This window comes from Mustela putorius, unplaced genomic scaffold (genome assembly GCF_011764305.1).
Source record: "Mustela putorius furo isolate JIRA1106 unplaced genomic scaffold, ASM1176430v1.1 tig00003835_pilon_pilon_pilon, whole genome shotgun sequence".
NCBI lineage: Eukaryota > Metazoa > Chordata > Mammalia > Carnivora > Mustelidae > Mustela > Mustela putorius.
Genome location: NW_025421988.1, coordinates 1,604,379 through 1,892,736, shown reverse-complemented (window position 1 = coordinate 1,892,736; position 288,358 = coordinate 1,604,379).

The window sequence follows — 288,358 nt, the reverse complement described above, 5'->3', positions numbered from 1 at the left end:
GGCAGAGAGAGAGGAAGGAAAGAAAAAACAGGCTCCCTGCTGAGGAGTGAGCCTGATGTGAGGCTCGATCCCAGGACCCTGGAATCATGACCTGAGCCGAAGGCAGAGGCTTTAACTCACTCTGCCACCCAGGTGCCCAAGGGAAAAATTTTTTTTTAAAGGTTTTATTTATTTATTTGACAGACAGAGATCACAAGTAGGCAGAGAGCAGGCAGAGAGAGAAGTGGAAGCAGGCTCCCTGCTGAGCAGAGAGCCAGACATGGGGATCAATCCCAGGGCCCTATGATCATGACCTGAGCCGAATGCAAAGGCCCAGTGAGCCAAACTCACTGAGCCACTCGGGTGCCCCAGGAAGGGAAATTTTTTTAAGAGTATTTTCTCTTTGAATCTATTTTGAGGTTTGGTTTGTGGTTCTTTCTGACTTCTCATGAAGATGGAATTACTTCTGAGGTTGGTTGTCAGGAACCGCATATCAAATCGAGCTATCTTGTTAGCAAGAAATAAATAAATAAATAAATAATAAAAGCTCAAGTGTTGGTATAAAGCTATTATGCTTTTCAAAACCCCGAACTATAATTCATGTATCGTGGTCATTCTTTATCATATCAAACAGGAGAGAGGTGGCACAAACGCACTTTCAGGTTAATTTTTTTACAAGGAAGATTGACTAATGAACCTACTTTGTTATTCCCTTTCATTCAATTTCCCTGTACCTCCTTTTCTATGCGTTGTAATGGTAAACCATCATTATTTTTATTGTTGGCACGTGAGAATTAGAGATCAATGCCCAAAGTGAAAGCAGAAGGCAAGTTTATTAAAGCAACAGCACACTCTCTAAGGGAGAGCAGGTGGTATTCCATGAGGTGGAGCTGGCCCTTTGTTTTGGGATTGGATATTTCTTGGTCTTTTTGAAGTGGGAGGACATTCAACATGCAGTGGATTGATCTCTAATGGAGGCTGCTTCCAATCATTTGGGGGACTCCTACCACAGGTTGGGAAGAGGAGTTGTTGTTGTCATTTTTATTTTATTTTTTTTTCAGGGTTCCAAAATTCACTGTTTATGCACCACACCCAGTGCTCCATGCAATATGTGCCCTCCATAACTCCCATTAACAGGCTTACCCAACCCTCTGCCCCCTCCCCTCAAAACTCTCAGTTTGTTTCTCAGAGTCTCTCATGGTTTGTCTCCCCCTCCAATTCCCCCCCACTCACTTCTCCTCTTGATCACCCAGTGTCTTCTGTGTTATTCTTTATGCTCCGCAATTAAGTGAAACCATATGAAAATTGACAATCTCTGCTTGAATTATTCCACTCAGGATTATCTCCTCCAGTCCCGTCCATGTTGATACAAAAGTTGGGTATCCTTCCTTTCAGAAGGAAGCATAATACTCCATTGTAAAAATGGATCATATCTTCTTTATCCGTTCATCCATTGAAGGTCATCTTGGTTCTTTCCAAAGTTTAATGACTGTGGCCATTGCTGCTATAAACATTAGGGTACAGATGTCCCTTCTTTTCACTACATCTGTATCTTAGGGGTAAATACTCAGTAGTGCAATTGCAGGGTCATAGGGTAGCTCTAATTTTAATTTCTTAAGGAGTCTCCACACTGTATCCCAAAGTAGCTGCACCAACTGGCATTCTCACCAATAGTGTAAGAGGGTTCCCCATTCTCCACATCCTCTCCAACACTTGTTGTTTATTGCCTTGTTAATTGTGGCCATTCTAACTGTGTAAGGTGGTATCCCAATGTGCTTTTGATTTGAATCTCCCTGATGGCTAATGATGATGAACATTTTCTCATGCATCTGTTTGCCATTTGTATGTCTTCTTTGGAGAAGTGTCTGTTCATGTCTTCTGCCCATTTTTTGACATGATTATCTGTTTTGTGTGTGTTGAGTTTGAGGAGTTCTTTATAGATCTTGGATATCAGCCCTTTATCTGTAATGTCATTTGTGAAAATCTTCTCCCATTCCGTGGGTTGTCCCTTCATTTTGTTGACTGTTTCCTTTGCTGTGCAGAAACTTTTGATCTTGATGAAGTCCCAAAAGTTCATTTTTGCTTTTGTTTCCTTTGTCTTTGGGGACATGTCTTGAAAGAATTTGCTGTGGCCAGTGTCCAAGAGGTTACTGCCTATGTTCTTCTCTAGGATTTTGATAGATTCCTGCCTCACGTTGAGGTCTTTTGTTCATTTCGAATTTATCTTTATGTATGGTATAAGAGAATGGTTGAGTGTCATTCTTCCATACATAGCTGTCCAATTTTTCCAGCACCATTGATTGAAGAGGTTGTCTTTTTTCCACTGTATAATTTTCTCTGCTTTGTCAAAGGTTTTTTGACCATAGAGTTGATGGTCCATATCTGGGCACTCTACTCTGTTCCACTGGTCTGCATGTCTGTTTTTATGCCAGTGTCATGCTGTCTTGGTGAACACAGCTTTGTAGTAAAGCTTGAAATTAGGCAACATGAAGCCCCCAGTTTTGCTTTTTCTTTTTCAACATTCCCTTATCATTTCAGGGTCTCTTCTGGTTCCATACAAATTATTTGGAATTGTTTGTTGTTGTTCGTTCCAGCTCTTTGAAAAGTTCCAGTGGAATTTTGATCAGGATAGCACTGAAAGTATAGATGGCTCTAGGCAGTATAGACATTTTCACAATGTTTATTCTTCCAATCCATGCATGTGGAATGATCTTCATTCTTTTTGTGTCTTCTTCAGTTTCTTTCATGAGTATTCTGTAGTTCCCCAAGTACATTTACCTCTTTGGTTACGTTTATTCCAAGGTATTTTATGGTTCTTGGTGCTATAGGAAATGGAATCAATTCTCTAATTTCCCTTTCTATGGAAATCAACTGATTTCTGTACATTAATTATGTATCCTGCCACATTACTGAATTGCTGTTATGACTTCTAGTAGCTGGGGGGGGTGGAGTCTTTTGGGTTTTCTATATAAAGTATCATGTCATCTGCAAAGAGAGAGAGTTTGACTTATTTTTTTTTGCCAATTCGAATACCTTTTATTTCTTTGTGTTGTCTGATTGTAGTTTCTAGGACTTTTAGTACTGTGTGGAATAACAGGGTTTAGAGTGGACATCCTTGTCGTGTTCCTGATTTCAGTTGGTAGGCTGTCAGCTTTTCCTGTTTGAGGATGATATTCACTGTGGGTTTTTCATAGATAGATTTTATGAAGTTGAGGAATGTTCCCTGTATCCCTGTACTTTGAAGTGTTTTAATCAGGAGTGGATGCTGTATCTTGCCAAATGCTTTTTTTCTGCATCAATTGAGAGGATCATGTGGTTATTCTCTCTTCTTTTATTGATTTGTTCTATCACATTTACTGATTTGTGAATGTTGAACTACCCTTGTATCCCATGGATAAATCCCACCTGGTCATGGTGGATAATCTTTTTAGTGTACTGTTGGATCCTATTAGCTAGGATCTTGTTGAGAATCTTGGCATCCATATTCATCAGGGGTATTGGTCTGAAATTCTCCTTTGGGAGGGTGTCTTTGCCTGGTTTGGCCTTCTGTTTCTATTTTTGGAAGCAGCTTCAGAAGAATAGGTGTTATTTCTTCTTTGAAAGTTTAGTAGGATTCTCCAGGGAATTCACCAGGTCCTGGGCTCTTGTTTTTTTGGGAGGTCTTTGATGACTGCTTCGATCTCCTAACTAGATATTGGTCTATTCAGGTTGTCAATTTCTTCCTGATTCAGTTTTGGAAGTTTATAGGTTCCTAGGAATGCATCTATTTTGTCTAGGTTGCCTAACTTATTGTCATATAACTGTTACAACTGTTGATAATAATTTCTGATGATTGTTTCTATTTCCTTGCTATTAGTCATGATCTTTCCCTTTTCATTCATAACTTTATTAATTTGGGTATTCTCTCTTTTCCTTTGGATTAGTTTGGCCAGTAGTTTATCAATCTTATTGATTCTTTCAAAATTCAGCTTCTAGTTTCATTGATGTGTTCTACTGTATCTCTAGTTTCTATCTCATTGATCTCTGCTTTAATCTTGATTATTTCCCTTCTTGCATGTGGGTTTGGCTTAATTTGTTGTTGATTCTCCTGGTCTTTAAGGTGTAAAGAGAGCTGGTTTATTCTGGAGTTTTCAATTTTTTTGAGGGAGCCTGGTGGGAAGAGTTGTTTTTTTTTTACTTAAAAGGTTTGTTCTGGAACCATCATGGCAACTCTTTTCCATGGGGATGGCAATGCAAATGCATTATGAAAGATCTAGGGGTTACTCTGGGGTAGAGGTAGAAGAGGAGAGAACATTTTTAGTACCAGTGTCTCCTGGTTTATTAGGCCCCAGGGTCTCAGAAGTCACAAAGTCGGGAGGTTGTGCCCTCAGTCTTCTAATGTGTAACCCATTTTTCACCATCCTTGCCTCTAACTCATCTCTCACTGCCCACACATTCAGATATAGGGGAATATTGATTGACAAAATATTAATTACCAAATAACAGTAGTTGGAGAATAAGAAAAATGCAGGCACCTGATTATATAATATTACTTAAATAAAATATGTTTTTATTAGTGCTATTAGAAGTAAATTCCCCAATACTTTAATCACACAGAATGATGGAATCCTAGATTTTTTTTTTTTGTATTTACTAAGAAAATGATCATGCCTCAAGTATATTAAAATGGAATAGGGAAAATTAAAAATTGTTTTAAGTTGATTTGCGTGTGTTGTGCGTATGTGAGAGAGAAAGTGAGAGAGAAAGAGAAAGACCGAAAAAGAGAAAGGGAAAGACAGAGAGGTGGCTGCAGTGAATTGATGAGTTGCAGGATAGATTTTAAAGTTTTGTCTTTTGCTTTCTACATTTCCTTTTCCTTAGGTTCAAGAGAACAATCAGTAATATCTCAGATGCCTGCTGGTAACATCAGCAGAAAGAGTGAGAGGTTCCCAGAAAATTAAAGATGAGATATAGTTTCCTGACATAAGAAAAGTCATTTTTTGTCCCAGCTATTTTCAATGATCTATACCCCACCTGTGTACTTGCCCAAGCACATTTCTTCCAAAACTTCATGGGAGGTTCTTACAAAGAAATGCAAAAACCTCACTAGTTAAGGATTTTGAGGGAACAAGGCAATGGGAAAACTAACAGTCACCACCAGACCAGGAAATAGCCTAAGCTATTGAGACAATAAATTAGTGGTAAAAAACTCCTAGTGCTATTTCAAAAGTAATCAAGGCCTTGAATTCCTTGTCCCAGAAAATGAGCCCAAGACCCCATCTAGTTTATATCTGCTCTTGAAGCCTGCAGAGTCCCTTTCCCTTGTCCAACAGTTACCTCTGCTTTACTCTAACGTTGAAGTTTCTGCCCTCGGTGGAATACAAGCTTTATTCAGGTGAACATGCAATACATATTGCACAAATACATATGTGGATGTGCATGCATCCACAACCTTATGACCAACCATACACGGGATAATAAAAACTCTCCCTTCTGAGTATTCATCTTAAATACTAAATAAAAATCTCTCTCCTGTTCAAACAGTCTAGGCTTTGGAACTTATTCCCTGTGATCTCCTTGTATGTTGTAAACAAAGATTCCTTTCTTTGACAACTCCATCTGTTTCTGTGATTCACCAAAGACTGACCTCAGTTAGTTCAGTTACTGTAATGGCTTTCACTACTCTGATTCTACCTCTGCAAGTCTCCAAATTGAACTATTTTTTTTCTCCCAATTCCGCATGTTCTTGTCTTTAAACTGCAACTCTGAACAGATGATTTGCTTGTTTAAAAAAAAAAATCAAGAAAAGGGAGTAGTAGACAACATTGTTACTTTGAACTTCCTGCCCTAAGGGGCTCTCCTGTTGTTTCTCTTTGACTTCCTGGACTAAAACGACAGAAATTTGGCAATACATCACTCCCCAATCCAGATTACTGACAGAACAGTTTAGACTCTTAGAAAAATATTAGTTTAAAAGATCACATAATTAAATACTTAAGCATGTAGTGTAACATAGTGGTTTACAAGAAATATATTTTGGTCATCTGAATATTTGGTTTTCAACCATGGCTACTGACTCACAGCTCCTAAAACTCTTGGACTTTCCTGTGATAAGGGTGAGAGAGGTGTGTTTTGTTATGTTAATGAAGTGACCTTCAGACCTCACTCAAGGCAAGGGCTGTTTGCCTGAAGGACCAACCACTTGTTGAAAGCCTTCATAACTTTTTGCCCAACATGCCTCCCCTTCCCCCCAATTCAGAATTATCTGGGGAGGGAAGAGGAGCTGGAGATTAGATCAGCAAATGCCAATGATTTAGTCAGTCATGACTATGTCATGAAGCCTCCACAGAAAACCTGAAAAGACTGGGTTCAGAAAGCTTTTAGTTTGTTAAATGTATGAAAAGGCAGGAAGAGTGGCAGTCTTACAGAAGGTAATAGAAGCTCTGTGCCCATTCTCCATACCTTGCCCCTGTGCACTTCTTTATCTATCTATTGATTTAAATCTTCTATTATATCTTTTAATAAGCTGGCAAACATAAATTAAGTATTTTTCTGAGTTTTGTGAGTCCCTGTAGCAAATTAAAAGAATGTAAGAAGTAGGCCACTGGGACCTCCAACCTGTAGTTGCTCAGTCACAAGCACAGGTAATAACCTGGGGCCTACAGTGAGACTGGCATCTGAGGTGGGGTTGGAGATAGTCTTGAAGGACTGATCCCGTAACTGATGAAATCTTACGCTATGTTCAGGTAGATAGTGTCAGAATTTAGTTGAATTCTTGGAGATCCTGCTGTTGTCTGAAAATTATTTGGCATTGTTGGTATGATGTCCTAAAACCCAAAAATACATAGCTACCTCAAAATAAGAATAAGGTTGACAGCTTATATATAATAAGTGAGTATATCAGGGATTTAAAATATACCCAATAAATAATATAAGGAAATAAGGAAAGAGTTTGAAATAAAAACAAGAATAAGAACCTAGTGGTACTAATAGATTAAATATATGTAGTCTAGTTGAATTAAGAATACAATGGATAGAATACGTAATGGATTCAATAGAGATAAGAAGTCACTTAAGGATATAGTCATCTGGATACCAGCAACGCATTAAAATGATCAATATAAAAGAGGTGTAAGATGTAGGTGATGTGTGTGGAACAAAAGCTAGAGAAAAAATTAGATTTCCTTACTACTCATAGCCTGTTGACAAGTCCTTGATGTTCCTCTGGGGACTCAGCTGCTTCAATGTGGACACGTCCACTCAGGGCAAAAAGCATTCTTAGTCCACCCCCCAGGATACTGAAAATCTACTTTCACATGTAAAAATTACTTTGGAAACTTATTTATCTCTACTTCCCACCCCTGCCCTCAAGATATACATTGGCAATCATCTCCCAAGCATATACCCACTGATACACATCAGAAGAGTCTCTTCCCTAAGTTTTTACTAAACAGTAATAAATGACCTTTCCCTAACAATAGCTAGCCCCCTCAAGGTCCTGGAAACCTTGTTTATAAAATACCTTGGAGGCTTGTGCTATCCCTAACCTCCTCCCAAATTGAAAGTATATAATCAGCCACTCTTCATGACCCCCCCCCCTCTCTACTCCAAATAAATAAATAAGTATTTTTTTAAATAAAATAAAATAAATGACTTTTTTTTAAATGAAAGAAGAAAAAAAAAAGAAAGAAATATTTGAATATTAATGTACATCTATTTCTCAAGCATAAAATAGTCAAGACACTGGATTAAAACTTACATACAAGAAAAGAAAGAAAATATTCATAACTATAGTTGACTCTATGAATCCCACACTAGGGCATACATACCAAAGGCAAAAAAAAAAATCATAAGTGTTAGAGAGGAAAAAAGAATTCATTAATAAAGGAACAAGAATCAGACTAACAGAAAATTTTTAAATAGCATCAGATATAAAAAAGAAATGAAGTAATAGCTTTATTATCTTGAAAAAATAATCACAAATGTAAACTTTTAGATCCTTATAAAATTTCATTGGAATAGGAAGGCATAATAAAAAAAATATTTTCAGGAATACAGACCACAGATAATTTGCCTTAATTTGTGTAGGCAGCACTTAAATACTAATATTATTTTAACAATTAAAATGTACTCTATGACCTATGGGGTGGGGGAAAAGAGGATGACCAAGTCATCTTGAAATAATTCAGTTTTATGAAAAAAGTAAAAAGATCGAAAAAAAGACTTGAAGAAAAGAGAGATAAAAAACGTATGCATAATAAAAATAAATAAATAAATAAACAACTGGTGTGCCTGGGTGACTTAGTCGGTTCAAGTGTCTGCCTTCAGCTCAGGTCATGATCCCAGGGTCCTGGTATTGAGCCCTGCATCAGGCTCCCTGCTCAGTGGAAAGTCTGCTTCTCCCTCCCATTGTGAAAAAAAATTTGCCTTATTTATTTGAGAGAGATAATCTTTAAATTTTACTTATTATTTATTTGAGAGAGAGTGAGAAAAGAAAAACATGCACACAGCAGGGAGAATAACAGAGGGAGAGGGAGAAGCACCCCACTGAGCAGGGAACCCCCTGCGGGGCTCTATCCCCGGACCCGGGTATTATCACCTGAGTTATAGTTAGAAACTTAACTGACTGAGCCACTCAGGTACCCCAATGAATACAATCTTTAAAATAATAATAATAATAATAATAATAATAAAGAAATAATATTTCAGATAGTATGATTTTTTTAATGTAAGACTTGGTATAAAAACAGGATGACATATTTGTCTAATTATAGTAAAAGACTTTGATAAGTTTAGATGCAGTAGTACATAAAAAATTTAACTTCTTTCATTAACTGATAATTTAATTAGATTAAATTAAGAGACATCAAAATTTAGAGAATCTAATAGTCCTGATCTATTAATAAACGTAGCCATCCTGACCCCAAAACAATAGTTTTCAGTAAGTATATAAGCATAAGTTGAACATTTACACAAACAGGCCATTATTTAGGCCAGAAGTATATGCCAATAAATTCCTAGAGTTAAATATCGGGTTATATTTTCCAAGAATAAGGCAATAAAATTAGAAAACAATGACCAAATTATTAAATTCATATAATTGGAAGTTAACTTCATACCTAAAAAAGAAATAGTACAGCTAATTCAGAAATTTTTAGAATTAGAGTACTTTGGTAATATCAACTCTCAAAATGAGTAACGGACAGGTGGGGCTAGGGAGGAAGAGATCCATAGGGAACTTTGTGAACAGGCTCTCAGAAATCCCCAAAATGTGGTGTGGGAAAACCAGAGTAAAGAGATAAATTGGACCACCCTGCCCCAGGGAAGAGCACCCTGATCTAGGCATGTGGGATGGAGGACCACCCTGCCCTAGGTGTATGGGGTGGGTCATGTGGGGTGAGTGTCTCTATGATAATCACCTGTAACCAAAAAAGAATAATCAGACCCTAAAAAGGAGGTAAGCCACTGAAGGAGTTATTGATAGAGATGTTAAAAGGATTAAAGTTGCCTGGTTACCTTTTTATAAAAAATAAACCCTGAAGGCACTCATTGTTAACTGTGTGGGGGGACCTCTCTTAGTTGTGAGAGCTTTTTCTATATATTCACTTGATAAACTTCTGTCACTTACTCACTCTCCATTGCCCACGAGATTCCTTCTTTGACTCCAAGAGACAAGAACCTAGCTCTCCCACATCATTCCCTAGAGTTAAGTATCGGGCTATATTTTCCAATGATAAGGCAATAAAACTAGAATATAATGACCAAAATATTAAGTCCATGTAACTGGAAGTTAACTTGATACCTAAAAAGAAATAATACAGCTAATTCAGAAGTATTTAGAATTACTGTACTATGGTAATATCATTTGTGAAAATAAGTGACAATAATTAAAGGTATGAAGGAAATCTAAAGGTTTAATTGTATTAATTCAAAAGAAAAACAAAACAATACAACAAAAACACCAAAGCATAAAACAACAAAACAAAACAAAAAGAATATAAAGGCAAAACCTAAGAATGACAGCAGTAATAACAAAATGTTATAGAAACAAACAAATTTTTGGAATAGATTAATAAAAAAGATTTGACCAATGAGTACTGGTCAGGAATACTCAGAGATGATGAAGATAAAATAAAATACTAAATGAAATGTATAAAAACTAAATTATAGACCTAAGAGACTGATTAAAAATGCTTCTAGAAAAAGAGTCTAATTTTAAGACAATAAAATTAATAGCACCATAGAGAAAACTGTATTTGTGACATAGGGGATCAATTAGAGATGATAAAGTATTTCCTTAAATATCAAAGATAACAATTAGACTCAGTGGCTCAGTCAGCTAGGCCTCTGCCTTCACCAGAGATCATGATCACAAGGCCCTGAGACTGAGCTTGACTCCCTGCTTGGTGGGGAACCTGCTTCTTCTTTTCTCTCTCCCTCTGCAGCTTCCCCTGCTTCTGCTTGTTCTCTCTTTTTCTCTCTCTCTCTCTATAAATAAAATTTTAAAAGTTAAAAAAATTAAGAAATAAGCATCAAAGATTAATCCATAAAGTAAACATATTTATTAAAGTGATTAATTAATTTATATTAAAATTAAATATTTCCTTGAAAAGTAAGTACAGTGTGGAGAAAAAGTTAATAGACAACTGACATAGGAATGAACAATACTTAAAATATTTAAAACTGACAAGGAATTATTAGATTTAGACTCCATGATGATCTCTATGTATGTGCATATAAAACACCTTAAAATACTTTGTAGGAATGTGCTACAGGAAATTAAAGAGACAGGGAGATAAAGGGGGAAAAAAAATAGCTCAACTTGAAATGACTAGTTGGTTGCCACTGTGTTTTATTTACATTTTCCACCACTTTTTTGGTCAATGAAATTATTTTACATGTATCTATTATTATCTTGTAGGACATGTTATACTAATATCATTATTAATGAAGTTGAGAATAAGAATATGATGCCTTCATTTCATCATAATTGTTAAAAATGATCCCTGAAGCTGGTAAATGCAGGAAACCAGAAACAGAAATAAATAATTAGCACCAGTTCAAAAGCTTGTCCACCTGGAACCCGTAAGAAAATCCAACTAGATCCTGAAAATAATGAGTGATTTGAGGAAAATGGACAGGGATATAGATTTCCAGGTGCTTTTTACTTATAATGGCAATAGCAACTTAGACAATGTAATGGAAAAAGATCTATTAATTGGCAGTAGGAAAATTATTTAAAAAATATAAACCATAAGCCAATGAACTTGGGAAAATTATGAAGAATCTACATAAGCATAAAAAGAAACAATATGAATTTGCCAAGGCACATTCACATTTTTAAAAATAAGTTTAAAGGGGAACAATATGCCATAATACATATATCAATGTTTTTCATAGAAGTTTAGTATAAAAAATAAACATTTTAAATAATTAATTTGGAAAATGATATCACATATCTGAAAAAAACTTGGAAGAAGAAATGGATAACCATGACTAAACAAATGTAGCAGAAAAAAAATGATTTACAAAAATAGATAAAGGCTATTCGAAAATGCAGTGAATATTGGCCAAAGCTTAGAAAAATCGATAAAAAAATATAAAATGTAAAATGAATTCATAAGTGAAAAATAGAATCCTATTAAATCTAATTTGGAAAGAACTCATAATTTTTTTTGCCTGAATCTGCTCTGCCTTTCATTAGGTGGGACACTGACCAAGCCCACTCAGCTCCTCTCTCATGCCCAGTAATAGTAAAGTCAGGGACATTAATTACTTCTGGGATGAATTTTAACCACTGTGGATAGGATGCAGAAGCCAGTGGGTTAAACAGAGTCTTTCTTGTTTCAGGAAAATAATTCTGAGATGTTTTCTGTGCATTAGGATTGATGCTCAGTTGTCTACAATCATAATCCACTCAGTCTGAACTCATATATGTTTCTCCTGGACCACTTAGCTCTTCTCATTCTCTCCTCTTCCACGTGATCAAATCCCAAAATAATTATTTAGGTTGTGTATGCAAGTCCTGATTTTGAAGGGAAACTCAGTTACAGACAGAAAGAGATGAAATAAAAGATACAGGGAAAAAATGGTGCACTTGGGTGACTCAATTAGATAAGCATCTGACTCTTGATTTCAGCTCAGGTTGTTATCTCAGGGTGATGAGATGAAGCCCCTATAGGCTCTGTGCTGGGCAAGGAGGTTGCTTAAGATTCTCTCTTCTTATCCCTTTCCTTCCACCCCTCACCTCCCATGCTGTCTTTCTCTTAAATAATAAGCACTGCTGGACTATCTTAGATTCTGTACCTTCTCTCCAGCCATGAACCTATCACTGTCTTTAACTCTTGAAAACTTCATTAGACAAATTAACGTGGTGAAGGAAGCAATATGAGAAAGCCTATTAATCTGATGAGCATGGAACTGAACAAACCCTATAGATACTTTCCCTTTGACTTCTAGCCTATCAATACCTACAGTGAGTCACATACACTCAAGATTATTGTTTTTATTGTATACTTCATATATTCATTAATTTTTGACTCGTTATCATTTTGTTGAAGTGTTAAACTATGGTAATAAACAAACTTTTAATTAACTTTTCCTCCTATGATACAAATATAACTTGCACTTGAACTTTAGCTAATATTATGTTCTAAAATTGTCAAAACAAAATGATCAAGGTTTCTAGATTATTTACTGTATTTTCTACTATATAATATTGTTCTATCTCTTCTGTATAAAGAAAATGAATGCTTGGGGCTCTTGGGTGGCTCAGTGCGTTAAAGCCTCTGCCTTCTGCTCAGGTCATGATCCCAGAGTCCTGGGATAGAGCCCCACATCAGGCTCTCTGCTCAGCAGGGACCCTGCTTCCCTTCCTTTCTCTCTGCCTGCCTCTCTGTCTACTTGTGATCTCTGTCTGTCAAATAAATAAATAAAATCTTAAAAAAAAGAAAATGAATGCTTGTTAACTAAATGAATGCTTTACTGAACAAATTAAATATGGCAGTAGCATTTTATTTTATCATGCTTTACATAGTAAACTATAATATTATATCACTGGTCTACAAATAATCTACTCACATAGTCATTTGGAAGCTTTTAGCAAAAGAATTCTTCCTCCTGATTGTAGTATAAAAGCCACAGAAATATACAGAAGACTCCTAGTATAGAAAGTTAAGTCCAGTTATCCGTGATGCCTTGAGTAGAACCTGACCTATGTATGTCCTGGAATGCACTAGTAACTGTTACATGTGATAGGATTATATTTAATATATACAGTTTCATTTACTTCACAAAGGAGATATAAATTTGAGAATAAAATATTTGATGAATCTATAAAGTCTATATCTATTTGTAACCAATGTGGTAGAATTAAGATGTTAATTTGAAAAAAATTTTTCACTGAACACATACACATATTCAATTGTTTTTATATATATAAACAGCATTATTTATTTATGTAAATAAATGCATTGTCAGTAAAATCCATTTACTTATCAGTCATAAGGGTAATTTTAAGTACTAAGAATAAGAAATATGTGAAAAGATAAGTGTTCAAGAGTGCAGTTTGTGGTAATTAATACAATATGATAGGCTCATAAAAAGATATATTACTTGAACTTAAAAGCTTCTATAATTAAGCGATGACCACTTGAAATTTGTAATTAGTCTTGCTGCAGTTTTTCCTTGCACTTACTGCCCTTCCCCGGAAGTTCATTAAGAATTTCTGTGAATGTCCTTAAGTTTAATCTCATTCATGGATTCCACTGCTGCTCACAAAACAAAGTCAAAAAGAGAGGTAACTCTATGTGGCACTCCATCCACAAGCAATACATTCATAAATAATTAAAAAGCTCTCTACTTCATTTGTTACCCATTCAGCTAATAATTTAAATGAGTAACTGAGGCCATTTTATCAGCACGTTTAATAGAAGGCGACTCAGAAACTTCACAGTGTTATTTAAGAAGAAATGTGTTCCTGTGTTAAGGTTTTTATTTTTTTTAATCAACAAAATAATTTTCAAGTATTAAAAGCAAATGTCTCCTTTTCCTCCAAGTTCCTTGCTATGTCCAAGTTATAAATAAATACATTACAATCGTATTTTGAGTAGTAGATAAAAACAAATGTTTTGAAACTGTCTGTGGGTTGAGTGTCTGGGTTAACTTGTATAAATATCTGAACTCAATGTATTTAGACTTTATTAGATGGTTTATTTTAGACTATTTAAAAATACATGCTCAGATAATGACTTAACATTATTTTATTCATTTTAATAAATAAATTATTTTATTTAATTATGTTTAGATATTTGTTTATTATTTAATGATTTAATATTTAATACTCTAAATTTGAAATATTTTAAATTCTAAAAAATATTTATTTAATTAAATTGATATATTTAATATAAATATTTAGTAAATTATTAATCATTATTATAATTATGCAATACATTATGTATTGTGTAATAATTGCATTTTAATAAATAAATAAATGTATTATTTACATTATTTTATTTTATTTTATTTAGTTGACAAAGAGAGGGAGAAACGCAAGCAAAGGGAGCTGCAGGCAGAGGGAGAGGGAGAAGTAGGCTCCCAGCTGAGCAGAAAGATCAACCTGGGGTTCCATCTCACGACCCTGGGATCACCACCTGAGTTGAAGGCAGATGCTTAACTGAATGAGCCATCCAGATGCCCAAGGCTTTGTATTCTTAGCTTCTAAATATTGATGCTGCTTCATCTCTGGAGTTAGTAAATTGATGTCGAGAATTCCTATCAAAGAATTGATAGTAGCTGTTAAACAGAAACATGTAATTTAGGGGAAAAAAAGAACAGAAGGAAGAGAAAGGCCAAAAGTCAAAAGCACGTTAATATAAAATTTAATTAGATAAATTTAATTAGATAAATAAACCTGATATTCCCCTAAAGGGGCCTAATAAAAGAGCTGCAAAGAGCTGATAGGATTAGGAAAATTGTCCACTCCTGGTCATTTCATAATTTTAAACTATTCCTTATTAATAAATAAACTTAGTTCCAGAAACACAACCACATAAGAACATTTCCACCAAGTTTCCTCTAACAGCATTTAAAAATTAGACATTCAAACAATGTAGTTCATTATATGTTGCATCTGTATCTCAAAGTTTAAACACTTTCTGTGACACATTTTCTAACAATTAAAATTAAAAAAATATATATATATATATATACACCTTATCACTAAATGGAAATATATATATATATATATTTATATATATATATATATTTATATATATATATATATATATATATATATATATATATATATATATATATATATACCTTATCCCTAAATGAAACCTTTCTTTGTTTATTAGCTTAAATAGGTAAATTAGCAACAACAACAATAAACAGCTAGTATTATAGAGGTAGGAACAATTTACCTTTTCATTCATTGCTATTTTCTAAAAATTCCTATTTTATTTTTTTTTTTTCAAGTCTGTCATAATAATTTTCTAAATCTCCTGCCTTATTCAAATTTTTTTCTTTTAATGGAAATCTCTATTTCATATTTATTTTCTCTTCCTCCACTCTTTGCTCTAATAATTCAATGTATTATTAGATTTTCTGTTTTTCTCTTTATCCAGATATATCTTTTCTTTCTTTCTTTTTTAAATAATTTGATTTTCTGGCATTTTACATCAGTACATGCTTTCTTATGGATGTTAGAAATGTCTGTGGAACTACTAGAAGAATAAACTTTTTACCTTTAAGAAGTTTACAGTCTAGAGTGCCTGGGTGGCTCAGTTGGTTAAGTGTCTTCCTTCAGCTTAGGTCATGATGCCAGGGTACTAGGATCCAGTCCTGCATCAGCTGCCTGCTCAACAAGGAGTCTGGTTCTTCCTCTCCCTCTGCACCTCCCCGCCCACTCTCTCTCTCTCTCTAATAAATAAATAAATTCTTAAAAAAAAAAGACTGAAATCTGAGACTGAATTACTAAATTCAGTCTTAATATAAGACAGCTAAACAAAGCAATGATCACAACTGGAAAATTTAGTCAGATCATGGTTTAACATTTTTGGTTGACACAGGACCTCTTTCAGTAAAAACTTTCCCTAAATATCAATTTCGTTTAAGGCAAAAATTTTGACAAGAAATTCAGATCCTTCTCATCATTTTCATATCAATTTAATGTGACATCCTCCAAGTATATAATCAAATATGTAATTATCCTATCTGTTGCCTTGTATATTGCCTGTATCTTTTTCAGACTCAAAGTTCCATTGAGGTAGAGCTTTTTTGTTTTGTTTTGTTTTTTTTATGCAGAGATTTTTAAAGTGTTTGATATATACAAGATTCTTAATAAGTGTTTGCAAAACCTATGTATTTCAGAAGCCTTAAACATATTAAAATAATGTAGGTGATATTAGTAGTCATATCAAACAATTTGTATGTTTCAGTCATGTAAATAACTACATTTCTCAGAGACAGAGAAACATACAAATGATCTGGGTCCAGTAGGATAATGCTAGCATGTGTTGTAAATTCTCTTATATGACCTTATTCTTGCAAGAATTGGTTATGTGGCAGAAAAAAAAGGTATCACTATCTTATACTTTATTATTTAAAGAGATTTATGGAAGTTGTTAATTTCTTACACTACCCCTTTGTTTCAGTGGGCCCAATTTCCGTGGTAATGGTGAGAGGAAAGTAGGCAATTTAGGCAGCAGCAAAAATCTCCTACAAGGCACTATAAAATAAGGCTTGTTCTAGATCATGGGTCTGTCCAAAGGGGAATGTTAAAGGGTAGGATGGATGATGGATGCATTGTGGACTTATAACTATAAGATTAATACTGTTATGCCCCAATAATGGGTCTATGATTATAGGAGCGAGACTGATGTAAAGCGAAGGTCAAGCAAAGCTTTATTTCATGCCAAGCATCAAGAATCTAACCGAACGTTCGGGGCCACACCTCTTATGAGAGAAGGCAACCCTTCTCTGTTTCACAGTCTAGCTTTTAAGGGCAAAGGCCATGCAGTCAGGCCTGGCCACGCACAGGTGACCAATGAGATTTTAACACACACAGGAAACTCCACAGTGAGGCTAGGTGACCAATTGAGGTACAATTTACCCTAGTATAGACATTTGACCCAGCCTATTACACCTTGATTAGGATTGGTGCCAAAAAGGTTCCCAAAGGGTGGAGGAGTGGGGCATACTCCTTAGTATCTAGGGAGACAAAATGCAAACACCGCCAGCCCCCCCCCCCCCCCCCCCCCCCCGCTGATTGATGTCTCCACCTGGCCTGACCCACCCTTGTATATGTGCTTTGTTACCTGGAGCTGATTTCCAGGACTTGTTTTTAAGTGAATCCCCTGGGGGAAGGGGAGCAAGGACAGTTTAAGGGTTAACTTCAATGAAAGCCTCTTGCTAAAATATAAAAATATAAAATAGGTCCTTACATTACAACAACTCAGTAGGGAAAGTCCCAGTGTGGTGATAAAAGAAGTGATGTAACTTGCATTGCACATTTTATTTTTAAAACGTGTAAGTTGTATTTTTTCCCTGCCATGACATCATACTTTATCTTCATCTCTGTATACTAGTTTAAAACTAGTTAAACTCAACAATTTTTTAAAAAAATATTTTATTTATTTATTTGAGAGCAAAAGCCAGAGAGAGAGAGAGAGAGAGCATGAGCAATATGGGGCTCAATCCCAGGACTCTTGAGATCATGATCTGAGCCAAAGGCAGACACTTAACTGACTGAGCAAATGAGACTCCCACAAACTCAACAATTTTATAAAATTTTATTTCTTGGGGTGCCTGGCTGGATCAGTCAGTAAAACATGTAACTCTTGATCTTGGCGTTGCATATTTGAAATCCACCTTGGGTGTAGAGGTTTTTAAAAATAAAATCTTTAAAATTTTTTTTTTCATTTTTTTATTTAAGCCATTGTATGGCAGTGTTGATCACTATATTGTACACCTGAAACTAATATTAACCTTATTTTAACTAACTGGAATTTAAATAAAAACTTTAAAAATAAAATAAAAAAAAATAATAATCATAAAAATAAAAAAGAGGAAAATTATTTGGCAGGCAATTTTCTTAATTGCATTATTATTTATTATTATCATAGTCTGTGTGTGTCGGTGGGAAGTGGCTGGTATTACAGTGAGCTCCATATCTGTGTTACACTGAGGTCCATGTCTGTAGTCAGTCTTTTTTTTTTTTTTTTAATTTAATTTATTTTCAGTGATCCAAAATTCATTGTTTATGCACCACACCCAGTGCTTCATGCAATAAATTCCCTCCTTAATACCCACCACTGGGCTCACCCAACCACCTGCCACCCTCCTCTTCAAAACCCTCAGTTTGTTTCTCAGAGTCCACAGTCTCTCATGGTTTGTCTCTCCCTCCGATTTCTCCCAGCACACTTCTCTCCATCTCCCAGTGTCCTCCACGTTATTCCTTATGTATTGAGTCTTATAAAAACTTTTATTTCTTTCCCTATTCTGCTTTGCATATGCTTACCTTAGATGTTAAAATGTTATAAACCTCTCCTGCCTGGTCCATTTTCTCTCTCTGCTCTCATGATTTCTCATGCTCTCCCTGCCAACCCCACATGCCTTACAATATCTGGATATGACTAATCTCTTCCTGAGCTACTTTATTCTACTCTGCCATATGGTTGCCCTTCCCTCTTCTGTACCATAACTTCTATCCCCTGCATTTGTGCTTTAACAATACCTAATTCTTTTCACTACATCTGTATCTTTGAGGTCAATACTCGGTAGTGCAATTGCTGGGTCATAGGCTAGCTCTATTTTACTGGAAAGAAGGGCCATATGCACCCCAGTGTTCGTAGCAGCAATGTCCACAATAGCCATTCTGTTGAAAGAGCCAAGATCCCCTTCAACAGACAAACAGATAAAGAAGATGTGATCTATGGATACAATGGAATATCACTCAGCCATCAGAAAGGATGAAGGAGGAGGAGATTATGCTAAGTGAAATAAGTCAAGCAGAGAAAGTCAATCATCATACGGTTTCACTTATTTGTGGAACCTAAGGAATAGCATGGAGGACATTAGGAGAAGGAAAGGAAAAATGAAGTGGGGGAATTGGAGGGGGAAATGAAACATGAAAAACTATGGACCCCAAGAAACAAAAACTGAGGGTTTTAAAGATGAGAAGGATGTGGGGATGGATGAGCCTGGTGATGGGTATTAAGGAGGGCACATATTGCATGGGGCACTGGGTGTTTTACACAAACAATGAATCATGGAACACTACTTCAAAAACTAATGATATATTGTATGGTAACTAACATAACATAATTTTTAAAAAAAAAAGAGGGGGACAATACCTAACAGTCTTTGCTAGTTTCTTGTTTACCTCCTTTTAAGAGTAAGCTCATTAGTGGTTTTTTTTGTTTGTTTGTTTGTTTTTTCTCTCAACTAAAAGAATAAAAATAATACACATTATTTTGAAAACTTTTTGAACAGTGTACAAACCTTAGTCAAGTCCACAATGTCTCATCTCTTCTTCCTCCTAACATGGCTAAGTTGAAAAACCCTTTATCTGGGAAAAGATCATTCTCCTGCCACCTTGTGTTAGATTTTGGCTTTAGCTTAGATTATCCTTACTTTCCTTTTTCTGAAAATAAGTTGAAAATATTAATAGCCTCAGTTTCTTCTTCCAAAATATGACTGCTTCTTTACCAAGCACAAAAGCAACCCATTTTGACCATAGTAAACAGCATGGACCTACTTTTTTGGCTCACTGTTTTAGTGAGACAAGTGGAGTGAAGATGACAAACCATTTCCAAATGTATTAATAATTGGTAGACCCATACTTCTAAATCGAAGTTTTGTTGCCATCAAACTATGACCAGACTCGCTATAATTACAGAGGTAAATTCTTTATATTTACTATATTTGAAATTACCATATAATACCAAAATAAAATTATGATTATGTGAAGAGTCTGTAATATTAAGAAGATGACTTTGAAATGATTGCTTATCTAAATGAAATTTCCCATTTTATAATCTTGCATAAGCTTCCATTGTCATTTCCTATTTAAAATCTATTAGAAGGTACTCTTATTCTCCCTTAAGTGGGAAGTCAAATGTGGAACAAATTCATCCCAAAGGAACTGATTCTATATTCCACTGAAGACCAGGTGGCTTCCATGTGGCATTTTGCCTCTTGCATATTGTTCATCGCCTACAACAAATGGGGGTATGCTCTTTAGTAAACTAATTCAACTCAACTAGAGACATTGTCTTCAAGGAATAACATCATAGAGACTAGAATCAGAATCATACTTTTGGGAAAATTGGGCCCAGGTTTTTTTTGTTTTGTTTTGTTTTGTTTTAAGATTTTATTTATTTATTTATTTGACAGAGACCACAAGTAGGCAGAGAGGCAGAGAGAGAGGGGGAAGCAGGCTCCCTGCTGAACAGAGAGCCTGATGCAGAGCTCGATCCCAGGACCCTGAGATCATGGCCTGAGCCGAAGGCAGAGGCTTAACCCACTGAGCCACCCAGGCGCCCCTGGGCCCAGGTTTTGATGGCTTCTTTCCTCAATCTTATAAAACCTATTTGAACTCTACTGGATGCCAGAACTGCTTAAAAATATTTGGTCCCTTGTAATTTTAACCTTCCAGTATTCAATGCACCCGATCCATGTAATATCCTATAGTATTTTTGTCAAATGAAGACTCTCAAAGTGTGTTTCTTGGGAGACACTTTTCAATTGGTTGCTTACATTTCTGCATTTATTATTTCTTCTAGACTATCCTTTGAAGATGGTTGTATTGAATAGACTTGGAAAACAGAAATAGTATCTTTTTTTTTAACTTAACCTGTTGTGTTTGCAAATATTATCTGCCTCTGTTTTGATTCTTCTTGTGGGAACTGAGGCTCAGAACTGATATATAACTCCCACCCCTACACACACACACACACACACACACACACACACACACACACAAACTGTTAATATTCTGACTACTTCTATTGCTGTGAATAATGAACTATATTATTTCTGAACCATGAGTCTGCATCTTCTATCAACACCCCAAGAAACCACGGCAGACTCATACACCAGCTTTCAAATAAGGGAAAAAAAATCTCAGATGCTTTATATTTTTTGATAGTGTTACCTACTTCTGAACATATGACTGAACACATATAAAGCTGGAGCCATGACCATTTAGAGCTTCTTCTGTGGAAGAACTATGCATTCACTTGTAAACAAAAGTAGTTTCATCTTTTTTTTTTTTTTTTTTTTCTCCTGGAAACCATTTCCTCTCTCACACTGTTGCTCAAATTGGATGGAGTCTAAGGTCCTTTGAGGAAATTTTTTTTTAATGACTCAAAATAAAATAGGAAGAGTCTAAAGTGCTAAAACTAATTCTAGATAAAAGGTATAAGATCATGCCAGAAAGGATAGTAATTTTATCTAACAACTGCCTGTTCACCCCTTTATTTGTTCATTAACTAATCTCCAAATTCCTGACTAAATCCCTTTTGTAAGCCAGAATGTGAGCTAAAAACTGGGTATTTTAAAAAAGTTTTCATTTGAAATCCAGTTAGTTAACATATATGGTTGTATTAGTTTCATGTGTACAATATAACATATAACACTCAGTGCTCATCATGACAAGTGCTCTAATTAACCCCCATCACTTATTTAATCCATCACTCCTTTCAGATCCTCTCAAGTAACCATCAGTTTGTTCTCCGTAATGAAATATCTGTTTCTTGCTTTGCTTCTCTTTCTATGTCTTATTATTTTCCCTTTTGCTTGTTTGTTTTGTTTCTTTTATTCCATATATGAGTAAAGGTATTTGTCTTTCTCTGACTGACTTATTTCACTTTTAGCATTATACTGTCTAGTTCCATCCATGTTATTGCAAATGGCAAGATTTCGGTCTTTTTTTATGGCTGAATAATATTCCATTGTATATATATACATACCACTTATCCTTTATTCATTCATCAATTGATGGATACTTGGGCTCTTTCCATATCTTAGCTTTATAAATAATGCTGCTATAAACATAGGGGTGCTAGCATCCCTTTGAATAAGTTTTCTTATATTCATTGGGTAAATACACACCAACAGGATTGTTTATCACAAAGGACTTCTATTTTTAAATTTTATGGAAATTCCATACTGTTTTCCAATATGGCTGTATCAGTTTGCATCACCACCGACAGTTCACAATTGTTACTTTTTCTTTCTTTTTCTTTTTTTTTTTAGGATTTTATTCATTTGACAGAGAGAGATAACAAGTAGAGAGAGAGAGAGGGAGGGAGCAGGCTCCATGCCTGGCAGAGAGCCCGATGTGGGACTTGATCCCAGGACCCTGAGATCATGACCTGAGCTGAAGGCAGAGGCTTAACCCACTGAGCCACCCAGGCAGCCCCCACTAGTGTTACTTTTTCACATCCTCTCCAACACCTTTTTGTTTCTTGTAGTGTTGATTTTAGCCATTCTGACAGGTGTGAGGTGGTATCTCTTTTCTAGTTTTGCTTTGCAATTTCCTGATGATACATGATGATGGACATCTTTTCATGTATCTACTGAACATTTGAATGTGTTCTTTGGGGAAACACTTGTTCATGTCTTCTATCCATGTTTTTATTGGATTATTTGTTTTTGGATGTTGACTAAAAACTGGATATTAAGTAACACACAAGACAGGTTTCCTTGAGCTTAAATTTTATTTGCATGAGTATCATTAACAGGAAAAAATATGCATATGTGTATGTACAAGTGTGTTTATGTATACATCTATCTATCTATCCTCTATCCCCCTGTCTTCTAATTGTGGTAAATCCTGTAAGGTGGGGAATGGGATAGTCCGAAGAAATATGCTGCTGGATATGTTGGGTAAGCAAATTTAATTGCACTCAGATGCATTGGATATAAGTGAATCACTCAAATGAGTTATTTAATATTATATAGAAACAAATTAAAATTTTATGTAGTTGAAAATAATAGGTAGTTAAAATAATTTTTGTTGTTTCTTGTTTCTGTGTCTTTTTTTGTTTATATATACTATGGTGTGTGAATGTTTATGTCTCCCAAAATCATATTATGAAATCTAACTCTGGAAGTGATAGTATTAAAACATAGGGGCCTTTGGGAGGTGATTAGGTCATAAGTGGGATTACAGTCCTTTTAAAGGAGACCCCAGAGAGTTCTCTTGCTTCATTCATCATGTACATTTACAGTGAGAAGATAGCCATCTATGAGGAAGTGGGCTCTCCCTGGATATGCCCATTCCTTAATCTTGAACTTCTCAGTTCTAGAACTGTGAGAAATAAGTTTTCTTGTTTTCTGTTCTTTATAAGCTATTCAGTCTATATCATGTCCGTTATCGGAGCCTGCATGCAGAAGGACAATATGACCTAAAACGAGAGCAATAAATATAAAGTTTCAGTAAAGTCAGTTGGTACAATGTTTTTTTTACTTAGAGAAGACATGCTGCTTCATGTTAAACCTTGATATTATGTATGTGTTTCTTGAAGGGCCACTTCTTACTCCTTTGTATGTTTTCCACAAAGTCCAGGATGATGCCTTACATAAAGGTAATATTTTATAAATACTGTTGGAAATATATACTTCTCTAAAATCTTATTTTGCCTACAGATTACTTGGATCCACTTTGCCTTGTGTAGAATATTTGAAATATATTAAGAACAGAATGTCTCTCTAAATAACATTTAGAATCATCTTTAGTTTATGACTCCTGACTCATTTGTTTATGAAGTGATACTTACTGCAAGAACACTGAAGTTTGTAATATAATTTTTGAATTAATCACCAAGCTAGTTTATTATAACTTATGAAAAAAATAATTTCTCATGTTGGTTTAATTCTGCTCTTATGTTATGGTCATGGCATTTTCATTAAAATAAAGTAGAAAATAGAAGTAAATAATAAGTGAAAAATAAAAAATAATAAATAAAAATATAAAAGTAAAACTCTTGTGAAATGTTAAACTTTTCTTACTTATTTTGTTTTGCTTTTCCTCTACCATGCTGGCAAAGCTGTATTTTGCAGATAGATACAATTTTCTAGTTGCTAGGTTTGTTACTGTTGCTAAAATTTTCAAAATATAAGAAGTTGAATAGTCATGGATTGTTTACTAAACTCCTTATCTACACATATAAAAATAAAAACAAATGATGGTGACCTGGGTATTTCTAAAATTGTATTCTGTTTTTCCATATTATGTTTTACAATGTAATTAATAAAGATTCTGCATATAGTAACACCCATCCCCTTCTATCTCATCTGTATGTCCATTACAGAGCATGTATGATTTCTATTCATTGCTATGTTGTGGTGAAGAGATTGTCTGAAGTAGTCCTATATTTATGCAGGTAGATCTTAAGCTACAGTGCTCTTGTTTATTTGCTTGCTCATGATCAGTATGTCTGAAAGATGGTAACTATTGCATCAGGTATGACGATTAAAAAATATTATTGGTGCCTGATACACTGTGATGAAATAGGTAAGTCGATTTATAATTTGTTAATTAAATTAGAAAAGAAATTCCTTTGGATTTGTCCTTTATTAAGAGTTGTTTTTTTTTTTTTTAAAACGAATTCCTTGGGATGGTTTTTGTGTAATATATATCACATGCCTCAACCTTTAAATTTGAATGTAGAAAAGAGTTATCAGAATGAGCCTTTCCTTACACCACACACGAAAATAGACTCAAAATGGATGAAGGACCTCAATGTGCGAAAGGAATCCATCAAAATCCTTGAGGAGAACACAGGCAGCAACCTCTTCGACCTCAGCCGCAGCAACATCTTCCTAGGAACAACGCCAAAGGCAAGGGAAGCAAGGGCAAAAATGAACTATTGGGATTTCATCAAGATCAAAAGCTTTTGCACAGCAAAGGAAACAGTTAACAAAATCAAAAGACAACTGACAGAATGGGAGAAGATATTTGCAAACGACATATCAGATAAAGGACTAGTGTCCAGAATCTATAAAGAACTTAGCAAACTCAACACCCAAAGAACAAATAATCCAATCGAGAAATGGGCAGAGGTCATGAACAGACATTTCTGCAAAGAAGACATCCAGATGGCCAACAGACACATGAAAAAGTGCTCCATATCACTCGGCATCAGGGAAATACAAATCAAAACCACAATGCGATATCACCTCACACCAGTCAGAATGGCTAAAATCAACAAGTCAGGAAATGACAGATGCTGGTGAGGATGCGGAGAAAGGGGAACCCTCCTACACTGTTGGTGGGAATGCAAGCTGGTGCAACCTCTCTGGAAAACAGCATGGAGGTTCCTCAAAATGTTGAAAATAGAACTGCCCTATGACCCAGCAATTGCACTATTGGGTATTTACCCTAAAGATACAAACGTAGTGATCCAAAGGGGCACGTGTACCCGAATGTTTATAGCAGCAATGTCCACAATAGCCAAACTATGGAAAGAACCTAGATGTCCATCAACAGATGAATGGATCAAGAAGATGTGGTATATATACACAATGGAATACTATGCAGCCATCAAAAGAAATGAAATCTTGCCATTTGCGACAACATGGATGGAACTAGAGCGTATCATGCTTAGCGAAATAAGTCAAGCAGAGAAAGACAACTATCATATGATCTCCCTGATATGAGGAAGTGGTGATGCAACATGGGGGCTTAAGTGGGTAGGAGAAGAATCAATGAAACAAGATGGGATTGGGAGGGAGACAAACCATAAGTGACTCTTAATCTCACAAAACAAACTGAGGGTTGCTGGGGTAGGGGGTTTGGGAGAAGGGGGTGGGATTATGGACATTGGGGAGGGTATGTGCTTTGGTGAGTGCTGTGAAGTGTGTAAACCTGGTGATTCACAGACCTGTACCCCTGGGGATAAAATTTATGTTTATAAAAAATAAAAAATTATATTAAAAAAAAAGAATGAGCCTAGAAAATATTGTTTATGAAATATTTTTGTTCTGTTATATTATGTTAACTTGGGAAATAATGGTAGTTATTTTTATTAGCATTTCCTACTTTCCACATGCCCTTACAGATGAGATATCATGTTTTTCCTACTCTTTTTATCATGGTTGTTATATTCTTCATGATCAATAACAATCAGTGAAAATTCATAACATTAATTTTCTTTGGGAAAGTGATATTTTAGCAAGAATCCATGACCAAAAATTTTAGCTGTTGTTCATCCAGTAGGTGAGACTATCAATGTTCCCGAAATTTCAAGAAATAGAACTTATTAATTGTGTTGGTTAATGTTTATTGTCTCTGAACTTAGAGGTGCATAATTCAATTTAAAATTTATTTTTTGAATTGAAAACAAGATCTTACTGAAGTTTAGTCATCCCACTTTATATCAGGCCTCCAGTACATTCTAATTTATTTATAGAAAATATCATAAACATGAATGTCACTTTTCCTATTGCATTTATACTGAAACTGCAATGACTCAAAGATGTCAGATCTGAAAAACACTACCTTTCTATAATTTCTGTTTCCTAGGAGGAATGGATATACCATTTTAGCACAATTATCCAACAGTATTCAAAACCACCATGAATTTTAAAACATAGTTATTACACCCTAAAAATCAAGTATGAAAATGTATAAACAACCAAGTCTCTATCTGTAAATGAAATACTCCCACACAGACTGGTTTTAAAACTTTCTAACTTAAGGAATTTGATAGCACAGACTCAGGGTAGTAGTTTCAGTGCCTACAGTATACTTTCAGGGAGAGAGTAATGTAGGCTCTGAGTCACTTTCTGCCTAGAGATGACCTAATAGTGGTTCTGGCATTGTTTGTTTGTTTGTTTTTTTGAAAATACTTTCCTGGGCGTCATTCAGAAAATGCAGAGTTTGGCAATCTATATAAATTAAGGATGATCTTTTTGAATGTTTGTCTTTCACTACATCAAATTAACAAAATTGGACAGAAATTCCACTAAATTAAGCATTGTTAGGAAATGTGTAAATTGGAGCTGCTCCAATTAGTTGCTCTTTGAACTATGTGCTGTTGGTTCAGGATTAGATAAGGAGTTTGAAGGAAAACCTAAATCATTGCTTCCTTTTTTGAGAGAGTCTTAGCATATTTTCTTAAAATTAGCTGAAATAAACAATGTGTTTAGTCGCAAAGTGATTTGCATTTTTGCACAAACTCCCTATCTCCTTGAGAATTATAACAAATATTTCATGAAACATCATTGATCTTTACTTTGTTACACTGCTGTAAAGTACATTCAGAGTTGCCAGTTAAAAGTGTTAGTGTTGAGATGAAATGTCATGCATTTTTTTCACTTCCATGCAAATGAACACAGTAATTTATTAAGACACAATGAAGAAAAAAAAATTGACAATGAGTTCCAGATTTTAAAAATCACTTGCCATTCAATCCAAATTGTGAGTTTGATCGGTTACCGAACACTTTATAATGCACCCCTGGTAATTTTACAGAGATTATTTTTTTCTTACCAATTCTTGATTATTCTGTCTTGCAATGCAGAGAAAGCTAACTAATTTAAAATAAACTTCCGTTAATTTGGATTGTTATATAAACTTAAAATTGATTAATTTTCATATACAGAGTTTAAAATGTTCACAATTGGGCGCCTGGGTGGCTCAGTGGGTTAAGCCGCTGCCTTCGGCTCAGGTCATGATCTCGGGGTCCTGGGATCGAGTCCCGCATCGGGCTCTCTGCTCAGCAGGGAGCCTGCTTCCCTCTCTCTCTCTGCCTGCCTCTCCATCTATTGTGAATCTTTAAAAAAAAATTAAAAAAAAAATAAAAAAAATAAAAAAAATAAAATGTTAACAATTTACATTAAATATATATTCTGTGTATACCTTGGAAAAATTATACTGAAAATTGAAATTAAAATGATGTTGTATATAGCTGCAAGAAGCCTCCAGTCCCATTTCATCTTACTATATAAGTTGTGTCAGGTAATTTATAAAATCCCTACTGCATAACAAATCTATTTTTTGTTGGAATGGGTAGTAATGTTTGTTCTTATTTCTAAATAAGAGTTGGTCTATGAGTACATCTGCAACTGTATTTTTCCTAAGTGGCTTCATGGTCTTGAACTGAGAAAGCTCAGAACATTAAACATCAAAATAATATAATTTGACATAATTAGACATCAAGGAAATGCAATTAAAATGACACTGAGATAACACTACACACTTATCAGAATGGCTAAAATAAAATATAATGACAAGACCAAAAGAAAAAAATATACCATTTGATGATACACAATGGCAAGTTGTACCATAACGTAACCATCTCAGACTAGTGTAGTGTTAAATTTGTTTTTCTAAGCAATGTTTTGGGTCACTTACCACTTTTCAAGGATTTAAAGTGCTATCATTTTACTTAACTGTGAAATTTGGTCAGATTTAAATTTCAATTTATGTTAAAACATTCTGTAAACTGTGTTAAACTTTGACATTTGTTCCCTCTGTTCAGTGAATAACACTATATCATATTTTGAAAAATACACTAATTTTCATTTTGAAAAATATCCCTTTTTCCTCTTATGGTAATTATTAATATGAATTAATAGTAGAATTTGATATGGTTCCATATGACCATAAATACTTTATTGTATATTATCAAATTTAATAATGAATATAATGTACTTCTTTGGACAATTTTTAAAGACCAGTCTACTCTTAAAAAAAAAAAATGGAGACGCACTTCTTCAGTTCACACAAATTTCATTTTATTATATATAACCTCAGATAAATTTCAACAAATCATAATTTATTAAAATTATATCTACTTAAAAATCTCATAGAAGAGTAAAACCATCAAAAATAAAAAAATAAACACACACACACACACACACACATCACCCATGTATTGGCAAATCACAATTGCTGTAACAATACATTAGGCATTCCAAAGTTAAGGGCTATCAAAATTTCCATCAGTGACAAAAAGATTTGTATCCAAATGGACTGATTTTACAGAATCCAAGAAAAAGTCTCCTAGGGTTTATTTAAAGATAAATATTTGAACAAATACTTCTTAAATTTAGGAAATTCAGAACATAAGATTAAAGAATATTTGCAGTGCAGACTATATTCAATCCTTCCTTCAAAATGTGCCTTTGAGTACATAATTCTGTTTTCTCTATCTAAATTGAGCTGTCCTCCAAGGAAGTTTTCTAAAATGTGTGTCTCTCTGTGTGATAAATGTTCTAAGACCTAACATGCTTCATTGTATTTTTACTGTGCTCTCAAATTTAATCAATAATTTGGCTTGATGTATAATATCTAGTTTCAAATATCTTTTCCATCTATACAAACACCCAGCTGTCTCCTTTATATGCTATTACTATTGAGAATTCTGCTGTCAGTATTATTCTTGTACATTTTAGGTGATCTGTTCTTCTCTTGGGCATCATTTATGCTCTTCTCTGTTTTTGATATTCTTAAAACTCACCCTAATATATATGAGTGGTTTTTTAAAAAGATTTTATTTATTTATTTGACAGAGAGAAATCACAAGTAGTTGGAGAGGCAGGCAGAGAGAGAGGAGGAAGCAGGCTCCCCGCCGAGCAGAGAGCCCCATGCGGGACTCGATCCCAGGACCCTGAGATCATGACCTGAGCCAAATGCAGCGGCTTAACCCACTGAGTCACCCAGGCGCCCTATATGAGTGGTTTTTTGTGTGTGTGGTTTTGTTTTGTTTGGTTTCTGATTTCTCATGTTTGGCATCATTTTAAGTCTGGTATCTTTTATCTTTCTTTAATTCTCCAAAATTTATCTCAGTACTTATTTAAATATTTTCTTTATTTTTTTTCTCTTCTGCTGCATTTGGGCAGAAGTCATTAATTTCTTTGTTTGTTTGTTTTTTTTTCCCAACTCACTTATTCATTTTACACAGCTATATTCATCTTAGTCTCCATTTATTGTATTCTTTATTTCAACAATTCACTTAATTTATATTCACAGTATAGTATCTTTCTTTTCTTTGTATATGTATATCATTATTTTATCATATACTTTTAAGCTACTTTTAAAAATATTTTATTTATATATTTGACAGTGAGAAATCACAAGTAGGCAGAGAGAGAGGAAGGGAAGCAGGCTACCTGCTGAGCAGAAAGCCTGATGTGGGGCTTGATCCCAGGACCCTGAGATCATGACTTGAACCGAAGGCAGCGGCTTAACCCACTGAGCCACCCAGGTGCCCCTTTTAAGCTATTTTTTAAAAGTACAGTCATTCTTTTTTTTTTTTTTAAGATTTTATTTATTTATTTATTTGACAGAGAGAGATCACAAGTAGATGGAGGGCAGGCAGAGAGAGAGAGAGAGAGAGAGAGAGAGAGCAGACTCCCTGATGAGCAGAGAGCCTGATGCAGGACTTGATCCCAGGACCCTGAGATCATGACCTGAGCTGAAGGCAGTGGCTTAATCCACTGAGCCACCTAGGCGCCCCTAAGCTATTTTTTTTAAATTCCTGTTCCAATAACACTTGGATTGCCATATAAAGTTAACCACATCATCTTTTTTAGGTAAGTAATTGTACTTTTTATGTGCATAGCTATTTTGGTCCATGAGTTCAGCTTCTCTTAGGATCATCAAATCTCTGTAAAGTCTGGGTATGCTAGGATTTTCTAAGCAACAATAAAATACATTGAAACCTGGTAGCTTAATTATTATAATAACGTTTTCTTTCTCAATCATTCACAATAGCATTACATTCTGAGTAGCTTCCTTCTATTTTGCAGCTATAGTGTTTGGAAAAACTTGAATTGTGATATTACTGTGATAATGTGAATTAGTCAGGGTTTTTCAGAGAATCGGAAAGAGAAAAAAAAAAAGGAAGATAGTGACTATTAAAACATCTGTCCAAATTCAATTGAACAAAACTCAGAAATGCCATCTCCAGTGAAATACAAAGAAGATTATATATAGTTCTGGGCACACACACATCTCATTTGACCCAATGATGTACATCAATGAAAGACTGAAGGCCAATCACCACTCCATGGGAGAATTTAAAAAATAAATTTACTAATGAGGCCAAGAATTCAGAATCACAAATACTTCAGAAATAATAATAACTGCCTGCACTTGATCTTATTCTGTAAGATAAATCCTACGATCAAGTTTCAATTTTAAGTTCTTACAATTTTAAATTCTTAAATCCTTCTGAAGAAGCATCATTTGGAGGGAGCAGTTTTCATAATTTATCATCCATCAGCCTTTTTTAAAGATTTTATTTATTTATTGGACACACAGAGAGAGAGAGAGAGAGAGAGAGAGATTACAAGTAAGCAGAGAGGCAGGCAAGCAGGGAGGGAAGCAGGCTTCCTTTTGAGCAGAGCCCGATGTGGGGCTGGATCCCAGGACCCAGAGACCAAGACTTGAGATGAAGGCAGAGGCTTAGCCCACCACCCACGTGATGAGAGAGCCCCTCAGGTGCCCTCATCCATCAGCCTTAATTGTTTGGAGGAAAATGTGTGGATGAATAATGCCTTAGGGAGCTAATCTCTCTAAAGAATTTTCAAGTCTTTACTCCTTCAAGGTTTTTGCACAGTTCTGATAGCCTCTAAACATCCAGCTGGTTTCTACAGTGACAGGCTTGTTAAAAACTGTCCTCAAACCAGGAAAAGAGCTTGAAACATACCAGTCAAGAGCAACTTTGAGTCTTTTAAGGAAATTTATCATTATTTCTTTGTTTTTGGTTAATATCTGAAATAGTTCTATATTACACTTGCATAATTTCTCCAGAGCTGACTTTGAAGGAGGCATTCAGTTCCAGCTAGTTCCATATTTTGGCAAGAACTATAATTCTATATAAAAAAAAAAACGTATTTTAGAGTGCCTGGGTGGCTCAGTGGGTTAAAATCTCTGCCTTCAGCTCAGGTTATGATTCCAGGTTCCTGGGATTGAGTCCCACAGTGGGTTCTCATCTCAGCAGGGAGCCTGCTTCCATTCCTCTCTCTCTGTCTGCCTCTCTGCCTTCCTGTGATCTCTGTCAAGGAAATAAATAAAATAAAAAAAAAACATATTTTATACCAGTTATTCATGTTTATTAACTAAGATATCACAATACAAATAATACAAACAGTTGCTCGTTATTAATACCTTCAACCAAGATCAAAAAAATATGTCATATTTTCTCCAAAAATTTTATATCATCTGATAGGTCAGGTATATATAAAATTACATTTAAAGTTTTAAAAATATCAGCAAATATTTTCATTTAAATGCAAATTTCAAAGAAAAATCTACTTTTCCACACACGACTTTTTTTTATCCTATTTTTTTTTTAATTTTGTCGACAACTGATAAATTGTTTAGCGAGACTATAAATGTTAGATCGAAAAAAATGAATAATAGATGTAGGTTCAAATTATTATGTTCCATTAAAGATGATTTAGTCTTTGATGAACATCTGTTTGGTAATATATTGTATCCAGATATAGTAAATTAATGACCTATATAAAATTATAGGTAAATGACACCTTCCGTTCCATTATGAGTAGAGCTTTTAAAATGCTATTTGTCACAACCTGTCATCTTGTCATTATGTAGCATTATGTAGCATTTAAAAAATATATACTCTTCACTTTAAAGTCTTTTAGAAATCTAAAATATGACATTCTATGTTTTGTGTTTCCATATTCCTTTATTGCCAGTTTGAGCAAATCCACATGCTTTGATTCAAAGGTAATAAATTCCTCTTATTTGGAAAAAATGATGTTTATTTTTGTTCTCTCACCCTTAGCAGGTGGTTTCATTTTAGCACACTTCAGAGTTATAATTTCATGCTTATTAAAAACATTTATTATGATCTACATAGATGAATGAAACTTTTATTTTATTAAATTATTTGCCAAAAAATCTGTTATTTTTAAAAAAATGTATTTCCTTTGAAGGGTTATTTTAGAGCATTCAGAGAGGATCTAGGAGTGTGGTATTATGCAATTTTTAAGTAGGTATGAAATGGTTATTTATATGATTGTTTCTTTAAGGCTTATGTATATTGTCCATTATATGCTATAAAATATTTTGAAAGTAAATTTAAGGTATGTTTTACATAGTTTATTTTTTGGAAAAAAATATTGAAATGACTTATGACATTCAGTATAATTAATTTTTTTTCTGAAATTTACCAATTGTCTATTGAACCTATTATATGGCAGATATTACTTCAGACTACACTGGTAAATGAAATACTTGGCTTTGTAGAACTTTTATTTTAATGGGTGAGACAATTAAAAGATATAAACCTTAATGAAAATTGCATAGTGCATTCAAAAATGATGAGTACAATGGGGAAAAAGAAAAATTATATCAGGGTGAGAAAAATCAAGGTTGTTAGGCAGGGGATGGGGAGTTAAAAATTTTAACAGGAAGATCAGGGTAGTTACAATGAAGCTGACAATTGAACAAAGGTATGGAAAGGTGATGAATTTGCCCAGAACTATCAGCAATAAGGTCACTCCAGACAAAGGAATTGGCTATCTTGAAGGCCATAAGGTTGGATCGTGCCTGGCATATCTGAGGAATAGCAAGGAGGCCACTGTGAGGGACTGAAGAGTAGCAGGGAAAGAGGTCACAGAGGTTAAATGAGTGGCTAGATGATGTAAAAGCTTAGAAGTCATTGTAAAACTCTGGCTTTTATATTTGGAAAACTTACTGTGTGATAGAATTTCTGCTAATAACTGAGAGTTCAAATGTCCAAAAAATTTCAAGGATTCTTATTCTAGTAAGACAGAATAAAGAAAAAGAGTTCATATATTCACATGGTGTAACAAATGCTCGGAGATCCAAGTGTAGGAAGCTATGGGAGCACAGAAGAAGGCACTAAAATCACACCAATATATTTGATGACTGTGACTATATATAAATTTGTATTTTCTAGATTTTTTATAGTTATGGAATCACACAGTATATACTATTCGTTGCCTGGCTTTTCTTTTCTCAGCATCATTACTTTGAGAATCTCCAATTGTAAATAGTTCATTTTGATGTTGAATAGTAATCTCTTTCATGAATAGATCATAATTTGTCTTTGCTCTATTGATGGACATTGATGAACATTTCCACTGTATTCAATTCTTAAAAATAAAGCTGCTATGAAATCCATATACAAGAGGTCTTGTATGAACATAGGGTTTGTTTCTCTTGGTTAAAAGCCTAGAAGTAAAATGGCTATTTGTGTAACTGCAACATATTTTGCATTTAAAAAAATTTTCAAACTATTTTCCAAAGTGGTGGTATCATGATATATGCCAACAACAGTTTAGATTTTTTGTTGTTGCTTCTCAATCTAGCTCAGACGAAGTACAATTAGCCTTTATAATTTTAGCCATTCTAATAGATATGTAAGCATGTCTCATTATGATTTTAATTTGTATTTCTTTAATGTCTAAATGTTGAGAAATTTGTCATGTGCTTATAAGCCATCCATATCCTTTTGGTGACATGTCTCTGCAATAATTTTCTTCACATGTAAAATTGGATACTCTGTTTGGTTATTAGTAAGGTTTTATATTTTTATTCATTTTTTAATAATCAGAGTAGATGTACATTATCAGATGTATAATTTGCAAATCCCTTCTCCATCTTTACGGTTTCTCAATGGATCTTTGATAGCTGTGTCTTTCAAGAAATATGCTACTTCTTTCCTGGTACACGGAGGTATGACTAGAACATTATCAATGTTGACCTTTGCAAAGAAAATCATGGCTTAAGATATATGTAGTCTGCGGTTGTTGGGAGTGTTCTGTAATATCAAGCATATCTAGTTAGTTGATAATTTTGTTCAAGTCTTACATATCTTACCAATTTGATGACCGTTTGTCTATATAATCTTAAAATAAAGGTGTTGAAATTTTTTTCCATTTCTCTTCTAAGGTAGAAGTTATGATTTTTGTTCTTAGTTTTTCCCTATATATCCCCAAATCTGTTATTAAGTATTAAAAGTCAAGAATTATTATACTCCCTGAGGAATTCTTGCTTTTACTCTTCTGGAATTTTGACTTGATCTTTATGTCTGATAATGAAATTTGCTTTAAAATCACTTTTCATTATCTTGATATAACCACCAAAGTTATAGTGTGATTAGTGTTAATATAGCATATTTTTTCTTTTACTTTTTAAAGCACTTCTATATTTAATCCTGACAAAGAAACAAAAGAGCTCTTTAGCTCATGAAGCATCTTTCTAAATTATCTTTATTTTTTTTTTTTTAAATGAAGGAGTAGCAATTTTTGTTAAGGGACCTAAACTGAAAGTAGGTTTAGAAATTTATTTATTTATTTATTTATTTATTTAGTGAAAGATTTTATTTTGTTTATTGACAGCAAGAGAGAGAGAGAGAGAGAGGAAGCGCACAAGTGGGGGGAAAAAAACGTGCAAAGGGAGAGGAAGAAGCAAGCTCCTTGGGGTGCAAGTAATCCCATGCTGGGCTGAATCCCTGTATATACTGGAATCATGACCTCAGCCAAAGGCAAACATCTGCTTAAAGAACGGAGTCATCCAGGCACCCCTAGAAAATTAAAAGAAAAAAAAAAGAACTTTCAAAAACATTTTGTTTCTTTCTTTCTTTTTTAATATTTTATTTATTTGACAGACATAGAGACAGGAAGAGGAACTATAAGCAGGGCAGAGGGAAAAGGAGAAGCAGGTTTCCCACTGAGCAGAGAGCCTGATGTGGGGCTCCATCCCAGGACCCTGGAATCATGACCTGAAAAGAAGGGACACTTATGGAGGAAGCCACCCAGACACCTCTTTTCTTTGTTTTTTAATATATGGCAACTGATGCTTCCCAGCCACGAGAAGCATATTACCCATTGATTAAATCTTTGATAACAACCTATTTAAAAAGGTGTGTAAATATATACTTACTCAGATTTACACACTTTATGTTTTCTTCATAGTTTGGGGCTGGACCCCATGGTCACAACACTGCTTCCAGTCTTTGCCTTCCCATCTTTTGATACCAGGTATTTTGGTCAGCAAAGCAAATTAGTATCAAAATTAAGAAGCCCCTTGCACCATATCTCTGGAGCAGGGGTTGCTCTTAGCCAAGGCCCAGAGCAGTGGACCTCCCCTCGCTAGTGCTATAGCCCCAAGGACTAGGACCCTGCCACCAGAACTCAGTCTTACATGTTATGCTAAGCAGACAAAACCAAAACAGGAAAGCTGCGACAGCTTTCACTGGCATGCCTCATCTCCCACTCCCTCGATGTCCAGGCAGTACCAGATGCCAGGGAGGGGTCTTGGTCCAACATATGGGAGGGAAGGAAGTAGCCACGAGCAAGTACCTGCCTCTCTGTGCCTTTCTTTCATGAGCAGGTTGTAAGGAGGAGGAAGAGGAAGAGAGGTGAGCTTCAAGGGGTGAAGGCCTCAGGTAGGCAGCTGGCTCCTGCCAGTAGGAAAGGGACAAAGGAGAAGGCAGTCAGTCTTGCAGGGAGTGTGGGAAGTAAGGGTTAGAGCTTATGACGGAATCTGGACAGGAGTAATAGGGATACTAGTCATTTGAGTCCACCATTGGCAAGCTGGGCTGGGTGTCAGGGCAGATAGGCCTCCCTGGGCAACGGCACATGAGAGAAGGTGGAATTCTTCTCTGAGGAGCAGGTGGAGCTTTGGGTGTTGGGAAAGCATAGACAGTATTGTTCCAGGGCCAAGGACAGGTCCGGGTACTCCTGGTTGGAGGTCAAGGCCACAGTATGATCCCGGTCTTCTACCAGCAGCTTGAAGGTACCACATGCCAGCCACCCCTCATTATTGTGTAGAAACTCTCTGGTGCACTTATTGGCTTATCCATCAAATGACTCCTTCAGCAGCTTGAAAACCACCTCCACAGGCACTCCAGGATATGGGAGGCTTCCAGAGTGAAGATTTTGCACAGGATCACCGCAAAAGACCAGAAGTCACTCTGGTCGATGTAGATCTGGTCAAACATGGCCTTAGGGACCATCCACTTCACAGGCAGTCCACTGTTGGTTGTCTTTTTATAGTAACTGATGTGGTGATATCTCTGGCAAGGCTGAAGTCTGAGATCTTCATCATGTTGTCCTTTGTCACCAGCACTTCCCTGGTGGCCAGGTCTTGGTGTATGCACTTCTTGGAGGCAAGGTACTCCATGCCTCAGGCTACCTGATAGGCACAGGATACCAGGTCCTTGGAGGAGAGTTGCTCTGCTGCATTGTGGCTGATATTGTAACAGTACTCCAGGTCAGGAGGCCTCTGGGCCTGCAGGTACTCCTGTATGTTGTCTTTTGAGGCATATTCCATGAGAGTGTACGAAGAACCGTCCTGTGTGTAGGACCCAGCAGGTTGATGGTGTCCTTGTGCTGTCCAATCATCTTCATCATCTCCATTTCTGAGATTAGGTTTGACAGGTCTTTCTCTGTTGCATCTGACTTCAACATCTTCACAGACACTTTAGTCAAATGGTTGGATTTGTCTTTGTCCAGCCCAATGGCCTCCTCCAACACCACCTGCCCAAAGTAGGCCTGTCTTAGGGGTCTGCCTAAACTGCCTACAACCAGCCTATCTCAAGGCAGTTATGAACTCTAGATTATCCTCAAAAACATTAAAACACAAGCTAAAAATTCTCTTCACTAGGTCTCTGTCGCAGGTCTAATTTTCTTATCCTTCATCATTTATCTTTTTCCTAATTCTTATTTTCAGTATAGTTTTTATTTTGCTTCCAGGTGTTTCCCCTGGTTTCTGTATGCTGTTTCATAGGGAAGAGTTATCCTGTCATAAAATTATTTCTTGAGCATTCATTACATCTCTCAGTTAAAATGGATTCTTTTATGGTATTGATTCATTTGAGTTTTCTCAAAATGGGAAGAATTTTCAAAATGGTGTTTTCCTCAAGGTTCAGAGTATGTCTTAGCCTCATCTTTACTCTTTTTGAAATTCACTTTTCAAATTCTTGTCCCTCTTTTTATTTTTAAATTAAAATGTTTTATTTTTACTATTTTTTTTATTTGAGTATAGTTGATATTCAGTGTTACATTGGTTTCAGGTTTTCAATATCTCCATACATTATTCTATGATCACTACAAATATAGCCACCATCTGTCACCATATAACACTATTATAATATCATTGACTATATTCTCTACACTGTCCCATATCTCTTTTTAAAATCTCTGATTTTTATGTTTTCTGTTATTCCAATTTTCGACCATCATTTTACTTGGTTACTTTAATAAAATATGCCTGATTACACACTCTTTGCTGAAAAACCATAGCATTTGATTTATAGTAGTCTTCTTCTTCCTCTTTTTTTTTTTAAATTGACATATAATGTATTATTAGCCCCAGGGGTACAGGTCTGTGAATCGCCAGGTTTACACACTTCACAGCACTCACCACAGCACATTCCCTCCCCAATGTTCATAACCCCACCACCCTCTCCCTACCCCCCCCCCCCCCCCCCACCCCCCCGCAACTCTCAGTTTGTTTTCTGAGATTAAGGTCTGTTATGGTTTGTCTGCCTCCCGATCCCATCTTGTTTCATTTACTCTTTTGCTGTCCCCCAAACCCCCACATTGCACCTCCATTTCCTCATATCAGGGAGATCATATGATAGTGTCTTTCTCTGGTTGACTTATTTTGCTAAGCATAATACCATCTAGTTCCATCCATGTCATCGCAAATGGCAAGATTTCATTTCTTTTGATGGCTGCATACTATTCCATCATATATATATATATATATATATATATATATATATATATATATATACCATTCATTTGTTGATAGACATCTAGGTTCTTTCCATAGTTTGGCTATTGTGGATATTGCTGCTATAAACATTCGGTGCACGTGCCCCTTTGGATCATATAGTAGTCTTCTTTACCTCTATCAGAACCCCAGGATCCTCTGTTAATTTATTTACTCACATAAACAGATGATCCAACCCAACGTTTTTTTGATGTTCAAATGTATTATGTCTTACCGCTTAACACTATGCTTACTGTTCTCTTTCACTGTCTGACTAAATCCTCATCATCACTATGCCATTTAATCAGAAAGAACATTTGAATTCAGCGTTCTCTCCATATCAGGGAATGAAGACTCCACCCTTCTGTTTGTGCAGGTAAAATAAATGTTGATGTTGTCTGTCCTGCACATACCCCATCCTGTTCACCAGAATATTCACCATCAAAATATATACAAAATTAAAACCATACCTCACCACTTCTATTACCACCCAGCATGCTAAAAACACCATCATATGTTCCTGAATTATTGACTTGATTGATAGCCCCACTTCCACACATACTGCACTCCTTTCTCCCTGCAAATTTATTTTGGTACAGCAACTTAACCTAAAAATCAAGTCAGATGATTTTATTCTGCTGTTGAAAGTCTTTTGGTATCGTCCCCTTTCATATTAAATAAAAACTGAAGGCATTTCAATGTACTAGAAGGTCATGCATCAATACGTTCTTCCTCTCTCCACCACTATGAACTCCTCATTGGCCTCCTTGCTTTTCCTCAAAAGTAATAGACCAGCTGTTCACACAAAGTCTATATACTTACTTGCTCTACCTTTTCCTTTAATATTTGTATAACACCCTCCTTCACTTCCTGAGTCTTTGTGCAAATAACATCTCATAAATGAGATATAACCACCCAACACAAAATAAAAATTAACTTTCATCCCAGCATTCTCCAATGGTTTTTACCTTTCTTGTATTTCTTTGTAACACTTATCACCATCAACCATCAATCATTATTCTATTACTGGTTTATTTCCTTATTTGAGACAGAGAGAGAGAGAATTGGGAGGGGGCGCAGAGGAAGAAGAAAAAACACCCCCACTGCCTAGAAAGCCTGCTGGGGAGTTACATCCCAGGGCCCTGAGATCATGACCCAAGCCAGAGGCAGTCACTCAATAGACTGAGCCACCGAGGTGCCCCTCTATTATTGCTTTATTTCACTATTATATTTCAAAAGAATGTAAGCTCTTTGGGGTCAGGTATTTTATATGTTTTATTAATTGAAGTATTCTCAGAAAGGTAGCTGGAAGATTGTAAGGGCTCACTAAACTGTATTTTGTTGTTATTATTGGGCTCCTTTAAGGGCTTTACCTCTTATGCTAGAAGTCTATCCTTCAGATGTAAGCAATAAGAATAGAGCCCTGCTGCCTGTTCAAATGAGTAAAAAGCCTGTATTAAGTGGATATTTTAAAAGCTAAATGAATGGCTTAATAGTTGTATATAGGTGAAAGGGAACATATTTTCCACAGTTTAGAAGTGGAGTTCTTTTATAGAGTTCTTGTACAAGCCGACACTATTGAACGATAATGGGCAGTTGTACATTACAATTATACAAACACTTTTTTTTATAATTCATGACTGGATTTTTGAGGCACCTCCACGCTGTTTTCCAGAGTGGTTGCACCAGCTTGCATTCCCACATACAGTGTAGGAGGGTTGCCTTTTCTCCACATCCTCGCCAGCATCTGTCATTGACTGACTTGTTCATTTTAGCCATTCTGAAAGGTGTGAGGTGGGTATCTCATTCTGGTTTTGATTTGCATTTCCCTGATGCCGAGTGATGTGGAGCATTTTTTCATGTGTCTGTTGGCCATTTGGATGTATTCTTTGCAGCAATGTCTGTTCATGTCCTCTGCCCTTTTCTTCATTCGATTATTTGTTTTTAGGGTGTTGAGTTTGATAAGCTCTTTATAGATTTTGGATAGATAGTGGCCTTTTATCTGGTATGTCATTTGCAAATATCTTCTCCCAGATAACTTCTGACAGTCATCTTTTGGCTTTGTTAACTGTTTCCTTTGCTGTGCAAACAAAAGCTTTTTGATCTGATGAAATCCCAATAGTTCATTCTTGCCCTTGCTTCCCTTGCCTTTGGCGATGTTCCTAGGAAGAAGTTGCTGCTGCTGAGGAGGTCAAAGAGGTTGATACCTGTTCTCTCCTCAAGGATTTTGATGGATTCCTTTCTCACATTATGCTTCTTCATCCATTTCCAGTCTATTTTCATGTATGGTGTAAGGAAATGGTCCAACTTCATTTTTCTGCATGTGGCTCTTCAATTTTCCCAACACCATTTGTTGAAGAGGCTGTCTCTTTTCCATAGGACATTCCTTCCTGCTTTGTTGAAGATTAGTTGACCATAGAGTTGAGGGTGTATTTCTGGGCTCTCTATTCTGTTCCATTGATCTATGTCTGTTTTGGGGACAGTTCCCTACTATCTTGATGATGACAACTTTGTAATAGAGCTTGAAGTATGGAATTGTGATGCCAACAACTTTGGCTTTCTTTTTCAATATTCCTCTGGCTATTCGAGGTATTTTCTGGTTCCATATATATTTTAGGATGATTTGCCCCATTTCTTTGAAAAAAAATGGATGGGATTTTGATAGGGATTGCCTTAAATGTGTAGATTGCTTTAGTAGCATAGACATTTTCACAATATTTGTTCTTCCAATACAGGAGCATGGAACATTTTCCATTTCTTTGTGTCTTCTTCAATTTCTTTCATGAGTACTTTAGAGTTTTCTGAGTATAGATTCTTTGTCTCTTTGGTTAGGTTTATTCCTAGGTATCTTAGGGTTTGGGTGCAATTGTAAATGGGATTCACTCCTTAATTTCTATTTCTTCAGTCTTGTTGGTTTAAAAAAATGCAACCAATTTCTGTGCATTGATTTTATATTCTGACACTTAACAGAATTCCTATACAAGTTACAGCAGATTTGGAGTGGAGTCCTTTAAGTTTTCCACATACAGTGTCATATCGTCTGCAAACAGGGATAGTTTGACTTCTCTTTTGCCAATTTGGCAAAATTTGGATGCCCTTAATTTCTTTTTGTTGTCTGATTGCTGAGGCTAGGACTTCTATTACGATGTTGAATAGCAGTGGTGATAACGGACATCCCTGCCGTGTTCCTGACCTCAGCGGAAAAGTATTCAGTTTTTCTCCATTGAGAATGATATTTGCAGTGGGTTTTTTCATAGATGGCTTTGATAATATTGATAATATGTGCCCTCTATGCCTACGCTTTGAAGAGTTTTAATCAGGAAGGGACACTGCACTTTGCCAAATGCTTTTTCAGCATCTATTGGAGAGTATCATATGGTTCTTGTTCTTTCTTTTATTAATGTGTTATATCACATTGATTGATTTGCAGATGTTGAACCAACCTTGTAGCCAAGGTTTCTGATTTTATTCCAAGAGTTTGAATTTCTGTTTGATTTATGTAATAGGCAACAGTGTCATGAGGAAAGACTTGTAGGATAAAATTTCTTCAAGACCGGAAACACAGATGGCTGCCTATGGACTGTGAGGTGGGTGTTAATGAAAATGCATTGAGCAGTAAGGGAAGGGCAGCTCACAACCATAGGAAAGGTGCCCTGTGTTTTTGTTTTGTTTTGTTTTACAAACAGATACCATTTCCCCTCTCCATGGAAATTTTCAAATTTACTTTGCTCTAACAACCACAAATACTTAGGACATTATGAACACAATATGGGCATTAAAGGATAAAAATAAACAAAAATTTAAGTAAATGTTAAGTGTTTGTCATTATTTCAGCCATGTTTTTCTATGCTTAACTGCTCGAAAAAATTACACATGTTTCTAAATATTTTATACCAGGCTGTTAAACTAATGCAAAGGGTTTTATGGAATTTTCTATAACACCATCTCGATTTTCTACATTGGCTGTCACTCCTGAAAATTCTCAGTTTATAAATGTGCATATATTTACTATAATAATACTCACTGGTTATTTACCTGGTTTATTAGTGTATTTTGATCCTTTCTAATTGTTCACTTTCTTCCATGTTTCCTCCTTATTTCTACAAATGTCAATCCATCACATGTTATGTAAAGTGAAACAAAGAGGAACAGCTGTTAGTAGAAAGGATTAACAGAGGTGCTTTGATGTTACTCTGTGAGGTATTTCCATATCATCATTTTAATATATTTCAGGAATACAGCATAGTTGTTATGCCTTAATTAAACCTTCATTAAGTCTTTATATATATATTTTTTTCCTAACTCACAAGTCCGCCCTTCATGTCCCATTCAAAACCCACTCATTTTATGGAATAATTGTTTTATATTCCCAGTACAATCTTCATTTAACTTATTGCTCTGGTGTGCTCCTTTGGCAGCACATATATTAACTTATTGTTCTGGGTATACAAAAAGATAGGAATGGAATATTTTGTAATATGATATTTTGTCCTTTCTACACTACAGCGTCTGTGTAAGCATTCTTTGATCAGAGACCTAAGGAGGAGGTCCAAATTGAAGAAAAACAAATAGAAAAAAAGAAAATGTTCTCAGTCCTTTCTTGTAGTTTCATTTGCAGGAACCACAAAGGCAAAGACATTAAAATGTTTTTTTCTTATTTTTTAAAATTAATTTTAAATTTTTTATTGGATTATGCTCCCTTAAACTCATCTGATACCATGAATAGAAAATCAAAGCAATCCACCAAACCTTCTTTCATGATGTTGCCTTTAAACATGTTGCCTTTAAAAATTTTACAGTCTCATCTGTAGAGTAGATGAACCTTGACTCAAAAGTGTCATCATAGGCTGTGGTGACACTTGTCTTGCCACCCGCCCGCTGCTGTTCCTGCCATGGCAGGCTCTCCTGCTTCACGACCGTTTCCCGACAACAAGGCCAATGGCTCCTGTTCTCGCAGGGCGGCATTGCTGCGCCTTTCCCAGACATGTTCCTGGGGAGCACAGTGACAGACGTGTGCCTTTCTTTAAGGCTGTTTCCACAGGCGCAACCACGCTTCTCTCTCAGGCAGAGGGGATGACCAGGCTAAGAGGATTTCGCTCCAAACGGGTTTCTCCCACCATGCTTCGGAGACTATGTTCAGGCAAGCGGCATCAGCATCCCATAGAACTGACACGGATTTCCCGACGAATGCTGTGCTTTCCCAGAGAGGATGCACGTACAAAGAGGCTTTTGCTCTATGCGGGTTTCTCCCACCGTGCTGTGAATACTAGGTTAAGGCAAGCAGCGACAGCAGCCCACAGAACCGACTCTGATTTCCCAGCGCCTGCTCTGCTTTTGCAGAGGTTTTGGGCTAGGCGCGAACTGCATTTCGCCTCTGCTTCCTCAGCAAGGCTTTGGGCGTTAGCTCTGTCGCTTAAGAGAAAAAGCTGCAGGAGAGCTGGTGCCTCTTGGGCCTTGATTTCCTGGGCTCCATGTTCCCGCCCTGGGTTCACACTGCCAGGCCAAACTAAGCAGAGCCACAACCCTGCAGCAGCATGTGTGGCCTAGGATTGCACTCTATGCACACTACCGTCTCCTGGTGACTTGGCCTTTTGCTCTGGCGCGCAGGCAGACTCGGGGACTAGGCCAGTGCCTTCCACCAGGAAAGGAGAGGAAAGATCCCTGAACACACCGCCCATGCACTGGGATGGGGAGATGTGGGGGACTGTCCCCCACTCCTTCCCCAGAAACCCTGTGCCACCGCGAACGCTGCCTCATCTTGGAGGAAGAAGGCCTGTGACTGCCTGTTTCTCCAGGGAACTGTTTCTGTGAGTTCCGGGTATTGCGCCTGGTGGCAAACCCAAGTCTGCCCTAGGGACAGGTGGCCAAGGAGATGCTGTCCCCTTGGGACCAGAGGCACCAGACCAGGCAGGCCTTCTGCCCAGACTCCTTCCTCAGAGAGGATCACGTGTGCCTGCCCTAGTCGTCCCCTCGTGTCTCAGCATCCAGGCTTCATTTTATCCGCACAGGGAGCGGGTGACACTTGTCTTGCCACCTGCCTGCTGTTCCTGCCATGGCAGGCTCTCCTGCTTCACCACCGTTTCCCGACAGCAAAGCCAACGGCTCCTTCTCTTATCCGGGGGGGCGGCGTGCTGCGCCTTATGCAGACATGCTTCTGGGGAGCGCGGTAACAGACGTGTTCCTTTCCTTAAAGCTGTTTCGACAGGTGCTCTCTCAGGCAGAGGGGGATGACCGGGCAAAGAGTATTTCGTTCAATGCGGGTTTATTTCAACGAGCTGTGGAGACTAGCCCAGGCAAGCAGCAGCAGCATCCCCAAACCCAACTATGATTTCCCAACGAATGCTGTGCTTTCCCAGATGAGATGCCCAAAAAGAGCCTTTCGCTGTATACGGGTTTCTACCCACTGTGAGACTGGGCTCCGGCAACTAACAGCAGCAGCCCACAGTACAGACTCTGATTTCTCAGCGAATGCTGTGCTTTCCCAGTTTAGAGAGGAGGCGACAGGATCCCTGCACAAGGCCCGTGCACTGGGATGGGGAACTATGGGGGACTGTCTCCACTCCTTCCCCGGCACACCCCCTGCCACCCGCATCGCTGCCAAATCTTGGTGGAAGACGGCATCTGACTGCCCATTTCTCCATGTGGTTGTTTCTGCGAGTCAGGCTTTGGCACCTGGTGGCAAGCCCAAGTCTGCCCTTGGGACAGGTGGCCAAGGAGATGCTGTCCCCTTGGGACCAGAGGCACAGGACAGGCCTGCCTTCGGCCCAGACTCCTTCCTCAGAGTGGAGCAAGCGCCCCTGCCCTAGTCATCCCCTCATGTCTCCTTAGCAGCCAGGCTTCCATCTCTCCGCACAGGGAGCGGGAGACACTTGTCATGCCACCGACCTGCTGTTCGTGCCACGGCAGGCTATCCTGTTTCCCGAGCCTTTCCCGACCCCAAGGCCAACGGCTCCTCTTCTCCGGGGGCGGCGTGTTGCGCCTTCCCCACAGTTGCTCCTGGGGAGCGCAGTGACAGACAAGTGCAACCACGCTTCTCTCTCAGGCAGAGGGGATGCTAGGGCAAAGAGTATTTCGCTCCATGCGGGCATCTTCCACCGAGCTGCGGAGACTAGCTCAGGCAAGCAGCAGCAGCATCCACAAACCCAACACTGATTTCCAAAGGAACGCTGTGCTTTCCAAGGGTAGATGCCCAGGCAAAGAGGCTTTCGCTGTATGCGGGTTTCGCCCACCGCGAGACTGGGCTCAGGCAAGCAGCAGCCCGCAGAACATTTCTCAGCGAATGCTGTGCTTTCGCAGAGGCTTTGGCTTGGAGCGAACAGCACTTCGCCACTGTTTCCTCAGCAAGGCTTGGTTCGCGTCAGGGAAGAAGAGCTGCGGGAGAGCTGGTGCCACTTGGGTCTTGCTTTCCCGGGCTCCAAGTTCGCGTGCTGGATTCACCCTGCCAGGCTGAACTTGCAGACACAGCCGGAACCCTGCAGTAGCGTGCGTAGCCTAGGATGGCACCCTATGCACACTACCATCTCCCACTGTAGGCATCGCTTGGCCTTTTACTCTGGCGCTCAGGCGGACTCGCGGACTTCGACATTTCTTTTCCCACAGGAAAGGAGAGGTGAAAGGCTGCCTGCACACTGCCCGTGCACTGAATAGGGAGCTTTGGGGGACTGTCCCAACCCCTTTTCCTTAAAAGCCGTGCTTCCTTCAAGCTTCCACATCCTGGAGGAAGACGGCATCTGACTCCCCGTTATTTCAGGGAGCTGTTTCTGCGAGTTCAGCGTAGGCGCCTGGTGGCTAGCGCATGTCTGCCCCAGGGACAGGTGGCCAAGGAGCTGCTGTCTCCTTGGGCCCAGAGGCTCAGGACAGGCATGCTTTCTGCCCAGACTCCTTCCTAAGAGTGGAGCAAGTACCCTGCCCTACTCATCCCCTCCTCTCTCCGTAGCAGCCAGGCTTCCGTCTCTCCGCACAGGGTGCGGGTGACACTTGTATTGCCACCGGCCGCTGTGCCTGCCAGGGCCGGCTCTCTTGCTTTGCAACCGTTTCCAGATCCGAAGGCCAACGGCTCCTGCTCTTCTAAACGGGCAGCGTGCTGCACCTTCCACAGACATGCTCCTGGGGAGCGCAGTTCAAGACGTGTCCCTTTCCTTAAGGCTCTTTCCACAGGCGCAACCGCGCTTCTCTCTCAGGCAGAGGGGATGCCCAGGCAAAGGTGATTTTCGCTCCATGCGGGTATCTTCCACCATGCTGCGGAGACTAGCTCAGGCATTCAGCTGCAGCATCACACACATCCGATTCTGATTTCCCAACGAATGCTGTGCTTTCCCTGAGGAGATGCCCGGATAAAGAGGCTTTCGCTGTATGCGGGTTTCTCCAACCGCGAGACTGGGCTTAGGCAAGCAGCAGAAAAGTCCGCAGAACCGACTCTGATTTCCCAGCGACTGCTATGCTTTCGCAGAGGTTTTCAGCTTGGCGCGAACCGCATTCGCTGCTGCTTCCTCAGCAAGGCTTTCGTCGTTCGCTCTGTTGCGGCAGGGAAAAAGAGCCGCGGTATTGCTTGTGCCTTTTGGGCCTTGCTTTCCCGGGCTCTAAGTTCTTGCCTGGGGTTCACATTGCTAAGCCGAACTAAGCAAACGCAGTCGCAACCCTGCGGCAACGTGCGTGGCCTAGGATGGCACTCTATGCACACTACCAACTCCCGGTATAGGCAACAATTGGCCTTTGGCAGTGGACCTCAGGTGGACTCGCGCGAAAAGGGTCAGTGCCTTCCTCACAGGAGAGGAGAGGCGACAGGATCCCTGAACACCGCCCGTTACTAAATGGGGAGCATTCGGGGATTATTGCCACTCCTTTCCCCGCACACCCGCAGCCACCGACAACGCTGTCACATCTTGAAGGAAGATGGCATCTGACTGCACGTTTCTCGAGGGAGCTGTTTCCTGTGAGTTCAGGGTATGGTGCCTGGTAGCACGCCCAAGTCTGCCCTACGTACAGTTGTCCTAGGAGTTGCTGTGCCCTTGGGACCAGAGGCACAGGACAGGCCTGCCTTCTGCCCAGACTCCTTCCTCAGAGTGGAGCACGCGTCCCTGCCCTAGTCGTCCCTTCATGTCTCCTTAGCAGCCAGGCTTTGTCTCTCTGCAGAGGGATCGGGTGACACTCGTTTGCAACCGGCCTGCTGTTCCTGCCACGGCAGGATCTCCTGCTTCCCGACCGTTTCCCGACCACAAGGCCAACGGCTCCTTCTCTCTTCTCCTGGGCGGCGTGCTGCGCCTTCCCCAGACTAGCTCCTGTGGAGCTCGGTGACGTGTCCCTTTCCTTAGGGCCTTTCAGATGTACAACAATGCTTCTCTCTTAGACAAAGGGGACCTAGGGCAAAGAGGATTTCGCTCCATGCGGGTATCTTCCACCATGCTGTGGAGACTAGCTCAGGCATTCAGCTGCAGCATCACACACATCCGATTCTGATTTCCTAACGAATGCTGTGCATTCCCAGAGGAGATGCCCGGGCAAAGAGGCTTTCGCTGTATGCGGATTTCTCCAACCGCGAGACAGGGCTCAGGCAAGCAGCAGAAGAGCCCGCAGAACCGACTCTGATTTCCCAGCGACTGCTATGCTTTCGTGGAGGTTTTCAGCTTGGCGCGAACAGCACTTCGCTGCTGCTTCCTCAGCAAGGCTTTGGTCATTCGCTCTGTCGCAGCCGGGAAGAAGAGCCGCGGGAAAGCTGGTGCCTCTTGGGCCTTGCTTTCCCCGGCTCCACGTTCGCGCCCGGGGTTCACCTTGCTAAGTCGAACTAAGCAGACAAAGTCACAACCCTTCAGCATCGTGCGTGGCCTAACATGGCATACTATGCCTGTTACCATCTCCTGGGGTACGTAAGGCTTTGCCTTTTGCTTCGGTGCTCAGGCAGACTCGGGGTCTAGGCCAGTGCCTTCACCACAGGAGAAAGGAGGTGACTGGATCCCTGCACACGGCCCGTGCACTGGAATGGGGAACTGTGGGGGACAGTCTCCACTCCTTCCCCGTCACACCCCCCTGCCACCCACATCGCTTCCACATCTTGGTGGAAGACGGCATCTGACTGCCCGTTTCTCCATGGGGTTGTTTCAGCGAGATCCGGGTATGGCACCTGGTGGCAAGCCCAAGTCTGCCCTTGGGACAGGTGGCCAAGGAGATGCTGTCCCCTTGGGACCAGAGGCACATGACAGGCCTGCCTTCTTCCCAGACCTCTTCCTCAGAGGGGAGCACACGCCCCTGCCCTAGTCGTCCCCTCATGTCTCCTTAGCAGCCAGGCTTCCAACTCTCCGCACAAGCAGCGGGCGACACTTGTCTTGCCACGGGCCTGCTTTTCGTGCAAAGGCAGGCTATCCTGCTTCCCGAGCGTTTCCCGAACCCATGGCCAACGGCTCCTTGTCCTCTCCGGGGCGGCCTGCTACGCCTTCCCCACCGTTGCTCCTGGGGAGCACGCTGACAGACGTGTGTAACCACGCTTTTCTCTCAGCCAGAGCGGATGCTAGGGCAAAGAGTATTTCGCTCCATGCGGGTATCTTCCACCGTGGTGCAGAGACTAGCTCAGGCAAGAAGCAGCAGCATCCCCAAACCCAACTCAGATTTCCCAACGAATGCTGTGCTTTCCCAGTGGAGATGACCGGGCAAATAGACTGTCGCTGTATGCAGGTTTCTCCCACCGCGCGAGAATGGGCTCACGCAAGCAGAAGCAGCCCGCAGAACCTTTCTCAGCGAATGATGTGCTTTCGCAGAGGCTTTGGCTTGGAGCGAACAGCACTTCGCCGCTGCTTCCTCAGCAAGGCTTCAGTCGCGTCAGGGAAGAAGAGCTGCGGGAGAGCTGGTGCGTCTTGGGCCTTGCTTTCGTGGGCTCCATTTTCGCGTCCTGTATTCACCTTGCTAAGCCGAACTAAGCAGACACAGCCACAACCCTGCAATAGCGTGCGTAGTCTAGGATGGCACCCTATGCATACTACCTTTTCCCAGTGTAGCCATCGTTTGGCCTTTTACTCTGGCGCTCAGGCGGACTTGCGGTCTATCCCAGTGCTTTCCCTCAGGAAAGGAGAGGTGACAGGATACCTGCACACCGCCCATGCACTGAATAGGGAGCTATGGGGGACGGTCCCCACTCTTTCCCCTTTAACGCCGTGCCTTTTCCAAGCTTCCACATCCTGGAAGAAGATGGCATCTGACACTCCGTTATTTCAAGGAGCTGTTTTCTGCGAGTTCAGCGTAGGCGCCCGGTGGCTAGCGCATATCAGCCCCAGGGACAGGTGGTCAAGGAGCTGCTGTCTCCTTGGGCCCAGAGGCTCAGGATAGGCATGCTTTCTCCCCAGACTCCTAAGCGTTGAGCAGGAGCCCGGCCCTACTCATCCCCCCTCCTCTCTCCGTAGCAGCGAGGCTTCGTCTCTCTGCACAGGGAGCTTGTGAAACTTGTATTTCCACCGGCCGCTGTGCCGGCCAGTGCCGGCACTCCTGATTCGCCACCGTTTCTAGACCAGAAGGCCAACGGCTCCTGCTCTTCTCCCTGAGCAGCTTGCTGCACCTTCCACAGACATGCTCCTAGGGAGCGCAGTGAAAGACGTGTCCCTTTCCTTAAGGCTCTTTAAACAGCTGAAACCACGTTTCGCTCTCAGGCAGAAGGGATGCCCAGGGAAAGAGGATTTCGCTCCATGCGGGTATCTTCCATCATGCTGTGGAGACTAGCTCAAGCATTCAGCTGCAGCATCACAAACATCCGATTCTGAAATTCCAACGAATGCCGTGCTTTCCCAGAGGAGATGCCCGGGCAAAGAGGCTTTCGCTGTATGCGGGTTTCTCCCACCCGGACACTGGGCACAGGCAAGGGGCAGAAGGGCCCGCAGAACCGGCTCTGATTTCCCAGCGACTGCTATGCTTTCGCAGAGGTTTTCAGCTTGGCGCGAACCGAGCTTCGCTGCTGCTTCCTCAGCAAGGCTTTGGTCATTCGCTCTGTCGCGGTAGGGAAGAAGAGCCGCGGGAGAGCTGGTGCCTCTTGGGCCTTGCTTTCCAAGGCTCCAAATTCGCGCTCAGGATTCACCTTCCTAAGCCGAACGAAGCAGACACAGTTACAACCCTTCAGCAGTTTGCCTGGCCTAACATGGCACTCTATGTCTATTACCATATCCTGGGGTAGGTAAGGCTTTGCCTTTTACTTCGGCGCTCAGGCAGACTCGGGTTCTACGCCAGTGCCTTCACCACAGGAGAGAGGAGGCGACAGGATCCCTGCACATGGCCCGTGCGCTGGGATGGGGAACTGTGGGGGGACAGTCTCCGCTCCTTCCCCGGCACACCCCCTGCCACCCACATCGCTGCCACATCTTGATCTTAGATGGCATCTGACTGCCAGTTTCTCCATGGGGTTGCTTCTGCGAGTTCCGTGTATGGCACCTGGTGGCAAGCCCAAGTCTGCCCTTGGGACAGGTGGCCAAGGAGATGCTGTCCCCTTGGGACCAGAGGCACAGGACAGGCCTCCTTCTGCCCAGACTCTTTCCTCAGAGTGGAGCACGCGCCTCTGCCCTAGTCGTCCGCTCATGTCTCCTTAGCAGCCAGGCTTCCATCTCTCCGCAAGGGAGCGGGGGACACTTGTATTGCCACCGGCCTGCTGTTCCTGCCACGGCAGGCTATCCTGCTTCCCGAGCGTTTCCCGACCCCAAGGCCAACGGCTCCTTCTCTTCTCCAGGGTTGGCGTGCTAGGTCTTCCCTACACTTGCTCCTGGGGAGCATGGTGATAGACGTGTGCAACCACGCTTCTCTATCAGGCATAGGTGATGCTAGGGCAAAGAGTATTTCGCACCATGCGGGTATCTTCCAACATGCTGCGGAGACTGGCTCAGACAAGCAGCAGCAGCATCGCCAAACCCAACTCTGATTTCCCAACGTCTGCTTTGCTTTCCCAGGGGAGATGATAAGGAAAAGAGGCTTTCGCTGTATGCCGGTTTCTCCCACTGCGAGATTGGGCTCAGGCAAGCAACAGCAGCCCGCAGAACATTTATCAGCAAATGCTGTGCTTTCGCAGAGGGTTTGGCTTAGAGCAAACAGCACGTCGCCGCTGCTTCCTCAGCAAGGTTTCCTTCGTGTCAGGAAGAAGAGCTGTGGGGGAGAGCTGGTGCCTTTTGGGCCTTGCTTTCGCGGTCTCCATGTTCGCGTCCTGGGTCACCCTGCCAGACACAGCCACAACCAGGCAGTAGCGTGCGTAGATTCGGATGGCACTCTGTGCACACTACCATTTCCCAGTGTAGGCATCGCTTGGCCTTTTACTCTGGCGCTCAGGCGGACTCGCGGAATAGCTCAGTGCTTTCCCCCACAGGAAAGGAGAGGTGACAGGATCCCTGCACACCGCCCGTGAACTGAATAGGGAGCTATGGGGGACTACCCCACTTCTTCCCCTTAAACCCCGTGCCTCCTCCAAGCTTCCACATCCTGGAGGAAGACGGCATCTGACTCCCCGTTATTTCAGGGAGCTGTTTCTGCGAGTTCAGCGAAGGCGCCTGGTGGCTAGCACATGTCTGCCCCAGGGACAGGTGGCCATGGATCTGCTGTCTCCATGGGCCCAGAGGCTCTGGATAGGCATGCTTTCTGCCCAGACACCTTCCTATGAGTGGAGCACGTGCCCTGCCCTACTCATCCGCTCCTCTCTCCGTAGCAGCCAGGCTTCCATCTCTCTACATAGGGGGCGGGTGACACTTGTATTGCCACCGGCCGCTGTGCCTGCCAGGGCTGGCTCACTTATTTTGCATCTGTTTCCAGACCAGAAGGCCAATGGATCCTGATCTCCCTGGGCAGCGTGCTGCACCTTCCACCGATATGCTCTTGGGGAGCGCAGTGAAAGACGTGTCCCTTTCCTTAAGGCTCTTTCCACAGGCGCAACCGCGCTTCTCTCTCAGGCAGAGGGGATGCCCAGGCAAAGAGGATTTCGCTCCATGCGGGTATCTTCCACCATGCTGCGGAGACTAGCTCAGGCATTAAGCTGCAGCACCACACACATCCGATTCTGATTTCCCAACGAATGTTGTGCTTTCCCAGAGGAGATGCCCGGGCAAAGAGGCTTTCGCCGTATGCGGGTTTCTCCCACCGCGAGCTGGGCTCAGGCACTCAGCAGAAGAGCCCGCAGAACCGACTCTGATTTCCCAGCGACTGCTATGCTTTCGCAGAGGTTTTCAGCTTGGCGCGAACCGCATTCGCTGCTGCTTCCTCTCAACAAGGCTTTCGTCGTTCGCTCTGTTGGGGCAGGGAAGAATACCTGTGGGAGAGCTGGTGTCGTTTGGGCCTTGCTTTCCCGGGCTCCAAGTTCTCGCCCGGAGTTCACCTTGCTAAGCCGAACTAAGCAGACACAGTCACAACCCTGCAGCAACGTGCGTGGCCTAGGATGGCACTCTATGCACACTACCATCTCCCGTTGTAAGCAACGCTTGGCCTTTGGCAGTGGACTCGCGGACTAGGTCAGTGCCTTCCTCACAGGAGAGGAGAGGCGACAGGATCCCTGAACACCGCCCCTTACTGGAATGGGGAGCTTTCGGGGATTGTTGCCACTCCTTTCCGGCACACACCTTGCCACCGACAACGCCGTCACATCCCGGAGGAAGATGGCATCTGACTGCACGTTTCTCGAGGGAGCTGTTTCTGCGCGTTCAGGGTATGCTGCCTGGTAGCAAGCCCAAGTCTGCCCTATGGAGAGTTGTCCAAGGAGATGCTGTGCCCTTGGGACCAGACGCACAAGACAGGCCTGCTTTCTTCCCAGACTCCTTCCTCAGAGTGGCGCACGCGTCCCTTCCCAGGTCATCCCTTCATGTCTCCTTAGCAGCCAGGCTTCGTCTCTCCGCACAGGGAGCGGGCGACATTTGTCTTGCCACTGGCCTGCTGTTCCTGCCAGGGCAGGCTCTCCTGCTTCCCGACCGTTTCCCGACCACAAGGCCAACGGCTCCTTCTCTTCTCTAGGGGCGGCCAGCTGCGCCTTCCCCAGACTTGCTCCTGTGGACCTCGGTGACAGACGTGTCCCTTTCCTTAAAGGGCCTTTCAGATGTGCAACCATATTTCTCTCTGAGGCAAAGGGGTGCTAGGGCAAAGAGGATTTCGCTCCATGCGGGTATCTTCCACCATGCTGCGGAGACTAGCACAGGCCTTCAGCTGCAGCATCCCACACATCCGATTCTGATTTCCCAACGAATGCTGTGCTTTCCCAGAGGAGATGCCCGGGCAAAGAGGTTTTCGCTGTATGCGGGGGTTTCTCCCACCGCGAGACTGGGCACAGGCAAGCAGCAGAAGAGCCCGCAAAACCACTCTGATTTCTCAGCAAATGCTGTGCTTTCGCAGAGGCTTTGGCTTGAAGCAAACAGCACTTCGCCGCTGCTTCCTCAGCAAGGCTTCAGTCGCGTCAGGGAAGAAGTGCTGCCGGAGAGCTGGTGCCTCTTGGGGCCTTGCTATCCCGGCCTCCAAGTTCACATCCTGGGTTCATCCTGCCAAGCTGAAATAAGCAGACACAGCCTCGACCCTGCAGCAGCGTGCGTGGCCTAGGATGGCACTCTGCTCACAATGCCATCTCTCAGCGTAGGCAAGGCCGGTCCTTTTGCTCTGGCGTTCAGGTGGACAGGGGACTAGGCCAATGCCTTCCCCATCCTTGAGGAGACGTGAGAGGATCACTGCACACCGCCCGTGCCCTGGGATGGGGAGTAATGGATAACTGTCCGGGTTTCCCTGGGACATCCCCTGCCTCCAACAATGCTGCCACATCCTGGAGGAAGACGGCGTCTGATTGCCCGTTCCTCCAGGAGGTGTTTCTGCGAGTTCAGGGCCGGGAGCTTGCTGGCAAGCCCACGTCTGCCCTCTGGACAGGTGGCCAAGGAGATGCTTTCCACTTGGGACCAGAGGCACAGACTCCTTCCTCAGATTGGAGCACGTTCCCCGGCCCAATCGTCCCCTCATGTCTCCTTAGCAGCCAGGCTTCGTCTCTCTGCACAGGGAGTGGGTGACACTTGTCTTGCCACCGGCCCGCTGTTCCTGCCAGGGCCGGCTCTCCAGCTTCACGACCGTTTTCGGACCACAAGGCCAATGTCTCCTTCTCTTCTCCTGGGGCAGCTTGCTGCACTTTCCCCAGACAGGCTCCTGGGGAGCCCAGTGACAGAAATGTCCCTTTCCTTAAGGCTCTTTCCACAGGCGCAACCACGGTTCTCTCTCAGGCAGAGGGGATGCCCGGGCAAAGAGGCTTTCGCTCTATGAGGGTTTCTCCCGCCGTGCTGCGAATACTAGGCTAAGGCAAGCAGCAAGAGCAGCCCGCAGAACCGACTCTGATTTCCCAGCGACTGCTATGCTTTCGCAGAGGTTTTCAGCTTGGCGCGAACGGCACTTCGCTGCTGCTGCTCCTCAGCAAGGCTTTGGGTGTTCGCTCTGTTGCATCAGGGAAGAAGAGCTGCGGGAGACCTGGTCCCTCTTGGGCCTTGCTTTCCCGGGCTCCATGTTGTCGTCCTGGGTTCACCCTGCCAGGCCGAACTAAGCAGACACAGCCAAGACCCTGCAGCAGCGTGCGAGGCCTAGGATGGCACTCAATGCACACTACATTCTTGGCCATCATGCGGACTCGCGGACAAGGCCAGTGCCTTCCCCACAGGAGAGGAGAGGCGACAGGATCCCTGAACACCGCCCGTTCACTGGAATGGGGAGCTTTGGTGGATTGTCCCCACTCCTTCCCCGGCAAACACTCTGCCACCGAAAACGCCATCACATCTTGGAGGAAGATGGCATCTGGCTGCCAGTTTCTCGAGGGAGCTATTTCTGCGAGTTCCGGGTATGGCGCCTGTAGCTAGCCCAAGTCGGCCCTACAGACAGGTGGTCAAGGAGATGCTGTCCCCTTGGGACCAGAGGCACAGGACAGGCCTGCCTTCTGCCCAGACTCCTTCCTCAGAGTGGAGCACGCAACCCGGCCCTACTCATCCCCTCATGTCTTCTTAGGAACCAGGCTTTGTCTCTCCGCACAGGGAGCGGGTGACACTTGTCTTGCCACCGGTCTGCTGTTCCTGCCACGGCAGGCTATTCTGCTTCCCGACCTTTCCCGACCACAAGGACAACGGCTCCTTCTCTTTTCCTGGGGTGGCGTGCTGCGCCTTCCCCAGACATGCTCCTGGGGAGCGCAGTGACAGACGTGTGCAACCACGCTTCTCTCTCAGATCTCAAAAACACAACATAACCCTACACCTAAAGGAGATGGAGAAAGAACAAAAAAGAAAGCCTAAACCCAGCAGAAGAGGAATAATAAAGATCAGAGAAGAAATCAATGAAATAGAAAGAAATAAACAAACAAACAAAAACCACAAAAAACCACCACCAACAACAAAAAACAATAGAACAAATCAACGAAACTAGGAGCTGGTTCTTTGAAAGAATTAATAAGATTGATAAACCCCTTTCCAGACTTATCAAAAAGAAAAGAGAAAGAACCCAAATAAATAAATTCATGAATGAAAGAGGAGAGATCACAACCAACACCAAAGAAATACAAACAATTATAAGAACATACTATGAGCAACTCTACGCCAAAAAATTCAACAATCTGGAAGAAAGGGATACATTCCTAGAGACATATAAACTACCACAATTGAACCAGGAAGAAATGGGATCCTGAACAGACCCATAACCAGTACGGAGATTGAAACAGTCATCAAAAATCTCCAAACAAAAGCCCCGGGCCAGATGCTTCCCAGCGGAATTCTACCAAAAATTTAAAGAAGAATTAATTCCTAATCTCATGATACTGTTCCAAAAAACTAGAAATGGAAGGAAAACTTCCAAACTCTTTTTTTTCTGAGGCCAGCATCACCTTGATCCCAAAACCAGACAAGGATCCCATCAAAAAAGAGAACTACAAACCAATATCCTTATGAACACAGATGCGAAAATTCTCACCAAAATACTAGCCAATAGGATTCAACAGTACATTAAAATGATTATTCACCACGACCAAGTGGGATTTATTCCAGGGCTACAAGGTTGGTTCAACATCTGCAAATCAATCAATGTGATATAACACATTAATAAAAGAAAGAAAGAACAAGAACCATATGATACTCTCCAATAGATGCTGAAAAAGCATTTGGCAAAGTGCAGTGTCCCTTCCTGATTAAAACTCTTCAAAGCGTAGGCATAGAGGGCACATATTATCAATATTATCAAAGCCATCTATGAAAAACCCACTGCAAATATCATTCTCAATGGAGAAAAACTGAATACTTTTCCGCTGAGGTCAGGAACACGGCAGGGATGTCCGTTATCACCACTGCTATTCAACATCGTAATAGAAGTCCTAGCCTCAGCAATCAGACAACAAAAAGAAATTAAGGGCATCCAAATTTTGCCAAATTGGCAAAAGAGAAGTCAAACTATCCCTGTTTGCAGACGATATGACACTGTATGTGGAAAACTTAAAGGACTCCACTCCAAATCTGCTGTAACTTGTATAGGAATTCTGTTAAGTGTCAGAATATAAAAATCAATGCACAGAAATTGGTTGCATTTTTTTAAACCAACAAGACTGAAGAAATAGAAATTAAGGAGTGAATCCCATTTACAATTGCACCCAAACCCTAAGATACCTAGGAATAAACCTAACCAAAGAGACAAAGAATCTATACTCAGAAAACTCTAAAGTACTCATGAAAGAAATTGAAGAAGACACAAAGAAATGGAAAATGTTCCATGCTCCTGTATTGGAAGAACAAATATTGTGAAAATGTCTATGCTACGTAAAGCAATCTACACATTTAAGGCAATCCCTATCAAAATCCCATCCATTTTTTTTCAAAGAAATGGGGCAAATCATCCTAAAATATATATGGAACCAGAAAATACCTCGAATAGCCAGAGGAATATTGAAAAAGAAAGCCAAAGTTGTTGGCATCACAATTCCATACTTCAAGCTCTATTACAAAGTTGTCATCATCAAGATAGTAGGGAACTGTCCCCAAAACAGACATAGATCAATGGAACAGAATAGAGAGCCCAGAAATACACCCTCAACTCTATGGTCAACTAATCTTCAACAAAGCAGGAAGGAATGTCCTATGGAAAAGAGACAGCCTCTTCAACAAATGGTGTTGGGAAAATTGAAGAGCCACATGCAGAAAAATGAAGTTGGACCATTTCCTTACACCATACATGAAAATAGACTGGAAATGGATGAAGAAGCATAATGTGAGAAAGGAATCCATCAAAATCCTTGAGGAGAGAACAGGTATCAACCTCTTTGACCTCAGCAGCAGCAACTTCTTCCTAGGAACATCGCCAAAGGCAAGGGAAGCAAGGGCAAGAATGAACTATTGGGATTTCATCAGATCAAAAAGCTTTTGTTTGCACAGCAAAGGAAACAGTTAACAAAGCCAAAAGATGACTGTCAGAAGTTATCTGGGAGAAGATATTTGCAAATGACATACCAGATAAAAGGCCACTATCTATCCAAAATCTATAAAGAGCTTATCAAACTCAACACCCTAAAAACAAATAATCGAATGAAGAAAAGGGCAGAGGACATGAACAGACATTGCTGCAAAGAATACATCCAAATGGCCAACAGACACATGAAAAAATGCTCCACATCACTCGGCATCAGGGAAATGCAAATCAAAACCAGAATGAGATACCACCTCACACCTTTCAGAATGGCTAAAATGAACAAGTCAGTCAATGACAGATGCTGGCGAGGATGTGGAGAAAAGGCAACCCTCCTACACTGTATGTGGGAATGCAAGCTGGTGCAACCACTCTGGAAAACAGCGTGGAGGTGCCTCAAAAATCCAGTCATGAATTACCAAAAAAGGGATATAAATTACCAAAGTGTTTGTATAATTGTAATGTACAACTGCCCATTATCGTTCAATAGTGTCGGCTTGTACAAGAACTCTATAAAAGAACTCCACTTCTAAACTGTGGAAAATATGTTCCCTTTCACCCTATATACAACTATTAAGCCATTCATTTAGCTTTTAAAATATCCACTTAATACAGGCTTTTTACTCATTTGAACAGGCAGCAGGGCTCTATTCTTATTGCTTACATCTGAAGGATAGACTTCTAGCATAAGAGGTAAAGCCCTTAAAGGAGCCCAATAATAACAACAAAATACAGTTTAGTGAGCCCTTACAATCTTCCAGCTACCTTTCTGAGAATACTTCAATTAATAAAACATATAAAATACCTGACCCCAAAGAGCTTACATTCTTTTGAAATATAATAGTGAAATACAGCAATAATAGAGGGGCACCTCGGTGGCTCAGTCTATTGAGTGACTGCCTCTGGCTTGGGTCATGATCTCAGGGTCCTGGGATGTAACTCCCCAGCAGGCTTTCTAGGCAGTGGGGTGTTTTTTTCTTCTTCCTCTGCGCCCCCTCCCAATTTCTCTCTCTCTCTGTCTCAAATAAGGAAATAAACCAGTAATAGAATAATGATTGATGGTTGATGGTGATAAGTGTTACAAAGAAATACAAGAAAGGTAAAAACCATTGGAGAATGCTGGGATGAAAGTTAATTTTTATTTTGTGTTGGGTGGTTATATCTCATTTATGAGATGTTATTTGCACAAAGACCCAGGAAGTGAAGGAGGGTGTTATACAAATATTAAAGGAAAAGGTAGAGCAAGTAAGTATATAGACTTTGTGTGAACAGCTGGTCTATTACTTTTGAGGAAAAGCAAGGAGGCCAATGAGGAGTTCATAGTGGTGGAGAGAGGAAGAACGTATTGATGCATGACCTTCTGGTACATTGAAATGCCTTCAGTTTTTATTTAATATGAAAGGGGACGATACCAAAAGACTTTCAACAGCAGAATAAAATCATCTGACTTGATTTTTAGGTTAAGTTGCTGTACCAAAATAAATTTGCAGGGAGAAAGGAGTGCAGTATGTGTGGAAGTGGGGCTATCAATCAAGTCAATAATTCAGGAACATATGATGGTGTTTTTTTAGCATGCTGGGTGGTAATAGAAGTGGTGAGGTATGGCTTTAATTTTGTATATATTTTGATGGTGAATATTCTGGTGAACAGGATGGGGTATGTGCAGGACAGACAACATCAACATTTATTTTACCTGCACAAACAGAAGGGTGGAGTCTTCATTCCCTGATATGGAGAGAACTCTGAATTCAAATGTTCTTTCTGATTAAATGGCATAGTGATGATGAGGATTTAGTCAGACAGTGAAAGAGAACAGTAAGCATAGTGTTAAGCGGTAAGACATAATACATTTGAACATCAAAAAACGTTGGGTTGGATCATCTGTTTATGTGAGTAAATAAATTAACAAAGGTTCCTGGGGTTCTGATAGAGGTAAAGAAGACTACTATATGATCCAAAGGGGCACGTGCACCAAATGTTTATAGCACCAATATCCACAATAGCCAAACTATGGAAAGAACCTAGATGTCTATCAACAAATGAATGGTAAATATGATGGAATAGTATGCAGCCATCAAAAGAAATGAAATCTTGCCATTTGCGATGACATGGATGGAACTAGATGGTATTATGCTTAGCAAAATAAGTCAACCAGAGAAAGACACTATCATATGATCTCCCTGATATGAGGAAATGGAGGTGCAATGTGGGGGTTTGGGGGACAGCAAAAGAGTAAATGAAACAAGATGGGATCGGGAGGCAGACAAACCATAACAGACACTTAATCTCAGAAAACAAAAACTGAGAGTTGCCGGGGGGGGGGGGGGGGGTAGGGAGAGGGTGGTGGGGTTATGAACATTGGGGAGGGAATGTGCTGTGGTGAGTGCTGTGAAGTGTGTAAACCTGGCGATTCACAGACCTGTACCCCTGGGGCTAAAAATACATTATATGTTAATTTTAAAAAAAGAGGAAGAAGAAGACTACTATAAATCAAATGCTATGGTTTTCAGCAAAGAGTGTGTAATCAGGCATATTTTATTAAAGTAACCAAGTAAAATGATGGTCGAAAATTGGAAAAACAGAAAACATAAAAATCAGAGATTTTAAAAAGAGATATGGGACAGTGTAGAGAATATAGTCAATGATATTATAATAGTGTTATATGGTGACAGATGGTGGCTATATTTGTAGTGATCATAGAATAATGTATGGAGATATTGAAAACCTGAAACCAATGTAACACTAGATATCAACTATACTCAAATAAAAAAAAGTAAAAATAAAACATTTTAATTTAAAAATAAAAAGAGGGACAAGAATTTGAAAAGTGAATTTCAAAAAGAGTAAAGATGAGGCTAAGACATACTCTGAACCTTGAGGAAAACACCATTTTGAAAATTCTTCCCATTTTGAGAAAACTCAAATGAATCAATACCATAAAAGAATCCATTTTAACTGAGAGATGTAATGAATGCTCAAGAAATAATTTTATGACAGGATAACTCTTCCCTATGAAACAGCATACAGAAACCAGGGGAAACACCTGGAAGCAAAATAAACTATACTGAAAATAAGAATTAGGAAAAAGATAAATGATGAAGGATAAGAAAATTAGACCTGCGACAGAGACCTAGTGAAGAGAATTTTTAGCTTGTGTTTTAATGTTTTTGAGGATAATCTAGCGTTCATAACTGCCTTGAGATAGGCTGGTTGTAGGCAGTTTAGGCAGACCCCTAAGACAGGCCTACTTTGGGCAGGTGGTGTTGGAGGAGGCCATTGGGCTGGACAAAGACAAATCCAACCATTTGACTAAAGTGTCTGTGAAGATGTTGAAGTCAGATGCAACAGAGAGAAAGACCTGTCAAACCTAATCTCAGAAATGGAGATGATGAAGATGATTGGACAGCACAAGGACACCATCAACCTGCTGGGTTCTGCACACAGGACGGTTCTTCGTACACTCTCATGGAATATGCATCAAAAGACAACATACAGGAGTACCTGCAGGCCCAGAGGCCTCCTGACCTGGAGTACTGTTACAATATCAGCCACAATGCAGCAGAGCAACTCTCCTCCAAGGACCTGGTATCCTGTGCCTATCAGGTAGCCTGAGGCATAGAGTACCTTGCCTCCAAGAAGTGCATACACCAAGACCTGGCCACCAGGGAAGTGCTGGTGACAAAGGACAAAATGATGAAGATCTCAGACTTCAGCCTTGCCAGAGATATCACCACATCAGTTACTATAAAAAAAGACAACGAACAGTGGACTGTCTGTGAAGTGGATGGTCCCTAAGGCCATGTTTGACCAGATCTACATCGACCAGAGTGACTTCTGGTCTTTTGCAGTGATCCTGTGCAAAATCTTCACTCTGGAAGCCTCCCATATCCTGGAGTGCCTGTGGAGGTGGTTTTTCAAGCTGCTGAAGGAGTCATTTGATGGATTAGCCAATAAGTTCACCAGAGAGTTCTACACAATAATGAGGGGTGGCTGGCATGTGGTACCTTCAAGCTGCTGGTAGAAGACCGGGATCATACTGTGGCCTTGACCTCCAACCAGGAGTACCCGGACCTGTCCTTGGCCCTGGAACAATACTGTCTATGCTTTCCCAACACCCAAAGCTCCACCTGCTCCTCAGAGAAGAATTCCACCTTCTCTCATGTGCCGTTGCCCAGGGAGGCCTATCTGCCCTGACACCCAGCCCAGCTTGCCAATGGTGGACTCAAATGACTAGTATCCCTATTACTCCTGTCCAGATTCCGTCATAAGCTCTAACCCTTACTTCCCACACTCCCTGCAAGACTGACTGCCTTCTCCTTTGTCCCTTTCCTACTGGCAGGAGCCAGCTGCCTACCTGAGGCCTTCACCCCTTGAAGCTCACCTCTCTTCCTCTTCCTCCTCCTTACAACCTGCTCATGAAAGAAAGGCACAGAGAGGCAGGTACTTGCTTGTGGTACTTGCTTGTGGCTACTTCCTTCCCTCCCATATGTTGGACCAAGACCCCTCCCTGGCATCTGGTACTGCCTGGACATCGAGGGAGTGGGAGATGAGGCATGCCAGTGAAAGCTGTCGCAGCTTTCCTGTTTTGGTTTTGTCTGCTTAGCATAACATGTAAGACTGAGTTCTGGTGGCAGGGTCCTAGTCCTTGGGGCTATAGCACTAGCGAGGGGAGGTCCACTGCTCTGGGCCTTGGCTAAGAGCAACCCCTGCTCCAGAGATATGGTGCAAGGGGCTTCTTAATTTTGATACTAATTTGCTTTGCTGACCAAAATACCTGGTATCAAAAGATGGGAAGGCAAAGACTGGAAGCAGTGTTGTGACCATGGGGTCCAGCCCCAAACTATGAAGAAAACATAAAGTGTGTAAATCTGAGTAAGTATATATTTACACACCTTTTTAAATAGGTTGTTATCAAAGATTTAATCAATGGGTAATATGCTTCTCGTGGCTGGGAAGCATCAGTTGCCATATATTAAAAACAAAGAAAGAGGTGTCTGGGTGGCTTCCTCCATAAGTGTCCCTTCTTTTCAGGTCATGATTCCAGGGTCCTGATATGGAGCCCCACATCAGGCTCTCTGCTCAGTGGGAAACCTGCTTCTCCTTTTCCCTCTGCCCTGCTTATAGTTCCTCTTCCTGTCTCTATGTCTGTCAAATAAATAAAATATTAAAAAAGAAAAAGAAGAAACAAAATGTTTTTGAAAGTTCTTTTTTTCTTTTAATTTTCTAGGGGTGCCTGGATGACTCCGTTCTTTAAGCAGATGTTTGCCTTTGGCTGAGGTCATGATTCCAGTATACAGGGATTCAGCCCAGCATGGGATTACTTGCACCCCAAGGAGCTTGCTTCTTCCTCTCCCTTTGCACGTTTCCCCCCACTTGTGCGCTTCCTCTCTCTCTCTCTCTTGCTGTCAATAAACAAAATAAAATCTTTCACTAAATAAATAAATAAATAAATAAATAAATAAATTTCTAAACCTACTTTCAGTTTAGGTCCCTTAACAAAAATTGCTACTCCTTCATTTAAAAAAAAAATAAAGATAATTTAGAAAGATGCTTCATGAGCTAATGAGCTCTTTTGTTTCTTTGTCAGGATTAAATATAGAAGTGCTTTAAAAAGTAAAAGAAAAAATATGCTATATAACACTGACCCTAACAGTGACCCTGACCACGACCCTAACACTAACAGTGACCCTGACTGTGAGCCTGATCCTAACTCTAACCCTAAACGTAACACTGACCATGACACTAACACGGGCCCTGACCCGAAACCTAACGCTGAACCTAACCCTAAAACTAACCCCTAACATTAACCCTGACACTGACCCTAACCTGGTCTAACCCTCCACCTACCTCTAACCCTAACCCTAACCCCACTTTAACAATAATCCTCACGCTGATCATAACCCTAACTCTGAACTTTGCCTATGTCAGACCTTAACCTTAAACCTAACCCTGGCCTTGACCTTAACACTGACCCTAACCCTGAATGTAAACCTAACTCTGACCCAATCCGTGATCCTAAACAGAATCTTAAGCCTAAAGCTAACCCTGATCCTGAACCTACTCATAAAACAGAACCTAAACATAAAGCTGACCTTACCATAACCATGAACCTAACCCTGACCCTGACCCTAACCCTGACACTAGACCTGTCCCAAACCTAACCCTGACCCTGACATGAACCTTGCCCCAAAAGCAAAACTTGACCAGACCCTAAATCTAACCATGACCCTGAATCTGACCCTAAACCTAACCATCACCCTAAAACTGACCCTGACGTGACTCTGACCGTAACGCTAACCCTGACCCTACTGTGAGCCTGACCCTAAACTTAACCATGAACCTAACCCTAACCCAGAGCCCTACCCTAAGCCTTACGCTAACCCTGACCCCAATGACGTCTAACCCTAACCCAGACCCTAAGTCTTTCTTAAGCCTAACCCTAACACTAACCTAGTCTAAATCCAGCTCTGTTGCCTCCAGCAGGGACAACTTCTGCACCCAGGCCTCCCAGGGGCTGGGGGAGGCTGTATGGGGGTCACTGGATGGGCACTGCCTGAGTGGAGTGTGAGCCTGAGCAGCTTGGGGACCGGCAGCTCAGGGAGCTCTGGTACAGCAGGAAGTTCGGTAAGGAAGCCCCCAGGCAGTGGTGACCTCACTTCCCTGACGACAGAGCCCAACGGAATTGGAACCCACGTATCCAGGCTACCCATTACAGAGAAAACCCCCCTGCCCAGCTCATTTCTAGGCACATCCTAAAGGAAGCGACATGTTCTTCTGCTGTACTGAAGCCGAGAGGATGTAGGGAGAAGAGAGCTCGCCCGCCAGACACGTCCCCTCCCTGGCCGGTCATATCAGGATTCACCAACGCCTCTGGACCTTTGGCTACTAAAATCAAAAGGTGACACCAGGAGACTCAGAGTCAGAGAGTCCACACACCTTCTGATCGACCGGTGTAGCCCTAGGTCTCCTCCCCGTCTCTGTGTGTGTGTGTGAGTGTGTGTGTGTGTGTGTGTGTGTGTGTGTGCCTCTGGTGTCTGTGTTTCTGTGTGTAAAGAGGACCTGGCCATGCCATTGTGGGTGGAGGAGATGCCCCAAGCAGGATGAGGCTGATGAGGGTATAGATGTCTGGTGGGCAAGTTATGTTCACACACCCCAGTTTAAGGCTGGTTAAGTGGGATCGGGTGGAGGGTCTACACCTTTCTGCCCAGGGTTTATCCTGAGACCCTGAACGGATGGGTCCATGACCCAGGAGCGGGGCTAACCCTAACAGTAACCACTAACCCAGACCCTGACACTGACTGTGAGCCTGCCCCAAAACCTAACCCAAACCCTGACCCTGAACCTGAACCTGACCCTGTCTGTGATCCTGACCTGAATCCTAAACCTAAACCTAAGCCTGACAATGTCCCTGATGTGGACCCTGAAGCTAAACCTAACATTGAAATTACCGTAACCTAGACTCATACCTAACCCTGACCATGACCCTGACCCTAATCGTCACCCTGATGCTGACCTAAACCTGACCCTAACCCTAACCCTGACGTGACTGTGAACCTGACCCTAACCCTAAACCTAAAGGTAACTCTAACCATGACCCTAATACAGACCCTGAACCTAAACCTAACGCTGACCCTGACCCTAACACTAACCCCTACCCTAGGCCAAACCCTAACCCTGACCTTACGCTGACTAACCTAAACCTAACCATAACCCTACTTCTAACTCTAACCCTAACCCCAATCCCAAACACTACCGCCAAAACCTAACTGTAACACTGAACCGAACATTGACCCTAAACCAAAGCCTGACCCTAAACCTGAACCTGGCCCTGAACTTCACCTGACCTGACCCTGACCCTAATCCTAACCATAACCATGACACTAACACTGACCACTACACAATCCTGTCCCTGACCCGAATGTGGACTTTAAACCAATACCTGAACCTGACCCTAAACCTGACACTGGCGCTAAACTTCACCCTGACCCTGACCCAGACCATGACCATAAACCTAACCCTGACCCTAACAGTGACTCCGACCCGGACCTGAACAACAAACCTGACCCTGACTGTGAGCCTGACCCTAACTCTAACCTTAAATGTAACCCTGACCCTGACACTAACATGGGCCATCCCCCGAATCCTATCGCTGAACCTAACATTAAGAGTAACCCCTAACCCTACAACAGACCCTGATCCTAACAAGTTCTAACCCTAACCATCAACCAAAACGCTAACCCTAACACTAACCCTAAACTTTAACAATAACCCTGACCCTATACCTGACTATGATCATAAGCCTAACCCTGAACTTTGCCTATACCAGACCCTGACCATATACCTGATCCTGGCCCTGAGCTTAAACCTAACCATGACCCTAACAATGACCACTACATAACACTGTCCCTGACCCGAATGTGGACTTTAAACCAAACCTGATCCTCATCGTAAAGCTGACACTGGCGTTACACTTCACCCTGACCCTGACCCTGGCAAAGACCATAAACCTAACCCTGACCCTAACAGTGACCCTGACCATGACCCTAACACTAACAGTGACCCTGACTGTGAGCCTGACCCTAACTCTAACCCTAAACGTAACCCTGACCATGACACTAACACGGGCCCTGACCCGAAACCTAACGCTGAACCTAACCCTAAAACTAACCCCTAACATTAACCCTGACACTGACCCTAACCCGGTCTAACCCTCCACCTACCTCTAACCCTAACCCTAACCCCACTTTAACAATAATCCTCACGCTGATCATAACCCTAACTCTGAACTTTGCCTATGTCAGACCTTAACCTTAAACCTAACCCTGGCCTTGACCTTAACACTGACCCTAACCCTGAATGTAAACCTAACTCTGACCCAATCCGTGATCCTAAACAGAATCTTAAGCCTAAAGCTAACCCTGATCCTGAACCTACTCATAAAACAGAACCTAAACATAAAGCTGACCTTACCATAACCATGAACCTAACCCTGACCCTGACCCTAACCCTGACACTAGACCTGTCCCAAACCTAACCCTGACCCTGACATGAACCTTGCCCCAAAAGCAAAACTTGACCAGACCCTAAATCTAACCATGACACTGAATCTGACCCTAAACATAACCATCACCCTAAAACTGACCCTGACGTGACTCTGACCGTAACGCTAACCGTGACCCTACTGTGAGCCTGACCCTAAACTTAACCATGAACCTAACCCTAACCCAGAGCCCTACCCTAAGCCTTACGCTAACCCTGACCCCAATGACGTCTAACCCTAACCCAGACCCTAAGTCTTTCTTAAGCCTAACCCTAACACTAACCTAGTCTAAATCCAGCTCTGTTGCCTCCAGCAGGGGACAACTTCTGCACCCAGGCCTCCCAGGGGCTGGGGGAGGCTGTATGGGGGTCACTGGATGGGCACTGCCTGAGTGGAGTGTGAGCGTGAGCAGCTTGGGGACCGGCAGCTCAGGGAGCTCTGGTTCAGCAGGAAGTTCGGTAAGGAGCCCCCAGGCAGTGGTGACCTCACTTCCCTGACGACAGAGCCCAACGGAATTGGAACCCACGTATCCAGGCTACCCATTACAGAGAAAAAACCCCCCTGCCCAGCTCATTTCTAGGCACATCCTAAAGGAAGCGACATGTTCTTCTGCTGTACTGAAGCCGAGAGGATGTAGGGAGAAGAGAGCTCGCCCACCAGACACGTCCCCTCCCTGGCCGGTCATATCAGGATTCACCAACGCCTCTGGACCTTTGGCTACTAAAATCAAAAGGTGACACCAGGAGACTCAGAGTCAGAGAGTCCACACACCTTCTGATCAACCGGTGTAGCCCTAGGTCTCCTCCCCGTCTCTGTGTGTGTGTGTGTGAGTGTGTGTGTGTGTGTGTGTGTGTGTGCCTCTGGGTGTCTGTGTTTTCTGTGTGTAAAGAGGACCTGGCCATGCCATTGTGGGTGGAGATGCCCCAAGCAGGATGAGGCTGATGAGGGTATAGATGTCTGGTGGGCTAGTTATGTTCACACCCCAGTTTAAGGCTGGTTAAGTGGGATCGGGTGGAGGGTCTACACCTTTCTGCCCAGGGTTTATCCTGAGACCCTGAACGGATGGGTCCATGACCCAGGAGCGGGGCTAACCCTAACAGTAACCACTAACCCAGACCCTGACACTGACTGTGAGCCTGCCCCAAACCCTAACCCAAACCCTGACCATGAACCTGAACCTAACCCTGTCTGTGATACTGACCTGAATCCTAAACCTAAACCTAAGCCTGACAATGTCCCTGATGTGGACCCTGAAGCTAAACCTAACATTGAAATTACCGTAACCTAGACATCATACCTAACCCTGACCATGACCCTGACCCTAATCGTCACCCTGATGCTGACCTAAACCTGACCCTAACCCTAACCCTGACGTGACTGTGAACCTGACCCTAACCCTAAACCTAAAGGTAACTCTAACCATGACCCTAATACAGACCCTGAACCTAAACCTAACGCTGACCCTGACCCTAACACTAACCCCTACCCTAGGCCAAACCCTAACCCTGACCTTACGCTGACTAACCTAAACCTAACCATAACCCTACTTCTAACTCTAACCCTAACCCCAATCCCAAACACTACCGCCAAAAAACCTAACTGTAACACTGAACCGAACATTGACCCTAAACCAAAGCCTGACCCTAAACCTGAACCTGGCCCTGAACTTCACCTGACCTGACCCTGACCCTAATCCTAACCAGGACACTAACACTGACCACTACACAATCCTGTCCCTGACCCGAATGTGGACTTTAAACCAATACCTGAACCTGACCCTAAACCTGACACTGGCGCTAAACTTCACCCTGACCCTGACCCCAGACCATGACCATAAACCTTAACCCTGACCCTAACAGTGACTCCGACCCGGACCTGAACAACAAACCTGACCCTGACTGTGAGCCTGACCCTAACTCTAACCTTAAATGTAACCCTGACCCTGACACTAACATGGGCCATCCCCCGAATCCTATCGCAGAACCTAACATTAAGAGTAACCCCTAACCCTACAACAGACCCTGATCCTAACAAGTTCTAACCCTAACCATCAACCAAACGCTAACCCTAACACTAACCCTAAACTTTAACAATAACCCTGACCCTATACCTGACTATGATCATAAGCCTAACCCTGAACTTTGCCTATACCAGACCCTGACCATATACCTGATCCTGGCCCTGAGCTTAAACCTAACCATGACCCTAACAATGACCACTACATAACACTGTCCCTGACCCGAATGTGGACTTTAAACCAAACCTGAGCCTCATCGTAAAGCTGACACTGGCGTTACACTTCACCCTGACCCTGACCCTGGCAAAGACCATAAACCTAACCCTGACCCTAACAGTGACCCTGACCACGACCCTAACAGTAACAGTGACCCTGACTGTGAGCCTGACCCTAACTCTAACCCTAAACATAACCCTGACCATGACACTAACACGGGCCCTGACCCGAAACCTAACGCTGAACCTAACCCTAAAACTAACCCCTAACATTAACCCTGACACTGACCCTAACCTGGTCTAACCCTCCACCTACCTCTAACCCTAACCCTAACCCCACTTTAACAATAATCTTCACGCTGATCATAACCCTAACTCTGAACTTTGCCTATGTCAGACCTTAACCTTAAACCTAACCCTGGCCTTGACCTTAACACTGACCCTAACCCTGAATGTAAACCTAACTCTGACCCAATCCGTGATCCTAAACAGAATCTTAAGCCTAAAGCTAACCCTGATCCTACTCATAAAACAGAACCTAAACATAAAGCTGACCTTACCATAACCATGAACCTAACCCTGACCCTGACCCTAACCCTGACACTAGACCTGTCCCAAACCTAACCCTGACCCTGACATGAACCTTGCCCCAAAAGCAAAACTTGACCAGACCCTAAATCTAACCATGACACTGAATCTGACCCTAAACATAACCATCACCCTAAAACTGACCCTGACGTGACTCTGACCGTAACGCTAACCGTGACCCTACTGTGAGCCTGACCCTAAACTTAACCATGAACCTAACACTAACCCAGAGCCCTACCCTAAGCCTTACGCTAACCCTGACCCCAATGACGTCTAACCCTAACCCAGACCCTAAGTCTTTCTTAAGCCTAACCCTAACACTAACCTAGTCTAAATCCAGCTCTGTTGCCTCCAGCAGGGACAACTTCTGCACCCAGGCCTCCCAGGGGCTGGGGGAGGCTGTATGGGGGTCACTGGATGGGCACTGCCTGAGTGGAGTGTGTGAGCGTGAGCAGCTTGGGGACCGGCAGCTCAGGGAGCTCTGGTTCAGCAGGAAGTTCGGTAAGGAGCCCCCAGGCAGTGGTGGCCTCCCTTCCCTGACGACAGAGCCCAACGGAATTGGAACCCACGTATCCAGGCTACCCATTACAGAGAAAACCCCCCTGCCCAGCTCATTTCTAGGCACATCCTAAAGGAAGCGACATGTTCTGCTGTACTGAAGCCGAGAGGATGTAGGGAGAAGAGAGCTCGCCCACCAGACACGTCCCCTCCCTGGCCGGTCATATCAGGATTCACCAACGCCTCTGGACCTTTGGCTACTAAAATCAAAAGGTGACACCAGGAGACTCAGAGTCAGAGAGTCCACACACCTTCTGATCAACCGGTGTAGCCCTAGGTCTCCTCCCCGTCTCTGTGTGTGTGTGTGAGTGTGTGTGTGTGTGTGTGTGTGTGCCTCTGGGTGTCTGTGTTTCTGTGTGTAAAGAGGACCTGGCCATGCCATTGTGGGTGGAGATGCCCCAAGCAGGATGAGGCTGATGAGGGTATAGATGTCTGGTGGGCTAGTTATGTTCACACCCCTGTTTAAGGCTGGTTAAGTGGGATCGGGTGGAGGGTCTACACCTTTCTGCCCAGGGTTTATCCTGAGACCCTGAACGGATGGGTCCATGACCCAGGAGCGGGGCTAACCCTAACAGTAACCACTAACCCAGACCCTGACACTGACTGTGAGCCTGCCCCAAACCCTAACCCAAACCCTGACCATGAACCTGAACCTAACCCTGTCTGTGATACTGACCTGAATCCTAAACCTAAACCTAAGCCTGACAATGTCCCTGATGTGGACCCTGAAGCTAAACCTAACATTGAAATTACCGTAACCTAGACATATACCTAACCCTGACCATGACCCTGACCCTAATCGTCACCCTGATGCTGACCTAAACCTGACCCTAACCCTAACCCTGACGTGACTGTGAACCTGACCCTAACCCTAAACCTAAAGGTAACTCTAACCATGACCCTAATACAGACCCTGAACCTAAACCTAACGCTGACCCTGACCCTAACACTAACCCCTACCCTAGGCCAAACCCTAACCCTGACCTTACGCTGACTAACCTAAACCTAACCATAACCCTACTTCTAACTCTAACCCTAACCCCAATCCCAAACACTACCGCCAAAACCTAACTGTAACACTGAACCGAACATTGACCCTAAACCAAAGCCTGACCCTAAACCTGAACCTGGCCCTGAACTTCACCTGACCTGACCCTGACCCTAATCCTAACCAGGACACTAACACTGACCACTACACAATCCTGTCCCTGACCCGAATGTGGACTTTAAACCAATACCTGAACCTGACCCTAAACCTGACACTGGCGCTAAACTTCACCCTGACCCTGACCCAGACCATGACCATAAACCTAACCCTGACCCTAACAGTGACTCCGACCCGGACCTGAACAACAAACCTGACCCTGACTGTGAGCCTGACCCTAACTCTAACCTTAAATGTAACCCTGACCCTGACACTAACATGGGCCATCCCCCGAATCCTATCGCAGAACCTAACATTAAGAGTAACCCCTAACCCTACAACAGACCCTGATCCTAACAAGTTCTAACCCTAACCATCAACCAAACGCGCTAACCCTAACACTAACCCTAAACTTTAACAATAACCCTGACCCTATACCTGACTATGATCATAAGCCTAACCCTGAACTTTGCCTATACCAGACCCTGACCATATACCTGATCCTGGCCCTGAGCTTAAACCTAACCATGACCCTAACAATGACCACTACATAACACTGTCCCTGACCCGAATGTGGACTTTAAACCAAACCTGAGCCTCATCGTAAAGCTGACACTGGCGTTACACTTCACCCTGACCCTGACCCTGGCAAAGACCATAAAACCTAACCCTGACCCTAACAGTGACCCTGACCACGACCCTAACAGTAACAGTGACCCTGACTGTGAGCCTGACCCTAACTCTAACCCTAAACATAACCCTGACCATGACACTAACACGGGCCCTGACCCGAAACCTAACGCTGAACCTAACCCTAAAACTAACCCCTAACATTAACCCTGACACTGACCCTAACCTGGTCTAACCCTCCACCTACCTCTAACCCTAACCCTAACCCCACTTTAACAATAATCGTCACGCTGATCATAACCCTAACTCTGAACTTTGCCTATGTCAGACCTTAACCTTAAACCTAACCCTGGCCTTGACCTTAACACTGACCCTAACCCTGAATGTAAACCTAACTCTGACCCAATCCGTGATCCTAAACAGAATCTTAAGCCTAAAGCTAACCCTGATCCTGAACCTACTCATAAAACAGAACCTAAACATAAAGCTGACCTTACCATAACCATGAACCTAACCCTGACCCTGACCCTAACCCTGACACTAGACCTGTCCCAAACCTAACCCTGACCCTGACATGAACCTTGCCCCAAAAGCAAAACTTGACCAGACCCTAAATCTAACCATGACACTGAATCTGACCCTAAACATAACCATCACACCCTAAAAAAAACTGACCCTGACGTGACTCTGACCGTAACGCTAACCGTGACCCTACTGTGAGCCTGACCCTAAACTTAACCATGAACCTAACACTAACCCAGAGCCCTACCCTAAGCCTTACGCTAACCCTGACCCCAATGACATCTAACCCTAACCCAGACCCTAAGTCTTTCTTAAGCCTAACCCTAACACTAACCTAGTCTAAATCCAGCTCTGTTGCCTCCAGCAGGGACAACTTCTGCACCCAGGCCTCCCAGGGGCTGGGGGAGGCTGTATGGGGGTCACTGGATGGGCACTGCCTGAGTGGAGTGTGAGCGTGAGCAGCTTGGGGACCGGCAGCTCAGGGAGCTCTGGTTCAGCAGGAAGTTCGGTAAGGAGCCCCCAGGCAGTGGTGGCCTCCCTTCCCTGACGACAGAGCCCAACGGAATTGGAACCAACGTATCCAGGCTACCCATTACAGAGAAAACCCCCCTGCCCAGCTCATTTCTAGGCACATCCTAAAGGAAGCGACATGTTCTGCTGTACTGAAGCCGAGAGGATGTAGGGAGAAGAGAGCTCGCCCGCCAGACACGTCCCCTCCCTGGCCGGTCATATCAGGATTCACCAACGCCTCTGGACCTTTGGCTACTAAAATCAAAAGGTGACACCAGGAGACTCAGAGTCAGAGAGTCCACACACCTTCTGATCAACCGGTGTAGCCCTAGGTCTCCTCCCCGTCTCTGTGTGTGTGTGTGAGTGTGTGTGTGTGTGTGTGTGTGTGCCTCTGGGTGTCTGTGTTTCTGTGTGTAAAGAGGACCTGGCCATGCCATTGTGGGTGGAGATGCCCCAAGCAGGATGAGGCTGATGAGGGTATAGATGTCTGGTGGGCTAGTTATGTTCACACCCCTGTTTAAGGCTGGTTAAGTGGGATCGGGTGGAGGGTCTACACCTTTCTGCCCAGGGTTTATCCTGAGACCCTGAACGGATGGGTCCATGACCCAGGAGCGGGGCTAACCCTAACAGTAACCACTAACCCAGACCCTGACACTGACTGTGAGCCTGCCCCAAACCCTAACCCAAACCCTGACCATGAACCTGAACCTAACCCTGTCTGTGATACTGACCTGAATCCTAAACCTAAACCTAAGCCTGACAATGTCCCTGATGTGGACCCTGAAGCTAAACCTAACATTGAAATTACCGTAACCTAGACATATACCTAACCCTGACCATGACCCTGACCCTAATCGTCACCCTGATGCTGACCTAAACCTGACCCTAACACTAACCCTGACGTGACTGTGACCTGACCCTAACCCTAAACCTAAAGGTAACTCTAACCATGACCCTAATACAGACCCTGAACCTAAACCTAACGCTGACCCTGACCCTAACACTAACCCCTACCCTAGGCCAAACCCTAACCCTGACCTTACGCTGACTAACCTAAACCTAACCATAACCCTACTTCTAACTCTAACCCTAACCCCAATCCCAAACACTACCGCCAAAACCTAACTGTAACACTGAACCGAACATTGACCCTAAACCAAAGCCTGACCCTAAACCTGAACCTGGCCCTGAACTTCACCTGACCTGACCCTGACCCTAATCCTAACCAGGACACTAACACTGACCACTACACAATCCTGTCCCTGACCCGAATGTGGACTTTAAACCAATACCTGAACCTGACCCTAAACCTGACACTGGCGCTAAACTTCACCCTGACCCTGACCCAGACCATGACCATAAACCTAACCCTGACCCTAACAGTGACTCCGACCCGGACCTGAACAACAAACCTGACCCTGACTGTGAGCCTGACCCTAACTCTAACCTTAAATGTAACCCTGACCCTGACACTAACATGGGCCATCCCCCGAATCCTATCGCAGAACCTAACATTAAGAGTAACCCCTAACCCTACAACAGACCCTGATCCTAACAAGTTCTAACACTAACCATCAACCAAACGCTAACCCTAACACTAACCCTAAACTTTAACAATAACCCTGACCCTATACCTGACTATGATCATAAGCCTAACCCTGAACTTTGCCTATACCAGACCCTGACCATATACCTGATCCTGGCCCTGAGCTTAAACCTAACCATGACCCTAACAATGACCACTACATAACACTGTCCCTGACCCGAATGTGGACTTTAAACCAAACCTGAGCCTCATCGTAAAGCTGACACTGGCGTTACACTTCACCCTGACCCTGACCCTGGCAAAGACCATAAACCTAACCCTGACCCTAACAGTGACCCTGACCACGACCCTAACAGTAACAGTGACCCTGACTGTGAGCCTGACCCTAACTCTAACCCTAAACATAACCCTGACCATGACACTAACACGGGCCCTGCCCCGAAACCTAACGCTGAACCTAACCCTAAAACTAACCCCTAACATTAACCGTGACACTGACCCTAAACCGGTCTAACCCTCCACCTACCTCTAACCCTAACCCTAACGCCACTTTAACAATAATCCTCACGCTGATCATAACCCTAACTCTGAACTGTGCCTATGTCAGAGCTTAACCTTAAACCTGATCCTGGCCTTGACCTTAACACTGACCCTAACCCTAAATGTAAACCTAATCAACCCAATCTATGATCCTAAACAGAATCTTAAGCCTAAAGCTAACCCTGTTCCTGAACCTACTCATAAAACAGAACCTAAACATAAAGCTCACCTTACCATATCCATGAACCTAACCCTGACCCTGACCCTATCCCTGACACTAAACCTGTCCCAAACCTAACCCTGAACCTGACATGATCCTTGCCCCCAAACCTAAACGTGACCCTGACACTAAATCTGACCATGACCCTAAACCCGACCCTAAATCTAACCGTCACTAACACTGACCCTGACCCTGACTCTGACCGTAACCCTAACCGTGACCCTATTGTGAGCCTGACCCTAAACCTACCATGAACCTAACCCTAACCCTGATCCATACCCTAAGCCTTACGCTAACCCTGACCCCAATGACGTCTAACCCTAACCCTGATCCTAGTCTTTCTTAACCCTAACCCTAACACTAAACTAGTCTAAACCCAGCTCTGTACCCTCCAGCGGGGACAACAGCTGCACCCAGGCCTGCCAGGGGGTGGGGGGAGGCTGTATGGGGGCCATTGGATTGGCACTGCATTGAGTGGAGGGTGAGCATTGAGCAGTTTGGGGAACGGCGGCTCAGGGAGCTCTGGTACAGCAGGAAGTTCGGTAAGGAGCCCCCAGGCAGTGGTGACCTCACTTCCCTTACGACAAAGCCCAACGGAATTGGAACCCACGTATCCAGGCTACCCATTACAGAGAAAACCCCCCTGCCCAGCTCATTTCTAGGCACATCCAAAAGGAAGCGACATGTTCTTCTGCTGTACTGAAGCCGAGAGGATGTAGGGAGAAGAGAGCTCGCCCGCCAGACACTTCCCCTCCCTGGCCCGTCATATCAGTTTTCTCCAACGCCTCTGGACCTTTGGCTACTAAAATCAAAAGGTGACACCAGGGGACTCAGAGTCAGAGAGTCACACACCTTCTGATCAACCGGTGTAGCCCTAGGTCTCCTCCCCATCTGTGTGTGTGTGTGTGTGTGTGTGTGTGTGTGTGTGTGTGTGTGTGCCTCTGGGTGTCTGTGTGTCTGTGTGTAAAGAGGACCTGACCATGCCATCGAGGGTGGAGATGCCCCAAGCAGGATGAGGCTGATGAGGGTTTAGATGTCTGGTGGGCAAGTTATGTTCACACCCCAGTTTAAGGCTGGTTAAGTGGGATCGGGTGGAGGGTCTACACCCTTCTGCCCAGGGTTTATCCTGAGACCCTGAACGGATGGGTCCATGACCCAGGAGCGGGGCTCACCCTAACAGTAACCACTAACCCTGACCCTGACACTGACTGTGAGCCTGCCCCAAACCCTAACCCAAACCCTGACCCTGAACCTGAACCTGTCTGTGATCATGACCTGAACCCTAAACCTAAACCTAAGCCTGGCACTGACCCTGATGTGTACCCTGAACCTAAACCTAACGTTGATATTACAGTAACCAAGAATCATACCTAACCATGACCCTGACCCTGATCCTAATCCTAACCCTGATGCTGACCTAACCCTGACCCTAACCCTACACTGACCGTGACTGTGAGCCTGACCCTAACCCTAAAACTATAGGTAACTCTAACCATGACCCTAATAAGGACCCTGAACCTAAACCTAACGCTGACCCTGACCCTAACACTAACCCCTACGCTAAACAAAACCCTAACCCTGACCTTACGCTGACTAACCCTAAACCTAACCATAACCCTACTTCTAACTCTAACCCTAACCCCAATCCCAAACACTACCTCCAAAACCTAACTGTGACACTGAACCGAACATTGACCCTAAACTAAAGCCTGACGCTAAACCTGACCCTGTCCATGACCTTCACCTGTCCCTGACCCTGACCCTAATCCTAACCATGACCCTAACACTGAATACTACATAACCTTGTCCCTGACCCGAATGTGAACTTTAAACCAATACCTGAACCTCACCCTAAACCGGACACTGGCGCTAAACATCACCCTGACCCTGAACTAGACCATGACCATAAACCTAACCATGACCCTAACACTGACCCCTACATAACCCTGTTGCTGACCCAAATGTGGACTTTAAACCAAACCTGATCCTGATCATAAAGCTGGCACTGGCGCTACACTTCACCCTGACCCTGACCCAGGCAAAGACCATAACCTAACCCTGACCCTAACAGTGACCCTGACCACGACCCTAACACTAACAGTGACCCTGACTGTAGCCTGACCCCTAACTCTAACCCTAAACGTAAACACTGACCATGACACTAGCATGGGCCCTGACCCGAAACCTAACGCTGAACCTAACCCTAAAACTAACCCCAAAACATTAACCCTGACACTCACCCTAACCCGGTCTAACCCTCCACCTACCTCTAACCCTAACCCTAACCCCACTTTAACAATAATCCTCACGCTGATCATAACCCTAACTCTGAAGTTAGCCAATGTCAGACGTCAACCTTAAACCTAACCCTGGCCTTGACCTTAACACTGACCCTAACCCTGAATGTAAACCTAACTCTGACCCAATCCGTGATCCTAAACAGAATCTTAAGCCTAAAGCTAACCCTGATCCTGAACCTACTCATAAAACAAAACCTAAACATAAAGCTGACCTTACCATTACCATGAACCTAACCCTGACCCTGACCCTAACCCTGACACTAGACCTGTCGCAAACCTAACCCTGACCCTGACATGAACATTGCCCCAAAAGCAAAACTTGACCAGACCCTAAATCTAACCATGACCCTGAATCTGACCCTAAACCTAACCATCACCCTAAAACTGACCCTGACGTGACTCTGACCGTAACGCTAACCCTGACCCTACTGTGAGCCTGACCCTAAACTTAACCATGAACCTAACCCTAACCCAGAGCCCTACCCTAAGCCTTACGCTAACCCGGACCCCAATGACGTCTAAACCTAACCCAGACCCTAAGTCTTTCTTAAGCCTAACCCTAACACTAACCTAGTCTAAATCCAGCTCTGTTGCCTCCAGCAGGGACAACTTCTGCACCCAGGCCTCCCAGGGGCTGGGGGAGGATGTATGGGGGTCACAGGATGGGCACTGCCTGAGTGGAGTGTGAGCCTGAGCAGCTTGGGGACCGGCAGCTCAGGGAGCTCCGGTACAGCAGGAAGTTTGGTAAGGAGCCCCCAGGCAGTGGTGACCTCACTTCCCTGACGACAGAGCCCAACGGGGTCTCAGGATAAACCCTGGGCAGAAAGGTATAGACCCTCCACCCGATCCCACTTAACCAGCCTTAAACTGGGGTGTGAACATAACATAACTGCCCACCAGACATCTAAACCCTCCCCAGCCTCATCCTGCTTGGGGCATCTCCACCCACAATGGCATGGCCAGGTCCTCTTTACACACAGAAACACAGACACCCAGAGGCACACACACACACACACACACACTCACACACACACACAGAGACGGGGAGGAGACCTAGGGCTACACCGGTCGATCAGAAGGTGTGGGACTCTCTGACTCTGAGTCTCCTGGTGTCACCTTTTGATTTTAGTAGCCAAAGGTCCAGAGGCGTTGGTGAATCCTGATATGACCGGCCAGGGAGGGGACGTGTCTGGCGGGCGAGCTCTCTTCTCCCTACATCCTCTCGGCTTCAGTACAGCAGAAGAACATGTCGCTTCCTTTAGGATGTGCCTAGAAATGAGCTGGGCAGGGGGGTTTTCTCTGTAATGGGTTCCCTGGATACGTGGGTTCCAATTCCGTTGGGCTCTGTCGTCAAGGAAGTGAGGTCACCACTGCCTGGGGGCTCCTTACCGAACTTCCTGCTGTACCAGAGCTCCCTGAGCTGCCGGTCCCCAAGCTGCTCACGCTCACACTCCACTCAGGCAGTGCCCATCCTGTGACCCCCATACAGCCTCCCCCAGCCCCTGGGAGGCCTGGGTGCAGAAGTTGTCCCTCTTGGAGGCAACAGGGCTGGATTTAGACTAGGTTAGTGTTAGGGTTAGGCTTAAGAAAGACTTAGGGTCTGGGTTAGGGTTAGACATCATTGGGGTCAGGGTTAGCGTAAGGCTTAGGGTAGGGCTCTGGGTTAGGGTTAGGTTCATGGTTAAGTTTAGGGTCAGGCTCACAATAGGGTCACGGTTAGCGTTACGGTCAGAGTCAGGGTCAGGGTCAGTGTTAGTGACGGTTAGATTTAGGGTCCGGTTTAGGGTCATGGTCAGATTTAGTGTCAGGGTCACGTTTAGGTTTGGGGGCAAGGTTCATCTCAGGTTCAGGGTTAGGTTTGGGACAGGTTTAGTGTCAGGGATAGGGTCAGGGTTTGGGTTAGGTTCATGGATATGGTAAGCTCAGCTTTATATTTAGGTTCTGTTTTATGAGTAGGTTCTGGATCAGTCTTAGCTTTAGGCTTAAGATTCTGTTTAGGATCATAGATTGGGTCAGATTTAGGTTTACATTCAGGGTTAAGGTCTAGGCCAGGGTCAGGTTTAAGGTTAAGCTCTGACATAGGCAAAGTTCAGAGTTAGGGTTATGATCAGCATCAGGATTATTGTTAAAGTGGGGTTGGGGTTAGGGTTAGAGGTAGGTGGAGGGTTAGACCGGGTTAGGTCAGTGTCAGGGTTAATGTTAGGGGTTAGTTTTAGGGTTAGTTTCAGCGTTAAGTTTCGGGTCAGGGCCCGTGTTAGTGTCATGGTCAGGGTTACGTTTAGGGTTAGAGTTAGGGTCAGGCTCACAGTCAGGGTCACTGTTAGTGTTAGGGTCGTGGTCAGGGTCACTGTTAGGGTCAGGGTTAGGTTTATGGTCTTTGCCAGTGTCAGGGTCAGGGTGAAGTGTAACGCCAGTGTCAGCTTTACGATGAGGCTCAGGTTTGGTTTAAAGTCCACATTCGGGTCAGGGACAGTGTTATGTAGTGGTCATTGTTAGGGTCATGGTTAGGTTTAAGCTCAGGGCCAGGATCAGGTATATGGTCAGGGTCTGGTATAGGCAAAGTTCAGGGTTAGGCTTATGATCATAGTCAGGTATAGGGTCAGGGTTATTGTTAAAGTTTAGGGTTAGTGTTAGGGTTAGCATTTGGTTGATGGTTAGGGTTAGAACTTGTTAGGATCAGGGTCTGTTGTAGGGTTAGGGGTTACTCTTAATGTTAGGTTCTGCGATAGGATTCGGGGGATGGCCCATGTTAGTGTCAGGGTCAGGGTTACATTTAAGGTTAGAGTTAGGGTCAGGCTCACAGTCAGGGTCAGGTTTGTTGTTCAGGTCCGGGTCGGAGTCACTGTTAGGGTCAGGGTTAGGTTTATGGTCATGGTCTGGGTCAGGGTCAGGGTGAAGTTTAGCGCCAGTGTCAGGTTTAGGGTCAGGTTCAGGTATTGGTTTAAAGTCCACATTCGGGTCAGGGACAGGATTGTGTAGTGGTCAGTGTTGGTGTCATGGTTAGGATTAGGGTCAGGGTCAGGTCAGGTGAAGTTCAGGGCCAGGTTCAGGTTTAGGGTCAGGCTTTGGTTTAGGGTCAATGTTCGGTTCAGTGTTACAGTTAGGTTTTGGCGGTAGTGTTTGGGATTGGGGTTAGGGTTAGAGTTAGAAGTAGGGTTATGGTTAGGTTTAGGTTAGTCAGCGTAAGGTCAGGGTTAGGGTTTGGCCTAGGGTAGGGGTTAGTGTTAGGGTCAGGGTCAGCGTTAGGTTTAGGTTCAGGGTCTGTATTAGGGTCATGGTTAGAGTTACCTTTAGGTTTAGGGTTAGGGTCAGGTTCACAGTCACGTCAGGGTTAGGGTTAGGGTCAGGTTTAGGTCAGCATCAGGGTGACGATTAGGGTCAGGGTCATGGTCAGGGTTAGGTATGAGTCTAGGTTACGGTAATTTCAATGCTAGGTTTAGCTTCAGGGTCCACATCAGGGACATTGTCAGGCTTAGGTTTAGGTTTAGGATTCAGGTCAGGATCACAGACAGGGTCAGGTTCAGGTTCAGGGTCAGGGTTTGGGTTAGGGTTTGGGGCAGGCTCACAGTCAGTGTCAGGGTCTGGGTTAGTGGTTACTGTTAGGGTTAGCCCCACTCCTGGGTCATGGACCCATCCGTTCAGGGTCTCAGGATAAACCCTGGGCAGAAAGGTGTAGACCCTCCACCCGATCTCACTTAACCAGCCTTAAACTGGGGTGTGAACATAACTTGCCCACCACACATCTATACCCTCATCAGCCTCATCCTGCTTGGGGCATCTCCACCCACAATGGCATGGCCAGGTCCTCTTTACACACACAGAAACACAGACACCCAGAGGCACACACACACACACACACACACACACACACACACACACACACACAGAGACGGGGAGGAGACCTAGGGCTACACCGGTCGATCAGAAGGTGTGGGACTCTCTGACTCTGAGTCTCCTGGTGTCACCTTTTGATTTTAGTAGCCAAAGGTCCAGAGGCGTTGGTGAATCCTGATATGACCGGCCAGGGAGGGGACGTGTCTGGCGGGCGAGCTCTCTTCTCCCTACATCCTCTCGGCTTCAGTACAGCAGAAGAACATGTCGCTTCCTTTAGGATGTGCCTAGAAATGAGCTGGGCAGGGGGCTTTTCTCTGTAATGGGTAGCCTGGATACGTGGGTTCCTATTCCCGTTGGGCTCTGTCGTCAGGGAAGTGAGGTCACCACTGCCTGGGGGCTCCTTACCGAACTTCCTGCTGTACCAGAGCTCCCTGAGCTGCCGGTCCCCAAGCTGCTCAGGCTCACACTCCACTCAGGCAGTGCCCATCCAGTGACCCCCATACAGCCTCCCCCAGCCCCTGGGAGGCCTGGGTGCAGAAGTTGTCCCTGCTGGAGGCAACAGAGCTGGATTTAGACTAGGTTAGTGTTAGGGTTAGGCTTAAGAAAGACTTAGGGTCTGGGTTAGGGTTAGACGTCATTGGGGTCAGGGTTAGCGTAAGGCTTAGTGTAGGGCTCTGGGTTAGGGTTAGGTTCATGGTTAAGTTTAGGTTCAGGCTCACAGTAGGGTCAGGGTTAGCGTTACGGTCAGAGTCACATCAGGGTCAGTTTTAGGGTGATGGTTAGGTTTAGGGTCAGATTCAGGGTCATGGTTAGATTTAGGGTCATGTCAAGTTTTGCTTTTGGGGCAAGGTTCATGTCAGGGTCAGGGTTAGGTTTGCGACAGGTCTAGTGTCAGGGTTAGGGTCAGGGTCAGGGTTAGGTTCATGGTTATGGTAAGGTCAGCTTTATGTTTAGGTTCTGTTTTATGAGTAGGTTCAGGATCAGGGTTAGCTTTAGGCTTAAGATTCTGTTTAGGATCACGGATTGGGTCAGAGTTAGGTTTACATTCAGGGTTAGGGTCAGTGTTAAGGTCAAGGCCAGGGTTAGGTTTAAGGTTAAGGTCTGACATAGGCAAAGTTCAGAGTTAGGGTTATGATCAGCGTGAAGATTATTGTTAAAGTGGGGTTAGGGTTAGGGTTAGAGGTAGGTGGAGGGTTAGACCGGGTTAGGGTCAGTGTCAGGGTTAATGTTAGGGGTTAGTTTTAGGGTTAGGTTCAGCGTTAAGTTTCGGGTCAGGGCCCGTGTTCGTGTCATGGTCAGGGTTACTTTTAGGGTTAGAGTTAGGGTCAGGCTCACAGTCAGGGTCACCCTTAGTGTTAGGGTCGTGGTCAGGGTCACTGTTAGGGTCAGGGTTAGGTTTATGGTCTTTGCCAGGGTCAGGGTCAGGGTGAAGTTTAGCGCCAGTGTCAGGTTTAGGGTCAGGTTCAGGTATTGGTTTAAAGTCCACATTCGGGTCAGGGACAGGATTGTGTAGTGGTCAGTGTTGGTGTCATGGTTAGGATTAGGGTCAGGGTCAGGTCAGGTGAAGTTCAGGGCCAGGTTCAGGTTTAGGGTCAGGCTTTGGTTTAGGGTCAATGTTCGGTTCAGTGTTACAGTTAGGTTTTGGCGGTAGTGTTTGGGATTGGGGTTAGGGTTAGAGTTAGAAGTAGGGTTATGGTTAGGTTTAGGTTAGTCAGCGTAAGGTCAGGGTTAGGGTTTGGCCTAGGGTAGGGGTTAGTGTTAGGGTCAGGGTCAGCGTTAGGTTTAGGTTCAGGGTCTGTATTAGGGTCATGGTTAGAGTTACCTTTAGGTTTAGGGTTAGGGTCAGGTTCACAGTCACGTCAGGGTTAGGGTTAGGGTCAGGTTTAGGTCAGCATCAGGGTGACGATTAGGGTCAGGGTCATGGTCAGGGTTAGGTATGAGTCTAGGTTACGGTAATTTCAATGCTAGGTTTAGCTTCAGGGTCCACATCAGGGACATTGTCAGGCTTAGGTTTAGGTTTAGGATTCAGGTCAGGATCACAGACAGGGTCAGGTTCAGGTTCAGGGTCAGGGTTTGGGTTAGGGTTTGGGGCAGGCTCACAGTCAGTGTCAGGGTCTGGGTTAGTGGTTACTGTTAGGGTTAGCCCCACTCCTGGGTCATGGACCCATCCGTTCAGGGTCTCAGGATAAACCCTGGGCAGAAAGGTGTAGACCCTCCACCCGATCTCACTTAACCAGCCTTAAACTGGGGTGTGAACATAACTTGCCCACCACACATCTATACCCTCATCAGCCTCATCCTGCTTGGGGCATCTCCACCCACAATGGCATGGCCAGGTCCTCTTTACACACAGAAACACAGACACCCAGAGGCACACACACACACACACACACACACACACTCACACACACACACAGAGACGGGGAGGAGACCTAGGGCTACACCGGTCGATCAGAAGGTGTGGGACTCTCTGACTCTGAGTCTCCTGGTGTCACCTTTTGATTTTAGTAGCCAAAGGTCCAGAGGCGTTGGTGAATCCTGATATGACCGGCCAGGGAGGGGACGTGTCTGGCGGGCGAGCTCTCTTCTCCCTACATCCTCTCGGCTTCAGTACAGCAGAAGAACATGTCGCTTCCTTTAGGATGTGCCTAGAAATGAGCTGGGCAGGGGGCTTTTCTCTGTAATGGGTAGCCTGGATACGTGGGTTCCAATTCCGTTGGGCTCTGTCGTCAGGGAAGTGAGGTCACCACTGCCTGGGGGCTCCTTACCGAACTTCCTGCTGTACCAGAGCTCCCTGAGCTGCCGGTCCCCAAGCTGCTCAGGCTCACACTCCACTCAGGCAGTGCCCATCCAGTGACCCCCATACAGCCTCCCCCAGCCCCTGGGAGGCCTGGGTGCAGAAGTTGTCCCTGCTGGAGGCAACAGAGCTGGATTTAGACTAGGTTAGTGTTAGGGTTAGGCTTAAGAAAGACTTAGGGTCTGGGTTAGGGTTAGACGTCATTGGGGTCAGGGTTAGCGTAAGGCTTAGTGTAGGGCTCTGGGTTAGGGTTAGGTTCATGGTTAAGTTTAGGTTCAGGCTCACAGTAGGGTCAGGGTTAGCGTTACGGTCAGAGTCACATCAGGGTCAGTTTTAGGGTGATGGTTAGGTTTAGGGTCAGATTCAGGGTCATGGTTAGATTTAGGGTCATGTCAAGTTTTGCTTTTGGGGCAAGGTTCATGTCAGGGTCAGGGTTAGGTTTGCGACAGGTCTAGTGTCAGGGTTAGGGTCAGGGTCAGGGTTAGGTTCATGGTTATGGTAAGGTCAGCTTTATGTTTAGGTTCTGTTTTATGAGTAGGTTCAGGATCAGGGTTAGCTTTAGGCTTAAGATTCTGTTTAGGATCACGGATTGGGTCAGAGTTAGGTTTACATTCAGGGTTAGGGTCAGTGTTAAGGTCAAGGCCAGGGTTAGGTTTAAGGTTAAGGTCTGACATAGGCAAAGTTCAGAGTTAGGGTTATGATCAGCGTGAAGATTATTGTTAAAGTGGGGTTAGGGTTAGGGTTAGAGGTAGGTGGAGGGTTAGACCGGGTTAGGGTCAGTGTCAGGGTTAATGTTAGGGGTTAGTTTTAGGGTTAGGTTCAGCGTTAAGTTTCGGGTCAGGGCCCGTGTTCGTGTCATGGTCAGGGTTACTTTTAGGGTTAGAGTTAGGGTCAGGCTCACAGTCAGGGTCACCCTTAGTGTTAGGGTCGTGGTCAGGGTCACTGTTAGGGTCAGGGTTAGGTTTATGGTCTTTGCCAGGGTCAGGGTCAGGGTGAAGTGTAACGCCAGTGTCAGCTTTACGATGAGGCTCAGGTATTGGTTTAAAGTCCACATTCGGGTCAGGGACACGATTGTGTAGTGGTCAGTGTTGGTGTCATGGTTAGGATTAGGGTCAGGGTCAGGTCAGGTGAAGTTCAGGGCCAGGTTCAGGTTTAGGGTCAGGCTTTGGTTTAGCGTCAATGTTCGGTTCAGTGTTACAGTTAGGTTTTGGCGGTAGTGTTTGGGATTGGGGTTAGGGTTAGAGTTAGAAGTAGGGTTATGGTTAGGTTTAGGTTAGTCAGCGTAAGGTCAGGGTTAGGGTTTGGCCTAGGGTAGGGGTTAGTGTTAGGGTCAGGGTCAGCGTTAGGTTTAGGTTCAGGGTCTGTATTAGGGTCATGGTTAGAGTTACCTTTAGGTTTAGGGTTAGGGTCAGGTTCACAGTCACGTCAGGGTTAGGGTTAGGGTCAGGTTTAGGTCAGCATCAGGGTGACGATTAGGGTCAGGGTCATGGTCAGGGTTAGGTATGAGTCTAGGTTACGGTAATTTCAATGTTAGGTTTAGCTTCAGGGTCCACATCAGGGACATTGTCAGGCTTAGGTTTAGGTTTAGGATTCAGGTCAGGATCACAGACAGGGTCAGGTTCAGGTTCAGGGTCAGGGTTTGGGTTAGGGTTTGGGGGCAGGCTCACAGTCAGTGTCAGGGTCTGGGTTAGTGGTTACTGTTAGGGTTAGCCCCGCTCCTGGGTCATGGACCCATCCGTTCAGGGTCTCAGGATAAACCCTGGGCAGAAAGGTGTAGACCCTCCACCCGATCTCACTTAACCAGCCTTAAACTGGGGTGTGAACATAACTTGCCCACCACACATCTATACCCTCATCAGCCTCATCCTGCTTGGGGCATCTCCACCCACAATGGCATGGCCAGGTCCTCTTTACACACAGAAACACAGACACCCAGAGGCACACACACACACACACACACACACACTCAAACACACACACAGAGACGGGGAGGAGACCTAGGGCTACACCGGTCGATCAGAAGGTGTGGGACTCTCTGACTCTGAGTCTCCTGGTGTCACCTTTTGATTTTAGTAGCCAAAGGTCCAGAGGCGTTGGTGAATCCTGATATGACCGGCCAGGGAGGGGACGTGTCTGGCGGGCGAGCTCTCTTCTCCCTACATCCTCTCGGCTTCAGTACAGCAGAACATGTCGCTTCCTTTAGGATGTGCCTAGAAATGAGCTGGGCAGGGGGCTTTTCTCTGTAATGGGTAGCCTGGATACGTGGGTTCCAATTCCGTTGGGCTCTGTCGTCAGGGAAGTGAGGTCACCACTGCCCTGGGGGCTCCTTACCGAACTTCCTGCTGTACCAGAGCTCCCTGAGCTGCCGGTCCCCAAGCTGCTCAGGCTCACACTCCACTCAGGCAGTGCCCATCCAGTGACCCCCATACAGCCTCCCCCAGCCCCTGGGAGGCCTGGGTGCAGAAGTTGTCCCTGCTGGAGGCAACAGAGCTGGATTTAGACTAGGTTAGTGTTAGGGTTAGGCTTAAGAAAGACTTAGGGTCTGGGTTAGGGTTAGACGTCATTGGGGTCAGGGTTAGCGTAAGGCTTAGTGTAGGGCTCTGGGTTAGGGTTAGGTTCATGGTTAAGTTTAGGGTCAGGCTCACAGTAGGGTCAGGGTTAGCGTTACGGTCAGAGTCACGTCAGGGTCAGTTTTAGGGTGATGGTTAGGTTTAGGGTCAGATTCAGGGTCATGGTTAGATTTAGGGTCTGGTCAAGTTTTGCTTTTGGGGCAAGGTTCATGTCAGGGTCAGGGTTAGGTTTGCGACAGGTCTAGTGTCAGGGTTAGGGTCAGGGTCAGGGTTAGGTTCATGGTTATGGTAAGGTCAGCTTTATGTTTAGGTTCTGTTTTATGAGTAGGTTCAGGATCAGGGTTAGCTTTAGGCTTAAGATTCTGTTTAGGATCACGGATTGGGTCAGAGTTAGGTTTACATTCAGGGTTAGGGTCAGTGTTAAGGTCAAGGCCAGGGTTAGGTTTAAGGTTAAGGTCTGACATAGGCAAAGTTCAGAGTTAGGGTTATGATCAGCGTGAAGATTATTGTTAAAGTGGGGTTAGGGTTAGGGTTAGAGGTAGGTGGAGGGTTAGACCGGGTTAGGGTCAGTGTCAGGGTTAATGTTAGGGGTTAGTTTTAGGGTTAGGTTCAGCGTTAAGTTTCGGGTCAGGGCCCGTGTTCGTGTCATGGTCAGGGTTACGTTTAGGGTTAGAGTTAGGGTCAGGCTCACAGTCAGGGTCACTGTTAGTGTTAGGGTCGTGGTCAGGGTCACTGTTAGGGTCAGGGTTAGGTTTATGGTCTTTGCCAGGGTCAGGGTCAGGGTGAAGTGTAACGCCAGTGTCAGCTTTACGATGAGGCTCAGGTATTGGTTTAAAGTCCACATTCGGGTCAGGGACAGGATTGTGTAGTGGTCAGTGTTGGTGTCATGGTTAGGATTAGGGTCAGGGTCAGGTCAGGTGAAGTTCAGGGCCAGGTTCAGGTTTAGGGTCAGGCTTTGGTTTAGCGTCAATGTTCGGTTCAGTGTTACAGTTAGGTTTTGGCGGTAGTGTTTGGGATTGGGGTTAGGGTTAGAGTTAGAAGTAGGGTTATGGTTAGGTTTAGGTTAGTCAGCGTAAGGTCAGGGTTAGGGTTTGGCCTAGGGTAGGGGTTAGTGTTAGGGTCAGGGTCAGCGTTAGTTTTAGGTTCAGGGTCTGTATTAAGGTCATGGTTAGATTTACCTTTAGGTTTAGGGTTAGGGTCAGGTTCACAGTCACGTCAGGGTTAGGGTTAGGGTCAGGTTTAGGTCAGCATCAGGGTGACGATTAGGGTCAGGGTCATGGTCAGGGTTAGGTATGAGTCTAGGTTACGGTAATTTCAATGTTAGGTTTAGCTTCAGGGTCCACATCAGGGACATTGTCAGGCTTAGGTTTAGGTTTAGGATTCAGGTCAGGATCACAGACAGGGTCAGGTTCAGGTTCAGGGTCAGGGTATGGGTTAGGGTTTGGGGCAGGCTCACAGTCAGTGTCAGGGTCTGCGTTAGTGGTTACTGTTAGGGTTAGCCCCGCTCCTGGGTCATGGACCCATCCGTTCAGGGTCTCAGGATAAACCCTGGGCAGAAAGGTGTAGACCCTCCACCCGATCTCACTTAACCAGCCTTAAACTGGGGTGTGAACATAACTTGCCCACCACACATCTATACCCTCATCAGCCTCATCCTGCTTGGGGCATCTCCACCCACAATGGCATGGCCAGGTCCTCTTTACACACAGAAACACAGACACCCAGAGGCACACACACACACACACACACACACTCACACACACACACAGAGACGGGGAGGAGACCTAGGGCTTCACCGGTCGATCAGAAGGTGTGGGACTCTCTGACTCTGAGTCTCCTGGTGTCACCTTTTGATTTTAGTAGCCAAAGGTCCAGAGGCGTTGGTGAATCCTGATATGACCGGCCAGGGAGGGGACGTGTCTGGCGGGCGAGCTCTCTTCTCCCTACATCCTCTCGGCTTCAGTACAGCAGAAGAACATGTCGCTTCCTTTAGGATGTGCCTAGAAATGAGCTGGGCAGGGGGCTTTTCTCTGTAATGGGTAGCCTGGATACGTGGGTTCCAATTCCGTTGGGCTCTGTCGTCAGGGAAGTGAGGTCACCACTGCCTGGGGGCTCCTTACCGAACTTCCTGCTGTACCAGAGCTCCCTGAGCTGCCGGTCCCCAAGCTGCTCAGGCTCACACTCCACTCAGGCAGTGCCCATCCAGTGACCCCCATACAGCCTCCCCCAGCCCCTGGGAGGCCTGGGTGCAGAAGTTGTCCCTGCTGGAGGCAACAGAGCTGGATTTAGACTAGGTTAGTGTTAGGGTTAGGCTTAAGAAAGACTTAGGGTCTGGGTTAGGGTTAGACGTCATTGGGTCAGGGTTAGCGTAAGGCTTAGGGTAGGGCTCTGGGTTAGGGTTAGGTTCATTGTTAAGTTTAGGGTCAGGCTCACAGTAGGGTCAGGGTTAGCGTTACGGTCAGAGTCACGTCAGGGTCAGTTTTAGGGTGATGGTTAGGTTTAGGGTCAGATTCAGGGTCATGGTTAGATTTAGGGTCTGGTCAAGTTTTGCTTTTGGGGCAAGGTTCATGTCAGGGTCAGGGTTAGGTTTGCGACAGGTCTAGTGTCAGGGTTAGGGTCAGGGTCAGGGTTAGGTTCATGGTTATGGTAAGGTCAGCTTTATGTTTAGGTTCTGTTTTATGAGTAGGTTCAGGATCAGGGTTAGCTTTAGGCTTAAGATTCTGTTTAGGATCACGGATTGGGTCAGAGTTAGGTTTACATTCAGGGTTAGGGTCAGTGTTAAGGTCAAGGCCAGGGTTAGTTTTAAGGTTAAGGTCTGACATAGGCAAAGTTCAGAGTTAGGGTTATGATCAGCGTGAGGATTATTGTTAAAGTGGGGTTAGGGTTAGGGTTAGAGGTAGGTGGAGGGTTAGACCAGGTTAGGGTCAGTGTCAGGGTTAATGTTAGGGGTTAGTTTTAGGGTTAGGTTCAGCGTTAGGTTTCGGGTCAGGGCCCGTGTTAGTGTCATGGTCAGTGTTACGTTTAGGGTTAGAGTTAGGATCAGGCTCACAGTCAGGGTCACTGTTAGTGTTAGGGTCGTGGTCAGGGTCACTGTTAGGGTCAGTGTTATATAGCATATTTTTTCTTTTACTTTTTAAAGCACTTCTATATTTAATCCTGACAAAGAAACAAAAGAGCTCATTAGCTCATGAAGCATCTTTCTAAATTATCTTTATTTTTTTTTAAATGAAGGAGTAGCAATTTTTGTTAAGGGACCTAAACTGAAAGTAGGTTTAGAAATTTATTTATTTATTTATTTATTTATTTATTTATTTAGTGAAAGATTTTATTTTGTTTTTTGAAAGAAAGAGAGAGAGAGAGAGAGGAAGCGCACAAGTGGTGGGAAAAACGTGCAAAGGGAGAGGAAGAAGCAAGCTCCTTGGGGTGCAAGTAATCCCATGCTGGGCTGAATCCCTGTATACTGGAATCATGACCTCAGCCAAAGGCAAACATCTGCTTAAAGAACGGAGTCATCCAGGCACCCCTAGAAAATTAAAAGAAAAAAAGAACTTTCAAAAACATTTTGTTTCTTTCTTTCTTTTTTAATATTTTATTTATTTGACAGACATAGAGACAGGAAGAGGAACTATAAGCAGGGCAGAGGGAAAAGGAGAAGCAGGTTTCCCACTGAGCAGAGAGCCTGATGTGGGGCTCCATATCAGGACCCTGGAATCATGACCTGAAAAGAAGGGACACTTATGGAGTAAGCCACCCAGACACCTCTTTTCTTTGTTTTTAATATATGGCAACTGATGCTTCCCAGCCACGAGAAGCATATTACCCATTGATTAAATCTTTGATTTGACAGTCCACTGTTCATTGTCTTTTTATAGTAACTGATGTGGTGATATCTCTGGCAAGGCTGAAGTCTGAGATCTTCATCATGTTGTCCTTTGTCACCAGCACTTCCCTGGTGGCCAGGTCTTGGTGTATGCACTTCTTGGAGGCAAGGTACTCTATGCCTCAGGCTACCTGATAGGCACAGGATACCAGGTTCTTGGAGGAGAGTTGCTCTGCTGCATTGTGGCTGATATTGTAACAGTACTCCAGGTCAGGAGGCCTCTGGGCCTGCAGGTACTCCTGTATGTTGTCTTTTGATGCATATTCCATGAGAGTGTACGAAGAACCGTCCTGTGTGCAGAACCCAGCAGGTTGATGGTGTCCTTGTGCTGTCCAATCATCTTCATCATCTCCATTTCTGAGATTAGGTTTGACAGGTCTTTCTCTGTTGCATCTGACTTCAACATCTTCACAGACACTTTAGTCAAATGGTTGGATTTGTCTTTGTCCAGCCCAATGGCCTCCTCCAACACCACCTGCCCAAAGTAGGCCTGTCTTAGGGGTCTGCCTAAACTGCCTACAACCAGCCTATCTCAAGGCAGTTATGAACGCTAGATTATCCTCAAAAACATTAAAACACAAGCTAAAAATTCTCTTCACTAGGTCTCTGTCGCAGGTCTAATTTTCTTATCCTTCATCATTTATCTTTTTCCTAAATCTTATTTTCAGTATAGTTTATTTTGCTTCCAGGTGTTTCCCCTGGTTTCTGTATGCTGTTTCATAGGGAAGAGTTATCCTGTCATAAAATTATTTCTTGAGCATTCATTACATCTCTCAGTTAAAATGGATTCTTTTATGGTATTGATTCATTTGAGTTTTCTCAAAATGGGAAGAATTTTCAAAATGGTGTTTTCCTCAAGGTTCAGAGTATGTCTTAGCCTCATCTTTACTCTTTTTGAAATTCACTTTTCAAATTCTTGACCCTCTTTTTATTTTTAAATTAAAATGTTTTATTTTTACTCTTTTTTTATTTGAGTATAGTTGATATTCAGTGTTACATTGGTTTCAGGTTTTCAATATCTCCATACATTATTCTATGATCACTACAAATATAGCCACCATCTGTCACCATATAACACTATTATAATATCATTGACTATATTCTCTACACTGTCCCATATCTCTTTTTAAAATCTCTGATTTTTATGTTTTCTGTTTTTCCAATTTTCGACCATTTTACTTGGTTACTTTAATAAAATATGCCTGATTACACACTCTTTGCTGAAAACCATAGCATTTGATTTAAAGTAGTCTTCCTCTTCCTCTTTTTTTTTAAAATTAACATATAATGTATTTTTAGCCCCAGGGGTACAGGTCTGTGAATCGCCTGGTTTACACACTTCACAGCACTCACCACAGCACATTCCCTCCCCAGTGTTCATAACCCCAACACCCTCTCCCTACCCTCCCCACCCCCCCGGCAACTCGCAGTTTGTTTTCTGAGATTAAGTGTCTGTTATGGTTTGTCTGCCTCCCGATCCCATCTTGTTTCATTTACTCTTTTGCTGTCCCCCAAACCCCCACATTGCACCTCCATTTCCTCATATCAGGGAGATCATATGATAGTGTCTTTCTCTGGTTGACTTATTTTGCTAAGCATAATACCATCTAGTTCCATCCATGTCATCGCAAATGGCAAGATTCATTTCTTTTGATGGCTGCATACTATTCCATCATATTTACCATTCATTTGTTGATAGACATCTAGGTTCTTTCCATAGTTTGGCTATTGTGGATATTGGTGCTATAAACATTTGGTGCACGTGCCCCTTTGGATCATATAGTAGTCTTCTTTACCTCTATCAGAACCCCAGGAACCTTTGTTAATTTATTTACTCACATAAACAGATGATCCAACCCAACGTTTTTTGATGTTCAAATGTATTATGTCTTACCGCTTAACACTATGCTTACTGTTCTCTTTCACTGTCTGACTAAATCCTCATCATCACTATGCCATTTAATCAGAAAGAACATTTGAATTCAGAGTTCTCTCCATATCAGGGAATGAAGACTCCACCCTTCTGTTTGTGCAGGTAAAATAAATGTTGATGCTGTCTGTCCTGCACATACCCCATCCTGTTCACCAGAATATTCACCATCAAAATATATACAAAATTAAAACCATACCTCACCACTTCTATTACCACCCAGCATGCTAAAAACACCATCATATGTTCCTTAATTATTGACTTGATTGATAGCCCCACTTCCACACATACTGCACTCCTTTCTCCCTGCAAATTTATTTTGGTACAGCAACTTAACCTAAAAATCAAGTCAGATGATTTTATTCTGCTGTTGAAAGTCTTTTGGTATCGTCCCCTTTCATATTAAATAAAAACTGAAGGCATTTCAATGTACTAGAAGGTCATGCATCAATACGTTCTTCCTCTCTCCACCACTATGAACTCCTCATTGGCCTCCTTGCTTTTCCTCAAAAGTAATAGACCAGCTGTTCACACAAAGTCTATATACTTACTTGCTCTACCTTTTCCTTTAATATTTGTATAACACCCTCCTTCACTTCCTGGGTCTTTGTGCAAATAACATCTCATAAATGAGATATAACCACCCAACACAAAATAAAAATTAACTTTCATCCCAGCATTCTCCAATGGTTTTTACCTTTCTTGTATTTCTTTGTAACACTTATCACCATCAACCATCAATCATTATTCTATTACTGGTTTATTTCCTTATTTGAGACAGAGAGAGAGAGAATTGGGAGGGGGCGCAGAGGAAGAAGAAAACACCCCACTGCCTAGAAAGCCTGCTGGGGAGTTACATCCCAGGACCCTGAGATCATGACCCAAGCCAGAGGCAGTCACTCAATAGACTGAGCCACCGAGGTGCCCCTCTATTATTGCTGTATTTCACTATTATATTTAAAAAGAATGTAAGCTCTTTGGGGTCAGGTATTTTATATGTTTTATTATTTGAAGTATTCTCAGAAAGGTAGCTGGAAGATTGTAAGGGCTCACTAAACTGTATTTTGTTGTTATTATTGGGCTCCTTTAAGGGCTTTACCTCTTATGCTAGAAGTCTATCCTTCAGATGTAAGCAATAAGAATAGAGCCCTGCTGCCTGTTCAAATGAGTAAAAAGCCTGTATTAAGTGGATATTTTAAAAGCTAAATGAATGGCTTAATAGTTGTATATAGGGTGAAAGGGAACATATTTTCCACAGTTTAGAAGTGGAGTTCTTTTATAGAGTTCTTGTACAAGCCGACACTATTGAACGATAATGGGCAGTTGTACATTACAATTATACAAACACTTTGGTAATTTATATCCCTTTTTTGGTAATTCATGACTGGATTTTTGAGGCACCTCCACGCTGTTTTCCAGAGTGGTTGCACCAGCTTGCATTCCCACATACAGTGTAGGAGGGTTGCCTTTTTTTCTCCACATCCTCGCCAGCATCTGTCATTGACTGACTTGTTCATTTTAGCCATTCTGAAAGGTGTGAGGTGGTATCTCATTCTGGTTTTTGATTTGCATTTCCCTGATGCCGAGTGATGTGGAGCATTTTTTCATGTGTCTGTTGGCCATTTGGATGTATTCTTTGCAGCAGCAATGTCTGTTCATGTCCTCTGCCCTTTTCTTCATTCGATTATTTGTTTTTAGGGTGTTGAGTTTGATAAGCTCTTTATAGATTTTGGATAGATAGTGGCCTTTTATCTGGTATGTCATTTGCAAATATCTTCTCCCAGATAACTTCTGACAGTCATCTTTTGGCTTTGTTAACTGTTTCCTTTGCTGTGCAAACAAAAGCTTTTTGATCTGATGAAATCCCAATAGTTCATTCTTGCCCTTGCTTCCCTTGCCTTTGGCGATGTTCCTAGGAAGAAGTTGCTGCTGCTGCTGAGGTCAAAGAGGTTGATACCTGTTCTCTCCTCAAGGATTTTGATGGATTCCTTTCTCACATTATGCTTCTTCATCCATTTCCAGTCTATTTTCATGTATGGTGTAAGGAAATGGTCCAACTTCATTTTTCTGCATGTGGCTCTTCAATTTTCCCAACACCATTTGTTGAAGAGGCTGTCTCTTTTCCATAGGACATTCCTTCCTGCTTTGTTGAAGATTAGTTGACCATAGAGTTGAGGGTGTATTTCTGGGCTCTCTATTCTGTTCCATTGATCTATGTCTGTTTTGGGGGACAGTTCCCTACTATCTTGATGATGACAACTTTGTAATAGAGCTTGAAGTATGGAATTGTGATGCCAACAACTTTGGCTTTCTTTTTCAATATTCCTCTGGCTATTCGAGGTATTTTCTGGTTCCATATATATTTTAGGATGATTTGCCCCATTTCTTTGAAAAAAAATGGATGGGATTTTGATAGGGATTGCCTTAAATGTGTAGATTGCTTTACGTAGCATAGACATTTTCACAATATTTGTTCTTCCAATACAGGAGCATGGAACATTTTCCATTTCTTTGTGTCTTCTTCAATTTCTTTCATGAGTACTTTAGAGTTTTCTGAGTATACATTCTTTGTCTCTTTGGTTAGGTTTATTCCTAGGTATCTTAGGGTTTGGGGGTGCAATTGTAAATGGGATTCACTCCTTAATTTCTATTTCTTCAGTCTTGTTGGTTTAAAAAAATGCAACCAATTTCTGTGCATTGATTTTTATATTCTGACACTTAACAGAATTCCTATACAAGTTACAGCAGATTTGGAGTGGAGTCCTTTAAGTTTTCCACATACAGTGTCATATCGTCTGCAAACAGGGATAGTTTGACTTCTCTTTTGCCAATTTGGCAAAATTTGGATGCCCTTAATTTCTTTTTGTTGTCTGATTGCTGAGGCTAGGACTTCTATTACGATGTTGAATAGCAGTGGTGATAACGGACATCCCTGCCGTGTTCCTGACCTCAGCGGAAAAGTATTCAGTTTTTCTCCATTGAGAATGATATTTGCAGTGGGTTTTTCATAGATGGCTTTGATAATATTGATAATATGTGCCCTCTATGCCTACGCTTTGAAGAGTTTTAATCAGGAAGGGACACTGCACTTTGCCAAATGCTTTTTCAGCATCTATTGGAGAGAATCATATGGTTCTTGTTCTTTCTTTTATTAATGTGTTATATCACATTGATTGATTTGCAGATGTTGAACCAACCTTGTAGCCCTGGAATAAATCCCACTTGGTCGTGGTGAGTAATCATTTTAATGTACTGTTGAATCCTATTGGCTAGTATTTTGGTGAGAATTTTCGCATCTGTGTTCATAAGGATATTGGTTTGTAGTTCTCTTTTTTGATGGGATCCTTGTCTGGTTTTGGGATCAAGGTGATGCTGGCCTCAGAAAAAAAAGAGCTTGGAAGTTTTCCTTCCATTTCTAGTTTTTTGGAACAGTATCATGAGATTAGGAATTAATTCTTCTTTAAATTTTTGGTAGAATTCCGCTGGGAAGCATCTGGTCCGAGGCTTTTGTTTGGAAATTTTTGATGACTGTTTCAATCTCCGTACTGGTTATGGGTCTGTTCAGGATCCCATTTCTTCCTGGTTCAATTGTGGTAGTTTATATGTCTCTAGGAATGTATCCATTTCTTCCAGATTGTTGAATTTTTTGGCGTAGAGTTGCTCATAGTATGTTCTTATAATTGTTTGTATTTCTTTGGTGTTGGTTGTGATCTCTCCTCTTTCATTCATGAATTTATTTATTTGGGTTCTTTCTCTTTTCTTTTTGATAAGTCTGGAAAGGGGTTTATCAATCTTATTAATTCTTTCAAAGAACCAGCTCCTAGTTTCGTTGATTTGTTCTATTGTTTTTTGTTGTTGGTGGTGGTTTTTTGTGGTTTTGTTTGTTTGTTTATTTCTTTCTATTTCATTGATTTCTTCTCTGATCTTTATTATTCCTCTTCTGCTGGGTTTAGGCTTTCTTTTTTGTTCTTTCTCCATCTCCTTTAGGTGTAGGGTTATGTTGTGTTTTTGAGATCTGAGAGAGAAGCGTGGTTGCACACGTCTGTCACTGCGCTCCCCAGGAGCATGTCTGGGGAAGGCGCAGCACGCCACCCCAGGAAAAGAGAAGGAGCCGTTGTCCTTGTGGTCGGGAAAGGTCGGGAAGCAGAATAGCTTGCCGTGGCAGGAACAGCAGACCGGTGGCAAGACAAGTGTCACCCGCTCCCTGTGCGGAGAGACAAAGCCTGGTTCCTAAGAAGACATGAGGGGATGAGTAGGGCCGGGTTGCGTGCTCCACTCTGACGAAGGAGTCTGGGCAGAAGGCAGGCCTGTCCTGTGCCTCTGGTCCCAAGGGGACAGCATCTCCTTGACCACCTGTCTGTAGGGCCGACTTGGGCTAGCTACAGGCGCCATACCCGGAACTCGCAGAAATAGCTCCCTCGAGAAACTGGCAGCCAGATGCCATCTTCCTCCAAGATGTGATGGCGTTTTTTCGGTGGCAGAGTGTTTGCCGGGGAAGGAGTGGGGACAATCCACCAAAGCTCCCCATTCCAGTGAACGGGCGGTGTTCAGGGATCCTGTCGCCTCTCCTCTCCTGTGGGGAAGGCACTGGCCTTGTCCGCGAGTCCGCATGATGGCCAAGAATGTAGTGTGCATTGAGTGCCATCCTAGGCCTCGCACGCTGCTGCAGGGTCTTGGCTGTGTCTGCTTAGTTCGGCCTGGCAGGGTGAACCCAGGACGACAACATGGAGCCCGGGAAAGCAAGGCCCAAGAGGGACCAGGTCTCCCGCAGCTCTTCTTCCCTGATGCAACAGAGCGAACACCCAAAGCCTTGCTGAGGAAGCAGCAGCGAAGTGCCGTTCGCGCCAAGCTGAAAACCTCTGCGAAAGCATAGCAGTCGCTGGGAAATCAGAGTCGGTTCTGCGGGCTGCTCTTGCTGCTTGCCTTAGCCTAGTATTCGCAGCACGGCGGGAGAAACCCTCATAGAGCGAAAGCCTCTTTGCCCGGGCATCCCCTCTGCCTGAGAGAGAACCGTGGTTGCGCCTGTGGAAAGAGCCTTAAGGAAAGGGAAATTTCTGTCACTGGGCTCCCCAGGAGCCTGTCTGGGGAAAGTGCAGCAAGTTGCCCCAGGAGAAGAGAAGGAGACATTGGCCTTGTGGTCCGAAAACGGTCGTGAAGCTGGAGAGCCGGCCCTGGCAGGAACAGTGAGCCGGTGGCAAGACAAGTGTCACCCACTCCCTGTGCAGAGAGACGAAGCCTGGCTGCTAAGGAGACATGAGGGGACGATTGGGCCGGGGAACGTGCTCCAATCTGAGGAAGGAGTCTGTGCCTCTGGTCCCAAGTGGAAAGCATCTCCTTGGCCACCTGTCCAGAGGGCAGACGTGGGCTTGCCAGCAAGCTCCCGGCCCTGAACTCGCAGAAACACCTCCTGGAGGAACGGCCAATCAGACGCCGTCTTCCTCCAGGATGTGGCAGCATTGTTGGAGGCAGGGGATGTCCCAGGGAAACCCGGACAGTTATCCATTACTCCCCATCCCAGGGCACGGGCGGTGTGCAGTGATCCTCTCACGTCTCCTCAAGGATGGGGAAGGCATTGGCCTAGTCCCCTGTCCACCTGAACGCCAGAGCAAAAGGACCGGCCTTGCCTACGCTGAGAGATGGCATTGTGAGCAGAGTGCCATCCTAGGCCACGCACGCTGCTGCAGGGTCGAGGCTGTGTCTGCTTATTTCAGCTTGGCAGGATGAACCCAGGATGTGAACTTGGAGGCCGGGATAGCAAGGCCCCAAGAGGCACCAGCTCTCCGGCAGCACTTCTTCCCTGACGCGACTGAAGCCTTACTGAGGAAGCAGCGGCGAAGTGCTGTTTGATTCAAGCCAAAGCCTCTGCGAAAGCACAGCATTTGCTGAGAAATCAGAGTGGTTTTGCGGGCTCTTCTGCTGCTTGCCTGTGCCCAGTCTCGCGGTGGGAGAAACCCGCATACGGCGAAAGCCTCTTTGCCCGGGCATCTCCTCTGGGAAAGCACAACATTCGTTGGGAAATCAGAATCGGATGTGTGGGATGCTGCAGCTTAATGCCTGAGCTAGTCTCCGCAGCATGGTGGAAGATACCCGCATGGAGCGAAATCCTCTTTGCCTAGGCATCCCCTCTGCCTGAGAGAGAAGCGCGGTTGCGCCTGTGGAAAGAGCCTTAAGGAAAGGGACACGTCTTTCACTGCGCTCCCCAAGAGCATATCGGTGGAATGTGCAGCACGCTGCCCAGGGAGATCAGGATCCATTGGCCTTCTGGTCTGGAAACAGATGCAAAATAAGTGAGCCAGCCCTGGCAGGCACAGCGGCCGGTGGCAATACAAGTGTCACCCGCCCCCTATGTAGAGAGATGGAAGCCTGGCTGCTACGGAGAGAGGAGCGGATGAGTAGGGCAGGGCACGTGCTCCACTCATAGGAAGGTGTCTGGGCAGAAAGCATGCCTATCCAGAGCCTCTGGGCCCATGGAGACAGCAGATCCATGGCCACCTGTCCCTGGGGCAGACATGTGCTAGCCACCAGGCGCCTTCGCTGAACTCGCAGAAAAACAGCTCCCTGAAATAACGGGGAGTCAGATGCCGTCTTCCTCCAGGATGTGGAAGCTTGGAGGAGGCACGGGGTTTAAGGGGAAGAAGTGGGGTAGTCCCCCATAGCTCCCTATTCAGTTCACGGGCGGTGTGCAGGGATCCTGTCACCTCTCCTTTCCTGTGGGGGAAAGCACTGAGCTATTCCGCGAGTCCGCCTGAGCGCCAGAGTAAAAGGCCAAGCGATGCCTACACTGGGAAATGGTAGTGTGCACAGAGTGCCATCCGAAATCTACGCACGCTACTGCCCTGGTTGTGGCTGTGTCTGGCAGGGTGACCCAGGACGCGAACAACATGGAGACCGCGAAAGCAAGGCCCAAAAGGCACCAGCTCTCCCACAGCTCTTCTTCCTGACACGAAGGAAACCTTGCTGAGGAAGCAGCGGCGACGTGCTGTTTGCTCTAAGCCAAACCCTCTGCGAAAGCACAGCATTTGCTGATAAATGTTCTGCGGGCTGCTGTTGCTTGCCTGAGCCCAATCTCGCAGTGGGAGAAACCGGCATACAGCGAAAGCCTCTTTTCCTTATCATCTCCCCTGGGAAAGCAAAGCAGACGTTGGGAAATCAGAGTTGGGTTTGGCGATGCTGCTGCTGCTTGTCTGAGCCAGTCTCCGCAGCATGTTGGAAGATACCCGCATGGTGCGAAATACTCTTTGCCCTAGCATCACCTATGCCTGATAGAGAAGCGTGGTTGCACACGTCTATCACCATGCTCCCCAGGAGCAAGTGTAGGGAAGACCTAGCACGCCAACCCCTGGAGAAGAGAAGGAGCCGTTGGCCTTGGGGTCGGGAAACGCTCGCGAAGCAGGATAGCCTGCCGTGGCAGGAACAGCAGGGCCGGTGGCAATACAAGTGTCCCCCGCTCCCTTGCGGAGAGATGGAAGCCTGGCTGCTAAGGAGACATGAGCGGACGACTAGGGCAGAGGCGCGTGCTCCACTCTGAGGAAAGAGTCTGGGCAGAAGGAGGCCTGTCCTGTGCCTCTGGTCCCAAGGGGACAGCATCTCCTTGGCCACCTGTCCCAAGGGCAGACTTGGGCTTGCCACCAGGTGCCATACACGGAACTCGCAGAAGCAACCCCATGGAGAAACTGGCAGTCAGATGCCATCTAAGATCAAGATGTGGCAGCGATGTGGGTGGCAGGGGGTGTGCCGGGGAAGGAGCGGAGACTGTCCCCCAGAGTTCCCCATCCCAGCGCACGGGCCATGTGCAGGGATCCTGTCGCCTCCTCTCTCCTGTGGTGAAGGCACTGGCGTAGAACCCGAGTCTGCCTGAGCGCCGAAGTAAAAGGCAAAGCCTTACCTACCCCAGGATATGGTAATAGACATAGAGTGCCATGTTAGGCCAGGCAAACTGCTGAAGGGTTGTAACTGTCTGCTTCGTTCGGTTTAGGAAGGTGAATCTTGAGCGCGAATTTGGAGCCTTGGAAAGCAAGGCCCAAGAGGCACCAGCTTTCCCGCGGCTCTTCTTCCCGGCTGCGACAGAGCGAATGACCAAAGCCTTGCTGAGGAAGCAGCAGCGAAGTGCTGTTCGCGCCAAGCTGAAAACCTCCACGAAAGCATAGCAGTCGCTGGGAAATCAGAGTCGGTTCTGCGGACTTTTCTGCTGCTTGCCTGAGCCCTGTCTCGCGGTTGGAGAAATCCGCATACAGCGAAAGCCTCTTTGCCCGGGCATCTCCTCTGGGAATGCACAGCATTCGTTAGGAAATCAGAATCGGATGTGTGTGATGCTGCAGCTGAATGCCTGAGCTAGTCTCCACAGCAAGGTGGAAGATACCCGCATGGAGCGAAATCCTCTTTGCCCTAGGTCCCCTTTGTCTAAGAGAGAAGCATTTTTGTACATCTGAAAGGCCCTAAAGAAAGGGACACGTCACCGAGCTCCACAGGAAGGCGCAGCACGCCGCCCCAGGAGAAGAGAAGGAGCCGTTGGCCTTGTGGTCGGGAAACGGTCGGGAAGCAGGAGATCCTGCCGTTGCAGGAACAGCAGGCCGGTTGCAAACGAGTGTCACCCGATCCCTCTGCAGAGAGACAAAGCCTGGCTGCTAAGGAGACATGAAGGGACGACTAGGGCAGGGACGCGTGCTCCACTCTGAGGAAGGAGTCTGGGCAGAAGGCAGGCCTGTCCTGTGCCTCTGGTCCCAAGGGCACAGCAACTCCTAGGACAACTGTACGTAGGGCAGACTTGGGCGTGCTACCAGGCACCATACCCTGAACTCACAGGAACAGCTCCCTCGAGAAACGTGCAGTCAGATGCCATCTTCCTTCAAGATGTGACAGCGTTGTCGGTGGCTGCGGGTGTGCGGGGAAAGGAGTGGCAATAATCCCCGAATGCTCCCCATTTAGTAACGGGCGGTGTTCAGGGATCCTGTCGCCTCTCCTCTCCTGTGAGGAAGGCACTGACACTTTTCGCGAGTCCACCTGAGGTCCACTGCCAAAGGCCAATTGTTGCCTATACCGGGAGTTGGTAGTGTGCATAGAGTGCCATCCTAGGCCACGCACGTTGCCGCAGGGTTGCGACTGCGTTTGCTTAGTTCGGCTTAGCAATGTGAACCCCAGGCAAGAACTTAGAGCCCGGGAAAGCAAGGCCCAAAAGGCACAAGCAATACCGCGGCTCTTTTTCCCTGCCGCAACAGAGCGAACGACGAAAGCCTTGCTGAGGAAGCAGCAGCGAATGCGGTTCGCGCCAAGCTGAAAACCTCTGCGAAAGCATAGCAGTCGCTGGGAAATCAGAGTCGGTTCTGCGGACTTTTCTGCTGCTTGCCTAAGCCCAGTCTCGCGGTTGGAGAAACCCGCATACAGCGAAAGCCTCTTTATCCGGGCATCTCCTCAGGGAAAGCACAGCATTCGTTGGGAAATCAGAATCGGATGTGTGTGATGCTGCAGCTGAATGCCTGAGCTAGTCTCCGCAGCATGGTGGAAGATACCCGCATGGAGCAAAATCACCTTTGCCTGGGCATCCCCTCTGCCTGAGAGAGAAGCGCGGTTGCGCCTGTGGAAAGAGCCTTAAGGAAAGGGACACGTCTTGAACTGCGCTCCCCAGGAGCATGTCTGTGGAAGGTGCAGCACGCTGCCCGTTTAGAAGAGCAGGAGCCGTTGGCCTTCGGATCTGGAAACGGTTGCAAAGCAAGAGAGCCGGCCCTGGCAGGCACAGCGGCCGGTGGCAATACAAGTGTCACCCGCACCCTGTGCGGAGAGACGGAAGCCTGGCTGCTACGGAGAGAGGAGGGGATGAGTAGGGCAGGGTACTTGCTCCACTCTTAGGAAGGAGTCTGGGCAGAAAGCATGCCTGTCCTGAGCCTCTGGGCCCAAGGAGACAGCAGCTCCTTGGCCACCTGTCCCTGGGGCAGACATGCGCTAGCCACCAGGCGCCTACGCTGAACTCGCAGAAACAGCTCCCTGAAATAACGGGGAGTCAGATGCCGTCTTCCTCCAGGATGTGGAAGCTTGAAGGAAGCACGGCTTTTAAGGAAAAGGGGTTGGGATAGTCCCCCAAAGCTCCTTATTCAGTGCACGGGCAGTGTGCAGGCAGCCTTTCACCTCTCCTTTCCTGTGGGAAAAGAAATGTCGAAGTCCGCGAGTCCGCCTGAGCGCCAGAGTAAAAGGCCAAGCGATGCCTACAGTGGGAGATGGTAGTGTGCATAGGGTGCCATCCTAGGCTACGCACGCTACTGCAGGGTTCCGGCTGTGTCTGCAAGTTCAGCCTGGCAGGGTGAATCCAGCACGCGAACTTGGAGCCCGGGAAAGCAAGACCCAAGTGGCACGAGCTCTCCCGCAGCTCTTCTTCCCTGACGCGAACCAAGCCTTGCTGAGGAAACAGTGGCGAAGTGCTGTTCGCTCCAAGCCAAAGCCTCTGCGAAAGCACAGCATTCGCTGAGAAATGTTCTGCGGGCTGCTGCTTGCCTGAGCCCAGTCTCGCGGTGGGCGAAACCCGCATACAGCGAAAGCCTCTTTGCCTGGGCATCTACCCTTGGAAAGCACAGCGTTCCTTTGGAAATCAGTGTTGGGTTTGTGGATGCTGCTGCTGCTTGCCTGAGCTAGTCTCCGCAGCTCGGTGGAAGATGCCCGCATGGAGCGAAATACTCTTTGCCCTAGCATCCCCTCTGCCTGAGAGAGAAGCGTGGTTGCACTTGTCTGTCACTGCGCTCCCCAGGAGCAACTGTGGGGAAGGCGCAACACGCCGCTCCCGGAGAAGAGGAGCCGTTGGCCTTGGGGTCGGGAAAGGCTCGGGAAACAGGATAGCCTGCCGTGGCACGAACAGCAGGTCGGTGGCATGACAAGTGTCTCCCGCTCCCTGTGCGGAGAGATGGAAGCCTGGCTGCTAAGGAGACATGAGGGGATGACTAGGGCAGGGGCGCTTGCTCCACTCTGAGGAAGGAGTCTGGGCCGAAGGCAGGCCTGTCCTGTGCCTCTGGTCCCAAGGGGACAGCATCTCCTTGGCCACCTGTCCCAAGGGCAGACTTGGGCTTGCCACCAGGTGCCAAAAGCCTGACTCGCAGAAACAACCACATGGAAAAATGGGCAGTCAGATGCCGTCTTCCACCAAGATTTGGCAGCGATGCGGGTGGCAAGGGGTGTGTGCCGGGGAAGGAGTGGAGACAGTCCCCCATAGTTCCCCATCCCAGTGCACGGGCCTTGTGCAGGGATCCTGTCGCCTCCTCTCTAAACTGGGAAAGCACAGCATTCACTGAGAAATCAGAGTCTGTACTGTGGGCTGCTGCTGTTAGTTGCCGGAGCCCAGTCTCACAGTGGTAGAAACCCGTATACAGCGAAAGGCTCTTTGGGGCATCTTATCTGGGAAAGCACAGCATTCGTTGGGAAATCATAGTTGGGTTTGGGGATGCTGCTGCTGCTGCTGCCTGCCTGGGCTAGTCTCCACAGCTCGTTGAAATAAACCCGCATTGAACGAAATACTCTTTGCCCGGTCATCCCCCTCTGCCTGAGAGAGCACCTGTCGAAACAGCTTTGAGGAAAGGAACACGTCTGTTACCGCGCTCCCCAGAAGCATGTCTGCATAAGGCGCAGCACGCCGCCCCCGGATAAGAGAAGGAAGCCCGTTGGCTTTGCTGTCGGGAAACGGTGGTGAAGCAGGAGAGCCTGCCATGGCAGGAACAGCAGGCAGGTGGCAAGACAAGTGTCACCCGCTCCCTGTGCGGATAAAATGAAGCCTGGATGCTGAGACACGAGGGGACGACTAGGGCAGGCACACGTGATCCTCTCTGAGGAAGGAGTCTGGGCAGGCCTGTCTGGTGCCTCTGGTCCCAAGGGGACAGCATCTCCTTGGCCACCTGTCCCTAGGGCAGACTTGGGTTTGCCACCAGGCGCAATACCCGGAACTCACAGAAACAGTTCCCTGGAGAAACAGGCAGTCACAGGCCTTCTTCCTCCAAGATGAGGCAGCGTTCGCGGTGGCACAGGGTTTCTGGGGAAGGATTGGGGGACAGTCCCCCACATCTCCCCATCCCAGTGCATGGGCGGTGTTCAGGGATCTTTCCTCTCCTTTCCTGGTGGAAGGCACTGGCCTAGTCCCCGAGTCTGCCTGCGCGCCAGAGCAAAAGGCCAAGTCACCAGGAGACGGTAGTGTGCATAGAGTGCAATCCTAGGCCACACATGCTGCTGCAGGGTTGTGGCTCTGCTTAGTTTGGCCTGGCAGTGTGAACCCAGGGCGGGAACATGGAGCCCAGGAAATCAAGGCCCAAGAGGCACCAGCTCTCCTGCAGCTTTTTCTCTTAAGCGACAGAGCTAACGCCCAAAGCCTTGCTGAGGAAGCAGAGGCGAAATGCAGTTCGCGCCTAGCCCAAAACCTCTGCAAAAGCAGAGCAGGCGCTGGGAAATTAGAGTCGGTTCTGTGGGCTGCTGTCGCTGCTTGCCTTAACCTAGTATTCACAGCACGGTGGGAGAAACCCGCATAGAGCAAAAGCCTCTTTGTACGTGCATCCCCTCTGGGAAAGCACAGCATTCGTTGGGAAATCCGTGTCAGTTCTATGGGATGCTGATGCCACTTGCCTGAACATAGTCTCCGAAGCATGGTGGGAGAAACCCGTTTGGAGCGAAATCCTCTTAGCCTGGTCATCCCCTCTGCCTGAGAGAGAAGCGTGGTTGCGCCTGTGGAAACAGCCTTAAAGAAAGGCACACGTCTGTCACTGTGCTCCCCAGGAACATATCTGGGAAAGGCGCAGCAATGCCACCCTGGGAGAAGAGGAGCCATTGGCCTTGTTGTCGGGAAACGGTCATGAAGCAGGAGAGCCTGCCATGGCAGGAACAGCGGGCGGGTGGCAAGACAAGTGTCACCACAGCCTATGATGACACTTTTGAGTTAAGGTTCATCTACTCTACAGATGAGACTGTAAAATTTTTAAAGGCAACATGTTTAAAGGCAACATCATGAAAGAAGGTTTGGTGGATTGCTTTGATTTTCTATTCATGGTATCAGATGAGTTTAAGGGAGCATAATCCAATAAAAAATTTAAAATTAATTTTAAAAAATAAGAAAAAAACATTTTAATGTCTTTGCCTTTGTGGTTCCTGCAAATGAAACTACAAGAAAGGACTGAGAACATTTTCTTTTTTTTCTATTTGTTTTTCTTCAATTTGGACCTCCTCCTTAGGTCTCTTATCAAAGAATGCTTACACAGACGCTGTAGTGTAGAAAGGACAAAATATCATATTACAAAATATTCCATTCCTATCTTTTTGTATACCCAGAACAATAAGTTAATATATGTGCTGCCAAAGGAGCACACCAGAGCAATAAGTTAAATGAAGATTGTACTGGGAATATAAAACAATTATTCCATAAAATGAGTGGTTTGAATGGGACATGAAGGGCGGACTTGTGAGTTAGGAAAAAAATATATATATAAAGACTTAATGAAGGTTTAATTAAGGCATAACAACTATGCTGTATTCCTGAAATATATTAAAATGATGATATGGAAATACCTCCCAGAGTAACATCAAAGCACCTCTGTTAATCCTTTCTACTAACAGCTGTTCCTCTTTGTTTCACTTTACATAACATGTGATGGATTGACATTTGTAGAAATAAGGAGGAAAAACATGGAAGAAAGTGAACAATTAGAAAGGATCAAAATACACTAATAAACCAGGTAAATAACCAGTGAGTATTATTATAGTAAATATATGCACATTTATAAACTGAGAATTTTCAGGAGTGACAGCCAATGTAGAAAATCGAGATGGTGTTATAGAAAATTCCATAAAACCCTTTGCATTAGTTTAACAGCCTGGTATAATATTTAGAAACATGTGTAATTTTTTTTGAGCAGTTAAGCATAGAAAAACATGGCTGAAATAATGACAAACACTTAACATTTACTTAAATTTTTGTTTATTTTTATCCTTTAATGCCCATATTGTGTTCATAATGTCCTAAGTATTTGTGGTTGTTAGAACAAAGTAAATTTGAAAATTTCCATGGAGAGGGGAAATGGTATCTGTTTGTAAAACAAAACAAAAACAAAAAACACAGGGCACCTTTCCTATGGTTGTGAGCTGCCCTTCCCTTACTGCTCAATGCATTTTCATTAACACCCACCTCACAGTCCATAGGCAGCCATCTGTGTTCCGGTCTTGAAGAAATTTTATCCTACAAGTCTTTCCTCATGACACTGTTGCCTATTACATAAATCAAACAGAAATTCAAACTCTTGGAATAAAATCAGAAACCTTGGCTACAAGGTTGGTTCAACATCTGCAAATCAATCAATGTGATATAACACATTAATAAAAGAAAGAACAAGAACCATATGATACTCTCCAATAGATGCTGAAAAAGCATTTGGCAAAGTGCAGTGTCCCTTCCTGATTAAAACTCTTCAAAGCGTAGGCATAGAGGGCACATATTATCAATATTATCAAAGCCATCTATGAAAAACCCACTGCAAATATCATTCTCAATGGAGAAAAACTGAATACTTTTCCGCTGAGGTCAGGAACACGGCAGGGATGTCCGTTATCACCACTGCTATTCAACATCGTAATAGAAGTCCTAGCCTCAGCAATCAGACAACAAAAAGAAATTAAGGGCATCCAAATTTTGCCAAATTGGCAAAAGAGAAAGTCAAACTATCCCTGTTTGCAGACGATATGACACTGTATGTGGAAAACTTAAAGGACTCCACTCCAAATCTGCTGTAACTTGTATAGGAATTCTGTTAAGTGTCAGAATATAAAATCAATGCACAGAAATTGGTTGCATTTTTTTAAACCAACAAGACTGAAGAAATAGAAATTAAGGAGTGAATCCCATTTACAATTGCACCCAAACCCTAAGATACCTAGGAATAAACCTAACCAAAGAGACAAAGAATCTATACTCAGAAAACTCTAAAGTACTCATGAAAGAAATTGAAGAAGACACAAAGAAATGGAAAATGTTCCATGCTCCTGTATTGGAAGAACAAATATTGTGAAAATGTCTATGCTACGTAAAGCAATCTACACATTTAAGGCAATCCCTATCAAAATCCCATCCATTTTTTTTCAAAGAAATGGGGCAAATCATCCTAAAATATATATGGAACCAGAAAATACCTCGAATAGCCAGAGGAATATTGAAAAAGAAAGCCAAAGTTGTTGGCATCACAATTCCAGACTTCAAGCTCTATTACAAAGTTGTCATCATCAAGATAGTAGGGAACTGTCCCCAAAACAGACATAGATCAATGGAACAGAATAGAGAGCCCAGAAATACACCCTCAACTCTATGGTCAACTAATCTTCAACAAAGCAGGAAGGAATGTCCTATGGAAAAGAGACAGCCTCTTCAACAAATGGTGTTGGGAAAATTGAAGAGCCACATGCAGAAAAATGAAGTTGGACCATTTCCTTACACCATACATGAAAATAGACTGGAAATGGATGAAGAAGCATAATGTGAGAAAGGAATCCATCAAAATCCTTGAGGAGAGAACAGGTATCAACCTCTTTGACCTCAGCAGCAGCAACTTCTTCCTAGGAACATCGCCAAAGGCAAGGGAAGCAAGGGCAAGAATGAACTATTGGGATTTCATCAGATCAAAAAGCTTTTGTTTGCACAGCAAAGGAAACAGTTAACAAAGCCAAAAGATGACTGTCAGAAGTTATCTGGGAGAAGATATTTGCAAATGACATACCAGATAAAAGGCCACTATCTATCCAAAATCTATAAAGAGCTTATCAAACTCAACACCCTAAAAACAAATAATCGAATGAAGAAAAGGGCAGAGGACATGAACAGACATTGCTGCAAAGAATACATCCAAATGGCCAACAGACACATGAAAAAATGCTCCACATCACTCGGCATCAGGGAAATGCAAATCAAAACCAGAATGAGATACCACCTCACACCTTTCAGAATGGCTAAAATGAACAAGTCAGTCAATGACAGATGCTGGCGAGGATGTGGAGAAAAGGCAACCCTCCTACACTGTATGTGGGAATGCAAGCTGGTGCAACCACTCTGGAAAACAGCGTGGAGGTGCCTCAAAAATCCAGTCATGAATTACAAAAAAAAAGTGTTTGTATAATTGTAATGTACAACTGCCCATTATCGTTCAATAGTGTCGGCTTGTACAAGAACTCTATAAAAGAACTCCACTTCTAAACTGTGGAAAATATGTTCCCTTTCACCTATATACAACTATTAAGCCATTCATTTAGCTTTTAAAATATCCACTTAATACAGGCTTTTTACTCATTTGAACAGGCAGCAGGGCTCTATTCTTATTGCTTACATCTGAAGGATAGACTTCTAGCATAAGAGGTAAAAAGCCTTAAAGGAGCCCAATAATAACAACAAAAAATACAGTTTAGTGAGCCCTTACAATCTTCCAGCTACCTTTCTGAGAATACTTCAATTAATAAAACATATAAAATACCTGACCCCAAAGAGCTTACATTCTTTTGAAATATAATAGTGAAATAAAGCAATAATAGAGGGGCACCTCGGTGGCTCAGTCTATTGAGTGACTGCCTCTGGCTTGGGTCATGATCTCAGGGCCCTGGGATGTAACTCCCCAGCAGGCTTTCTAGGCAGTGGGGTGTTTTTTCTTCTTCCTCTGCGCCCCCTCCCAATTCTCTCTCTCTCTCTGTCTCAAATAAGGAAATAAACCAGTAATAGAATAATGATTGATGGTTGATGGTGATAAGTGTTACAAAGAAATACAAGAAAGGTAAAAACCATTGGAGAATGCTGGGATGAAAGTTAATTTTTATTTTGTGTTGGGTGGTTATATCTCATTTATGAGATGTTATTTGCACAAAGACTCAGGAAGTGAAGGAGGGTGTTATACAAATATTAAAGGAAAAGGTAGAGCAAGTAAGTATATATAGACTTTGTGTGAACAGCTGGTCTATTACTTTTGAGGAAAAGCAAGGAGGCCAATGAGGAGTTCATAGTGGTGGAGAGAGGAAGAACGTATTGATGCATGACCTTCTAGTACATTGAAATGCCTTCAGTTTTTATTTAATATGAAAGGGGACGATACCAAAAGACTTTCAACAGCAGAATAAAATCATCTGACTTGATTTTTAGGTTAAGTTGCTGTACCAAAATAAATTTGCAGGGAGAAAGGAGTGCAGTATGTGTGGGAAGTGGGGCTATCAATCAAGTCAATAATTCAGGAACATATGATGGTGTTTTTTTTTAGCATGCTGGGTGGTAATAGAAGTGGTGAGGTATGGTTTTAATTTTGTATATATTTTGATGGTGAATATTCTGGTGAACAGGATGGGGTATGTGCAGGACAGACAACATCAACATTTATTTTACCTGCACAAACAGAAGGGTGGAGTCTTCATTCCCTGATATGGAGAGAACGCTGAATTCAAATGTTCTTTCTGATTAAATGGCATAGTGATGATGAGGATTTAGTCAGACAGTGAAAGAGAACAGTAAGCATAGTGTTAAGCGGTAAGACATAATACATTTGAACATCAAAAAAAAAACGTTGGGTTGGATCATCTGTTTTATGTGAGTAAATAAATTAACAGAGGATCCTGGGGTTCTGATAGAGGTAAAGAAGACTACTATATGATCCAAAGGGGCACGTGCACCGAATGTTTATAGCAGCAATATCCACAATAGCCAAACTATGGAAAGAACCTAGATGTCTATCAACAAATGAATGGTATATATATATATATATATATATATATATATATATATATATATATGATGGAATAGTATGCAGCCATCAAAAGAAATGAAATCTTGCCATTTGCGATGACATGGATGGAACTAGATGGTATTATGCTTAGCAAAATAAGTCAACCAGAGAAAGACACTATCATATGATCTCCCTGATATGAGGAAATGGAGGTGCAATGTGGGCGTTTGGGGGACAGCAAAAGAGTAAATGAAACAAGATGGGATCGGGAGGCAGACAAACCATAACAGACACTTAATCTCAGAAAACAAACTGAGAGTTGCCGGGGGGGTGGGGAGGGTAGGGAGAGGGTGGTGGGGTTTATGAACATTGGGGAGGGAATGTGCTGTGGTGAGTGCTGTGAAGTGTGTAAACCTGGCGATTCACAGACCTGTACCCCTGGGGCTAATAATACATTATATGTCAATTTTAAAAAAAGAGGAAGAAGAAGACTACTATAAATCAAATGCTATGGTTTTCAGCAAAGAGTGTGTAATCAGGCATATTTTATTAAAGTAACCAAGTAAAATGATGGTCGAAAATTGGAATAACACAAAACATAAAAATCAGAGATTTTAAAAAGAGATATGGGACAGTGTAGAGAATATAGTCAATGATATTATAATAGTGTTATATGGTGACAGATGGTGGCTATATTTGTAGTGATCATAGAATAATGTATGGAGATATTGAAAACCTGAAACCAATGTAACACTGAATATCAACTATACTCAAATAAAAAAAAATAGTAAAAATAAAACATTTTAATTTAAAAATAAAAAGAGGGACAAGAATTTGAAAAGTGAATTTCAAAAAGAGTAAAGATGAGGCTAAGACATACTCTGAACCTTGAGGAAAACACCATTTTGAAAATTCTTCCCATTTTGAGAAAACTCAAATGAATCAATACCATAAAAGAATCCATTTTAACTGAGAGATGTAATGAATGCTCAAGAAATAATTTTATGACAGGATAACTCTTCCCTATGAAACAGCATACAGAAACCAGGGGAAACACCTGGAAGCAAAATAAACTATACTGAAAATAAGAATTAGGAAAAAGATAAATGATGAAGGATAAGAAAATTAGACCTGCGACAGAGACCTAGTGAAGAGAATTTTTAGCTTGTGTTTTAATGTTTTTGAGGATAATCTAGAGTTCATAACTGCCTTGAGATAGGCTGGTTGTAGGCAGTTTAGGCAGACCCCTAAGACAGGCCTACTTTGGGCAGGTGGTGTTGGAGGAGGCCATTGGGCTGGACAAAGACAAATCCAACCATTTGACTAAAGTGTCTGTGAAGATGTTGAAGTCAGATGCAACAGAGAAAGACCTGTCAAACCTAATCTCAGAAATGGAGATGATGAAGATGATTGGACAGCACAAGGACACCATCAACCTGCTGGGTCCTACACACAGGACGGTTCTTCGTACACTCTCATGGAATATGCCTCAAAAGACAACATACAGGAGTACCTGCAGGCCCAGAGGCCTCCTGACCTGGAGTACTGTTACAATATCAGCCACAATGCAGCAGAGCAACTCTCCTCCAAGGACCTGGTATCCTGTGCCTATCAGGTAGCCTGAGGCATGGAGTACCTTGCCTCCAAGAAGTGCATACACCAAGACCTGGCCACCAGGGAAGTGCTGGTGACAAAGGACAACATGATGAAGATCTCAGACTTCAGCCTTGCCAGAGATATCACCACATCAGTTACTATAAAAAGACAACCAACAGTGGACTGCCTGTGAAGTGGATGGTCCCTAAGGCCATGTTTGACCAGATCTACATCGACCAGAGTGACTTCTGGTCTTTTGCGGTGATCCTGTGCAAAATCTTCACTCTGGAAGCCTCCCATATCCTGGAGTGCCTGTGGAGGTGGTTTTCAAGCTGCTGAAGGAGTCATTTGATGGATAAGCCAATAAGTGCACCAGAGAGTTCTACACAATAATGAGGGGTGGCTGGCATGTGGTACCTTCAAGCTGCTGGTAGAAGACCGGGATCATACTGTGGCCTTGACCTCCAACCAGGAGTACCCGGACCTGTCCTTGGCCCTGGAACAATACTGTCTATGCTTTCCCAACACCCAAAGCTCCACCTGCTCCTCAGAGAAGAATTCCACCTTCTCTCATGTGCCGTTGCCCAGGGAGGCCTATCTGCCCCTGACACCCAGCCCAGCTTGCCAATGGTGGACTCAAATGACTAGTATCCCTATTACTCCTGTCCAGATTCCGTCATAAGCTCTAACCCTTACTTCCCACACTCCCTGCAAGACTGACTGCCTTCTCCTTTGTCCCTTTCCTACTGGCAGGAGCCAGCTGCCTACCTGAGGCCTTCACCCCTTGAAGCTCACCTCTCTTCCTCTTCCTCCTCCTTACAACCTGCTCATGAAAGAAAGGCACAGAGAGGCAGGTACTTGCTCGTGGCTACTTCCTTCCCTCCCATATGTTGGACCAAGACCCCTCCCTGGCATCTGGTACTGCCTGGACATCGAGGGAGTGGGAGATGAGGCATGCCAGTGAAAGCTGTCGCAGCTTTCCTGTTTTGGTTTTGTCTGCTTAGCATAACATGTAAGACTGAGTTCTGGTGGCAGGGTCCTAGTCCTTGGGGCTATAGCACTAGCGAGGGGAGGTCCACTGCTCTGGGCCTTGGCTAAGAGCAACCCCTGCTCCAGAGATATGGTGCAAGGGGCTTCTTAATTTTGATACTAATTTGCTTTGCTGACCAAAATACCTGGTATCAAAAGATGGGAAGGCAAAGACTGGAAGCAGTGTTGTGACCATGGGGTCCAGCCCCAAACTATGAAGAAAACATAAAGTGTGTAAATCTGAGTAAGTATATATTTACACACCTTTTTAAATAGGTTGTTATCAAAGATTTAATCAATGGGTAATATGCTTCTCGTGGCTGGGAAGCATCAGTTGCCATATATTAAAAACAAAGAAAAGAGGTGTCTGGGTGGCTTCCTCCATAAGTGTCCCTTCTTTTCAGGTCATGATTCCAGGGTCCTGGGATGGAGCCCCACATCAGGCTCTCTGCTCAGTGGGAAACCTGCTTCTCCTTTTCCCTCTGCCCTGCTTATAGTTCCTCTTCCTGTCTCTATGTCTGTCAAATAAATAAAATATTAAAAAAGAAAGAAAGAAACAAAATGTTTTTGAAAGTTCTTTTTTTCTTTTAATTTTCTAGGGGTGCCTGGATGACTCCGTTCTTTAAGCAGATGTTTGCCTTTGGCTGAGGTCATGATTCCAGTATACAGGGATTCAGCCCAGCATGGGATTACTTGCACCCCAAGGAGCTTGCTTCTTCCTCTCCCTTTGCACGTTTTTCCCCCCACTTGTGCGCTTCCTCTCTCTCTCTCTCTCTCTCTCTCTTGCTGTCAATAAACAAAATAAAATCTTTCACTAAATAAATAAATAAATAAATAAATTTCTAAACCTACTTTCAGTTTAGGTCCCTTAACAAAAATTGCTACTCCTTCATTTAAAAAAAAATAAAGATAATTTAGAAAGATGCTTCATGAGCTAAAGAGCTCTTTTGTTTCTTTGTCAGGATTAAATATAGAAGTGCTTTAAAAAGTAAAAGAAAAAATATGCTATATTAACACTAATCACACTATAACTTTGGTGGTTATATCAAGATAATGAAAAGTGATTTTAAAGCAAATTTCATTATCAGACATAAAGATCAAGTCAAAATTCCAGAAGAGTAAAAGCAAGAATTCCTCAGGGAGTATAATAATTCTTGACTTTTAATACTTAATAACAGATTTGGGGATATATAGGGAAAAAACTAAGAACAAAAATCATAACTTCTACCTTAGAAGAGAAATGGAAAAAAATTTCAACACCTTTATTTTAAGATTATATAGACAAACGGTCATCAAATTGGTAAGATATGTAAGACTTGAACAAAATTATCAACTAACTAGATATGCTTGATATTACAGAACACTCCCAACAACCGCAGACTACATATATCTTAAGCCATGATTTTCTTTGCAAAGGTCAACATTGATAATGTTCTAGTCATACCTCCGTGTACCAGGAAAGAAGTAGCATATTTCTTGAAAGACACAGCTATCAAAGATCCATTGAGAAACCGTAAAGATGGAGAAGGGATTTGCAAATTATACATCTGATAATGTACATCTACTCTGATTATTACAAAATGAATAAAAAAATATAAAACCTTACTAATAACCAAACAGAGTATCCAATTTTACATGTGAAGAAAATTATTGCAGAGACATGTCACCAAAAGGATATGGATGGCTTATAAGCACATGACAAATTTCTCAACATTTAGACATTAAAGAAATACAAATTAAAATCATAATGAGACATGCTTACATATCTATTAGAATGGCTAAAATTATAAAGGCTAATTGTACTTCGTCTGAGCTAGATTGAGAAGCAACAAAAAATCTAAACTGTTGTTGGCATATATCATGATACCACCACTTTGGAAAATAGTTTGAAAATTTTTTTAAATGCAAAATATGTTGCAGTTACACAAATAGCCATTTTACTTTCTAGGCTTTTAACCAAGAGAAACAAACCCTATGTTCATACAACGTCTTGTATATGGATTTCATAGCAGCTTTATTTTTAAGAATTGAATACAGTGGAAATGTTCATCAATGTCCATCAATAGAGCAAAGACAAATTATGATCTATTCATGAAAGAGATTACTATTCAACATCAAAATGAACTATTTACAATTGGAGATTCTCAAAGTAATGATGCTGAGAAAAGAAAAGCCAGGCAACGAATAGTATATACTGTGTGATTCCATAACTATAAAAAATCTAGAAAATACAAATTTATATATAGTCACAGTCATCAAATATATTGGTGTGATTTTAGTGCCTTCTTCTGTGCTCCCATAGCTTCCTACACTTGGATCTCCGAGCATTTGTTACACCATGTGAATATATGAACTCTTTTTCTTTATTCTGTCTTACTAGAATAAGAATCCTTGAAATTTTTTGGACATTTGAACTCTCAGTTATTAGCAGAAATTCTATCACACAGTAAGTTTCCAAATATAAAAGCCAGAGTTTTACAATGACTTCTAAGCTTTTACATCATCTAGCCACTCATTTAACCTCTGTGACCTCTTTCCCTGCTACTCTTCAGTCCCTCACAGTGGCCTCCTTGCTATTCCTCAGATATGCCAGGCACGATCCAACCTTATGGCCTTCAAGATAGCCAATTCCTTTGTCTGGAGTGACCTTATTGCTGATAGTTCTGGGCAAATTCATCACCTTTCCATACCTTTGTTCAATTGTCAGCTTCATTGTAACTACCCTGATCTTCCTGTTAAAATTTTTAACTCCCCATCCCCTGCCTAACAACCTTGATTTTTCTCACCCTGATATAATTTTTCTTTTTCCCCATTGTACTCATCATTTTTGAATGCACTATGCAATTTTCAGTAAGGTTTATATCTTTTAATTGTCTCACCCATTAAAATAAAAGTTCTACAAAGCCAAGTATTTCATTTACCAGTGTAGTCTGAAGTAATATCTGCCATATAATAGGTTCAATAGACAATTGGTAAATTTCAGAAAAAATTAATTATACTGAATGTCATAAGTCATTTCAATATTTTTTTCCAAAAAATAAACTATGTAAAACATACCTTAAATTTACTTTCAAAATATTTTATAGCATATAATGGACAATATACATAAGCCTTAAAGAAACAATCATATAAATAACCATTTCATACCTACTTAAAAATTGCATAATACCACACTCCTAGATCCTCTCTGAATGCTCTAAAATAACCCTTCAAAGGAAATACATTTTTAAAAATAACAGATTTTTTGGCAAATAATTTAATAAAATAAAAGTTTCATTCATCTATGTAGATCATAATAAATGTTTTTAATAAGCATGAAATTATAACTCTGAAGTGTGCTAAAATGAAACCACCTGCTAAGGGTGAGAGAACAAAAATAAACATCATTTTTCCAAATAAGAGGAATTTATTACCTTTGAATCAAAGCATGTGGATTTGCTCAAACTGGCAATAAAGGAATATGGAAACACAAAACATAGAATGTCATATTTTAGATTTCTAAAAGACTTTAAAGTGAAGAGTATATATTTTTTAAATGCTACATAATGCTACATAATGACAAGATGACAGGTTGTGACAAATAGCATTTTAAAAGCTCTACTCATAATGGAACGGAAGGTGTCATTTACCTATAATTTTATATAGGTCATTAATTTACTATATCTGGATACAATATATTACCAAACAGATGTTCATCAAAGACTAAATCATCTTTAATGGAACATAATAATTTGAACCTACATCTATTATTCATTTTTTCGATCTAACATTTATAGTCTCGCTAAACAATTTATCAGTTGTCGACAAAATTAAAAAAAATAGGATAAAAAGTCGTGTGTGGAAAAGTAGAATTCCTTTGAAATTTGCATTTAAATGAAAATATTTGCTGATATTTTTAAAACTTTAAATGTAATTTTATATATACCTGACCTATCAGATGATATAAAATTTTTTGGAGAAAATATGACATATTTTTTTTTGATCTTGGTTGAAGGTATTAATAACGAGCAACTGTTTGTATTATTTGTATTGTGATATCTTAGTTAATAAACATGAATAACTGGTATAAAATATGTTTTTTTTTAATTTTATTTATTTCCTTGACAGAGATCACAGGAAGGCAGAGAGGCAGGCAGAGAGAGAGGAATGGAAGCAGGCTCCCTGCTGAGATGAGAGCCCACTGTGGGACTCAATCCCAGGAACCTGGAATCATAACCTGAGCTGAAGGCAGAGATTTTAACCCACTGAGCCACCCAGGCACTCTAAAATACGTTTTTTTTTTTATATAGAATTATAGTTCTTGCCAAAATATGGAACTAGCTGGAACTGAATGCCTCCTTCAAAGTCAGCTCTGGAGAAATTATGCAAGTGTAATATAGAACTATTTCAGATATTAACCAAAAACAAAGAAATAATGATAAATTTCTTAAAAGACTCAAAGTTGCTCTTGACTGGTATGTTTCAAGCTCTTTTCCTGGTTTGAGGACAGTTTTTAACAAGCCTGTCACTGTAGAAACCAGCTGGATGTTTAGAGGCTATCAGAACTGTGCAAAAACCTTGAAGGAGTAAAGACTTGAAAATTCTTTAGAGAGATTAGCTCCCTAAGGCATTATTCATCCACACATTTTCCTCCAAACAATTAAGGCTGATGGATGAGGGGCACCTGAGGGGCTCTCTCATCACGTGGGTGGTGGGCTAAGCCTCTGCCTTCATCTCAAGTCTTGGTCTCTGGGTCCTGGGATCCAGCCCCACATCGGGCTCTGCTCAAAAGGAAGCCTGCTTCCCTCCCTGCTTGCCTGCCTCTCTGCTTACTTGTAATCTCTCTCTCTCTCTCTCTCTCTCTCTGTGTGTCCAATAAATAAATAAAATCTTTAAAAAAGGCTGATGGATGATAAATTATGAAAACTGCTCCCTCCAAATGATGCTTCTTCAGAAGGATTTAAGAATTTAAAATTGTAAGAACTTAAAATTGAAACTTGATCGTAGGATTTATCTTACAGAATAAGATCAAGTGCAGGCAGTTATTATTATTTCTGAAGTATTTGTGATTCTGAATTCTTGGCCTCATTAGTAAATTTATTTTTAAATTCTCCCATGGAGTGGTGATTGGCCTTCAGTCTTTCATTGATGTACATCATTGGGTCAAATGAGATGTGTGTGCCCAGAACTATATATAATCTTCTTTGTATTTCACTGGAGATGGCATTTCTGAGTTTTGTTCAATTGAATTTGGACAGATGTTTTAATAGTCACTATCTTCCTTTTTTTTTTTCTCTTTCCGATTCTCTGAAAAACCCTGACTAATTCACATTATCACAGTAATATCACAATTCAAGTTTTTCCAAACACTATAGCTGCAAAATAGAAGGAAGCTACTCAGAATGTAATGCTATTGTGAATGATTGAGAAAGAAAACGTTATTATAATTAAGCTACCAGGTTTCAATGTATTTTATTGTTGCTTAGAAAATCCTAGCATACCCAGACTTTACAGAGATTTGATGATCCTAAGAGAAGCTGAACTCATGGACCAAAATATAGCTATGCACATAAAAAGTACAATTACTTACCTAAAAAAGATGATGTGGTTAACTTTATATGGCAATCCAAGTGTTATTGGAACAGGAATTTAAAAAATAGCTTAGGGGCGCCTAGGTGGCTCAGTGGATTAAGCCACTGCCTTCAGCTCAGGTCATGATCTCAGGGTCCTGGGATCAAGTCCTGCATCAGGCTCTCTGCTCATCAGGGAGTCTGCTTCTCTCTCTCTCTCTCTCTCTCTCTCTCTCCTGCCTGCCCTCCATCTACTTGTGATCTCTCTCTGTCAAATAAATAAATAAATAAAATCTTAAAAAAAAAAAAAGAATGACTGTACTTTTAAAAAATAGCTTAAAAGGGGCACCTGGGTGGCTCAGTGGGTTAAGCCGCTGCCTTCGGTTCAAGTCATGATCTCAGGGTCCTGGGATCAAGCCCCACATCAGGCTTTCTGCTCAGCAGGTAGCCTGCTTCCCTTCCTCTCTCTCTGCCTACTTGTGATTTCTCACTGTCAAATATATAAATAAAATATTTTTAAAAGTAGCTTAAAAGTATATGATAAAATAATGATATACATATACAAAGAAAAGAAAGATACTATACTGTGAATATAAATTAAGTGAAAATTGTTGAAATAAAGAATACAATAAATGGAGACTAAGATGAATATAGCTGTAAAATGAATAAGTGAGTTGGGAAAAACAAACAAACAAAGAAATTAATGACTTCTGCCCAAATGCAGCAGAAGAGAAAAAAAATAAAGAAAATATTTAAATAAGTACTGAGATAAATTTTGGAGAATTAAAGAAAGATAAAAGATACCAGACTTAAAATGATGCCAAACATGAGAAATCAGAAACCAAACAAAACAAAACCACACACACAAAAAAAACCACTCATATAGGGCGCCTGGGTGACTCAGTGGGTTAAGCCGCTGCATTTGGCTCAGGTCATGATCTCAGGGTCCTGGGATCGAGTCCCGCATGGGGCTCTCTGCTCGGCGGGGAGCCTGCTTCCTCCTCTCTCTCTCTCTCTGCCTGCCTCTCCCAACTACTTGTGATTTCTCTCTGTCAAATAAATAAATAAAATCTTTTTAAAAAAAAACTCATATATATTAGGGTGAGTTTTAAGAATATCAAAAACAGAGAAGAGCATAAATGATGCCCAAGAGAAGAACAGATCACCTAAAATGTACAAGAATAATACTGACAGCAGAATTCTCAATAGTAATAGCATATAAAGGAGACAGCTGGGTGTTTGTATAGATGGAAAAGATATTTGAAACTAGATATTATACATCAAGCCAAATTATTGATTAAATTTGAGAGCACAGTAAAAATACAATGAAGCATGTTAGGTCTTAGAACATTTATCACACAGAGACACACATTTTAGAAAACTTCCTTGGAGGACAGCTCAATTTAGATAGAGAAAAACAGAATTATGTACTCAAAGGCACATTTTGAAGGAAGGATTGAATATAGTCTGCACTGCAAATATTCTTTAATCTTATGTTCTGAATTTCCTAAATTTAAGAAGTATTTGTTCAAATATTTATCTTTAAATAAACCCTAGGAGACTTTTTCTTGGATTCTGTAAAATCAGTCCATTTGGATACAAATCTTTTTGTCACTGATGGAAATTTTGATAGCCCTTAACTTTGGAATGCCTAATGTATTGTTACAGCAATTGTGATTTGCCAATACATGGGTGATGTGTGTGTGTTGTGTGTGTTTATTTTTATTTTTGATGGTTTTACTCTTCTATGAGATTTTTAAGTAGATATAATTTTAATAAATTATGATTTGTTGAAATTTATCTGAGGTTATATATAATAAAATGAAATTTGTGTGAACTGAAGAAGTGCGTCTCCATTTTTTTTTTTTAAGAGTAGACTGGTCTTTAAAAATTGTCCAAAGAAGTACATTATATTCATTATTAAATTTGATAATATACAATAAAGTATTTATGGTCATATGGAACCATATCAAATTCTACTACTATTAATTCATATTAATAATTACCATAAGAGGAAAAAGGGATATTTTTCAAAATGAAAATTAGTGTATTTTTCAAAATATGATATAGTGTTATTCACTGAACAGAGGGAACAAATGTCAAAGTTTAACACAGTTTACAGAATGTTTTAACATAAATTGAAATTTAAATCTGACCAAATTTCACAGTTAAGTAAAATGATAGCACTTTAAATCCTTGAAAAGTGGTAAGTGACCCAAAACATTGCTTAGAAAAACAAATTTAACACTACACTAGTCTGAGATGGTTACGTTATGGTACAACTTGCCATTGTGTATCATCAAATGGTATATTTTTTTCTTTTGGTCTTGTCATTATATTTTATTTTAGCCATTCTGATAAGTGTGTAGTGTTATCTCAGTGTCATTTTAATTGCATTTCCTTGATGTCTAATTATGTCAAATTATATTATTTTGATGTTTAATGTTCTGAGCTTTCTCAGTTCAAGACCATGAAGCCACTTAGGAAAAAATACAGTTGCAGATGTACTCATAGACCAACTCTTATTTAGAAATAAGAACAAACATTACTACCCATTCCAACAAAAAAAATAGATTTGTTATGCAGTAGGGATTTTATAAATTACCTGACACAACTTATATAGTAAGATGAAATGGGACTGGAGGCTTCTTGCAGCTATATACAACATCATTTTAATTTCAATTTTCAGTATAATTTTTCCAAGGTATACACAGAATATATATTTAATGTAAATTGTTAACATTTTATTTTTTTTTATTTTTTATTTTTTTTAATTTTTTTTAAAGATTCACAATAGATGGAGAGGCAGGCAGAGAGAGAGAGGGAAGCAGGCTCCCTGCTGAGCAGAGAGCCCGATGCGGGACTCGATCCCAGGACCCCGAGATCATGACCTGAGCCGAAGGCAGCGGCTTAACCCACTGAGCCACCCAGGCGCCCAATTGTGAACATTTTTTAAACTCTGTATATGAAAATTAATCAATTTTAAGTTTAAAACAATCCAAATTAACGGAAGTTTATTTTAAATTAGTTAGCTTTCTCTGCATTGCAAGACAGAATAATCAAGAATTGGTAAGAAAAAAAATAATCTCTGTAAAATTACCAGGGGTGCATTATAAAGTGTTCGGTAACCGATCAAACTCACAATTTGGATTGAATGGCAAGTGATTTTTAAAATCTGGAACTCATTGTCAATTTTTTTTTCTTCATTGTGTCTTAATAAATTACTGTGTTCATTTGCATGGAAGTGAAGAAAAATGCATGACATTTCATCTCAACACTAACACTTTTAACTGGCAACTCTGAATGTACTTTACAGCAGTGTAACAAAGTAAAGATCAATGATGTTTCATGAAATATTTGTTATAATTCTCAAGGAGATAGGGAGTTTGTGCAAAAATGCAAATCACTTTGCGACTAAACACATTGTTTATTTCAGCTAATTTTAAGAAAATATGCTAAGACTCTCTCAAAAAAGGAAGCAATGATTTAGGTTTTCCTTCAAACTCCTTATCTAATCCTGAACCAACAGCACATAGTTCAAAGAGCAACTAATTGGAGCAGCTCCAATTTACACATTTCCTAACAATGCTTAATTTAGTGGAATTTCTGTCCAATTTTGTTAATTTGATGTAGTGAAAGACAAACATTCAAAAAGATCATCCTTAATTTATATAGATTGCCAAACTCTGCATTTTCTGAATGACGCCCAGGAAAGTATTTTCAAAAACAAACAAACAAACAATGCCAGAACCACTATTAGGTCATCTCTAGGCAGAAAGTGACTCAGAGCCTACATTACTCTCTCCCTGAAAGTATACTGTAGGCACTGAAACTACTACCCTGAGTCTGTGCTATCAAATTCCTTAAGTTAGAAAGTTTTAAAAAACCAGTCTGTGTGGGAGTATTTCATTTACAGATAGAGACTTGGTTGTTTATACATTTTCATACTTGATTTTTAGGGTGTAATAACTATGTTTTAAAATTCATGGTGGTTTTGAATACTGTTGGATAATTGTGCTAAAATGGTATATCCATTCCTCCTAGGAAACAGAAATTATAGAAAGGTAGTGTTTTTTTCAGATCTGACATCTTTGAGTCATTGCAGTTTCAGTATAAATGCAATAGGAAAAGTGACATTCATGTTTATGATATTTTCTATAAATAAATTAGAATGTACTGGAGGCCTGATATAAAGTGGGATGACTAAACTTCAGTAAGATCTTGTTTTCAATTCAAAATAAATTTTAAATTGAATTATGCACCTCTAAGTTCAGAGACAATAAACATTAACCAACACAATTAATAAGTTCTATTTCTTGAAATTTCGGGAACATTGATAGTCTCACCTACTGGATGAACAACAGCTAAAATTTTTGGTCATGGATTCTTGCTAAAATATCACTTTCCCAAAGAAAATTAATGTTATGAATTTTCACTGATTGTTATTGATCATGAAGAATATAACAACCATGATAAAAAGAGTAGGAAAAACATGATATCTCATCTGTAAGGGCATGTGGAAAGTAGGAAATGCTAATAAAAATAACTACCATTATTTCCCAAGTTAACATAATATAACAGAACAAAAATATTTCATAACAATATTTTCTAGGCTCATTCTTTTTTTTTATATAATTTTTTATTTTTTATAAACATATATTTTTATCCCCAGGGGTACAGGTCTGTGAATCACCAGGTTTACACACTTCACAGCACTCACCAAAGCACATACCCTCCCCAATGTCCATAATCCCACCCCCTTCTCCCAAACCCCCTACCCCAGCAACCCTCAGTTTGTTTTGTGAGATTAAGAGTCACTTATGGTTTGTCTCCCTCCCAATCCCATCTTGTTTCATTGATTCTTCTCCTACCCACTTAAGCCCCCATGTTGCATCACCACTTCCTCATATCAGGGAGATCATATGATAGTTGTCTTTCTCTGCTTGACTTATTTCGCTAAGCATGATACGCTCTAGTTCCATCCATGTTGTCGCAAATGGCAAGATTTCATTTCTTTTGATGGCTGCATAGTATTCCATTGTGTATATATACCACATCTTCTTGATCCATTCATCTGTTGATGGACATCTAGGTTCTTTCCATAGTTTGGCTATTGTGGACATTGCTGCTATAAACATTCGGGTACACGTGCCCCTTTGGATCACTACGTTTGTATCTTTAGGGTAAATACCCAATAGTGCAATTGCTGGGTCATAGGGCAGTTCTATTTTCAACATTTTGAGGAACCTCCATGCTGTTTTCCAGAGAGGTTGCACCAGCTTGCATTCCCACCAACAGTGTAGGAGGGTTCCCCTTTCTCCGCATCCTCACCAGCATCTGTCATTTCCTGACTTGTTGATTTTAGCCATTCTGACTGGTGTGAGGTGATATCGCATTGTGGTTTTGATTTGTATTTCCCTGATGCCGAGTGATATGGAGCACTTTTTCATGTGTCTGTTGGCCATCTGGATGTCTTCTTTGCAGAAATGTCTGTTCATGACCTCTGCCCATTTCTCGATTGGATTATTTGTTCTTTGGGTGTTGAGTTTGCTAAGTTCTTTATAGATTCTGGACACTAGTCCTTTATCTGATATGTCGTTTGCAAATATCTTCTCCCATTCTGTCAGTTGTCTTTTTGATTTTGTTAACTGTTTCCTTTGCTGTGCAAAAGCTTTTGATCTTGATGAAATCCCAATAGTTCATTTTTGCCCTTGCTTCCCTTGCCTTTGGCGTTGTTCCTAGGAAGATGTTGCTGCGGCTGAGGTCGAAGAGGTTGCTGCCTGTGTTCTCCTCAAGGATTTTGATGGATTCCTTTCGCACATTGAGGTCCTTCATCCATTTTGAGTCTATTTTCGTGTGTGGTGTAAGGAAAGGCTCATTCTGATAACTCTTTTCTACATTCAAATTTAAAGGTTGAGGCATGTGATATATATTACACAAAAAACCATCCCAAGGAATTCGTTTAAAAAAAAAAAAAACAACTCTTAATAAAGGACAAATCCAAAGGAATTTCTTTTCTAATTTAATTAACAAATTATAAATCGACTTACCTATTTCATCACAGTGTATCAGGCACCAATAATATTTTTTAATCGTCATACCTGATGCAATAGTTACCATCTTTCAGACATACTGATCATGAGCAAGCAAATAAACAAGAGCACTGTAGCTTTAAGATCTACCTGCATAAATATAGGACTACTTCAGACAATCTCTTCACCACAACATAGCAATGAATAGAAATCATACATGCTCTGTAATGGACATACAGATGAGATAGAAGGGGATGGGTGTTACTATATGCAGAATCTTTATTAATTACATTGTAAAACATAATATGGAAAAACAGAATACAATTTTAGAAATACCCAGGTCACCATCATTGTTTTATTTTTATATGTGTAGATAAGGAGTTTAGTAAACAATCCATGACTATTCAACTTCTTATATTTTGAAAATTTTAGCAACAGTAACAAACCTAGCAACTAGAAAATTGTATCTATCTGCAAAATACAGCTTTGCCAGCATGGTAGAGGAAAAGCAAAACAAAATAAGTAAGAAAAGTTTAACATTTCACAAGAGTTTTACTTTTATATTTTTATTTATTATTTTTTATTTTTTTCACTTATTATTTACTTCTATTTTCTACTTTATTTTAATGAAAATGCCATGACCATAACATAAGAGCAGAATTAAACCAACATGAGAAATTATTTTTTTCATAAGTTATAATAAACTAGCTTGGTGATTAATTCAAAAATTATATTACAAACTTCAGTGTTCTTGCAGTAAGTATCACTTCATAAACAAATGAGTCAGGAGTCATAAACTAAAGATGATTCTAAATGTTATTTAGAGAGACATTCTGTTCTTAATATATTTCAAATATTCTACACAAGGCAAAGTGGATCCAAGTAATCTGTAGGCAAAATAAGATTTTAGAGAAGTATATATTTCCAACAGTATTTATAAAATATTACCTTTATGTAAGGCATCATCCTGGACTTTGTGGAAAACATACAAAGGAGTAAGAAGTGGCCCTTCAAGAAACACATAGAATATCAAGGTTTAACATGAAGCAGCATGTCTTCTCTAAGTAAAAAAAACATTGTACCAACTGACTTTACTGAAACTTTATATTTATTGCTCTCGTTTTAGGTCATATTGTCCTTCTGCATGCAGGCTCCGATAACGGACATGATATAGACTGAATAGCTTATAAAGAACAGAAAACAAGAAAACTTATTTCTCACAGTTCTAGAACTGAGAAGTTCAAGATTAAGGAATGGGCATATCCAGGGAGAGCCCACTTCCTCATAGATGGCTATCTTCTCACTGTAAATGTACATGATGAATGAAGCAAGAGAACTCTCTGGGGTCTCCTTTAAAAGGACTGTAATCCCACTTATGACCTAATCACCTCCCAAAGGCCCCTATGTTTTAATACTATCACTTCCAGAGTTAGATTTCATAATATGATTTTGGGAGACATACATAAACATTCACACCATAGTATATATAAACAAAAAAAAAGACACAGAAACAAGAAACAACAAAAAAAATTATTTTAACTACCTATTATTTTCAACTACATAAAATTTTAATTTGTTTCTATATAATATTAAATAACTCATTTGAGTGATTCACTTATATCCAATGCATCTGAGTGCAATTAAATTTGCTTACCCAACATATCCAGCAGCATATTTCTTCGGACTATCCCATTCCCCACCTTACAGGATTTACCACAATTAGAAGACAGGGGATAGAGGATAGATAGATAGATGTATACATAAACACACTTGTACATACACATATGCATATTTTTTCCTGTTAATGATACTCATGCAAATAAAATTTAAGCTCAAGGAAACCTGTCTTGTGTGTTACTTAATATCCAGTTTTTAGTCAACATCCAAAAACAAATAATCCAATAAAAACATGGATAGAAGACATGAACAAGTGTTTCCCCAAAGAACACATTCAAATGTTCAGTTCAGTAGATACATGAAAAGATGTCCATCATCATGTATCATCAGGAAATTGCAAAGCAAAACTAGAAAGAGATACCCACCTCACACCTGTCAGAATGGCTAAAATCAACACTACAAGAAACAAAAGGTGTTGGAGAGGATGTGAAAAAGTAACACTAGTGGGGGCTGCCTGGGTGGCTCAGTGGGTTAAGCCTCTGCCTTCAGCTCAGGTCATGATCTCAGGGTCCTGGGATCAAGTCCCACATCGGGCTCTCTGCCAGGCATGGAGCCTGCTCCCTCCTCTCTCTCTCTACTTGTTATCTCTCTCTGTCAAATGAATAAAATCCTAAAAAAAAAGAAAAAGAAAGAAAAAGTAACAATTGTGAACTGTCGGTGGTGGTGATGCAAACTGATACAGCCATATTGGAAAACAGTATGGAATTTCCATAAAATTTAAAAATAGAAGTCCTTTGTGATAAACAATCCTGTTGGTGTGTATTTACCCAATGAATATAAGAAAACTTATTCAAAGGGATGCTAGCACCCCTATGTTTTATAGCAGCATTATTTATAAAGCTAAGATATGGAAAGAGCCCAAGTATCCATCAATTGATGAATGAATAAAGGATAAGTGGTATGTATATACAATGGAATATTATTCAGCCATAAAAAAAGACCGAAATCTTGCCATTTGCAATAACATGGATGGAACTAGACAGTATAATGCTAAAAGTGAAATAAGTCAGTCAGAGAAAGACAAATACCTTTACTCATATATGGAATAAAAGAAACAAAAAAAAAACAAGCAAAAGGGAAAATAATAAGACATAGAAAGAGAAGCAAAGCAAGAAAACAGATATTTCATTACGGAGAACAAACTGATGGTTACTTGAGAGGATCTGAAAGGAGTGATGGATTAAATAAGTGATGGGGGTTAATTAGAGCACTTGTCATGATGAGCACTGAGTGTTATATGTTATATTGTACACATGAAACTAATACAACCATATATGTTAACTAACTGGATTTCAAATGAAAACTTTTTTAAAAATACCCAGTTTTTAGCTCACATTCTGGCTTACAAAAGGGATTTAGTCAGGAATTTGGAGATTAGTTAATGAACAAATAAAGGGGTGAACAGGCAGTTGTTAGATAAAATTACTATCCTTTCTGGCATGATCTTATACCTTTTATCTAGAATTAGTTTTAGCACTTTAGACTCTTCCTATTTTATTTTGAGTCATTAAACAAAAATTTCCTCAAAGGACCTTAGACTCCATCCAATTTGAGCAACAGTGTGAGAGAGGAAATGGTTTCCAGGAGGAAAAAAAAAAAAAAAGAAAAAAAAAAACTACTTTTGTTTACAAGTGAATGCATAGTTCTTCCACAGAAGAAGCTCTAAATGGTCATGGCTCCAGCTTTATATGTGTTCAGTCATATGTTCAGAAGTAGGTAACACTATCAAAAAATATAAAGCATCTGAGATTTTTTCCCTTATTTGAAAGCTGGTGTATGAGTCTGCCGTGGTTTTCTTGGGTGTTGATAGAAGATGCAGACTCATGGTTCAGAAATAATATAGTTCATTATTCACAGCAATAGAAGTAGTCAGAATATTAACAGTTTTGTGTGTGTGTGTGTGTGTGTGTGTGTGTGTGTGTGTAGGGGGGGTGGGAGTTATATATCAGTTCTGAGCCTCAGTTCCCACAAGAAGAATCAAAACAGAGGCAGATAATATTTGCAAACACAACAGGTTAAGTTAAAAAAAAGATACTATTTCTGTTTTCCAAGTCTATTCAATACAACCATCTTCAAAGGATAGTCTAGAAGAAATAATAAATGCAGAAATGTAAGCAACCAATTGAAAAGTGTCTCCCAAGAAACACACTTTGAGAGTCTTCATTTGACAAAAAATACTATAGGATATTACATGGATCGGGTGCATTGAATACTGGAAGGTTAAAATTACAAGGGACCAAATATTTTTAAGCAGTTCTGGCATCCAGTAGAGTTCAAATAGGTTTTATAAGATTGAGGAAAGAAGCCATCAAAACCTGGGCCCAGGGGCGCCTGGGTGGCTCAGTGGGTTAAGCCTCTGCCTTCGGCTCAGGCCATGATCTCAGGGTCCTGGGATCGAGCTCTGCATCAGGCTCTCTGTTCAGCAGGGAGCCTGCTTCCCCCTCTCTCTCTGCCTCTCTGCCTACTTGTGGTCTCTGTCAAATAAATAAATAAATAAAATCTTAAAACAAAACAAAACAAAACAAAAAAAACCTGGGCCCAATTTTCCCAAAAGTATGATTCTGATTCTAGTCTCTATGATGTTATTCCTTGAAGACAATGTCTCTAGTTGAGTTGAATTAGTTTACTAAAGAGCATACCCCCATTTGTTGTAGGCGATGAACAATATGCAAGAGGCAAAATGCCACATGGAAGCCACCTGGTCTTCAGTGGAATATAGAATCAGTTCCTTTGGGATGAATTTGTTCCACATTTGACTTCCCACTTAAGGGAGAATAAGAGTACCTTCTAATAGATTTTAAATAGGAAATGACAATGGAAGCTTATGCAAGATTATAAAATGGGAAATTTCATTTAGATAAGCAATCATTTCAAAGTCATCTTCTTAATATTACAGACTCTTCACATAATCATAATTTTATTTTGGTATTATATGGTAATTTCAAATATAGTAAATATAAAGAATTTACCTCTGTAATTATAGCGAGTCTGGTCATAGTTTGATGGCAACAAAACTTCGATTTAGAAGTATGGTCTACCAATTATTAATACATTTGGAAATGGTTTGTCATCTTCACTCCACTTGTCTCACTAAAACAGTGAGCCAAAAAAGTAGGTCCATGCTGTTTACTATGGTCAAAATGGGTTGCTTTTGTGCTTGGTAAAGAAGCAGTCATATTTTTGGAAGAAGAAAAACTGAGGCTATTAATATTTTCAACTTATTTTCAGAAAAGGAAAGTAAGGATAATCTAAGCTAAAGCCAAAATCTAACACAAGGTGGCAGGAGAATGATCTTTTCCCAGATAAAGGGTTTTTCAACTTAGCCATGTTAGGAGGAAGAAGAGATGAGACATTGTGGACTTGACTAAGGTTTGTACACTGTTCAAAAAGTTTTCAAAATAATGTGTATTATTTTTTATTCTTTTAGTTGAGACAAAACAAACACAAACAAACAAACAAACAAAAAACCACTAATGAGCTTACTCTTAAAAGGAGGTAAACAAGAAACTAGCAAAGACTGTTAGGTATTGTCCCCCTCCTTTTTTTTTTAAAATTATGTTATGTTAGTTACCATACAATATATCATTAGTTTTTGAAGTAGTGTTCCATGATTCATTGTTTGTGTAAAAACACCCAGTGCCCCATGCAATATGTGCCCTCCTTAATACCCATCACCAGGCTCATCCATCCCCACATCCTTCTCATCTTTAAAACCCTCAGTTTGTTTCTTGGGGTCCATAGTTTTTCATGTTTCATTTCCCCCTCCAATTCCCCCACACTTCATTTTCCTTTCCTTCTCCTAATGTCCTCCATGCTATTCCTTAGGTTCCACAAATAAGTGAAACCGTATGATGATTGACTTTCTCTGCTTGACTTATTTCACTTAGCATAATCTCCTCCTCCTTCATCCTTTCTGATGGCTGAGTGATATTCCATTGTATCCATAGATCACATCTTCTTTATCTGTTTGTCTGTTGAAGGGGATCTTGGCTCTTTCAACAGAATGGCTATTGTGGACATTGCTGCTACGAACACTGGGGGTGCATATGGCCCTTCTTTCCAGTAAAATAGAGCTAGCCTATGACCCAGCAATTGCACTACCGAGTATTGACCTCAAAGATACAGATGTAGTGAAAAGAATTAGGTATTGTTAAAGCACAAATGCAGGGGATAGAAGTTATGGTACAGAAGAGGGAAGGGCAACCATATGGCAGAGTAGAATAAAGTAGCTCAGGAAGAGATTAGTCATATCCAGATATTGTAAGGCATGTGGGGTTGGCAGGGAGAGCATGAGAAATCATGAGAGCAGAGAGAGAAAATGGACCAGGCAGGAGAGGTTTTATAACATTTTAACATCTAAGGTAAGCATATGCAAAGCAGAATAGGGAAAGAAATAAAAGTTTTTATAAGACTCAATACATAAGGAATAACGTGGAGGACACTGGGAGATGGAGAGAAGTGTGCTGGGAGAAATCGGAGGGAGAGACAAACCATGAGAGACTGTGGACTCTGAGAAACAAACTGAGGGTTTTGAAGAGGAGGGTGGCAGGTGGTTGGGTGAGCCCAGTGGTGGGTATTAAGGAGGGAATTTATTGCATGAAGCACTGGGTGTGGTGCATAAACAATGAATTTTGGATCACTGAAAATAAATTAAAAAAAAAAAAAAAAACTGACTACAGACATGGACCTCAGTGTAACACAGATATGGAGCTCACTGTAATACCAGCCACTTCCCACCGACACACACAGACTATGATAATAATAAATAATAATGCAATTAAGAAAAATTGCCTGCCAAATAATTTTCCTCTTTTTTATTTTTATGATTATTATTTTTTTTTTATTTTTAAAGTTTTTATTTAAATTCCAGTTAGTTAAAATAAGGTTAATATTAGTTTCAGGTGTACAATATAGTGATCAACACTGCCATACAATGGCTTAAATAAAAAAAATGAAAAAAAAAAATTTTAAAGATTTTATTTTTAAAAACCTCTACACCCAAGGTGGATTTCAAATGTACAACGCCAAGATCAAGAGTTACATGTTTTACTGACTGATCCAGCCAGGCACCCCAACAAATAAAATTTTATAAAATTGTTGAGTTTGTGGGAGTCTCATTTGCTCAGTCAGTTAAGTGTCTGCCTTTGGCTCAGATCATGATCTCAAGAGTCCTGGGATTGAGCCCCATATTGCTCATGCTCTCTCTCTCTCTCTCTCTCTGGCTTTTGCTCTCAAATAAATAAATAAAATATTTTTTTAAAAAAATGTTGAGTTTGTTTAACTAGTTTTAAACTAGTATACAGAGATGAAGATAAAGTATGATGTCATGGCAGGGAAAAATACAACTTACACGTTTAAAAATAAAATGTGCAATGCAAGTTACATCACTTCTTTTATCACCACACTGGGACTTTCTCTACTGAGTTGTTGTAATGTAAGGACCTATTTTATATTTTTATATTTTAGCAAGAGGCTTTCATTGAAGTTAACCCTTAAACTGTCCTTGCTCCCCTTCCCCCAGGGGATTCACTTAAAAACAAGTCCTGGAAATCAGCTCCAGGTAACAAAGCACATATACAAGGGTGGGTCAGGCCAGGTGGAGACATCAATCAGCGGGGGGGGGGGGGGGGGGCTGGCGGGTGTTTGCATTTTGTCTCCCTAGATACTAAGGAGTATGCCCCCACTCCTCCACCCTTTGGGAACCTTTTTGGCACCAAATCCTAATCAAGGTGTAATAGGCTAGGCTGGGTCAAATGTCTATACTAGGGTAAATTGTACCTCAATTGGTCACCTAGCCTCACTGTGGAGTTTCCTGTGTGTGTTAAAATCTCATTGGTCACCTGTGCGTGGCCAGGCCTGACTGCATGGCCTTTGCCCTTAAAAGCTAGACTGTGAAACAGAGAAGGGTTGCCTTCTCTCATAAGAGGTGTGGCCCCGAACGTTCGGTTAGATTCTTGATGCTTGGCATGAAATAAAGCTTTGCTTGACCTTCGCTTTACATCAGTCTCGCTCCTATAATCATAGACCCATTATTGGGGCATAACAGTATTAATCTTATAGTTATAAGTCCACAATGCATCCATCATCCATCCCCTACCCTTTAACATTCCCCTTTGGACAGACCCATGATCTAGAACAAGCCTTATTTTATAGTGCCTTGTAGGAGATTTTTGCTGCTGCCTAAATTGCCTACTTTCCTCTCACCATTACCACGGAAATTGGGCCCACTGAAACAAAGGGGTAGTGTAAGAAAATTAACAAAACTTCCATAAATCTCTTTAAATAATAAAGTATAAGATAGTGATACCTTTTTTTCTGCCACATAACCAATTCTTGCAAGAATAAGGTCATATAAGAGAATTTACACAACACATGCTAGCATTATCCTACTGGACCCAGATCATTTGTATGTTTCTCTGTCTCTGAGAAATGTAGTTATTTACATGACTGAAACATACAAATTGTTTGATATGACTACTAATATCACCTACATTATTTTAATATGTTTAAGGCTTCTGAAATACATAGGTTTTGCAAACACTTATTAAGAATCTTGTATATATCAAACACTTTAAAAATCTCTGCATATAAAAAACAAAACAAAACAAAAAAGCTCTACCTCAATGGAACTTTGAGTCTGAAAAAGATACAGGCAATATACAAGGCAACAGATAGGATAATTACATATTTGATTATATACTTGGAGGATGTCACATTAAATTGATATGAAAATGATGAGAAGGATCTGAATTTCTTGTCAAAATTTTTGCCTTAAACGAAATTGATATTTAGGGAAAGTTTTTACTGAAAGAGGTCCTGTGTCAACCAAAAATGTTAAACCATGATCTGACTAAATTTTCCAGTTGTGATCATTGCTTTGTTTAGCTGTCTTATATTAAGACTGAATTTAGTAATTCAGTCTCAGATTTCAGTCTTTTTTTTTTAAGAATTTATTTATTTATTAGAGAGAGAGAGAGTGGGCGGGGAGGTGCAGAGGGAGAGGAAGAACCAGACTCCTTGTTGAGCAGGCAGCTGATGCAGGACTGGATCCTAGTACCCTGGCATCATGACCTAAGCTGAAGGAAGACACTTAACCAACTGAGCCACCCAGGCACTCTAGACTGTAAACTTATATATATATATATAAAACTTATATATATAATATATAAATATATATATAATATATATATATATATATATATATAATATATATATATATTTCCATTTAGTGATAAGGTGTATATATATATATATTTTTTTAATTTTAATTGTTAGAAAATGTGTCACAGAAAGTGTTTAAACTTTGAGATACAGATGCAACATATAATGAACTACATTGTTTGAATGTCTAATTTTTAAATGCTGTTAGAGGAAAACTTGGTGGAAATGTTCTTATGTGGTTGTGTTTCTGGAACTAAGTTTATTTATTAATAAGGAATAGTTTAAAATTATGAAATGACCAGGAGTGGACAATTTTCCTAATCCTATCAGCTCTTTGCAGCTCTTTTATTAGGCCCCTTTAGGGGAATATCAGGTTTATTTATCTAATTAAATTTATCTAATTAAATTTTATATTAACGTGCTTTTGACTTTTGGCCTTTCTCTTCCTTCTGTTCTTTTTTCCCCCTAAATTACATGTTTCTGTTTAACAGCTACTATCAATTCTTTGATAGGAATTCTCGACATCAATTTACTAACTCCAGAGATGAAGCAGCATCAATATTTAGAAGCTAAGAATACAAAGCCTTGGGCATCTGGATGGCTCATTCAGTTAAGCATCTGCCTTCAACTCAGGTGGTGATCCCAGGGTCGTGAGATGGGAACCCCAGGTTGATCTTTCTGCTCAGCTGGGGAGCCTACTTCTCCCTCCTCCCTCTGCCTGCAGCTCCCTTTGCTTGCATTCTCCCTCTCTTTGTCAACTAAAAATAAAATAAAATAAAATAATGTAAATAATACATTTATTTATTTATTAAAATGCAATTATTACACAATACATAATGTATTGCATAATTATAATAATGATTAATAATTTACTAAATATTTATATTAAATATATCAATTTAATTAAATAAATATTTTTTAGAATTTAAAATATTTCAAATTTAGAGTATTAAATATTAAATCATTAAATAATAAACAAATATCTAAACATAATTAAATAAAATAATTTATTTATTAAAATGAATAAAATAATGTTAAGTCATTATCTGAGCATGTATTTTTAAATAGTCTAAAATAAACCATCTAATAAAGTCTAAATACATTGAGTTCAGATATTTATACAAGTTAACCCAGACACTCAACCCACAGACAGTTTCAAAACATTTGTTTTTATCTACTACTCAAAATACGATTGTAATGTATTTATTTATAACTTGGACATAGCAAGGAACTTGGAGGAAAAGGAGACATTTGCTTTTAATACTTGAAAATTATTTTGTTGATTAAAAAAAAATAAAAAACCTTAACACAGGAACATTTCTTCTTAAATAACACTGTGAAGTTTCTGAGTCGCCTTCTATTAAACGTGCTGATAAAATGGCCTCAGTTACTCATTTAAATTATTAGCTGAATGGGTAACAAATGAAGTAGAGAGCTTTTTAATTATTTATGAATGTATTGCTTGTGGATGGAGTGCCACATAGAGTTACCTCTCTTTTTGACTTTGTTTTGTGAGCAGCAGTGGAAATCCATGAATGAGATTAAACTTAAGGACATTCACAGAAATTCTTAATGAACTTCCGGGGAAGGGCAGTAAGTGCAAGGAAAAACTGCAGCAAGACTAATTACAAATTTCAAGTGGTCATCGCTTAATTATAGAAGCTTTTAAGTTCAAGTAATATATCTTTTTATGAGCCTATCATATTGTATTAATTACCACAAACTGCACTCTTGAACACTTATCTTTTCACATATTTCTTATTCTTAGTACTTAAAATTACCCTTATGACTGATAAGTAAATGGATTTTACTGACAATGCATTTATTTACATAAATAAATAATGCTGTTTATATATATATAAAAACAATTGAATATGTGTATGTGTTCAGTGAAAAATTTTTTCAAATTAACATCTTAATTCTACCACATTGGTTACAAATAGATATAGACTTTATAGATTCATCAAATATTTTATTCTCAAATTTATATCTCCTTTGTGAAGTAAATGAAACTGTATATATTGAATATAATCCTATCACATGTAACAGTTACTAGTGCATTCCAGGACATACATAGGTCAGGTTCTACTCAAGGCATCATGGATAACTGGACTTAACTTTCTATACTAGGAGTCTTCTGTATATTTCTGTGGCTTTTATACTACAATCAGGAGGAAGAATTCTTTTGCTAAAAGCTTCCAAATGACTATGTGAGTAGATTATTTGTAGACCAGTGATATAATATTATAGTTTACTATGTAAAGCATGATAAAATAAAATGCTACTGCCATATTTAATTTGTTCAGTAAAGCATTCATTTAGTTAACAAGCATTCATTTTCTTTTTTTTAAGATTTTATTTATTTATTTGACAGACAGAGATCACAAGTAGACAGAGAGGCAGGCAGAGAGAAAGGAAGGGAAGCAGGGTCCCTGCTGAGCAGAGAGCCTGATGTGGGGCTCTATCCCAGGACTCTGGGATCATGACCTGAGCAGAAGGCAGAGGCTTTAACGCACTGAGCCACCCAAGAGCCCCAAGCATTCATTTTCTTTATACAGAAGAGATAGAACAATATTATATAGTAGTAGAAAATACAGTAAATAATCTAGAAACCTTGATCATTTTGTTTTGACAATTTTAGAACATAATATTAGCTAAAGTTCAAGTGCAAGTTATATTTGTATCATAGGAGGAAAAGTTAATTAAAAGTTTGTTTATTACCATAGTTTAACACTTCAACAAAATGATAACGAGTCAAAAATTAATGAATATATGAAGTATACAATAAAAACAATAATCTTGAGTGTATGTGACTCACTGTAGGTATTGATAGGCTAGAAGTCAAAGGGAAAGTATCTATAGGGTTTGTTCAGTTCCATGCTCATCAGATTAATAGGCTTTCTCATATTGCTTCTTTCACCACGTTAATTTGTCTAATGAAGTTTTCAAGAGTTAAAGACAGTGATAGGTTCATGGCTGGAGAGAAGGTACAGAATCTAAGATAGTCCAGCAGTGCTTATTATTTAAGAGAAAGACAGCATGGGAGGTGAGGGGTGGAAGGAAAGGGATAAGAAGAGAGAATCTTAAGCAACCTCCTTGCCCAGCACAGAGCCTATAGGGGCTTCATCTCATCACCCTGAGATAACAACCTGAGCTGAAATCAAGAGTCAGATGCTTATCTAATTGAGTCACCCAAGTGCACCATTTTTTCCCTGTATCTTTATTTCCATCTCTTTCTGTAACTGAGTTTCCCTTCAAAATCAGGACTTGCATACACAACCTAAATAATTATTTTGGGATTTGATCACGTGGAAGAGGAGAGAATGAGAAGAGAGAAGAGCTAAGTGGTCCAGGAGAAACATATATGAGTTCAGACTGAGTGGATTATGATTGTAGACAACTGAGCATCAATCCTAATGCACAGAAAACATCTCAGAATTATTTTCCTGAAACAAGAAAGACTCTGTTTAACCCACTGGCTTCTGCATCCTATCCACAGTGGTTAAAATTCATCCCAGAAGTAATTAATGTCCCTGACTTTACTATTACTGGGCATGAGAGAGGAGCTGAGTGGGCTTGGTCAGTGTCCCACCTAATGAAAGGCAGAGCAGATTCAGGCAAAAAAAATTATGAGTTCTTTCCAAATTAGATTTAATAGGATTCTATTTTTCACTTATGAATTCATTTTACATTTTATATTTTATCGATTTTTCTAAGCTTTGGCCAATATTCACTGCATTTTCGAATAGCCTTTATCTATTTTTGTAAATCATTTTTCTGCTACATTTGTTTAGTCATGGTTATCCATTTCTTCTTCCAAGTTTTTCAGATATGTGATATCATTTTCCAAATTAATTATTTAAAATGTTTATTTTTTATACTAAACTTCTATGAAAAACATTGATATATGTATTATGGCATATTGTTCCCCTTTTAACTTATTTTTAAAAATGTGAATGTGCCTTGGCAAATTCATATTGTTTTTTCTTTTTATGCTTATGTAGATTCTTCATAATTTTCCCAAGTTCATTGGCTTATGGTTTTTATATTTTTTAAATAATTTTCCTACTGCCAATTAATAGATCTTTTTCCATTACATTGTCTAAGTTGCTATTGCCATTATAAGTAAAAAAGCACCTGGAAATCTATATCCCTGTCCATTTTCCTCAAATCACTCATTATTTTCAGGATCTAGTTGGATTTTCTTACGGGTTCCAGGTGGACAAGCTTTTGAACTGGTGCTAATTATTATTTCTGTTTCTGGTTTCCTGCATTTACCAGCTTCAGGGATCATTTTTAACAATTATGATGAAATGAAGGCATCATATTCTTATTCTCAACTTCATTAATAATGATATTAGTATAACATGTCCTACAAGATAATAATAGATACATGTAAAATAATTTCATTGACCAAAAAAGTGGTGGAAAAAATGTAAATAAAACACAGTGGCAACCAACTAGTCATTTCAAGTTGAGCTATTTTTTTTTTCCCCTTTATCTCCCCCTGTCTCTTTAATTTCCTGTAGCACATTCCTACAAAGTATTTTAAGGTGTTTTATATGCACATACATAGAGATCATCATGGAGTCTAAATCTAATAATTCCTTGTCAGTTTTAAATATTTTAAGTATTGTTCATTCCTATGTCAGTTGTCTATTAACTTTTTCTCCACACTGTACTTAAGTTTCAAGGAAATATTTAATTTTAATATAAATTAATTAATCACTTTAATAAATATTTTTACCTTATGGATTAATCTTTGATGCTTATTTCTTAATTTTTTTAACTTTTAAAATTTTATTTAGAGAGAGAGAGAGAGAGAACAAGCACAAGCAGGGGAAGCTGCAGAGGGAGAGGGAGAAGAAGAAGCAGGTTCCCCACCAAGCAGGGAGTCAAGCTCAGTCTCAGGGCCTTGTGATCATGATCTCTGGTGAAGGCAGAGGCCTAGCTGACTGAGCCACTGAGTCTAATTGTTATCTTTGATATTTAAGGAAATACTTTATCATCTCTAATTGATCCCCTATGTCACAAATACAGTTTTCTCTATGGTGCTATTAATTTTATTGTCTTAAAATTAGACTCTTTTTCTAGAAGCATTTTTAATCAGTCTCTTAGGTCTATAATTTAGTTTTTATACATTTCATTTAGTATTTTATTTTATCTTCATCATCTCTGAGTATTCCTGACCAGTACTCATTGGTCAAATCTTTTTTATTAATCTATTCCAAAAATTTGTTTGTTTCTATAACATTTTGTTATTACTGCTGTCATTCTTAGGTTTTGCCTTTATATTCTTTTTGTTTTGTTTTGTTGTTTTTTATGCTTTGGTGTTTTTTTGTTGTATTGTTTTGTTTTTCTTTTGAATTAATACAATTAAACCTTTAGATTTCCTTCATACCTTTAATTATTGTCACTTATTTTCACAAATGATATTACCATAGTACAGTAATTCTAAATACTTCTGAATTAGCTGTATTATTTCTTTTTAGGTATCAAGTTAACTTCCAGTTACATGGACTTAATATTTTGGTCATTATATTCTAGTTTTATTGCCTTATCATTGGAAAATATAGCCCGATACTTAACTCTAGGGAATGATGTGGGAGAGCTAGGTTCTTGTCTCTTGGAGTCAAAGAAGGAATCTCGTGGGCAATGGAGAGTGAGTAAGTGACAGAAGTTTATCAAGTGAATATATAGAAAAAGCTCTCACAACTAAGAGAGGTCCCCACACAGTTAACAATGAGTGCCTTCAGGGTTTATTTTTTATAAAAAGGTAACCAGGCAACTTTAATCCTTTTAACATCTCTATCAATAACTCCTTCAGTGGCTTACCTCCTTTTTAGGGTCTGATTATTCTTTTTTGGTTACAGGTGATTATCATAGAGACACTCACCCCACATGACCCACCCCATACACCTAGGGCAGGGTGGTCCTCCATCCCACATGCCTAGATCAGGGTGCTCTTCCCTGGGGCAGGGTGGTCCAATTTATCTCTTTACTCTGGTTTTCCCACACCACATTTTGGGGATTTCTGAGAGCCTGTTCACAAAGTTCCCTATGGATCTCTTCCTCCCTAGCCCCACCTGTCCGTTACTCATTTTGAGAGTTGATATTACCAAAGTACTCTAATTCTAAAAATTTCTGAATTAGCTGTACTATTTCTTTTTAGGTATGAAGTTAACTTCCAATTATATGAATTTAATAATTTGGTCATTGTTTTCTAATTTTATTGCCTTATTCTTGGAAAATATAACCCGATATTTAACTCTAGGAATTTATTGGCATATACTTCTGGCCTAAATAATGGCCTGTTTGTGTAAATGTTCAACTTATGCTTATATACTTACTGAAAACTATTGTTTTGGGGTCAGGATGGCTACGTTTATTAATAGATCAGGACTATTAGATTCTCTAAATTTTGATGTCTCTTAATTTAATCTAATTAAATTATCAGTTAATGAAAGAAGTTAAATTTTTTATGTACTACTGCATCTAAACTTATCAAAGTCTTTTACTATAATTAGACAAATATGTCATCCTGTTTTTATACCAAGTCTTACATTAAAAAAATCATACTATCTGAAATATTATTTCTTTATTATTATTATTATTATTATTATTTTAAAGATTGTATTCATTGGGGTACCTGAGTGGCTCAGTCAGTTAAGTTTCTAACTATAACTCAGGTGATAATACCCGGGTCCGGGGATAGAGCCCCGCAGGGGGTTCCCTGCTCAGTGGGGTGCTTCTCCCTCTCCCTCTGTTATTCTCCCTGCTGTGTGCATGTTTTTCTTTTCTCACTCTCTCTCAAATAAATAAGTAAAATTTAAAGATTATCTCTCTCAAATAAATAAGGCAAATTTTTTTCACAATGGGAGGGAGAAGCAGACTTTCCACTGAGCAGGGAGCCTGATGCAGGGCTCAATACCAGGACCCTGGGATCATGACCTGAGCTGAAGGCAGACACTTGAACCGACTAAGTCACCCAGGCACACCAGTTGTTTATTTATTTATTTATTTTTATTATGCATACGTTTTATCTCTCTTTTCTTCAAGTCTTTTTTTCGATCTTTTTACTTTTTTCATAAAACTGAATTATTTCAAGATGACTTGGTCATCCTCTTTTCCCCCACCCCATAGGTCATAGAGTACATTTTAATTGTTAAAATAATATTAGTATTTAAGTGCTGCCTACACAAATTAAGGCAAATTATCTGTGGTCTGTATTCCTGAAAATATTTTTTTTATTATGCCTTCCTATTCCAATGACATTTTATAAGGATCTAAAAGTTTACATTTGTGATTATTTTTTTCAAGATAATAAAGCTATTACTTCATTCTTTTTTATATCTGATGCTATTTAAAAATTTTCTGTTAGTCTGATTCTTGTTTCTTTATTAATGAATTCTTTTTTCCTCTCTAACACTTATGATTTTTTTTTTGTCTTTGGTATGTATGCCCTAGTGTGGGATTCATAGAGTCAACTATAGTTATGAATATTTTCTTTCTTTTCTTGTATGTAAGTTTTAATCCAGTGTCTTGACTATTTTATGCTTGAGAAATAGATGTACATTAATATTCAAATATTTCTTTCCTTTTTCTTCTTTCATTTAAAAAAAAAAAGTCATTTATTTTATTTTATTTAAAAAATACTTATTTATTTATTTGGAGTAGAGAGGGGGGGGGTCATGAAGAGTGGCTGATTATATACTTTCAATTTGGGAGGAGGTTAGGGATAGCACAAGCCTCCAAGGTATTTTATAAACAAGGTTTCCAGGACCTTGAGGGGGCTAGCTATTGTTAGGGAAAGGTCATTTATTACTGTTTAGTAAAAACTTAGGGAAGAGACTCTTCTGATGTGTATCAGTGGGTATATGCTTGGGAGATGATTGCCAATGTATATCTTGAGGGCAGGGGTGGGAAGTAGAGATAAATAAGTTTCCAAAGTAATTTTTACATGTGAAAGTAGATTTTCAGTATCCTGGGGGGTGGACTAAGAATGCTTTTTGCCCTGAGTGGACGTGTCCACATTGAAGCAGCTGAGTCCCCAGAGGAACATCAAGGACTTGTCAACAGGCTATGAGTAGTAAGGAAATCTAATTTTTTCTCTAGCTTTTGTTCCACACACATCACCTACATCTTACACCTCTTTTATATTGATCATTTTAATGCGTTGCTGGTATCCAGATGACTATATCCTTAAGTGACTTCTTATCTCTATTGAATCCATTACGTATTCTATCCATTGTATTCTTAATTCAACTAGACTACATATATTTAATCTATTAGTACCACTAGGTTCTTATTCTTGTTTTTATTTCAAACTCTTTCCTTATTTCCTTATATTATTTATTGGGTATATTTTAAATCCCTGATATACTCACTTATTATATATAAGCTGTCAACCTTATTCTTATTTTGAGGTAGCTATGTATTTTTTGGGTTTTTAGGACATCATACCAACAATGCCAAATAATTTTCAGACAACAGCAGGATCTCCAAGAATTCAACTAAATTCTGACACTATCTACCTGAACATAGCGTAAGATTTCATCAGTTACGGGATCAGTCCTTCAAGACTATCTCCAACCCCACCTCAGATGCCAGTCTCACTGTAGGCCCCAGGTTATTACCTGTGCTTGTGACTGAGCAACTACAGGTTGGAGGTCCCAGTGGCCTACTTCTTACATTCTTTTAATTTGCTACAGGGACTCACAAAACTCAGAAAAATACTTAATTTATGTTTGCCAGCTTATTAAAAGATATAATAGAAGATTTAAATCAATAGATAGATAAAGAAGTGCACAGGGCAAGGTATGGAGAATGGGCACAGAGCTTCTATTACCTTCTGTAAGACTGCCACTCTTCCTGCCTTTTCATACATTTAACAAACTAAAAGCTTTCTGAACCCAGTCTTTTCAGGTTTTCTGTGGAGGCTTCATGACATAGTCATGACTGACTAAATCATTGGCATTTGCTGATCTAATCTCCAGCTCCTCTTCCCTCCCCAGATAATTCTGAATTGGGGGGAAGGGGAGGCATGTTGGGCAAAAAGTTATGAAGGCTTTCAACAAGTGGTTGGTCCTTCAGGCAAACAGCCCTTGCCTTGAGTGAGGTCTGAAGGTCACTTCATTAACATAACAAAACACACCTCTCTACCCATTATCACGGGAAATTCCAAGAGTTTTAGGAGCTGTGAGTCAGTAGCCATGGTTGAAAACCAAATATTCAGATGACCAAAATATATTTCTTGTAAACCACTATGTTACACTACATGCTTAAGTATTTAATTATGTGATCTTTTAAACTAATATTTTTCTAAGAGTCTAAACTGTTCTGTCAGTAATCTGGATTGGGGAGTGATGTATTGCCAAATTTCTGTCGTTTTAGTCCAGGAAGTCAAAGAGAAACAACAGGAGAGCCCCTTAGGGCAGGAAGTTAAAAGTAACAATGTTGTCTACTACTCCCTTTTCTTGATTTTTTTTTTTAAACAAGCAAATCATCTGTTCAGAGTTGCAGTTTAAAGACAAGAACATGCAGAATTGGGAGAAAAAATAGTTCAATTTGGAGACTTGCAGAGGTAGAATCAGAGTAGTGAAAGCCATTACAGTAACTGAACTAACTGAGGTCAGTCTTTGGTGAATCACAGAAACAGATGGAGTTGTCAAAGAAAGGAATCTTTGTTTACAACATACAAGGAGATCACAGGGAATAAGTTCCAAAGCCTAGACTGTTTGAACAGGAGAGAGATTTTTATTTAGTATTTAAGATGAATACTCAGAAGGGAGAGTTTTATTATCCCGTGTATGGTTGGTCATAAGGTTGTGGATGCATGCACATCCACATATGTATTTGTGCAATATGTATTGCATGTTCACCTGAATAAAGCTTGTATTCCACCGAGGGCAGAAAAACTTCAACGTTAGAGTAAAGCAGAGGTAACTGTTGGACAAGGGAAAGGGACTCTGCAGGCTTCAAGAGCAGATATAAACTAGATGGGGTCTTGGGCTCATTTTCTGGGACAAGGAATTCAAGGCCTTGATTACTTTTGAAATAGCACTAGGAGTTTTACCACTAATTTATTGTCTCAATAGCTTAGGCTATTTCCTGGTCTGGTGGTGACTGTTAGTTTTCCCATTGCCTTGTTCCCTCAAAATCCTTAACTAGTGAGGTTTTTGCATTTCTTTGTAAGAACCTCCCATGAAGTTTTGGAAGAAATGTGCTTGGGCAAGTACACAGGTGGGGTATAGATCATTGAAAATAGCTGGGACAAAAAATGACTTTTCTTATGTCAGGAAAACTATATCTCATCTTTAATTTTCTGGGAACCTCTCACTCTTTCTGCTGATGTTACCAGCAGGCATCTGAGATATTACTGATTGTTCTCTTGAACCTAAGGAAAAGGAAATGTAGAAAGCAAAAGACAAAACTTTAAAATCTATCCTGCAACTCATCAATTCACTGCAGCCACCTCTCTGTCTTTCCCTTTCTCTTTTTCGGTCTTTCTCTTTTCTCTCTCTCACTTTCTCTCTCACATACGCACAACACACGCAAATCAACTTAAAACAATTTTTAATTTTCCCTATTCCATTTTAATATACTTGAGGCATGATCATTTTCTTAGTAAATACAAGAAAAAAAAAAATCTAGGATTCCATCATTCTGTGTGATTAAAGTATTGGGGAATTTACTTCTAATAGCACTAATAAAAACATATTTTATTTAAGTAATATTATATAATCAGGTGCCTGCATTTTTCTTATTCTCCAACTACTGTTATTTGGTAATTAATATTTTGTCAATCAATATTCCCCTATATCTGAATGTGTGGGCAGTGAGAGATGAGTTAGAGGCAAGGATGGTGAAAAATGGGTTACACATTAGAAGACTGAGGGCACAACCTCCCGACTTTGTGACTTCTGAGACCCTGGGCCTAATAAACCAGGAGACACTGGTACTAAAAATGTTCTCTCCTCTTCTACCTCTACCCCAGAGTAACCCCTAGATCTTTCATAATGCATTTGCATTGCCATCCCCATGGAAAAGAGTTGCCATGATGGTTCCAGAACAAACCTTTTAAGGTAAAAAACAACTCTTCCCACCAGGCTCCCTCAAAAAAATTGAAAACTCCAGAATAAACCAGCTCTCTTTACACCTTAAAGACCAGGAGAATCAACAACAAATTAAGCCAAACCCACATGCAAGAAGGGAAATAATCAAGATTAAAGCAGAGATCAATGAGATAGAAACTAGAGATACAGTAGAACACATCAATGAAACTAGAAGCTGAATTTTGAAAGAATCAATAAGATTGATAAACTACTGGCCAAACTAATCCAAAGGAAAAGAGAGAATACCCAAATTAATAAAGTTATGAATGAAAAGGGAAAGATCATGACTAATAGCAAGGAAATAGAAACAATCATCAGAAATTATTATCAACAGTTGTAACAGTTATATGACAATAAGTTAGGCAACCTAGACAAAATAGATGCATTCCTAGGAACCTATAAACTTCCAAAACTGAATCAGGAAGAAATTGACAACCTGAATAGACCAATATCTAGTTAGGAGATCGAAGCAGTCATCAAAGACCTCCCAAAAAACAAGAGCCCAGGACCTGGTGAATTCCCTGGAGAATCCTACTAAACTTTCAAAGAAGAAATAACACCTATTCTTCTGAAGCTGCTTCCAAAAATAGAAACAGAAGGCCAAACCAGGCAAAGACACCCTCCCAAAGGAGAATTTCAGACCAATACCCCTGATGAATATGGATGCCAAGATTCTCAACAAGATCCTAGCTAATAGGATCCAACAGTACACTAAAAAGATTATCCACCATGACCAGGTGGGATTTATCCATGGGATACAAGGGTAGTTCAACATTCACAAATCAGTAAATGTGATAGAACAAATCAATAAAAGAAGAGAGAATAACCACATGATCCTCTCAATTGATGCAGAAAAAGCATTTGGCAAGATACAGCATCCACTCCTGATTAAAACACTTCAAAGTACAGGGATACAGGGAACATTCCTCAACTTCATAAAATCTATCTATGAAAAACCCACAGTGAATATCATCCTCAAACAGGAAAAGCTGACAGCCTACCAACTGAAATCAGGAACACGACAAGGATGTCCACTCTAAACCCTGTTATTCCACACAGTACTAAAAGTCCTAGAAACTACAATCAGACAACACAAAGAAATAAAAGGTATTCGAATTGGCAAAAAATAAGTCAAACTCTCTCTCTTTGCAGATGACATGATACTTTATATAGAAAACCCAAAAGACTCCACCCCCCCAGCTACTAGAAGTCATAACAGCAATTCAGTAATGTGGCAGGATACATAATTAATGTACAGAAATCAGTTGATTTCCATAGAAAGGGAAATTAGAGAATTGATTCCATTTCCTATAGCACCAAGAACCATAAAATACCTTGGAATAAACGTAACCAAAGAGGTAAATGTACTTGGGGAACTACAGAATACTCATGAAAGAAACTGAAGAAGACACAAAAAGAATGAAGATCATTCCACATGCATGGATTGGAAGAATAAACATTGTGAAAATGTCTATACTGCCTAGAGCCATCTATACTTTCAGTGCTATATCCTGATCAAAATTCCACTGGAACTTTTCAAAGAGCTGGAACGAACAACAACAAAAACAATTCCAAATAATTTGTATGGAACCAGAAGAGACCCTGAAATGATAAGGGAATGTTGAAAAAGAAAAAGCAAAACTGGGGGCTTCATGTTGCCTAATTTCAAGCTTTACTACAAAGCTGTGTTCACCAAGACAGCATGACACTGGCATAAAAACAGACATGCAGACCAGTGGAACAGAGTAGAGTGCCCAGATATGGACCATCAACTCTATGGTCAAAAAACCTTTGACAAAGCAGAGAAAATTATACAGTGGAAAAAAGACAACCTCTTCAATCAATGGTGCTGGAAAAATTGGACAGCTATGTATGGAAGAATGACACTCAACCATTCTCTTATACCATACATAAAGATAAATTCGAAATGAACAAAAGACCTCAACGTGAGGCAGGAATCTATCAAAATCCTAGAGAAGAACATAGGCAGTAACCTCTTGGACACTGGCCACAGCAAATTCTTTCAAGACATGTCCCCAAAGACAAAGGAAACAAAAGCAAAAATGAACTTTTGGGACTTCATCAAGATCAAAAGTTTCTGCACAGCAAAGGAAACAGTCAACAAAATGAAGGGACAACCCACGGAATGGGAGAAGATTTTCACAAATGACATTACAGATAAAGGGCTGATATCCAAGATCTATAAAGAACTCCTCAAACTCAACACACACAAAACAGATAATCATGTCAAAAAATGGGCAGAAGACATGAACAGACACTTCTTCTCCAAAGAAGACATACAAATGGCAAACAGATGCATGAGAAAATGTTCATCATCATTAGCCATCAGGGAGATTCAAATCAAAAGCACATTGGGATACCACCTTACACAGTTAGAATGGCCACAATTAACAAGGCAAAAACAACAAGTGTTGGAGAGGATGTGGAGAATGGGGAACCCTCTTACACTATTGGTGAGAATGCCAGTTGGTGCAGCTACTTTGGGATACAGTGTGGAGACTCCTTAAGAAATTAAAATTAGAGCTACCCTATGACCCTGCAATTGCACTACTGAGTATTTACCCCTAAGATACAGATGTAGTGAAAAGAAGGGACATCTGTACCCTAATGTTTATAGCAGCAATGGCCACAGTCATTAAACTTTGGAAAGAACCAAGATGACCTTCAATGGATGAACGGATAAAGAAGATATGATCCATTTTTTACAATGGAGTATTATGCTTCCTTCTGAAAGGAAGGATACCCAACTTTTGTATCAACATGGACGGGACTGGAGGAGATAATCCTGAGTGGAATAATTCAAGCAGAGATTGTCAATTTTCATATGGTTTCACTTAATTGCGGAGCATAAAGAATAACACAGAAGACACTGGGTGATCAAGAGGAGAAGTGAGTGGGGGGGAATTGGAGGGGGAGACAAACCATGAGAGACTCTGAGAAACAAACTGAGAGTTTTGAGGGGAGGGGGCAGAGGGTTGGGTAAGCCTGTTAATGGGAGTTATGGAGGGCACATATTGCATGGAGCACTGGGTGTGGTGCATAAACAGTGAATTTTGGAACCCTGAAAAAAATAAAATAAAAATGACAACAACAACTCCTCTTCCCAACCTGTGGTAGGAGTCCCCCAAATGATTGGAAGCAGCCTCCATTAGAGATCAATCCACTGCATGTTGAATGTCCTCCCACTTCAAAAAGACCAAGAAATATCCAATCCCAAAACAAAGGGCCAGCTCCACCTCATGGAATACCACCTGCTCTCCCTTAGAGAGTGTGCTGTTGCTTTAATAAACTTGCCTTCTGCTTTCACTTTGGGCATTGATCTCTAATTCTCACGTGCCAACAATAAAAATAATGATGGTTTACCATTACAACGCATAGAAAAGGAGGTACAGGGAAATTGAATGAAAGGGAATAACAAAGTAGGTTCATTAGTCAATCTTCCTTGTAAAAAAATTAACCTGAAAGTGCGTTTGTGCCACCTCTCTCCTGGTTTGATATGATAAAGAATGACCACGATACATGAATTATAGTTCGGGGTTTTGAAAAGCATAATAGCTTTATACCAACACTTGAGCTTTTATTATTTATTTATTTATTTATTTCTTGCTAACAAGATAGCTCGATTTGATATGCGGTTCCTGACAACCAACCTCAGAAGTAATTCCATCTTCATGAGAAGTCAGAAAGAACCACAAACCAAACCTCAAAATAGATTCAAAGAGAAAATACTCTTAAAAAAAATTTCCCTTCCTGGGGCACCCGAGTGGCTCAGTGAGTTTGGCTCACTGGGCCTTTGCATTCGGCTCAGGTCATGATCATAGGGCCCTGGGATTGATCCCCATGTCTGGCTCTCTGCTCAGCAGGGAGCCTGCTTCCACTTCTCTCTCTGCCTGCTCTCTGCCTACTTGTGATCTCTGTCTGTCAAATAAATAAATAAAACCTTTAAAAAAAAATTTTTCCCTTGGGCACCTGGGTGGCAGAGTGAGTTAAAGCCTCTGCCTTCGGCTCAGGTCATGATTCCAGGGTCCTGGGATCGAGCCTCACATCAGGCTCACTCCTCAGCAGGGCCTGCCTGTTTCTCTCTCTCTCTCTCTGCCTGCCTCTCTTCCTACTTGTGATCTCTATGAAATAAATAAATAAAATCTTTAAAAATAAAATTTCCCTTCCTATCAGAAGGAGACAAAACCACTAACAAATTCCCCAGAAAGCTTCATCTAAAAGGTTGTACTTTCTTCAGACACCCAGCAGGACCTTCTTCTCTGGGCCTTGTATTTCTTCAATGGCCTATTCCAGAGAATAAGACACTAAACTACTGAGCGCCAAGGGCCTCAGAACCACAAAAGAGATGATGAGGGGCACAAAGCACGCCTCTGCTCACCAAGAGGGTATGTAAACGTTTGCTGCTTTCTGTGTACTTTTCAAAGCGGAGTTTTTAGCTGGAGGCCACTCCTTTAGGATAAATTGCTGATACCCTATAGTAAAAGCTTTTATATGACCTTTTACAAACCATTTCCTATCTTTGCATTCTATTGTGCCAAGACAGACATGGATTATTTAAAACCCTGAAGAGAGTGCTATTGCATTTAAATTGCCTGTAACCTTCGTGTAATAGATTTATGATTGATGATAGATTTAGTTAAAATATAACTGTTTTAAATATTTATTCTCAGTAAACGATTTCAAACTATGCTCATTTAAGTAAGTTGGTGCATAATCCCTTTTCTATTAAACCATAGTGCAAGGACCAATGCCGCGCTTCCAAGAGAACCCCAAGCTCTTTTTGTAGAATGGCCATATGCCTATGTATCAGGCGTCCTCTTTTCACTCGCTTTGTGGAGCACCTACCATGGAGGTCATGTAATAACCAATAACCAAAAAAAAACAAAAAAAAAAAAACCAAACATCCAGGTCGAAGTGATTCGCGCGTGCCATCATGCAATGGCGGACCCTGCCTGGAGACTAGGAGACTGCTCAAACAGATCGCGGGCAGGCATCTCAGCCCAGGCCTGTGCTGGGGAAGCTGGTTCCAGGCTTTGGGCACAATCAGGAAGCCATCAAAGTGACCCGAGAGTGCAGCCAGGTTTAGGGCTGATGATCTTTTTGCAGCCAGGCATCGCGCAGACACCTGCTCGGGGAGCCAGTCTAGGAGGCCGCTGAGCGCTGGCACTGGCCACACTCGCAGACCCCCGGGGCTTCACCTCGTGCCCAGGCCCGGGCCTCCGCCTCAGGAAGGAGGGGGGGGGCGGGGGCGGGGGCTGCCCGGAGAAGGGGCTTTGCTAATTGCCGAAGCGGGAAGTGAGCTCGCGGAGGACGTGGTGGAGAGTCTGGGAGGAGGTGGAGGGGCTGGCGGAGGAGGGGCGTGCAGCGTGGAGGTGCTGTGCTGCGCCCCAGTAGGGACTGGAGGACCCACAGGTCTGGCCACCCATGCGCTCCTGCGCTCCAGCCCAGCCCCGGAGCCGCGCTGCCCCTCGCAGCCCCATGGCTTCTCCAGACGACCCTCTGCATGCAGATAAATTGAAACCGCGCGCGCCCCTCACCTGGAGCAGAAAGCGCGGGCCGCGAGCTCGCAGGGGTGTGGGGACCCAGCCTCCCGCAACCCCTGGGGCACCGGGACCACCCCGGACGCCGCGCCGCACCAGGGTCCGCACGGGATAGGGCCGGGGATGTCGCCGCCGAGGTGTGCCCCCGCCAGCGGGCGCACTAGACCCCATCGTTGGGCACCCCCATGCGCGCGTGCCAATGTCCCCCTTCCCTCGTCTCCCGCCATGGCCCCGCCGCTTTTGTTCTGGACTTGGGATCCCAGGTGGAAACTAGTCCCTCAGACCCTGGCAGCAAGGAGCGCAGGGAGGGATTCTCCGTTTTTCCACCCTGGCTCTTCCTCTCTCCACATTCACATGCCTTCTGGCGTCCCTTTCCTCTCCTCATTGTCACTTTTATTAAATGGTTTTGTTCTGCATGTTGACCCGCAGAGCGATTTCATGAATGAATATACAGGAAAACTGAGTTGGAGCCCACCTGTGAGAGCCCACCTGTGGAGGCCTCTCATTAGAATGGTCTCTGGTTCTAGCCTCAGTTCAGAATACTGCGTGTACCTGAGGACCGAGTCCAGATGTTTCTTTCATCTCTGACTTGAATTTGAAATCCTAACGTCACTATGACCTGGGAAGCCGAGGTCCACAGCATCTTCATCTGAAATTCCACTAGAGCTCCCATTTACCTAGTGCCCAGCCTGAGTCTGTTTTCCACTACTGTCAGGGTTCTAGAAGTTCATGCACTGCCCACCACTGACAGTAGGGGCATCTCTCTGTCCAGATTTTCCCTTTACATAAGGAGGTCAGTTACAGGAGATTAGGGCCCACTCTAAGGACCTCACTGTAATGTGATTGCATCTGTAAGGACTCTAGTTCCAAATAAGGTCACGTTCTGTGGTACCAGAGATAAGGACAGCAGCAAGGTTTTCTGGGGGAAATGCAGGTCAGCTCTTAACAGTCCACTCTCTGGCTCTCCAAATTCGTGTCCTCCTTGTGTGCAAAATACCTTCACCCAATGCCCTCCAAAGCACTAATCATCCCAGAATCAACTCAAAATCTGAAATCTCATCTGTCCTCCTCCACTCAAAGACCCAGATCTCACCCAGACCATGGGGCCTGAGGACTGCATCCAGAAGCCACAATCTCCTGGTAAAGCTGCCCATCAGGTCCTGACATCACCCTCATTCGTCCCAGCAGCCGAGGGCCTACAGTTCCCATTGACAGTTTCTCAGAGGAAGTTTGAAGACCACCTCAGAGGACGTTCTTTGGGAGTGGATGAAGAGGGAAGGGGGTCAGAGCCTCCTGCCATTCCCAGGGCACCCAGAACCCAGAGAGTGAGATCTTGGGTGCTTTCTAGTGACAGATTCAAGGCAATTCTTCGACTTTAGGACTTCAGAGTTAACTTAGTTTTCATTTGTGATTATTATTTTTGTGTGGGGGCCATAGCTTTTCTTTTGACCTATGGCTGTTTTCACTCCCGGTTCTGAAGAACCCTGTTGAGGACTCTGAATGCTCTCAGAGCAGCAGTACTGGGGGACAGTGTGGACACATGGTTTGGTTTCTCCTCTGGCCCGATTCTGCGGCAGCCCCGCTCTGTCCTCCTCAGACTTCAGCGCAATAGATGAATAAGTGGAGAAAGGACCAGGGGGTCAGGAAGGTGGCCACCGAAGAGTGACTTCTCTGGAGGGTGGCTGAGCTAGTGAGTGAGCGTGTTAGTCCAGCTCTGCCTGCAGTCTGGATGGAGCTGAACAGGGGCCAGGGAAGGGGAGGGAGGAGCAGAGAGCAGGGACAAAGTGACCAAAGAGGAGATTCAGATGAAGGGAAGTAATTGGGAGGAAAGAGAAGTAACTCTAGAAGACAGGCATGTAAGAAAGGAAAAGGGATGAAGTGGGCATCGAGAAAGGGCACCACCAGGGAAGGAGAGAGGGGGGAAGGGAAGAGGGAGGGAGGGAGGAAAGGGGAAAGAAAGGAAGAAGGGAGGAGTCAGCACACCAGGGCTCCCCCTGCATCTGAAGAAGAGGTGGCTGGTCTGGCTTGTCAAACAGGGTGCTCACTCTTTGGTCCCAGTTTCTGCTCCCAGTGCTACTGGGCTTTGCAAGGAAGGCAGGCTGTCCCCTGGGACCCACTGGAGCCCACTGGAGCCCACAGGAGGGTGGGAGAGGTAAGATGCCACGGGGTCCTGTCCTGAGCTGCTCCTAGCTGCTAGCCTCACCACATGGTGCAAGACGGACCCCAGAACAAAGGAAGGACACAGGCCCACATGTCTGCCGGTGGCCCTGGGCACTTAGCTCATCGCAGTGAACCACACCGCCTCCTCAACCCAGGCTTTCAAAGCCTGCTTCTTTGTTCCTGGCTTTCATGTCTGTAGGAACATGAGCCAGATCTAACTCATCTCCGACAGACAATTCTGACTCACCCCGTGTCAGATTTTTATTAGTGGCTGTGATAGAGTAAGATAGCAATGCTCCAACAAACGGACTATTGCCTCCCACGTGACCTCAACAGTCTTATACATTTTCTTAGCGAAAAAATCTTGTCTCCTTCCATTAAGCTCATAACGTGGTCTAATGTATACATGTGCCTTCGTTAGATGTGAAGCGATACAGAGGTCCTTTTTTTTTTTTTTTAATTTTACAAGGTAAAGTCAGTAAACACATCTAACTTGACGAATACGTCTCTAAAATGTCAATCCAGGCAAAGCTTTTTCTGCCTACAGTTTGGAGCCTACGTGGTGACATTTTTAAAATGCTTTCAGTCCCTCAGTGAGGCTCTTAGAAGCTAGCCAGGGCTTACTACGTGCCAGGCACCGTGTCAGGTGTTGGAGCTAAATGGATGGAGAGCTTGGAGGCAGGCTGGGGAGGGACATCCGTGACACAACCACAGCTAGAAATGGAGGCCAGTGCTAGAAAAGAGAGAGCAGGCTGCATGGAGAGTGTGTACCATGGGGCTTGTGAGCTCACGAATAAGGGGAGTAACTGGAGTGGGGAGACGGGGGAGAGGAAGAGGGTCTTCCCATCAATGGGAATCACCTGTGCTTGGAGGCAGGCGCCATGAGGGGTCTCCACAGGAAGAGGGAGGCAGCGTGGTTGAAGGGCAGAAAGACAGGGCAGAACAGGCATCAGTCAGTTGGAAGGGTAGGAAGAGATAGATGGGAGGGTTATGGATGCCTTTGGAGGACTGAGAATTTGTTAGAAGATCAGTGCAGATTTCTATGGAGACAAAGGCCAGGAACTGATAGTTCTTTGAAAGGTCACTCTGGCTGCCTTTTGGCAAAGGGGTTGGTAAAAGGCACCTGCAGGTGTGAACACACCAGGTGGGAGGTGAGTGCAGGAAATCAGGTGAGGGAGCATGGGAACTTGGTCCGGGGGTATATAAGGGAAAATAGCCTTTAATGAGTTCCACAAATTGGCACCAGCTGTAGCTTCATTACAGTGCTGGAAGGGGTAGGTGGGTGTGTCCTGGAGGGTTACAGAAATTACATGAGAAAGGGAAGTCTTTTTAGATCTTTTTTCCAACTAGAGGAATTCTCACCTTATTGATAGAATTCCAGAGTGGGAACGGATGGACATGAGGACATCTTTGAAATGTCTGAATATGTTCTTCGACATCTTTGCAAGTGACGAGGAGACCTTGACCTTAGGAGGCCTCAGCCTTCTTTGCAGCCAAAAAGATTTCACCTACAGATTTGGGTTCTCCCTTTTAAAGTCAAGAAGACAGTCATTCCAAAGGACACCTCCTATCATTTTACCCTCTCATCATACCTCACATGCTGGGATCTCCAAGACACTCTGTTGCAGGTTGTGAGTATCCACTTTGGCCGGGCTGGTCTTGCCAAGAACACCACCACAGGAAATTTAGAGCCTGTAGTGCTATTAATAACATCATCTAAGACTGTCTTTGCTGCCCTCATGGCCTCTTCCCACCATGACTCACTGAAGCTTTTTACACGTTGTATCCATTAAGCTATAGTTCCCAAAGCTCATCTTCTCTAGTGCCATTAATTTTTAGGGGACCTGGCAAACCTTAAACTTCTCCCCCTTAATTGGATCCCTGTGCCCCCACAATCTCTTTGAATGCCTTTCACCATGATCCTTGAATGAGCTCTGAGACCACTGCTGGTACCTAACACTTCTTGGCACCTTGTCTCTTAGGTTCTTGGAAGAGGAGGTGGCTATGGAGGTGAGTGGGGATGGGAGTGGGAGGATTTCCCCTTCACTTCCTTTTTTGTTTTTTTTTTCAAATAATGGGTTTTGAGGGGGAGGGAAAGGTTAACCAGACAATTTATTTTCCACCTCCCATTGATAAAATGTTTACCACTCCCCATTGGAAGAATTTAGGTCTTTCTTTAGAATCTCCAGGAAAATCTCCCAAACCCAGGCCACCACCATGTGGATTCAGCCATCTTCTGATTCACCTCCAGATTGTCTCCTCCTAACTGCTCAAGCCACAGGTTAAGGGCGAAATGTTCAATGCCCAAACAATTAAGTGGGGAACACGTTTATCTAAGCAATTGCATGCAGCTCTGTATCTGCATACAGGGGGTCTCTCCAAAGCCTTTCCAACCTCAGCAAAACAAGAAAAAGCCCCAGCGACCTGGGGGTATATATCATTCATTCATTCCCGTGTTCAACACTCATGGCGGATCCCCACGGAGACAGTGGGAGAGCAATGACGGGAGAAATCCTGGAAGTTGAAGTCTGAGGAGGATTTCAAATTCAAGTCAGAGATGAAAGAAACATCTGGACTCGGTCCTCAGGTACACGCAGTATTCTGAACTGAGGCTAGAACCAGAGACCATTCTAATGAGAGGCCTCCACAGGTGGGGTCTCACAGGTGGGCTCCAACTCAGTTTCCTGTATATTCATTCATGAAATCGCTCTGCGGGTCAACATGCAGAACAAAACCATTTAATAAAAGTGACAATGAGGAGAGGAAAGGGACGCCAGAAGGCATGTGAATGTGGAGAGAGGAAGAGCCAGGGTGGAAAAACGGAGACTCCCTCCCTGCGCTCCTTGCTGCCAGGGAGGTCTGAGGGACTAGTTTCCACCTGGGATCCCAAGTCCAGAACAAAAGCGGCGGGGCCATGGCGGGAGACGAGGGAAGGGGGACATTGGCACGCGCGCATGGGGGTGCCCAACGATGGGGGCTAGCGCCCCCGCTGGCGGGGGGCACCCCAGGCGGACCCGGGTGTGGCGCGGTGCGGTGTCTGGGGTGGTCCTGGTGCCCCAGGGGACGCGGGAGGCTGGGTCCCCACACCCCCGCGAGCTCTTGGCCCGCGCTTTCTGCTCCAGGTGAGGGCGGGGCGCGGTTTCAATTTACCTGTGCGCAGAGGGTCGTCTGGAGAAGCCATGGGGCTGCGAGGGGCAGCGCGGCTCCGGGGCTGGGCTGGAGCGCAGGAGCGCATGGGCGGCGAGTCCTGTGGGTCCTCCAGTCCCTACTGGGGCGCAGCACAGCACCTCCGCGCTGCACGCCCCTCCTCCACCAGCCCCTCCACCTCCTCCTCCCAGACTCTCCACCAGGTCCTCTGCGAGCTCACTTCCCGCTTCGGCAATTAGCAAAGCCCCTTCTCCGGGCCACCCCCGCCCCCCTCCTTCCTGAGGCGGAGGTCCAGGCCTGGGCACGGGGTGAAGCCCTGGGTGCCTGCGAGTGTGGCCAGCGCCAGCTCTCAGTGGCCTCCTAGCCTGGCTCCCCCAGCGGGTATCCGCGCGCAGCCTGGCTGCGAAAAGATCATCAGCCCTAAACCCCAGCTGCACTCTCGGGTCACTTCGATGGCTTTCTGATTGCGCCCGAAGGGAGGAACCAGTTTCCCCAGCACAGGCCTGGGCTGAGATGCCTGCCTGCTATTTGAGCAGTCTCCTGGTCTCCAGGCAGGGTCTGCCTTTGCATGATGGCAGGCGCGAATAACTTCGACGGGGATGTTACGGTTTTTGTCTGTTTTTTGTCATTGGTTATTACATGACGTCCATGGTAGGTGCTCCACAAAGCGAGTGAAAAGAGGACACCTGATACATACGCATATGGCCATTCTAGAAGAGCTTGGGGTTCTCTCGGAAGCGCGGCATTGGTCCTTGCACTATGGTTTAATAGAAAAGGGATTATGCACCAAGTTACTTAAATGAGCATAGGTTGAATCGTTTACTGAGAATAAATATTTAAAATAGTTATATTTACTAAATCTATCATCAATCATAAATCTATTGCATGAAGGTTACAGGCAATTTAAATGCAATAGCACTCTCTTCAGGGTTTTAAATAATCCGTGTCTGTCTTGGTACATGAGAATGCAAAGATAGGAAATGGTTTGTAAAAGATCATATAATAGCTTTTACTATAAGGTATCAGCAGTTTATTCTAAAGGAGTGGCATCCAGCTAAAAACTCAGCTTTGAAAAATGCAGAAAAGCAGCAAACGTTTACATACCCTCTTGGTGACCAGAGGCATGCTTTGTGCCCCTCATCATCTTTTTCGTGGTTCTGAGGCCCTTGGCGCTCAGTAGTTTAGTGTCTTATTCTCTGGAATAGGCCATTGAAGAAATACCAGGCCCAGAGAAGAAGGTCCTGCTGGGTGTCTGAAGAAAGTACAACCTTTTAGATGAAGCTTTCTGGGGTATTTGTTAGTGGTTTGATCTGCTTCTGATAGGAAGGGAAATTTTTTTTTTAAGATTTTATTTATTTATTTGACAGACAGAGATCACCAATAGGCAGAGAGCAGGCAGAGAGAGAAGTGGAAGCAGGCTCCCCGCTGAGAAGAGAGCCAGACATGGGGCTCAATCCCAGGACCCTAGGATCATGACCTGAGCCGAACGCAGAGGCTTTAACACACACTGATCCACCCAGGCGCCCCGGATGGGAAATTTTTTAAAGAGTATTTTCTCTTTGAATCTATTTTGAGGTTTGGTTTGTGGTTCTTTCTGACTTCTCATGAAGATGGAATTACTTCTGAGGTTGGTTGTCAGGAACCGCATATGAAATCGAGCTATCTTGTTAGCATAAGATAAATAAATAAATAAATAAAAGCTCAAGTGTTGGTATAAAGCTATTATGCTTTTCAAAACCCCGAACTATAATTCATGTATCGTGGTCATTCTTTATCAGATCAAACAGGAGAGAGGTGGCAGAAACGCACTTTCAGGTTAATTTTTTTACAAGGAAGATGGACTTATGAACCTACTTTATTATTCCCTTTCATTCAATTTCCCTGTACCTCCTTTTCTATGAATTGTAACGGTAACCCATCATTATTTTTATTGTTGGCACGTGCTTTGTGAACCATAAAGTGTACATTATAAATGGGAGTGCTTTTCTTTTTTTTTTTGCAGTTTACAAAAAACTAATTTTTTAAATTTATTTTTTATTTATTTTCAGCATAACCGTATTCATTCTTTTTGCACCACACCCAGTGCTCCATGCAAGCAGTGCCCTCTATAATACCCACCACCTGGTACCCCAACCTCCCAACACCCCGCCCCTTCAAAACCCTCAGATTGTTTTTCAGAGTCCATAGTCTCTCATGGTTCAGCTCCCCTTCCAATTTCTCCCACCTCCCTTCTCCTCTCTAACTCCCCATGTCCACGAAAAACTAATTTAAAAACATTCATCCACCAGAGTACCCAAAGGGCTCCCACATAAACTATCTGTCGTTACATTATGTCATTCTGCTTTCGCTTCTATTGCTGTCCAAACAATGTTTTAAAACATTCTTTAAAATGGGCCTTTTTAACAAGATTTTTACAAAAGATTTTATTTATTCATTTGTCAGAGATAGCACAAGCAGAGGGAGAAGCAGGCAGAGTGGGAAGCAGGCTCCTGGTAAGCAAGGAGCCTGATGGGGGACTCGATCCCAGGATGCTGGGATTATGACCTGAGCTGGAGGTAGACAATTAAACAACTGAGCCATCCATGTGTCCCTGAAATGGGCATTTTTGACATTGCCTGATAGCACCTACACACTCATGAATCTCAGATTCATGATACATGGGGCTAGTGGACTTGACAATCATGGAGTCAAGCATGCTGGATTTGACTCACGGGTCTGTCACTGTGAATTTGGGTGGCTTCTAAACTTGCTACATAGAAACCCAAGCATGTAAGAATTTGCAGGATTGTGACAGTTCAGTGGTATAATGTATACATAAAAATACCTAAACCAGTGTCTCTCACAAAGTAGGTACAAATAGACCAGCTCCCTTCCTGCCTTCATTCTGTCCTTGGAATTCCGTCCCTTGGGAGAAGTTCCTACTGCCCTTGTTACAAGAAATAAACGATATTTACTACACTGTTGGTGCATAGCATGGATCAATACATTGAGTGATAGTATTAACATACTTCTTGAACTGCCCATTGCCCCCCCAAGCACCAAATAAAATGTCATGCTCTGGGGAAACCAAAGTGAGAGGTCCCCAACTTTTAGGAGTTATGGACAGGAGAGAGATGCAAATACTGTGTCAGTGTAGAACCAGGATAACTAATGCTTAAACCAGGAAGAGAATGTGTGTGGAAGAAAGGCATTGATGATGTATAAAGCCATTTGGCTGGGTGGTGACTACCCTCAGACTGACAATTTGCCATGAAAGCTTCCAGGCAAATTTGAGATCTTTATTAGTGACAATATGGCTATAGCCTTAAGGGGAAGAAAAAAACCAAAAACCAAAAACCAAAACACACATACACATAAACTGTTGGTCTTGTGTCTTTTCACAAATAATGAGTTATCAGAAATTTTATCTTTAAATGGGGAAAACAGCAACTGAAAATGTATTTCATTTGATTCATCACAGAATATGGTGTTTTTGTTCATTTCACACCATTTTTGTTAAGTTTTATTTAAATTAATGCAATCTGAGATAAAATGTTAATATTCCTGAGGGTATGGACATTGTATACAAATGAACCCAGCTAAGTGGGCTCCTGGACAGGGTCTGATCTATTTATAAAAGTAGCTGGAGCTAAGTGGTTTGTTCCAGAAGAAGATAACGCCTTCCCTCCATTGCATTTGCCTTCTACAGCCTAAGTGGGAGTTAATACGTTCACTTGTCTCCTTCAATTTTGTCCAGAGTGTGTTAAAGCAGTCATAGGGGACCTGGGTGGTTTTGCCGTCTGCCTTCTCATAACAATGCCCCAGTTTTCTCCTGGAGAATCAACGTTCCCGCTTTCAGTCCATGCACTTAGGTAGCGGCAACTTCACACTGGCTCCTGACTCTAGCAGTGGCATGTCACCCACTAATGGCCTTTGAGAACATCACTGAGTGAGCCGTAAGTTTAGTAGATGGACGAGACCTTTGCTGGGTCGGTGAGGAGGTGGGTCTCTGAATAACTAGCCCGAGATCCACTTGTGTGTGGTGGAACAAATGAGCAGTGATGTGTTGGCCAGAGTACCCATCCTAGAGAGCCCTGAATGCCAGACAAAAGCATTTGAGACTATTTTTTCAGGCAACAGGAAGCCAGGAAGCTAGTTTTGAAAAGCAGCACATGAAAATTTGTGTTTTTGGAAGATTAGTGGGGCAGCTGTGTGTACGATAGGGTGGAGGGAGGAGAGATTGCAATCCCTGAGTGCATTTAATATTTATGATGCAGTGTAATTTATTATGAAGTTGAATTTGCATCCTTATCCAAACGTAAGGGAAACTCCTGTCCAAAACTGTAAATGTTTTTTTTTTGGTTGCCTTTTTTTTTAAAGATTGTATTTATTTATGTGACACAGAGAGAGATCACAAGCAGGCAGAGAGGCAGGCAGAAAGAGAGAGAGAGATGCAGGCAGGCTCCCGGCTGAGCAGAGAGACTGATGCGAGACTTGATCCCAGGACCTGAGATCATGACCCGAGCCAAAGGCAGAGGCTTAACCCACTGAGCCACCCCGGTGCCCCTGGTTGCCTTTTTAAGCATTCCTTGTCTCACATGAAGTGATTACAAATTTGCAGATGTGCATTAAAATGATGTATTCCAAAATGTTAACAGAGGAATTAAAAAACTTATTAAGTAAAATATTATCATTTTTGTTGATTTGAAGCCTATTTGACAAGGGACATAGCATTCTGGTTCATATATGTAAACATGAATAATTATTTTTTTTAAAATCTTTATTTTTATTTATTTGACAGAGATCACAAGTAGGCAGAGACAGGCAGAAAGAGGGAGGGGGAAAAAGGTTCCCCGCTGAGCAGAGAACCTGATGTGGGGCTTGATCCCAGGACCCTGAGATCATGACCTGAGCTAAAGGCAGAGGCTTAATCCGCTGAGCCACCCAGGTGCCCCTAAACATGAATAATTCTTTTTTTTTAAGATTTTATTTATTCCTTTGACAGAGACAGATCAGAAGTAGGCAGAGAGGAAGGCAGAGAGTGGAGGAAGCAGGCTCCCTGCCAAGCAGAGAGCCCGATGCGAGACTCGATCCCAGGACCCTGAGATCATGACCCGAGCCAAAGGCAGAGGCTTAACCCGCTGAGCCACCCAGGTGCCCCTAAACATGAATAATTCTTAAAGGTTCCTCTACTCACTTATATAGAAGCCCTTTTCCAAACAGAAGATTAAATCTCTCTTGGCTACTCTTACCAGCTTATTCTGAATTATTTTCCATCCAGAAGCATGAACCTGAAAACCACAGTTTTTACAAGGTGTTTGGTTTTCCACCAAGAGAATCACATAATTTGTGGTGATTCAGTGTGGTGTGTTGCTAAAAGCATTTCCAATGCTGTGGTTACAAGAGGGTAGTGCAGAGAGGTAAGGAAACAGGAGAAAAGGATAGGGCTCTCTAATGAGCACTTTATTCCAGAATTTTCCTCCAGCCTTGGGAGCTCACCACTCACAAGTGTGTGCTGGTGCCTTGATCTCATGGGCCACAGTGCTCAGCATCTTCCAGCTGCTTTTTTAGTGAATACATATGTAACAATTGATTCCTTGCCCCGGACTTTGAGAGAAAAATCTGTTCAGAGGGATGGACACTCTGAACTAACACCAGAAAACACTCTCTGTAGTCTTCTTGTTAAATGAAAAAATATGGTTAAAACACTTTTGACCGTCTACTACGTACAGCAAAATGTAAATCTTAATTGAAATATGTCCTCTCAGCTGTGCTTAAGCAACTGAGTCCTGAGCTTTTCAGGTTTTCAGTCTGAAAGAGTACACTTCTGGTGCTCTGAAAGGGAAAAGAAAGGACACGGTGTTCTCCATATAAAATTTATCAAGCAATTATCTCCTCTAACACCTTCCTATCCAAATTACCTGATATGCTCTTCCTACTCCTTTATTCCACATTACTGCCTTTTCCAGGATTCTGTCTCACATCACAACATGTCTTCTGTTATTTTCTTCTTGCAAGCAAATTTTGTTTTCTCCATCTAAAAAAATCAACAATCATTGGGTATTTCAATTCCCATTTTCCACAAATGCATTGATTCTTCTTATCTATTACTCTTTTCTCATACTCAGTGTCTTTGTCTTTATGGGGATTGTACTTTGCCTTTCCCCATCCTTTACTGCCATTATATAATCAAATCTAATAACTTCTTAGAGAAAGTTAAAAATTCCTGCATAGCCACACGTGAACACAAAGTCACTGATTTTTAGCAAACCTATAAGATAGTCAGACATCCATTCAATTTCTTTTTTTTAAGATTTTATTTATTTATTTGACAGAGAGAGATGACAAGCAGGCAGAGAGGCAGGCAGAGAGAGAGGAGGAAGCAGGCTCCCTGCTGAGCATAGAGCCCAATTTGGGGCTCGGTCCCAGGACCCTGGGATCATGACCTGAGCCGAAGACAGTGGCTTAACCCACTGAGCCACCCAGGCGTCCCTCCATTCAATTTCTTAACTGAATCTCAAATGCATCCTGAGTTCTAACCTAAACCTAAGTTCTACTTCTTACACGTTGTTATATGACCAAATTCTTTCAGTTCAGTATTTTGTAACATTTAAATATTAATCAATTGATGCTTTGTCTGTGTATTTCTATGAAAATAATTTGAATACTGTAGATTTATTGTTATATTTATAGATTTATAATCAAAGTTTCATTAGTTGAAGTTTTTAGAAATTTCAGATATAATGATTAACCTAAAATGATACTGCCTCAAATCCCTCTGATATCAAGGCCCAACACCTGATTATAGCCAAAACTGTGGTGGATAGTTCCATGGGAAATTGCAGTTACTTAACACTGGTAGCATCTCATGTTCTCTCTCTCTCATTTTAGAATGTCTCCAACACAACCCAAAAGTGTAGGAGAGTTAATGTCCTCTGAGGACAGCTCTCAGTGAAGTGGAAATAAGAGCCATAGATAAAATTGTCAGTTTTCTGGTCTTCATGAGGACAACTTAAAAGAAGTTTCTCAGGACCTTTCAGTAAAAGCAAGCCTTCATTTTCTATCCACAACAATTATATCAACAATGTACCTCTTTGACAAAGTTGCTTCTTCACTGTCTCACTTTCCCATTCTTTTCTACCTTGGATAATCTCCCAGATAAACTAACAGTACTCAAATCCTTTGTCCTACTCTTTGCTCTCAGGATAAATGGAGCCAAAAGACTTAGATTAATATCTAGTTCTGAATGGGATCTTAGAGCTATTTCTGTGCAGATTTTCATAAACATAGGGACCTTTGAATTATCAGGCTATAAATAAGTTCTAAATGGAGGGGGAAAAGCAAAAAGTAGAAATTTTTATGTTTGATTTTTAATCATGATTAATTGACTTTATTGATTATTAAAAATACTAACACTATAAAAGTGTGAATCTTTGTAAAACAATGTCATAATGTAAGAAATAGGTTGCATAGTCCTTTTGAGAATATTAAACCAAGTGTTCAGGTGCCATCTAAGTTCTTGTTTAATCCAGAACTTTGGTGTGCATTATCTTGAGGAATAGGATTTTGAAGTCCAGACAGATTAACAGAAAACTGATCCAAATGTGTGTGTTTATATATCTGCTTTTGTTGTAAAAATCAAAGTTTGATTGCTGGTTTAAAATGGTAAAACTAATAATGTTCATGGACTCTATTATAAATTTTCTAATCATTAAACTGTAGTGTGAACATAACTTGCCCACCAGACATCTAAACCCTCATCAGCCTCATCCTGCTTGGGGCATCTCCACCCTCGATGGCATGGTCAGGTCCTCTTTACACTCAGACACACAGACACCCAGAGGCACACACACACACACACACACACACACACACACACACACATACAGAGATGGGGAGGAGACCTAGGGCTACACCGGTTGATCAGAAGGTGTGGGACTCTCTGACTCTGAGTCCCCTGGTGTCACCTTTTGATTTTAGTAGCCAAAGGGCCTGAGGCGTTGGGGAAACCTGATATGACCGGCCAGGGAGGGGACGTGTCTGGCGGCCGAGCTCTCTTCTCCCTACATCCTCTCGGCTTCAGTACAGCAGAAGAACATGTCGCTTCCTTTAGGATGTGCCTAGAAATGAGCTGGGCAGGGGGGTTTTCTCTGTAATGGGTTGCCTGGTTACGTGGGTTCCAATTCCGTTGGGCTCTGTCGTCAGGGAAGTGAGGTCACCACTGCCTGGGGGCTCCTTACCGAACTTCCTGCTGTACCTGAGCTCCCTGAGCCGCCGTTCCCCAAACTTCTCAATGCTCACCCTCCACTCAATGCAGTGCCAATCCAATGGCCCCCATACAGCCTCCCCCCAGCCCCTGGCAGGCCTGGGTGCAGCTGTTGTCCCCGCTGGAGGCAACAGAGCTGGGTTTAGACTAGTTTAGTGTTAGGGTTAGAGTTAAGAAAGACTTAGGATCAGGGTTAGGTTTAGACGAGCTTGGGGTCAGGGTTAGCGTAAGGCTTAGGGTATGGGTCAGGGTAAGGGTTAGGTTCATGGTTAGGTTTTAGGGTCAGGCTCACAGTAGGGTCACGGTTAGGGTTACGGTCAGAGTCAGGGTCAGTGTCAGTGTTAGTGACGATTTGGTTTAGGGTCAGGGTTCAGGGTCATGGTCAGATTTAGGGTCATGGTCACGTTTAGGTTTGGGGGCAAGGTTCATGTCAGGGTCAGGATTTGGTTTGGGACAGGTTTAGTGTCAGGGTTAGGGTCAGGGTCTGGGTTAGGTTCATGGTTATGGTAAGGTCAGCTTTATGTTTAGGTTCTGTTTTATGAGTAGGTTCAGGATCAGGCTGAGCTTTAGGCTTAAGATTCTGTTTAGGATCACGGATTGGGTCACAGTTAGGTTTACATTCAGGGTTAGGGTCAGTGTTAAGGTCAAGGCCAGGGTCAGGTTTAAGGTTAAGGTCAGACATTGGCAAACTTCAGAGTTAGGTTTATGATCAGCGTCAGGATTATTGTTAATGTGGGGTTAGGGTTAGGGTTAGAGGTAGGTGGAGGGTTAGACCGGGTTAGGGTCAGTATCAGGGTTAATGTTAGGGGTCAGTTTTAGGGTTAGGTTCAGCGTTAGGTTTCGGGTCAGGGCCCGTGTTAGTGTCATGGTCAGGGTTACGTTTAGGGTTAGAGTTAGGGTCAGGCTCACAGTCAGGGTCACTGTTAGTGTTAGGGTCGTGGTCAGGGTCACTGTTAGGGTCAGGGTTAGGTTTATGGTCTTTGCCTGGGTCAGGGTCAGGGTGAAGTGTAGCGCCAGTGTCAGCTTTACGATCAGGATCAGGTTTGGTTTAAAGTCCTCATTCGGGTCAGCGACAGGGTTATGTAGTGGTCAGTGTTCGGGTCATGGTTAGGTTTAGGGTCAGGGCCAGGTTCAGGTTTAGGGTCAGGGTCTGGTCTAGGCAAACATCATGGTTAGGGTTATGAGCATAATCAGGTATAGGTTCAGGGTTATTGTTAAAGTTTAGGGTTAGTGTTGGTGTTAGCGTTTGGTTGACGGTTAGGGTTAGAACTTGTTAGGATCAGGGTCCGTGGTAGGGTTAGGGGTTACTCTGAGGGTTAGGTCAGCGATAGGATTCGGGGGAGGGCCCGTGTTAGTGTCAGGGTTCAGGGTTACATTTAGGGTTAGAGTTAGGGTAAGGCTCACAGTCCGGGTCAGGTTTAGTGTTCGGGTCAGTGTCGGCGTCACTGTTAGGGTCAGGGTTAGGTTTATGGTCATGGTCTAGGTCAGGGTCAGGGTGATGTTTAGCGCCACTGTCCGTTTTAGGGTCAGGTTCAGGTATTGGTTTAAAGTCCGCATTCGGGTCAGGGACAAGGTTATGTAGTATTCAGTGTTAGGGTCATGGTTAGGATTAGGGTCAGGGTCAGGGTCAGGTGAAGGTCATGGACAGGGACAGGTTTAGCGTCAGGCTTTGGTTTAGGGTCAATGTTCGGTTCAGTGTCACAGTTAAGTTTTGGCGGTAGTGTTTGGGGGATTGGGGTTAGGGTTAGAGTTAGAAGTAGGGTTATGGTTAGCTTTAGGGTTAGTCAGCGTAAGGTCAGGGTTAGGGTTTTGTTTGGCATAGGGGTTAGTTTTAGGGTCAGGGTCAGCGTTAGGTTTAGGTTCAGGGTCCTTATTAGGGTCATGGTTAGAGTTACCTTTAGGTTTAGGGTTAGGGTCAAGCTCACAGTCTCGGTCCGTGTTAGCGTTAGGGTCAGGGTTAGGTCAGCATCAGGGTTAGGATTAGGGTCAGGGTCAGGGTCATGGTTAGGTATGAGTCTTGGTTACAGTAATATCAACGTTAGGTTTAGATTCAGGGTACACATCAGGGTCAGTGCCAGGCTTAGTTTTAGGTTTAGGGTTCAGGTCAGGATCACAGACAGGGTCAGTGTCAGGGTCAGGGTTTGGGTTAGGGTTTGGGGGCAGGCTCACAGTCAGTGTCAGGGTCAGGGTTAGAGGTTACTGTTAGGGTGAGCCCCGCTCCTGGGTCATGGACCCATCCGTTCAGGGTCTCAGGATAAACCCTGGGCAGAAGGGTGTAGACCCTCCACCCGATCCCACTTAACCAGCCTTAAACTGGGGTGTGAACACATAACTTGCCCACCAGACATCTAAACCCTCATCAGCCTCATCCTGCTTGGGGCATCTCCACCCTCGATGGCATGGTCAGGTCCTCTTTACACACAGACACACAGACACCCAGAGGCACACACACACACACACACACACACACACACACACACACACACAGACATACAGAGGAGACCTAGGGCTACACCGGTTGATCAGAAGGTGTGGGACTCTCTGACTCTGAGTCCCCTGGTGTCACCTTTTGATTTTAGTAGCCAAAGGGCCTGAGGCGTTGGGGAAACCTGATATGACCGGCCAGGGAGGGGACGTGTCTGGCGGCCGAGCTCTCTTCTCCCTACATCCTCTCGGCTTCAGTACAGCAGAAGAACATGTCGCTTCCTTTAGGATGTGCCTAGAAATGAGCTGGGCAGGGGGGTTTTCTCTGTAATGGGTTGCCTGGTTACGTGGGTTCCAATTCCGTTGGGCTCTGTCGTCAGTCAGGGAAGTGAGGTCACCACTGCCTGGGGGCTCCTTACCGAACTTCCTGCTGTACCTGAGCTCCCTGAGCCGCCGTTCCCCAAACTTCTCAATGCTCACCCTCCACTCAATGCAGTGCCAATCCAATGGCCCCCATACAGCCTCCCCCCAGCCCCTGGCAGGCCTGGGTGCAGCTGTTGTCCCCGCTGGAGGCAACAGAGCTGGGTTTAGACTAGTTTAGTGTTAGGGTTAGAGTTAAGAAAGACTTAGGATCAGGGTTAGGGTTTAGACGAGCTTGGGGTCAGGGTTAGCGTAAGGCTTAGGGTATGGGTCAGGGTAAGGGTTAGGTTCATGGTTAGGTTTTAGGGTCAGGCTCACAGTAGGGTCACGGTTAGGGTTACGGTCAGAGTCAGGGTCAGTGTCAGTGTTAGTGACGATTTGGTTTAGGGTCAGGTTCAGGGTCATGGTCAGATTTAGGGTCATGGTCACGTTTAGGTTTGGGGGCAAGGTTCATGTCAGGGTCAGGATTTGGTTTGGGACAGGTTTAGTGTCAGGGTTAGGGTCAGGGTCTGGGTTAGGTTTCATGGTTATGGTAAGGTCAGCTTTATGTTTAGGTTCTGTTTTATGAGTAGGTTCAGGATCAGGCTGAGCTTTAGGCTTAAGATTCTGTTTAGGATCACGGATTGGGTCACAGTTAGGTTTACATTCAGGGTTAGGGTCAGTGTTAAGGTCAAGGCCAGGGTCAGGTTTAAGGTTAAGGTCAGACATTGGCAAACTTCAGAGTTAGGTTTATGATCAGCGTCAGGATTATTGTTAATGTGGGGTTAGGGTTAGGGTTAGAGGTAGGTGGAGGGTTAGACCGGGTTAGGGTCAGTATCAGGGTTAATGTTAGGGGTCAGTTTTAGGGTTAGGTTCAGCGTTAGGTTTCGGGTCAGGGCCCGTGTTAGTGTCATGGTCAGGGTTACGTTTAGGGTTAGAGTTAGGGTCAGGCTCACAGTCAGGGTCACTGTTAGTGTTAGGGTCGTGGTCAGGGTCACTGTTAGGGTCAGGGTTAGGTTTATGGTCTTTGCCTGGGTCAGGGTCAGGGTGAAGTGTAGCGCCAGTGTCAGCTTTACGATCAGGATCAGGTTTGGTTTAAAGTCCTCATTCGGGTCAGCGACAGGGTTATGTAGTGGTCAGTGTTCGGGTCATGGTTAGGTTTAGGGTCAGGGCCAGGTTCAGGTTTAGGGTCAGGGTCTGGTCTAGGCAAAGATCATGGTTAGGGTTATGAGCATAATCAGGTATAGGTTCAGGGTTATTGTTAAAGTTTAGGGTTAGTGTTGGTGTTAGCGTTTGGTTGACGGTTAGGGTTAGAACTTGTTAGGATCAGGGTCCGTGGTAGGGTTAGGGGTTACTCTGAGGGTTAGGTCAGCGATAGGATTCGGGGGAGGGCCCGTGTTAGTGTCAGGTTCAGGGTTACATTTAGGGTTAGAGTTAGGGTAAGGCTCACAGTCCGGGTCAGGTTTAGTGTTCGGGTCAGTGTCGGCGTCACTGTTAGGGTCAGGGTTAGGTTTATGGTCATGGTCTAGGTCAGGGTCAGGGTGATGTTTAGCGCCACTGTCCGTTTTAGGGTCAGGTTCAGGTATTGGTTTAAAGTCCGCATTCGGGTCAGGGACAAGGTTATGTAGTATTCAGTGTTAGGGTCATGGTTAGGATTAGGGTCAGGGTCAGGGTCAGGTGAAGGTCATGGACAGGGACAGGTTTAGCGTCAGGCTTTGGTTTAGGGTCAATGTTCGGTTCAGTGTCACAGTTAAGTTTTGGCGGTAGTGTTTGGGATTGGGGTTAGGGTTAGAGTTAGAAGTAGGGTTATGGTTAGCTTTAGGGTTAGTCAGCGTAAGGTCAGGGTTAGGGTTTTGTTTGGCATAGGGGTTAGTTTTAGGGTCAGGGTCAGCGTTAGGTTTAGGTTCAGGGTCCTTATTAGGGTCATGGTTAGAGTTACCTTTAGGTTTAGGGTTAGGGTCAAGCTCACAGTCTCGGTCCGTGTTAGGGTTAGGGTCAGGGTTAGGTCAGCATCAGGGTTAGGATTAGGGTCAGGGTCAGGGTCATGGTTAGGTATGAGTCTTGGTTACAGTAATATCAACGTTAGGTTTAGATTCAGGGTACACATCAGGGTCAGTGCCAGGCTTAGTTTTAGGTTTAGGGTTCAGGTCAGGATCACAGACAGGGTCAGTGTCAGGGTCAGGGTTTGGGTTAGGGTTTGGGGCAGGCTCACAGTCAGTGTCAGGGTCAGGGTTAGAGGTTACTGTTAGGGTGAGCCCCGCTCCTGGGTCATGGACCCATCCGTTCAGGGTCTCAGGATAAACCCTGGGCAGAAGGGTGTAGACCCTCCACCCGATCCCACTTAACCAGCCTTAAACTGGGGTGTGAACATAACTTGCCCACCAGACATCTAAACCCTCATCAGCCTCATCCTGCTTGGGGCATCTCCACCCTCGATGGCATGGTCAGGTCCTCTTTACACACAGACACACAGACACCCAGAGGCACACACACACACACACACACACACACACACACACATACAGAGATGGGGAGGAGACCTAGGGCTACACCGGTTGATCAGAAGGTGTGGGACTCTCTGACTCTGAGTCCCCTGGTGTCACCTTTTGATTTTAGTAGCCAAAGGGCCTGAGGCGTTGGGGAAACCTGATATGACCGGCCAGGGAGGGGACGTGTCTGGCGGCCGAGCTCTCTTCTCCCTACATCCTCTCGGCTTCAGTACAGCAGAAGAACATGTCGCTTCCTTTAGGATGTGCCTAGAAATGAGCTGGGCAGGGGGGTTTTTTCTCTGTAATGGGTTGCCTGGTTACGTGGGTTCCAATTCCGTTGGGCTCTGTCGTCAGGGAAGTGAGGTCACCACTGCCTGGGGGCTCCTTACCGAACTTCCTGCTGTACCTGAGCTCCCTGAGCCGCCGTTCCCCAAACTTCTCAATGCTCACCCTCCACTCAATGCAGTGCCAATCCAATGGCCCCCATACAGCCTCCCCCCAGCCCCTGGCAGGCCTGGGTGCAGCTGTTGTCCCCGCTGGAGGCAACAGAGCTGGGTTTAGACTAGTTTAGTGTTAGGGTTAGAGTTAAGAAAGACTTAGGATCAGGGTTAGGGTTAGACGAGCTTGGGGTCAGGGTTAGCGTAAGGCTTAGGGTATGGGTCAGGGTAAGGGTTAGGTTCATGGTTAGGTTTAGGGTCAGGCTCACAGTAGGGTCACGGTTAGGGTTACGGTCAGAGTCAGGGTCAGTGTCAGTGTTAGTGACGATTTGGTTTAGGGTCAGGTTCAGGGTCATGGTCAGATTTAGGGTCATGGTCACGTTTAGGTTTGGGGGCAAGGTTCATGTCAGGGTCAGGATTTGGTTTGGGACAGGTTTAGTGTCAGGGTTAGGGTCAGGGTCTGGGTTAGGTTCATGGTTATGGTAAGGTCAGCTTTATGTTTAGGTTCTGTTTTATGAGTAGGTTCAGGATCAGGCTGAGCTTTAGGCTTAAGATTCTGTTTAGGATCACGGATTGGGTCACAGTTAGGTTTACATTCAGGGTTAGGGTCAGTGTTAAGGTCAAGGCCAGGGTCAGGTTTAAGGTTAAGGTCAGACATTGGCAAACTTCAGAGTTAGGTTTATGATCAGCGTCAGGATTATTGTTAATGTGGGGTTAGGGTTAGGGTTAGAGGTAGGTGGAGGGTTAGACCGGGTTAGGGTCAGTATCAGGGTTAATGTTAGGGGTCAGTTTTAGGGTTAGGTTCAGCGTTAGGTTTCGGGTCAGGGCCCGTGTTAGTGTCATGGTCAGGGTTACGTTTAGGGTTAGAGTTAGGGTCAGGCTCACAGTCAGGGTCACTGTTAGTGTTAGGGTCGTGGTCAGGGTCACTGTTAGGGTCAGGGTTAGGTTTATGGTCTTTGCCTGGGTCAGGGTCAGGGTGAAGTGTAGCGCCAGTGTCAGCTTTACGATCAGGATCAGGTTTGGTTTTTAAAGTCCTCATTCGGGTCAGCGACAGGGTTATGTAGTGGTCAGTGTTCGGGTCATGGTTAGGTTTAGGGTCAGGGCCAGGTTCAGGTTTAGGGTCAGGGTCTGGTCTAGGCAAACATCATGGTTAGGGTTATGAGCATAATCAGGTATAGGTTCAGGGTTATTGTTAAAGTTTAGGGTTAGTGTTGGTTGGTGTTAGCGTTTGGTTGACGGTTAGGGTTAGAACTTGTTAGGATCAGGGTCCGTGGTAGGGTTAGGGGTTACTCTGAGGGTTAGGTCAGCGATAGGATTCGGGGGAGGGCCCGTGTTAGTGTCAGGTTCAGGGTTACATTTAGGGTTAGAGTTAGGGTAAGGCTCACAGTCCGGGTCAGGTTTAGTGTTCGGGTCAGTGTCGGCGTCACTGTTAGGGTCAGGGTTAGGTTTATGGTCATGGTCTAGGTCAGGGTCAGGGTGATGTTTAGCGCCACTGTCCGTTTTAGGGTCAGGTTCAGGTATTGGTTTAAAGTCCGCATTCGGGTCAGGGACAAGGTTATGTAGTATTCAGTGTGTTAGGGTCATGGTTAGGATTAGGGTCAGGGTCAGGGTCAGGGTGAAGGTCATGGACAGGGACAGGTTTAGCGTCAGGCTTTGGTTTAGGGTCAATGTTCGGTTCAGTGTCACAGTTAAGTTTTGGCGGTAGTGTTTTGGGATTGGGGTTAGGGTTAGAGTTAGAAGTAGGGTTATGCTTAGCTTTAGGGTTAGTCAGCGTAAGGTCAGGGTTAGGGTTTTGTTTGGCATAGGGGTTAGTTTTAGGGTCAGGGTCAGCGTTAGGTTTAGGTTCAGGGTCCTTATTAGGGTCATGGTTAGAGTTACCTTTAGGTTTAGGGTTAGGGTCAAGCTCACAGTCTCGGTCCGTGTTAGGGTTAGGGTCAGGGTTAGGTCAGCATCAGGGTTAGGATTAGGGTCAGGGTCAGGGTCATGGTTAGGTATGAGTCTTGGTTACAGTAATATCAACGTTAGGTTTAGATTCAGGGTACACATCAGGGTCAGTGCCAGGCTTAGTTTTAGGTTTAGGGTTCAGGTCAGGATCACAGACAGGGTCAGTGTCAGGGTCAGGGTTTGGGTTAGGGTTTGGGGCAGGCTCACAGTCAGTGTCAGGGTCAGGGTTAGAGGTTACTGTTAGGGTGAGCCCCGCTCCTGGGTCATGGACCCATCCGTTCAGGGTCTCAGGATAAACCCTGGGCAGAAGGGTGTAGACCCTCCACCCGATCCCACTTAACCAGCCTTAAACTGGGGTGTGAACATAACTTGCCCACCAGACATCTAAACCCTCATCAGCCTCATCCTGCTTGGGGCATCTCCACCCTCGATGGCATGGTCAGGTCCTCTTTACACACAGACACACAGACACCCAGAGGCACACACACACACACACACACACACACACACACACATACAGAGATGGGGAGGAGACCTAGGGCTACACCGGTTGATCAGAAGGTGTGGGACTCTCTGACTCTGAGTCCCCTGGTGTCACCTTTTGATTTTAGTAGCCAAAGGGCCTGAGGCGTTGGGGAAACCTGATATGACCGGCCAGGGAGGGGACGTGTCTGGCGGCCGAGCTCTCTTCTCCCTACATCCTCTCGGCTTCAGTACAGCAGAAGAACATGTCGCTTCCTTTAGGATGTGCCTAGAAATGAGCTGGGCAGGGGGGTTTTCTCTGTAATGGGTTGCCTGGTTACGTGGGTTCCAATTCCGTTGGGCTCTGTCGTCAGGGAAGTGAGGTCACCACTGCCTGGGGGCTCCTTACCGAACTTCCTGCTGTACCTGAGCTCCCTGAGCCGCCGTTCCCCAAACTTCTCAATGCTCACCCTCCACTCAATGCAGTGCCAATCCAATGGCCCCCATACAGCCTCCCCCCAGCCCCTGGCAGGCCTGGGTGCAGCTGTTGTCCCCGCTGGAGGCAACAGAGCTGGGTTTAGACTAGTTTAGTGTTAGGGTTAGAGTTAAGAAAGACTTAGGATCAGGGTTAGGGTTAGACGAGCTTGGGGTCAGGGTTAGCGTAAGGCTTAGGGTATGGGTCAGGGTAAGGGTTAGGTTCATGGTTAGGTTTAGGGTCAGGCTCACAGTAGGGTCACGGTTAGGGTTACGGTCAGAGTCAGGGTCAGTGTCAGTGTTAGTGACGATTTGGTTTAGGGTCAGGTTCAGGGTCATGGTCAGATTTAGGGTCATGGTCACGTTTAGGTTTGGGGGCAAGGTTCATGTCAGGGTCAGGATTTGGTTTGGGACAGGTTTAGTGTCAGGGTTAGGGTCAGGGTCTGGGTTAGGTTCATGGTTATGGTAAGGTCAGCTTTATGTTTAGGTTCTGTTTTATGAGTAGGTTCAGGATCAGGCTGAGCTTTAGGCTTAAGATTCTGTTTAGGATCACGGATTGGGTCACAGTTAGGTTTACATTCAGGGTTAGGGTCAGTGTTAAGGTCAAGGCCAGGGTCAGGTTTAAGGTTAAGGTCAGACATTGGCAAACTTCAGAGTTAGGTTTATGATCAGCGTCAGGATTATTGTTAATGTGGGGTTAGGGTTAGGGTTAGAGGTAGGTGGAGGGTTAGACCGGGTTAGGGTCAGTATCAGGGTTAATGTTAGGGGTCAGTTTTAGGGTTAGGTTCAGCGTTAGGTTTCGGGTCAGGGCCCGTGTTAGTGTCATGGTCAGGGTTACGTTTAGGGTTAGAGTTAGGGTCAGGCTCACAGTCAGGGTCACTGTTAGTGTTAGGGTCGTGGTCAGGGTCACTGTTAGGGTCAGGGTTAGGTTTATGGTCTTTGCCTGGGTCAGGGTCAGGGTGAAGTGTAGCGCCAGTGTCAGCTTTACGATCAGGATCAGGTTTGGTTTAAAGTCCTCATTCGGGTCAGCGACAGGGTTATGTAGTGGTCAGTGTTCGGGTCATGGTTAGGTTTAGGGTCAGGGCCAGGTTCAGGTTTAGGGTCAGGGTCTGGTCTAGGCAAACATCATGGTTAGGGTTATGAGCATAATCAGGTATAGGTTCAGGGTTATTGTTAAAGTTTAGGGTTAGTGTTGGTGTTAGCGTTTGGTTGACGGTTAGGGTTAGAACTTGTTAGGATCAGGGTCCGTGGTAGGGTTAGGGGTTACTCTGAGGGTTAGGTCAGCGATAGGATTCGGGGGAGGGCCCGTGTTAGTGTCAGGTTCAGGGTTACATTTAGGGTTAGAGTTAGGGTAAGGCTCACAGTCCGGGTCAGGTTTAGTGTTCGGGTCAGTGTCGGCGTCACTGTTAGGGTCAGGGTTAGGTTTATGGTCATGGTCTAGGTCAGGGTCAGGGTGATGTTTAGCGCCACTGTCCGTTTTAGGGTCAGGTTCAGGTATTGGTTTAAAGTCCGCATTCGGGTCAGGGACAAGGTTATGTAGTATTCAGTGTTAGGGTCATGGTTAGGATTAGGGTCAGGGTCAGGGTCAGGTGAAGGTCATGGACAGGGACAGGTTTAGCGTCAGGCTTTGGTTTAGGGTCAATGTTCGGTTCAGTGTCACAGTTAAGTTTTGGCGGTAGTGTTTGGGATTGGGGTTAGGGTTAGAGTTAGAAGTAGGGTTATGGTTAGCTTTAGGGTTAGTCAGCGTAAGGTCAGGGTTAGGGTTTTGTTTGGCATAGGGGTTAGTTTTAGGGTCAGGGTCAGCGTTAGGTTTAGGTTCAGGGTCCTTATTAGGGTCATGGTTAGAGTTACCTTTAGGTTTAGGGTTAGGGTCAAGCTCACAGTCTCGGTCCGTGTTAGGGTTAGGGTCAGGGTTAGGTCAGCATCAGGGTTAGGATTAGGGTCAGGGTCAGGGTCATGGTTAGGTATGAGTCTTGGTTACAGTAATATCAACGTTAGGTTTAGATTCAGGGTACACATCAGGGTCAGTGCCAGGCTTAGTTTTAGGTTTAGGGTTCAGGTCGGGATCACAGACAGGGTCAGTGTCAGGGTCAGGGTTTGGGTTAGGGTTTGGGGCAGGCTCACAGTCAGTGTCAGGGTCAGGGTTAGAGGTTACTGTTAGGGTGAGCCCCGCTCCTGGGTCATGGACCCATCCGTTCAGGGTCTCAGGATAAACCCTGGGCAGAAGGGTGTAGACCCTCCACCCGATCCCACTTAACCAGCCTTAAACTGGGGTGTGAAACATAACTTGCCCACCAGACATCTAAACCCTCATCAGCCTCATCCTGCTTGGGGCATCTCCACCCTCGATGGCATGGTCAGGTCCTCTTTACACACAGACACACAGACACCCAGAGGCACACACACACACACACACACACACACACACACACACACACACACACACACACATACAGAGATGGGGAGGAGACCTAGGGCTACACCGGTTGATCAGAAGGTGTGGGACTCTCTGACTCTGAGTCCCCTGGTGTCACCTTTTGATTTTAGTAGCCAAAGGGCCTGAGGCGTTGGGGAAACCTGATATGACCGGCCAGGGAGGGGACGTGTCTGGCGGCCGAGCTCTCTTCTCCCTACATCCTCTCGGCTTCAGTACAGCAGAAGAACATGTCGCTTCCTTTAGGATGTGCCTAGAAATGAGCTGGGCAGGGGGGTTTTCTCTGTAATGGGTTGCCTGGTTACGTGGGTTCCAATTCCGTTGGGCTCTGTCGTCAGGGAAGTGAGGTCACCACTGCCTGGGGGCTCCTTACCGAACTTCCTGCTGTACCTGAGCTCCCTGAGCCGCCGTTCCCCAAACTTCTCAATGCTCACCCTCCACTCAATGCAGTGCCAATCCAATGGCCCCCATACAGCCTCCCCCCAGCCCCTGGCAGGCCTGGGTGCAGCTGTTGTCCCCGCTGGAGGCAACAGAGCTGGGTTTAGACTAGTTTAGTGTTAGGGTTAGAGTTAAGAAAGACTTAGGATCAGGGTTAGGGTTAGACGAGCTTGGGGTCAGGGTTAGCGTAAGGCTTAGGGTATGGGTCAGGGTAAGGGTTAGGTTCATGGTTAGGTTTAGGGTCAGGCTCACAGTAGGGTCACGGTTAGGGTTACGGTCAGAGTCAGGGTCAGTGTCAGTGTTAGTGACGATTTGGTTTAGGGTCAGGTTCAGGGTCATGGTCAGATTTAGGGTCATGGTCACGTTTAGGTTTGGGGGCAAGGTTCATGTCAGGGTCAGGATTTGGTTTGGGACAGGTTTAGTGTCAGGGTTAGGGTCAGGGTCTGGGTTAGGTTCATGGTTATGGTAAGGTCAGCTTTATGTTTAGGTTCTGTTTTATGAGTAGGTTCAGGATCAGGGTGAGCTTTAGGCTTAAGATTCTGTTTAGGATCACGGATTGGGTCACAGTTAGGTTTACATTCAGGGTTAGGGTCAGTGTTAAGGTCAAGGCCAGGGTCAGGTTTAAGGTTAAGGTCAGACATTGGCAAACTTCAGAGTTAGGTTTATGATCAGCGTCAGGATTATTGTTAATGTGGGGTTAGGGTTAGGGTTAGAGGTAGGTGGAGGGTTAGACCGGGTTAGGGTCAGTATCAGGGTTAATGTTAGGGGTCAGTTTTAGGGTTAGGTTCAGCGTTAGGTTTCGGGTCAGGGCCCGTGTTAGTGTCATGGTCAGGGTTACGTTTAGGGTTAGAGTTAGGGTCAGGCTCACAGTCAGGGTCACTGTTAGTGTTAGGGTCGTGGTCAGGGTCACTGTTAGGGTCAGGGTTAGGTTTATGGTCTTTGCCTGGGTCAGGGTCAGGGTGAAGTGTAGCGCCAGTGTCAGCTTTACGATCAGGATCAGGTTTGGTTTAAAGTCCTCATTCGGGTCAGCGACAGGGTTATGTAGTGGTCAGTGTTCGGGTCATGGTTAGGTTTAGGGTCAGGGCCAGGTTCAGGTTTAGGGTCAGGGTCTGGACTAGGCAAACATCATGGTTAGGGTTATGAGCATAATCAGGTATAGGTTCAGGGTTATTGTTAAAGTTTAGGGTTAGTGTTGGTGTTAGCGTTTGGTTGACGGTTAGGGTTAGAACTTGTTAGGATCAGGGTCCGTGGTAGGGTTAGGGGTTACTCTGAGGGTTAGGTCAGCGATAGGATTCGGGGGAGGGCCCGTGTTAGTGTCAGGTTCAGGGTTACATTTAGGGTTAGAGTTAGGGTAAGGCTCACAGTCCGGGTCAGGTTTAGTGTTCGGGTCAGTGTCGGCGTCACTGTTAGGGTCAGGGTTAGGTTTATGGTCATGGTCTAGGTCAGGGTCAGGGTGATGTTTAGCGCCACTGTCCGTTTTAGGGTCAGGTTCAGGTATTGGTTTAAAGTCCGCATTCGGGTCAGGGACAAGGTTATGTAGTATTCAGTGTTAGGGTCATGGTTAGGATTAGGGTCAGAGTCAGGGTTTGCGTTAGGGTTTGGGGCAGGCTCACAGTCAGTGTCAGGGTCAGGGTTAAATGTTACTGTTAGGGTGAGCCCCGCTCCTGGGTCATGGACCCATCCGATCAGGGTCTCTGGATAAACCCTGTGCAGAAGGGTGTACACCCTCCACCCGATCCCACTTAACCAGCCTTAAACTGGGGTGTGAACATGACTTGCCCACCATACATCTAAACCCTCATCAGCCTCATCCTGCTTGGGGCATCTCCAACCACAATGGCATGGCCAGGTCCTCTTTACACACAGACACCGAGACACCCAGAGGCAAACACACACACACACACACACACACACACACACACACACACACAGATGGGGAGGAGACCTATGGCTACACCAGTGGATCAGAAGGTGTGGGACTCTCTGACTCTGAGCCCCCTGGTGTCACCTTTTGTTTTTTGATTAGCCAAAGGGCCTGAGGCATTGGGGAAAGCTGATATGACCTGCCAGGGAGTTGGCCTGTCTGGAGGGCGAGCTCTCTTCTCCCTGCATCCTATCGGCTTCAGTACAGCAGAAGAACATGTCGCTTTCTTTAGCATGTACCTAGAAATGAGCTGGACATGGGGGTTTTTTCTGTAATGGGGTGCCTGGATACGTGGGTTCCAATTCTGTTGGGCTCTGTCATCAGGGAAGTGAGGTCACCACTGCCTGGGGGCTCCTTACCAAACTTCCTACTGCACCAGAGCTCCCTGAGCCGGTCCCCAAGCTGCTCAAGGCTCACACTCCACTCCATGCAGTGCCCATCCAGTGACCCCCAGACAGCCTCCCCCCAGCCCCTGGGAGGCCTGGGTGCAGCTTTTGTCCCAGCTGGAAGGAACAGAGCTGGGTTTAGACCAAGTTAGTGTTAGGGTTAGTGTTAAGAAAGACTTATGGTCAGGGTTAGGGTTAGACTTCATTGGGGCCACGGTTAGCGTAAGGCTTAGGGTAGGGGTCAGGGTTAGGGTTAGGTTCATGGTTAGGTTTAGGGTTAGGCTCACAGTAGGGTCACGGTTAGCGTTACGGTCAGCATCAGGGTCAGGGTCTCTGTTAGAGTGACGGTTAGGTTTAGGGTCAGGTTCAGGGTCATGGTCTGATTTAGGGTCAGGTTCAAGCTTTGGTTTGGGGGGGCAAGGTTCATGTCAGGGTCAGGGTTAGGTTTGGGACAGGTTTAGTGTCAGGGTTAGGGTCAGGGTCAGGGTCAGTGTTAGGTTCATTGTTATGGTAAAGTCAGCTTTATGTTTAGGTTCTGCTTCATGAGTAGGTTCAGGATCAGGGTTAGCTTTACGGTTATGATTCTGTTCAGGATCAAGAACTGGGTCAGAGTTAGGTTTAAAGTCAGGGTTATGGTCAGTGTTAATGTCAAGGCCAGGATCAGGTTTAAGATTAAGTTCTGACATAGGCAAAGTTCAGATTTTGAGGTATGATCAGGGTCAGGGATAAGATCAGGACTATTGTTATAGTGGGGTTAGGGTTAGGGTTAGAGGTAGGTTGAGGGTTAGGGTTCGAACATGTTAGGGTCAGTGTCTGGGACAATATTAGGGGTTAGTTTTAGGGGTAGGTTCAGCATTAGGTTTTGGGTCAGGGACCGTGTTAGTGTCAGGGTCAGGGTTACGTTTAGGGTTAGAGTTAGGTCAGCCTCACATTCAGTGTCAGGGTTAGTGTTAGGGTCAGGGTCACTGTTAGGCTCAGGGTTAGGTTTGTGGTCTTTGCATGGGTCATGGTCACGGTGAAGTCTGGGCCAGTGTCAGGTTTATGGTAAGGATCAGGTTTTGGTTTAAAGTCCACATTCGCGACAGGGACAGGGTTATGTAGTGGTCAGTGTTAGGGTCATGGTTAGGTTTATGGTCAGGGCCAGGGTCAGGTTTAGGGTCAGGGTCTGGTATAGGCAAAGTTCAGGGTTACGGTTATGATCATAGTCAGGTATAGGTCAGGGTTATTGTTTAAGTTTAGGGTTTGTGTTAGGCTTAGCGTTTGGTTGACGGTTAGGGTTAGAATTTGTTTGTGTCAGTGTCCGTGGTAGGGTTAGGGGTTAGTGTTAGGGTTAGGTTGAGCGATAGGATTCGGGGTAGGGCCCGAGTTAGTGTCAGGGTCAGGGTTACATTTAAGTTTAGAGTTAGGGTCAGGCTCATAGTCAGGGTCCGGTTTAGTGTTCAGGTCGGGGTCAGGGTCACTGTTATGGTCAGGATTATGTTGATGATCATGGTCTGGGTCAGGGTCAGGGTGAAGTTTAACACCTGTGTCAGGTTTAGGGTCAGGTTCGGGTATTTGTTTAAAGTCCACAGTCACGGTCAGGGTTAGGTTAGGGTCAGGGTTAGGTCAGCGTCAGGGCTAGGATTAGGGTTAGGGTCATGGTCATGGTTAGGTATGAGTCATAGTTATGGTAATCAGAGTTAGGTTAGTTTCAGGGTCCATATCAGGGCCAGTGTCAGGCTTAGGTTTAGGTTCACAGTTCAGGTCAGGATCACAGTCAGTGTCAGGGTCATGGTTGGGTCAGGGCTTGGGTTAGGGTTGGGGGCAGGCTCACAGTCAGTGTCAGGGTCAGGATTAGTGGTTACTGTTAGGGTGAGCCCCGCTCCTGGGTCAAGGACCCATCCGTTCTGGGTCTCAGGATAAACCCTGGGCAGAAGGGTGTAGACCCTCCACCCGATCCCTCTTAACCAGCCTAAACAGTGGTGTGAACCTGACTTGCCCACCAGACATCTAAACCCTCATCAGCCTCATCCTGCTTGGGGCATCTCCACCCACAATGGCATGGTCAGGTCCTCTTTACACACAGACACACAGACACCCAGAGGCACACACACACACAAAACACACACACACACAGACACATGGGGAGGAGACCTAGGGCTACACCGGGGGATCAGAAGGTGTGGGATTCTCTGACTCTGAGTCCCCTGGTGTCACCTTTTGATTTTAGTAGCCAAAGGGCCTGACGCATTGGGGAAACCTGATATGACCGGCCATGGAGGGGACGTGTCTGGCGGGGGAGCTCTCTTCTCCCTGCATCCTCTCGGCTTCAGTACAGCAGAAGAACATGTCGCTTCCTTTAGGATGTGCCTAGAAATGAGCTGGGCATGGGGGTTTTCTCTGTAATGGGGTGCCTGGATACGTGGGTTCCAATTCCGTTGGGCTCTGTAGTCAGGGAAGTGAGGTCACCACTGCCTGGGGGCCTCTTATGAACTTCCTGCTGCACCAGAGCTCCCTGAGCCACCGTACCCCAAGCTGCTCAAGACTCACACTCCACTCCATGCAGTGCCCATCCAGTGACCCCCATACAGCCTCCCCCAACGCCTGGGAGGCCTGGGTGCAGCTTTTGTCCCAGCTGGAAGGAACAGAGCTGGGTTTAGACCAGGTTAGTGTTAGGGTTAGGGTTAAGAAAGACTTAGGGGGTTCAGGGTTAGGGTTAGACGTCATTGGGGCCAGGGTTGGCGTAAGGCTTAGGGAAGGGTTCAGGGTTAGGGTTAGGTTCATGGTTAGGTTTAGGGTCAGGCTCACAGTAGCGTCGGGGTTAGGGTTACGGTCAGAATCAGGGTCAGGGTCATTGTTAGGTTGACGTTAAGGTTTAGGGTCAGGTTCAGCGTCATGGTCAGATTTAGATTCAGGTTCAAGTTTAGGTTTGGGGGCAAGGTTCATGTCAGGGTCAGGGTTAGGTTTGGAACTGGTTTAGTGTCAGGGTTAGGGTCAGGGTCTGGGTTAGGTTCATGGTTATGGTAAGGTCAGCTTTATGTTTAGGTACTGTTTTATGCGTAGGTTCAGGGTCAGGGTTTAGCTTTAGGGTTACGATTCTATTCAGAATCCCGGATTGGGTCAGAGTTAGGTTTACAGTCAGGGTCAGGGTCAGTTTTAAGGTCAAGGCCAGGGTCAGGTTTAAGGTTAAGCTTTGACATAGGCAAAGTTCAGAGTTAGGGTTATGATCAGGGTCAGGGAGAGGGTCAGGATTATTGTTAAAGTGGGGTTAGGGTTAGGGTTAGAGGTAGGTGTATGGTTAGTGTTAGACAGGGTTAGGTTCTGTGTCAGGGATAATGTTAGGGGTTAGTTTTAGGGTTAGGTTCAGCGTTAGGTTTGGGTTCAGGGCCCGTGTTAGTTTCAGGGTCAGGGTTACGTTTAGGGTTAGAGTTAGGGTCAGGCTCACATTCAGTGTCAGGGTTAGTGTTAGGGTCAGTGTTAGGTTTCTGGTCTTGCCTGGGTCAGGGTCAGGGTGAAGTCTAGGGCCAGTGTCAGGTTTAGTTACAGGATCAGGTATTGGTTTAAAGTCCACATTCGGTTCAGCGCCTGGGTTATGTAGTGGTCATTGTTAGGGTCATGGTTAGGTTTAGGGTCAGGTACAGGGTCAGGTCTAGCGTCAGGGTCTGGTATAGTCAAAGTTCAGGGTTAGGGTTATGAGCATAATCAGGTATAGGTTCAGGGTTATTGTTAAAGTTTAGGGTTAGTGTTAGGGTTAGAGTTAGGTTGAGGATTAGGGTTAGACCTGGTTAGGGTCAGGGTCCGTGGTAGATTTAGGGTATAGTGTTAGGGTTAGGTTCAGTGATAGGATTCGGCGGAGGGCCCGTGTTAGTGTCAGGGTCAGGGTTACATTTAGGGGTAGAGTTAGGGTCAGCCTCACACTCAGTGTCAGGGTTAGTGTTAGGTTCTGAGTCAGGGTCACTGTTAGGGTCAGGGTTAGGTTTATGGTCATGGCCTGGTTCAGGGTCAGGGTGAAGATTAGGGCCACTGTCAGGGTTATTTTCAGGATCAGGTATTGGTCTAAAGTCCACATTCGTGTCAGGGACAAGGTTATGTAGTGGTCAGTGTTAGGGTCATGGTTAGGTTTAGGCTCAGGGCCAGGGTCAGGTTAGGGTCAGGGTCTGGTATAGGCAAAGTTCAGGGTTATGGTTATGTTCATAGTCAGGTGTAGGGTCATGGTTATTGTTAAAGTTTAGGGTTAGTGTTAGGGTTAGAGTTAGTTTGAGGATTAGGGTTAGACCTGGTTAGGGTCAGGGTCTGAGGTAGGGTTAGGGGTTAGTGTAAGTAAGGGTTAGGTTCAGGGACAGGATTCGGGAGAGGGCCCGTGTTATTGTTAGGGTGTGGGTTACATTTAGGGTTACAGTAAGGGTCAGGCTCACAGTTGGTTCTGGTTTAGTGTTCAGGTCTGGGTTGGGGTCACTGTTAGGGTCAGGGTTAGGTTGATGGTCATGGTCTGGGTCTGGGTCAGGGTGAAGTTTAGGGCCAGTGTCAAGTTTAGCGTCAGGATCAGGTATAGGTTTAAAGTCAACATTCGAGTCAGGGACAGGGTTATGTAGTGGTCAGTGTTAGTGTCATGGTTAGGATTAGGGTCAGGGTCAGGGTCAGGTGAAGGTCAGGGCCTGGGTCAGGTTTAGGTTCAGGCTTTGCTTTATGTTCGGTTCAGGTTCACAGTTAGGTTTATGGGAAAAGTTTGGGATGGGGTTAGGGTTAGAGTTAGAAGTAGTGTTATCGTGAGGGTTAGGGTTAGACAGCATAAGGTCAGGGTGAGGGTTTTGGTTTATGGAAGGGGTTAGTGTTAGGTTTAGGGTCAGCGTTCAGTTTAAGTTCAGGGTCCGTATTATGGTCAGGGTTAGGGTTACCTTTAGGGTTAGGATTAGGGTCAGGCACACAGTCACAGTCAGGGTTAGGTTTAGGGTCAGTGTAGGGTCAGAATCAGGGTTAGGATTAGGGTCAGGGTCAGGGTCACAGTTAGGGATGAGTCATAGCTAGGTTATCTCAGAGTTAGGATTAAGTCCAGGGTCCAGATCAGGGTCAGTGTCAGGCTTAGCTTTAGGTTTAGGGTTCAGGTCGGGATCATGGTCATGGTTAGGGTCAGGTTCAGGGTCAGGGCTCGGGTTAGGGTTGGGGGCAGGCTCACAGTCAGTGTCAGGGTCAGGGTTAGTGGTTACTGTTAGGGTTAGCCCCGCTCCTGGGTCATGGACCCATTCCTTCGGGGTCTCAGTATAAACCCTGGACAGAAGGGTGTAGACCCTCCACCCGATCCCACTTAACCAGCCTTAAACTGTGGTGTGAACATGACTTGCCCATCAGACATCTAACCCCCCATTAGCTTTATCATGCTTGGGGCATCTCCACCCACGATGGCATGGCCAGGTCCTCATTACACACAGACACAGAAACACAGAGGCGCACACAAACACACACACACAAACACAGTGAGATGGGGAGGAGACCTAGGGCTATACCCGTGGATCAGAAGGTGTGGGACACTCTGACTCTGAGCCCCCTGGTGTCACCTTTTGATTTTATTAGGCAAAGGGCCAGAGGAGTTGGGGGAACCCTGATATGACATGCCAGGGAGGGGACGTGTCTGGCGGGCGAGCTCTCTTCTCCCTACATCCTCTCGGCTTCAGTACAGCAGAAGAACATGTTGCTTCCTTTAGGATGTGCCTAGAAATGAGCTGGGCAGGGGGGTTTTCTCTGTAATGGGGTGCCTGGATCCGTGGGTTCCAATTCCGTTGGGCTCTGTCGTCAGGGAAGTGAGGTCACCACTGCCCGGGGGCTCCTTACCGAACATCCTGCTGTACCACCAGAGCTCCCTGAGCCGCCGGTCCCCAAGCTGCTCAGGCTCACACTCCACTCAGGCAGTGCCCATCCAGTGACCCACATAGAGCCTCCCCCCAGCCCCTGGGAGGCCTGGGTGCAGCTGTTGTCCCCGCTGGAGGCAACAGAGCTGGATTTAGACCTGGTTAGTGTTAGGGTTAGTGTTAGACGTCGTTGGGGTCAGGGTTAGCGTAAGGCTTACGGTAGGGATCAGGGTTATGGTTAGGTTCATGGTTAGGGTTAGGGTCAGGCTCACACAGCAGGGTCAGGGTTAGCGTTACTGTCAGAGTCAGGGTCAGGGTCAGTGTTAGGGTGATGGTTAGGTTAGGTTTAGGGTCAGGTTCAGGGTGATGGTTAGATTTAGGGTGAGGTTCTGGTTTTGGTTTTGGGGGGGCAAGGTTCATGTCAGGGTCAGGGTTAGGTTTGGGACAGGATTAGTGTCAGGGTTAGGGTCAGGGTCAGGGTTAGGTTCATGGTTATGGTAAGGTCAGCTTTATGTTTAGGTTCTTTTTATGAGTAGGTTCAGGATCGGGGTTAGCTTTAGGGTTACAATTCTGATTAAGATTAAGGATTGGGTCAGAGGTTTACACTCAGGGTTAGGGTCAGTGTTAAGGTCAAGGCCAGGGTCAGGTTTAAGTTAAGGTCTGACATAGGCAAAGTTCAGAGTTAGGGTTATGATCAGGGTCAGGATTATTGTTAAAGTGGGGTTAGGGTTAGGGTTAGAGGTAGGTTGAGAGTTAGTGTTAGACCAGGTGAAGGTCAGTGTCAGCGATTATGTTAGGGGTTAGTTTTAGGGTTAGGTTCAGCATTAGGTTTCAGGTCAGTGCACGTGTTAGTGTCAGGTTCAGGGTTACGTTTAGGGTTAGAGTTAGGGTCAGGCTCACATTCAGTATCAGGGTTATTGTTAGGGTCGTGGTCTGGGTCACTGTTAGGGTCAGGGTTACGATTATGGTCTTTGCCTGGGACAGGGTCAAGGTGAATCTAGGACCAGTGTCAGGTTTACCATCAGGATCAGGTATTGGTTTAAAGTACACATTCGGGTCACTGACAGGGTTATGTAGTGGTCAGTGTTAGGGTCATGGTTAGGTTTAGGCTCAGGGCCAGGTTCAGGTATATGGTCAGGGTCTGGTATAGGCAAAGTTCATGGTTAGGCTTATGATCATAGTCAGGTATAGGGTCAGGGTTATTGTTAAAGTTTAGGGTTAGTGTTAGGGTTAGCGTTTGGTTGACGGTTAGGGTTAGAACTTGTTAGGATCAGGGTCTGTTGTAGGGTTAGGGGTTACTCTTAATGTTAGGTTCAGCGATAGGATTCGGGGGATGGCCCATGTTAGTGTCAGGGTCAGGGTTACATTTAGGGTTAGAGTTAGGGTCAGGCTCACAGTCAGGGTCAGGTTTGTTGTTCAGGTCCGGGTCGGAGTCACTGTTAGGGTCAGGGTTAGGTTTATGGTCATGGTCTGGGTCAGGTCAGGGTGAAGTTTAGCGCCAGTGTCAGGTTTAGGGTCAGGTTCAGGTATTGGTTTAAAGTCCACATTCGGGTCAGGGACAGGATTGTGTAGTGGTCAGTGTTAGGGTCATGGTTAGGATTAGGGTCAGGGTCAGGTCAGGTGAAGTTCAGGGCCAGGTTCAGGTTTAGGGTCAGGCTTTGGTTTAGGGTCAATGTTCGGTTCAGTGTCACAGTTAGGTTTTGGCGGTAGTGTTTGGGATTGGGGTTAGGGTTAGAGTTAGAAGTAGGGTTATGGTTAGGTTTAGGTTAGTCAGCGTAAGGTCAGGGTTAGGGTTTGGCCTAGGGTAGGGGTTAGTGTTAGGGTCAGGGTCAGCGTTAGGTTTAGGTTCAGGGTCTGTATTAGGGTCATGGTTAGAGTTACCTTTAGGTTTAGGGTTAGGGTCAGGTTCACAGTCACGTCAGGGTTAGGGTTAGGGTCAGGTTTAGGTCAGCATCAGGGTGACGATTAGGGTCAGGGTCATGGTCAGGGTTAGGTATGAGTCTAGGTTACGGTAATTTCAATGTTAGGTTTAGCTTCAGGGTCCACATCAGGGTCAGTGCCAGGCTTAGGCTTAGGTTTAGGGTTCAGGTCAGGATCACAGACAGAGTCTGGGTCAGGGTTTGGGTTAGGGTTTGGGGCAGGCTCACAGTCAGTGTCAGGGTCAGGGTTAGTGGTTACTGTTAGGGTGAGCCCCGCTCCTGGGTCATGGACCCATCCGTTCAGGGTCTCAGGATAAACCCTGGGCAGAAGGGTGTAGACCCTCCACCTGATCCCACTTAACCAGCCTTAAACTGGGGTGTGAACATAACTTGCCCACCAGACATCTAAACCCTCATCAGCCTCATCCTGCTTGGGGCATCTCCACCCTCGATGGCATGGTCAGGTCCTCTTTACACACAGACACACAGACACCCAGAGGCACTCACACACACACACACGCACGCACATACAGAGATGGGGAGGAGACCTAGGGCTACACTGGTTGATCAGAAGGTGTGGGACTCTCTGACTCTGAGTCCCCTGGTGTCACCTTTTGATTTTAGTAGCCTAAATGCTACTGATGCATTGGGGAAACCTGATATGACTGGCCAGGGAGGGGACGTGTCTGGCGGCCGAGCTCTCTTCTCCCTACATCCTCTCGGCTTCAGTACAGCAGAAGAACATGTCGCTTCCTTTAGGATGTGCCTAGAAATGAGCTGGGCAGGGGGGGTTTCTCTGTAATGGGTAGCCTGGATACGTGGGTTCCAATTCCGTTGGGCTCTGTCGTCAGGGAAGTGAGGTCACCACTGCCTGGGGGCTCCTTACCGAAATTCCTGCTGTACCAGAGCTCCCTGAGCCGCCGTTCCCCTAACTGCTCAATGCTCACTCTCCACTCAATGCAGTGCCAATCCAATGGCCCCCATACAGCCTCCCCCCAGCCCCTGACAGCCCTGGGTGCAGTTGTTGTCCCCGCTGGAGGCAACAGAGCTGGGTTTAGACTAGGTTAGTGTTAGGGTTAGGGTTAAGAAAGACTTAGGATCAGGGTTATGGTTAGACGTCATTGGGGTCAGGGTTAGCGGAAGGCTTAGGGTAGGGGTCAGGGTTAGGGTTAGGTTCATGGTTAGGTTTAGTTTCAGGCTCACAGTAGGGTCATGGTTACCGTTACCATCAGAGACAGGGTCAGGGTCAGTGTAGGGTGACGGTTAGGTTTAGTGTCAGGTTCAGGGTCATTGTCAGGTTTAGGGTCAGGTTCAAGTTTTGGTTTGGGGGCAAGGTTCATATCAGGTTCAGGGTTAGGATTGGGACAGGTCTAGTGTCAGGGTTAGGGTCAGGGTCAGGGTTAGGTTCATGGATAGGTAAGGTCAGCTTTATGTTCAGGTTTTGTTTTATGAGTAGGTTCAGGATCAGGGTTAGCTTAAGGGTTAAGATTCTGTTCAGGATCACGGATTGGGTCTGAGTTAGGTTTACATTCAGGGTTAGTGTCTGTGTTACAGTCAAGGCCAGGGTCAGGTTTAAGGTTAAGCTCTGACATAGGCAAAGTTCAGAGTTAGGGTTATGATCAGGGTCAGGGAGAGGGTCAGGATTATTGTTAAAGTGGGGTTAGGGTTAGGGTTAGAGGTATGTGGAGGGTTAGACCGGTTTAGTGTCAATTTCAGGGATAATGTTAGGGGTTAGTTTTAGGGTTAGTTTCAGCGTTAGGTTTCGGGTCAGGGCCCGTGTTAGTGTCATGGTCAGGGTTACGTTTAGGGTTAGAGTTAGCGTCAGGCTCACAGTTGGGTCAGGGTTAGTTGTAGGGTCGTGTTCAGGTGAAGGTCATGGACAGGGTTAGGTTTAGCGTCCGGCTTTGGTTTAGGGTCAAGGTTCGTTTCAGTGTCACAGTTAGGTTTTGGCGGTACGGTTTGGGATTGGGTTAGGGTTAGAGTTAGAAGTAGGGTTATAATTAGGGTTAGGGTTAGACAGCATAAGGTTAGGGTTAGGGTTTGGTTTATTGTAGGGGTTAGTGTTTGGGTCAGGGTCAGCGTTAGGTTTATGTTCAGGGTCGGTATTAGGGTCATGGTTAGAGTAACCTTTAGGTTTAGGGTTAGGGTTAGGCTCATAGTCATGGTCAGGGTTAGGGTTAGGGTCAGGGTTAGGTCAGCGTCAGGTTTAGGATTAGGGTCAGGGTCAGGGTCATGGTTAGGTTTGAGTCTTGGTAACAGTAATATCAACGTTATGTTTAGGTTCAGGGTCCACATCAGTGTGAGTGTCAGGCTTAGGTTTAGGTTTAGGGTTCAGGTCAGGATCACAGACAGGTTTAGGGTCAGAGTCAGGGTTTGGGTTAGGGTTTGGGGCAGGCTCACAGTTAGTGTCAGGGTCAGGGTTAATGGTTACTGTTAGGGTGAGCCCCGCTCCTGGGTCATGGACCCATCTGTTCAGGGTCTCAGGATAAACCCTGGGCAGAAGGGTGTAGACCCTCCACCCGATCCCACTTAACCAGCCTTAAACTGGGGTGTGAACATAACTTGCCCATCGAAACCCTCATCAGCCTCATCCTGCTTGGGGCATCTCCACCCATGATGGTATGGCCAGGTCCTCTTTACACACAGACACACAGACACCCAGAGGCACACACACACACACACACACACACACACACACACACACACACAGAATACTATGCAGCCATCAAAAATGAAATCTTGCTATTTGCAATGACCTGGATGGAACTAGAGGGTATTATGCTAAGTGAAGTAAGTCACTCAGAGAAAGGCAATTATCATATGATCTGTCTGATAGGAGGAATTTGAAAGGCAGGGTAGGGGGTCATGGGTAGGGAGGGAAAAAATGAAACAAGATGGGATGGGGGGAGAGAAACCATAATAGACTTAATCTCACAAAACAAACCGAAGTTTGCGGTGATGGAGGGTTTATGGAGAGGGTGGCTGGGTTATGAACATTGGGGAGGTTATGTGATACGGTGAGTTCTGTGAAATGTGTAACACAGATGAATCACAGACCTGCACCTTTGGGGCAAATAATACATTATATGTTAATTTTAAAAATTTCTCCTGTGCTTCTGCAGTCTGGAGGAGGATGGGCACACATATAAACCCATATAGTGTCTAGTCCACCTGACACCAATAGGACCAATCAGAGTCTCCCTGGGATTGATATGTAAATGACAGGAAGACAAAGTTCTCTCTTTAGGCGAGTGACTGGCCTTGCTGGATGGGATTCAGGAGCTGGCCATGGCCATCTTCCTGGACACTTGAAGAGTCTGACCAGAGAAGAAAGCAGCCATATGGAGACTAGTAAACATGAGACATGGACAAATAGAAAACTGTTTTGCCGGTTTCCAGTCCCTGTTCTTGATTCTGAAATTTTAGTTCTGCAGCTCTTCTTTTGATTTAAAAAAAAGTTTTTTTAAATTTATCTGACAGAGATCACAAGTAGGCAGAGAGGCAAGCAGAGAGAGAGGAGGAAGCAGGCTCCCTGCAGAGCAGAGAGCCCAATGTGGGGCTCGATCCTAGGACCCTGGGATCATGACCTGAGCCGAATGCAGAGGCTTAACCCACTGAGCCACCCAGGTGCCCCATCTTCTTTTGGATTTTTATGAACTTCTGTGGTATCCATACCTACAGGATCCTGGACATTCCTTTGTTTTGTGTTTGTTTGCTTGCTTTTCCCTTTTGGTTCCTCCAGTTTTCTTTGGATTGCTGCCACTTGCAAGCAAAGGGTCTTGTAAAAATACCACACCAAGGAAATTCACACGTCCTTAGGAGCTATTGATTACGTTCCTGTAGGGGAAGGACACAGTGAGATGCACATTTTAGAGTGATTATCTTTGAATAAGTTTAGAGGATGAATTGGTGTGAGGAGGGGAGGGAAAGGGGCATATTCCTGAAGATGACATGACAGGTTGGAAGGCCGTTATGGTCATTCTGGCAAAGTATGGTGAGTGCCTGAAACAGAAGAGAAAAGGGGGAAAGATTAAACTTACACAAGGTGAGAAGACTAATGAGACTTTATGAAATCTGAGTTTGTGAAATCGGATATTGCTAGGCTTTTAGCACACTTACTTTGGGATCTAATCTTCAAAAATATTTAAATATCTCTGGTGGTGACAACACCATCGTCCTTCCAGTGATTAAGAACTCTGAAATCTTAATCTGGCCTGGGCTGTAGAATGTCAGCTGTGGCTTGAGCACAATGAAAAGCCATTGAAGGGTTTTACACTGGTGGGTGGAGGGTGGTCACGGGATTTCTTTTGCATTTTTAAAATGTCATTTTTGGCTGCTGTGTAAAGAATGGATAGAGAAAAGGCAAAAATAGTAACAAATCATTCTCCAATATTTATGGAACATCTACTATGTGTCAGGTACTGTTCTAAACCCTAAAGACAGAATAGTTAACAAGAAACAAAATGAATTTGATGTCCTCTTGGAGTTTTCATTTTAGTTGTTGAGTGAGAAATGAAGCAAATAAATATACATACATATCAGGGGTTGATGGGGTGTAGGAAGGAAACTAAGCTGAGTGAGTGGACATGGGGTGTGGGGTTTAGGGGAGCAGGTTGGAATTTTCTATGGTACTGTGTAAGGGAAGTCTACCTCATTTGAGGAAAGACTTGGAGGAAATTAAGGAACGAGCAGTTGTGCTGTTTGGAGAAGAGCATCCCACACAAAGCAAACAGTAAGCCCAAGGTGGGAGCACATCTGGTGTGTTTAAAGAATGACACAGCGACCAATAATGCTGGGCAAAAAATGAGCAAGACGGCAAGTGGTAGTGAAAGAGCCTGGAGCCACACCCAAGAATCAAACAGCACGCCTCCACTAGATGCAAACTGCAAGAGGTTTATTGGTTACACAGGCGCCTGCGGACGCATCAGCCTTTGTGGGCTGAGCGCGCCAGGCTAAGTTGGGGAGCAGATTATATAGGAAGGGTTGGGGTAGCGGGAAGCAAGCTTACAGAAGCAGATGCATGGTTACAGGGATCTGATTGGTTAATTAGTCAGGCGTTGGGTTTAAGGCAAGGACTCAGCCGTTTGTTCTGGCGGGCCTTGCCTCAGCACTCTGGAAATTCCCAGGTACACTCTATTCCTCATTTGTCTTTTCTTTTGACAGACCGGGTGATCACAGACAATAGACATCCTGGTATGTGTTTCCATCTGGCTATGGGGACAATCAAGCCTTCAGCAAGGGGAGAGGGGGTGCTGTGGGGACTTCAGGTTATTTAAACAAGCCTTTAGCAAGGGGAGAGGGGTCTTTCAGTAGGAGGTAGGTAAGGAAGGTAGTGGGGTCAGATCACATAAAGTATTCAAGGCCATTGTAAAAATTTGCCTTTAACTTTGTGCCAGATGAGAAGAGCTTGGATGGTTTTGAAGAGGCTTGACTTGATTTAGATTAGAAAAGGATCGGGGCGCCTGGGTGGCTCAGTGGGTTAAGCCTCTGCCTTCAGCTCAGGTCATGGTCTCGGGGTCCTGGCATCGAGCCCCGCATTGGGCTCTCTGCTCATCCCTTTCCCACTGCCTGCCTCTCTGCCTACATGGATCTCTCTCTCGATCTGTCAAATAAATAAATAAAATCTTAAAGAGAAAAGAAAAGAATCACTCAGGCTGCTGTGTGCAGAACGGACTTGTGGGGTTGTGGGGTGGGGATGCTACTTGCATTAATGTAGACTGAGATTTCTATACTGCTGGCATTTGGGGCCACATTCATTTTTGTTATGGGGAGCTGTCCTGTGCACTGACCACTAGATCGCAGGAGCGCCCTTTCCCACTCTCAAGTTGTGACAACGAAAAGTGTGTCCAGACTCTGTCAAAATCCCCTGGGGGGGAGCAGGTACACAAAACTCTCCTGGTTGAGGACCACCGATTTGGGTGAGAAGGGGTATTGGCCCAGACCAGAGCAGTAGATGCAGGGGTGGGAGAAGGGGGGAGATTCTGGGTGTATATTGAAGACAAAACATGCAGGATTTGTAAATATATTAAGTGTGGAGTGTGCAGAAAAGACAAGAGATGGGATGATTTTACAATTTTGGGGGCCCGAGGCCCTGGAACAGTGACGTTACCACTTGCTAACATGGAAAAGACGACAGGAGAAGCAAGTTTGATGGGCAACAGGTGTTTGTTTCTGGAGATGGTGGCTGAATCCACATGGGGATGCTCAACCAGCAGCTGAACATACGAGTCTGGCATTCATGGGTGAGGTCCAGGCTGGAGGCACAAATATGAGCACCGCTAGGACATAGGGTTCAAGCTCTGAGAAGAAGTGGGCTTACCTACGCAGTGAGTATGGACAGAGGTGTGTTTGGGCAACATGATAAGTCAGCTTCATGATATCTGTCCCCCGGTATTTGTCCTGTGAGTATGGATGGGAGTGTGTATGGGACTTAGGACTTGCTTTTAACCAGTAGAATTTGGCAAGGTAAGAAGATGTCACTATTATGATCTCATTATATTAAGTCAGACTGTTTTACTGATTGGAGTGAGAGGCTGTCCTGGACTTGAAGAAGCAAAGAGCCAAGCTCAGAATCACCTGTGGAGAGAGTTATATGGCAGGAAACCGCAAGCAGACTCTGGGGGCTGAGGATGGTTTCCAGTTAACAGCCTGGAGAATCTCCCTGGCCCACCCCAGCATGGGCTGCCCCCCAAATCACACAGCTACAAGGAAATGAGTTCTTCCAACAACCCAAGTGAGTTTGGAAGCAGAGCCTTCCCTAGTGGAACCTGCAGGTGAGAACACAGCTTGGTGGGTGCCTTCTCTCCTCCTTTTAGTTAAACCCAGAGCCGAGGACCCTGGTTAAGCTGTGTATGGCCTCCTGACAGCTAGAGATGGTAGGATAGTAAAGTGAGCTGTTTAAAGTTACTAAACTTGTTATTATTTGTTATGAAGTAACTATTAAAAAAAAAAACAAGAGGCCCAAAATGGAGTTGCTTATGCTAAGCCCCATGTCCCCCAAATCAGACTTAATTATGATTTCAGCTGTCTCAGAAATGGAATCTGAGCCCAGGCAAACAGACACCACCTGATCCCCACTCCCTCGGACCCCTGCCATCCCCAGAAGCCAAGTCACCTGGCCATAACCAACCTGCCTTGTTTGCCTGACGTGACTTCCTTGCTCCTCCTCTCTTCTGCCTATAAAAGTCTTTCATTTTGTACTGCTCCTCCGAGCTCCTTTCAGTCTGCAAGCAGGATGCTGCCCATTTCGTGAAACATTGAATAAAGCCAATAGGTTCTTTAAAATGTATTCAGCTGAATTTTTTTTTTTAACACAACAGAAAACTCAAGCAGAAGTTCCGAGTCCCAGAGCACAGGACTGATGTCTAAAGGTCAGGAAGCTCAACAAAACCCAGCCAGGAAAGGAGCCATCATCACTGACCAGTGTGGAAGAGGAAGGGAGAGCCAACATCACGATGAAAAAGATAGAATATTTCCAGAGAAGTGGAGGGAGTTCTATGTCTATAGGACTGACAGGTTGGGTCACTTGGATCTGAAAGTTAATCATTGGATTTGGCAACTTGGTGGTGATTAGCGATCTTGTAAAATATCTGTGTAGGTGTAGTCGTGGGACCAATGACTGTTAACAGTGTCTGAAGTGCAAAAAAAAAAAAAAAAAATTCAGGGTTTGGATTCAAATGGGAGCAGTGGATATAAAGAGCAGTGAGCAAGTCTGACTTCTGTTTTGGAGGTCAAATCAGTTGGTTTTGCTGATGGATTAGATACGAGAAAAGGGAAAGGGGGAATTTATCCCAGGGGCTGAGGCTTTAGCCAGTAGGAGGTGGGGATGCTGTTTACTAAGATGGGGAGACTGGGACAGGAGCAGGTTGAGGAGGGAGCAGGATAATATCATGGTGAAAATAAGACTCCTGTTACATATTCATGGAGAAATATGCTGCAGGCAGTTGGCCATGTGAATCTCAGCTCCAAGGGCGGGTTAGGATTAAAGACTAGTCTCCGCATGGGCAGTTGTCTTTTGGAGATGACGCAAAACCTCTGGTTAGGAGAAGCATTCAGGGTCCGTGTGCCACCGCCCCGTGCCATGGTCCCCATGCACACAAACCCACATTAGGACCCATCCGCAGGAGAGTCCATTTCAACTCAGCCCCCTCCGTTGCTCCCCTAGAGGTAGCATATCAAAACTGTCTATTAACTAGGAGACAGTTAGAATCGAAGCAGTCTGCCCAGGGTTCTATCCTTCGATCCCTGCTTTGCTGTCGTTCCGTATGAAACATCCTGGAGCGATCGAACATATCTCAATTGTTGATCAGAAAAAAAATCTTGTGGCTTGGAGCATATCTCAACTCCCCTCCTGGGTAAACCTCCATGGCCTCGAGATGCTGCCCCCTTCAAGAAAGGGCCATAATGGACAGAAACTCCAACCTGAGCCTAGGTCTGAACCTCTCCCTGACTTCAGATGCAGGAAGTCCCGATTCAGATCTGCAGAGAGTGCCTGCCGTGCCCTCGTCCCGAAACCTACGCCTAACTTGTGTTCTTATTCTTCTGTCCTCACACTCCTTGCCCAAAGGGCATCCAGTTTGGGAATTCCGGAGCCACAAAGCAGCACTCTGCCTGCCCTCCAGAAGAAAAACGTTGCCCTTGGGGCTACCCAGAAACGCTAAATGAGGATCAAGCTGCACGGCACTCGACTCTCCCCCAATTATACAATATACCCTGAAAACTAATGCCTGGTCTGACGCAGCCTAGGCCTGAACCTCCCGACCAACACTCAGCGAGCTGGCTCCACACTGAGCACGTTGGACCTGACATGGACTTAAGTCGTCATCTCTTCCCAAGCTTGGGTTTCAGACTACACAACCTAGACCTTAACTCCAATCACGGCCCAGCAGTGAAAGAGATGAAAAAATCAGAACTACTACTTCCCCATGGCAAGAATCCATGTGGTTGGCATGGAGCCCAACGTTCAGTGTAGGAGCAACAGTGTGGACCATGATTCCCGCCCATGCTTGAGCGCCTAGAAGGCATAAACACACACATGTGACCCTCAGCGTGAGTTCTGTCCTCAAGGAAGGCCTCTCAGTGGCTGGAAATAACCATAGTTCGGTTTGTCCATTCGCCCCTCCCCAGGGCTCTGCTTTGAAATCCCTCTTTTGGTGGGACACCTGAGGTAACCAAACAGAAAGGACTCCTCCCATCCCCAAGATGGACCCAAAACAATTGGGTTCATGCCGAATCCACAGAGAGGAAGACTTGTCCATGGCCCATGAGGCCTCCTCGACATTCCACGGCCATTGTTGACACAAAATCCAGAGACAAAAGCCTGAATAATCCTCACACTAACTCTTTCTTCATATCCCGAAGAGTTCTCCTCACGGTCTGTAGATCGGACCTGCCATACTTATGTCCCCAAACGTAAGCCGAGTTAGTGTTTTCAGACTTCTATCCCCACACTCCTGGCCCACACACCCTCCAGGCTGGGGCCCCTGGAGCCACACATCAGGTCTGTGCCTGCCCACTCCACTGGAATTCTGCCCATTCACTTGACCACACGCCTCCAAATTAGGAGAAACCTCCACAGTCCCTGAAGCCATCCCAATTTGTAGGCCGCCCGGGACAAACAAGGGCGTTTGACAACAGCTGAGCATCTACCTCCACTCATACGGTAGTTGGATGTCACCAGGGTAGTACATTGAACCTCACAGGTCCCTAGGCCGTAATCGGATCCATTGCTTTGGTTTCCAAGCATCTCTCCACAGAGGCGTGTTTTCAAATACCAGCATGTGGGGGTTTCCGGAGGCAAATCTTGTCTCGACATGGGAAAATAGCAGGCTGGAACTGTGTCAAAACTTCCGGTTAGGAGAATCCTTCAGGGCCCGGTGCCACCACCCCTTTCCAAGGTCTCCATGGACACAAACCCACATTAGGATCCATCCGCAGGAGAGTCCATTTCAACTCTGGCTTCTCGGTTGCTCCCCCAGAGCCAGCAGATAGAACCTGTCTTGTCCCTATGAGACAATTGAGATGCGAGGTGGGTTGCCCAGGGCTCCGCCCTTAGAACCCTGCTCTGGCGTCGTTCCATATGGAACGTCCTGGACCCATCCGAATGGTCTCAAATGTCCTGCAGAAGGAATCCTTGCGTTTTGGAGCATCTCACAACTCCCAACGTGGGAAAACCGTGATGGCTTTCTGAAGCCCCCACCCCCTTTCTGAAGGGGAAATCATGGACAGGAACTCCAACCTGAGCCAACGTCTGATCCTCGCCCTGAATTCAGATGCATGACATCTCGATTCAGCTCTGCAGAGTGTGCCGGCCTTGCCCTCGCCCTTAAACCTATGTGAAACTTCTGTTCTCCAATGTCCGTCCTCACACTCCTGGCCCCCAAGACCTCACGTTTGGCAATTCTGGACCCACAAGGCAGCACTCTGCCTGCCCTCCAGAAAAAAAAACAAAATCTTGCCCAATGGAGCTTCCCAGACACCCCAAATGAGGATAGACCTACACGGCACCCTTCTGTACACAAATTATATCGACAAATCTGGGCACTAATACACTGTCTGACACAGCCTGATCCCGGACTTCCTGACCAACACCCAGACAGCTGACCGCATCTGAGCACAACAGACCCGCCATGGCCTTAGCTCGTCATCTATTCCCAACCTAGCTTCTCAGGCTTCAGAACATAGACCTTAACTCCACACCCCGCCAAGCGGTGAATGTGATGCAAAAATCAGAACTCCTCCTTCCCTATGGCAAGAAACCTTGTGGTTGGCATGTTGTCCCACGTTCAGTGTAGGAGAAACCAGCGTTCACCATGAGGCCCCGCCCATGCTTGAGTACGAAGAGGGCACAAACACGCATTGTGACCCTCAGCGTGAGTCCTGTCCTCTAGTAAGTCCTCTCAGTGGCTGGACCATTAGACGTCATAATGGGCTTGCCATGCCCCTAGGCCCCAAGTTTTAACCAGCTTTCTGGTTGTCCAGTCGCCCCTCCCCAGGGCTCTGCTCTGGAAACTCTTTTGGTGGGACACCTGAGGGAAAAACAAAAAAAAACGACTCCTCCCACCTCAAAGAATAACCCCAAACTCTTGGGATCAGGCCAAATGCCCAGAGAGGAAGACTTGTCCATGGCCCATGAGGCCACCCAGACATTCCACGGCCATCAGTGACACAATATCCAGAGACAAAATCTTGAGCAAGCGTCTCACACTCGCCCCCTTGTTCATATCCTGAAAAGTTCTCCTCACGGTCTGTAGATCAGTCTGGCAATACCTACGACCCGAAACCTAAGCCGAGTTTGTGTTTTCAGACAACTGTCCCCACAGCCCTGGCCCACAAAACCTACAGGCACAGGTTCTTGGAGCCAAACCTGAGGACTGTCCCTGGGAATTCTGCCCATTCCATTTGCCACAAAACTAGAAATAGGATGATAAACGTCCAAAGTGCCCGGGGCCATCCCAATAGTGTTGACTGCCCAGAAAAAACAAGGGCGGTCTGACACTGGCTGAGCATCTACCTGCACCTAGACCCGTGGACAGATGTCCCCAGAGGTAAATTGGAATGAGCAGGCCCCTAGATCCTAATCGGATCCATTGCTTTGTTGTCCAGGCATCTCGCCTCAGAGGCCTGGATTCTAATATCAGCATATGGCTGTTTCTTGAGGCACCCATCAGAACAAATCTCGTCTCCACGTGGGAATCTTGCACGTTGGAGCTGTGTCAAAACTTCTAGTTAGGGGAACCCTTCAGGGACCCTGTGCCACTACCTAATTCCAAGTTCTCCATGGACACAAACCCACATTAGGACCCATCCACAAGAGACTCCATTTCAACTCAACCCTCTCAGTTTCTCCCCCAGATCCAGCTGATCTAACCTGTCTTGTCACTAGGACACAAGAGGAATGAGAGTCGGGCTTCCCAACCATCCATTCTTAGAACCCTACCTGGAATCCTTCTGTATGGGAAGACCTGGAGCCAACCAACATGTCTCAATCGTCCTGCAGAAGACTCTTTACGATTTGGAGCATCTCACAATTCCTATTGTGGGAAAAATTCCATGGCCTCGTGATCCACCACCTCTTCAAGAAGAGGGCCATAAGGGACAGAAACTCCAACCTGAGCGTTCGTCAGATCCTCACCTGATTTCGGATGCATGAGATCTCGTTTCAGCTCTGCAGAGCGTAACTGCCATGCCCTTGCCCAGAAACCTAAGACTGCTTGTGTTCTCAACTTCTGTCCTCAACTCCTGGCCACAAGCCCTCAAATTTGGAAATTCCAGAAGGACCATGCAGCCCTCTGCCTGCCCTCCAGAAGAAAAAACATTGCCCTCCGAGGCTAACAAGAAACCCCTTGAATATATGGCAAAAAAATCCCTAGAAAAACAGCAATAATACCTGGCTGCCCTTTATTGATACAGATCCTGCGGTAGGGAAAGAACAGCTGCTTTTAGGCAGAGGATGATCTTCGTTTGTCTTTATGATCTGCCATTTCCTGCAAGCCAGGCATGGGGCTCTGCACTAGAGCTGCAAATGTTGGGGGGCCCTCACTGTCCCTTTTCACTTCTCAGCGGGACAACGGGCATGTCCATGGTGCAGTGTGACAGGCTTTACCACAGGGAGATAAAAGACTGCCAAGGGTAGGTTGGAGCTGGGAAAAGCCACTTAGGAACAGATTTTCAGGGGAGGTGATAGACAAGGGCAAAGCGAAGAATGAGGATGAGTGTGTCAATTTTCAAAGTGCCAGGAGGCAGCACAGTGCATTCGGGAAACTACAGCGAGTTCATGACAACCGACAGCTGATCTGGCAGCATCACCTGGGGATGGAGGCTGAGCCACGGGGTTAACACTGGGGTGGGATGGTTTGTATACTATGCCCAGGAGGTGAGGTACTACACTGTGGGGGCACAGGGAGCTACCGGAGGATTTCAAATATCAGAATCGTAACCATAATAGAGTATTTAATTGCATCCTAGCTTTCATCAAGTGTAAGATGCAATATATTTTATGTTCGACTAAGAAAGCGAAATGCTGTCAGTTAAACTAGGATATGTCATCATGTCCAAGGTGAGTTCCAACTTAAGAGATATTAAAATGGGGGTGGGGGAGGACAAATCTTAGAACAAGTAAATTGTGGTACTAGAATAATTATGAAAGGTCAAACACTTGGATCAACTATAAAAGTGATTATTGCTTGCCATGCACCCCAAACTATATTAAGTCTTAGAATAAGGGACGTTCTCATCTTGGTGCCCCGCAGCTGTTAGACCCAAAGTACAGAGCGCAGTAGCCAACGACCAGCAGGCCCCAAGTGCCATGTGCAGACTCTAAGAGCAACTGCCTTTGAGAGAGGAAACGGTTGAGAGTGGGCTTTCTGAGGTAGAGAGGTATTAGCTGGGAAAGTAGGAAAATTGACACAGAATCGGAATTGATGCCCCTACATGACAGAGTTGGTGAAACTTCCCTTCTCAGAGATCTTGAGGCTCCTCAGAAATGTATTTTTCATTTAGGACCGAACATTCAGGATAAATATGATCTGTTCGAGTTCCTGGTTCTCTCATCAGGACTGTTTCTTAGGCTTCACTGGCACAAGAAAAGGGTTTTGATAGTCCAGGGTAAATCCTGACAAAAGGAAAGCATGATAACTATGAAAAACTAACCACTCAGAAGAGAACAACAGATAAAAGGCCAGGCCGACCTGACCCTGCAGGATAGGTAAGGTTGGTCCGGCAACAGGGGTAGAGGGGAAGTGCCCATCTCCTGCTAGAAGAGCTAGAGAAGACACCTTCCGGAGATACCACCAGGAGAGGAGAGCAGTAGGTGCTTATGATGAATATTTTAATCAGCCGAGAAGGTCTTAATGACCAAGTTCCACGATCAGAGTAAACATATGGGATTAAAAAATAAAAAATAAAAAAAATATTTTTTAAAAGGACTTTTGTTTAAAGATTTTAAACAAAAGTCCTTTTTAAGAGACAGTTGGCTGTTTAAACTAAAATACAACTCACTGAGAGAATCGCCGCATTATTTATTGGGGTAGAAAGGACCTGGAATGTAGAAAGACCCATTCTGCAGAGGAAAAAATAGAATCACTAACAGGCCTCATGCCTTGCACAGCCAGTGGCTAGAATCCCTGCCTCATGCGACCCTGTGCTAGAAGGCCGCTAGAACCATCTCAACTATGTTAGTCTATCTTGGAACCCAACAAGTGTTTGCCCAGTAAAGAGCACGGTAACAATCAGTCACATTATGTTAAAATGATTGTCGATATCTTTAAAACCTTGTCAAGTTCCTTTTTGAGTAACCCTCACCCCACCCTTAGAGAAATTTATCTGTGGTTCACCTCTTTGAAATACCTCATTTTTGTTCCACATTTACCATAGCCAAAAAAAAAAAAAAAAAAAAAAAAAGCTTTTTATTAACAAAGTGTTCAGAAGGGGGCGCCACTGTAAACAATGAGAGTTTTCGCTGCTGGGACAATTTTGTTGCAGAAAGAGCTGAAAGCAATCAGGTCAGACAGAGCCAAGAGCTGCAGGGTTTTAAAATTACAAAAACCGAACCAAATCAAACCAAAACAAAAATCAAAAATCAAAACCAATGGCCAAGATTTCAATTTGCTACTAAAGGTATGACATTCTCCTAAGACATGTGAGTGACCTGATCAATATATTTATATATTTATATTTGAAGAAGGAACTTTTTATGCAGCAAATCCACGTTGAATAAAAATTACCAGATATGGGGGCTCCTGGGTGGCTCAGTGGTTTAGGCCTCTGCCTTCATCTCAGGTCATGATTGCAGGGTCCTGGGATGGAGCCCCACATCAGGCTCTCTGCTCAGCGGGGAGCAGGCTTCCCCCCTCTCTCTCTGCCTGCCTCTCTACCTACTTGTGTGTGTCTGTCAAATGGGTAAATAAGATCTTTAAAAAAAGAATTACTAGGTGTGAAATACATCGAGGGTATGCGAAGGAAAATGATTTCACCTGATCTGAATAGGAAGTGGTTGAAGCCTGAATTAAAGTGCTATAAAAAGAGTAAATACCTGGGAAATAAATAGGGAAAAAAATCCCTAGAAAAACAGCAATAATAACTGGCTGTCCTTTATTGATCCAGATCCTGCGGTAGGCAAAGAAGGGCTGGTTTTTTGCCAGAGGATGATCTCCGTTTGTCTTCATGATCTGGCATTTCCTGCAAGCCAGGCATGGGGCTCTGCACTAGAGCTGCAAATGCTGGGGGGCCCTCACTGTCCCTTTACTCTTCTCAGCGGGACAACGGGCATGTCCATGGTGCAGTGTGACAGGCTTTACCACAGGGAGATAAAAGACTGCCAAGGGTAGGTCGGAGCTGGGAAAAGCCACTTAGGAACAGATTTTCAGGGGAGCTGATAGACAAGGGCAAAGCGAAGAATGAGGATGAGTGTGTCAAGTTTCAAAGTGCCAGGAGGCAGCACAGTGCATTCGGGAAACTACAGCAAGTTCATGGCAACCGACAGCTGATCTGGCAGCATCACCTGGGGATGGAGGTTGAGCCGCGGGGTTAACACTGGGGTGGGATGGTTTGTATATTATGCCCAGGAGGTGAGGTACTACACTGTGGGGGCACAGGGAGCTACCGGAGGATTTCAAATATCAGAATCGTAACCATAATAGAGTATTTAATTGCATCCTAGCTTTCATCAAGTGTAAGATGCAATATATTTTATGTTCGACTAAGAAAGAGAAATGCTGTCAGTTAAACAAGGATATGTCATCAAGTGCAAGGAGAGTGCCACCTTAAGAGATATTAAAATGGGGGGGAGGACATATCTTAGAACAAGTAAATTGTGGTACTAGAATAATTAAGAAAGGTCGAACACTTGGATATACTAAAAAAGTGATTATTGCTTACCATGTGCCCCAAACTATATTAATCTCCAAAAATTTTATATCATTTGATAGGTCAGATATATATAAAATTACATTTAAAGTTTTAAAAATATCACCAAATATTTTCATTTAAATGCAAATTTCAAAGAAAATCTACTTTCCTAACACGACTTTTTATCCTATTTTTTTTTAATTTTGTCGACAACTGATAAAAAGTTTAGCGAGACTATAAATGTTTGATCGAAAAAAATGATTAATAGATGTAGGTTCAAATTATTATGTTCCATTAAAAATGATTTAGTCTTTGATGAACATCTCTTTGGTAATATGTTGTATCCAGATATAGTAAATTAATGACATATATAAAATTATTGGTAAATGACACCTTCTGTTCCATTATGAGTAGAGCTTTTAAAATGCTATTTGTCACAACCTGTCATCTTGTCATTATGTAGCATTATGTAACATTTAGAAAATGTATACTCTTCACTTTGTAGTCTTTTAGAAATCTAAAATATGACTTTCCATGGTTTGTTTTTCATATTCCTTTATTGCCAGTTTGAACAAATCCACATGCTTAGATTCAAAGGTAATAAATTCCTCTTATTTGGAAAAATGATGTTTATTTTTGTTCTCTCACCCTTAGCAGGTGGTTTCATTTTAGCACACTTCAGAGTTATAATTTCATGCTTATTAAAAACATTTATTATGATCTACATAGATGAATGAAACTTTTATTTTATTAAATTATTTGCCCAAAAATCTGTTATTTTTAAAAATGTATTTCCTTTGGAGGGTTATTTTAGAGCATTCAGAGAGGATCTAGGAGTGTGGTATTATGCAATTTTTAAGTACGTATGAAATGGTTATTTATATTATTGTTTCTTTAAGGCTTATGTATATTGTCCATTATATGCTATAAAATATTTTGAAAGTAAATTTAGGTTTGTTTACATAGTTTATTTTTTGGAAAAAATATTGAAATGACTTATGAAATTCAGTATACTCTCAACATTAATTTTTTCTGAAATTTACCAATTGTCTATTGAACCTATTATATGGCAGATATTACTTCAGACTACATAGAAATGAACATGGTAGCAGAAAGTGGAAAATAGGCTACATCTCTTGTGAGCTCACGTTCTCTGAAACCCTGTCACTTAGTGGAGACAGTAACTGTTCGATGAATAGCTAATGGTAGTCTTTCAGATTCCCGGGATTTTCACTAAAAATCGTGAATGGATTTTTAAAAAAATATGTAAAGAATGTCTACAGTGCAAGTACCTGCAAATACTGACATTTTGGAGAGAATATTTTAATCAGCAGAAAAGGTCAAAATGACAAAGTTCCAGTATCAGAGTAAACATATGGGTTTAAAAAAAATAAAAAAAAAAAAATTTTTTAAAAGGACTTTTTTTTTAAAGGACTTTAAACAAAAGTCCTTTCTAAGAGAAAGTTGGCTGTTTAAACCAAAAGTAGAACTCACTGAGAGAATCACCACATTATTTATAGGGGTAGAAAGGACCTGGAATGTAGAAAGCCCCATTCTGCAGAGGAAAAAATTGAATCACTAAAAGGACTCATGCCTTGCACAGCCAATGGCTGGAATCCCTGCCTCATGAGACCCTGTGCTAGAATGCCGCTAGAACCATCTCAACAATGTTAGTCTTTCTTGGAAGCCAACAAGTGTTTGCCCAGTTAAGAGCACGGTAACAATCAGTCACGTTATGTTATAATGATTGTCTATATCTTTAAAAGCCTTGTCAAGTTCCTTTTTGAGTAACCCTCACTCCACCCTTAGAGAAATTTTTCTGTGGTTCACCTCTTTGAAATACCTCATTTTAGTTACACTTTACCATAGCCAAAAAAAAAAAATAAAAAATAAAAATAAAGCTTTTTATTAACAAAGTGTTCAGAATGGGGCGCCACTGTAAACAATCAGAATTTTCGCTGCTGGGACAATTTTGTTGCAGAAACAGCTGAAAGCAATCAGGTCAGACAGAGCCAAGAGCTGCAGGGTTTTAAAATTACAAAAACCGAACCAAATCAAACCAAAACAAAAATCAAAACCAATGGCCAAGATTTAAAGTTTGCTACTAAAGGTATGACATTCTCCTAAGACATGCGAGTGACTTGATCAATATATTTCTATATTTATATTTGAAGAAGAAGGAACTATTGGATGCAGCAAATCCACGTTGGTTAAAAATTACCATATATGGAGACTCCTGGGTGGCTCAGTTGTTTAGGCCACTGCCTTCGGCTCAGGTCATCATTTCAGGGTCCTGGGATGAGCCCCACATCGGGCTCTCTGCTCAGTGGTGAGCCTGCTTACCCCCTCTCTGTCTGTCTGCCTCTCTACCTACTTGTGATCTGTCTGTCAAATGGGTAAATAAGATCTTTAAAAAAAGAATTACTAGGTGTGAAATACATCGAGGGTATGGGAAGGAAAATGATTTCACCTGATCTGAATAGGAAGTGGTTGAAGCCTGAATTAAAGTGCTATAAAAAGAGTAAAGACCTGGGAAATATATGGGGAAAAAATCCGTAGAAAAACAGCAATAATAACTGGCTGTTCTTTATTGATCCAGATCCTGCGGTAGGCAAGGAGAGCTGATTTTAGCCAGAGGATGATCTCCGTTTGTCTTCATGATCTGGCATTTCCTGCAAGCCAGGCATGGGGCTCTGCACTAGAGCTGCAAATGCTGGGGGGCCCTCACTGTCCCTTTACTCTTCTCAGCGGGACAACGGGCATGTCCATGGTGCAGTGTGACAGGCTTTACCACAGGGAGATAAAAGACTGCCAAGGGTAGGTTGCAGCTGGGAAAAGCCACTTAGGAACAGATTTTCAGGGGAGCTGATAGACAAGGGCAAAGCGAAGAATGAGGATGAGTGTGTCAAGTTTCAAAGTGCCAGGAGGCAGCACAGTGCATTCGGGAAACTACAGCAAGTTCCTAACAACCGACAGCTGATCTGGCAGCATCACCTGGGGATGGAGGCTGAGCCCCGGGGTTAACACTTGGGGTGAGATGGTTTGTATACTATGCCTAGGAGGTGAGGTACTACACTGTGGGGGCACAGAGAGCTACCAGAGGATTTCAAATATCAGAATCGTAACCATAATAGAGTATTTAATTGCATCCTAGCTTTCATCAAGGGTAAGATGCACTATAGTTTATGTTCGACTAAGAAAGAGAAATGCTGTCAGTTAAACTAGGATATGTCATCACGTGCATGGTGAGTGCCACCATAAGAGATATAAAATTGGGGGGTGGACAACAAATCTTAGACAAGTAAATTGTGGTACTAGAATAATAAAGAAAGGTCGAACACTTGGATCAACAAAATAAGTGATTATTGCTTACCATGTGCACCCAACTATATTAAGTCTTAGAACAAGAGACATTCTCATCTTGATGCCCCGCAGCTGTTAGACCCAAGGTACAGAGGGCAGTAGCCAATGACCAGCAGGCCCCAAGTGCCATGTGCAGACTCTAAGAGCAACTGCCTTTGAGAGAGGAAACGGTTGAGAGTGGGCTTTCTGAGGTAGAGAAGTATTAGCTGGGAAAGTAGGAAAATTGACACAGAATCGGAATTGATGCCCCTACATGACAGAGTTGGTGAAACTTCCCTTCTCAGAGATCTTGAGGCTCCTCAGAAATGTATTTTTCATTTTGGACGGAACATTCAGGATAAATATGATCTGTTCGAGTTCCTGGTTCTCTCATCAGGACTGTTTCTTAGGCTTCACTGGTACAAGAAAAGGGTTTTGATAGACCAGGGTAAATCCTGACAAAAGCAAAGCACGGTATCGATGAAAAACTAACCACTCAGAAGAGAACAACAGATAAAAGGCCAGGCCGACCTGACCCTGCAGGATAGGTAAGGTTGGTCTGGCAACAGGGGTAGAGGGGAAGTGCCCATCTCCTGCTAGAAGAGCTAGAGAAGACCCCTTCCCGAGAGACCACCAGGAGTGGAGAGCAGTAGGTGCTGATGATGAAGAATATTTTAATCAGCAGAGAAGGTCAAAATGACAAAGTTCCAGGATCAGAGTAAACCTATGGGATCAAAAAATAAAAAATAAAAAAAAAGATTTTTTTGAAAGGACTTTTTTTTTAAAGGAATTTAAACAAAAAGTCCTTTTTAACAGACAGTTGGCTGTTTAAAACAAAAGTACAACTCACTGAGAGAATCGCCGCATTATTTATTGGGGTAGAAAGGACCTGGAATGTAGAAAGACCCATTCTGTAGAGGAAAAAATAGAATCACTAACAGGTCTCAACCTTGCACAGCCAGTGGCTAGAATCCCTGGCTCATGAGACCCTGTGCTAGCAGGCCGCTAGAACCATCTCAACTATGTTAGTCTATCTTGGAAGCCAACAAGTGTTTGCCCAGTTAAGAGCACGGTAACAATCAGTCACGTTATGTTATAATGATTGTCGATATCTTTAAAAGCCTTGTCAAGTTCCCTTTTGAGTAACCCTCATCCCACCCTTAGAGAAATTTATCTGTGGTTCACCTCTTTGAAATACCTCACTGTTGTTCCACATTTACCATAGCCAAAAAAAAAAAAAAAAAAAAAAAAAAAAAAAAGCTTTTTATTAACAAAGTGTTCAGAAGGTGGCGCCACTGGAAACAATGAGAGTTTTCGCAGCTGGGACAACTTTGTTGCAGAAACAGCTGAAAGCAATCAGGTCAGACAGAGCCAAGGGCTGGAGGGATTTTTAAAATTACAAAAACCGAACCAAATCAAACTAAAACAAAAATCATAACCAATGGCCAACATTTCAAGTTTGCTACTAAAGTTATGACATTCTCCTAAGACATGCGTGTGACTTGATCAATATATTTCTATATTTATATTTGAAGAAGAAGGAACTATTTGATGCAGCAAATCCACGTTGATTAAAAATTACCCGATATGGGTCTCCTGGGTGGCTCAGTGGTTTAGGCCTCTGCCTTCGGCTCAGGTCATGATTTCAGGGTCCTGGGATGGAGCCCCACATCAGGCTCTTTGCTCAGCGGGGAGCCTGCTTACCCCTCTCTCTCTGCCTGCATATATGGCATCTGTTTGCCATTTGTATGTCTTCTTTGGGGAAGTGTCTGTTCATGTCTTCTGCCCATTTTTTGACATGATTATCTGTTTTGTGTGTGTTGAGTTTGAGGAGTTCTTTATAGATCTTGGATATCAGCCCTTTATCTGTAATGTCATTTGTGAAAATCTTCTCCCGTTCCGTGGGTTGTTTCTTCATTTTGTTCACTGGTTCCTTTGCTGTGCAGAAACTTTTGATCTTGATGAAGTCCCAAAAGTTCATTTTTGCTTTTGTTTCCTTTGTCTTTGGGGACATGTTTTGAAAGAATTTGCTGTGGCCAGTGTCCAAGAGGTTACTGCCTATGTTCTCCTCTGGGATTTTGATAGATTCCTTCCTCACGTTGAGGTCATTTGTCCATTTCGAATTTATCTTTATGTATGGTATAAGAGAATGGTTGAGTGTCATTCTTCCATACATAGCTCTCCAATTTTTCCTGCACCATTGATTGAAGAGGCTGTCTTTTTTTCCACTGTATAATTTTCTCTGCTTTGTGAAAGATTTTTTGACCATAGAGTTGATGGTCCATATCTGGGCACTCTACTCTAACCCACTGGTCTACATGTCTTTTTAACCCACTGAGCCACCCAGGTGCCCCTTTTAAGCTATTTTTTAAAAGTACAGTCATTCTTTTTTTTTCAAGATTTTATTTATTTATTTATTTGACAGAGAGAGAGATCACAAGTAGACGGAGGGCAGGCAGAGAGAGAGAGAGTGAGAGAGAGAGAGAGAGAGAGAGAGAAGCAGACTCCCTGCTGAGCAGAGAGCCTGATGCAGGACTTGATACCAGGACCCTGAGATCATGACCTGTGCTGAAGGCAGTGGCTTAATCCACTGAGCCACCTAGGCGCCCCTAAGCTCTTTTTAAAATTCCTGTTCCAATAACACTTGGATTTCCATATAAAGTTAACCACATCATCATTTTTAGGTAAGTAATTGTACTTTTTATGTGCATAGTTATTTTGGTCCATGAGTTCAGCTCCTCTTAGGATCATCAAATCTCTGTAAAGTCTGGGTATGCTAGGATTTTCTTAGCAACAATAAAATACATTGAAACCTGGTAGCTTAATTATAATAATGTTTTCTTTATCAATCATTCACAATAGCATTACATTCTGAGTAGCTTCCTTCTATTTTGCAGCTATAGTGTTTGGAAAAACTTGAATTGTGATATCACTGTGATAATGTGAATTAGTCAGGGTTTTTCAGAGAATCGGGAAGAGAAAAAAAAAAAGGAAGATATTCTCCAGGGCCAACTCTAGAAGTAACTATTAAAACATCTGTCCAAATTAAATTGAACAAAACTCAGAAATGCCATCTCCAGTGAAATACAAAGAAGATTATATATAGTTCTGGGCACACACATCTCATTTGACCCAATGATGTACATCAATGAAAGACTGAAGGCCAATCACCACTCCATGGGAGAATTTAAAAATAAATTTACTAATGAGGCCAAGAATTCAGAATCACAAATACTTCAGAACTAATAATAACTGCCTTCACTTGATGTTATTCTATAAGATAAATCCTACGATCAAGTTTTAATTTTAAATTCTTACAATTTTAAATTCTTAAATCCTTATGAAGAAGCATCATTTGGAGGGAGCAGTTTACATAATTTATCATCCATCAGCCTTTTTTTAAAGATTTTATTTATTTATTGGACACACACAGAGAGAGAGAGAGAGAGAGAGAGAGATTACTAGTAAGCAGAGAGGCAGGCAAGCAGGGAGGGAAGCAGGCTTCCTTTTGAGCAGAGCCCGATGTGGGGCTGGATCCCAGGACCCAGAGACCATGACTTGAGATGAAGGCAGAGGCTTAACCCAACACCCACGTGATGAGAGAGCCCCTCAGGTGCCCCTCATCCATCAGTCTTAATTGGATGGAGGAAAATGTGTGGATGAATAATGCCTTAGGGAGCTGATCTCTCTAAAGAATTTTCAAGTCTTTACCCCTTCAAGGTTTTTGCACAGTTCTGATAGCCTCTAAACATCCAGCTGATTTCTACAGTGACAGGCCTGTTAAAAACTGTCCTCAAACCAGGAATAGAGCTTGAAACATACCAGTCAAGAGCAACTTTGAGTGTTTTAAGGAATTTATCATCATTTCTTTGTTTTTGGTTCATATCCGAAATAGTTCTATATTACACTTGCATAATTTCTCCAGAGCTGACTTTGAAGGAGGCATTCAGTTCCAGCTAGTTCCATATTTTTCAAGAACTATAATTCTATAAAAAAAAGAAACATATTTTAGAGCGCCTGGGTGGCTCAGTGGGTTAAAATCTCTGCCTTCGGCTCAGGTTATATGAATCCAGGTTCCTGGGATTGAGTCCCACAGTGGGCTCTCTTCTCAGCAGGGAGCCTGATTCCATTCCTCTCTCTGTGCCTGCCTCTCTGCCTTCCTGTGATCTCTGTCAAGGAAATAAATAAAATAAAAAAAAAAACATATTTTATACCAGTTATTCATGTTTATTAACTAAGATATCACAATACAAATAATACAAACAGTTGCTCTTTATTAATACCTTCAACCAAGATCAAAAAAATATGTCCTATTTTCTCCAAAAATTTTATATCATCTGATAGGTCAGATATTTATAAAATTACATTTAAAGTTTAAAAAATATCAGCAAATATTTTCATTTAAATGCAAATTTCAAAGAAAATCTACTTTTCCAAACACGACTTTTTATCCTATTTTTTTTTTAATTTTGTCGACAACTGATAAATTGTTTAGCGAGACTATAAATGTTAGATCGAAAAAATGATTGACAGATGTAAGTTCAAAATATTATGTTCCATTAAAAATGAATGTTTAGTCTTTGATGAACATCTGTTTGTTAATATGTTGTATCTAGATATTGTAAATTAATGACCTATATAAAACTATAGGGAAATGACACCTTCCGTTCCATTATGAGTAGAGCTTTTAAAATGCTATTTGTCACAACCTGTCATCTTGTCATTATGTAGCATTATGTAGCATTTAAAAAATGTATACTCTTCACTTTGAAGTCTTTTAGAAATCTAAAATATGACATTCTATGGTTTGTGTTTCCATATTCCTTTATTGCCAGTTTGAACAAATCCACATGCTTTGATTCAAAGGTAATAAATTCCTCTTATTTGGAAAAATGATGTTTATTTTTGTTCTCTCACCCTTAGCAGGTGGTTTCATTTTAGCACACTTCAGAGTTATAATTTCATGCTTATTAAAACATTTATTATGATCTACATAGATGAATGAAACTTTTATTTTATTAAATTATTTGCCAAAAAAATCTGTTATTTTTAAAAATGTATTTCCTTTGAAGGGTTATTTTAGAGCATTCAGAGAGGATCTAGGAGTGTGGTATTATGCAATATTTAAGTAGGTATGAAATGTTTATTTATATGATTGTTTCTTTAAGGCTTATGTATATTGTCCATTATATGCTACAAAATATTTTGAAAGTAAATTTAAGGTATGTTTTACATAGTTTATTTTTTGGAAAAAAATATTGAAATGACTTATGAAATTCAGTATACTCTCAGCATATGTTTTTCTGAAATTTACCTATTGTGTCTTGAACCTATTATATGGCAGATATTACTTCAGACTACACTGGTAAATGAAATACTTGGCTTTGTAGAACGTTTATTATAATGGGTGAGACAATTAAAAAGCTATAAAACTTAATAAAAATTGCATAGTGCATTCAAAAATGATGAGTACAATGGGGAAAAAGAAAAAATTAGATCAGGGTGAGAAAAATCAAGGTTGCTAGGCAGGGGATGGGGAGTTAAGAATTTTAATAGGAAGATCAGGGTAGTTACAATGAAGCTGACAATTGAACAAAGGTATGGAATGGTGATGAATTTGCCCAGAACTATCAGCAATAAGGTCACTCCAGACAAAGGAATTGGCTATCTTGAAGGCCATAAGGTTGGATCGTGCCTGGCATATCTGAGGAATAGCAAGGAGGCCACTGTGAGGGACTGAAGAGTAGCAGGGAAAGAGGTCACAGAGGTTAAATGAGTGGCTAGATCATGTAAAAGCTTAGAAGTCATTGTAAAACTCTGGCTTTTATATTTGGAAATTTACTATATGATAGAATTTCTGCTAATAACTGAGAGTACAAATGTCCATAAAATTTCAAAGATTCTTTTTCTTGTAAGACAGAATAAAGAAAAAGAGTTCATATTTTCACATGGTGTAACAAATGCTCAGAGATCCAAGTGTAGGAAGCTATGGGAGCACAGAAGAAGGCACTAAAATCACACCAATATATTTGATGACTGTGACTATATATAAATTTGTCTTTTCTAGATTTTTTATAGTCATGGAATCACACAGTATATACTATTCATTGCCTGGCTTTTCTTTTCTCAGCATGATTACTTTGAGAATCTCCAATTGTAAATAGTTCATTTTGATGTTGAACAGTAATCTCTTTAATGAGAGATCATAATTTGTCTTTGCTCTATTGATGGACATTGATGAACATTTCCACAGTTTTCAATTCTTAAAAATAAAGCTGCTATGAAATTCATATACAAGTCTTGTATGAACATAGGGTTTGTTTCTCTTGGTTAAATGCCTAGAAGTAAAATGGCTATTTGTGTAACTGCAACATATTTTGCATTTAAAAAAAATTTTCAAACTATTTTCCAAAGTGGTGGTATCATGATATATGCCAACAACAGTTTAGATTTTTTGTTGCTTCTCAATCTAGCTCAGACGAAGTAAATTAGCCTTTATAATTTTAGCCATTCTAATAGATATGTAAACATGTCTTATTATGATTTTAATTTGTATTTCTTTAATGTCTAAATGTTGAGAAATTTGTCATGTGCTTATAAGCCATCCATATCCTTTTGGTGACATGTCTCTTCAATAAATTTCTTCACATGTAAAATTGGTTACTCTGTTTGGTTATTAGTAAGGTTTTTTATTTTTATTCATTTTTAATAATCAGAGGAGATGTCCATTATCAGATATATAATTTGCAAATCCCTTTTCCATCTTTACGGTTTCTCAATGGAGCTTTGATAGCTGTGTCTTTCAAGAAATATGCTACTTCTTTCCTGGTACACGGAGGTATGACTAGAACATTATCAATGTTGACCTTTGCAAAGAAAATCATGGCTTAAGATATATGTAGTCTGCGGTTGTTGGGAGTGTTCTGTAATATCAAGCATATCTAGTTAGTTGATAATTTTGTTCAAGTCTTACATATCTTACCAATTTGATGACTATTTGTCTATATAATCTTAAAATAAAGGTATTGAAACTTTTTTCTGTTTCTCTTCTAAGGTAGAAGTTATATGATTTTTGTTCTTAGTTTTTCCCTATATATCCCCAAATCTGTTATTAAGTATTAAAAGTCAAGAATTATTATACTCCCTGATAAATTCATCCTTTTAGTCTTCTGTAATTTTGACTTGATCATTATGTCTGATAATGAAATTTGCTTTAAAATCACTTTTCATTATCTTGATATAACCACCAAAGTTATAGTGTGATTAGTGTTAATATAGCATAGTTTTTCTTTTACTTTATAAAGCACTTCTATATTTAATCCTGAAAAAAAAAAAACAGATTTTTAGCTCTGGAAGCATCTTTCTAAATTATCTTTTTTTTTTTTTTGAAGAAGCAGTAGCAATTTTTGTTAAGGGACCTAAACTGAAAGTAGGTTTATTTATTTATTTATTTAGTAAAAGATTTTATTTTGTTTATTGACAGCAAGAGAGAGAGAGGAGAGAGAGAGAGGAGGAAGCGCACAAGCGGGAGGAATCACGTGCAAAGGGAGAGGAAGAAGCAAGCTCCTTGGGGTGCAAGTAGTCCCATGCAGGCCTGGATCCCTGTACACTGGAATCATGACCTCAGCCAAAGGCAAATATCTGCTTAAACAACTGAGTCATCCAGTCACCCCTAGAAAATTAAAAAAAAAAAAAAAAAAAGACCTTTTAAAAACATTTTGTTTGTTTCTTTTTTTTTAAAATATTTTATTTATTTGACAGACAGAGAGACAGGAAGAGGAAGTATAAGCATGGCAGAGGGAAAAGGAGAAGCAGGTTTCCCAGTGAGCAGAGAGCCTGATGTGGGGCTCCATCCCAGGACCCTGGGATCATGACCTGAAAGGAAGGGACACTTATGGAGGAAGCCACCCAGACACCTCTTTTCTTTGTTTTTAATATATGGCAACTGATGCTTCCGAGCCACGAGGAGCATATTACCCATTGATTAAATCTTTGATAACAACCTATTTAAAGAGGTGTGTAAATATATACTTACTCAGATTTATACACTTTGTGTTTTCTTCATAGTTTGGGGCTTGAGCCCATGGTCACAACACTGCTTCCAGTCTTTGCCTTCCCATCTTTTGATACCAGGTATTTGGTCAGCAAAGCAAATTAGTATCAAAATTAATAAGCCCTTGGCACCATATCTCTGGAGCAGGGGTTGCTCTTAGCCAAGGCCCAGAGCAGTGGACCTCCCCTCGCTAGTGCTATAGCCCCAAGGACTAGGTCCCTGCCACCAGAACTCAGTCTTACATGTTATGCTAAGCAGACAAAACCAAAACAGGAAAGCTGCGACAGCTTTCACTGGCATGCCTCATCTCCCACTCCCTCGATGTCCAGGCAGTACCAGATGCCAGGGAGGGGTCTTGGTCCAACATATGGGAGGGAAGGAAGTAGTAGCCACGAGCAAGTACCTGCCTCTCTGTGCCTTTCTTTCATGAGCAGGTTGTAAGGAGGAGGAAGAGGAAGGGGAAGAGAGCTGAACTTCAAGGGGTGAAGGCCTCAGGTAGGCAGCTGGCTCCTGCCAGTAGGAAAGGGACAAAGGAGAAGGCAGTGAGTCTTGCAGGGAGGGTGGGGGGTAAGGGTTACAGCTTATGACGGAATCTGGACAGGAGTAATAGGGATACTAGTCATTTGAGTCCACCATTGGCAAGCTGGGCTGGGTGTCAGGGCAGATAGGACTCCCTGGGCAACGGCACATGAGAGAAGGTGGAATTCTTCTCTGAGGAGCAGGTGGAGCTTTGGGTGTTGGGAAAGCATAGACAGTATTGTTCCAGGGCCAAGGACAGGTCCGGGTACTCCTGGTTGGAGGTCAAGGCCACAGTATGATCCAGGTCTTCTACCAGCAGCTTGAAGGTACCACATGCCAGCCACCCCTCATTATTGTGTAGAACTCTCTGGTGCACTTATTGGCTTATCCATCAAATGACTCCTTCAGCAGCTTGAAAACCACCTCCACAGGCACTCCAGGATATGGGAGGCTTCCAGAGTGAAGATTTTGCACAGGATCACCCCAAAAGACCAGAAGTCACTCTGGTGGATGTAGATCTGGTCAAACATGGCCTTAGAGACCATCCACTTCACAGGCAGTCCACTGTTGGTTGTCTTTTTATAGTAACTGATGTGGTGATATCTCTGGCAAGGCTGAAGTCTGAGATCTTCATCATGTTGTCCTTTGTCACCAGCAATTCCCTGGTGGCCAGGTCTTGGTGTATGCACTTCTTGGAGGCAAGGTACTCCATGCCTCAGGCTACCTGATAGGCGTAGGATACCAGGTCCTTGGAGGAGAGTTGCTCTGCTGCATTGTGGCTGATATTGTAACAGTACTCCAGGTCAGGAGGCCTCTGGGCCTGCAGGTACTCCTGTATGTTGTCTTTGGAGGCATATTCCATGAGAGTGTACAAAGGACCGTCCTGTGTGCAGGACCCAGCAGGTTGATGGTGTCCTTGTGCTGTCCAATCATCTTCATCATCTCCATTTCTGAGATTAGGTTTGACAGGTCTTTCTCTGTTGCATCTGACTTCAACATCTTCACAGACACTTTAGTCAAATGGTTGGATTTGTCTTTGTCCAGCCCAATGGCCTCCTCCAACACCACCTGCCCAAAGTAGGGCCTGTCTTAGGGGTCTTCCTAAACTGCCTGCAACCAGCCTGTCTCAAGGCAGTTATGAACTCTAGATTATCCTCAAAAACATTAAACCACAAGCTAAAAGTTCTCTTCACTAGGTCTCTGTCGCAGGTCTAATTTTCTTATCTTTCATCATTTATCTTTTTCCTAATTCTTATTTTCAGTATAGTTTATTTTTTGCTTCCAGGTGTTTCCCCTGGTTTCTGTATGCTGTTTCATAGGGAAGAATTATCCTGTCATAAAATTATTTCTTGAGCATTCATTACATCTCTCAGTTAAAATGGGTTCTTTTAAGGTATTGATTCATTTGGGTTTTCTCAAACTGGGAAGAATTTTCAAAATGGTGTTTTCCTCAAGGTTCAGAGTATGTCTTAGCCTCATCTTTACTCTTTTTGAAATTCACTTTTCAAATTCTTGTCCCTCTTTTTATCTTTTTAAATTAAAATGTTTTATTTTTACTATTCTTTTATTTGAGTATAGTTGATATTCAGTGTTACATTGGTTTCAGGTTTTCAATATCTCCATACATTATTCTATGATCACTACAAATATAGCCACCATCTGTCACCATATAACACTATTATAATATCATTGACTATATTCTCTACACTGTCCCATATCTCTTTTTAAAATCTCTGATTTTTATGTTTTCTGTTTTTCCAATTTTCCGCCATCATTTTACTTGGTTACTTTAATAAAATATGCCTGATTACACACTCTTTGCTGAAAACCATAGCATTTGATTTATAGTAGTCTTCTTCTTCTCTCTTTTTTTTTTAAATTAACATATAATGTATTATTAGCCCCAGGGGTACAGGTCTGTGAATCGCCAGGTTTACACACTTCACAGCACTCACCACAGCACAGACCCTCCCCAATGTTCATAACCCCACCACCCTCTCCCTACCCTCCCCCCCCCCCCCCCCCGGCAACTCTCAGTTTGTTTTGTGAGATTAACAGTCTCTTATGGTTTGTCTCCCTCCCGATCCCATCTTGTTTCATTTACTCTTTTCCTATTCCCCCAAACCCCCCATATTGCACCTCCATTTCCTCATATCAGGGAGATCATATGATAGTGTCTTTCTCTGGTTGACTTATTTTGCTAAGCATAATACCCTCTAGTTCCATCCATGTCATCGGAAATGGCAAGATTTCATTTCTTTTGATGGCTGCATAGTATTCTATCATATATATATATATATATATATATATATATATATATATATATATCATTCATTTGTTGATGGACATCTAGGTTCTTTCCATAGTTTGGCTATTGTGGATATTGCTGCTATAAACATTTGGTGCACGTGCCCCTTTGGATCATATATTAGTCTTCTTTACCTCTATCAGAACCCCAGGAAGCTTTATTTATTTATTTACTCACATAAACAGATGATCCAACAACACAACGTTTTTTTGATGTTCAAATGTATTATAAACGTCTTACCGCTTAACATTATGCTTACTGCTCTCTTTCACTGTCTGACTAAATCCTCATCATCACTATGCCATTTAATCAGAAAGAACATTTGAACTCAGAGTTCTCTCCATATCAGGGAATGAAGACTCCACACTTCTGTTTGTGCAGGTAAAATAAATGTTGATATTGTCTGTCCTGCACATACTCCATCCTGTTCACCAGAATATTCACCATCAAAATACATACAAAATAAATACCATACCTCACCACTTCTATTACCACCCAGCATGCTAAAAACACCATCATATGTTCCTGAATTATTGACTTGATTGATAACCCCACTTCCACACATACTGCACTCCTTTCTCCCTGCAAATTTATTTTGGTACAGCAATTTAACCTAAAAATCAAGTCAGATGATTTTATTCTGCTGTCGAAAGTCTTTTGGTATCTTCCCCTTTCATATTAAATAAAAACTGAAGGCGTTTCAATGTACTAGAAGGTCACGCATCAATACGTTCTTCCTCTCTCCACCACTATGAACTCCTCATTGGCCTCCTTGCTTTTCCTCAAAAGTAACAGACCAGCTGTTCACACAAAGTCTATATACTTACTTGCTCTGCCTAGAGCAGTCTTTTCCTTTAATATGTGTATAACACCCTCCTTCACTTCCTGGGTCTTTGTGCAAATAACGTCTCATAAATGAGATATAACCACCCAACACAAAATAAAATTAACTTTCCTCCCAGCATTCTCCAATGGCTTTTACCTTTCTTGTATTTCTTTGTAACACTTATCACCATCAACCATCAATCATTATTCTAATACTGGTTATTTTCTTTTTGGAGACAGAGAGAGAGAGAATTGGGAGGGGGGTGCAGAGGAAGAAGAAAACACCCCCACTGCCTAGAAAGCCTGCTGGGGAGTTACATCCCAGGACCCTGAGATCATGACCCAAGCCAAAGGCAGTCACTCAATGGACTGAGCCACCGAGGTGCCCCTCTATTATTGGTTTATTTCACTATTATATTTCAAAAGAATGTAAGCTCTTTGTGGTCAGGTATTTTATATGTTTTATTAATTGAAGTATTCTCAGAAAGGTAGCTGGCAGATTGTAAGGGCTCACTAAACTCTATTTTGTTGTTATTATTGGGCTCCTTTATGGGCTTTACCTCTTACGCTAGAAGTCTATCTTTCAGATGTAAGCAATAAGAATAGAGCCCTGCTGCCTGTTCAAATGAGTAAAAAGCCTGTATTAAGTGGATATTTTAAAAACTAAATGAATGGCTTAATAGTTGTATATAGGGGGAAAGGGAACATATTTTCCACGGTTTAGAAGTGGAGTTCTTTTATAGAGTTCTTGTACAAGCCGACACTATTGAACGATAATGGGCAGTTGTACATTACAATTATACAAACACTTTGGTAATTTATATCCCTTTTTTGTAATTCATGACTGGATCATTAAATTCCTTAGGAGCATTATAGCATTTCAACATTTCCTGTTCAATAAACTTATTGGGGTTGCTACCTTTTTTTATTCAAATGGAGAAATAGTCATGATGTCATCTAAATAATGTGTTATCGATTGTGTTGTTTTCTAGGAATGAGTCGCACATGCTAGTTTAAAAGTTTTGTTAAATTCCCAAGTCTGTCACCGATAAAAGCCTTTTGTAGATTAGTAACTTGATCAAAACAGAAAAGTTATGTAACACTCAATTGTTATACTATCTTTGTTTCCATCTTGCATTGTAATAACACCCATCTTAACTCTATTTAAGACAAGTCATCGCCAGATGGCTTTCTGGCATTGATTGCATGATATGAAATCTAATATAACTAAAAGTTTTTGGTTTTAGTAGCATATAAATCAATTTAGAAAAATATATGTATTTGAATATAAGATAAAGTTTTAAATTATTTGGCAATAGTAAACTAAACTTTTTTTTGTAAATTTTTATTTTCTATAATTTCATTGAGCTCTTTTTGCAATAAGAAACAAGTTACAAAAAATTAAGGTTTATTTACCCCAATTCAAAATTATTAGGAATATAATCATAGAGGTTGAAGTATTTAAAATATTGAACCCAAAACATTTTATTAGGTAAATTCATGAATGCTGAGCATTCACTGTTAAAATATACTAACACTATTGATAGACTGGTAGAAGCCTAAAATCATATATTTATTAAATATTTATATCCATATCTTTTCATGGTGTGGAAATTCATTTCTCTAGCATTAAATAATATTCCATTGTTTGCATGTACTACACTTTATTTGACCTTTCACCTATGGAAGGATATCTTGGTTGCTTCCAAGCTTTTGTCAGTTATGAATAAAACTGCTATAGACATCTTTGTGGGTATAGATTTCATCTTCTTTGGATAAATACCAGGAACTGCTACTGCTGAATCATCTGGAAGAATATGTTTAGTTTTGTAAGAAACTGCCAAGTTGTTTTCCATTCTTTATTCTCAATAGACATGGAAGAACATTCCTGTTGCTCCACATCCTCACCAACATTTCGTGTTCTGTTGTCAGTGTTCTGGATTCTGGGTATGTACTGGTGTCTCTTTTTTGTTTTAATTTGTATTTTCCTGATGACATAAGATGTGAAGCATCTTTTTATATGCTTATTTGCCATCTGTAATATTTTCTTTTGTGAGGTATCTGCTAATGTCTTTGGCTCATTTTTAATCAGGTTTTCCCCCATTGTTGAGTTTTAAGGGGTCTTTGTGTATTTTTGATTAACAGTCCTTTGCCAGATGTGTATTTTGCAAATTTTTTTTAGTAGTCTGTGCTTTGCCTTTTCATTCTCTTGGCATTGTTTCACAGAGTAGACATTTTTAAATTCAGTGCTTGTGCTTTTGTAGCTAAAGTTATTTCCAAAACCAAGGTCATTTAAATTTTCTTCTATATTACCTTCTACATGTTTCATGTTTAGGTTTGTAATCCAATCTGAGTTAATTTTTGTGAAGAGTGTCTGATATCTGCCTGAATTTATTTTATTTTATTATTTTTTTATTTATTTTTATTTTATATTTTTACATTTAGCTTCACCATTACTCCAGAACCACTTGTTTAAAAGATTGTATTTTGCTCTCTTGTATTGCTTTTGCTTTTATATTAAATATAAAATATAATTGATAATATATGTTCTGTTCCTTTATTCTAGTCTTTCTGTGATATTACAATATCTTGCTTACAATTATCGTTATGGTATACTTTTTTAAAAGATTTTATTTATTTATTTGACAGAGAGAGAGAGATCACAAATAGGCAGAGAGACAGACAGAGAGAGAGAGAGAGGAGAAGCAGGCTCTCTGCTGAGCAGAGAGCCCTATGCGGGACTCAATCCCAGGCCCCCTGGGATCATGACCTGAGCCAAAGGTAGAGGCTTAGCCCACTGAGCCACCCAGGTGCCCTATCGTTATGGTAAACTTTGAAGTCAGTCCTCAGTCTTTGTTCTCCTTCAACACTATGTTGAATATTGTGAGTCTTTGCCTCTCCATATAAACTTTAAAATAAGTTTGTTAATATTAAGCAAAATGAGACCTCAAGGATCTGAGAGATGTCTAAGAAGTACTTGATACATCCCTTGGGTATGGTTTATTGAAGTGTCTACCTGTCTGAAAGCTGGGGAATCTAGATAAGGGAGGGAAAATTAGTTATGATAAAACATATCAACAAACATGAATAAATTTTGTAAAACTTATTGTCATGGCTCATATACAATATGACCAACAGAGGGACTATCAAAAGGAAAGCATTAGTTATGTTTATTGTGAAATTTTTTATTCAAAATAAAGCAATGAGAGGGGAAGACACAATGAGAAAATTACCATTTTTTAAACGGTAAACTTCTTACCAACTGGAATAGGTTTTATATTCTAAGTAGTATATTGAAAAGTAAAACATTGGGGCGCCTGGGTGGCTCAGTGGTTTGGGCTGCTGCCTTTGGCTTGGGTCATGATCTCAGGGTCCTGGATCGAGCCCTGAATCGGGCTCCCTGCTCCGCAGGAAGCCTGCTTCCCTCTCTCTCTCTCTCTCTCTCTCTCTCTGCCTGCCTCTCTGTTTACTTGTGATCTCTGTCTGTCAAATAAATAAATAAAACCTTTAAAAAAAAGAAAAGAAAAGTAAAACATTAAAAAATAAAATTTTAATTTAAAAAAGTTATGTAATTTTTTAAAAAGGTTAAAAATAGCAGAACCATTTTTCTTATAACTGGAAAATACATTGTATATATATCTATCAAAAATAACTTGTCATGGGGGCGCAGGGTGGCTCAGTGGGTTAAAGCCTCTGCCTTCGGCTCAGGTCATGATCCCAGGATCCTTGTATCAAGTCCCACATCGGGCTCTCAGCTCAACAGGGAGCCTGATTCCTCCTCTCTCTCTGCCTGACTGACTGCCTACTTGTGATCTCTGTCAAATAAATAAATAAAATCTTTTATAACAAAAATTTTAAAAAATAACTTTCATGTCTGGAATCAGGAGCATATGGAAAAAAATAATATCTGAGGACAGTACTTCTGCCATGTTTTGTGCCTTGTTAATATTTTTAAACTGTCAGGCAACTTTTAGCTTTATTGAAATACCTGCGAAGATACTAGCAGTGCCTTTTGGAGCCCTATGACTATAAAAATTAATTGCAAATATTCAAAATGTTTACTATGGTGTCACTATTTAGGGCAACCACCAAGTATGTTTCAGAAGTAAGCATAACTGTTACTCTTCCATAAGGCAAAAGGGCATATTTTCAGGAGTTCCATTTGCTGTACCAGGAGGTGAATCAAGTAATGATTTTTGTCTATAAAATAATTCACTTTTCAATCTAACATTCCTCATTCCACATTAAAATAACAAAAACTAGGAGGAGACTAAAACAAACAAACAACTACAACTACAACAACCAGCTTTTCCTTCAGTGGAAAAGTAAATATAACCTTATGAGTACCCTGAAATTTATTTATTTATTTTTAATTTATTTATTTGTCAGAGAGAGAGTGAGTGAGAGCGAGCACAGGTAGACAGAGTGGAAGGAAGAGTCAGAGGGAGAAGCAGGCTCCCTGTGGAGCAAGGAGCCCGATGTGGGACTCGATTCCAGGACGCTGGGATCATGACCTGAGCCAAAGGCAGCTGCTTAACCAACTGAGCCACCCAGACGTCCCCCCTGAAATTTATTTTTAAATATTTTTAAGATAAGCGTTTTTGTTAGAAAACCATATATTTTATATTGCTAAGAAATAACAGGCAAAGTTTTATTAACTTCTAAAAAGTCTAGTTACTTTTATTTATCTATTAACTCATCTCTGTATGAAGTAGAACATGAACACACCTATTGTATCTACCCAAGTTTGTATGCTTTGGTTATTTCATGTTTGCTACTTCCTTGCTTAATTTTTACAATATTTGATACATAATAGTATCTTTAAGTCCATCTACGGTTTCACAGAATTTGTTTGAACTTCATAAAAATGTACCATACTTTTTGCACTGTCCTTGTTTTAATTCTCTATTAACTTTCCAAGATTTACTCACTTTAGAGGGTGTAGCTATCATTTATTTTTATTCCTCCATAATGCTATGTTTACAAATTTGTATTTATCTGTACCTTTAAAAATATCTTAATTATATACCATTTCTCATCTCACGTAACACTCATGTTACTTCTACACTTATCAGATATTATGTAACTGAAAACCACAACTCAGCAACAATATAGCACCATTTTTCAAAATTAAATGGTTTACCAGAATTCTTTAATTCTATCCTTTATTTGTATTAGATGACCCTTTATTCTTGTATTTGGCATTGTTCATATGGAAGAAAGCTTATAAGTTGATATTTCATAAATAGAAGGATTTATTATGATTGATTAATTATTTTCATTTAGAATGCATAGAATATGGTTGATTTAATATTTGTTTCTTACTCTCTGCCTGGAACATAGTGCTATCTATGTAATAGCCACTAAAATAGTAAGTTAATCACCTAGACTTTAAACTTCATATGAATAGGAATAACATACAGAACTCTTCAAAGATTGGGACATCTGGGTGGCTCAGTCAGTTAAACGCCTGAGCCTTTAGCTCAGGTCATGATCTTAGGGTCCTGGGACTCAGTTCTGCAACACATTCCCTGCTTAGCCGGGAGTTTGCTTCTCCCTCCCCCTGCTGCTCCCCCTGCTTGTGCTCTCTCTCACTCTCTCTATTACAAATAAATAAAATTAAAAAAATGAATTCTTCTCAGATAGCTAATATAGAATATCGTCTTTGTATTCATCAAAGGGAAAGTGCCATATAATAATGAAATTCAGACTACTTCAAATTCATTTTTTTTAAACCAGTAAGAAAGTACTGGAAACAAGCCAAAAATGTCTTTAATGAATTAAAGAAATAGATTGATTTTCAATATCTTAATGTTTCTAAAATAAATTGCAAGATTTTTATACTAGATATCAGTGTAAATATTCATTATACAAGGATATTCTAAAAATAAACCTGAGAAAACTATTTGACATATATGATGACAAAAACGAGTTTGACAAAAGTCAGTTTGGGTAAAACTTACAACACCTACCACCTGAAACTCTCTTGTTCTATAATTTAATTCTTTTAATTTACAAAAATACAAAAATAATATATCAGAGTAAGTATATTGATAGCTTTGAAGGTATGCTCTGGTTGTGCACTCTTTACTATTGAAAGGGGAATCAAATATGTGATGCTTATGGTGTGATTATATTAAAATTCAACAAGTTCAGAAGCATACAAGGAATAGAATAAAGATAAAAGATGACCCTTACTTATCCTAAAGATAGACATGGTATATATGTGCTAGTTGGGGAGAGAATCCAGTCAGTAGATGGAGGATGTAGTGTTGGAAAAAAAAAGACACAACGTTTTGGTTGAACGTTTAGCACTATATTTAACAAAGTGAAATTGTGTGTTAATAGCCTTGAATAAAATCCAAAAAAAATATTTTTTCATTCATTGAAGATTATTTAGGAAAAACTTGAAAAATACAACTTGATAAGGATTCCAATAAAAGATTCATAAGCAATACAAGATTCAGAATTTTTAGTATATTTTCCCTAAAAAGCCATTTGATTTAATTAAAAAGAATTCTATTTACCTGCCACTTAAATAAGAGGAAATTATTTGGTTTTGTAATAAGTCAATAAAATAAATTAACATATCTTCAGAAAACAGATATGCACACTAATTTTAAAATAATAGTGCTTAAGCTGTTCAGCAAACATTTGCAAAATTCCTTGCCATCAGCTGGCTCTGGAGTTCTGCTAGGTGAGTAAGGCCATGTATGTTACTGCTCAGAGTACTGACGCAAAGCAATTGTCCCCTTCACCTCCATTTTTTGCCGTTGATACGTCATGCTATGTTGTTTAGAGATCCATAGATGGCCCTACATGAAGGCCTTTTTTTGTGTATATGGGTGACTGGGTGATTTAACTTTCAAATCAGATGGCTCCTGATTTAAAATGATTCAACTTATGATATATTTGGCAATGATGTGAAAGTGAAAGTGATTCAGTAGAAACTGTACTTTGAATTTTGAATTTGGGTCTTTATAAAAAGGGCCAGTGACATATGGTATGGTGCCGTCTTGTGATGCTGGGCAGGGGCAGTGAGCCACAGCTCCCAGTCAGCGAGAAGATTACAGGGGTGAACATCTGATATTCTTACAACCATTCTATATATAAACATTCTTCTTTTTTTTAGTGTAATATTTAATAAATTGCATGTGATATTTGATACTTTGTTATAAAATAGGCTTTGCTTAAGATGATTTTGCCCAAATGCAGGCAAATGTAAGTGTTCTGAGTATGTTTAAATAAGCTTAAGGTAAGCTATGATATTTGATAGTTTAGGGGTATTAAATGCATTTTCAATTTTGTATGTGTTTCTCTGTACATAGCCCCCTTGTAAGCTGAGGAACATCTCTATATGTATATGTAGCCTTGGTATGGCTTACATATTATTGGCATGAAACATCTAGAACAGTACGTGTGCCATATAATTGTCTACAACATCAAACAAGTTTCGTGAAAACTTGTGCCAAAGGGGTTTTGTCTTTAAGGATTCTTATTTCAGAAGGGTTCTCTCAAATGTAAGATTTTTAGAAGTTAAGTGAAAATCTGACCAAACTAAACATTTTTTTTCCATTTTCCCTAGTGAGCAAAGATAGCTAAAATCTATCTGCCATTTTCAACACTGTACTCAACGACTGTAATTCTAATTTAAGAACAGATTATTTATATCAAAACCACATGTTGGCCTAATCTTACACAATATTCATAAATCTCACTCAGAGCCTTGGACACTTTTATTTGTTGAGTCTATATGGTACTACGGACATTCATCTTTTTTGACCTCATAGCTTCATGTATGTCTATACTTTTGAAAATACATGCATCATAGTTCCATTGTAAAATGTCTGGGTTATAAAATGTGCTATGCTAGCAAAATGGTAATAAGAACATACAAATGACCTGATGTAATGAACTGGACCAGATTGCCAGATATCACTTTTCATACAAGAAGGATTCAGTGGTAAGTTTTAAAATAGCCAGCTATACTTCGACTGAATTATAACTCATTTAACTTCTTTCTTTGTGTACAGTATTATACATTACTCAGTACTATAGTAAATAAGTACTTTGGACAGATGTACATATGCTGTAATAAAAAATGTTTTTTCTTCTTTCTTTTTTTAGTCCTTTTTACTTGTAAGACTAGCCACAAATACCATGCCTCTCCCAAAATAATTTGCAATCCAAATTTATCTCTAAATGACTTTATTGCACAGAAAAAAATATATATATATACACTTAGAGTAGACATGTTCAAAAATAGTTACACAGCAGCAGGGCCCTAAATGTAAGCAGTATACTTGTTTTGTTTTGTTTAGTTTTGTTTTTTTTTTTTAAAAAAAAGAGGTTTATGTGAAATATTGGAATTTTATTTCGAGGCGTAGTATTTCAAGACCAGTTAACTACACTTACGGTGTCAACAGCCTCTTGTTGGCAGTATGATTTTATTGGCTCCATGGAATAACAGCAAGAATTTACTATTGCTTCTTTCTTTTATGACACACACACACACAAAAAAAAATTGACACATTTGCTCAAGACCAACCAGAATCATTTTAACCTATCAAAATTGATGGGAGGCCTTCACTGCCAAAGTCACTGCTGGTTTTTCACAATTCATTGCAGACAATCTGCTACTCCCATTATGATAAAGGAGAGAAGAGTCATAATCAGGGAAGAAAGCTAGATTAATACTTGTAATTATCATTGAATTATTTAGCCTGCTATAGGATTATTATTAGTAGTGTCATTTGATAATTTTCTCTCATTTTAGTAAACACAACTGTGAGTAATTACCCTACCTAATATTTCTCTGTATTGGCTGACTAGCTAGCAAACATTCATGAAAATATCCATTAGCCACACATATAAAATGCTTCATTATGATGCTGTTGAATCAGAACATACCACTACCTGATCCTGTAGCTCTTTGAGGATTTGCAAATCAATTAATTCTATGTTTATTGGATTCTTCCCATACAATTAGAAAATGTATAATAGAGTCCATGAACATTATTAGTTTTACCATTTTAAACCAGCAATCACACTTTGATTTTTACAACAAAAGCAGAAATATAAACACACACATTTGGATCTGTTTTCTGTTAGTCTGTCTGGACTTCAAAATCCTATTCCTCAAGATAATGCACACCAAAGTTCTGGATTAAACAAGAAATTAGATGGCACCTGAACACTTGGTTTAATATTCTCCAAAGGACTATGCAACTTATTTCTTACATTATGACATTGTTTTACAAAGATGCACACTTTTATAATGTTAGTATTTGTAATAATCAGTAAAGTCAATTAATCATGATTAAAAATCAAACATAAAAAAAATTTCTACTTTTTGCTTTTGCCCCCTCCATTTAGAACTTATTTATAGCCTGATAACTCAAAGGTCCCTATGTTTATGAAAATCTGGACAGAAATAGCTCTAAGATCCCATTCAGAACTTGATATTAATCTAAGTCTTTTGGCTCCATTTATCCTGAGGGCAAAGAGTAGGACAAAGTATTTGAGTACTGTTAGTTTATCTGGGAGATTATCCAAGGTAGAAAAGAATGGGAAAGTGATACAGTGAAGAAGCAAATTTGTCAAAGAGGTACGTTGTTGATATAATTGTTGTTGAAAGAAAATGAAGGCTTGCTTTTACTGAAAGGTCCTGAGAAATTTCTTTAAGTTGTCCTCATGAAGAATTGAAAACTGACAATTTTATCTATTGTTCTTATTTCCACTTCACTGAGAGCTGTCCTCAGAGGACATTTACTCTCCTACACTTTGGGGTTGTGTTGGACAGACACATTCTAAAATGAGAGAGAGAACATGAGATGCTATCAGTGTTAAGTAACTGCAATTTCCCATGGAACTATCCACCACAGGTTTGGCTATAATCAGGTGTTGGGCCTTGATATCAGAGGGATTTGAGGCAGAATCATTTTTTTAGGTTAATCATTATATCTGAAATTTCCAAAAACTTCAACTGATGAAACTTTGATTATAAATCTATAAATATATCAATAAATCTACAGTATTCAAATTATTTTCATAGAAATACACAGACAAAGCATCAATTGATTAATATTTAAATGTTACAAAATACTGAACTGAAAGAATTTGGTCATATAACAACGTGTAAGAAGTAGAACTTAGGTTTAGGTTAGAACTCAGGATGCATTGGAGACTCAGTTAAGAAATTGAATGGAGGGACGCCTGGGTGGCTCAGTGGGTTAAGCCACTGTCTTTGGCTCAGGTCATGATCCCAGGGTCCTGGGACCGAGCCCCAAATTGGACTCTCTGCTCAGCAGGGAGCCTGCTTCCTCCTCTCTCTCTCTCTGCCTGCCTCTCTGCCTGCTTGTCATCTCTCTCTGTCAAATAAATAAATAAAATCTTAAAAAAAAAGAAATTGAATGGATGTCTGACTATCTTATAGGTTTGCTAAAAAATCAGTGACTTTGAGTTCACGTGTGGCTATGCAGGAATTTTTAACTTTCTCTAAGAAGTTATTAGATTTGATTATATAATGGCAGTAAACGATGGGGAAAAGCAAAGTACAAACCCCATAAAGACAAAGACACTGAGTATGAGAAAAGAGTAATAGATAAGAAGAATCAATGCATTTGAGGAAAGTGGGAATTGAAATACACAATGATTGTTGATTTTGTTTAGATGGAGAAAACAAAACTAGCTTGCAAGAAGGAAATAACAGAAGACATGTTGTGATGTGAGACAGAATCCTGGAAAAGGCAGTAACGTGGAATAAAGGAGTAGGGAGAGCATATCAGGTAATTTGGATAGGAAGGAGTTAGGAGATAATTGCTTGATAAATTTTATATGGCCCACGTAAATGCACAGATTTCTCTTCTTTAATTTATATGGAGAACAGGGTGTCCTTTCTCTTCCCTTTCAGAGCACCAGAGGTGTACTCTTTCAGACTGAAAACCTGAAAAGCTCAGGACTCAATTGCTTAAGCACAGCTGAGAGGACATATTTCAATTAAGATTCACATTTTGCTGTATGTAGTAGACTTTCAAAAGTGGTTTAACCATATTTTTTCATTTAACAAGAAGACTACAGAGAGTGTTTTTGGTGTTGGTTCAGAGTCTTAAGAAAGTCAAGTGAACTATCTTAGAGGTTTTCATGGCTTTTTATTCACAGTTGCAAAAATTGCTGTTGGAGTTCTCACTATTAAGCCCACATTTCTGGCAGAAAGATAGAGGTAAAAGAGCATGATAGCTTGTACGACTGATACTTTGTCATATGGTTACAATATCACTAGAAAAGAGACAATAAAATATTTGATGTTGTTTTAAGTTTCCTTGTTGTCAATCCCTCAATGCTTTCTGATATTAAAGGAAAAAGTAGATGGATATTGACCTGGCAACTATCAACACCTGTCCAGTCTCTCTTGGATAACCAATATCTCTATAATCTCTTCTTCCCAGTAAAATATATATATATATATATATATATATATATATATATATATCATAACCCACACTGTGCGATCTCAAGTTCCTGCACCAAGATAAAATTACAATGATTTTCAGTTGTTCCAAATGGACAGAATACGCTTCCTTATGATATCATGTCTTATAAGATAGATAATTGGCTTGCTACCAATATACCCAGATGTGACTGTGGAAGAGACAGGAAAAAAATAATAATATTTATTTATTCCTTGGGTTGACCCTGTTTACACAGATGCATTACTATTAGAAAAGGTTGGTTTGGGACATTGGAATGAATTTACTTAATGGGTCTGTATGTAATTGGGTGGGAGGAAATTTTTAATTTCTACAAAAATTATTAGAATTCTATCTTATTCTCTTTTGTTAATTTTCACATGTTAACAAAGCCAACGTTTTTGTCTAGCAGACAAGATCTTAAATCCTAACGAAACTCAATTATTTCCTTTTTTTTAAAAAAAAAAAGCCTCATCTTCTCTCATGCTGCTTTAAATACAACTCAAAAAAAAAGGAGCTAAGTGGGGCCGTAAGACCAGACTTTTTATTTTATTTCATTTATCTTATTTTTAATTAAAAAATTAAAGATTGTATTTATTTATTTGAGAGAGAGAGAGCATGAGTGGGGCAGGGGGAGGTAGCTGCAGAGAGAGACTGTGAAGTATACTCCCTAATGAGCAGGAAGCCCGATATGGAGCTCGATCCCAGGGTCCTGACTGAGATCATGACCAGAGACAAAGGCAGATACATGTGCAAAATCCCTTTCTTTCTGGGAAACGATACTTTACAAGAGATGTTTGAAAAAGTACTGGGGAATCAACTTTAATAGGAGACACAAAAATTTAATTGACTTTTGTAAAGCTACAGGGATCCAAATGATGGGAATCCCAGCCCGTTTAGGTTGTGGACCACAGAGTATTCTTCTCTGTAATATTTTATTTTCTTCCATGTCTACTAACTCCAGTCCAAGTTCCCTGAACTCTTTTTAGATAGTGCAAGACATGGCAAAGAATACCAAACGAGTGCCCAATATTCTACATTTATTACATCATTTCTAACATATAGAAGTGTGTTATCAAGGCTGGTTCTGTGAAAGAACATAGTTATGCTAAAGTGTGTTTTGTTCTCCAAGAAATTAAATGCACGATTATCACGCAATTATAAAATACTTGTGTCAAGAATTTTTATTCAAAAATTAATAAGAGAAGCAGATATTAAAACTAGTTCACATGGTTATTTGGGATATAAGCAGAGTTGTGCAGCAGAAGTGCTCTGGGCCCATAATTTGGGATATAGCATTTATGTTTTCTAATGAAATATCACTAATTTGCATTATTGTTAACAAGAATCTTGTGCATTACCATCAGTTTTCTACATTATAACATTATAACTTCTTGCTCTACTGTTTGTAAATAACTTTGTCAATAGCAAGCTAATAAACGGGGTGACTCCAATGGATTGAGATCATCTCCAGAGTTTCTGCTACATAATGCCCAGGACTCCATTGAAAGGACACCTAAGAATTTATTTTGCCCCAAAATTTGATCATTTTTTTCACTGTCCTTACCTATTATCCAAACCTAGTCCTTTTGCTTCACCTTTCAGTCTATGGACAACCCTGTATCTGAGTGAAAGGGGAGACTGATCACCTCCCATTAGCCAGAGATGCCCAGAAGGGGAGGGTATCCAACCTGTTTGAATCTGAAGAGTGCCTGACTGTGTGAATGTGTCTGTATGGCTCCACCACTTCTGCTACGGAGTCTGAGTGGGCTGCACCTTGAGTCTCGCAGGGCGTCATATGGCATAACGGTCATCTACTCCACGGAGTAGCCTGGTCCGGGGTTTATACGGACAGGCCTTAGCTAGGACGCTCCTAAATTCCCATGAGGGATGGGAACAGGACAGCAGGGGAAAGATCCCCCTCCTTTGTCTGCGACATCATTCATGATGGGAGGGAAACCCAGGAAACTCCTATCTTAAGACTGCACACTTAGAAATAAAATAAAAAAGGGAAAGACACTGGTATAAAAAGCTGGTTTTCTTTCTGTTTAAAAGGGGCAAAGTTTTCCTAGCTAATTGATCTGTTAAAAAGTGTAAATGGTTTTCTCTTTGCCTGCCTGGAAAATTCATTTCCTATGTTTTGTTTTATCAGGTGTTAAACATCCCTAATTATATTTAGGCATGTGTTTTTAAACTTTCTAAGGTTTTAGCAATTGTTGACAAGATTTAAACCAATGATAAACCTTGGGTTACATTTGGGAAAATGCTATAACTATTCTAGAGATTCTATGCACTTCCTAAAGTTTTAATGTTTTGAGAGATCATCGCTTGATATTGTAATTATGGGAATGTTATATGTCACAGAAACTGTAACCTGATTTTCTTGCAGCTAAATTGTAAACTCCCATGTCTCTTTAGCTCTAACCATATATCCATTCTGAGTTTTTGTCATTTATAATTGTTTTAATTCTCTTGTAAAATGAGTTTTATCTTCAAGGAGATTCCTATAAAGGACTTTCAGGACAAATACAGATATTTAATATACTTGAAAATCCTAAAACTGAAATGGGTAAGAATTTCCAGAACTAACTAAAGCCGCATTCACCAGATTTAGTAATATGGAACTAAATGAACTAAAAGATTATAATGTTGTGTCTCTTAATGTTTTGTCTTACTTTAAACATTGCTGGTTCTCTCTAATGTTTGCTCTTCCAGACCAGGGATACTTCCTCCTAGTTATCTGTAACTTACAGAGATGTGAAAGTGCTCAAGGCATTCAAATTTTCTCTCTATATGAACCCTCTGAAACCAAAAGGTCTCAGTAAGTATTCTTTCTTCCATGGCAATCAGTCATTTGCATAAGTTCAATAAGAATCTGTTCTCCTTTAACAGGACACCATTGAGAACTGGTTATTTTACCAAGGCTTTGACTGGAATGTCATATTTGAGAAAGACATGCATAGACTCAGATATGACCAGACAGCTTTAAGGAACTAACGTTGACTTTATGAAACCTGGAGCCATAAAGCCCCTTGGGACTGTTGGCCTGATACCTTGCTTACAGAGTTCCCAGCAGCCTCACCAGGTGAGTAAAGAATGTCACTCTTTGGTAGGTGCGGAAACTCAGAAGAGGAACTCGCCCAAATCAACAGGTATTGCAGGCATGCCTGATGGCAAGTACAGGGCTTGGCTTCTGGCCCGGAGAGGCTACTAAAAGTTCAACCCAGAGATTCCTTATAAGAAGTTCCAGCAAAGCAGATTCTAAAAGATCTATATGATCACACTCAACTGTTCTTGCTGAGCTTATGTAAATAATGGGCCAAGTTTGTTAAAACTGGACTTGTTTCACAAGTGTATTAGTCCTGATTTGGCTATCTCTGTAAATGAGGGTTATTTTAGAGAGAAAAATTATGTTTTAGTAACACATCTCTTATGGATGTTAAATTCTAGATTTGATTGTCTTTAAATGTTTACCTAAGCTAAACAATTTGAGGTAAACTTCAGAGAAGTTACACATTAGCTCATTTAGATGATCTTCTTGCTTTTTTTTTTATTTTGTGGGGATATTAGTAGAACCCCCTCACACATGATTAAACAACTGGAAAATGGGATTAATTCTCCTACAATTGTATAACTTAACTAACACCTTATGTGTGGCTGGGATAATGAAATTGCCTAAAAGCCAGCCTATTGCACTCCATAGGATTAACTATGGACTTGTGGAGACAATGGATGACCCCACTTTGTTTATGAGTGGATTGTATGATGCATGGGGGACTCCCCTTATCTCTTGACAAGTTTTCTCCCACTTGACAATGATCCTCTGTAATCAGGATATTGTTAAGGCTGGACCACTCAAAGGTCTTCTTATGGGTTTCATCCCTTAGTAATATTTATCCTAGAGGCCACCTCTGTTGAGGTGCAATGCAAACAGATGCTTTAGCTAAGCATAGAACAGCCCTCATAAAAGGAGCCTCAAAGCTCACTATGGAACAGTCCCTGACTGTAATGACTTCACATCAGGTCCAGATTTGTCTTAGAAGCCAAAGGCCACCAATGGATGATAGAGGCCAACTAATTAAATATTGGACTATACCTATAGATATGCCAGAAATAATACTTACAATTTGTCAAACTTTAAACCTAGTTACCTGTATGCCTGAACCTGACCACTGTACTTCTTTCTCTGTGGAGCGGAGGTGTTCAAAGGTTGTTGATCTTGCTTATTCTATAATCAATAACCTCTGAACATTTTTGCTCTATAGACAGTCCTACAAAATAGGATGGCCTTAGATGTCCTGACAGCAGCCCAGGATGGCACATGTACAATTATCAAGACAGAATGTTGTGTGTACATCCCAGACTATCACAAAAATGTCACAGGACTAATAAAATATATGAATACGGGGCGCCTGGGTGGCTCTCATGTGTTAAGCCTCTGCCTTCGGCTCAGGTCATGATCCCAGGGGCCTGGGATCGAGTCCCGCATAGGGCTCTCTGCTCAGCAGGGAGCCTGCTTCTCCTCATCTCTCTCTCTCTGTCTGTCTCTCTCTGCCTATTTGTGATCTCTCTCTCTGTCAAATAAATAAATAAAACAAAAAAAAAAAAGTATACCATAAAATATATGAATACCCAAATTAAGGCCCTACAAAATCCTTCTCTCTCTCTCAGTGAATGGTTAAGTTCCTGGTTTGAAGGAGGACTATGGCCAAATCTCCTTCTCGGGCTTTTCATTCTTATCGCCTTATTAACCTTAATATGTTGCTTTGTTCAGTGTTTCTCTCTACTGGTGCCGAGACTCCATTGCTGCAATGACTTCACCACAACAGACGATCCTTGTCGCGTGAGAGGACGCCTCTTTCACTGTCAGCGCTGGATTCAGCTGCCTCCACCTTTCGTAACTCCCTTATACATTCCTACCCTGTTCAATATTGACCCCAGTAGGTAGTGACAGCTCTACGCCCCTATTCAGCAGGAAGAGGTTACAGAAGATGAGACCTTCCACCTTCAATCACCTTAAAGCTTTAAGGGTCAAAATTGTTCAGGGGGAAATAATGAGGGAGCAGGAGGCTGGCTGAAGATGGAAAAGGGGCTGATGCCTTGCACCCCCTCTCCACCCACATCCCTTGGTAATATGTGTGACATTCCACAGGCACCCCTGACTGCCTTAAAAGAAGAATGTTGCTTTTATGCAGATCAAACTGGAGTAGTCAGAGAAAAACTATGGATAAACTCAGAGAAAGACTTGCTCAAAGAAAAAGGGATTTTCAGTCCCAGCAGGGATGGTTCGAAAACTGGTTCAACAGATCACCTTGGCTTACTACTTTGTTGTCATCTATAACGGGCCCTCTCATCATTCTGTTATTAATTCTAACTTTTGGTCCTTGTGTCTTAAACAGGTTAATACAATTCATTAAAGATCGCCTGTCTGTTGTTCAGACTATGGTCTTGACTCAGCAATACCAACTACTTAAACAAGTAGAGTCCCAAAAGGACTCAATTGAAGAACAAAACAGATGGATATAAGATTATATCCATGATAAAGAAAAAGGGGGGAATGAAGGACCCCAGGTCAGAACTATAGTATAGCCTATAAGTTTTAACATTCTTTTTATAACCAGCTCATGCTAACTAAGAAACTGTGGCCAGCTGACCATAGATAAGGGAGTCAGCAAGCAGCATAATAGGATAACAAATAGCAAAAATCTGTGTTTACCCCAGCTGTTTCTGGCTTCTGTATAATAATGCTTCTAATGCTTTGCTAAGAAATGAAAAATTGCTTAAACCCTCGCTCGCTGTGTGTAATCAAATAAAGTTATACCCTTCCCCTGTTAAGAATTTCCCCTACTACTCAATAAAATTGATAAGGGTTGTCTCCCGTACCAAGGCCGAGACGAGCGGTTCAGCACGTACACTAGCTGGAGACGTGCGGTTCAGCACGTATACAGATAAAGGATAGAAACGTGCAATTCAACATGTATCCTCTACTGTACACTACCTGAACGGTGACAGGCCAGAATGTATGGTTGATTTTAAAGGATTGGCTACCTGTGTGTAGGCCTTACTGTAATGCTTTGAAATTACTGGCTAGAAAAGTGAGAGCTCTGATGTAATGGACTGTAAAATTCTATATTAAGTCACTCCCGAAACAGATCAGGGCTCTCAGGCACTGACCCATCCTACACGGATTTCATGGTCAAGTGTCCCTGGGAGTCCAAGCATGCCCGAATAAAATCCTCTTGCTTATTGCATCCAGTGGTCTCTGAGTGCGTCCTTGGGTGCGGGTCCTCTACGGTCTTTCAGGTAAGGTTGGTCCAGCAACAGGGGTAGAGGGGAAGTACCCATCTCCTGCTTGAAGAGCTAGAGAAGACCCCTCTCGGAGATTGCCACCAGGGGAGGAGAGCACTAGATGCTGATGATGAAGAATATTTTAATGAGCAGAGAAGGTCAAAATGACAAAGTTCCAGGATCAGAGTAAACATATGAGATTAAAAAATAAAAAATAAAAAAAAAAAAAAAAAGATTTTTTTGAAAGAACTTTTTTTTAAAGGACTTTAAACAAAAGTCCTTTTAAAGAGACAGTTGGCTGTTTAAGCCAAAAGTATAACGCACTGAGAGAATCGCCGCATTATTTATTGGGGTAGAAAGGACCTGGAATGTAGAAAGGCCCATTCTTCAGAGGAAAAAATAGAATAAGTAACAGGCCTCATGCCTTGCACAGCCAGTGGCTAAAATCCCTGCCTCATGAGACCCTGTGCTAGAAGGCCGCTAGAACCATCTAGAACTATGTTAGTCTTTCTTGGAAGCCAACAAGTATTTGCCCAGTTAAGAGCATGGTAACAATCAGTCACGTTATGTTATAAGGATTGTCGATATCTTTAAAAGCCTTGTCAAGTTCCTTTTTGAGTAACCCTCACCCCACCCTTAGAGAAATTTATCTGTGGTTCACCTCCTTGAAATACTTCATTGTTGTTCCACTTTCCCATAGCCAAAAAAAAAAAAAAAAAAAAAAAAAAAAAAAAAAAAGCTTTTTATTAACAATGTGTTCAGACGGGGACGCCACTGTAAACAATGAGAGCTTTCGCTGCCGGGTCAATTTAGTGGCAGAAACAGCTGAAAGCAATCAGGTCAGACAGAGCCAAGGACTGGAGGGATTTTTAAAATTACAAAAACCGAACCAAATCAAACCAATACAAAAAAAAAAAACCAATTGCCAAGATTTCAAGTTTGCTACTAAAGGTATGACATTCTCCTAAGACATGCGTGTGACCTGATCAATATATTTATATATTTATATTTAAAGAAGAAGGAACTATTTGATGCAGCAAATCCACGTTGGTTAAAAATTACCAGATATGGGGGCTCCTGGGTGGCTCAGTGGTTTAGGCCTCTGCCTCTGGCTCAGGTCATGATTTCAGGGTCCTGGGATGGAGCCCCACATCGGGCTCTCTGCTCAGTGGTGAGCCTGCTTACCCCCTCTCTGTCTGTCTGCCTCTCTACCTACTTGTGATCTGTCTGTCAAATGGGTAAATAAGATCTTTAAAAAAAGAATTACTAGGTGTGAAATACATCGAGGGTATGGGAAGGAAAATGATTTCACCTGATCTGACTAGGAAGTGGTTGAAGCCTGAATTAAAGTGCTATAAAAAGAGTAAAGCCCTGGGAAATATATGGGGAAAAAAATCCGTAGAAAAACAGCAATAATAACTGGCTGCTCTTTATTGATCCAGATCCTGCGGTAGGCAAAGAAGAGCTGGTTTTAACCAGAGGATGATCTCCGTTTGTCTCATGATCTGCCATTTCCTGCAAGCCAGGCATGGGGCTCTGCACTAGAGCTGCAAATGCTGGGGGAACCTCACTGTCCCCTTTCTCTTCTCAGGGGGACAACGGGCATGTCCATGGTGCAGTGTGACAGGCTTTACCACAGGTAGATAAAAGACTACCAAGGGTAGGTTGGAGCTGGGAAAAGCCACTTAGGAACAGATTTTCAGGGGAGCTGATAGACAAGGGCAAAGCGAAGAATGAGGATGAGTGTGTCAAGTTTCAAAGTGCCAGGAGGCAGCACAGTGCATTCAGGAAACTACAGCAAGTTCATGACAACCGACAGCTGATCTGGCAGCATCACCTGGGGATGGAAGCTGAGCCCCGGGGTTAACAATGGGGGTGAGATGGTTTGTACACAATGCCGAGGAGGTGAGGTACTACACTGTGGGGGCACAGGGAGCTACTGGAGGATTTCAAATATCAGAATCGTAACCATAATAGAGTATTTAATTGCATCCTAGCTTTCATCAAGGGTAAGATGCACTATAGTTTATGTTCGACTAAGAAAGAGAAATGCTGTCAGTTAAACTAGGATATGTCATCAAGTGCAAGGTGAGTGCCACCTTAAGAGATATTAAAATTGCTGGGGGAGGACAAGTCTTAGAACAAGTAAACTGTGGTACTAGAATAATTAAGAAAGGTCGAACACTTGGATCAACAAAATAAGTGATTATTGCTTACCATGTGCCCCAAAACTATATTAAGTCTTAGAACAAGAGACGTTCTCATCTTGATGCCCCGCAGCTGTTAGACCCAAAGTACAGAGCGCAGTAGCCAACGACCAGCAGGCCCCAAGTGCCATGTGCAGACTCTAAGAGCAACTGCCTTTGAGAGAGGAAACGGTTGAGCGTGGGCTTTCTGAGGTAGAGAATTACTAGCTGCGAAAGTAGGAAAAACTGACACAGAATCGGAATTGATGCCCCTACATGACAGAGTTGGTGAAAGTTCCCTTCTCAGAGATCTTGAGGCTCCTCAGAAATGTATTTTTCATTTTGGACGGAACATTCAGGATAAATATGATCTGTTCGTGTTCCTGGTTCTCTCATCAGGGTTTTTCTTAGGCTTCACTGGCACAAGAAAAGGGTTTTGATAGTCCAGGGCAAATCCTGACAAAAGCAAAGCATGGTATCTATGAAAAACTAACCATTCAGAAGAGAACAACAGATAAAAGAAGGCCAGGCCGACCTGACCCTGCAGGATAGGTAAGGTTGGTCCGGCAACAGGGGTAGAGGGGAAGTGCCCATCTCCTTCTAGAAGACCTAGAGAAGACCCATTCCGGAGAGACCACCAGGAGAGGAGAGCAGTAGGTGCTGATGATGAAGTGAAGGAGCAGGAGACTAGCTGAGTACAAAGCAAAAGCTGGCGCCTTGCACCGCCCCCTTCACCCGCTCCCCTCCATATTTGTAAGCATTCCTCAGGCACCCCTGACTGCCATAAAATGATAAATAGTTAACTTGCAGAAATCACAGTCCTGCAGGGTAGGAATCTTCCTTGGTTTGCAAATGTCCTTGAGATTTACAACAAAGAAGTTACCTTACCTTTGATAGCCGGAATGTAACATTTCACCAGGAGACTCCTAATTGTCTTTATGTTAGTGCCTCATTAGAGGGAAAGTGGCCTTGGCTTGATAGTAACCAGGCCTTCAATATCCTGATAGTGCTTTTTTTTCGCATGCGTGGGCTAACCGGCCAGTTCTGCTTCTGTAAGATTGCTTTGTCTGCTTTCGCGCGCGGGTCCCCTGACCCAATCCACGGACGCCAAGTATGCCTGTTCAAACTATCAATCAATCAGCTCAGCCCCACCCGAAACTTGTTTGTATCTGTCTATAAAAATCCTGCACTGACCCAGCTCCGGACCTCTCGGCGTTATTGGCAACGAGCGGCACAGAAGTCCAGGTTCGAACCTGCAATAAACGACCCTTGCTGCTTGGCTTTGACTCATGTCTCTGGTGGTCTTTTAAGGTGGGGGTAATATTCAGTTGGCAATACATTTGGAGGTCCCACCGAGATCTCCCCTTCAAGCCCACCAGACAACTTGTCAACGGGTCACTGCAACCGATCGGTAAGAAAGCGGGCTTTGTCTTTTGTCTCTATGTTTTTCGTATGCTTTGCTTTGTTTTGTATGTATGTCTTGTGTGTCTTGTCCTTTCTGTGATTTTTCCTGGGTTAGAGTCCCAGGACCTGGGTTAGAGTCCCAGGACGGTGGCTGGCAAATACACCCTGGCGGACGCGCTATAGTGTTGCCAGCGGGCCAATGGGGAGGCGGCGTCCCTCGTGCCTGGCGGGAATGGCTTCTCAGAGATCGTGGGTACAAGTCCCACCTCAGGGGCCGAGATGGCTTCTCAGAGATCGTGGGTTCGAGTCCCACCTCGGGGGCCAGGAGGGCCTCGCAGAGATCGTGGGTTCGAGCCCCACCTCGGAGGCCAACAATGTATGTCTTCATGTATGTCTCCATGTTATGTCTTTAAATGTGGATATATGTTCCTTGTACTGGTCATGAAGGTTACATTCTGTTTAACGGGAGGGTGTCTAACCCTTTTGAATCTGAGGAATGCCTGACTGTATGAATGTGTTTTGTGTGGCTCCACCGCCTTCGGCTTCGGAGTCTGAGTGGACTGTACCCTGAGTCTCGTGGAGCGTCATACAGCATAACGGTCATCTACTCCATGGAGTAGCCTGGTCCGGGGTTTATACGGATAGACCTTAGCTAAGACGCTCCTAAGTTCCCGCGAGGGACGCGAGCAGGACAGCACCTGAAAGATCCCTCTCCCCTTGTCTGCAACATCGTACATATCGGGAGGGAATATAAGAGATAGGTATTAAGAGCTAAAACCAGATTCAATGAGTCAGCTAGTAAATTTCCTCCTGACATATTGGATGATAATTATGTAAATAAGCCTTCTTCTAGTAAACCCAGGTTGCTGGGCCATCCCTAGCAAAGGGGACTCTGGATTTATTTCTCTCTGTTACTCCTAATAGATGTGGGGGCTTCTCCCTCACTCACTTCCCATGTTAATGGCTATAACCGGAGCCAACTGGGGTTGGTCTAACTCGAGACAGAGACTATAAGGAATATTCCCAAGCAGCTGCCGAAACTCTCTTTGTTTCGGGGAAGTTTCCCCCTGTGTTCTCTGGTCTGACTTGGACTGCCTAACCCCTCCCCCCTGGCTGATGGGAAAGCATGGTGTCTGCTCCTCTGTTGGGCCGTATGAGCTCTAAAACCGGGAATCTTTTCTCTGCTTCCTGGCAGCGCTTTGTTTCTTCTGTTTCCCCCTTACGTGTTTCTGTACCAACGTGTGTGCAGCCTGCATGACTGGCCTCTAGATCATGCACCACAGCTCCTTCTCTCTTCACTGTCAAGGAGCAAGAAGAGCACCCCCTGGACCTAACACCCCCCACTCCAGATCTTCCCACGCATGTCTCAGGTAAACATTCAAAGTGGAGTGGGCCCAGGTGGAAAGTAAATCACTGTTGGAACTAAGTTAAGTTTGTTGGTTTAATTAAGATAAGACCTGTCTTTTAAGTTATCAGCAGTAAATGTGAAACTTCGGGGTTTACTGAAGGTCAAATAAGCTCATGTTATTTATTAAAATTTGTTAGCAAAGAAATAACTAAACTGAAGGTTAATTGTCTGTCTCAAAGTTCTAATGGGTAATTGCTGAAGTAGCTTTCAAAGTCTTTGGTAATCTGAAAGTTTTAAAGTTTTGCTTGGATGACAAATGGAATTAAATTGTGGACATCTAGGTCTTTACCAAACAGGATAAAATGCTAAGTCGTTAATTATTGGATGTAGGTTTGTGCTTTTGACTTCTTACTGCAAAGAAACTAAGAGTATTTAAATCTGTTGGTAAACTTGTTTGCCACTTAACTGATTCATAAATTTGCCACCTGAAGAATTCTGTTGTGTAACAGTTCACAATTGGTTAATAACTAAAGGTGTTTCTAAGAATACAAAGTTCTGCTTAGTGTAACTAAGACTGATGGAAATAAGGGAAACTCTGTATGTAAGAAAGTAGCAGATATGTAAGAAAGATTTAAGGAATGGGAATACATTTTGTTGAAGGTAAGGGAAGGTAATTTTGTCCTAAATGAATGGGTTTTAAAGGTACATTACATTAGTACAAGACTGAAATTCTCTGTTCAAAGGATAAAGTTTTATTAGATTAATTGATCTCCTGTTACGAGAATGTAAGTGATTTTCTCTTTGCCTGCCCAGAAAAACCAGTTTCTGTGTTTTGTTTTATCAGGTGTTTAACATCCCTAATTATATTTAGGCATGTGCTTCAAAACTTTCTAAGATTTTAGCAAATGTTGACAAGATTTAAATTGTAAATTTCTTTAAATCGGGCTTTTCCTTGGTATGTGAAGTTTCTCGTGAAATACTGCTGAACCAATGATAAAACTTGGATTACATTTGGGAAAATACTATAACTATTCTAGAGATTCTATGCACTTCCTAAAGTTTTAATGTTTGGAAAGATCATCGCTTGATACTCTAATTATGGAAATGTTATGTATCACAGAAATAACCTGATTTCCTTGCAGCTAAATTGTAAACTCCTGTGTCTCTTTAGCACTAACCATATCCATTCTGAGTTTTTGTCATTTATAATTGTTTTAATTCTCTTGTAAAATGAGTTTTCTCGTCAAGGAGATTCCTATAAAGGACTTTCAGGACAAATACAGATATTTGATATACTTGAAAATCCTAAAACTGAAATGGGTAAGAATTTCCAAAACTAACTAAAGCCGCATTCACCAGATTTAGTAACATGGGACTAAATGAGCTAAAAGATTATAATGTTGTGTCTCTTAATGTTTTGTCTTACTTTAAACATTGCTGGTTCTCTCTAATGTTTGCTCTTCCAGACCAGGGATACTTCCTCCTAGTTATCTGTAACTTACAGAGATGTGAAAGTGCTCAAGGCATTCAAATTTTCTCTCTATATGAACCCTCTGAAACCAAAAGGTCTCAGTAAGTATTCTTTCTTCCATGGCAATCAGTCATTTGCATAAGTTCAATAAGAATCTGTTCTCCTTTAACAGGACACCATTGAGAACTGGTTATTTTACCAAGGCTTTGACTGGAATGTCATATTTGAGAAAGACATGCATAGACTCAGATATGACCAGACAGCTTTAAGGAACTAACGTTGACTTTATGAAACCTGGAGCCATAAAGCCCCTTGGGACTGTTGGCCTGATACCTTGCTTACAGAGTTCCCAGCAGCCTCACCAGGTGAGTAAAGAATGTCACTCCTTGGTAGGTGCGGGAACTCAGAAGAGGAACTCGCCCAAATCAACAGGTATTGCAGGCATGCCTGATGGCAAGTACAGGGCTTGGCTTCTGGCCCGGAGAGGCTACTAAAAGTTCAACCCAGAGATTCCTTATAAGAAGTTCCAGCAAAGCAGATTCTAAAAGATCTATATGATCACACTCAACTGTTCTTGCTGAGCTTATGTAAATAATGGGCCAAGTTTGTTAAAACTGGACTTGTTTCACAAGTGTATTAGTCCTGATTTGGCTATCTCTGTAAATGAGGGTTATTTTAGAGAGAAAAATTATGTTTTAGTAACACATCTTTATGGATATTAAATTCTAGATTTGATTGTCTTTAAATGTTTACCTAAGCTAAACAATTTGAGGTAAACTTCAGAGAAGTTACACAATAGCTCATGTAGATGATCTTCTTGCTTTTTTATTTTGTGGGGATATTAGTAGAACCCCCTCACACATGATTAAACAACTGGAAAATGGGATTGATTCCCCTACAATTGTATAACTTAACTAACACCTTATGTGTGGCTGGGATAATGAAATTGCCTAAAAGCCAGCTTATTGCACTCCATAGGATTAATTATGGACTTGTGGAGACAATGGATGACCCCACTTTGTTTATGAGTGGATTGTATGATGCATTGGGGACTCCCCTTATCTCTTCACAAGTATTCTCACTTGCCAGTGATCCTCTGTAATCAGGATATTGTTAAGGCTGGACCACTCAAAGGTCTTCTTATGGGTTTCATCCCTTAGTCATATTTATCCTAGAGGCCACCTCTGTTGAGGTGCGATTGCAAACAGATGCTTTAGCTAAGCATAGAACAGCCCTCATAAAAGGAGCCTCAAAGCTCACTATGGAACAGTCCCTGACTGTAATAACTTCACATCAGGTCCCCAACTTGAAATAAAGATGGACGCGATCTGTTTTTAAATGGTATGATCACTTAGCATCCATTTTTGTTCCATCTGCGGGACTAGAGGATGTCATGTGGCATGTAGAAGCCTTTAATAAATATACTACAAAGGCACTCAATGATTCACTAAATGGCATCTCCCTACTTAATACCAAATTGTCACAGATACGCAAGGCAGTCCTACAAAATAGGATGGCCTTAGATGTCCTGAAAGCAGCCCAGGGTGGCACATGTGCAATTATCAAGACAGAAGGTTGTTTGTACATCCCAGACTATCACAAAAGTATCACAGGACTAATTAAGGATATGAATGCCCAGATTAAGGCTCTACAAGGTCCCTCTCTCTCTTTTAGTGATTGGTTAAGTTCCTGGCTTGGAGGAGGGCTATGGCCAAATCTCCTTTTCGGGCTTCTTATTCTTATCGCCTTATTAACCTTAATATGTTGCTTTGTTCCATCTTTCTCTACTTGGTGCCGAGACTCCATTGCTACAATGACTACACCACGACAGACGATCCTTATTGCACGCGAGGACGCCTCTTCACTGTCAGCGCTGGATTCAGCTGCCTCCACCTTTCGTAACTCCCTTATACATTCCTACCCTGATCAATATTGACCCCAGTAGGTAGGGACAGCTCTACGCCCCCATTCAGCACGAAGAAGTTATAGAAGATGAGACCTTCCACCTTCAACCCCCTTAAAGATTTAAGGGTCAAAATTGTTCAGGGGGGAATGAAGGAGCAGGAGGCTGGCTGAGGACAAAGCAAAAGCTGGCGCCTTGCACCCCCCCCCTTCACCCGCTCCCCCCCCATATGTGTAGCATTCCTCAGGCACCCCTGACTGCCATAAAATGATAAATAGTTAACTTGCAGAAATCACAGTCCTGCAGGGTAGGAGTCTCCCTTGGTTTGCAAATGTCCTTGAAATTTACAACAAAGAAGTTACCTTACCTTTGATAGCCGGAATGTAACATTTCACCAGGAGACTCCCAATTGTCTTTATGTTAGTGCCTCATTAGAGGGAAAGTGGCCTTGGCTTGATAGTAACCAGGCCTTCAATATCCTGATAGTGCTTTTTTTTTTCGCATGCGTGGGCTAACCCGGCCAGTTCTGCTTCTGTAAGATTGCTTTGTCTGCGTTCGCGCGCGGGGTCCCCTGACCCAATCCACGGACGCCAAGTATGCCTGTTCAAACTATCAATCAATCAGCTCAGCCCCACCCGAAACTTGTTTGTATCTGTCTATAAAAATCCTGCACCGACCCCCAGCTCCGGACCTCTCGGCGTTATTGGCAACGAGCAGCGCAGAGGTCAGGTTCGAACCTGCAATAAACGACCCTTGTTGCTTGGCTTTGACTCACGTCTCTGGTGGTCTTTTAAGGTGGGGGTATATTCAGTTGGCATTACACCCCCCCTCTCAAACATGGTTTATTTCTGTGAATGCTTTTCCTAGTTGGTTTCAGGGCAAGAGCACCCTTCATGGGGAAGGGGGGAAGGGCAGGACCCGAAGAGAGACCTAGTGGACTCTGCCCTGAGCCCAGAGCTAGCCTCAGGGCTCAATCTCAAGAGCCTGAGATCAACCCCTGAACCAGAACCCAGAGTTGGGCACTTCACTGAAGGTGCCGCCCAGGTGCTCCTCAGCTCTTGTTGACCCATTTCCGGAGAACGGGCGCCTACGTGGCTCGGTTATTTCAGCGACTGCCTTGGGATCAGGTCATGACCCCGGGCAGGCAGGACCTCCTACCACCTCCCGCTCCCAGATCCTTGGGGAGTTGGCTTCTCCCACTGACCATCTCCTCTCTCATGCTCTCTCTCACTCATTCTCTCTCTCCATGAAAGAAAGACAAGCTTTCCAAAAAGTGTCTGGAGCCTTGTTGGATGGGCTTGAATGTGGTGGATCTCAGGGAGTTTTCTCATCGCATGCAGACACCTTGAGGATAGCCATGTCTTTCTAAAGAGGATCCCTTGTTGTTCTGCAATGGTTTCTTTTCTCTGTTCAGGGATCGGGTGTCTTTCCATTGTCTCTTCTCAAGACCTCGGAAAAGCAGCCTTTGAGGATTCCTTTGGGTACATACGGACTAGCCCTTTTCATCCTTTCTCTTTCCACAAAATCTATACTAGCCTCTGCATCCCCCTATGTAGAGTTTATTTTTCACTGACCTATGCAGGTCTTTTCTTTCAATAGAATTTCAGTCGTTCATTCTGAAGGTCATTGTTGAAAAGTTAAAGGTGAAGTCTACTAACTCGCTAGGCGTATTTTCTTTTTTTCCCGTCTATTCCTTCCTCCCTTTCTATCTATACACATAGATATATATATATAGGAATACATATACACACACACACGTTTGTGTGTGTGTGTGTGTGTGTGTGTGTGTTTTATGCATATGAAGTATCCCAGTCCTAAACCCCAGCACCTGGGAGCATGACCTTATTTGGAAATAGGGTCCCTGGAGATGTCACTAGCTAGGATGAGGTCATATTTGAGTAGACTGGGCCCCTAATTCAGGGGGACTTATGTGCTTCTAAGAAGGGAGAGTGCGGATACACAGATATGCACTGAGGGAGAAGGCCCGGTGAAGAAGTCCAAAGCCAGAGCAATACTTCAAGCTGGAAAAGTGGCCTGGAGTAGATCCATCCACAATACCTACAAAAGGAGCATGTCCTACCAACATTGTAGCCTCTAGAAATGTGACACTGTCCACTTCTGTGGTTTCAGCCTCCAGGCTTCTGGTATCTTGTAGTAGCAACCATAGAAAACTTATATATATATATATATATATATATAACCATTATATAAAACCATGGTTATATATATTATAATGTTTATATATATTATACATTCTTTTACCTCATAAAACATTTTTGTTCAGAATCTCAGTCTTCCTTCCTTTCAATGGAATGTGATTCTCATTCTTTTGGTGCCTCCTGAACAATTCGACCACGTCTGTCTTCCACTTCAATTTGCATGAAAGTTATTCTTACCTAAAGTCGTCTGCCATTTCTTTAAAAACAGTCGGCATCTTTTTGCAGTTTCCAGTGTTTTTGGTTTGAGTATCTAATTATAGGCAGATGAAGGTAACTTTCATCCTACTCTTTCCTTCTGAGTTTGTTTCTTTCTGGGAAAGTATATTTTCTACTCTTTAAAAAGAAGGACCTAGAAAAGCGAAATGGTTCTTCTTTGTAAGTCTACATTCCCTTTCCCCATTTTCTGTGTACTTTCTGAGACCGCAGATTTGGGGGCCGACAGCATGTATCAGCCTTTAAAAAAAAATATAATAAAACTTAAATGAAGTTAAATTAAATATATTTAATTCAAATGAAACTTGAAATTACAAATGAAAATTTAGAATTAAAAATATAAATTAAATACATTGGAAGGGGAGGGGAAACATGAGAGACTAAGGACTGCGAAATCAATATGAGGGCTTTGAAGGGGCGAGGGGTGGGAGGTTGGGGGAACCAGGTGGTGGGTATTAGAGAAGGCCCCGATTGCATGGAGCACTGGGTTTGTTGTAAAAACAAGAAATACTGGTATGCTGAAATGAAAATTAAAAACAAAAGAGAAAAATGAAAAAACTTAAATAAAAACATTTAAAGAAAAACACAGGGATTTTTCATAAGAGATCTATGAGGGCTGTGAGTTGTGTAAACCTGGTGAATCACAGACCTGTACCCCTGGAGATAAAAATATACTCTATGTTTTTTTAAAAAAAAATAATTGAAATAAAATAATAAATAAATAAATGGGGATGTACAAAGGGATGAAACAAAGAAAATGCAAGACAATGGGCATCATTTGAGGGGCTCAGTCCTTTCATGAAATGTCAATGGTTTCTCTACTCTAATGAAAAGATGAACTTGGTTAGATTGCATCAATACCCACAACCACACAGAATGCTGTGCTGCTTCTTCGAGGAGGGACAGAATCAGCTTTCGAAGGCAGAAACAAAATTCGGTAGTATTGAAAACCTAAAATTGAACAAGACTTCTACCAACCTAGACGGGGACATCATAGCGAGTATAAGAAGGGGCGGGGGAAACACTGAAGGTACAACAAATGGAAAAAAAAACACAGACTGAAATGTGTATAGAAAGATATTCTCAGAGAATGGAGAAAGTATGAGAATCAGGAAGTAAATTCCTCCAAGTCATCAGATAGAAGTTAAAAATTCAGGAAAATTAAATGGACTCCTGGGACATACGAACAAAGCTTGAAACTCCTATTAATGAGAAGAGCAAAAGGAGGACTTCGTCTCTCCAAAGATTTTATACCATCTCTACCCAGCAAGGCTCCAATCAGAATACCATCCAAGATGACTGAGGATGGTCCATATGTTCATAGGTTACCTAGGTGAATAGAACACGTACAGAGATTGGATGAACGGTAGTGTACAGTTTCAATGGACCCCAACTGGATGGAGGGATTCAATGCAATCCAGTTTCTGATCTAGCAAGTGCCTGTGCCCGTGGGTAAGCCAGTTCTCCTATTGCCCTGGACACGAAAAGGGCTCGTCATTCCCCGGCAAATCTGAAGAAAGAAGCGAGAGCAAGACTGAGGGAGAAAGAGAGTGAGAGGAGAATCTGATGGGATAGGATGTCTTACAAAAGGTCTCTTGAAATGACCCGAGGAAATAGACCAACACGAAAGGGCAGACTTTGACCAAGCGGTGCTAAACGACGTGAATATCCACGTGGAACAGAAGAGGTCCGAACGCTATTCCAGACTGATGGAGCCTACATACGAAAGAAGACATCAGAAGTTGTCTGGAAGATACAATAGGAAACCCTTTGGAGGATCTGGGGGAGGTGGCAGAGATGAGTGGAGCACACCACCAGAAACGGGAAGCCCAAGAAGGGTTAGGAAGTTGGACTCTACGAATCCAAGGTTCCAAACACAAAATCTTGCCCAGCAAAGGACAAGACGAAAAGTATGAAAGGTTGTATGGAGATACCACCTAAGGAACTGTATACAACTCGAGAGAGGATAACTGGGAATCAAGAAGGATAGGTAGGTACCTTCAAAACAATGAAAATCCTTGCACAGAAATATGCCAAGGAGAAAATCATCAGCCAAGAAACCCATGCAAAGATTCCTAAAATGCTCAGTGATCACAAAAGTGCCAAGGAAAACACAACCTCTGGGTTAGTGTTATCCGAGTGGAGGAGGACCTCGAAGCGTGTTGCCTAATGCAACGGACTGAATCGTGAAAAACGGATTTAATCATGGAGTGGGGGGCACCTGGGTGGCTGCTTTCTGCTGGGGTCCTGATGCCAGGGTCTTGGGAGCAAGCCCTGCCTGGGGCTCTCTGCTCAGCAGGAAGCCTGCTTCTCTCTCTCCCACTTGCACTTCTTGTACTCCCTCTCCAAGGGGGCTCCCTCTCTCACTGTGTCTGTCTTTCTGTCAAATGCGTCTATCAAAACAAGCAATCCCTTCCATTCAAGAAGTAAAAATCAAATGTTGACGCATGGGGTCCTCATGAACGACAAGAATCAGGAGGGTTGTTTGATGATTTCTTGGAAGTTTTTCTTCCTTCCTTGGACAGACAGAGAGGAGAAGGAGGGAGAGAGAGACAGGCCGAGAGAGAGGGCCAAACAGGCTCCCTGCTCAGGAAAGAGCCAGATGCAGGGCAGGGTCCTCAGGCTGGTGCGTCGCCAAGTGCAGCGTGAAGCCCTGCAGCAGCGCCAACAATCCCAAGGGGATCTCCCTGCAGGTCTTGCCTGCCCCTCCCCCGCCGGGGACGCCTGGGCGCCGCCCTCGCCTCCTCCCTGAGGGATCTTTGGCCCCGCTGCCCCAAGAGAACACGCTCAGAGGGCACTGGAGGCCCTCCTGGAGGCTTGCGCCAAGGCTCCCTGGGCTCAGCTGTTCCCTGCGGCGGGGGCTGCAGCGGGGGCGGCGGGGGCGGCGGGGGCGGCGGGGGCGGCGGGGGCGGCGGGGGGGCGGCGGGGGCGGCGGGGGAGTTGCTGCCTTGGTGGCTGCGACGGTGTCGCGAGGCGGGGCGGTGGCGGCTGAGCGAGCCCGGCCCTGGCAGGGCGGGCAGCATCTCGGGCACCTCCCGCTCGCCCTGGGTCAGTCGCTTCTCTCCCCACCCCTCCCCCTCTCAACCATTGTTTATTTCTGTGAAGGCTTTTCCTAGTTGGTTTCAGGGCAAGAGCACTCTTCATGGGGAAGGGGGGAAGGGCAGGACCCAAAGAGAGACCTAGTGGACTCTGCCCTGAGCCCAGAGCTAGCCTCAGGGCTCAATCTCAAGAGCCTGAGATCACCCCCTGAGCCAGAACCCAGAGTTGGGCACTTCACTGAGGGTGCTGCCCAGGTGCTCCTCAGCTGTTGCTGACCCATTTCTGGAGATGGGCGCCTGCGTGGCTCGGTTAGTTCAGCGACTGCCTTGGGCTCAGGTCATGACCCCGGACTGGTAGGATCTCATCCCGCCTCCCGCTCCCAGCTCCTTGGGGAGTCGGCTTCTCCCACTGACCATCTCCTCTCTCATGCTCTCTCTCACTCATTCTCTCTCCATGAAAGAAAGACAAGCTTTCCAAAAAGTGTCTGGAGCCTTGTTGGATGGGCTTGAATGTGGTGGATCTCAGGGAGTTTTCTCATCGCATGCAGACACCTTGAGGATAGCCATGTCTTTCTAAGAGGATCCCTTGTTGTTCTGCAATGGTTGCTTTCTCTGTTCAGGGATCGGGTGTCTTTCCATTGTCTCTTCTCAAGACCTCGGAAAAGCAGCCTTTGAGGATTCCTTTGGGTACATACGGACTAGCCCTTTTCATCCTTTCTCTTTCCACAAAATCTATACTAGCCTCTGCATCCCCCTATGTAGAGTTTATTTTTCACTGACCTATGCAGGTCTTTTCTTTCAATAGAATTTCAGTCGTTCATTCTGAAGGTCATTGTTGAAAAGTTAAAGGTGAAGTCTACTAACTCGCTAGGCGTATTTTCTTTTTCCCGTCTATTCCTTCCTCCCCCTTTCTATCTATACACATAGATATATATATATAGGAATACATATACACACACACACGTTTTGTGTGTGTGTGTGTGTGTGTGTTGTGTTTATGCATATGAAGTATCCCAGTCCTAAACCCCAGCACCTGGGAGCATGACCTTATTTGGAAATAGGGTCCCTGGAGATGTCACTAGCTAGGATGAGGTCATATTGGAGTAGACTGGGCCCCTAATTCAGGGGGACTTGTGCGCTTCTAAGAAGGGAGAGTGCGGATACACAGATATGCACTGAGGGAGAAGGCCCGGTGAAGAAGTCCAAAGCCAGAGCAACGCTTCAAGCTGGAAAAGGGGCCTGGAGTAGATCCATCCACAATACCTACAAAAGGAGCATGTCCTACCAACATTGTAGCCTCTAGAAATGTGACACTGTCCACTTCTGTGGTTTCAGCCTCCAGGCTTCTGGTATCTTGAAATAGCAACCCTAGAAAAAACTTATATATTATATATATATATATATATATATATATATATATATATTTTATTTATTCATTCTTTTACCTAATAAAATATTTTTTCAGAATCTCAGTCTTCCTTCCTTTCAATAGAATGTTATTCACATTCTTTTGGTGCCTCCTGAACAATTCGACCATGTCTACCTCTTCAATTTGCATGAAAGTTATTCATACCTAACGTCGTGTGCCATTTCTTTAAAAACAGTTGGCATCTTTTTGCAGTTTCCAGTGTTTTTGGTTTGAGTATCTGTTTATAGGCTGATAAAGGTAACTTTCATCCTACTCTTTCCTTCTGTGTTTATTTCTTTCTAGGAAAGTATATTTACTACTCGTTAAAAAGAAGGACCTAGAAAAGCAAAATGCAAAATGCTTCTTCCCTTTCCCCATTTTTTTGTTACCTCTCTTTAATGTCTCCCCCTGCTCTGAGGCACTGCATGTTCTAAGCAGCCTCAGGCAGGCATATCTCTTTTTCTGAACGTCAGACTGACGCTGAGTACACATAGGGAATAAGGCATATTTTGAGTCTTTGTATAGAATCGTTCCTCTATTGCTTTGCAATGAATTACCCCCAAACTTAGCAGCCCAAACTATATATTTAAGTACTTATGATCTCACACCGTTTCTGAAGGTCAGGCACCTGGAAGCTGTCGAGCTGTGTGTTTCTGCCTTGAGGTATCTCATGAGATTGCCATCAAATAGCCGGCTGCAGCTGTTTGAAGGACATGTGATGATGGACAGACCTCAATTCTGTGCAGGTGGCAGGTGTGGAGGGCTTCAGTTCCTTGCCACCCGGGTATCTACAGGGATACCTGCATTTCCACAAGAGCTAATGATAAATGAGAAAGAGAGAGAAAGGGAGGGAGTGAGAGGGAAGGAGAGGGGGAATAGAAGAAGAAAGGAGAGAGAGAGAGAGAGAGAGAGAAAAGAAAGAAAGAGAGGAAAAGAGAGAGAGAGAACAAAACAGAAGCCTCAGTGTCTTTCATAACCTAATTCTGTAACTGATTTACCCCCAATTCTGCTATATCCTGTTAGTCACACCAGATGTGGGAGGGTACAACACACATGCAGATACTGGGATGTGGAAATCTTCGTGGTCCTCCCCGAGGCTGGCTAGCACACTGACTTGTGCTTTTCCCCCCACACAATCTAACATCTTTGAAATTGGGATACATCTTACAATCAAAGGTATAGCATGGTTTGAAAGGCAAAATTCCCATTTAACAGCATTTAAATCGTCGTAAGCCTTATCATCATGATTTGAGAATATGCTATCCTGGGATATTCGGGCTTTCTGGAGGCTTCCTGGCTCCTGGCAGCTTGCCTTGACCCCAGTCTCTCACGGCCCCACCTTGACAGTCCACTTGCCACCTGCCAGATGTGCTCGGCTCCTGTCCTGTGCCCTTGCTCACCACACCACCCCTTCTGATGTGCCCTTTTCACGACTAAAATGATCACACCAGGTACTGAAGCCTCCAGAAGATTTCCTGGACCATCCGGAAGCATCACAGTCTTCTCTTGCTATAGGATTGTCTATAGTCCTAGCTACTGCTTCCATCCATTCATCAGTACTTATGCTTCTGGTCTTGTAGACTTGCTGCATTTTCTGTGTAATAAATGTTGCTGTATGCATTTAGCCTTAAGAGCAGAATTTCTGGAGTCTTCGTAAAACATAAAGTCTTCCTTCCTCAGGTGAAACTGTAAAACTACTCCGGCACACATCAGTAATGGACAGCTATCCAAGAATGCACAAGCTCACTGTTATAAACCGAAGCTGCAAAGATCACTGTTTCCAACGTTCATCAAACTGATGAACATTCTGTTCCCTACAACTTCAACATTCTAAGATTTGCTTAGACAAGGCTTTGAAGTGCACCATCGCATAGGATGGGGAAGGGGTGCCTGCTCTTTTTTACTCGCAAAAATAGGGGTTCTGTCCAGTCACTCACTGTGTTAAGAATAAAAGGTCAGTACTTCGTGACACTCTTGTAAGTGGCTTAATTTGTTGCCCTTTTTTTTTTTTTCAGGTTCAATTCCAACAGGTGAATTGATGTTCTCTATAGAAAGCAGGTTGAAAAGGGGGAGTGGATAAAATGCATGAACTTACATTGAAACCCAGTAGACAAGATTGTTAAATTTGAGGATTTTCTTTCAGTTATTTGACTGCTCTGAAGGAAAGCTGTGCTGGACCATTGCCAGGAAACAGTAGGAAAGACCCAGGCCCATTCTTTTTGGCGGCAGGCTGGAAAGCATTTCTATCATTGCATGTATGTATGGGAAAACAAATCATCACTCTTGCCTCACATTATATCCAAAAATTAACTGGAAATAGATTGTAGACTTAAATGTAAAGGCTAAAACCATAAAACTTTCAAAAGAAAATGCAGGGGGAAATCTTCATATTCTTGGGGTAAGCATGGCTGGATCGGGCCAGGTACACTATTCCCTGGGCACCATTTTTCAATTCAGGGCACAGGGAAGATTCAAGACTATTTTGGTCTTGAATCTAAGCCATGCTGACTCATCTAGCCCTCAATACCTATCACATTTGATTGAACTCGGTTCTTATCTGTTGTCAGTCTAGGTTAGAACCCAGAAGGATGATTCATTGACACCTTCCCTGATCTCTAAGAGCACAGAGTCTAATATTCTTCAGTTTTCCCAGACTTGGGAATAAGTGCCTTGCGGGGACATTGCAAAAAGGTGGATGAGAGGTTGTCTACAAAACACCCAGGTCTCTAGGAGGAAGACACCTCAGATTCACAAGGGTCCACTAGCATAACTCTTTTTCCCAAGAATATGTTCTGACCTGTTGCCAAGAACCTGTCTTTGATCTGTCTCAGGATGTCTGTGTTTAAAACGCCCAGAGTTAATGATTGGGTTGGTGGTTGACATGAGGGGATGGTCACTGAACAAAGGCACCCCACCTATCTTCTGCTCTCTGACTTCCTCCCTCTTCTCCAGGTCCCCTATAGCCATGTGACAAGCAGAATTAGCTCACATAAAGCTATCAAAGAACTCTCTCATTAACTTAGCCCCCAGGTGTCAAAAGAAACAGCTTAAGTCCCTGAAACATGAAATGAAGATGTGTCCCCACCTTAACGATGTAACACCCCTTCCCTCACATGATGCACACCGTGGGAAGCTCTAATCACATCCATTAGGGACCAAGCTGCTGAGCATATATCAAAGGAATAGGACAGAAGTGAGGAAAGATAATTATGTTTAACAAATGAATTAAAACAATTATACAACCACCCACTGAGTACAGAGCTTTGAGCTCTGCTTCAAATAGGATATGAAAAGAATCAGCTGAGAAATCGTATTGCAATCAAAACTGGTCAGCACTTCCAGAGAACTTTTTTCTGCAGGATCAGAATGCAGATATTGTTGGTTAGAGAAATCTAAAAGGTGCTCTCTTATCAGATATCTTGTGAACCTACAGTAAATGATTCCCAGTAACATTAAAACCCAATAATAACTGTTTCAAGACATTAAAACCCCACTTCTGATGGTCAGTGGTATCGTTTGTCATGTTTGTTGTAATTTGAAACAGCCAGCATCCTTTGGACACTCTTCCTACCTCTGAGGAATTTTCCCATGTTGACTTTCTACCCCAAGAGAAGCCAGAAATTACTTTGCAAATGATACAAGGTCTGCCCATCAGATGCACCCACATGAGGCTCTGATGGGAGAAGAAGAAGCAAGCACCAAGTAGGTAGGATCTGTTTCTAAGGATGGATGCAAAAGACTGGAGTTCTCTGAGCAGCCATGCCCACGGTTCCATCCAGGGTCAACTGTTGGGGTATCACTGCACTATCTCCCCTGGGCAGTCCTGCGGTGGTACACAGCCCCAGAACCTGGCATTGGCCCTCCGGGCATTCTTCAAGGCCCTTGATAATGTTCAATAAAGTTCTTTTCTGTTCAAACTAATTACATCATTGGCTGATACACATTTTGCTTTTCAGAAGTAAAGAATAGGGGAAGAACTCATAAGTGCTTTGAAAACTGTAAAAGACTGTACCGATCTACGGGAGCAACTACAGTGCTTGGCTTTTAAAGGCAAGAAGCAGCAACCTAAGCTTGCAAAGAAATAGACCACTCACAAGCTTGTTGAATGTTTGGAATTCTACAAAGTAAAACATGGGTCATGGGATTAATGTTGTAGATGTCCCTTCATAGCCAGATGGATGATGAGTTGGGTTTTCAGAAGTTTCCAAAGCTACTCTTCGTGTAGGAACTAACTGAGGCTATTTCTGCCCCCATGCTCTGACACTGGACATTGTCCTTTGGGGGGCAGATAGCAGGAAACCCCAAGTTGGTGGGACGATGCAGGTTTTCAGTCCGGGCCTGGCTTAGGTCCCAGCCAAGAGCCAGCATGGCCCACCAGGGACATCACCCACACTCCTTCCTTTGTTAAGCTGAATAATCTTCCATTGTAATTTATTTATTTATTGCATTGCAATTTTATTTATTTATTTATTTATTGCATTTCATTTATTGATATAATAATATAGCATTATAATAATATTTCATATATTATATGTAATATATCATATCATTGGCTCTCTCCCGTCTCTTCCCATAAGGGCACTAATCCCATTGTTAGGGCCCCACCACCATGACCTAATAATCTCTTAAAGGCCTTATCTGTAAATGTCATTACACTTGGCACTTGGATTAGGGTTCCAACATATGACTTTTTTTTTTAAAGATTTTATTTATTTATTTGACAGATAGAGATCACAAGTAGGGAGAGAGGCAGGCAGAGAGAGGGAGGGAAGCGGGCTCCCTGCTGAGCCAAAAGCTCGATGCAGGGCTCGATCCCAGGACCCTGGGATCATGACCTGAGCCAAAGGCAGAGGCTTAGCCCACTGAGCCACCCAGGCGTCCCTCCAACATATGACTTTTGAGAGGGGACACAAACATTCGGACTACAGAAGAGCTATATTTTTTTAAATTATTTTTTAAGAAACAGGAATAATTAACCAAAAACCATTAATGTAAAAAAAATGATAAAAGTACATTGTATTACTGTAGACTTATTTTGTAACTGCTAATATTCACTTAATATAATCAATCACCTGGGATGATTAAAAAATGTGGACTCAACAGCCCTGGCTGACAATTTGAGTCGGCATCTAAACTGTATCTGTGTTTTATTTTGTGTGTACGTGTATTTTGTGTGTCTTGAGAAAAATCTGATTACAGAGATAAGTAACTGTAGATAAAGGCTGACTCGTGACAATTTGCCTTAAAATCTCAGAGCACCCCTTAATTTAACCCAAAGTCTTGAAGAAAAGATATCTTCTCTTTGTACTCAGGGGTATTTCCTATCTGAACCCAGTTCAAGTACAAATCCCCCAAAAGGCCAGAAGTTGGGAGATCACAAGAGATATTGGAACACAGGAAAATAAATGAGCAAACCAGACAAGCTGCAGGTAATTAAGAACCATTAACCATGAGAGAAGCAGTGACATCACTCAAAATTAAAACCAAGTAGAGTTTAAAAGTTTAGCTACTTTACTAACTAGCTGCAATGAGGGATGGCAAACAAAGACTAATTCAAAGTAACCTGGGAATTAATCATTTAAAACTTACCAATAATCTGAAATTAATAGCTTTAATGCTATGAAAATTACATGGAATTTGGAAAGATTGAAGTTCTCTAAGCTGCCAAGAAGTAAAACACTCCTTCGCAGATACATGGACTTATAAAATCACTATATACTATCTCCACGAGAAGCAGAATCCCCCAGAACCATCACTCTGTAATGATGAGAAGTACTAAGAGGGCATATGAAATTTATGAGCTGAAACATGTCCCATTTCATCGAGACAAAAAACCAAAATAGTTAAGCACTAATCTGCACACTACATAGGGGTTGAAAGACATAGAAAGTTTGTGTGAGCTCACGTATGTGTGTGTTTCCAACCATTCTTGAAAAACAATGGACAACAGAGATGAATAAATGTCCCTGTATATCCCATAAATATTCCTCAAATATTTATCATGCAACTCCAGCTCTGCTCTAAGACCTGGGGACACAGTCATGAAAAGAAAAGACAAGGTCTCTGCTTTTAAGGAGCAGATACTCTAATGCAGAAATGAGAAAATAAATATGTAAACAAACATTATATTAATGAACAGTGATCAAATAGTGATTAATGAATAGTGATCACAGCTAAAAAGAAAACAGGACATAGTAAAGGTCTGAGTGACAAATGGGATGTATTTTAACTTGGATGAACCAGGAAATATAGAACAATGAGTTGAATCCAAATGACACAAAGGAGCTAGCCACAGGAAGTGTGGGAAGAGTGTTCCCACCCAAGGTATCAGCATGTATACAAAAATGTCCTTGGAGCTCATCCCTCCAGCCCCTGCTCTCAAATCTCTGACCCAGCTAGGTGGGGACATAATCTAGGACTTGTGTCTTCCAAAACTCATTCTAAATCTTTGTTTGGTGACTAAATTATTCAAGCTTGAGGAATTAAAAACATATGCTAACAAGATCTTCCCACCATCTACAGAGAGATCATCTTAAAAGCATCATGAAATAGTAACACTGAAATTCTAAAAAACTTCTGTACTAACATTTTAATCAATTTTATATCAAACTCCTTTGTTGAATTTATATACCCATTTGACATATTTATGAAGAGACAAAAAAAAAAAAAACCTACATTCCGTAAATGTATTTATCCATCTAACAAATATTTGAGTACCTAATTACACTCTGTTCCAGCTGATGTCTTCTCTTTATCTCTTTTTTCCCCTCAATTTAACACCAATCATAATCTATGTAGGCTTTTAGTTCGCTTTTCAAAATTAATTTCTTGAGCTATTTAAAGGAATTATCCAGTGCTACAGTTCTCGACACTGGTCACACATTAGAATCACTTAAGGAACTTTTTTTTAAAAGATTTTATTTATTTATTTGACACACTGAGAGATCACAAGTAGGCAGAGAGGGAGGGAATCATGCTCCATGCTGAGCAGAGTGTCCCATGCAGGGCTCGATCCCTGGACCCTGAGACCATGACCTGAGCTGAAGACAGAAGCTTAACCCTCTGAGCCACTAAGGCAGCCCCTCACCTGAGGAACTTAAAAACAAAAAGCCCAAAGGGCACCTGGCTCATTCAGTCACTGGAGCGTGCAGGTCTTGATCTCAGGGTTGTGAGTTCAAGTCCCATGTTGGGTATAGAGATTACTTAAAAAAAAAAGAAAAAGAAAGAAAGAAAGAGCCCAAGCCCCAGTTTGTGATTAATTTGTTTAAATGTTTCAAAAAAATTTGATGCTAAATGTTGTAAGACTAGTTAAATAACAAAAAGATATATTTACATAATACTTCTTGCTCTCAAATTTTGAACAAAGAACTTACTAATAATCAATAACTTAGTAGGCCAACATTTTATTTAAATAAGTTTTATGGTACTACAAAGAGTGAATTCGAAAATCAAAAGCAAGAGAAATGGGCATGGTGTGAACACGGGGAAGGAAGAGAAAGCAAGAAAGTATGTGACCGGGAAGCGAATGCTTAGCTCTGAGATCCTTCTCTGAGAGAAGGACAGATTAAAACCTAAAAAGAAAGAAAAGAAGGATCCCATGCACTCAAGGAAAGAGAAGTCCCCCAACATCCCTCCTGCTTTTTCCAATATAAACACACAGCAGCTGGGTCGACTTACCACATCCTGGTTGGTACCGACTTTATCAACTTTTCTATTTAAGCCAAACTTGACCGGTCAATGATGGACGGGCTGTGTGCCAAGTGTACCAGTTGTACAACTGACTGTGTAATGGCTGAAACTGAGAAACCGGGGTGAAAGTATCAAGAGGCTCTAAGGATTGAGAAAGAGCCAATATTCAAACGATTACCACGTACACACAAGACAAACTATGCAGATGACTGCTCAGTACGGAAGAAATTCAGAGTGTTACACTGTGGCATCAGCTGACCCAGACCCAGAAGATTGCTGGAGTTCCCATCATGGACATCTCTAACCATATAGACGACACTGAGCAAATGCCAGATGAGGATGGAGCCCCTCACTCCTATGTCTTAATAGAGTTCCTCAGCTCTCCTTTACCAACTTTTCCTGTTGCCAGTTCATACAAGCAATTCTCCTTACCCAGTTCCTCTGTTCTGAGCTATGGCTAAAGACACTCATTTTTTTATGTTTTGAAACTGATTATCTTGTACCATTTTACTTTTTGTTGCATCTTTTTATAAATCAGATGACCGCTCACAAGACAAAAAAAAAAAAAAAAAGAATGGAAAGGAAAGATCAAAAGGGAGGACAACAACAACAACAAAAAAAAAAAACAGTTCTTTTTTGCCGGGAACCCTTCTTACAAGTGCCAATCAGATAAACTATATCTGATGTTACATCGTCACAACTCCTCTATCATCAGGTAAAGTAGTTCACATAAGAAAATTTCTCTATAAAATGAGTTCCACGCTTACATTCCATATTTGGCTAATTAGAATGTCATTACGATGTCTGTCTCAAACTGATGCAGAAGAGAATGGAATCTTGTCATCAAGACGTGACATCGAACTAAGAACCCACAGGGTCAGCACTCAGCTCCTGTGATACGAAGACAGCTCCTGGGGATGGGCGGCCCTGGGCAACAGTGGCTGACATGCGGGCCTGTGGCTATCTGCTGTCTGTCACTCTTCCCTCTTCCTCCTCTGTCAGCTGCTATCTCCAGCCGCCGTCAACAAAGTCCACCTCAAACAGCCATCACTCCCTCTGGTCCCATTTACCGTAGCTAAGCTCCAGGCCAGGCATCCAGATCACCAGCCCTGTGGGAACTTCTTCTAAGGTAAGAGGTGGCCCTATTGGTGAAATGCAGGTGCCAAGGCATGCGGACATTGTGCCATCTTCTGCGCTATTCTTAATGTTTTGATTGTCCCACTTCCCTCAGTTCCCACCTGTGGCCTCTGGAAAGGAACATATTACAGTAGGATTTCCAAGGACTGATGCGTGGGGGGGTCAGGAGATCTGGCCTGTGATTGGCCCCAACTAGCTGTGTGGCTTTAAAGGAAGTCATCACACCTCAGGCCTCAGTTTCCTTATCTGCAAGCCAGGATGGACTGGAGTCTTTTCAGAGGAGCCGGCAAAGATCACATAGATAAGCACCACCTCATTATACTAACAAGCAAACAGAAGGCCGGAGGCGAGTGATTTGCCCCAAGTCAGACATAAGCAGGCAGAGAGCAGAGCCGAGGATGGGACCCACATCTGCAGGTCACAGCTAATCAGCCAGCACAGTACAAACAGATCTGAGCAGCTGCTCATTCTTCCCCTTTTCCGTTTTGTCCATCAGAATGCATGCTCCCTGCAAACAAGGACACACAGGACCTGCTGCCTGTCTCAAAATTCCCAGTTCACCCAATTAGAACACGGAGGAGCCTCAAGGACTTACCCCCCCACCCCCACACACGGTTCTTTTACCTATGGAACATGAGGGTACATACATTCACCGTCCAGAGGGCTCCTGCCTTCACTTCTCATGGAAAAGGTCTTCATGTGCCTACCCGGGGTGCCAACGAAGCCACAGGTTCCAGAGAGGAACTGACACAGAGAAGTTCGAAGGAGGCAGACTGGCTCAGCACAGAAACAAACTGTCTACCAAGGAAAACTACTACCCCATGGGGGACTGATTCTCTTTGAAATACGTTCGAGTGCGTGGGAAAATGGTTTTTCAAGAGCTGGTGGACTGACCAGTCACCTGGTACATACAAGATCACATCCGCATTCTGACAAGAGTGGCTTGCCTGCAGTGTAGACCAGGGGCCAGGAAGACAAGGAAGGCACATGGAGACTGGGTGAGAAGCTTCTACGGTGTGATGGCAAGGGCGCACTGCAAAGGTACGAGAAGAGATGGAAAGAAGTATATGGACTCAAGAGGTTTAGGAAGCGAAATCCACAGGACTGGGTGTGACACCCTAGATTTTGGAAAGGTGACAGAGTAGGAGTTGACTTCTGGTTTCCCGACTCCAGGCTAAACGGATGAAGTGTTTACTGAGAGAGGCAATAGAATAAGAAAGGTGGTTTTCAGTGGAGGAGGTGCTCATGAATTCCGTCTTGAACCTGATGAGTCTGAGGGGCCACAGACACATCCGAGAAGAAAGGTCAGCAAGTCCGATACACAGAACTGGTGCTCAGGAGGCGTGTGGGCCAGAGACAGGAATCTGCCTTACCTGCTGATAGGTGGTCATGAAGCTGCACAAAAGGTCATCTAGGGAAAGGAAGGAACACGGGGCTGAGCCCATAATTAGCATTCAGTGGCTACCAGGAGCATGACTTTGCACAGGAGACACATCAGAGAGGTAGAAGAAAGACAGGAAGCAATGCAGAGCATTTGGTCTACTGCGATGTCGAGTAAGGAGACAGAGAAAGGTCGGGTGCGCTGACTTAGAAACAGTTTTGGTAAGAACTCTTCAGTGGAACGACAGGGCCTGAAGGGTGGAAGGTGGGAAAGTCAAGTCAACCCCTGAGCACTGGCTGTGATGAACGACAGTGACAGGGCAATACCTAGAGGTGGGGCAGTCAAGTGGGAGAGAATCAAACAGGAGCGCATGATGGGAAGGAGTGCAGGGGAGAGGATCCTCGCAGGCTCCTGGAAGGGCGGGAGGGCATGGATTCTGTGCCAGAGTGGAGACTGAACCCGAGGAGGAAGGAGAGCCCCTCCCCGTACCAGGCGAGGAGGAGAAGGGGACAAATACAAGAATGGGCTCATGATCAGCAGGATGGAGGAGGTCCCGTGGGATGGCTGCTAATTTTTCTGTACGACTGGAGATGAAGTCATATGTTGAGATGGAAGAGGAAGGCTACATGTGATGTCAATAGCACACCCATGTAAATGGTCTAATCTATCTGTTATGCCACTTTCTCCCCCTACTACCAATACCTTATGTCCTGCTCATCTATTATTTGGCTGTCAACCCAAAGGATTTTCGTATTTCTAAGCTGACAAAGTATGATGTTGCCAGTGCCTCTGCCCCAGGTGACCCTTCCCCATCTGCCATTCCTGCACTTTGATCACCTACCTCTTTTGCATACCTTTCCCCTTCTATTTCTCATTAGATCTCATAAACATGACTTTTTAAGTAGTCTCTTGCCACCAGTCAGCTCGAACTCAACAGATATGACCATACAACTTCCTGCTGTAAACCTGAATGCAGCTCTACCATGAAGTCTGCATCAACGTGGACCCCTCAATGCATGCAGTGTCCAAGGTGCAACCGTAGCCCCACCCCATCTCCCTTTCTACCATCCCAGTCTCATTCCAAAATGTGCCAAACAAGACACCCCGACAGCAAGCTCTCCACTCATTTCTGCCTCGGAACTGTAACTTAACATCTCTCTGACGGAAACACAAATTGCATATAACCTTTATCTCCAGCTCCCACATAGAAGATCAATACCACTTTACACAGAACAGCTGTTCCATGTATTTTCCTTCTATGTATGAAGGGGTCACGTTCATTAACACTACAAATTGTACATTATATTCAGAAATGTCAGAGCCTTGAAAGAATATGGAATTGCTGGCATTCTAGCCACTTTCCCAGTTTGCTCTCTTCCTACCTCTAAGTCCTACTTTAGAACTGCTATTTTGAGATTTCTATTTTCCAAAGCTGCTTTGACCAAAGGCATTCTGTCAGCTCAGAGTGAGAAAGATGGCGGGGCGAGGAAGTGCGAGAAAATGCTAGTGTTAGGCCCAAAGAAAGCCTGATGAAGTCCAAAGACAGACAAGCTAAAGAGACTTCCGTGCTTTGACATTCTTTAAGTCTGTGTGTGTGCCTTTTCTTCTTCCAATGACCTCTCTCCTCATCACGTGTCCTTCGTTAACAAAAGGTTTCTGGATCAGAGAATTCACTCTGTGCTCTCCTTCAGACACTCCATTCAATTTACACCTTTTATTACAGTCGTGGCTTAACATCACCATGCAAGAACAAGAGTACAATATACCTTCGTCTAGACATCCCTACATATTAAAAATGATATGGCCACACTGCAGAGGATCCAGACATAAGCACTTTTAAAGCCAGAGTTTGGGAGATGTGATCTGAATGCAAGTATCAAAAAGGAACTAGCTGGTTAACCCAAAAAAGAAAAAAACATATTGTGACTTGAAGCCATAAAAAAGTAAGAAATTCAAACTCTTTTCAGAATTTTAGGTACCTACAGAGCCAAAACTTTTTAACACTGAAACCAGCTACTAAATCCCAATCCTTAGAAATTAAACATATACGTTTTGATAGTTTAAGTACAGACCCAGAGGGATACAGAAAACAGATAAAGCTCCTCCTGGCTCTAATTCAAACCTTGGGACATTTTCAAGGCTATGTCTGATGAACCTTTCCTGTCAGTAAAGTCTTTTCAGTTTAAATTTCTATTCTGTAAGTTTATGTCCTACAGTTATCTGCTGCCAGCTTCAGGCTGACCTCACAAAGAGAAGTAGGGCAACATTAGAAAAGGAGCTTGGTATGCTTTGTAGTACTGGACCAGAACCAGTAAGGACAGTACAGTCTTTCAGATTTCTCATTCCGGGAGCTTAAGACGAAAGTCAGGCATAAACATTAGGTTAAGTGCCTTTTTGACCCGATTCCTGGTAAGTACGTGTGTTCAGAGATGTGTTCAACGCACAGTCGCTGAGCTTCTAGGCACAAGGCACTGGGAGGCTTCTGTCAGGCCGGGGGGGAGCGGCGGTCTGACTGTGCCGCACGGTACCAGAGGCGGGTCCTACGGGTCCAGGGCTTTTACGTTTAGCTCAAAACCACTTGCCCTGAACTTTCAGGCCTTTTCATTCAATGTGCACGATTTCACAGGAGTGCTTTCTCCAGGCTGCACCTAGCCCACCCGAGGCCAAGAGACTCACTGCGAAGTGCAGTGAGGTCCCCGCCGAGGACCCGTCCGGGGCGGGGGCGGGGACAGCCCAGGAAGCCCGCAGGAGAAGCCCGAGGAGAGGCCCCGGAGGGCCAAGGAGGGCAGGCCACCCACGGCCCGGCTCCGGGGAGCAGAGCCCAGGCGTGCACCTTCATGAACTCGTCCTTGTCGAAGCAGAGCGTGTCCGGCCCCTTGGGCAGGTTCATCTTACTTCTCTCCATCCCGCCGGCCGCCGCCTCTCAGCACCAACACTCGAGCTAGGAGGAAAGGTAGGAGGCTGCGCTCCCGGACGGTACCGGTGAAGCCATGGCGTTTCCACCGCACGGAAGGCACCGCTTGCTCCAACATGGCCGCGCCCCCCCCCCCGGGCCAATGAAAGAGGACACCGCAGGCTCGCCTCCGCCTGCCTCCGCCAAGAGAGGCGCGCGGGCCGCTGCGGTCGAGCCAGCAGGTCGTCCTGCCCCCGAGCGGCGGAGGGCGACACTACAACCTCGCGCTACGTTTCTGCAGGGCAGCCCCGCCGCTGTTGATGCCGGGTGAGCGGGAGAAGGGAGGGCGGGGAGGGTCAGGGGCGCTCCCCTCCCCACCTCGCCCTTTCCCTCGGAAAATCGGCCTGCGAACCTCTTCCAGGACCTTCTCCCGAGATTGTCCCGCGGGAAGCATAGCCATGGCGGGATGCTGGCCCTTTACTTCTGCGGCCGGTTGTCCAGAGAGGGGGGCGCGTCCGGGTGTCAGGCCTCCGGTCCCGGGCACCGCCGCTGCAGCCACCTGGGCGCGGAGGCCTCTGTGGGAACCCGGCTTCCTCCCTTAGCCCCGGCACCCACCCGCGAGTGTGGCTTCTCCCCCGCTGAGTTTGGCTCCAGCGATCTCTAGGGAGGAAGGTGGTCAGCTGGCAGCCTCGGGTCGTCTGGGCAGCTCCCAGCTCCACTTCAGCTCAGCTGCGGGGCGGCCACAAGTTTGGGTTCTCAGAGCTCTTAAGGAATCACGTCGCTACCGGCCGGCCGACACAAACGCAGCAGACAAGTAGATGTGCGAGCATGTTTATGTCCAGTCCGCTCTAGACTAATGGGCGGAATCCTGTGTTTGTGGCTAGCGTTGGTTCGATCGCCGCCGCACCGCCCCCAATTTCCGAGACCCTCTCCTCCTCCTGCCATCCACCCCACTTTTATTTTGAGATTTTTCTTTCCTCTTCCCTTGCTCTTTCTCCCACTGTCCTCCTTTTTAGTGGGAATGTCATGGTCAAATGATGATTCATTTCTCTTTTTTTTTCTCCGTGAGACTCTGACAGCTCAAACCACAGATCTCACCTGTGCCCTTCAGGCTGCAGCTTTGCTGTAATAGCCCAGGACTGGGCTGCCCCTCCCAATACTGTGATCTCCCAGAGATAGCAGGAGCAGTCCTTAGAAAGGGATGGGACACCGCAAGACAATGGCTTACTGTGAGTCTTGCATTCGAGTCACTCCAAACGGGAAACTGGTCACTTTTTTTTTTTTAAACGTGAGTACAGGGACGCCTGGGTGGCTCACTTGGTTAAGCAGCTGCCTTCGGCTCAGGTCAAGTCATGATAACAGGGTCCTCAGATCGAGTCCCACATCAGGCTCCTTGCTCAGCAGGGAGCCTGTTTCTCCCTCTGCCTGCCATTCTGTCTGTGCCTTTGCCTGCCATTCTGTCTGCCTGTGCTCGCTCTCTCCCCCCCCTCTCTCTCTGATAAATAAATAAATAAAAATCTTTAAAACCTGAGTACAGAATCTGAAACAATACATTCCCTAGCAGTGGGCCTGGCGAGGCCTTGTTGAGGAAAACGTGCCCAGTCAATATCCAGAGACTATGACAGGTAGGATGAGAGCTGGAATCTTATTTGGAGAATCAGAAAAAATTGCCAGGGGAGCAACTATGAAAGTGCATTCTATGCCCTGTTGTGGTCATTTGGATGTAGGGAATGAAAGCCTCATTATTTGGTCTTTGTTTGTTTACTCTTATTATGAAAATTCTCAATTCTCTACACACCAAAGTGTGTAGAGCAGAAGGATCCCGGCCCTTCCGCGTACTTATCACTCTGCTTTCCCCAACTGTTTCATAGGCCCTCCTCCTTCTACTGCCCCCAAAGTGCTTGTATTTTTGTTTTTTTTTGGAGAGGGGGAGGTCTGGAATATATTTTAAAGTAAATCCCAAACATCACATCATTCCCTGCTCCCCAAATACCTTGGTTTACACATCAAAGAAGAAGGAGGAAGAGGTGGAGGAGGGGAAGACTGAGAAGGAGGAGGGATGAAGAAGAGAGATTTCCACACAGGCCCACTATGCCAGAATCAATAGGTCTAATAAGCTATTCTGATTGGCTCTGAGAGGCATGACTTTTAGCCTCTCAGACTTTTAGGGCCACAGTGCTAATAAGCGACAAGGGCAAATTCAGGCAGCACAAACAGCAAGGTCCACACTCATCACCAAGGCACCGAGAGGGGGGGCAAGGGTGCCAGACCGACAGAACAAAGTTGTCTGGGAACCCCACCTGCTCTAGAAGTCCAGATGAGCGAGTAGTTGAACTGTTTTTTACCTTCATTGTCATTCCTTTCTGAAATTATTGCCGGCCTTTGGTAAAGTCATGAACCTGAGCTTGTGCAGCCTGGGGTACTGATCTTGGGGTTGCTGAAGAGAGTAGATGCCAACAAAGAATGAAAATCCCTGCTGCCTGTTCTCCTTCCGAGAGTCAGGAGGGAACAGTCAAGAGCCCATACAGTGCGCTGCCCCTTGGAGCCCTGGCTGTGGCAGTGGCGTGGCCCACCAAAGCCAGGAGCAACAGGCAAGACCCCAGACCCCAAATGCTAATGGAACACCCTGGGGAGGATGAAGGAAAGGCAGAGAGTCAGCGGAAAAATCTTCCCAAAGGACATTTCCCTCAGTTTCATCTGGGAGCTGACATTCAGCTGGTACACACCCCTTCAGCCACACAAAGTTTGGTGACTAGCCTCTGGCCAGAACCTGCTGTGTGTCTCCCTACCCTGGACCCTACCATGGCCTCGTGATCCAGGCACTGGGCATGTAACACTTGACTCTGCAGAGGTCCCCGGGGCAGCTTTTGGTTAGTTAGTTGTCCGCGCTGTTAAAGATTTGACTACTGTTACATGTTTGACTCTCGTCTTTGGTGATGGTACCTATTTCATAGGAAATAGAAGCTGGAATCCAGGAAACAGGCTGGAAGATGAAATTAAAAGGTGGATACAAAGCTTCTAATCAGAGCCAGACACAATCGGTGATCAACTATATCCCAGTCTCTCCCCTCTTCTCTGATCTGTACTTTCCTTAATGAGGAATGAGACTTTAAGTTGACTTTTTTTTTATCTTCAAGTCTCTCTCTCTCTCTCGATTCCCTAACTTGCCTCTCTTGCCTTCATTTCCTCCTAGAGCTTGTGCCCACGACTTCTTTTCTAAGTAAATATCAACCCCCTTTGACTCTGAATCTCTGGAAAATTCTCAGTTCCCTATTTTTGCTGGCACTGTGACAGGTCCTCATTTCTTCTTCCCACTCCTCTCTATTTATAGTTTTCACATTTTTTTTTTTTTGCAGGTTGGCTACAGAACACTCAAAAATTGCAAAGAGAAATATTGTGTTCTGGAAATTCGTCCGAGCATTTTTTTTTCCAATATCGTCCTTATGCTCTTCTGATCCTCTCTTGAACTGTTGGACTAAAGCAGCTGACGCTTCCACCAGCAACCAGAGTCATCCTGTCCACTACTGTGGGAACAGAGGGTTTCCATTTGGAACTGCAGACCGAGCCTAAAGTCTGGTGGCCCTTTGGTGCCAGGATAGCAGGTATGGGATGGGTGGGACATGGAGGACAAGCATCATGGTAGAGGTCTCCATTTGACCAGGAAAGCTCACAATGAGACAACAGGTCCATTTCAACATATTCTGTATTTTCCTTATAACCTGTTTCATTCCAGAGTGGATTTGAGATCATTTAGTTTGATTCTTAAATGTTTCCTATTCCAACCGGAAACAGACTCATTCTAGGGGCTCCCAAATTCTGCCTCATCTTCCTAATCAGTTAGTACCCCCAAATTGGGTATGATAGTGCCAAAACATTCTTCCATGTGTATTTTATAACAGACTAGTATTTTATTAGTTTTTTTTCAAACTAATAAGAATGATAAGGGTAACTTTTTTTTTCTTTTAAAGCATAGGCAAAATCACGAAAGACATTGAAATGAACCTAAAAGATTATAGTGTCTTCCAAGGGAAAACAGGTGTTGTCTCATGTACCCTTCTGGGCTGACCAATTCTATGGGATATTCTGTGCCTTTCTTGTCTTTGAGCTATTTTGCAACTCTATAGATTGTACATAATTGATGTGGATGCAGATGATCTTGTCTAGCTATATGTAAATGAATTTTGTCCACTGGAAGTACAGTTGACCCCCTTTCCTTTGGTAGAAGGCAGTTTTGCATCCATTTGCATTCTATTTGCATATCTATTTGCATCTATCAAAGCAAATTCGTTTAAGTATTACTGATTGTATATGTGTCTGCCTTGAGATTCTTGCTTGAAGTGGTGGTAACATCTTAGTGGTTCCCGAGCTAATGAATGAATTAAACAAAATCCCTTCAGGCATTCATCTCATATTTGTAAAATGGTCCTTATTTAATCTTTTCGAGAAAATGATACACTAGCAAACCATGACAAGATTCTGGTAAATGAAAAGTGCAATGAAATCAAATCGGAATGAATTTTAGAATTACCTTCAATGTGGCCCACGCTATGCCAGAGGCAGAGAATGAATGAATCTCAAAGACATGGCTTCTGGCCCCCAGGAGTTACAGTAATCTGTGTCAACATTGGCATGCCTGAGAAATGCATGTGACATTCCCATCAGGGTTTCCCCGGGGGTTCAGTTAACCTTTCTCTTCCAAGCTACCCTCTCTTGTAGTGATATCAACTGTGCCCTTGGTTTCAGCTCCCATTCCCTAGCCAACATCTCTCCCACTGATACATGACCATCTGTTTCTTTCCTACCCACCAGGCCCGTGTAACTGACTACCTACTCATGCTATTTCACTGATGTCCCACCTGTGCCTCAAAACCCAGCATGTTCAAAACTTGATTCATCATCGTTTGTGAAAGAAAGGCTTATCCTCTTTTGCTTTGTTTCTTTAGAAATGATTCTACCAATGCCAGCGGCATGCACCAGAAACCAGGAAGGAATCATACAGCTGAGCCAACCTGCTGTACTTTAAAACACTTGACCACAATTCTCCAGTGGATACTCAACCCTGGCTTCAAACTCCCCTGTCTCTCTGGTGAGTTTGCTTTCCCTCTAATGGATGACCGTTTCACACCTTCAAGACTTGCCTCAACAATTCCTACCCCCACCTCTTCTGAACTATGTCACCTCACTTCCAGCTCCTGTCCTAGGGATGAGGGAGCAGAAGGCAAGCTTAGGACAAAGCAGAAACTGGCACCCTACACCCTCTCCCCATGCCATATGTGTAACATTCCTCATGCACTCCTGGCTGCCCTAAAGGAAAAACGATGCTTAACTGATAGAGATCCCAGTCCTGCAGGACAGGAGTCTCCCTCCATCTACTACGAATGTCCTAGCGACTTACAAGGAAGGAAGAAGCTTTCTCATCAATAGCCTGACTTCCAGAGACCCATACCTCAGTTTCCGGAAGCCCTAACATCACCATCACCCCCTCCCCTCCATAAAATTCTGGGAGGCTAAGGGGGAGGGAAGTGTAATAAAACTGAATTTCTTCTAAGCCCAAAGCCCACTGACAAGGATGTGTGATAGGAGGAATGTAACATATCTCCAGGAAACTCCCGACTGTCTTCATGCTTTCCCTCATTAGAGGCAAAAACAGCCTTGACTTTACAATAACCAGGTCTCCCTTATCCTGAAATTCTTCTTTAGCATATGACAGTCCTTCTGGACACCCCCTTTGTCCTCACCTTCCTCAGCTCCCAGTCAACCATGCCTCTGTCTGAGCAGCTCTTTCTGCCCTTGGGTCCTGTCCCTGTGTTTTAATAAAACCACCATTTGCACCTAAGACGTCTCAAGAATCCTTTCTTGGTCATCGGCTCTGGACCTCACCCCACCAAACCTCACCTGTGTTCCAAAACTTCATGACTAGTGTCACACTTCAAGAAAATAAAAGCCCTTTGTGTAGGAATTCCCTTATCTTACCACCACCCAATCAAATCTATACCTACATTTGTATCCATTTTTAATTTGTTTTTAGACATTTACTCAACAAATATTTAGTCAGTGCTACACACTGCCCTGAGTGTTTGTAAATCTGTGGCGAACGACACAGAAAAGTCCCTGGCATCATGGAATTTACATGGTAATTGGAGAAATGTACAAGAAACACAGAAAGAGTTGAAGACAGAGCAGGTTTATTGAGAAGAGCAGACATCCCCAGATTGGGTTTGTTCTTCCTTGTGTCTGGGATTTGTTCCCTCCAGCCCTCTCCAGGACTCCACTCCCAGGGTCAATATCAAGTTCTCGTTCCAATGGATCCTTCCAGTCAGAAGACAAATGACCTTTTTCTTAAAAACAAAAAGGAAAAAACCCAAAACAAAAACTTCCTTTAACCTTCTATCTTCCTATAACAACCTCCATATTTCTCTCCCCCCACCTCATTCCCAGCATAGCTTGTAAAATATTTGTCTACACCTGAGGGTGTAGGGTACCATGTCCCCAAGGGTAGTTGAAAAATCTCTATAAAGAATCCTTATGTGCAGATCATTTTAAGGGAGTCCATTTCCAGATCCAAACTCCATGTGTGCTCTGGAGGATCGATGATATGCCCATTCTTGGGTCTGATATCAGGATTCTCCTCTCCTTCCTGGAAGATCAAGACACTCCTCTCAGATCTTATTAGAGTGTAGGACTTGGGCTGATACCAAAGTTGAAATACCAGTTTTGTTTCAAATAATGCCCTTCTGTGGGCAGTCCTGGGGCTCTGCTTTTAGGGCTTCCTCTCCTTATTAGGGTAAAGGTTAACATCGGAAAGGGGATTTGGGCAGATGTTGGAAGTGCTCTGACATCAGAATAACAATCAGTTTTGGTTAGTGACACTCATTCCTTCATATTTAAATTAAACTACATATTTTTAGGGACATAATAGGGAAAGGCACAAGTAAGGATTTTAATGGTTTCATTCCATTCCAGTGTGTTTTGCGAAATAAAATAACAAAAAATGAGACTGTTCTGCTTAAAAAAAAATCAACTTGTAGCAAGCAAATGTTATTCCAATGAAGTCGATCCTTTCCTATCTCATTTTCTTTTTAAAGATTTATTTATTTATTTGGTAGAGAGAGAGAGACACACACACAAACACACACACACACACACACACACACACACACACACACAACACAAGTAGGGAGAGCCAGGGAGGGAGAAGCAGGCTTCCTGCTGATCAGGAATGTGGGCCTTCATCCCAGGCCCCTGGGATCATGACTTGAGCCAAAGGCTGCTGCTTAGTGACTGAGCCACCCAGGTGCCCTCTATCGCATTTTTTAAATGTTTAATATTTTCAACACCTAGTTAATAAAATATACATATATTGTGATGAAAATTTTATGATTAAAAAGTTTCAGATGCCCACTTAAAAATGTGCAAGGTGTGTGAATTCTCATAGGCGGTCCATGCACCATACACGCCTATCACTAGCAAACGTGGATGTACTCGGTGTCTCTAGGTTCCCGCTTCCTTAGTGCCCTCTTAATCACTTGTTTTCTCTTCCTACCATCCTGGACCTGTATTCTCAATTTGCTTCTCAATTTCATCTCCGCCCCTTTGAAGAGCTTGATTCTGGGTCTTCTGTAGCTATGCGTTCGCTCTCTCTCTCTCTCTCTCTCTCTCTCTCGATCGATCAGGCTTTCGCAATCTAGCACTATTGATACCTGGTGGGTGATTCTCTGCTGTGGGGCTGTCCTGTGCCCTGCAGGACAGTTAGCAGCATCTCTGGTCTCTAGCCACTAGATGCCAGCAGCACCCCCCAAGTGGTGACCACCAAAAATGTTGCCAGATATTGTTCAGTCGGCCCTGGGAGCAAAACTCCTTGCCTCCCAGCCCCAGTTTAAAAACCACTGCTTTAACCGATTCCATTCAGCATCATTGATTTAAGTTCTTTGTAGAAGCTGAAGGCTCTGAAGTGAACGTCTTTAATCCTAACCCGCCCTTGGAGCTGAGATTCACATGGCCAGCTGCCTGCAGCATATTTCTCAATGAATATGTAACAGGAGTCTTATTTTCACCATGATTTCTATCCTGCTCCCTCCTCAACCTTCTCCTGTCCCAGTCTCCCCATCTTAGTAAACAGCATCCCCACCTCCTACTGGCTAAAGCCTCAGCCCCTGGGATAAATTCCCCCTTTCCCTTTTCTCGTATCTAATCCATCAGCAAAACCAACTGATTTGATCTCCAAAACAGAAGTCAGACTTGCTCACTGCTCTTTATATCCACTGCTCCCATTTGAATCCAAACCCTGAAATATTTTTTTGCACTTCAGACACTGTTAACAGTCATTGGTCCCATGACTACACCTACACAGATATTTCCAAGATCGCTAATCACCACCAAGTTGCCAAATCCAATGATTAACCCTCAGATCCAAATGACTCAACCTGTCAGTCCTATAGACATAGAAGTCCCTCCACTTCTCTGGAAATATTCTATCTTTTTCATCGTGATGTTGGCTCTCTCCTTCCTCTTCCACACTGGTCAGTGATGATGGCTCCTTTCATGCCTGGGTTTTCTTGAGCTTCCTGACCTTTAGACATCAGTCCTGTGCTCTGGGACTCGGAACTTCTGCTTGAGTTTTCTGTTGTGTTAAAAAAAAAAAAAATTCAGCTGAGTACATTTTAAAGAACCTATTGGCTTTATTCAATGATTCACGAAATGGGCAGCATCCTGCTTGCAGAGTGAAAGGAACTCGGAGGAGCAGTACAAAATGAAAGATTTTATAGGCGGGAGAGAGGAGGAGCAAGGAAGTCACGTCAGGCAAACAAAGCAGGTTGGTTATGGCCAGGTGACTTGGCTTCTGGGGATGGCAGGGGTCCGAGGGAGTGGGGATCAGGTGGTGTCTGCTTGCCTGGGCTCAGATTCCATTTCTGGGACAGCTGAAATCATAATTAAGTCTGGTTTGGGGGACATGGGGCTTAGCATAAGCAACTCCATTTTAGGCCTCTTGTTTTGTTTTTAATAGTTACTTCATAACAAATAATAACAAGTTTAGTAACTTTAAACAGCTCAGTTTACTATCCTACCATCTCTAGCTGTCAGGAGGCCAGACACAGCTTAACCAGGGTCCTCGGCTCTGGGTCTCACTCAAAGGAGGAGAGAAGGTGCCCACCAAGCTGTGTTCTCACCTGCAGGTTCCACTATGGAAGGCTCTGCTTCCAAACTCACTCGGGTGTTGGCAGAACTCATTTCCTTGTAGCTGTGTGATTTGGGGGGCAGCCCATGCTGGGGTGGGCCAGGGAGATTCTCCAGGCTGTTAACTGGAAACCATCCTCAGCCCCCGGAGTCTGCTTGCGGTTTCCTGCCATATAACCTCTCTCCACAGGTGATTCCGAACTTGGCTCTTTGCTTCTTCAAGTCCAGGATAGCCTCTCACTCCAATCCGTAAAACAGTCTGATTTAATATAATGAGATCATAATAGTGACATCTTCTTACCTTGCCAAATTCTACTGGTTAAAAGCAAGTCCTAAGTCCCATACACACTCCCATCCATACTCACAGGACAAATACCGGGGGACAGATATCATGAAGCTGACTTATCATGTTGCCAAACACACCTCTGTCCATACTCACTGTGTAGGTAAGCCCACTTCTTCTCAGAGCTTGAACCTTATGTCCTAACGGTGCTCATATTTGTGCCTCCAGCCTGGACCTCACCCATGAATGCCAGACTCGTGTGTTCAGCTGCTGGTTGGGCATCCCCATGTGGATTCAGCCACCATCTCCAGAAACAAACACCTGTTGCCCATCAAACTTGCTTCTCCCGTCGTCGTTCCCATCTTAGCAAGTGGTAATGTCACTGTTCTAGTGCCTCGGGACCCCCAAATTGTAAAATCATCCCAACTCTTGTCTTTTCCGCATACTCCACACTTAATATATTTACAAATCCTGCGTGTTTTGTCTTCAATATACACCCAGAATCTCCCCCCTTCTCCCCACCCCTGCATCTACTGCTCTGGTCTGGGCCAATACCCCCTCTCACCTAGATCAGTGGTCCTCAACCAGGAGAGTTTTGTGCACCTGCTCTCCCCCAGGGGATTTTGACAGGGCCTGGACACACTTTTCCTTGTCACAACTTGGGATTGGGAAAGGGCGCTCCTGCGATCTAGTGGTCAGTGCACAGGACAGCTCCCCATAGCAAAAATTAATGTGGCCCCAAATGCCAGCAGTATAGAAATCTCAGTCTACATTAATGCAAGTAGCATCCCCACCCCACAACCCCACAAGTCTGTTCTGCACACAGCAGCCTGAGTGATTCTTTTCTTTTCTCTTTATGATTTCATTTATTTATTTGACAGATCAAGAGAGAGATCCATGTAGGCAGAGAGGCAGGCAGTGGGAAAGGGAGAATAAGGCTCCCTGATGAGCAGAGAGCCCAATGCGGGGCTCGATGCCAGGACCCCGAGACCATGACCTGAGCTGATGGCAGAGGCTTAACCCACTGAGCCACCCAGGCGCCCCGATCCTTTTCTAATCTAAATCAAGTCAAGCCTCTTCAAAACCATCCAAGCTCTTCTCATCTGGCACAAAGTTAAAGGCAAATCCCTACAATGGCCTTCAAGACTTTATGTGATCTGACCCCACTACCTTCCTTACCTACCTCCTACCACTTGCCGTCTTGCTCATTTTTTGCCCAGCATTATTGATCGCCGTGTCATTCTTTTAACACACCAGATGTGCTCCCACCTTGGGCTTACTGTTTGCTTTGTGTGGGATGCTCTTCTCCAAACAGCACAACTGCTCGCTCCTTAATTTCCTCCACGTCTTTCCTCAAATGAAGGAGACTTCTCTGACACAGTCCCATAGAAAATACCAACCTGCTCCCCTAAACCCTCACACCCCATGTCCACTCACTCAGCTTAGTTTCCTTCCTACCCCACATCAACCCCTGATATGTATGTATATTTATTTGCTTCATTTCTCACTCAACAACTAAAATGAAAACTCCAAGAGGACATCAAATTCATTTTGTTTCTTGTTAACTATTCTGTCTTTAGGGTTTAGAACAGTACCTGACACATAGTAGATGTTCCGTAAATATTGGAGAATGATTTGTTTCTATTTTTGCCTTTTCTCTATCCATTCTTTACACAGCAGCCAAAAATGACATTTTAAGAATGCAAAAGGAATCCCACGACCACGCTCCACCCACTAGTGTAAAACCCTTCAACGGCTTTTCGTTGTGCTCAAGCCGCAGCTGACATTCTACAGCCCAGGCCAGATTAAGATTTCAGAGTTCTTAATCACTGGAAAGATGATGGTGTTGTCACCACCAGAGATATTTAAATATTTTTGAAGATTAGATCCCAAAGTAAGTGTGCTAAAAGCCTAGCAATATCCGATTTCACAAACTCAGATTTCATAAAGTCTCATTAGTCTTCTCACCTTGTATAAGTTTAATCTTTCCTCAGCCCCCTTTTTCTCTTCTGTTTCAGGCACTCACCATACTTTGCCAGAATGACCATAACGGCCTTCCAACCTGTCATGTCATCTTCAGGAATATGCCCCTTTCCCTCCCATCCTCACACCAATTCATCCTCTAAACTTATTCTAAGATGATCACTCTAAAATGTGCATCTCATTGTGTCCTTCCCTTACAGGAACTTACTCTATAGCTCCTAAGGACGTGTGAATTTCCTTGGTGTGGTATTTTTTACAAGACCCTTTGCTTGCAAGTGGCAGCAATCCAAAGAAAACTGGAGGAACCAAAAGGGAAAAGCAAGCAAACAAACAAAAAAAAACAAAGGAATGTCCAGGTTCCTGTAGGGGTGGATACCACAGCAGTTCATAAAAAAAATCCAAAAGAAGACGGGGCACCTGGGTGGCTCAATGGGTTAAGCCTCTGCCTTCGGCTCAGGTCATGATCCCAGGGTCCTGGGATCGAGTCCCACATCGGGCTTTCTGCTCTGCAGGTAGCCTGCTTCCTTCCTCCTCTCTCTCTGCCTGCCTCTCTGCCTACTTGTGATCTCTGTCAGATAAATAAAGAAAAAATATTTTTAAAAAATCAAAAGAAGTGCTACAGAACTAAAATTTCAGAATCAAGAACTAGGGACTGGAAACCGGCAAAACACTTTTCTCTTTGTCCATGTATCATGTTTACTTGTCTCCATATGGCTGCTTTCTTCTCTGGTCAGACTCTTCAAGTGTCCAGGAAGATGGCCATTGCCAGCTCCTGAATCCCATCCAGCAAGGCCAGTCACTCGCCTAAAGAGAGAACCTTGTCTTCCTGTCATTTACATATCAATCCCAGGGAGACTCTGATTCGTCCTATTGGTGTCAGGTGGACCAATCACTATATGGGTTTATATGTGTGCCCGTCCTCCCCCAGACTGCATAAAGCACAGGTGAAAATTTTTTTTAATTAACATATAATGTATTATTTGCCCCAAGGGTGCAGGTCTGTGATTCATCTGTGTTAAACATTTCACAGAACTCACCATATCACATACCCTCCCCAATGTTCATAACCCAGCCACCCTCTCCATACCCCCTCCATCCCTGCAAACCTCAGTTTGTTTTGTGAGATTAAGTCTGTTATGGTTTGTCTCTCTCCCCATCCCATCTTGTTTCATTTTTTTTTTCCCTCCCTACCTCCCATGACCCCCTACCCTGCCTTTCAAATTCCTCATATCAGAGAGATCATATGATAATTGCCTTTCTCTGATTGACTTACTTCACTTAGCATAATACCCTCTAGTTCCATCCAAGTCATTTCAAATGGCAAGATTTCATTTTTGATGGCTGCATAGTATTCCTGTGTGTGTGTGTGTGTGTGTGTGTGTGTGTGTGTGTGTGTTTATTACTTCTTCTTTATCCATTCCTCTGTTGATGAACATCTAGGTTCTTTCCATAGTTTGGCTATTGTGGACATTGCTGCTGTAAACATTCAGGTTCACAGGCCCCTTTGGATCACTACATTTGTATCTTTAGGTAAATACCCAGTAGTGGGATTGCTGGGTCCTAGGGTAACTCTATTTTCCTCTTTGAGGAACCTTCATACTGTGAAGCACAGGGGAAATTATCCAGAGTGAACGGCTTTGTGTACCCAGAAAGAGGAAGATGAGGAAGTACAGCGGTCAGGCACAACACATAGCCCACAGTTTCCACCATTTACATGATCTCTTCGATTCCACTTTTCCCTGCTCCTTCCGCAGGTTCTGTGCTTGAACCACAGTGAGCCCCTGTGAATTCGTGGATGGCTTTGGCTTTCTCTTACCTGCATCTGGCCACACCTGCTGCTCTCTGTGCCTAAAACCCTATTTTCTGCCTTGTTATACAAAGATAATACTTCCAGATATTCTTCACACACACCGTACACCTCATACATCACCTCCTCCATGAAGTCTTTGTTTGGACTTAGGGGTTTTATTGTCATTTAGGGATAGTAAGGCCAACAGACCAGGAGATCACTGCCATTGAAAAGACAATTGGTTACTCACAGATCCCAGAAGGAGGGGGCTGGCGCAGCCACCAGGGAGGGGTGGGGGGAGACAAAGGGGAGCACCGGGTTCCGTCAGGATGGGACTGAGGATAAGAGCCTTTATTGTGGTTTCTGTAGGAAGGAATGGGGGAAGTAGGGATGGTAGGTTGTGACTGGCTGATTTGGACACTTTCAGCAGGAGCTGGGGTATAACGGCTGTCCCTGGTTGTCTGGTACTTGGCCCTGGGGTGATTCGGACCCTGAGTAACAGTTCCACAGAGAAGGTGGTCAGGAATTCAGACTCTAGATTCATTGCTTTGCATTTAAAAACCTCACTCCCAGCTGAGGGGTAACTCTCTCTAGGAGCTGACCAACCCTGGAGGGGCAGTCCTTCCAGCTTCAGCAAGCACTCATGATGGTCAAAGTATCAAAATATGGAAAATAAAGGACGGTTACTCATCTTCCCTGATTTTTTTTTTTTTTTTAAACTTATTTTATTTAAATTCAATTAGTTAATGTAAAGTGTATCAATAGTTTCTAATGCAGAGTTCAATTATTCTTCCCTGATATTTTTTTCACCCTCTTCCCCTAAATCAGGTTTCTGTGATTCTTCCTTCTGATCCCATAATAACCAGTGCATATTTCTGTCCTTGCAAGGTGACAGCGCCAACAATGGCATCCCAAGTGACAGCATAGCAATGTTCAACCTTCAGATTCCTTTGAGGGAAGAGGGTGAGAACTTGAAGCCATTTTAATTTCGATGGAATGGATGTGTGACCTCATTTGATGTGAGTAGCCTGTAAGACTGCACTTCTAGTCTTTACTCACGTGTCTTAAAAATGTTTTTATTCATATTTTTTTATTAAAATGATGACAACAAAACTCGAGGTGTGCTATATATCCTGAATTTCCACCATCACATTCACTTATAGAGCCATTGTTCATTCATCCTCATACTGATTATTGAATACGTTTTTTCCTCTGCATTATTGTGCCTATCTTCGACCTTCCAAATACACAATTAACCAGGAAAATTTAAACTCTGACTGCTCTTTTAAGAAATTGAGGCTTGTAAATATCCGTGCATAGAAAATCAAAACAATATGCCTGATTACACAAGGACCCCTCCCACTGATGAATGTATGGTGCCTTATTATCTTTGTATGGTGCCTGGGTGTGGATTAGGAAAAGAAGCACCATCCTTTGCACGGTTGCAGCTGTGTGCTGTGGAGACTGCTTGGGGAGCAAAGCACAGGTTGGTTTTTAGCCCAAAGTGTCTCCTTCTGGTAACCCTTAAAAGGTCAGGCGAAGATGCTGAATGTGCACTATTTTGCCCCAATGGGTGTAGCTTGATTCATGTTCCTCCCTGGGATTTCCTCCGGGACCTGATAGTGTTATACAAATAGCAAGGGAGGGACTAACCCATCACTGTGTAAATTTCTGCTGCCATAATAAAATGTGCATGTTTCTGTTTGGGAATCTGAACACGTATTTGACCTTCTTAGTGATTCAACTTTGAAGCAAAGACTTTTTTTTCATTTTTCTTCAAGACTTTGGGTTAAATTAAGGGGTGCTCTGAGATTTTAAGGCAAATTGTCACGAGTCAGCCTTTATCTACAGTTACTTATCTCTGTAATCAGATTTTTCTCAAGACACAAAATACACGTACACACAAAATAAAACACAGATACAGTTTAGATGCCGACTCAAATTGTCAGCCAGGGCTGTTGAGTCCACATTTTTTAATCATCCCAGGTGATTGATTATATTAAGTGAATATTAGCAGTTACAAAATAAGTCTACAGTAATACAATGTACTTTTATCATTTTTTTTACATTAATGGTTTTTGGTTAATTATTCCTGTTTCTTAAAAAATAATTTAAAAAAATATAGCTCTTCTGTAGTCCGAATGTTTGTGTCCCCTCTCAAAAGTCATATGTTGGAGGGACGCCTGGGTGGCTCAGTGGGCTAAGCCTCTGCCTTTGGCTCAGGTCATGATCCCAGGGTCCTGGGATCGAGCCCTGCATCGAGCTTTTGGCTCAGCAGGGAGCCCGCTTCCCTCCCTCTCTCTCTGCCTGCCTCTCTCCCTACTTGTGATCTCTATCTGTCAAATAAATAAATAAAATCTTTAAAAAAAAAAAAGTCATATGTTGGAACCCTAATCCAAGTGCCAAGTGTAATGACATTTACAGATAAGGCCTTTAAGAGATTATTAGGTCATGGTGGTGGGGCCCTAACAATGGGATTAGTGCCCTTATGGGAAGAGACGGGAGAGAGCCAATGATATGATATATTACATATAATATATGAAATATTATTATAATGCTATATTATTATATCAATAAATGAAATGCAATAAATAAATAAATAAATAAAATTGCAATGCAATAAATAAATAAATTACAATGGAAGATTATTCAGCTTAACAAAGGAAGGAGTGTGGGTGATGTCCCTGGTGGGCCATGCTGGCTCTTGGCTGGGACCTAAGCCAGGCCCGGACTGAAAACCTGCATCGTCCCACCAACTTGGGGTTTCCTGCTATCTGCCCCCCAAAGGACAATGTCCAGTGTCAGAGCATGGGGGCAGAAATAGCCTCAGTTAGTTCCTACACGAAGAGTAGCTTTGGAAACTTCTGAAAACCCAACTCATCATCCATCTGGCTATGAAGGGACATCTACAACATTAATCCCATGACCCATGTTTTACTTTGTAGAATTCCAAACATTCAACAAGCTTGTGAGTGGTCTATTTCTTTGCAAGCTTAGGTTGCTGCTTCTTGCCTTTAAAAGCCAAGCACTGTAGTTGCTCCCGTAGATCGGTACAGTCTTTTACAGTTTTCAAAGCACTTATGAGTTCTTCCCCTATTCTTTACTTCTGAAAAGCAAAATGTGTATCAGCCAATGATGTAATTAGTTTGAACAGAAAAGAACTTTATTGAACATTATCAAGGGCCTTGAAGAATGCCCGGAGGGCCAATGCCAGGTTCTGGGGCTGTACCACCGCAGGACTGCCCAGGGGAGATAGTGCAGTGATACCCCAACAGTTGACCCTGGATGGAACCGTGGGCATGGCTGCTCAGAGAACTCCAGTCTTTTGCATCCATCCTTAGAAACAGATCCTACCTACTTGGTGCTTGCTTCTTCTTCTCCCCATCAGAGCCTCATGTGGGTGCATCTGATGGGCAGACCTTGTATCATTTGCAAAGTAATTTCTGGCTTCTCTTGGGGTAGAAAGTCAACATGGGAAAATTCCTCAGAGGTAGGAAGAGTGTCCAAAGGATGCTGGCTGTTTCAAATTACAACAAACATGACAAACGATACCACTGACCATCAGAAGTGGGGTTTTAATGTCTTGAAACAGTTATTATTGGGTTTTAATGTTACTGGGAATCATTTACTGTAGGTTCACAAGATATCTGATAAGAGAGCACCTTTTAGATTTCTCTAACCAACATATATCTGCATTCTGATCCTGCAGAAAAAAGTTCTCTGGAAGTGCTGACCAGTTTTGATTGCAATACGATTTCTCAGCTGATTCTTTTCATATCCTATTTGAAGCAGAGCTCAAAGCTCTGTACTCAGTGGGTGGTTGTATAATTGTTTTAATTCATTTGTTAAACATAATTATCTTTCCTCACTTCTGTCCTATTCCTTTGATATATGCTCAGCAGCTTGGTCCCTAATGGATGTGATTAGAGCTTCCCACGGTGTGCATCATGTGAGGGAAGGGGTGTTACATCGTTAAGGTGGGGACACATCTTCATTTCATGTTTCAGGGACTTAAGCTGTTTCTTTTGACACCTGGGGGCTAAGTTAATGAGAGAGTTCTTTGATAGCTTTATGTGAGCTAATTCTGCTTGTCACATGCTATAGGGGACCTGGAGAAGAGGGAGGAAGTCAGAGAGCAGAAGATAGGTGGGGTGCCTTTGTTCAGTGACCATCCCCTCATGTCAACCACCAACCCAATCATTAACTCTGGGCGTTTAAACACAGACATCCTGAGACAGATCAAAGACAGGTTCTTGGCAACAGGTCAGAACATATTCTTTGGGAAAAAGAGTTATGCTAGTGGACCCTTGTGAATCTGAGGTGTCTTCCTCCTAGAGACCTGGGTGTTTTTTGTAGACAACCTCTCATCCACCTTTTTGCAATGTCCCCGCAAGGCACTTATTCCCAAGTCTGGGAAAACTGAAGAATATTAGACTCTGTGCTCTTAGAGATCAGGGAAGGTGTCAATGAATCATCCTTCTGGGTTCTAACCTAGACTGACAACAGATAAGAACCGAGTTCAATCAAATGTGATAGGTATTGAGGGCTAGATGAGTCAGCATGGCTTAGATTCAAGACCAAAATAGTCTTGAATCTTCCTGTGCCCTGAATTGAAAAATGGTGCCCAGGGAATAGTGTACCTGGCCCGATCCAGCCATGCTTACCCCAAGAATATGAAGATTTCCCCCTGCATTTTCTTTTGAAAGTTTTATGGTTTTAGCCTTTACATTTAAGTCTACAATCTATTTCCAGTTAATTTTTGGATATAATGTGAGGCAAGAGTGATGATTTGTTTTCCCATACATACATGCAAATGATAGAAATGCTTTCCAGCCTGCCGCCAAAAAGAATGGGCCTGGGTCTTTCCTACTGTTTCCTGGCAATGGTCCAGCACAGCTTTCCTTCAGAGCAGTCAAATAACTGAAAGAAAATCCTCAAATTTAACAATCTTGTCTACTGGGTTTCAATGGAAGTTCATGCATTTTATCCACTCCCCCTTTTCAACCTGCTTTCTATAGAGAACATCAATTCACCTGTTGGAATTGAACCTGAAAAAAAAAAAAAAGGCAACAAATTAAGCCACTTACAAGAGTGTCACGAAGTACTGACCTTTTATTCTTAACACAGTGTGACTGGACAGAACCCCTATTTTTGCGAGTAAAAAAGAGCAGGCACCCCTTCCCCATCCTATGCGATGGTGCACTTCAAAGCCTTGTCTAAGCAAATCTTAGAATGTTGAAGTTGTAGGGAACAGAATGTTCATCAGTTTGATGAACGTTGGAAACAGTGATCTTTGCAGCTTCGGTTTATAACAGTGAGCTTGTGCATTCTTGGATAGCTGTCCATTACTGATGTGTGCCGGAGTAGTTTTACAGTTTCACCTGAGGAAGGAAGACTTTATGTTTTACGAAGACTCCAGAAATTCTGCTCTTAAGGCTAAATGCATACAGCAACATTTATTACACAGAAAATGCAGCAAGTCTACAAGACCAGAAGCATAAGTACTGATGAATGGATGGAAGCAGTAGCTAGGACTATAGACAATCCTATAGCAAGAGAAGACTGTGATGCTTCCGGATGGTCCAGGAAATCTTCTGGAGGCTTCAGTACCTGGTGTGATCATTTAGTCGTGAAAAGGGCACATCAGAAGGGGTGGTGTGGTGAGCAAGGGCACAGGACAGGAGCCGAGCACATCTGGCAGGTGGCAAGTGGACTGTCAAGGTGGGGCCGTGAGAGACTGGGGTCAAGGCAAGCTGCCAGGAGCCAGGAAGCCTCCAGAAAGCCCGAATATCCCAGGATAGCATATTCTCAAATCATGATGATAAGGCTTACGACGATTTAAATGCTGTTAAATGGGAATTTTGCCTTTCAAACCATGCTATACCTTTGATTGTAAGATGTATCCCAATTTCAAAGATGTTAGATTGTGTGGGGGGAAAAGCACAAGTCAGTGTGCTAGCCAGCCTCGGGGAGGACCACGAAGATTTCCACATCCCAGTATCTGCATGTGTGTTGTACCCTCCCACATCTGGTGTGACTAACAGGATATAGCAGAATTGGGGGTAAATCAGTTACAGAATTAGGTTATGAAAGACACTGAGGCTTCTGTTTTGTTCTCTCTCTCTTTTCCTCTCTTTCTTTTCTCTCTCTCTCTCTCTCTCTCCTTTCTTCTTCTATTCCCCCTCTCCTTCCCTCTCACTCCCTCCCTTTCTCTCTCTCTTCTCATTTATCATTAGCTCTTGTGGAAATTCAGGTATCCCTGTAGATACCCGGGTGGCAAGGAACTGAAGCCCTCCACACCTGCCACCTGCACAGAATTGAGGTCTGTCCATCATCACATGTCCTTCAAACAGCTGCAGCCGGCTATTTGATGGCAATCTCATGAGATACCTCAAGGCAGAAACACACAGCTCGACAGCTTCCAGGTGCCTGACCTTCAGAAACGGTGTGAGATCATAAGTACTTAAATATATAGTTTGGGCTGCTAAGTTTGGGGGTAATTCATTGCAAAGCAATAGAGGAACGATTCTATACAAAGACTCAAAATATGCCTTATTCCCTATGTGTACTCAGCGTCAGTCTGACGTTCAGAAAGAGATATGCCTGCCTGAGGCTGCTTAGAACATGCAGTGCCTCAGAGCAGGGGGAGACATTAAAGAGAGGTAACAAAAAATGGGGAAAGGGAAGAAGCATTTTGCTTTTCTAGGTCCTTCTTTTTAACGAGTATTAAATATACTTTCCTAGAAAGAAATAAACACAGAAGGAAAGAGTAGGATGAAAGTTACCTTTATCAGCCTATAAACAGATACTCAAACCAAAAACACTGGAAACTGCAAAAAGATGCCAACTGTTTTTAAAGAAATGGCACACGACGTTAGGTATGAATAACTTTCATGCAAATTGAAGAGGTAGACGTGGTCGAATTGTTCAGGAGGCACCAAATGAATGAGAATAACATTCTATTGAAAGGAAGGAAGACTGAGATTCTGAACAAAAATGTTTTATGAGGTAAAAGAATGAATAAATAAATGTATATATATATATATGTATATATATACATATATATATATATATATAAGTTTTCTAGGGTTGCTATTTCAATATACCAGAAGCCTGGAGGCTGAAACCACAGAAGTGGACAGTGTCACATTTCTAGAGGCTACAATGTTGGTAGGACATGCTCCTTTTGTAGGTATTGTGGATGGATCTACTCCAGGCCACTTTTCCAGCTTGAAGCGTTGCTCTGGCTTTGGACTTCTTCACCGGGCCTTCTCCCTCAGTGCATATCTGTGTATCCGCACTCTCCCTTCTTAGAAGCACATAAGTCCCCCTGAATTAGGGGCCCAGTCTACTCAAATATGACCTCATCCTAGCTAGTGACATCTCCAGGGACCCTATTTCCAAATAAGGTCATGCTCCCAGGTGCTGGGGTTTAGGACTGGGATACTTCATATGCATAAACACAAACACACACACTCACACACAAACGTGTGTGTGTGTATATGTATTCCTATATATATATATATCTATGTGTATAGATAGAAAGGGAGGAAGGAATAGACGGGAAAAAGAAAATACGCCTAGCGAGTTAGTAGACTTCACCTTTAACTTTTCAACAATGACCTTCAGAATGAACGACTGAAATTCTATTGAAAGAAAAGACCTGCATAGGTCAGTGAAAAATAAACTCTACATAGGGGGATGCAGAGGCTAGTATAGATTTTGTGGAAAGAGAAAGGATGAAAAGGGCTAGTCCGTATGTACCCAAAGGAATCCTCAAAGGCTGCTTTTCCGAGGTCTTGAGAAGAGACAATGGAAAGACACCCGATCCCTGAACAGAGAAAGCAACCATTGCAGAACAACAAGGGATCCTCTTAGAAAGACATGGCTATCCTCAAGGTGTCTGCATGCGATGAGAAAAACTCCCTGAGATCCACCACATTCAAGCCCATCCAACAAGGCTCCAGACACTTTTTGGAAAGCTTGTCTTTCTTTCATGGAGAGAGAATGAGTGAGAGAGAGCATGAGAGAGGAGATGGTCAGTGGGAGAAGCCGACTCCCCAAGGAGCTGGGAGCGGGAGGCGGGATGAGATCCTACCAGTCCGGGGTCATGACCTGACCCAAGGCAGTCGCTGAACTAACCGAGCCACGCAGGCGCCCATCTCCAGAAATGGGTCAGCAACAGCTGAGGAGCACCTGGGCAGCACCCTCAGTGAAGTGCCCAACTCTGGGTTCTGGCTCAGGGGGTGATCTCAGGCTCTTGAGATTGAGCCCTGAGGCTAGCTCTGGGCTCAGGGCAGAGTCCACTAGGTCTCTCTTTTTGGGTCCTGCCCTTCCCCCCTTCCCCATGAAGAGTGCTCTTGCCCTGAAACCAACTAGGAAAAGCCTTCACAGAAATAAACAATGGTTGAGAGGGGGAGGGGTGGGGAGAGAAGCGACTGACCCAGGGCGAGCGGGAGGTGCCCGAGATGCTGCCCGCCCTGCCAGGGCCCGGCTCGCTCAGCCGCCACCGCCACCGCCTCGCGACACCGTCGCAGCCACCAAGGCAGCAACTCCCGCCGCCCCCCCCCCCCCCGCCCCCCCCCCCCCCCCTGCCGCCCCCGCCGCCCCCCCCCCCCCCGCCGCCCCCGCTGCAGCCCCCGCCGCAGGGAACAGCTGAGCCCAGGGAGCCTTGGCGCAAGCCTCCAGGAGGGCCTCCAGTGCCCTCTGAGCGTGTTCTCTTGGGGCAGCGGGGCCAAAGATCCCTCAGGGAGGAGGCGAGGGCGGCGCCCAGGCGTCCCCGGCGGGGGAGGGGCAGGCAAGACCTGCAGGGAGATCCCCTTGGGATTGTTGGAGCTGCTGCAGGGGGCTTCACGCTGCACTTGGCGACGCACCAGCCTGAGGACCCTGCCCTGCATCTGGCTCTTTCCTGAGCAGGGAGCCTGTTTGGCCCTCTCTCTCGGCCTGTCTCTCTCCCTCCTTCTCTCTCTCTGTCTGTCCAAGGAAGGAAGAAAAACTTCCAAGAAATCATCAAACAACCCTCCTGATTCTTGTCGTTCATGAGGACCCCATGCGTCAACATTTGATTTTTACTTCTTGAATGGAAGGGATTGCTTGTTTGATAGACGCATTTGACAGAAAGACAGACACAGTGAGAGAGGGAGCCCCCTTGGAGAGGGAGTACAAGAAGTGCAAGTGGGAGAGAGAGAAGCAGGCTTCCTGCTGAGCAGAGAGCCCCAGGCAGGGCTTGCTCCCAAGACCCTGGCATCAGGACCCCAGCAGAAAGCAGCCACCCAGGTGCCCCACTCCATGATTAAATCCGTTTTTCACGATTCAGTCCGTTGCATTAGGCAACACGCTTCGAGGTCCTCCTCCACTCGGATAACACTAACCCAGAGGTTGTGTTTTCCTTGGCACTTTTGTGATCACTGAGCATTTTAGGAATCTTTGCATGGGTTTCTTGGCTGATGATTTTCTCCTTGGCATATTTCTGTGCAAGGATTTTCATTGTTTTGAAGGTACCTACCTATCCTTCTTGATTCCCAGTTATCCTCTCTCGAGTTGTATACAGTTCCTTAGGTGGTATCTCCATACAACCTTTCATACTTTTCGTCTTGTCCTTTGCTGGGCAAGATTTTGTGTTTGGAACCTTGGATTCGTAGAGTCCAACTTCCTAACCCTTCTTGGGCTTCCCGTTTCTGGTGGTGTGCTCCACTCATCTCTGCCACCTCCCCCAGATCCTCCAAAGGGTTTCCTATTGTATCTTCCAGACAACTTCTGATGTCTTCTTTCGTATGTAGGCTCCATCAGTCTGGAATAGCGTTCGGACCTCTTCTGTTCCACGTGGATATTCACGTCGTTTAGCACCGCTTGGTCAAAGTCTGCCCTTTCGTGTTGGTCTATTTCCTCGGGTCATTTCAAGAGACCTTTTGTAAGACATCCTATCCCATCAGATTCTCCTCTCACTCTCTTTCTCCCTCAGTCTTGCTCTCGCTTCTTTCTTCAGATTTGCCGGGGAATGACGAGCCCTTTTCGTGTCCAGGGCAATAGGAGAACTGGCTTACCCACGGGCACAGGCACTTGCTAGATCAGAAACTGGATTGCATTGAATCCCTCCATCCAGTTGGGGTCCATTGAAAACTGTACACTACCGTTCGTTCATCCAATCTCTGTACGTGTTCTATTCACCTAGGTAACCTATGAACATATGGACCATCCTCAGTCATCTTGGATGGTATTCTGATTGGAGCCTTGCTGGGTAGAGATGGTATAAAATCTTTGGAGAGACGAAGTCCTCCTTTTGCTCTTCTCATTAATAGGAGTTTCAAGCTTTGTTCGTATGTCCCAGGAGTCCATTTAATTTTCCTGAATTTTTAACTTCTATCTGATGACTTGGAGGAATTTACTTCCTGATTCTCATACTTTCTCCATTCTCTGAGAATATCTTTCTATACACATTTCAGTCTGTGTTTTTTTTTTTTCCATTTGTTGTACCTTCAGTGTTTCCCCCGCCCCTTCTTATACTCGCTATGATGTCCCCGTCTAGGTTGGTAGAAGTCTTGTTCAATTTTAGGTTTTCAATACTACCGAATTTTGTTTCTGCCTTCGAAAGCTGATTCTGTCCCTCCTCGAAGCAGCACAGCATTTGTGTGTGGTTGTGGGTATTGATGCAATCTAACCAAGTTCATCTTTTCATTAGAGTAGAGAAAACCATTGACATTTCATGAAAGGACTGAGCCCCTCAAATGATGCCCATTGTCTTGCATTTTCTTTGTTTCATCCCTTTGTACATCCCCATTTATTTATTTATTATTTTTTTTTCAATTATTTTTTTAAAAAAACATAGAGTATATTTTTATCTCCAGGGGTACAGGTCTGTGATTCACCAGGTTTACACAACTCACAGCCCTCATAGATCTCTTATGAAAAATCCCTGTGTTTTTCTTTAAATGTTTTTATTTAAGTTTTTTCATTTTTCTCTTTTGTTTTTAAATTTTCATTTCAGCATACCAGTATTTCTTGTTTTTACAACAAACCCAGTGCTCCATGCAATCGGGGCCTTCTCTAATACCCACCACCTGGTTCCCCCAACCTCCCACCCCTCGCCCCTTCAAAGCCCTCATATTGATTTTCGCAGTCCTTAGTCTCTCATGTTTCCCCTCCCCTTCCAATGTATTTAATTTATATTTTTAATTCTAAATTTTCATTTGTAATTTCAAGTTTCATTTGAATTAAATATATTTAATTTAACTTCATTTAAGTTTTATTATAATTTTTTTTTTAAAGGCTGATACATGCTGTCGGCCCCCAAATCTGCGGTCTCAGAAAGTACACAGAAAATGGGGAAAGGGAATGTAGACTTACAAAGAAGAACCATTTCGCTTTTCTAGGTCCTTCTTTTTAAAGAGTAGAAAATATACTTTCCCAGAAAGAAACAAACTCAGAAGGAAAGAGTAGGATGAAAGTTACCTTCATCTGCCTATAATTAGATACTCAAACCAAAAACACTGGAAACTGCAAAAAGATGCCGACTGTTTTTAAAGAAATGGCAGACGACTTTAGGTAAGAATAACTTTCATGCAAATTGAAGTGGAAGACAGACGTGGTCGAATTGTTCAGGAGGCACCAAAAGAATGAGAATCACATTCCATTGAAAGGAAGGAAGACTGAGATTCTGAACAAAAATGTTTTATGAGGTAAAAGAATGTATAATATATATAAACATTATAATATATATAACCATGGTTTTATATAATGGTTATATATATATATATATATATAAGTTTTCTATGGTTGCTACTACAAGATACCAGAAGCCTGGAGGCTGAAACCACAGAAGTGGACAGTGTCACATTTCTAGAGGCTACAATGTTGGTAGGACATGCTCCTTTTGTAGGTATTGTGGATGGATCTACTCCAGGCCACTTTTCCAGCTTGAAGTATTGCTCTGGCTTTGGACTTCTTCACCGGGCCTTCTCCCTCAGTGCATATCTGTGTATCCGCACTCTCCCTTCTTAGAAGCACATAAGTCCCACTGAATTAGGAGCCCAGTCTACTCAAATATGACCTCATCCTAGCTAGTGACATCTCCAGGGACCCTATTTCCAAATAAGGTCATGCTCCCAGGTGCTGGGGTTTAGGACTGGGATACTTCATATGCATAAACACATACACACACACACACACACACACAAACGTGTGTGTGTGTATATGTATTCCTATATATATATCTATGTGTATAGATAGAAAGGGAGGAAGGAATAGACGGGAAAAAGAAAATACGCCTAGCGAGTTAGTAGACTTCACCTTTAACTTTTCAACAATGACCTTCAGAATGAACGACTGAAATTCTATTGAAAGAAAAGACCTGCATAGGTCAGTGAAAAATAAACTCTACATAGGGGGATGCAGAGGCTAGTATAGATTTTGTGGAAAGAGAAAGGATGAAAAGGGCTAGTCCGTATGTACCCAAAGGAATCCTCAAAGGCTGCTTTTCCGAGGTCTTGAGAAGAGACAATGGAAAGACACCCGATCCCTGAACAGAGAAAGCAACCATTGCAGAACAACAAGGGATCCTCTTAGAAAGACATGGCTATCCTCAAGGTGTCTGCATGCGATGAGAAAACTCCCTGAGATCCACCACATTCAAGCCCATCCAACAAGGCTCCAGACACTTTTTGGAAAGCTTGTCTTTCTTTCATGGAGAGAGAATGAGTGAGAGAGAGCATGAGAGAGGAGATGGTCAGTGGGAGAAGCCGACTCCCCAAGGATCT